This window comes from Mustela nivalis (assembly GCF_964662115.1).
Source record: "Mustela nivalis genome assembly, chromosome: 8".
NCBI classification, from domain to species: domain Eukaryota; kingdom Metazoa; phylum Chordata; class Mammalia; order Carnivora; family Mustelidae; genus Mustela; species Mustela nivalis.
The window spans coordinates 132,106,589-132,359,011 of record NC_139027.1 but is presented as its reverse complement, the minus strand read 5'-3'; the positions used below and the strand labels follow the sequence as shown (position 1 = coordinate 132,359,011).

Below are 252,423 nucleotides of genomic sequence, written 5' to 3'. Positions count from 1 at the left end.
GCAACGTTCCCAGAGAAATAAAACTTCCCTGGAAATGCAGCTCCTTTTAGCAACCCAATGGCGGATCTCTCCACCTACAGATAAGAGCTTGTCCTCTCCAGAATGCCACAGGGATCTGTTTGGACTTGTCAGGACACAAGGCGTGTTTGGCATTGACTTACACAGACTTGCCTCAGTCCTGGTATTACCTGACAACATTCCAGGGGTGCCGCCGTCTTTATGCACAGTGAATGCTGCCGCACTGCACGGGCTGCAGCTCCGCCAAATATTCATCAGATGGTGTCAAATCCAGGCTGTCTTCATATCTTAATTCCCCTAAATGATTTGCAGTTGATAAGATTGGAGTAGATATAGAAGCCCTGAAAAAATTGCCTAAGAATGAGCAAGTTCTGAGATCCTTGGCGATCAAAGATGTCTCAGAGATGTTGAGAGCTTTGGAGATTTGCTGCACTTGCATAAAATCCTTCTCCTTCTTCTTCTTTTTTTTTTTTTAAAGATATTATTTGTTTATTTGACAGAGAAAGAGTGATATCACAAGTAGGCAGTCAGAGAGAGAGAAGGGGAAGCAGGCTCTCCTGTTGAGCAGAGAGCTTGATGATACCGGGCTTGATCCCAGGACCTGGAGATCATGACCTGAGACAAAGGCAGAGGCTTAATCCACTGAGCCACCCAGACGCCCCCCTAAAATCCATCTTGACTTTCATTTCCACCTTCCTCCTCACTATCCTCTCCAAATCAGGATCTATGAAGATCAGATTGGGTAAGAATTTCCTCCTTAAAGATCTGACATCAACCCCAGAACTTTTGCTGTGTTTGGGAGAACTGACTCCCTGCCCAATTCAAAGTAGAGTTTCCAACTGATTTTTATTCACAGAGAGAGAAAGTCAAGGTGGATGTTAATAATTAATTTTGAGACTATTCCATTTCTAGACAGTGGCACCAACTCAGGATCAGTGCACTAACATAATATTTTCCTCCGTTCTGCAACAAAGGCAGACACGGGGGATATGCCATCTCCTTACCTTCTCCCTCCCCAGAAGTAACCATTCTTATGAATCTGAAGTGTAACCTTCCTGTTGGTGCTGTTATATCTCCATTTTACAGGTAAAGAAAATGAGGCACAGGGAGATAAAGGAATCCGTCCAAGGCCACACCCTTAGTGGGTGGTAGAACCAGTACAGACAGGTCATAAGTCAGACGAAGGAAAGACTGCAGGTTGATAAGAGGGACTGGGGCATGTGGTCAGGGAAGTCCGCTCTGGAGAGGTGACGGGCTTCCAAAGCTGAGAACTGAAGAACCACCACGCGAGATTTCTAGGAAGAAAGAACAAGAGCAAAGGCTCCAAACTTGGGCGAAGTGGCTGCCCCTTTAGCTGCTGTCTTGGGCCCAGAGGATGTGGATGGTGCATCAGCAAGCGAGAAGGAGACTGTATTACTAAGGTCTTGAGGGAACATAAAGGTCATAAAGGTCTTGAACTTCGGACCTACACTACATTGATGAATGAAGCCAAATTATCTTCTGTGTTGTTTAAGCCCTTTTTGGTTGGTTGGTTTGGTTTGGTTGTCACACTGCCTCTAATCCTAATTATTCCATTGTCTCTTCTGCGAATTCAAGTAAGACACATGCATGTAGGGATGCCTGGATGGCTCAGTCAGTTAATCGCCTTCCTTCAGCTCTGGTCATGATCCCACGATCCTGGGATGGAGTCCTACATCAGGCTTCTTTCTCAGTTGGGAACCTGCGTCTCCCTCTGTCTGATGCTCCCCCCCACCCCCCCCCCCGCTTGTGCACTCTCTCTCTGACAAATAGGCAGAGAGGTAGGCAGAGAGAGAGGGGGAAGCAGGCTCCCTGACGAGCGGAGAGCCTGATGCGGGGCTCTATGAGGGGCTCCTTCCCAGGGCCCTGAGATCATGACCTGAGCTGAAGGCAGAGGCTTTAACCCACTGAGCCACCCAGGCGCCCCACCCCCGTCTGCTTCTCTTTCTCCCTCTCTCAAATAAATAAACAAAAATCATAAATAAATAAATAATATTTAAAAAGAAAGTTTTTCTCATGCCCTCTCTCAAATAAATAAACAAATAAAAATCATAAATAAGTAAATAAGAATATTTAAAAAGAAAGTTTTATTGAAAGGCATCAGATGTCTCAAGGAGATATCTGATACATCTAACAATACAAACCTTAGTAAGCACTTATATTTTAAAGACTATTCTATGATTTACATACATTAACATATTTAATTCTCACAATAGCCTTATGAGTAGATCAACACCCCAATTTTTTTTTAAAGATTTTATTTATTTATTTGACAGACAGAAATCACAAGCAGGCAGAGAGAGAGGAGGAAGCAGGCTCCCCGCTGAGCAGAGAGCCTATGCGGGACTCGATCCCAGGACCCTGAGATCATGACCTGAGCCGAAGGCAGAGGCTTTAACCCACTGAGCCACCCAGGTGCCCCAATACCCCAATTTTTTAAACAGCTTTATTCATGTAGAATTCATATACCACGTTTTTCACCCATATAAAACAGTATCACCAAGATCAATTTTAGAACATTTTCATCAAATGAAATCCCAAGAGAAACACCATACTCTAGCTGTCATCCCCAATCTTCACACACACACTCCAGCCCCAGGCAACCACTAATCTACTATTTGTCTCTAGCTTTGCTTACTCTGGACAATTCACATAAATGGAATTTTACAATATGTGACTAGTTCCTTTCTTGTAGCATGTTATAACGTGAGGTTCTCCATTCTTTTATATATGACTAAGTAATATTCCGTTGTACTGATTTGCCCCATTTGTTCATTCATCAGCTGATGGGCATTTGGATTGTTTCTTTTTTTCTTTTTTCTTCTTTTTTTTTTTTGGCTATTAAGAATAATGTTGCTATAAACATACATGAATAAATTTTCAGGTGGACATATTTCAATTTTCTTGGGTACTACAAGTGGAACTGTTAGGTCATATGTTAACTGTATGTTTATATTTTTGAGGAACTGCCCAACTCATCAAAACAATGTTAGGATCATCAGACTGGGAAGTCGGCTTATTGTAATTACTCTCTGTAGCAGTGAGGAAAGGATACAGCAGCAGGGAATAGCTTCTCAGATCGTTTGCCCAGAGATGACACATGTCACTGTGTCACTTCTGCTCATCTTTTATTGGTCAAGTTAAGTCAGACAGCCACACCCAGTGTTAAGGGGACGGGAAAGCACAGTCTTACCTAACATGCAGAAAGGGGAAAGAACTAGAAGCTTTTACAGAAAGATGCTCATAGCTGCTGCAGAGAATGTTGGGTAGAAAAGCCCCGATGAGGGGATGATGTTTACTCTGAGACTTGGAAGATCAGAAAAAGTCTGTTTGAGATGATGTTGAGGGAAGAGAGATACTCGACATCACTAATCATTAAGGAAATATAAATAAAACCAGGAAGAACTCTCACTTCACACCTACCAAGATGACTCTGCGGTCTCCCCTTGAATAACACAGGTTTGAACTGCTTGAGTCCACTGACAGTGGTTCTTCTTCTTCTTCTTCTTTTTCTATTTTAAAGATTATATATTTGAACTAGAGGGAGAGAATGTGAGAAAGAGAGAGACCCTAAGTGGGAGTTAGATGGGCAGGGAGAAGCAGACTTCCCGCTGAGCAGGGAGCCGGATGCGGACCTTGATCCCAGGAAGCTGGGTTTATGACCTGAGCAGAAGGCAGACGCTTAGCCAACCGAGCCACCCAAGTGTCCCATATGGATTTTTTCCCCCACAAATACAGCAGATAGAGTACCATTAGTGTATTTTCTCTCTCTTTCTTCCTTCCTTCCTTTTTCTTCCTTCCTTTTTTCTTTCTTTTCTTCCTTCCTTCTTCCCTCTTTTCTTTCCTTTTCTCTCTTTCTTTCTTTCTCTTTCCTTCCCTCCCTCTCTCCCTCCCTTCCTTAGCTCTATGCCCAACATAGGGGTTGAATTCATGACCCTGAGATCAAGAGTCACATACTTTACTGACTGAGCCAACCAGGCACCCCTGTTTTCTCTTTCGTATGATTTTCTTAATAACATTTTCTTTTCTCTAGCTTACTTTCTCATGAGAATGCTGTATACAATACACATAACCTATAGAATATGTGTTAATTGACTATGTTATTGGTCAGGCTTCCAGTCAATAGTAGGCTTTAAGTAGTTAAGTTTTGGGAGAATCAGGAGCTAGATGCAGATTTTCAGCTGCGTAGGGGGGGTCAGTGCCTCTAACTCTTCAGTCGTTCAAGGGTCAAGTCTAATAAAAAAAAAAAAAAAAGGATACAGACAATAACAACTTTTGGTGAGAAATTGAAACCTTCATATGCTGTTGGTGGGAATGTAAAATGGCACAACCACTTTGGAAACAGTTTGGCAATTCCTCAGAAAAGTTAAAAACGTAGAATTATCAGGGGCACCTGGGTGGCTCAGATTGTTAAGTGTCTGTCTTCAGCTCAGGTCATGATCCCAGAGCCCTGGGATCCAGTCCCGCATCAAGACCCTCATTGGGCTCCCTGCTCAGTGGCGAGTCTGCTTATCCCTCTCCTTCAGCCTCACCCAACCCGTCCGTCCCCCACCGCCCTGCTCATGCTTGCTCATTCTCTCTCACTCTGTCTCTCTCAAATAAGTAAATAAAATCTTAAAAAAAAAAAAAAAAACATTGTTGGGACGCCTGGGTGGCTCAGTTGGTTGAGCAGCTGCCTTCGGCTCAGGTCATGATCCCAGCGTCCTGGGATCGAGTCCCGCATCAGGCTCCTTGCTCTGCAGGGAGCCTGCTTCTCCCTCTGACTATGCCTGCCACTCTGTCTGCCTGTGCTTGCTCTCTCTCTCTGACAAATAAATAAATAAAATCTTTAAAAAAAAAAAAAAAACATTGTTATCAGATGACCCAACAATTTCACTTCTAGGTATATGCCCAAGAGAATTAAAAACATATATTGACACAAAAACTTAAACGTGAATGTTCATAGCACCCTCACTCATGACAGCCCAAAATAGAAACAACCCAAATGTTTATCATGTGGTGAGATAGAGACCTCTCTCTCTCTCTCTCTCTCTATATATATATATATATTAGAAACTGAAAATCTGATGGGGAATTTACCTAGTTTCAAAGTACCTTTTTACAAAATACCTAATAAGTAAAAGGAAAAAAGAGTGACTATGCAGATGGGGAGACTGGCAGATGCTACCTCAGTCAGATGACCACAGTGAACACCATTAGGAATGGGACTCATCACAGTCATGTGCCACCTGATTGGATGGAAGGAGAACGCATGCATAACCTGAAGAAATCGTGAGGAAACTTTGGTTAAACCTAGACGGAAGGAAGCACATGTCACAAAATAATTGGCCCGCAACCTTCAAAAAAGCGTCAAGGACAAGGAAGTTGAGGCAAGGGCACCTGGGTGGCTCAGTGGGTTAAGCCGCTGCCTTCGGCTCGGGTCGTGATCTCGGTGTCCTGGGATCGAGTCCCGCATCGGACTCTCTGCTCAGCGGGAAGCCTGCTTCCTCCTCTCTCTCTCTGCCTGCCTCTCTGCCTACTTGTGATCTCTCTCTGTCAAATAAATAAATAAAATCTTAAAAAAAAAAAAAAAAGTTGAGGCAAGACTGAGGAATTGTTCCAGCGTGAGAGAGACTAAAGAGACAGAGCGATCTAAATGCAAAGATCTTTTTTTTTTTTTTCCCAAGTAGGCTCCACGTGGGGCTCAAACTCACGACCCTGAGATCAAGAGTCACATGTTCCCCTCACTGAGCCAGTCAGGCGCCCCTGCATGCAAAGATCCTTTCACTGCAGAGGACATTTTTGGACAAGTTGGTGAAATTTGATAGGTTGTCTGAGGATAGCATTCTATCATATTAATATTCCTTTTTTTAAAGATTTTATTAATTTATTTGACAGAGATTACAAGTAGGCAGAGAGGCAGGCAGAGAGAGAGAGGAGGGAGCAGGCTCCCCGCTGAGCAGAGAGCCCGATGCGGGGCTCGATTCCGGGATCCTGGGATCTTGACCTGAGCCGAAGGCAGAGGCTTTAACCGGCTGAGCCACCCAGGCACCCCTCATATTAACGTTCTTATTTGGATGGTTGTATTATGAAGAAATAAATGCCTTATTGTAGGAAATATGTACTGAAGTATTTGAAGGTGATAAAGTAACTAGTTAGCACTTATTCTCGAATGGTTTGGGACCAAAAAAAAAAAATCTGAACCATGTAAGTCTGAGATTGTTTTAAAAAATTCATATTCCAGGGCTCCTGGCTGGCTCAGTCATTAAGCATCTGCCTTCAGCTCAGGTCATGATCTCAGGGTCCTGGGATCAAATTCCGTATCAAGCTCCCTGCTCAGCAGGGAGCCTCCTTCTCCCTCTCCCTCTCCCACTCCCCCTGCTTGTGTTCCCTCTCACTGTCTCTCTCTCTGCCAAATAAATAAATAAAACCTTTTTTTAAAAAATTCATATTCCAAGGGTGCCCAGCTCAGTCGGTAGAGTGTGTGACTCTTGATCTCAGAATTTTGAGTTCAAGCCCAATGATGGATGTAGAAATTACTTAAAAATAAAATTTTTTTTAAAGATTTTTATTATATTTTTCTAAAAGATTTTATTTATTTATTTGAGAGAGACAGAGTGAGAGAGCATGAGAGGGGAGGTCAGAGGGAGAAGCAGACTCCCCGTGGAGCTGGGAGCCCGATGTGGGACTCGAACCTGGGACTCCAGGATCATGATCTGAGCCAAAGGTAGTTGCTTAACCAACTGAGTCATCCAGTGCCCTTTTTTTAAGATTTTATTTATTTGACAGAGAGAGACACAGTCAAAGAGGAAACACGAGTGGGGGTGGTGGGAGAGGGAGAAGCAGGCCTCCTGCCAAACACAGAGCTCAGTGTGGGGCTTAATCCAGGACCCCGGGATCATGACCTGAGCTGAAGGCAAACACTCAAAGACTGAGCCACCCAGGTGCCCCTTAAAAATAAAATCTTTTTTTGTTTGTTTTTGTTTTTGTTTTTTTAAAGATTTATTTATTTGACAGACAGAGATCACAAGCAGGCAGAGAGGCAGGCAGAGAGAGAGGAGGAAGCAGGCTCCCCGCTGAGCAGAGAGCCCGATGTGGGGCTCCATCCCAGGATTGTGGGATCATGACCTGAGCCGAAGGCAGAGGCTTTAACCCACTGAGCCACCCAGGCGCCCCAAAAATAAAATCTTAAAACAAAAATTCATATACCAATTTCCAGTGAGGTTTCATACTTTCTCAATTAGCCATCCTTCCTTCACCTCACCATCTCCCTTATATTTATTTAATATGAATGGCATATACCACTTATTTGACACAAAAAAATCCTTTATGCACATGTGACAACATGCATAAAAAACTTTGTCATGGTTTGTACAACTTAGAGCTCAGAAACCAGTACTGCTTAACTCAAGCAGGGAAAAGTATTGACTAGAAGGACATGAGATATGTGGCTTGTTCTATTGGAAACAGCTTCTTCACTTAACAAATATGTGTTCATCTTATGCAACCGGCTCAACCACTCTGTGCCTCAGTTTATGCATCCATAAAATGGAGGAAATTATAGTACCTACTGCATAAAATTGTTGTGGGGATTAAATTAATTAAAACATATAAAACACTTGCAACAGTGCCCGACACATCGTAAGTGCTTCGCAAACGTTATTTATTATCATTAACTGACTTGTCCAAAGAAGCCGATGAGTGGCCAGTGCAGGATTTGAATCCAAGTCCGTTGGAAACCAAAACCTGAGCTCCTACCGTGACCACCCTTTTTCACAGTGTTAACTCAGCACGATTCTCCCCCCTTTTCTCCTAAATGCTGGTCAAACCCAAGGGATGTTCCTTCTCCCATCCCACTAGCAATTACTTCCTTGTGCATCCTCCTGGGGTTTATAAACAAAAACTTGTCCAGCCGGCTGGTCCCTCTGAGAAGCAATTTAGGCTCACACCCTGCAAAAGCTTTTGCCTCACTGGTAGACTTTGTTTGCTTTGGGGAATGCTGTTCTTTTAAGTCGAGAGGACATTTAATCTAAGTAATAGTGTCCGTGGTCTTTGATCTAGGCATGCGGCAGCTGCAGCTGGGAGGGAACGTGCTTGCCTCCTGCAATCTGTCTGCCTTGTTTCTAAGCATTAACCCTTCCTTCTCATGTTTGATATGAAAATATTAGGTCCATATCTGAAAGAGTAATGCAGTTCCCTGAAAGGTGTTGCATTAATCATTTTTAAAAATTTTCTGTGTTTTATAATGTTTTGACATCTTAAAAAGCTTGTCAGGGGAGAGCCTGCTCCTCCCAGGGCTACTCTGTTCTTAGAGACAGACAGCAGAGGGCTCAGCTGGGAGCACATCTTTCATTTACAAGCCAACCAATCCCTAGTTTATAGCTCCAATAGTCCTCTAACTGGAACTCACTAAGCCAGTACTTCCCCTGCCCAAAATCATCCCAGAGCCAGGCACCAGGGGACTAGAGAGCACCCCCTATAGCCCAGAGCCCACATTATTCAGACTAGCTAGTCCTAAATCCGGGCATTCCCCTCTCCTCTCTTCTGCCACCCGGTGACATCAATACTTGGTGCTTCCTCTTTGGCTTTGTATGGCATGGTTATCCCCACTCGAAGACCTGTGAGTACAATAAACTCCCTTGAAGAAGAGCCTCGTCCTCATTTCTTCCTGTGGCTACACCAACTTTACCATATATCTCCAACATTTACACTCTCGGAACAAGTATTATAAATTTGATAATTTTTCACAAAATATACACTTGATTTATATTTATTGTTAAAACACTATTAATGCATGTTAATTATACCTAAATAAAAACATATCGTGCAGAACACTGTTAGACTCTAGCGAAAATTTAAAACGAAATATAATACGTATATCATACCATTTCAGTTAAACCATCACTTTCCTTTTCAAGCCTGCCTTTCTAATTTTGTTCCATATACTTTCCTCTTTGTAAGATTAACAAGAAAATATGAATGATCTACACTAATTACAGTGCTCGGGTTTGTAAAAACACTTCCTTCTATGTCATTCTGAGACCTTACGAAGGAAAGGAGTGATCAGAGAAACAGGATGGAAACTAGAAGAGAGTCGTGTCCAGATGCCCAGGAAGGAGAATATTTCTAGAAGGAAGCGATGCGCCATGTCAAATGCTAGTGAAAGATCCAGCAACGAGAGATCTGAACATGCTTATTGGATTTAGCAACAGGTTTTAATAAAGTGTTGGCAAACCTTTCAATCAGTTTGGCTGTGAGAAGGGAAGGAAAATAAAGTGCTGGAGCTGGAGACACAATGAGACTAAGAGATGTGTTTTTTGTGTTTTGTTTTGTTTTGTTTTAGATAAGAAAAACTTAACAAATATTTAATTTTTATTTATTTATTTATTTCTAATATTTTATTTATTTATTTTTGTGAGGAAGAGAGCATGAGTGGTGGGGGTGGCAGGGCAGAGAGAGAAGCAGACTTCCTGCCAAGCAGGGAGCCTGATGCGGGCAGCCCAACGCAGGGAGGACTCGATCCCAGCATGGTAGGATTATGACCTAAGTCAAAGGCAGACATTTTAACCAACTCATCTACGTAGGCACCCTGACTTACGAATGTTTAAATAAAGATTGGGGGCATCTAGTCGAGAGCTAATACCTAAATATCCAGAAGAAGAAATGAATCATTGGTAGAATAAGGTTTATATGAAGGAGAGGAGGAGATAAGGATTGGTTTCAATAGGAGGGACACCAACCACTCCTATGGCAACAGGAAGAAGATTGGTTCAGATGTAGGTGGGTTATTTTTGTTTTGGGAAGATGCCTGAGTTTTTCAGTATAGACACTAACAAAGCAGATAGCTGGAATTTTTTTAAGATTTTATTTATTCACTTGACAGAGATCACAAGTAGGCAGAGAGGCAGGCAAAGTGAGAGAGGGGAGAAGCAGGCTCCCTGCTGAGCAGAGAGCCCGATGCAGGGCTCAACCCCAGGACCCTGGGATCATGACTTGAGCCAAAGGCAGAGGCCTCAACCCACTGAGCCACCCAGGCATAGCTGGAATAGCTGGAATTTTGATCGATAAGTACAATCAAAATGCAAATGGTGATCGGAGTTTATGGTATTGGAAAGAGTGTTCTTAAAAAGATGGACTATAATGTTTGCTGAGTATAGAAAGGCATGAAAGATGGAGAAGGCTGATGGAAGGGGAGAAACTAGATGGGTGAATAGATTGGAGTCCTGATGAGCTAGAAGAATAGTCTTAGTGAGTCATGAAATATGGAGGTTGGAAGGATTGTGGCCAGAATATAGAATTATATTTTGGATATATTTATTTTTGATGTCGAGACCTAGTATATGGTCTTAAGGAGGCATGACTCGAGTAGGATAGAAGAGATGATCGCTAGAAATGAGAAGGTTCTACAGCTGAATGAACAGGATCTTGGATTGGTTGTGTGTATGAATGTTGAGGTCACCGGGATATGAGTAGAAAAGAATACGTGAGCCAGGGGCTCAAATGTGGTGGATAAAGGCAGTGGGGAGGGAACAATAGGGTCATGACTGAATGACCTCTCTCCTGAGCTCTATTCTTGATTTTCCAGATGTCTAACTAATATCCCCACTTAGATGTGTAACAGACATCTTCAATTTAACAATGTGGTCATACCGAGAAACAGGGGGACTAGAAAAGTCATTTTTATGGTCATGTAATTAGCCTAAAAATAAAGTTGGGGTTCTATTGCAACAAAAAAAATCAGCGGATATCATGAGACAACAAATGGTCTTTCCCACATGGTATAACACTCCTATTATCAGAATTTTACAACAGGGAAAATTCAGATAGTCTCAAAAGATAAGGGGAGTATCCAGAAACTCCTACAATTCAAAACTAAAAAACAAACAACCCAATTTTAACCCACTAAGCCACCCAGGTGCCCCATTAAACAACCCAATTTTAAAGTGAGGAAAGGACTTGAATAGACATTTCTCCAAAGAAGATATACAAATGACCAAAAAGTCATTGTATGAAAAGACACTTTACACCAATAGTTATTAGGGAAATGCAAAAAAAAAAAATAATGAGATACCACTTTACACTCACCAGTAGCTGTAATTTTAAAAAAGGAAAATAACAATTGTTGGCAAAGATATAGAGAAATTAGAACACTTGTTCATCACCAGTGGGAATGTAAAACGGTTCAGCTGTGAAAGATAGCTTGGCAGTTCCTAAAAAAGATAAACATAGAGTAACCATGTGACTGAGTAATTCAACCCCTAAATATATACCCAAAAGAACTGAAAATAGGTTTTTTGAGGGAATTTAGAAACAAATTCTTTTTTTTTTTTTTTAAGATTTTATTTATTTGACAGGGAGAGACAGCGAGAGAGGGAACACAAGCTGGGGGAGTGGGAGAGGGAGAAGCAGGCTTCCCACCAAGTAGTGAACCCAAAGTGGGGCTCGATCCCAGGACCCCGGGATCACGACCTGAGCCAAAGGCAGACGCTTAACTGACTGAGCCACCCAGGCGCCCCTAAAAACAAATCCTTGTACATGAGTGTTCATAGCAGCATTGTTCATAATAACCAAAGGTGAAGACAACCCAGACAGCCATAAGCAGATAAGTGGATAAACAATTGTGACATAGCCATACAATGGAACATTATTTGGCTATAAAAAGGAATGAAGTACTAATACATGCCAAATATGGGTGAACATTAACATAAAAAATGATGTTAAGTGGAGGAAGTCAAAGGTCCCATGTTGTATGATTCCATACAATATGTGAAATCCATAGAAACAGAAAGCAGATTGATGGCTGCCAGAGTTTTGGGAGAGAAGGGGGAGTGGGGAGCAGTTGCTTAATGAATACAAAGTTTCCTTTTGGAATAATGAAAATGTTTTGGAACTAGATAGAGGTAGGTAGTGATAGCTCAGCTCTGTGAAAGTACTAAATGCCACTGAATTGTTCACTGTTAAATGGTTAATTTTATGTGAATTTCACCTCAATTTTAATAAAAAGAAAATATTATGTGGCCAAGTTTTAGTATTAGGAATGACAGAAAACTCATTTATCAAGATACAACAAATTTTTAATTGATTATGTGTGTTCTCACTATATATAGTAATTCAAACACAGCATGAAGTGCCAGTGCCAAATTTCTTTTCTGCTATATGTAAAGATAACCATGTGTTGGAAAAACTGTTTTGTGCTTTTTGACAGTTGTGGAGTTTGAAAACCCAATGATAAAGAGTTTTTCTCAACCACCATCAAGAAGAAAGAGAAGGGGAACCTGGGTGGCTCAGTGGGTTAAAGCCTCTCCCTTCAGCTCAGGTCATGATCTCAGGGTCCTGGGATCGAGCCCCGCATCGGGCTCTCTGCTCACCAAGGAGCCTGCTTCCTCCTCTCTCTCTGCCTGCTTCTCTGCCTACTTGTGATCTCCGTCTGTCAAATAAATAAATAAAATCTTTAAAAAAAAAAAAAAGGAGAAAGAGAAAGTGGAGAGAGAGAAGATTGAAGATGGTGGAGCACCTGGCTGGCGCAGTTGGAAGAGCATTTGACTCTTGATCTTGGAGTCATGAGTTCAAACCTCACGTTACATGTAGAGATTACTTAGATAAAAAAGAAAACAATAAAATAATATTTATAATAATTGCCATAAATAAACAATAAATTTTTTTTAAAAAGGAGGAGGAGACACAGAGGAAGTGAGGGAGTAATAGAAAAGTTGGTTTCCCATCTAAGCGTAAAGTACTAAGAAACAGATTTTCCCCCTGCTATGAGACAGAAAAACTGTGTTCTAAAAGATAATGATTTCTGGGGCGCCTGGGTGGCTCAGTGGTTAAGCCGCTGCCTTCGGCTCAGGTCATGATCCCAGGTCCCTGGGATCGAGCCCCACATCGGGCTCTCTGCTCAGCAGGGAGCCTGCTTCCTCCTCTCTCTCTCTGCCTGCCTCTCTGCCTACTTACGATCTCTGGCTGTCAAATAAATAAATAAAATCTTTAAAAAAAAAATTAAAATTTAAAAAAAAAAAAGATAAATTCTAACCTAGAATTCTATACCCAGACAAATTATCCATGAAGCATGAAGACAGAAAAAAGACAATTTCAGATAGGCAAGATCTTGAAAATTTCTCTTCTAGGCCACTTTCTCAGGAAGTGAGTGGAGCATGAAGGAGAAAATCATGAACCAGGACCTCAGGGAATCCAAGAAACAGGATATGCAGCCCAGGAAAGACGCAAGAGAAAGTGTTGCCGCCACAGCTGCCCAGCAGGCCTGGAGAGGAATCAGTCCCAAATGGAGGAGGAAAACAGAGAGCTGCAAGGGAAGAGGGGGGGAATGTCTCCAAGAAACGAAAATTGAAAATCAATTGAAAGGTTACCTGACATGTTCGAATCTCTTGAGAGGAAACTTCAGTCTCTTTCAGAGATTTTGTGGATGAGTTGGTGGTAAATACACAGAAAACTAAGTGTAGCCAATTTGTTGAACAGGTGGGAACTCTGGGGTGTAGGAAGAAAAGAAGTTTATTCTTGGATGCAAAGTTTATTCTTTGCATATTCAAATTGTTCTTCCCCTATCCCCTTGAGTGAAGTCTAGGGCCAGTCTCATGGCTTTTTTAGTCACTCTCAGGTAATAAAATTCTCTTGGTCATTTAAAACCTCCAAACAACCTCAGTTCAGTAATTCAAAAGTCCACTCTCATGCATTAAGCTGAACCATATGAAGTTGCCATTTGTGTAAGTCAAAAAAGGTTGAGGGGCGCCTGGGTGGCTCATTGGGTTAAAGCCTCTGCCTTCAGCTCAGGTCATGATCCCAGGGTCCTGGAATCGAGCCCTACATCGGGCTTTCTGCTCAGCAGGGAGCCTGCTTCCTCCTCTCTCTCTGCCTGCCTCTCTGCCTACTTGTGATCTCTCTGTCAAATAAATAAATAAAATCTTTAAAAAAAAAAAAGGTTGAATATTGGCAGTTTTATCTGATTCACTCTAATAAGAGTCAAAACTCCCAAATTTATTTAAAATAAAATAATCTCTCCCTCTACCACACAGACATGTTTTAGATTGGTCATCTGAGGTAAAAAAGGGAGGCCTGGTGGGCTTCTTCACTTTCCCACAAGCCCTTCCAGCATCATTCTCTACCAGGAGACTGTCTCTGGTTCCTCCTGGATAGAAGGGCCTTGTGTAGACAGGAGAGAAGAGGCAGTATGGCACTCTCTGACCTTGGCAGGGGTTCACAGTGGACTCTTACTCTTCCGGGGTGCTTTTGACTTGTATGATTCTTCCAGGACATTCCTCCAGCTCTGATGCCTGAGCTCTGATCTGCTTTGTGGGAGGGACCTTGTTCAACCAGAAGACCCCTTGATTTTATGACCACTTTTAATTCTGGCCTCAGCCATCAGACAAGCAGCCTCTTTAGACTGTGGTCGCCTCACTCCTTGGGAAAAACCTCTTAGACCAGATCCAAGCTAGTCTTTGCCTAGCACGGCCCAGTCTGGTCCTCAGGATACTTTCTAGCACCCTGAAACAGTGCCTCTGCTTTCCTCTGCCCTATCAGAGGAGCTAACCAGCCACGGTCCCTTTCATATACTTCTTAAGCACGAGTCAGACACCACCTACCGTGTCACCTGAGCTTCAGGAGACACATCAAGCTCATTGGGATGTCCCAACGAAGTGCCTTCCTTGTCTCATTCCCACAAATGGGTGGAAGTGTACTCATAGCTCATCAGTGCTCTCCAAACATTTTCTTTGATCTTGGGAAATTTCAGCAGTCTTTTCATGCTCATGAATGGTAGGGGACCAAAGTAACAAAACCAGTTTTTTTTTTTTAATTTTTAAAAAATTTATTTTTAAATTTTATTTATATATATATTTAAAGATTTTATTTATTTATCAGATGTGGGGGGGGAGAGAGCGAGCACAGGCAGACAGAATGGCAGCAGAGGCAGAAGGAGAAGCAGGCTCCCTGCTGAGCAAGGAGCCCGATGTGGGACTCGATTCCAGGACGCTGGGATCATGACCTGAGCCGAAGGCAGCTGCCTAACCAACTGAGCCACCCAGGCGTCCCAAATTTTATTTATATTTTAATTTATATTTTATTTACTTATTTATCATTTTATTTAACTTATTTTTAGTTTATTTTTTTAACTTAATAGACTTTATTTTTCAGTCAGTTTTAAGTTCACAGCAAAATTAGAATAGAGCAGAAAGTACAGAGAATTCTCAAAAACCCCTGCCCCCACACATGCATACTCCACTATCAACATCCTCCACCTGGGTATGTATGTTACCGTCCATGAATCTACACAGACATGTCATTATCACCCAAAGGGCGGTGTACATTTTAGGGGTTTGGACAAAGACATAATGACATCTGTCCACCATTGTAGTATCATGTAGAGTAGTTTCATTGCCCTAAAAGTCTCTGTGCTCTGTTCATTCATCCCTTCACCTAAATCCCTGGGGACCACTGATCTTTAATTGTCTCCATCGTTTGGCCTTTTGTAGAATGTCATATAGCTGGAATGGTATGGTATGTAGCCTTTTCAGATTGGCCTTTGTCACTTAGTAACGTGCCTTTTAGTTTCCTCCATGTGTTTTCGTGACTCAATAGCTCATTTCTCTTTAGTGCTGAATTATATTCCACTGTCTGGATGTAGTACAGTTTATTTAACCCTTCACCCACTGAAGGCTCTCTTGGTTGCTTGCAGGTTTTGGCAATTATGAATAAAGCTGCTATAACCAGTTTTTAATCACCTCTTTTATGAGTCTCGCCTAGGCGGGACTTACTTTGGAATGGGGAAGCATCATCCGAAACTGAGACTGAAATAGTTCCCTATCTATATCCTGTGACACAAGAAAATGAGAAAACAAGGCAACTAATAACTTTTTTGGGGGGGAGTTATAGATGCAATGAAATGTAATCATAAAACTTTACATGGCTTAATGGTAAGCACTACTTCTGTAGGCTTAATAATGTAAATATTAAATACTGGTTGAATCAATAATTATGATAGGAAGATACTGGAACAACTAAGAAGGGGAAATTATTGTGTTGGAGTGGGTGGGAACAGGATTAAGAGAACTAATTCTTATCTTCCATGGTAGGCAGTCAACAGATCTAAATGGAAGAATCAAGAAATGTCAGTATAGGCATGTCCTTTAGAATATGAAGGAAAGGGGCGCCTGGGTGGCTCAGTTGGTAAAGTGACTGCCTTCAGCTCAGGTCATGATCCTGCAGTCCCGGGATCGAGTCCCACATTGGGCTCCCTGCTCAGCAGGGAGTCTGCTTCACCCTCTGACATCTCCCTTCTCATGCTCTCTCTCTCTCTCTCAAAGGAATAAAATAAAATAAACCTTTAAAAAAAAATAATATGAAGGAAGAGGAATGCCTGCCTGGCTCAGTCAGAAGAACATATGACTTTTGATCTCAGGGTTGTGAGTTTGAGCCCCATGTTGGGTGTAGAGATTACTAAAAGAATAATAAATAAAGTATTGAAAAAAAGAAATATAGGGGCACCTGGTGGCTCAGTCAGTTAAGCTTCTGCCTTTGGCTCGGGTCATGGTCTTGGGTGTCCTGGGATCAAGCCCCTTGTCAGGTTCTCTGTTCAGTGGGGAGTCTGTTTTTCCCTCTTTCTCTCTCTCCTTCTGTGTTCTCCCTCTCTCCCTCTCTCAAATGGATAAATATAATCTTTTAAAAGAAAAGAGAAATATAAAGGAAGATACCTGGGGAAATAGTTAAAAGTGAGTGGATGAAAGTGTTCTTTTTCATGATAAGCTTCTTAAAATTATTTGTCTTTTTAAATGATGGGTGCAAATTACATTAAGAAACTTAATATTTTTTAAAGCTTTATTTATTTGAGAGAGCGAGAGTGCAGGGGGTTGGGCAGAAGAAGTGGGGACAGAGACTCTCAAGCAGACTCCCCAGTGAGCATGGAGCCCCGACCTGGGGCTCAATCCCATGACCCTGACACTTGATTGTGCCACCGAAGGGCCCCAAGAAACTTAATTTTTAAAACTATATAATAAAACATAGACATTATCTAGAGAGTAGATAGCACTTAAATGTAACAAGAGCACTTTCGCTCTTAATGAGAAATCATTTGCATGAAGCTAAAAGCTATTTCGAATGACTGAAAAACTTTCTAACGTTCCAGGGAAAATGACTCCCTGTAGCCTTCTGCCTCCAGTATGATACAAAAACATACCCTCCTATTTCCAAGTAACCTTGAGATAAGCAATGGATTCTCCTATAGAATCAATTTAAACGTATTGTGAGGAATTTGTTTTTCCCACTTACTTAGCTGGTATTAAATTTGAGAGAGAACCACGTCAGCTAAGCCAATAGGAGCTACCTTGTGAACCTAGAACTAACTAACTCATAATCATACTTCTCACTTCACCCCGGAGCCCGTAGTATCCCTGTACTAAATCCTATCAAGATTTTTTAGGACAGTCAGTAAGAGAAAAGGGCCAGTAGAGAAAAGCAGAGATATGTTCTCTATGTGACCTCCATGAGGGCAGAGGCCATCTTGTTCATTTCAGTATTCTCCGTGTATGACACACAATTAATGCTTAGTAGATATCTAAGTGTCTGTTGCATAAATAAATCGAATAACTGTAACTCCCCACTTTGCTGAGGTCTGTGAGCATTAAAATAAAGTTATCATTAATTATATCTATAGTTCATAGATATATTAAAAAATCAGTAGGTGAGACAGCTCTTAGAAAAGGGTGCCTCACTGGGTATTTTGGGAAACAGTCCATTACAAATATAGGAAATGTAAAATCTACAAATTGCATGAGGAGATACGCAAGAATGCTGGTAGTGGCAGTGCCTACAACAGCAAGACATACCTCTGACCTAAATGTCCATCAGCAGAAGACTGGGTAAGTACAAGAGGATACACCCATGCGATGGTCTATACAGAAGTGAAAATGAGGGCGCCTGGGTGGCTCAGTGGGTTAAAGCCTCTGCCTTCGGCTCAGGTCATGGTCCCAAGGTCCTGGGATCGAGCCCCACATCGGGCTCTCTGCTCAGCAGGGAGCCTGCTTCCTCCTCTCTCTCTGCCTGCCTCTCTGCCTGCTTGTGATCTCTGTCTGTCAAATAAATAAATAAAATCTTTAAAAAAAAAAAAAAAAAAAACAAAGAAGTGAAAATGAGCAGATGAAAGCCACGTATGTAAATAAAGATGAACTCCCCCAAAATGTAACATTGAGGGGCAAAAAAAGCAAGGCACAGAAGAATCCAAATAGTATGATACCACTTATGTAAAATTTTAAGGGACGCCTGGGTGGCTCAGATGGTTAAGTGTCTGTCTTCAGCTCAGGTCATGATCTCCCAAGTCCTGGGATCGAGCCCCACATCAGGCTTCTAGCTTCTTGGGGAGTCTGCTTCTCCCTCTCCACCTGCCACTCTCCCTGCTCGTGCACTCTCTCTCTCTCTCTCAAATGAATAAATAAAGTCTTTAAAAAATAAAAAAAAAATTAAAATTCACAAAGTAATATTGTTTTAGGAAGACTTCATTGCAATGTTAAGTATAAAAATTCATGGAAATAATAAACATCACATATTGACTAAGTGAATGAATGAATGAATGAATGAATGAATCTGCTTTTAAAAACCCCTCAGGGCACCCAGCTGGCTCAGTTGGAAAAGCACGTGACTCTTGACCTCAGGATTATGAGTTTGAGCTCCACATTGGGTGCAGAGATTACTTAAATAAATTAAGAACTTTATAAAGCAATAAATAAAAACTTCCAGCCCTCAAATGAAGATGTTTTCTTTGAAATATAAAGCACTTTATTTTTGTTACTTTTTTTTTTAACAATGATTTTGTATTTTTAAGTAATCTCTAGGCCCAGCATGGGGCTCAAACTTACAATTCTGAGATCAAGAGCAGAATGGCCTACTGACTAAGCCAGCCAGGAGGGCGCCCCTGTTTTTGAATATGTGATTACATATGCACATACACATATTTAAAAGAAAACTGAAACTGAAAGGTATTTCACCAAAAAGTCATTTTCCCACCTTATCCCCAGCCACTCAATCCTTCTCTTCGAAGGAAATACTCTTACATATTTTTATCTTCATTCAGACCCCTGGAATCTAGAGGTGGTCTGTTCATTAACAAACACACATGTTTTCTGTATCTGCCACAAATTTTCTGGCTCTTTTTTCTTGATGAGTCTGGATAGAGGTTTATTAATTATGTTTAATTTTTTTTTCTTCAGAAGAATGAGCTTCTGTTTTCATAAATTTTTATCTATTATTACTGCTTTCCATTTATTGGTATCTTTATTATTTCTGTAATTCTGCTTGCTTGGGATTTAATTTCTTTTTCTAGTTTAAGGAAGAGATGTACATTACTACTAGTTTGGGACCTTTTTTTTGCTTTTCCAATGCAAATATTTCAATTTTTTTTTTTTTTATTTTTTTTTTGACAGAGAGAGCTCAAGCCAGTGGAGTAGTGGGCAGAGGGCAAAGGAGAAGCAGGCTCCCCACTGAGCAGGGAGCCAGACATGGGGTTCCATCCCAGGACCCTGGCATCCTGACCTGAGCCAAAGGCAGTGGCCCAACCAACTGAGTCACCCAGATGCCCCTAATGCAAACTTTTTTAAAAAAATTTTATTTATTTATTTGACAGACAGAGATCACAAGTAGGCAGAAAGGCAGGCAGAGAGAGAGGAAAGGAAGCAGGCTCCCTGCTGAACAGAGAGCCCGATGCAGGGCTTGTTCCCAGGATCCTGGGATTATGACCCGAGCCAAAGGCAGAGGCTTTAACCCACTGAGTCACCCAGGAGCCCCCAATGCAAACATTTTAGCACTACAAATTTCCCTCTAAAGATTCCCTCATCCCCAAGTTTTTGGTATGTTGTAATTTCATTTTCATTCAGTTCACGGTATTTTATATTTATTATCCCTGTGAGAAACACACTTAGCAACTAGAAGACAGTGTCAACGTGCAGTTCTTTTTGTCTTTAGCTTTTACCATTTCCAGTCAAAGCACTTTTCCAAAATTAATTAGTGTCAGCTTCTTTTGTTCCCATCCCTGCCAGTGGATTCATTTGTCCTGGTCTTTAACTCCATCTTGGGAACCTTGGCCATCTTTACCGATCCCTAAACATTTGCATATAGTAAAGTTTGCTCTGTAAGGGTTTGGGAAAATGCAGTCCTGTATCCACCACCTCAGGAGCATGAAGAACAGTTCAGTCACCTAAATACCTAAACATCAGGTGTAGGATTTTAGACGACTAGCCCCACCCCCACCCCTCTGACAACCACTGATTTGTTTTCTGTCCCTCTAATTTTGCCTTCTCCAGAATGTTGTGTAAATGGAAGCAAACAATTTGTAGCTTTTTGGGTTTCGTTTTTCTCACCCGCAGTGATGCAATTAAGATTCATTTATGTTTTTTCATGAACATTTTTTTTTTAAGATTTTATTTATTTATTTGACAGAGCGCGAGATCACAAGTAGGCAGAGAGGCCAGCAGAGAGTGAGAGAGGAGGAAGCAGGCTCCCCGCCAAGCAGAGAGCCCGACGTGGGGCTCGATCCCAGGACCCTGGGATCATGACCTGAGCCGAAGGCAGAGGCTTTAACCCACTGAGCCACCCAGGCGCCCCTCATGAACATTTCTTTTTTTTTTTTTTTTAAGATTTTATTTATTAATTTGACAGAGAGAAATCACAGTAGACGGAGAGGCAGCCAGAGAGAGAGAGAGAGGGAAGCAGGCTCTCTGCTGAGCAGAGAGCCCGATGCGGGACTCGATCCCAGGACTCTGAGATCATGACCTGAGCCGAAGGCAGCGGCTTAACCCACTGAGCCACCCAGGTGCCCCTCTCATGAACATTTCTATACTAGTCGCTCCATAGGGTCCCATTACATGGACGGACCATGGTTTGTTTATCTGTTCCCTTGTGGAAAGACATTTTGGTTGTTCCCAGGTTTGGCTGTTATGAGGAAAGCTACTATAAAACATTAGTGTGAGGGCTTCATGTGAACATAAGTTGCCAGGTTGTATGGCAAATACATGCTTAACTTTATAAGAACTTGTCAAGTCCTTTCCAAGTGGTCTACTCTTTTACACTTCTCTCAGCAATGAATAAGCATTCCTAATGCTCTTCATTCTTCTTCTCTCTCTTTCTTTCTTTCTTTCTTTCTCTCTTTCCTTCTTTCTTTTAATTTTATAGCAGGCAGAGACAGAAGCAGGCTCCCAGCCAAGCAAGAAGCCTAATGCAGGACTAGATCCCGGGACCCTGGGATCATGACCTGAACTGAAGGCAGCTGCTTAACCGACTGAGCCACCCAGGTGTCCCACTCTTTATTCTTCTGGTGTTGTTGGTTTATTTTTATTATTTTTAGCCATTCTAATAGCTAAGTAATGATATCTCTTTGTGAGTGTATATGTGTGTGTGTGTTTTCTTTGCATTTCCCGAATGATATCTCTTCACATGTTTATTTGACACCCATATATCCCTAAAACTTCTTTGGTGAAGTGTCTGTTCAATTGTTTTTTCCATTTTTCTCTTGGGTTTTTTGTTTTCTTTTGTTGAGTCTTCCAGGTTCTTTATGTATTCTGGATACAAATCCTTTTTCAGATACATGATTTGCAAATACTATATCCCAAGTCTGTAGCTTGTTTCTCATTCTCTTGACAATGTCTCATCTCATTTTTTTTTAACTGCTGATTATTATTCCATTGTAAGAATTTGTCATAATTTATTTAGCAAGTCTTAGGTCCATAGACATTGATGCTATTTCCAAATTTTTGCTATTACAAACTGTATTTCCATTAATATCCTTGAATTTATGGTCTTTCTTTTTTCTTTTTTTTAAGAGAGGGAGAGAGTTGGGTAGGGAGTAGAGGGGGAGGGAGCCCAGCGAAGAGCCTGATGAGGGGCTCGATCTCAGAAACGTGGCATGAGCTAAAAAACCAAGGGTCAAAGAACAACTGATTGAGCCACCCAAGTGCCCCTCATGGTGTTATTTTTTTCTTTTTTCTTTTCTTTTATTTATTTATTTAACAGAGAGAGAGAGAGATCACAAGTAAGCAGAGAGGAGACAGAGAGAGAAAGGGAAGCAGATTCCCCACTGAACAGAGAGCTCGAAGCAGGGTTCGATCCCAGGACCCTGGGATCATGACCTGAGCTGAAGGCAGAAGCTTAACCCACTGAGCCACCCAGTCACTCCTCATGATGTTATTTCTTTTTCTTTTTTTTTTTTTTATTTATTTGACAGAGAGAAATCACAAGTAGATGGAGAGGCAGGCAGAGAGAGAGAGGGAAGCAGGCTCCCTGCTGAGCAGAGAGCCCGATGCGGGACTCGATCCCAGGACCCTGAGATCATGACCTGAGCCGAAGGCAGCGGCCTAACCCACTGAGCCACCCAGGCGCCCAATGGTGTTATTTCTAAGAACAACTTGTATTTCCTTTCCCATGAACTGTCTGTTGCTACTTTTACCCATTTTTCTATTGGGTTTTAATCTTTTTGGAATTCATAGGACATGTTCTAAAATTTGTCTTTCTGGGGTGCCTGGACGGCTCCATCAGAGGAGCCTGTGACTCTTGATCTCGGGATCACGAGTTTGAGCTCCACATTGAGTGTAGAGTTACTTAAATAAATAAAATAAACAAACTTTAAAAAATAAAATAAAGTTCGCCTCTCTGTGCTTGAGATGCAATTTCTTTTCAGTTTGTCATTTGTTTCTTTACGTCCCATGATTATACTTTCATGAAGTCAGAAGTGTTGATCTTTTAAGTCTTCTGAATTTTGTGTTGTAGTCAAAGGGTCTTTTCCCACTTCTCTCAGAAATTCTTTTGTTAATTTTATGGTTTCCCTCGTTCCACTGAAATTGTTGATCCATCTGGTATTTTTCCAGGTGTAATATATGAAATATTTAACTCTTTTTACCCCAAAGACACTTTGTAGTTGTCCCAAATCATTGACTGCACGAAATCTGTTTTATCTTCATCAATTTGAAATACCACCTTTATGGAATACTAAATCCCTACCCTTGTTTGGGTCTTTTTGGGAATTTTGCTTCTGCTGATTTGTGGAACTAATTAGACACTAGTACTTACCAGGTTGGTGTGGGTTTTTTTTTTTGTTTTGTTTTGTTTTTTTAAGATTTTATTCATTTATTTGATAGAGGGAGCACAAGTAGGCAGAGGGGTAGACAGAGAGACAGAAGAAACAGGCTCACTGATGAGCTGGGAGCCGGATGCTGGGCTTGATCCCATGACCCTGAGATCATGACCCAAGCTGAAGGCAAATGCCCAACGACTGAGCAACTCGGGTTCCCCCCACCCCACCCTTAAGGTAAACTTCAAGCTCATTATTGGACTTGCATTCATGACCCAAAGATCAAGAATCAGGTGCTCTACTGAGTGAGCCAGCCAGGCACCCCAGTGCCTGTAGCAGTTTTAACTGGTACGACATGATAATATGTTTATTACTTGGCCAGGCACTTTCAGAGAAGTTTACTTTTTAGTTTTTCCACAAGAATTTTACACTGAGCTCATCTAGTTCCAAAATAAAACCTTGCTTGTTTTTTAATTAGGATCTCAGTAGGGGTGCCTGGGTGGCTCAGTTGGTTAAGCATCTGCCTTCAGCTCAGGTCATGATCCCAGTGTCCTGGGGTTGAGTCCACATTAGGCTCCTTACTCAGCGGGGAACCTGCTTTTGCCTTTCCCTCCGTAGCTCCCCCTGCTTGTGCTCACTCTAGCTCTCTCTCTCTCTCTCTCTCTCTCTTTCTGTCAAATAAATAAAATTTTTTTTAAAAAAAGGATCTCATTAGAGCGCCTGGGTGGCTCAGTGGGTTAAGCCGCTGCCTTCGGCTCAGGTCATGATCTCAGGGTCCTGGGATCGAGCCCCGCATCAGGCTCTCTGCTCAGCAGGGAGCCTGCTTCCTCCTCTCTCTCTGCCTGCCTCTCTGCCTGCTTGTGATCTCTCTCTGTCAAATAAATAAATAAAATCTTTAAAAAAAAAAAAAAGGATCTCATTAGATGTCTGATATCTTAATGATACAGAGTCTTGCTAGTCAAGAACATATATTTCTATTTGTTCAAATCTTTTTCTGCATCCTTCTGTAGAATTTAAGTCTTCTCTTCATATAGATTGTGTGTCGTTTTTGTAAAATTTATTCCTAGGAATTTTCTTTTCTTGTTGATTTGTAAATGATCTCTTTTTTGGATAAAAAATGTCGTGATATCAATATGTCATCATGATGTCATAAAAAATATAAATGTCATAAAAAATATAATGATGTCATTCCATCTTCTAAGATACAGTGCTGTCCCTCTAAGATGCTGAAAGAGCCCCAGGGGAGCAGTTTACCTCAAATAATCTTGAGAATTACTCATCTGGATGAGCAAGTAGTTCTCAATCATATTTGCCCTTGCAACATATACTATGGGTGATTTTTTTTTAAAGATTTTATTTATTTATTTGACAGAGAGAGATCACATGTAGGCAGACAGGCAGGCAGAGAGAGAGAGAGAGAGGAGGAAGCAGGCTCCCTGCTGAGCAGAGAGCCCGATGCGGGACTCGATCCCAGGACCCTGAGATCATGACCCGAGCCGAAGGCAGCGGCTTAACCCACTGAGCCACGCAGGCGCCCACTATGGGTGATTTTGACATACACTAATCAACCCTACAGGTGTTCCTTGTTTTTTTAGGGACTCCAGCAGAGATGAGAGGCTGTGGTTCTTCAGTAGCTGATGGAAATGGATGTGTACCAGGCACTGTCTTAGGGGCCAGGGGACACCATCATGATCAAGACAACTTGAGTTCCTGCCCTCATGGAAGGTGATCACATAGTCCCAGCCGAACAGAGCAAACTCAGCAGATAATCGAATACTTATAAGAGTGCAGAGTTCTGCTAAGGAGCCGTGAGAGTGGAGCAGAGGTAATTGATCAGGTGTTAACATCCACTAACACTCACCCTGAGGCTTCAGTTTACTCACAAGCTGCCCACTCCCACATTACGTTTCCAGTTCTGACTCTCCTCTGAGCTCCAGACCTGCCATTTTCACTTGCCCAACAGGAGGCAGAGTCTAATCCCGCTCCCTTTGGATTTGGACAGGCTTACATCTTACTTGTAGCCAGGACACTACAGCAGACGTGACTCTGTATGCTGTCTGAGGCTAGGTCCCATGAGGCAAACGCAGTTCTGCCTTGCTCTCTGGGACACTCCCTCTTGAGGACTTGAGGACTTCAGCTGCCATGTGAACAGTCCGACAGGCCTGAGGCTGCCGTGCTGTGAGGAAGCCCATCGCAGGCCATGTAGAGACCCCGAGGACAGCCTCTGAGGCTCGGTGAAGAGGGAGAGGCCCAGCCAGCCCACAGGTGTTCTCTTACCAGTAGTCCAGCTCTACATTAGAAACCCAAGTTAGAAGAGCCTACCCGAATCCTTTCCAAATTCCTGACCCGTAGATCTACAAGAGATGATAAAATAAGCCACTACATTTGGAAATGATTGGTTTTGTAGTGATAGTAACTAACATCTGGGCCATGTGGTTTTGTGCATCTTTTCCTCCTACTGGGAACCCTTCCAGCACCTCTTTTGCCTAGTTACCCTGGACACACCCTTCAGATTTTTGCTGAAGCTACTACAATGCTTCAGCACGTACCATCCTTAAACCTTCAAACCTGGGTTCATAGTGCCCTCATAATACCATGTACCCTTTCTTCCTGTACCCGTCACAGTAGCATCTGGAGATGCTTTGACCAGGGTCTTTCTTCCTGACAAGTCTTCAGCTTCACAGAAAAGTATGCAGTTACGCAGTAGGCCAGGTATGGCAAACTTGAACATCACCAGGAACGAGGACATAACATAAACGAGAGACCTGGGTATGGTGGGGACTGCAGTGACATGAGAAGTATGTGCCCACCTATAGGGTGTAGCTGCCACTCCACAGGCTCTGTGCAGCCAGATCTGCTCCATTTTTAAAGCGAGCTACAAAGCCACGTTATTATTACTATTATTTTTTTTAAAGATTTTATTAATTTATTTGACAGACAGAGATCACAGGTAGGCAGAGAGCCAGGCAGAGAGAGAGGGGAAGCAGGTTCCCTGCTGAGCAGAGAGTCCCATGTGGGGCTCAAACCCAGGACCTTGAGATCATGACCTGAGCTGAAGGCAGAGGCTTAACCTACTGAGCCACCCAGGCGCACCCTATTATTTTTTAGAGATTTTATTTATTTATTTATTGGGGAGGGAGAGAGAGAGAGCGCGCTTGTGGGTGCATGCGTGCACACATGTGCAGGGGGGAGGGCAGAGGGAGAAGCAGACTCCCTACTGAGCAGGGAGCCTGAAGCGGGCCTGGATTCCATGACCCTGAGATCGTGGCCTGAGCCAAAGGCAGACGCTTAACCAACTGAGCCACTGAGGCGCCCCCCAAACCCAGATTATTATGTAAGTGTTAGAATCGCAGTAACTAATTAAAACTAAAAACACAGAGGGGCACCTGGGTGGCTCAGTTGGTTAAGCGACTGCTTTCAGCTCAGGTCATGATCCTGGAGCCCCGGGATTAAGTCCCTCATCAGTCTCCTTGCTCAGCAGGAAACCTGCTTCTTCCTCTGACCTCTCCCCTTTCATGATCGCACGCGTGCTCTCTCTCTCTCAAATAAATAAAATATTTAAAATAAAATCACAGATGAAAGGAAGAAAAACAACAAGCTGAAGAGTTAATACTCCTTGGGCTTTGTTTTGAGGGGGGTTGTTTTTGTTTTTCCATCAAGTCAGCACAGATCAGGCACGGGGGTACAGGTTGGTCAGACAATACGTATGACCCCTTCAGGTTCAGGTGGTCCCCAGCCACCTGACCACAGGGCTGTTCTCAACATTTTATTTTTTGAGAATGACTCTGAACTTGCTTTGTGTAATCAAAGAGTTATATTGAACTGAGGCCTAGGTTAGCTGTGGGGCTAGCTAGGTTCAGGAGTGGGTCACTTAGGTTTGTTTTCTCTTTGTACTGTTAGTTAAATTCCCTCCTACAGGCCTGCAGACTTCTTGACTCTTGCCAAATAATAAAGGAATTATTTATTTTTCTTACAGATCAAGGTGGAAATAAGAAACTGGGACCATTAAGTAAATTACATTGAATTCTCTCTGTTCCTTCCTAGAAGGTAAATTATATGCATTTTTAACAAGGAATGGGAATATGCAAATCACATTAAAACCCCGTGAGAAGTTGATTTTTATCTAAAAATTATACTTTGTGTTACTATGTATCTGTTTAAAAAGGGAAAAGGAGCGATCAAGCCATGAAAAACATGGAGGAAACTTTGCATATTAGTAAGTGGAAGAAGCCAACCTGAAAAGGCTACAGACTGCATGACTCCAACTACATATCGTTTCTGGAAAAGACAAAATAAGGAGTTGGTATAAAGACCAGTGACTGCTAGGAGTTGAGGGAAGGAAGGGGGAGGCAGTACCCTAAGAACAGTGTGACCCCTGGAACCACACCTGATTGGTCACCAGCAAGAGCAGCTCTAGTTTAGGCGGCTCACAGCTGCACACTTAGAACTTAACAATTTTTAAGAGTCCTGTCATTCTGCAGCTGGGTAAGATGAGACAGGGTATCAAGCTCTACTAGTTCCCATGTCCACTGGGTAATACAGGAAATTGCTCTTTCTTAACTAAGGGGGAAAACTGAGGCCCAGCTGTATCAGGATCCAAACTGTGGAGTGGAGTAAAATCCAAATTGGGATTAGGGGGAAAAATGGATCTCTCCTTCAATATATGGAAGGAGGGAAATAAGTTGAGACTGGAAATCATCTGCCCATCACTTGGGTCCCCACAGATGATAGTAAAATGGGTCAGAACATTCTTTGAAGAGACTGATTGTGCAGGGACCTCAGCTTCAAATTTAGAGAAACCCCTCTGTGTCTGCTCCTTTACCCAGTGAGCTATGGGGACCAGACTTCTTAAGAGTTAGAGAAAAGAATTCTTCTTTAGCAGAGGGCTGGACAATATCTGACTGGTGCTTTACCACTGTCTTGGACTGGCACTAACCAGACAGTGAAAGTCCTTTGACCGTTTTTCATGTCCTGAAATTCAATCTTATTGTATTTTACAAGAAGCAGAGTAAGGAGGCCTGGTCCAGAGAAAAATGTCATCTGGGCCAGGAGCAAGGTCCCAAGCCATGTTTGGAGAGGTCCCTTCAGCCACAAGACCTCATATCATGAACTTAGGCAAATTAAACTGCCTTGCCTTGGCAAGAAAGAGCAATAGCTAGTTGAAAGATACTGGAAAAAAAAAAAAAAAGGCAGAGAGAGAGAGAGAGAAAAAAAACCCCAACCATTTCTAAAGAGTGGGTAAGTAGTCCCAGAGTGAGCAGCAAAGGGAACGCCTGGGCATCTACAGCTCTTCCCGTCACTCACTGTTTCCTGGACCTCCCACAATGCGCGCATTTTTCTTTGCTGAGTGTGATTCTGGAGGTCCAAAATTCTCCACCATTAAAGCCCACCCCCCTATAAGCGTGCTGCTAAAACCACTGAGTTTATCCAGAGTTGGGTGAAAGAAACAGCAACCTGGCACTCCTCGCCCTTAAACTGACTGTAAAAATTACTGATTTTATTATGTGCTTCACCCTCGCTAGAACATAAGCTCTATGAAGGCAGGGATTTTTTTTGTCTGTTCTCTTCTATATTCTCAACTCTCGGAGCAGTAGAGTGCACATAGCAGGCATTTAATAAACACGGAAGAAGAAACTAGGGGAAGGAGCGAAAGAAGGCACGGAGGCGGGAGAAAAGGAAGGACAGCGAGGAAAACGGGAAGAACGACGGGAGGGGGGCGGAGTTAAGAAGTCCCGCTCAGCCTCGTTGCGGGTCCCCGGGAAGCTCTCAACTCCTAGCAGAACTACAATTCCCAGCAGGCCCCGGGGGCCAGGACGGGCCGACGCGACCTAGGCTAGACCGGGTTCCAGCCCGCCAGCCTCCCGGAGTGCCTTGCGAGAGCGGGCGCCATCGCAGCGCCCGCCGGGACTTGTGGTTCGGGCCGCGGGTGGGGGGTGGGGCCGGGTATGGAGGCGGGCGGGGGCCGGGGGCGGGCGCAGGCCCCTCCCCCGTCACTTCCTGCCGGGCTGCGGGCGCCGGAGCGGCTCTTCAGCGTTTGCGCCCGCGGCCGCCGCGTCTGGCTCGGCTCCCCCTTCCTCTGACCCCCCTCCCCCCGGCCCGGCGGCGCCCGCCTCCTCAGCGGCCACTCCGCCTTTTCCCTCCGCCGTTCCCTTCCTCCTCTCCCTTCTTCCTTCCTCCTTCCCCTCTTCGCCGCCCCCGCCGCCGCCGTCGCCGCCCAGGACCGCCGGCCGGGGGACGAGCTCGGGGCAGCAGCCAGGTGAGGCGGCCGGGCCGGGCCCGGCCTGGCGGGGCCCGCGCGGGCGCCGCGGCCGTGGGGAGGGGGGCGGCGGGTGGGGCCTAGGCCTCGGCGGGCCCGCGCGCCTGGCCTTCTTCCCCGGGCCTCTGTCCCGCCCGCGGGGCCTTCCCGGAGGAGGCGGGTCCTCCCGCGCCCCCCGCCTCTGGCGCCCCGCGGCCTGGACCCCAGGAGCTCCAGCTCCCCCACTCCTTGCTGGGGCCGGAAACAGGTGCCACGGCGCCTTTCCTAATTCCTCCTCGTGCGGGGGGGATGCTGAAGTTATGCCTGGGGCGGAGGGTGGCGTGGGGGTCCCCGCTTCGAGTCCCTGCTACCCGGAGCGTCTAAATCGCAGTCACATCTGGAGCGTAGTGGTTACGAACACAGCCCAGGTGTCCAGCACGGGTACAAATCTCCGCGCTACTCCCTTAAGCAAGTCACTTAAACTCTTTGTGTCTTGGTGGGAGAAAAAAAAAGGGGGGCTAATGCGGTTCCTGCCTCTTCAGGCTGTTAAGGTTCCGTGAAATGGGGCGTGTGAAGCGCTTATCAGAGTGCCAGACCCACAGCGTGTCCCAATAAACCGTCTGCATAATTTATTAGCGTGATATTAAGGTATAACTTAGTGGGTCAAGTGGGATAGAAGTTGACCTACCTACCCGTTTGGGTTTTCTTTGAGGCAGAAATGCGTAGCTCGCCCACCGCCAGCGCCGGGCTTTGTTTTGGGTTGTTAACATCTGAAAGGGGCGTCGGTTTAATTGGGACACTCTGGAAGCGGGCAGTCTGTAAAAGATGCTGTTATTTCCATCTCCTGCGCTGAGCCAGCTACAAGATTTTCACCAGCTCCCTCCGTGTGAGCAACCTGTCCATTTTTTTTTTTTTTTTAATTTTTTCCCCTTCCCCTGCCATCATCCGGCTTCTTGTTGTCATTTCATTTCTGGGAAAGTTGCTGGCAGAAGCTTTCCTTGAGTTCAGCAAACCTTTCTGGAGCACTTGCTCCGTGTGTCAGGCTCTGGAGGGGGCGATGTACGAAGCTGGCAAAAAGTATGTCTGTCCTTTCTTGCGTTACATCTCTAACTTCTAACTTTTTTTCACTGCAGCTTTGCTTTTATTCCCTCCGTCCCTGTTGGCCGAGTTTCCTTTTAAGCCCTTGCCCCACCTCCGTGTTGCAGTATTGCTTATGTGGAAGTTTTCTTCTGTTCCGGCGAAGATGTGTGCTTCAGTCTGTTCTGCCTCTGTTCTCTGGCTGTGGGGACGTTTTTAAGGTCACTTTCCCTTCTGCTTGTAGCTTTAATTGTTTAGAGGGTGGTGGAAAGAGAGTTAATCCGGGTTTTTGATTGATCTTGGCCTTTCAGGAATCAGTGTGCTTACCAAATATAAATTACGTTGCTGCTTGTTGAAGTAAAAACTAAAAATACAGTTGGATTGTAGAGGGAGCAGTTTCCGTTCTCCTGGTGACAGGTGGGATTTTTAAAACAGCAACTTTATTTAAAGAGACTGAATTTCTTTTAATTCTTTACTTAGTTGTATGTGTGTACCTTTCCTTAAGGAAATGCAACTCATGGGGGACCAGATTTACAAAAAAGTAGTGTGTGTGCGCGTGTGCGCGCGCAACTGAATGAGCCTCTTGCATGGCAGAGTTGTTCCAGGTAGTAAATTTCTTTACGAATTTAAAGCTGGTTCGATTTACACCTGTCTCTCAGTAACATGTAATGTGAATTGGACTGTTTTGATATTTTCCTATAATTTTCTGACAGTCTTACCGTCATTTCTAGTTTAAAATCTTTGTTTGGATGACTCTTCAAAAACGCCTAATAGCTGTACAACAGCATGTCTTCTGCCACACGGAAAATTGTAGTGTTGGGGAAATGATGTTTTAATATTGCAGTCGATAACTTTTTTTAAAAAACCTTTATTATGGAAAACATGGAAAAATTGGATAACTGTAGAGAACCCCCATGGATTGGTCACTTAGCTTTGACAATAATTAACTTGTAGCCAAGGTCATCTTGTTTCATGAGGTACCTCCTACTCGAAACTGGGTTATTTTGAAATAAATCCTAAACATCATATAATTTTACAAGGTTATCCCAGACTGTTAATAGGTCACAAAATTTACTTTTAGTGGAATCATAGTTCTCATTTTGTTTATTGGTCTTCTCATCTCTGTTTACACGATTATTCTACAGCAGAAAAAAAAATGAGCCGCCGCATTAGCTCTTGGTTCAGTGCTTATCCCACTCAGTCATGTCCAGAATATTGCCTTGCTTTTTTTGTGTACAAAAGCAACAGTTCTTGAGCTGTTAGTGGCTATAACCGAAAAGGAATCGGAAATACAGATGTCCCTAAGCCTGTTTTGGTGGAGACCTACCTGTTAAACCACTTATAATGGAGAATAACTGTGTGTCAAAGTTAAACTGCAGTTAATAGTTCTTAATGAAACCTTCAAAGTTTCTTTATGGTAGTTGTGTAAATATGCTGCTATCACGTTAGGTTAAGAATTAAGTAAAGGATGTTTGATTTCAAAACTCTTGTAGAATTATGTTCAGTAAGTATGAATGAATTTCAGAACCTAGATGCTCATGTTTTTCTATCTTGTCTGAAAATAGATTTTTGCTAGAATTGAAGTTGAGAGGAGTATTACATTTGTCACTGTTACTTAATTTTCATATTGTTGGTCATGTACTGTTTACATCTTTTCGACAACTGTAATTTGCTTTTAGATTATTGTAATTTCAGTTGTAGGGTTACTTTTGTGCTTGATCAGGTGTAGTGAAAATGTATGTTGTGTTTTACTACAATCTGGGAGTTGGAGAGGGATGTGCATACCTCTTAAAATTAGAAAAAAAAAACTGGTATCTAAGAAAGACCACAAAATGTGCATTATTTAAAAAAATGCTTGGTGCTTCCCAAGAGGCTTAAAGTCAAACTTTTTTAAGTATTTGGAATTGTTAAAATAAATACAGTTTGTTCAGACTAAATTGCTCTCTTTTAAGATCCAGCCAGAAAACCCATTTATATACAGATTATTTTAAGTTTAGAAATGAGAATGACTCATAGAACTTTCCCCCCTCGTTTCTGAAGTCTTAACCATTAACATTATTCTGAGTGTAATCGTTAAACGGTGGCCTATACTGTGCTGTTTCATCCAGTCTCCCCTCAGTAAGACAAGGAAGATATTTAATATAGGAAGCACAGAGTGGCTCTCAGTCTGCAGGGCAACTTTCTCTCTTTTGCCTTTTTACTGGATGGAGTGAAAGTGAAATTCACCAGCATAAAAATGAAACTTTCATGAAAAAGGCATCTTCTCGTTGGATGTCATAAGTCAATTCCAGGGACCTTGTTTTTATGAGCCTCCACACTGGATTGTCTTATTGGCTGTCATATTTAGTGGCACAGAAGTGCTCCGTTTGGGGAAATGTAAATTCTTCCCCCTCAAATGAGAGCTTTTGGGGCACCTGGGTGGCTCAGTGGTTTAGGCTGCTGCCTTTGACTCGGGTCATGATCTCAGGGTCCTGGGATCGAGCCCCGCATCGGGCTCCCTGCTCCGCAGGAAGCTTGCTTCCCTCTCTCTCTCTCTCTCTCTCTCTCTCTCTGCCTGCCTCTCTGCCTGCTTGTGATCTCTGTCTGTCAAATAAATAAATAAAATCTTTAAAAAAAAAAAAATTCTCTAAACATTTCTGAACGCTCCAGAATCCCATTCTGAGAGAAAGAAAGCAACCTCAAAAGCTCTCGTTTTTTTTTTTTTAAAGATTTTATTTATTTATTTGACAGACAGAGATCACAAGCAGGCAGAGAGGCAGGCATAGAGAGAGAAGAGGAAGCAGGCTCCCCGTGGAGCAGAAAGCCAGATGTGGAGCTCGATGTGGAGCTCCATCCCAGGACTCTGGGATCATGACCTGAGCCAAAGGCAGAGGCTTTAACCCACTGAGCCACCCAGGCGCCCCTAGAAAATTTTATGACAGATTTTTGTTTCACACTAGACCTTTTGGTTCACTCTAAACCTGTAACAGGTTGTTTTAAATTGTAAACTTTTGGTGACTGAGACCTTTTTAGCTAACATCCTTCTGGCATAATTTTCGCTAAGCTTTTCCTTAAATAAAACCTTATTAAAATCAAGATTAAGCATTTATTCCGTTCCTTAAAGTATAATTTACGAGTTAGAGATTGAGCTAGAAGACATGTTATTTGCTATCCTTATTTTTCTCTGACATTTTATTATGAAAATTTTCAAACATATAACAAAGTTTAAAGAATTTGACAATATGCCTCTTTATCTACCACCTGCTTTCTGCCGTTGACATTTGACTCTATTTGTTTTATCATGTCTGTTCCATTTGTCTGTCTCTTTGAATTCATTAATCCATTTTATTTTTCAGTACATTTCAAAATAAATTGCAGCATCAGCACACTAAATACTTGAGCATACATAGCCACCACAGTGAATTTTAAATTGAGGCAGCTCTGTAAGGTGTTTCTAGACCTTTAAAAGCCAAGGGCTTTGTGGATTTTTGTTTCCAATTTTGCTTTGACTCCAGAACTTTTTGCTTTTTTGAAGAAATGTTTAATGAATTTTTGCAACAGCGTGTGCTTATGTATAAATCAAGTATTACAAAGCTGGAATAATGTTGGCCAAATCCTTTGTTCTCACCTACTAAAGAGATAATAGGATTACAAATATATAGCTATGTTGATCTTAACAAATACTACTGGATGGTTGGCTTGGAGATCTGTTTTGCTGACAGTTAAATGCTCTGAACTAGAAAACCTTACCAAAGAAAATTGTTACTTAAAAAATGGTAAAATGAGGAAATTACTGCAAAGAGCTTAATTTTTAAAATATGTACATTCCCAAAGTAGTGAATAAGGTTGATGTAAAAGTGATTTATATTCTCTAGATAAGAGGAAGTAGAAACAAATTCTCTGCAGACTTAATTTATATTTTCTGTAATGTTCATTTATTTGTTAAAGGAGTATTTTCAGGGGACTCCTTCAAAGTATATTTACTGAAAGCAAAAGTAGGAAAATCTATCCAAGAAGGTATTTGCTTTCGATTAAAAATTAGTCTTATGAATATTAAATTTGTAGCCCATCTGCTTCTGTTTAATCTGGAATCTAATTTAGAGGAAAAGTGTGATGACTTTGTGAGTTTATAACAGTAATGAAGCAAACCAGGCTATTTTATTATAATATGATACAGAGGTCATAACTGTTCTGAAGATTTTTGTTATGTCTACCAGACTACAAACTCTAAAAAAAAAAATTTAAGTGCCCTGGGGTCTTTGCCTAAATGGAAACTGTTCATTGGATTGTCTCTGTAGTTGATATAGCTTTGGAACTGGTTGCCCAGTGAGTGGGTTGATTTTAGTCAGCATGTTCTCTGTTCCCATTTAAAATGTTTTTTACAAGTGGTGTGTAGCTATAAGTTTATATTTATAGATGTTTATGTGGCTGAGGACAGGATTAGTAAATTTGCTGATAATAATACTTGGTACTATTTATTGAGCTCTTAACATGTGCTAGGTAGGTTAGGATTACAGGGTGAGGGTTACTTGATGCAGGAAAGGAATCTGAAGGGTCAGATGGAATTTATCTAATGATGTAAAAGCTGCTGTTCAGCGAGCTCTTCCTTGGTGCTAAGAGTTGAAGTAGACGCTTTATGTTGTGTTTCTGATACTGGAAAATGTCTCTGTCGATGTCAGTTCATAGTGGCCATGGATACTGAGGCGTGTCTGGGAGACCAGGTAACTGGAGTGGGGTCCTGAGCTCTTTCCACTGAACCATACATCGTCTCTAATTATGCTCAAATGCTTTTTGTCTAGGGCATTTTTTTTTCTGTGTGTCACCAGTGCTTCATCTTAGCTAGGATAATTTTTTGTTTACTAGAACATCAGACCAATTTGGAAAAAAGTCTATTTCAGTAATATGTTTTTAAAATGAACTCTACTCATCATTCCCGTGAAATAGACTTAACAGCGTAATTTTGTTGTGATTGCTACAGCCGCATTAAAACTTGTAGGTTGATTCAAAGGTTTTTTGTGTGGGGGGGTACTATTTAGAAGTAAATGGGGCGGAGGATACTTCAATAGCCTGTGTGTTGTAGGAGGCTCTCCTCTAAATTGTTGCTATAATTCTTCATGAAGTTTGTTAAAAATGATTTATAAACTATATACAAGGTTGTTAAGAAAATTAGTTTCTTCAGAATTTTAATATTCCACTGTTGGATATGCATTCACTAAACTTGCAGTTGACTTTATAGGACTCCGTGGTTGTTGTCCTCTTTGCCTCCCAGCAGTGTCTAACACCTGTTTGCTGGCTGATGATATTGGAAATATTTCATGTAACTTTCAGTTTGGTATTAAACTGCCTCCTGAACATTTTCTTTTTTGCTTTCTTTGAATCAGTGTTCACCTGAATAGGAAGCCTCTTTGGTTCTCCACCCAGGCAGTAGTCCTCTCTTAATGGCTAGTTTTAAAAGGCTGGATCAGTGCAGGTACCTGGGTCGTTCAGTCCTTAAGTGTCTGCCTTTGGCTCAGGTCGTGACCCAGGGTCCTGGGATCGAGCCCCATGTCGAGCTCCCTGCTCTGCCAGAAGTCTGCTTCTCCTTCTCCCACTCCCCCTGCTTGTGTTCCCTCTCCGGCTGTTTCTCTCTGTCAAATACATAAAAATCTTTTAAAAATTAAAATAAAATAAAAAAACAAATAAAAGGGGTGCCTGGGTGGCTCAGTTGTTTGAGCGACTGCCTTCAGTTCAGGCCATGATCCTGGAGTCCTGGGATCGAGTCCCTTATCAGGCTCTTTGCTTGGTGGGGTGGGGGGGGGTGGGGGGGTGTCTGCTTCTCCTTCTGCCCCTCCCCCTCTCATGCTCATGAGTGCGCGCTCTCTCAAATAAATGAATAAAATCTTTAAAAAAACCAAACAAATAAAAGGTTAGATCAGTGAAATTAAGCCTGCCCATTGGATTTGGGGTTTTCATGAGATGGTGTGTAAGTTTTCATTCTGTGTTTTAACCTTAACGGAGGTGACTGTGTCGTCTGGAATGACATACATACATACATTCCATTAACCATGAAAAGGTGTCGGAAATATGTCTTTTCTGGGGGTGAAGTGAGCACATTCTGCTTCTTATTGTCTATATTGGCTGCCCTCAGGCACGAGCTTTTAGATCTAACCAGATCTTGGCTGATTCTCTCACAGTTTTACTTTTTGAAGTCCATACTTTTTATAAATTAAAATTAACTGAGGCATGAATTTTCTAGTCTTGCAGATTCCACCCTGATACAAACAGGGCCATTGTCTGCTGATGCCATTGTGATTTTGTACAAAATGCTAGACAGTCCTTTCCTCTGTCAGAAAGAAGATAATTTATATGTAAGGATAAGTCTGATTATGCCTGCAGGCTTATGTTCTTTGTTGCACAATTTAACCAACCTGCTCACTGAAGCTCTTTGACCCTTCACCTAGATGACAGTCAAATAGAATTAGGTAACTAAATTCCCTTTTTGTTTGTAGTATAGTGAACCTTTACAGTCTGGAACATTTAGAGCATAACTACTGCTGGGTACTTGATTTCCCTCTTAACAGAATTTACCTGTTTAAGCACCAAACATAAAAAAAGAATAAACATTTTTTGGATAAAGTTCTTCCTAATTTTGCTGTTTTTTTCTTTCTTAAATAGTGTGTTTTGGACATGATTTATGTTATTTTATAAAACCAGTTATAGTATACCCTAAGAAAGTGACATCTAACAGCGAACTTTGATATGAAATATTCTGCTTTGCAAGCATTTCACCTGTATTACCAGCTAATCCATTCAAGCAGTACAGTTAATATTTTATTAATCATATGAAATTGGTGGCAGTGACTCCATTTAATACAATAAAAGGTTGAAGCCTCTTAACATATTGAATAAAACATTTATTATTCAGCTCAGCACCAGAGTTGGACCCAAATTCAGATCTCCAGCCAAGGCTTTTCTCTACCATAACCAAACAGCCCTATGCTAGCTGGTTTGCCCTTATCCTAAATCAGCATTTTGCCGCCAAGGGGTCTTTCTGTTCTTATGTGTCTTCTTTAGTTATGTTACTATGAGTTAAAATGCCACTGTGAATTATTTACTTAAATTTGTGTTAGGTTCAAGGGTATTCTTGTATTAGCGTGAATTCCGCAAGGACAGGGACTGTATCTTACTTGTGCACTGCATTCTCCCTAGTGTCTAAAATACTGCCTGCAAGTAGTAGGTGTTCAGAAATTATTTGTTGAATAAATACAGCAATGAATGTAATTCATCTTTTGCATTCTAGTATGTTTTCTTGAGTGGGAAACTAAAGGAGTTAGGCATAACCCCCAGTATGTCTTTACCACTGCTTGGAGAAAATAAGTGCTATGTAGCTACTCTGGTAATAATCATAATGGCTTTAGATTATCCTTTGAAAATGGTTGGGGGGTTTCAGGAACTGCGTTGGGTCAGGGGAGGTGAATGTGTATATGAGTGTCAGCTATCCTTGTTTTGTGTGAAGATGTCTAAAATCCAGGTGGTCACAAGCTGCTGTATTTCTCCCCTCTCTTCCTTTTTCCTTTGCTGTAAAGTTGTTGGTGGTTGTTTCTTACTGTTGTCATTGTCTGACTCGAGCAGCTCCCTTTTTCCATTCTTTCTTTATTTATTTATTATATTATAATTTTTTAAGCCTCTGGGTTGGGCTAAAAAAACGTAGATACCCAAACCTTCCATAATTGTTCAGCACAGAGGGACTTAAATTGACAGAAGCCCCTAAGAGTAGAAGGCATGAGCTGTCCTAGGTGGTCTTAGAAATGTCTTTGGGCTGCTCAGAGGCCTTTTCCAGGTTCCATTCATGCTAGTCTTGTGAATGGGTGAGATTATGGAGCAACAGACTTCTAGACTGGGAAGTTATTAGTATACTGTTTACAAGAAGGACTGAGTTTAAAACACCGTGAAACAAATTAGAGTGTATTGTTTTATTTCTGAAATTGTTTGGACAACGAACAGCTACTTTTATCTTCTAAGTCACAGTAACAGTGGGAAATTGAAATAAGTTAAATTATGTTGTTAAAAATGCAAAAGGCATCTCAAGGTAACGATCGTCTTTGTTACTGACTACAGTTGACCTGTGAGCAATGTTGGTTTGAATTGCGTGTGTCCATTTATATGCGGATTTCTTTTATAAATACAGTACAGTATTGTATATGTGTTTTCTCTTTGTGATTTTGTTAATATTTTCTTTTCTCTAGTTTTATTGAAAGAATATTGTATATAATACATATAACATAAAATGTGTGTTAATCAACTGTTTATGTTATTGATGAGGCTTCCGGTTGCCAGCTAGGCTATAGGTGATGAAGTCTTTGGGGAGTGAAAAGTTATACGTGGATTTTTGACTGTGTGGGGTCGAGGGGTTAGCAGCTCTAACCCCTGCATTGTTCAAGGATCACCCGTACTACCCTTTGAAAAGGAAGATAACTCTAGATAAATCAGATCTGAGAGTTTGAGAATTAAACTCTAATGTCGCCTGAAATCCAGTTCTAAAGAATGATTATGGTTTGGATTTACTAGAGGTAATGTGCTTTTTGTATTTTGTAATTTAATATAAGAATGTTTGTGTATAAAGTACATTTTATACTGTAAATTTTATAAATATAAATGTAAATTTTATACTGTGTAAATTTTCCCATGCAGTTGTATTTGCATGACCAAGTATATGGTAAGGACATTTATGAATAAAATATTTAACTGGTAGTTAAATGAGGGAAAAACCATGTAAGTTTAAAAACCATTTGTGTGATCAGACCATGTATGATGCCCAGTTCCTTTCTTTAAAATTAGTTTTCAGGGTATTCATATCTCTCTTGTGGTCATATCTCCACAAGTACTCTACCCAGTTCCCAGGCATTTGTGTCTTACGTGGATCCTACACAGTGTGCTGCTTCAAGCCCTGACAGTGTGTTTTCAGAAACCTCCCTACTTGTAAAGCTTAGGTTTCCCCAAAACTTGAGCAGTATATATCTTCATTGTCAGAAATTATCTACTCTAGTAAATTATTGTTTCTTATTTTCTAGGAGTTTCCTAACCACATAACCTCTCAGAACCGAACCAAAACAGCATTATTCCTGGAGCACTTCTTTTTAAGGTACACATAATTTGGCTCTGTAATTTCAAACCTGTTCATAATCTGTTATTTTTGAATTCTTGAATGACTTGTATGGAAAATTACTTTTACTTCTGGCTGGAATGTTAGAGAAATAGAAGAAATTGTATGCAGTCTGAATTTCTTTTTACTCTTGAGATTTAATTAGAAAGTAAATGCAGGGAAGGAAGGTTGTTGGCAAGAATGTAAAACCCTTTAGCCAGCACTGCCGTGTACTTGAAATGTCGAGACGTGAAAATTGGCCACTAGAGTTGTCATTAGACATAACTTGGTTGGTAAGTATCTTGCTCACAGCAGCTTTTTTAGGTTGCCTTTGATTTCTCAGATTGTTTATGTGAAACTTGGTTTTCAAACTTGTGGAAATAATCCAACATTGTTTTCTGTCATAAGATAGGGGTATGAATCAGTTCCATTTACTGCTGGCTGCTTGTGATCATCTAGACCAAATGTTTTTTAAGAGTTGAGGGTTTTACAGTTTTACACAAGGCACTGCAGAATACACTGCATCTGCCATTACTGCCTGTGTCGTAGCACATCCCCTCTGAGAGCTGAAAGCGCAGCACCATACCATCACGGAGGTAGTGAGTAGTGGACAGCTCAAACCCAACTTTCTTTGGGAATAAGGAAACCGAAGCATAAGGAATCAGAGAAGTTGTACCAGGCTCAATGAATGGGTTTACACTGGGTTTATTTAGTGCTTTTCTTTTCAAAGGAATAAACTGTTACCATACCAAGCCTCAGGATTTCTTCACTATTTTAGCTCTGCGACTGCTACAGCTGAGGCTTTGCTTTACAGCCTTTTACAGTGTTCTGGGGATACTGAGGCAGTCCACTGCCTGCCAAGAATTGGATAGATAATTGCTGTCTGGTTTGGGAGTAGAACTAAAAGCCTCAACTCAGAAGTTTAATCTGATTTAACATTGTTAGATGCTACTAAAAGCCTCAACTCAGAAGTTTAATCTGATTTAACATTGTTGGATGCTACTTAGCAGCAAGGCTGGTTTCTTAGAAACTGGGTCTTGGCTCTAGTCTGTTTTGCATGAAGATGATGGTAGATGCAGTTGTGTTTCTAGGTAGATGGCACATGGTTACAGAGTACAATTTCCCTTTTCTGAAAGGAAACGCCAGTTAACTGTTACGTTGAACTAAGCCCCTTATTTAAGAATCAGTTACACAGTGCTGCTATGAATAGTCACTCATTTTAGTTGGTTTAAGATATTTCTCTGTATTTTTATAAGTTTAGATTTTAAAAACACTTCCATGTTCACAAAAAATAATATGTGTTTGACTTTAGTTATTTTTAAGATTTCCTCCTAGGGAATGGAAGAAGAGAGCTTGGTAAGGTCGCAGTGCAAGAAAAGCAAGTAAGGTTTGCAGCTCATTAGGCTGCAGAGGTGAAGTTTTTTCACTTTAGTATACAGTTTGGTGTGATGGTTTTTCCAGGATGAACAATTAATAATGAATTCTCTTTTAGGAAGTTTTTCTTTAAATGGACCACCCAGTGGTTCTATTTGTGTGGAAAGAAAATCTCCCATTGCCCACTTGGCACTGAGCCAGGTGTGAGACAGGGGCCACATTCAGTCACTTGGATGCAAAGATCTCAATCAGCCTGGGTTGTTTGCAGGCATTATTTTTGGATGATTTTATTGTCTTACAAGTGATTGTGCCTCCTCAGGGCTACTTGTCCCGTCTTTCTTTTGAACACCAAGTACATAGTAATCTTTTTGTTTTGCTTTTCCCTCTATCTTAAGAAGTTTGACCATATTTCTTTTTTAAAAACTTTTTTATTTTTGGGTAATTTAATGTATGGGCTTGCTGTTGGATATTATTTGCTTGACATTGCCATTGTTATTTCGAAATGGTTATGTAGGAGTATAGTGATTGCCATGTTTCTGTATTTGTGGCTACCCCGCTTACGGGTGTTTAGATAATGTTTGGAGCAATGAATTGCTGTTCTGGGGATCAGAGCCAGGATGATGGGTGCTGGGCGGGGGTGAAGGTAGGGAGGTGTGGTGGTGATTGTGGGCACGGGGTGAGTTTGATTGTAGAAAACATAAAACCACATTGCAACCAGAAAGATGTGTCCAAAAAGGGTCTTAGAAGTAACTGTTGAATGTAAAGGAATGATGTGGGTATTTTAGGTGTATTTCAAGGCTATTATAGGAAATATGGTTTATTCCTTAGCTTTTTTATTGTTGGTGACAAAGTTTCTCTGAGAGAGAAGCCTCTTGAAACCTAGAGAACAGATTAATAGCTTTACATTTGGTTGCTTACAGATCTCTTTTTGTGTCTTTGAGGAAAAGTTTAACAAATAGATTTTTTCTAGCACTTGAGAATGTACAACGTGCCATACGAGGTTTCACATGTAGTAGATGCTTAATAAATTTTTGTTGAATGTTGAATGAATATACTGTCCTGAAATTGCTTTTCATACAGCTGATGCTTTATACTGGCAAGGAACTAGAGTGCTCTTGTGTCTGTGTACCCAAGCTACGTAAGATTTGATGGAGGACAAGATTTGATGTGGCTATCTTAGCTTGTCCAGAATTGGGGTGACTTCTTTTCTTCTTTCTTTCTTTCTTTCTTTCTTTCTTTCTTTCTAATATATCATCACTTACTGCAAAGGGGAATGATGTGTTGAACACAAAAGTATAGCTACTTCATTATAAGTCATGTATTACTCTAGTTACAAATTAGATACTAAAAATGATGTTTTTCTATAATTGCTGAAGTAGTTGTTTCATATTACAGAGATTTAACATCTGTTAGCTGAAAGTGAATAAGACTAAGCACTCTTGCAGATAGTTCTGTAAACTATTTCTAGAAGAATCTATCTTTTTGTTTATTAAACAGATCACTCAAATGGTGCACTCAGTATGCCCTAGTCTTGGTAGATCACCGCTGAGTGAGAAATTTGCATTTTTGTCTCATCACTTTTGCAGATTATCTTTTCTGGAGAGAAAGGGAGACAGCAAGCCCCCTCAAGAGTGGGGAGAGGGAGAGAGCATCTCAGTCTGGCTCCATGTCCAGTGTGGAGCCCACGTGGGGCTTGATCTCACGACCCTGAGATTATGACCTGAGCCAAAATCAAGAGTTAGACGTTAGTCGACCAAGCCACCCAGACACGCCTGTGCCTGATCATTTCTTAACACATTATGTATAATTTTAAAAAATGCTTAGGGGTGCCTGGGTGGTTCATTTAGCTAAGCATTCAACTCGATCTCAGCTCAGGTCTTGAACTCAGGGTAATGAGTTTGAGTCCCACACTGGACTCCATGCTAGGCATAGAAAATACCTTTAAAAAAAGTGCTTTTGTAGAATTCATGTGTCCGTATTCCCCTTCCCACAACCCATTAAAAAGTATGTGACGCTTGTGAAACAGAAGCTGCCAGCCAAAGTGAGACTATTTTTATGAGAAGATTTTTGTGTCAACAAGCCGAACTTGGGACTTGGAATTAGTCTTTTAAAAAAAAAATGTATATATATATATATATATATATATATATATCTGTCCTCTCACCTCTGTGGTCCAGTGCTTATATATGCTATGTAAATATGAGGATTTGAGAATAAGATGAACATGTTTTCCTAGGTCAGTTTCTAAAGCTCTAGAGATAAGAGAAACCAAAAGCCCTCTCGCCTGTGCTGGAGGCAGGAGGCAGGGAGATAGCAGCACGGCACAGGCTTAACAGTTCACGTTGTTTCCGCTGCGAAGGAAAGCTGGTCTTTGTGTTTTCAGTTTTCCACCTAATTTTACTGTGTGTAAAATACTGTTCACTTCTAAGAAGACTGATAAATCATTTTAATCTCTTTGGAGTCCCTAACTTATCTGGTGGCAAGTAGTCCTTAAAGATAGCCTCAGAAGAAAAGATACATTTTCAGGTAAGGATTTAATCTTCAGGACAGGGTAGTACTGTTGAGCAACAGGTGCTAAATTTGTACAGAAGTAGGATCTCCAGAATTCCCTGATTCCCCTGAATGTTGCTCTGCACTCTATAAATAGCAGTAGTGAGAAGCTTTATTTGTTATTCAAGTTATGTGGATAATAATATATTTTATCCCATTTATAACTATATTAACTGCCTTGCTTCTCTTTGTCTGTTTGGATGAAATAATAGCCCCAGTTTTTTACAGCCTTTTGAAATAAAAAGGGGATTTTCTTTTCCTAAGAATATAAGCTACTTACTAGTGAGATTTTATTTTGTGGGTTTGTATATGTGTACTCAAAATCGCATCCATAGCTCCTCTGTCCATTAGGTAGCAGTAACTCCTGCCTCCCATCCTCCAGTTGGCAACAACCAAGTAATGTATCCAGAGCAGTCTTTGAAGAACTGAATTGTTCCCTCTTGAGAACCACTGCAGTAGATTCTCTTTTCAGGCTTAAAGACACATGGGAGCATTCATGTGCTAATGGTACTGTTTGTTGAATTTTGGTATTGGTTTATGGTGAGCATTAGAAATTTAAAGACCTGTACAGCCTTATTAGGGTTTTAGAAAATCTTTATTTGCAGTTTTGAACTACTTGTTTCAGCTAGTTATACAGACATAACTCCAGGTGAACTGAAGGTAACATTTTTGGGCGGTCTTAATTAAAGGCCATTTGTTCCCTTTTCAGCTTCTGGAAAATCTGTGTATTTATGTCTGTGACTGGAAATGCTGGCTGTGGGCCTGTTGTAGGCAGCATTAGCCAAAAAAGATCTCTTTGAGCCCCACCCTTTCTAAATTTAGTTCATTCATTGAGTCTCATACTCTCAGAGGCGCCCAGGGCAAGATTGGGTTGCTGCTTTAGGGATGCAGGTAGGCCCTGGGGGCAGACACTTTATTTTTGGCTTATTTTTTGACTTGCGACTAGAGGTTGGTGATGTGAAATTGTGAGTACACTGTAAATGGTTTTTTTGTTTTTTTTTTTTTTTTTTGGTAGAAAAATGCCCTCAAGACAATTTAGAAAGAGAGGGGAGGAGGAGTATAGGAAGTTTGGGGGCCATTGAGAGAGAAATATTTCTATTTTGGCAGCTGAAGGACATCAAAACAATGAAACAAGATCCTAGCTGATTTCTAGAGTTGTTTCCTGATGTTGGCAACTTGTCCACCAGGGCAGTTATCTAGTCTTTAGTGGATCTCCACTGTTCCTTTGTGTTGACTCCAGAAGTGAACAAGGAACAACTGAGGTGTGGGGGATTTTGCTGAATAAGGTGATGCTCTGTTTCTCTAACCAAAGTCATGTTTGAGCTGAGGTGTTTGGGTTGTTGTTTTTAGTTTTGCAGTTCTTTTTGCTCTCAGCAAGAGAAAGTGTGCCAGAACTCCCCAAGCAGCTGAATTGCTCTGGTCGTTCATCTCTTTCTAAAGGTCCAGTTTTAATTAAAATTTATTCTGAGACTTTATCAAAAATTAAGTAACAATTACTCTGTCATAGAACTTTTTTTTTTTAGGATTTTATTTATTTATTTGACAGGGAGAGAGACAGTGAGAGAGAGAGCACAAGCAGGGGGATTGGGAGAGGGAGAAGCAGGCTTCCCGCTGAGCAGGGAGCCCGATGTGGGGTTCAATCCCAGGACCTTGGGATCATGACCTGAGCCAAAGGCAGGCGCCCCTGTCATAGAGCTTCTGATTTGTTTGCTGGTTTCTGTTTTGGTTATCTTTCTCTACTCTTTGTTGCAATTGGTTATTTTGGGGCTACTCTTGACTTGCTTAAACATTTTCAGCTTTTTGAAGGATGACCCTGAACATAAGCAGAATTGTCCTTATTTTTGACTTATGAAGAAATTTAAGTGTATTTAGAAATAATGCCTTTGGAACTTAGAAGATGAAGTAAACTGTCTCCTCTGCTCCCTGGGTTCCACTCCCCAGCTGCACCAGTGAAATTACCAGTCCGATCTGTTCCTCTCTTCTTCATCTTCTCCACTTTCGCTTTTAATCATGAAAACACTAGAATGTTCTTTACTATTCAAATAATTTCTCAGGATCCTGCATGTTGATGTAGATGCAAATTTTGTTTGGGGCGTGTAACTAATGAGAGCATCTCAACAAACCTCATAGGAAAAAGATCTTTTACTGTCATAAGGAAAAAGAAACAACAAAAGTGAGAAATTTCTGTCTTTCTTCAGTCAGTCTAAAGGAAAACTGTAAGGGTGCCCGTCTGAGCACATGGCCCTTTGGTGGAAACAGTGGTGACATTCACCCATTAATGGTCTCAGGAATCCAGTGCGCTTTCAGCTTATGATACTTTCGAGGCCAGCAATCGTTACTGTAGCCCATGTAGTATGGAAAGCCTCTTCCTATTTTTTTAATTGGCCATTTTGAACATAGTCTGTAGTTTGTAATTCTTAATATTCAACCATGAATATCATTAAACTCTACTGATGCTCTTTTTAAAAGAAATAATGCAGAACAGATGGGTATTGCAAGTCATTTAAAAGCAGTATCAGAAAATCACAAGGCCAGAGACCTCACTGTGTACCGAGAGGAAACCCACCTCTAATACATTAGCGGAGCTACAAGCTCAATGGGACTATTTTCATTCTTGAGTAGGTGATGCCAGTTTTGACTGAATATTGGCAATTACATATCTCCTCTATAATTTACCTTTTTATTTTCTTTCCCTTACAACTTTTAGGTAGAACTTTAGACTTCATAGCACTGAATTAACCTGCACTGAAAGCTGTTTACCTGCAGTTGTTCACTTTTGTTGAAAGTGACCATGTCTCAAGTTCAAGTGCAAGTTCAGAACCCATCTGCTGCTCTCTCAGGGAGCCAAATACTGAACAAGAACCAGTCTCTTCTCTCCCAGCCTTTGATGAGTATTCCTTCTACTGCTAGCTCTCTGCCCTCTGAAAATGCAGGTAGACCTATTCAAAACTCTGCTTTACCCTCTGCATCTCTTACACCCACCAGTGCAGCTGCAGGTAAGCGTATGAATCCAAGTGTCTTCTTTTTCAAATGTTTTCTTACCCTGTTTTTTGATCTGATAAGTAGATTGGAGATGTAGGGAGCTCTCACATTACCTTCACAAAGCAGAAGAAAATATTTACACCCATGCTGCTTTATTCCAGATGTAAAACATCGGTTGTATACTGGTTTGTCGGAAGCCTGAGTTGACAGATCATTTCAAAGTGTTAAGAAAGGGAATTGAAAACTGAACTATAAAACCTAGCTTATTATAAAGTGGTGGCCGGCAGAAAGGATTGAACAGTAAATACCACTTTGGATTTGTATTGTTGTATGGAAAAATTCTGCTTTTTAAATTATTTCCCAGAACTGACAAAGAATTCTTGTATGTTGCAGCCCTTGTTTTAAATGTCTGTAAGATTATATCCCAAGCAAGGGAACAGCCGTATTTACCGGAAAGCAAGAGAGTGCATTAGCATTTGTTAATTTTTATTTTGAACAAGTAAGTTTAAGTTGTGATTTCAGAGGTAGTTCAGAAATCACAGTGAGGACCAATTAGAAATTGAATGAAGAAGCACAGATTTTTGAAGAGGAAATAAGTTCAGAAGCATTTAAATCTGACTGTTAGGAAAATAAAGATGAACTAAATGTGCTCGTTGATGGGGCTTGTGGCTGGCTCAGTCTGAAGAACATGCGACCCTTGATCTCGGGGTTGTAAGTTCGAGCCCCACATTGGGTGCAGAGATTAGTTTAGAAAAAAAAGTTTATAAATAAATGTGCTCGTTGATGAGAAAAGACTTGAAACACCTGAAAAATAAATAATCCTGAATACAATATTCAGCTTCCCAACCCTTCCCCAGAGTGGCAAAACCGATTACATGGGGTGCCAGCATGGGTGTCTCCATAGCAGAGTCACCTTCTAACAAATTCTTTCAGCCCCTTGTGCCTGACAATTTCCCTTGCATTTCCTCCTCCATTTCTCATTTCCTTTACTTTGTAAACCTGTTCTTAGAGTGTTGGCTCTCCCCCTCTGACCTGCATGGCATCTCTCACCCTACCTCAAGGCTTCCTTGGACGGCTCACCAGAGAGCCATCTTGACTTGTCATAATACCCAGCACGTTCAGTTTTCCCCAAATTTGCTGTTGGAGACCATCTTCAAAGGAAATGTCACAGACTGTTTCAGTCCTTTGGGATTTATTGCGTTTTCTTCTAATGTATTCTTATATCCACATCCTACTCACTTTGTAAAACTCCTGCCTGCCAAGGCCATTTTATTTAACTTGTGTAAGTCTCAGAAGTAGATAAAGTCTGAGGATGGCAGCCTCTGGAGATAAGACTAGGGGATGCCCCAGGAACAAGAAGGTAGCCGTGTGGAACACGACAGTCGTTGTTTGAGAAATGGCATTGGCACGTTGAGCTTTGTGCAATAACCGACAGGGTCGGGCTGACGGCTCTTGTGGTAACGAGTGTGTCTGGGCTCACAAGACCTCCGTGTTGTTCCCGTGGTTGGTTATAATAACCGTGCTTCATCTGATTTCAAATCTTGCTTGCTGCCATGGTTCTCTCTCTTTGGAAGACACGCTCTCCTGGGGTCCCTGGCTTGGGCCGGTTCAGAGCAGACCCCAGCTATGCCTTCAGGCAGGCGGCCCAGCACGGTTTGCAGCTGAGCGTCGCTGCTGCCCTGCCTCCTTAGACCGTTGTGTTCCCTCTTCTGATCCCCGGGAGAGCAGCAGTACTGTACACTGCTAGTTGACTTTATTGCTCTGACGTTATTTTTCAGTTCCTTCTAGCATGGCACACCCCAAAGAGAAAACCCCAATGTGTCTTGTGAATGAGTTAGCCCGTTTCAACAAGATTCAGCCTGAGTATAAGCTTTTGCGTGAGCAAGGTCCAGCTCACTGTAAGGTAAATATTGTCCATACTGCTTGTGCATTTATAACCCACCAGGAATGTTTTCTGTCTTTATGTTGCTCCAAGTGGTGCTGTGATTCAGAATATGTACTTTCCAACCACTGAGGCTGTCTTCCAGAGATGCAAAAGTCTAGATTTTTGGCAAGTCCCTTCTCTTCATCCTTGCAGAATGGGTCAAAGGAAAGACATGCTTCTTTTTGGGATGTATGGCTTTTAAAATTCCAGTTATTGTGTGGTTGTGTTTAGGACTCTGAATAGAGAATTCCCAAGCACCTGTGAATGATTTCCTGTGGATTTTCCAGGCTCTGGGCCTCCTGGCTATAGCCTGCCTCTGACTCCTTTCCTGCTTGTTTGCACGTGCGCCTTCGACCAGGCAGGGAGAGGAGGGGAACAGGAAATCCATCCCGCCGCTTGTCCGCGGTCCGGGCGAAAGGTCTGAAGATGAGGGCTAGAGATTAGTCTCCGAGGGAGTCCTTTGGGTAGTCTCTGATTCCACTTATCCTTGCCTTTCCTCATACCTTAGAGAATGGAAGACTGACTGTAATTCAAATTTTTACTATTTTTTATTCAGGACCTCAGTCTTTGAAGCTTGTTTGATATCTCTGCTAATGTAAATCTTGGAACTTAAATGCGTGTATATCTGGCTTTATCTTTGCAGCTGCAGTGTGAGAGAGGGTATGGTATCAGAGAGAAGGAATCGGATCTCCTATTTCTGATCCTAGCTTTGCAGTAAAGATAATATAATTAAGGATGAGTTATTGGTCTCTTTATACCTCATTTTTCTTGACATGCAAACCTCAAACCTTGAATCAAGTTTCCCATTTCGTGTGACTAAAAGTAACATCAGCCACAGTCCTAAGTAGGCACCAAAGTGTGGTTAGGTGAGTCCCCTTTGGTGTGAGACAGATCTGGGTGTAAATCCCAGCTTCTTGTAGCTATGTGACCTTGGGCAAGCTACTCCTTTTTTGGGAACCTCAGTCTCTTCTGTAAAATGGGGATAATACCTACCCACATAGGCCTACTGTGAGAATTAAATGAGAGACTGTATGTTAAAAGTGTGGAGCACAGTGCCTGGCAGTTAGTGAGTGCTTCAGAAATGGTAGTCATTATCATTACGCATTTAAGAAACACAGAAATTTCTACTCAGGTGAAGTTAGTTTTAACATTCTAAAGCATGATCATATTTGAAATGTTTCTTTACTTTTGGAAGGCAATTAGTGATTTTCTATAACTGTTCTGTTTCTGCTGCAGGATTTTTTTTGCGGACCTTAACTTTGGGATTCCCTTTATTAACTGTTTTTGGTATTTTTTGAAATATGTACTTATCATTTAAACTTTAGTGGTACTGTAGGTAATTTGGCTGTGTGTTCAATCTGTAACTGGCCCCTCCCCCGTTTTTTTTTTAATCTTCAAGTTACTGAAAGAGGAAAAGTGACTCCCTCCTAGGTGACTGTTAGACTCTTTAAAAAGTCAGTGGAGTGATATCTTTTAATTCTATTAAAACCTAGATTGTAACCTCGCTACCAACCCTCCACGTGGGAGGCAGCAGAGCGGCAACAGCGCGGATGGGGAAAGTGCTGGAGAAAGGCAAGACTGTTGATAAAATTAACTCTTTGTTTTTTTTAGCTTTTTCCCCTCAGTGTCTTTCCATGAAAGGATCATGAACTGCCCGGGGGATTGCTCAGCGCTGTGGGCACCTGCTCTTTGGCTGCTCGGGCTAGCCGCGGGTTTGAGTCCGTGCTCTCAGTGCTAAATGAGTAACCTTGTGAACTGCAGCATTAATTCAGGGGACCCCCTAAGGGTTCAGTGGGATGAGGATTTTTTAATTTTTCCCCTTTAGTGGAAGCTGTGTACTGGGGGAATCCTGAAGTTAAGACCTACAAGAAAAATCGGCTGTGAAGGCAAGTTGCACCCATCCCTTTAGGTGCCCAGTTTCAATGATCTGGACATTTTCAGATGATGTGGATGTATTCACATCAGCGTTTCTTACGTAGATTATTTGTAGATGCAACAGGGTGCTAGTCAGTGATAAAGAGAAGCAGAAAAATAAAAGTTCCAGTTGGTTTTGCTAAATTCCACACTAGTGAGTCTCAAACTTCACGTACGTCGGAATGATGAGGGGAGTTTACTAAAGATACATATGCTCCGGTCTCCCCTCTTACTCCTCAGTCAAAATCCCTGGGCATGTGTATTTTACCAGGCCTCCTGGATGAGCACCAAAGTTAGAGAACCACTGTGGTATGATGGGTCATATTTTTTGACCGAGTATTAATTCAGTTCTGATAGGATTAACATAACCTAATTTTAAGAATGGAATATGTATTTGGGTTACCTTTATGCTTAAAAATAAAGAGACTTGCCATTGTCAGCATTTGCTAAAGACAGAATTTGCTGTGTCGGATGCCTCCTTGAGTTCAGAAACGTTTCTAGATCTTTGCTTGCTGTGGATCAGATTTTCTTCTGAAGGTGGAGGGAGTGTCTGAATAATAAAGTCTTAGGAAAGTAGAAGGCAGCGTTTTAAGAGCCTGGGTGATGCTCCCAAATTTATGCCAGTTTTTGTCCTTCTGGGATTGTGTTTTCACACAAGAGACCACACATTCATGAGAACATCAAAACAAATGTCTAAATTTATATGAGATACTACTATGTGTCTAAATCGAGTTTGCTGTATTTCTTCCATGAGAAATAGTTGGAAGACAGTTTCTATTTGGATGACTTCCAAATAATCAGTGTCTAATATTTAATATGTAGGGAAACATTCCTTAATCTCTGTGCTTACCCCCATTTTTCAAAGCATAGTTTTGTCATAGGATGCTATCCAATGCTGGTCAATGATGTATATGTGTGTGTATATATATATATATGTATATATATATATATATTGGTGTTTATAAAAACAACAAAAAATGGGGATGAAGGGATAAATTGCCAAGATAATGATCAGGCCTTTTAAACCAAGGCCCTAAGAAATGTTCAAGGTCCAAGTGACATACTGTAGTCAACATCAGGTATCATGAATTGAGAGCTCACAATTTTCATTTGTAGGTGTTTACAGTACAGCTAACACTTGGAGATCAGCACTGGGAAGCTGAAGGAACTAGTATTAAAAAAGCCCAGCACACAGCTGCTGCCAAAGCTTTGGAAGGAACAAAATTTCCTAAACCCATAGTCCGCCCTTTTCGTAGCGAAGGAAGGAATCCAGGTATTATGCGTGGGCCAAGACAGGTTCCTTTCAAAAGTGTGTTTAGAGGTACCCGTACAGTATGTATATGAATTCTTTCTTAACTAACTTGTTGACTTTGAAAGCACAGTTTCTACACTACCAGTGGCAAACGCTTTTCAGAATCCTTAACCATACTCAAAATCTAAAGCATTGGTTCCCAATCTCTGGTCCTGTGACTCCTGAGGATCTGGAAAGAAGGTCCTGAGAGGTGGGGGGTGTTACCAAACAATTTTCAAGGTTTCAGAAAAGCTTAGCGAAAATATCTTTTGTTCCTCGATAGGGTTGTACCGATTGCCAAGCATGTAGGCCTTAGCTGGAATCACTTCAACCCTGTGTGGAAATACCAGTTATAAGACGTTGATCAGAAACCCTGATTGTCAGTACATGTCTCCTGATCATTAAACAGAATGAGAAAATAACTTGAATATTTATTACTTAAATACTTTTAGTAGATAATATCTCTTCAAACAAGGGATCCAAGCTGGGAGAAGACGAATAGAGAAGAGCGTCTGATAAACGCTTGGGAACCACTGACGTACCTCGGTGGGTGGGAGCGGCTCTGACCTGTCAGGCACACCAGGCCGTCCTGGGCCCTTTGGACACAGGAAGAAATCTGAGGGCTCTTGGCCACACCTTTCTTGTTGCTTTTAATTTCTTTGTAGTGTTTCAGATTCATTCTCTACTGCAGGTAAATTTTCTGGGTCTGAACTGCTCTTAAGATGACTTAGGTTACATTAAAATGCAACTGTATGAATCATATAAAAAGTAAAATTCTTATGTTAGGAAGAGAGAAGCTGGTTACTTCTGTGACCCTCTGATTTTGCAAACCCAAAGATACCCTTATAGATTTGATTCATGTACTAAATTTAGTTGAACCAGTTATAGTACAGAATCAAGTCATTTTTTATTTTCCTCTACATACATCCTAAAGAGGCATATTAAAGTGGATTTTTGTGTGCATTTAAGTTGAACTTTGCCATTGCTAGTGTTGTTCTGTGTTTGATGTGAAAGTGTTGTTTTCAAATGTGATTGTGCACTGACACTACTCTTTCCAGCCTGGGTTTTCTTTTTTACATGTGTTTTATGGTTTATGAACTGGATGAACTGAGAGGAAAAAAAGAGAGAACAGTGTGCATTTTTACAGTTGATAATTCTGAGATAACTTTACTTGCTCTTGTTTATATGGCAACAGAACTCATTTTCCTACAAGTATTCTCACAGGTCAAATCCCAATGTAAATACTGAGATTGGAAATACCTGAATATTTTGCGACCCTCATCTGTCTTCTCCAGATACAATTTACTTGTCTCTTCCTCAGTGATTCCACATCTTTCCTTATAGCACACATATCCTGTTGTGTAGTAATTTTTGAGAGTGTTTGTGTTATTTGAATCCTCTTGGGCAAGAATTATATCCCCTTAAGCACAGTGCTTTGCATCCAGTTAGTATTTAATACGCGCATCATTCTGTGAAATAGTGTGCATAAACCTACTTCTAAGTGTAAGGCAATAACCCAGCAAGTCAGTACAGTCAGGATTATTGGCTAAGGATTCCCAAACAGTAAAATGATCTGGACAGTCATAAGGGATTTTTTTTAATCGTGGATTTTGATGTGCACTAGAACTGATTTCTAATAACTGGAATGAGTGGCTTTCACTGATAACATCTTGTGCTAGTTGTTGCCCCTCTGGTAGCCCTTACGGTGTATTTTGTGCTGTTGACTGTGTATTAATATCTAGAAATCGCAGCAGATTCTTGGATTTCCTGACGTGATGCCTAGCAATCCTTTCATGAAATGCGTTATGAGTCCAGTTAGTAGAAAGCATGCTGTTCTTTCTGATTTTAGTGACCGTCATTCTCATGTCAGAAAACAGCCAGTTCTCTGTGTTGATTCTGTGTTGCAGAAAGCATAACCCCTACGGTAGAGCTAAATGCACTGTGCATGAGACTGGGAAAAAAACCCATGTACAAGCCTGTTGACCCATACTCTCGGATGCAGTCCACCTACAACTACAACATGAGAGGAGGTGCTTATCCCCCGAGGTATGTATCTGTTTGTTTTAAATACAGGTGAAAATGTAGCTCATATTTGCCACGGAAGAATAAAATCTGTAGATTGTGGAGCACATCATGATTTGGTCATCTGTAGGCTTGCCAAATGTTAAAGTCAGTCTATTTTTTTTTTTTTTTAAAGAATTTATTTATTTATTTGACAGAGAGAGATCACAAGTAGGCAGAGAGGCAGTCAGAGAGAGAGAGGAGGAAGCAGGCTCCCCGCTGAGCGGAGAGCCCAATGCGGGACTCGATCCCAGGACCCTGGGATCATGACCTGAGCCGAAGGCAGTGGCTTAACCCACTGAGCCACCCAGGTGCCCCTGTTAAAGTCAGTCTTAATTGTGCTGGTACTTTTTACTAGGGGCGCCTAGGTGGCTCAGATGGTTAAGCCTCTGCCTTCAGCTCAGGTCATGATTCCCAGGTCCTGGGATGGAGCCCCGTGTCAGGCTCCCAGCTCAGCAGGGACTTTGCTTTTCCCCCTCCCTCTGGCTCTCGCCTGCCTATGCTCTCTCTCTCTGTCTCCCTCTCTTGCAAATGAATAAATAAAATCCTTAAAAACAAACTATCTCTAGCAAGGGCCTGAGCATATTCCTCACTAGCAGTGTGGTTCTGACCTGAGAAAATGTGGTTAAAGATCTCCTTTTTAAATGCTTTGTTAATTTGAGCATGATTCCTACAACACTAATTTTCTGCACCCATAGATTTGCTTTTTGTTTTTTTTAAGATTTTATTTATTTGACAGAGATCATAAGTAGGCAGAGAGGCAGGCGGGGCAGGGCGGGGTGGGTGGGTGGGTGGGTGGGGAGAGGACGCAGGCTCCCCGCTGAGCATAGAGCCCGAGGCAGGGCTCAATCCCAAGACCCTGGGATCATGACCTGAGCCGAAGGCAGAGGCTTTAACCCACTAAGCCACCCAGGCGCCCCTGTTTTTTTTTTTTTTTTTTTTTTTTTTAAAGATTTTATTTATTTATTTGAGAGAGAGAACAGAAGAGGGGGATAGAGACGGGGAGGAGAAGCAGACTTCCCGCTGAGCAGGAAGCCTGATGCAGGACCCAGTCCCAGGACCCCAAGACATGACCTGAGCCAAAGGCAGATGCCCAACTGACTGAGCCACCCAGGCACCCCTAAATTTGCTAATTATTGCTTATTGGGTACTTTTTGACTTTGAGCTTCTGTGCTTTGTAATAGCCTTGGAGTACAGGTGCAGTAAAATACTAATTGAAACCCTGAAAGCTTCACGTATTAAAAACCTCCTGTTGGCGGTCCAGACGTTAGTGGATAGACTGATGATCGGAATGGAAGTCTTCTTTCCCTGCCTGACTTGGATGGAGGCAAAGCCATTTAAAAAGTACAAGCTCTGAAATGTGAGATGCCAGGCTCTGCCAGGCTTCAGAGACTGGTTGGGGTTTCCAGAAATGAGGGCCTTTCTAAAAAAAACAACCTCCCCCCTTTTTTTTTTAAGATTTTATTTATTTATTTGACAGAGATCACAAGTAGGCAGAGAGGCAGGCAGAAAGAGAGAGGAGGAAGCAGGCTCCCCGCCGAGCAGAGAGCCCGATGCGGGGCCCAACCCCAGGACTCCAGGATCATGACCCGAGCCGAAGGCAGAGGCCCCAACCCACTGAGCCACCCAGGCGCCCCCAAGAAACTTTTGTTTAAAAATTCCCAGCCCTTTCTGGAGACAGGCAACTGTGACTCTCAGATGTGAGAAAGAGCAAGTTAAGTTTTCTACCTCATCAAAGCCTAATTCATTTTAGATTTTGTAAATTCGGTTTAGCATTACAAATTGAACTCATGTAATCTGTAAGCTAGTCCATTCTGTGGAACATAAGGTTGTTGCCTAAATAGTATTTGCTCATCCTGTGTGCCAGTTCTAATCCGGTGTAAGCCTACGAAATCTCCGTGTGTACTGAGGAGGAGTCCTTAACGGCAAGGAAGCCTGATGTGATTTAGGACCCGTGATGAGGGCAAGACGCAGAATTTACCAAGGAGGAACATACAGGTGACTTAACAATCTAAGCTTGTAACTCCGCTAACCCTCTTTTTACTTTCAGGTATTTTTACCCATTTCCAGTACCACCTTTACTTTATCAAGTTGAGCTTTCCGTGGGAGGACAGCAGTTTAACGGGAAAGGCAAGACAAGACAGGCAGCAAAACATGACGCAGCTGCGAAAGCCTTACGGACCCTGCAGAGTGAGCCGCCGCCCGAGAGGCCGGAGGGGAGGCGGCTGGGCGAGCAGGTGCGTGGGGAGAGGCATCCTCTTGGGGGCTTTTTCTGAGAAGATGCATTGAGAGCTGTCTGTAATGTTTGCTGTTTGGTATCATACATGATTTTGTGCTCTGTAGCTTTCTGGCCTCCCCCCTACCCCCTTAAGAAAATGTTTTATCAAGAAAGATGCCTTTTTTCCTCCGTGGTATAGTTTTGAGTGAACATGGTAGAAAGATTGCGACTCAGTTGAATTGCGAAGCCCATGCGTGGATGAATTCTTCGGTGCAAAAGATCGTGCGTGTCCGAATCTACTGCAGTTTACGGTACCAGCTCAGAATTTTCTACAGCCATTTTTTGACCAGCTGCTCTGTTACGTTGAAGTGCTAGTTACCTCTTGCTGCATAACAGACCATTACAAAACCTAGTGGCTTAACACCTCTTGGCATGTATTTTGCTCACATATCTGCAGTTTAGGCAGGGCTCTGCACGAGAGATGGTCTCTGCTCCTCATATCTTTGGCTGAGGTGGTTCCACAGGCGCCAGAGCATCCATTTTCAAGATGACTCCCTCACTCGGCTGGGAGTGGTGCTGGCGTCAGCTGGGAGCTCGGCAGGGGCTCTGGCCCGAGTACCTCTGTTCCTGTTAACCTGAGCAGAGGCTGCTTCCCCATCCTCATGGTATGGTGCTGGCTTCTAAGAGCGAGTATCCTAGAAGACAGGAAAGGAAGCAGCTTCCAATTTCTTAAGGGCTAAGCCCAGAAATCCCCATAGCATTGCTTCTGCTATATTCTATAGGTCAAGGAGGCAGAGAGTCCAGATTCAAAAGGTGGAAATACAGAAACTTCCCTTTTTATTAATTAGATGAAATTCACACTGCATAAATTCAGCAGTTTTAACTGTTTTAAATAAACAGATTCAGTTGCTTTTAGTACATTGACAATGTTAAGAACCCTACTTCTGGATGAGAAGAGTGTCAAAGAATTTGGGGGCCAGGTTTTAAGAATCTGTAACACCTTGTGACTGAATAGGAACATAGCCTTAGAAAGTCTGACTTTTTCTTTATGGTGTGTCACACATTTTAAAACATGATCTGTTTCCAGGGTCTACTGAGGACCAAGTAAAAGAAGGGACTGTAATTTAGAAGAGGGTGATTTCATGGAGTTAAAGGGACAAGTTTCTCACTCGTGAGCTTTGTCAGAGGCAGTAGGTAGTATAATCTGAGTCATTTTGGAGGCTTTGCATTTTTTGACTTCACTTTGGTGCTAATGTAATTGGAGTCAGATGGGGTAGTTATTTCTCAGTTTTTCGTAGCCAGCAGTTGTTAAACGATCGCTGAACACTGGTATGTGGGCTGTCTGCTTCAGAACCACTTGAGAAGTTTAAAAAAAAAAAATTCCTTGGTCCAACCCACATGATTCTAATAGAAGTCTGTCTTTTGCTTTTCTTTCTTTTTTTCTTTTTTCTTTTCCTTTTTAAATGTGCTCTTGGAGTAGCTCTAAAGCTCGATCAGGGTTTGGGAACCCCTGGTCCTAAGTATTCTCAATGCTTCCCCCTCAGGCGGCCACCCCACTTTGAATCCTGCTTAGAAGTTCTCCCTGTATTGTTGAAAAGGGCAGGTACCCGTTGGGTGTCTCCAGTCAGACCCCGTGGCCCTGGAGCAGCGTGGTCAGCTCCCGCCTGACGGGGCGGAGGGGGAGGGACGTGCTCTCCTGAGCTGCGCTTCACGGGCTCATCTGGCATGTGGACAGAGCTTTGCTGAGAGTACTGGTAAATCTCCTCGAGCCCCTGTTCTAGTTCTCTATGGTTTGAGATAGAGACAGTGCCCTTCAGAATGGCTGAGACTAGTGTAACCAGTGCTGCAGAAACTAGAATCACTGAGTCCGATGAGACTTCCTTTGTGCTGATTAATGAAACACTTAGCCTCAGTGATTTACCAGGCCTCCTGGGTGAGTGGGTAGTAGGACGTGAAGAGAGACATTTTTGTTTTTTATTTTAATTAATTAATTAATTTTAAGAGAAAGAAAGCATACGCGCAGGTGAGCTGGGAGGGGCAAAGGGAGAGGGAGCGCGAGAGAGAAAATCCCAAGTAGGCTGCACACCTAGTACGGAGCCCAACTTGGGCATTGATCTCAGGACTCGATCTTAGGGTCCTAAGATCATGACCTGAGCTGAAATCAAGAGTTGGAGTCCCACGTGCCCCAAGGGGGATAATTTTAGAAGGTATCTTTAGGAGCACCTGGGCGCCTCAGTTCGTTAAGCATCTGTCTTCAGTTTGGGTTGTGATCCTAGGGTCCTGGGGTCAAACCCATGCCTGCTTCTCCCTCTCACTTTGCCTGCTGCTCCCCCTGCTTGTGCTCTCTCTCTCAAATAAATAAAATATTTTTTAAAAAAGGTATCTTTAAGTTGGTTTACTTACAGTTAATGCATGTGACCATAAAAATTTAAAAATTAAACATTTTGGTGGATGTCACTGCATATTTAAGTAAATACATGCATCTGTTTAACAGAAGTGGGGTGATACTGTATGGTAACCACTTTTTTTCACAGAACTGCTTATCATGAATATACTGTCATGCCTGTTGCTTATAATTCCTGGGAGGACGCAAACTCAGCTGGCATCTGAGCACTTTTTAATGGCTACAGAGTGTTAGAAAATAGGTAGTGAAGAATACTGTTGTAGTTAAATCTTTGTGCAAGTCTGAGACTGTTTTTATGAGCCACGGACCTGGAGTGGAAATGCATGGCAGTGTAGATGGCCCCATTCCCCACTAGAAAGATGGTATCATTTTCGACCTCTGCCAACAACGTGTGAGCATTGTGTTTGCTCCCGGCCTGCCAGGGTTGGAAATTATAATCTTAAGCAAATTGTTCATTTTGCTGTTGACGGTTTGTAGGGCATGTGATTGTGTGTTGGATCAATTCATGTTCTCTAGAACTTGGCTAATAAAGACAGCAGTTTCTGTCTACAAGGCAGATACAGTCAGGTCCCTTGACGATAGGCATCGTGCTAGGCCCTGAGGGAAAAAACCACAGCCGTATCACTTCCCTGGTAGGGTTTCATTGAACAGCTGACAAATGTTAACATTAGAATCATCAGGGTGCAGTGAGTGCTAGGGTGGGAAGTAGCAAGTATTATGAGAGTGTCAGATGTCTTTTTTATTTATTTATTATTTGAGAGAGAGAGAGAGAGAGAGAGAGAGCGCACGCATAAATCAGAGGGGCACAGAGAGAGGGAAAGAGCATTTCAAGTGGACTCTGTGCTGAGTGTAGAGTCCAATGTGGGGCTCGATCCTGTGACCCCGAGATCATGACCTAAGCTGAAACCAGGAGTCAGTCACCTAACGGACTACACCACCCAGGCACCCCAGATGTCTCCTTTAAATTGGAGTGACAGTGATGTGTTCAGAGAAGTTCTCTCTGAGGAAGCAGCATTGAAGCAGAGACCAGACAGAAGCAGAAGAATGGCAGCAGCCTGTGTAAAGGTCCTGTGTTAGGAATATGCTTTTTGGTTTTTGTTTGTTCTTAAATCTAAGGTTTATGGTAATAAGGAATGACTTATTCAGTGTGTGAGCTGCTAGGAGCAAGATGGCTAATACAGTATTTGTAATAGACAAAACAGGAGCTAGCTTCGTGTTGGCAGGGCATGGTGGATCTGTACACATAGGCATGAAAGGAGGCCCACGCTCTCAGGGTAGGAAGGGGATTAAGAACCTTAGAGCTGTAATTTTGTAGATAGTGTGATCTTGTTTGTGTTTAAGTCAGTAGAAGTGCCTTCTGTGTGTATGTATGTGTGCCTGTGTGTATGTTTGGTTGCACATAGTTTCTGTGTTGAAGGCTGCATCAAGTTTTAAAAGTAGTTTCTCTTGGTGGTGGTGGTAGGAGACAGACTTCAAAAAAAAATTGTACCTTTTTTTAAAAAATAGTACTTGTTTAAAAATAAATACACATAGCTCTTCTGGTTTTGAGTCTTATGTTCATTTGGGCCAGGGACGTATTTAGGTGGGGCTTAAACTAAAATTGAAAATTGGAGACTTCGATTTTTATTGTTTTTCCTGGTCTGTTGGACCCAATTTTCATTTTTGAGCTGTGTGACTTGTATTCTTTTCTGGAGATCTTACAAAGAACAAAGAGAGAAAGCATACGTACTTTTTTTTTTTTTTTTTTTAAGATTTTATTTATTTATGACCTGAGCCAAAGGCAGCGGCTTAAACCACTGAGCCACCCAGGCGCCCACATAAGTACTTTTAAAAGTAGAATAAAATCCATTCTGTCTTAAACACTGACCACGTAGGTCCTTTGGACACTTGTAAATCTTCACCTTAGGGAATCTAAGTTTTCCTTTGTCTTGAGTGAGGCCTGCCGCTGTTTGTCCTCCTATGTATCATTTCAGCACTCTTCGTCATCCATTCCTACCCATGCTGAGCAAGACTCAGATGCAAGGACATGGAGAGACGATGCGGCACCGGGCTGGCCGCCGCAGCAGGGAGACACTCCTCATTGCATCGCCATTGCTGTGCCTGCTGCACTGCCCGCTGCGGCGCCTCCTTCCCAGAAGATGCTGAAGACCGGAGACCCCATCTTTTTCCTGTGCTCTTAGCTTTCCTTGAACTCAGGTGTGAAGGCAGAATTTTTCTTTGCCTCTAATGGCAAAAGGAAGAAAGATGACCGAGGAAGACCTTCCCGTTATTAGACAAGTGAGAACATGCCCTAGACTCCAGTGGTGATGGTGGGTTTGAGAGTTTAAGCAAATCTCAGACTGTGAATCTTCAGACGGCATCTTAGATAAGCTCTCCCAAACGGAAGGATCGGCGAGTGGACAGTATATTTTTATGGTGTATGAAAAGGACATGTGTATTCTCTTCTGCCATTCAATAGAAAGGACATTGTCACACATTATTTTGTGACAAGAATCGGGAACATCCTGTTTTGACTTTTTAAAAAGTATGTGTAACAGCATTCTTTCCATTTTTGTGATATTTGGCCACCAGAATTTATTTCTCACCACTTACTGTCCACAAAATAAGTGGACAAATGTAAAAGGAGGTGTGTGTACAAAGGTTATTGGGAGGATATAGATATTAAGACCATGAAAAAACTCATTAGATCCTCCTTTGAGGGTTCACAGATCTAAAAATGAAAGCATTTTGTAGTTAGGGAGCAAAGAAGATAGCTGGTCTCTCTTCGATACAGTCATGAGTCAGTTTCACAAGTAGTGTGTTCTGATGATGCCACTACCAGAAGAGTCAGAAGTCATGATAAGCTAGAACTCACTGGGATTGGATTTGGAAAATGGCATTGCTGCAAGTGGGGTGTGCTCTAGGTTCAGACGTGCTGGGTGATGAGCCATTAGCTGCATTTAAAGGACTGTGCCCATTTGAGGTACATAAATGCCTTCCAGACTACAAACCTAGAATAGAAACTTGGATTTGCTATTTTAATTTCTTCTTCTTTTTCTTCTTCTTCTTCTTCTTTGTACTTTTGTTTATTTATTTTACAGAGAACAAGTCGGGGTGTGAGGTAGGGGGAGGGCAGAGGGAGAGAGAAAATCTCAGACTCCCTGCCCAGTGCAGTGCCCAATGTAGGCCTCTGTCCCTTGACCTGAGATCATGACCTGAGCCAGATTCAGAAGCCTTGTCCCTAACTGACTGAGCCACCCAGGTGTCCTGCTGTTTTAATTTCTTGTTAAAATCTCTAAGGAAAAGATTCTTGTCCTTTTATTCTGTATGTTATTTGTAGAATCACTAAATATAGAAAAAAAGAGTCTGTTGGAGCCAGATAGTAAATGGTGAGATGACTATTTTTTTCTGGCATGCTGAGGGTTAAGCATGGTTCAGAGTGTTTTTTTCTTTTCTTAATGTTGCCTAGATTTTATTGCTGAACCATACACTGTGGAATTGATGTTAACAGTAATTCCCACTTCATGAAGGTAAGACTAAGGCTCCACTACACTTTCCCCATTTTACTGGGAATGATATTTGTGGATTTGTTTTTGACTCATTTTGCTGCTTTTTCATTGCAACATGTTGTTCACTCCAGATAATATCAAAATTATGTAAAAAGAGCAGCATATTCTCACTTCCAAGTAAATGTATATCTTTGTTTCTTGTTTTGCATTTTTATTTTACTGGCCGCTTTGTCCCTATTGAAATCCCTTGAGAAACAATGGCTTAGAGCAGTGAATCTCCACTCTGTTGTAAAATCAGCTGGAGTCTTTGGAGGGGGGGAGTAGTATAAATAGAATGAATCTTTTTTTTTTTTTTTTTTAAGATTTTATTTATTTATCAGAGAGAGAGGGAGAGAGCGAGCACAGGCAGACAGAATGGCAGACAGAGGCAGAGGGAGAAGCAGGCTCCCTGCTGAGCAAGGAGCCCGATGTGGGACTCGATCCCAGGACGCTGGGATCATGACCTGAGCCGAAGGCAGCTGCTTAACCAACTGAGCCACCCAGGCGTCCCAATAGAATGAATCTTTAAGCCCTACCTGAAAAAAATGTAAGTTCCTTCATCTGGAGTAGGAATCTAGTGAGCGTCTGTCTGTCTTTGCGGAGCCCCCAAGGGGTCCTGCTGCTGCTTCGGTTAAGAAACACTGGCTTACAGTTCAGGTTTGTGCAGTGGATTGTTGTTTTCCATCAGGCTTATGTGGAAGCTCAGTGTATAAAATAGGAGAGTAGCATTTGATTAAAATGAATTTTATAATATTTGGGAAGGTAATCATAGTGATAATGATATATGTGAATTTTCAGAACACAGAATCATGCCATATATTGTTTTCAGCCTTGAAAAAAAACATGGCTGAGCGCAATATACCCATTTTAAAACCAAGAGTAAGTCTGCCGTGGAAAGGAGAGTGAGAGGAGCTTCATTGTTTTCCTTAAAAAAATTAAGATTTCATGTCAGTAGTTCTTAATGTTGGGACATTCGTTCAATCCAGCACAGTTGCCTGTTACATTATTATTATTATTTTTAAAGACTATTTATTTGACAGAGATCACAAGTAGGCAGAGAGGCAGGCAGAGAGAGAGGAGGAAGCAGGCTCCTTGCTGAGCAGAGAGCCCGATGAGGGCCTTGATCCCAGGACTCTGGGATCATGACCCGAGCGGAAGGCAGAGGCTTTAACCCACTGAGCCACCCAGGCGCCCCTGCCTGTTACATTATTTATCTTTTCTTTAACTTCTCTGAATGTTTGAAATAAGTCGTAATTAAAAGCTAAAACTAATTGGGCTGGTAAAATGAGCAACAGATTTGAAAATCGGAGTACACGCACGGTGGCTGAAGTCTTATTTTAGCCTCAGCACCCAGTTTATTTCCAATTTTTGTTCTGGCTTCATGAACAGTTACTCAGCATCTGAGTGCAACCTTTGTTTTAACAGCTTATCTGCTTAAAAACCTCTGGATATCCTTTGAGTAAACAGCTGTCCAAAACCTGAATTGTGCACAAAAATGACCTAACTTGTTAGCATAAGTTAATGTGTTGACAGTCTCTAGTGTGTTAATATTTGGTACGGGACATTCTTTTTTTTAGTTGCTTTTCAAAGATAAACATAAAGGTTGCCATTATAACCATTCTTTTTTTTTTTTTTTTTTTTTTAAAGATTTTATTTATTTGACAGACAGAGATCACAAGTAGGCAGAGAGGCAGGCAGAGAGAGAGAGGAGGAAGCAGGCTCCCCGCAGAGCAGAGAGCCAGATGTGGGGCTCGATCCCAGGACCCTGGGATCATGACCTGAGCCGAAGGCAGAGGCTTAACCCACTGAGCCACCCAGGCGCCCCTATAACCATTCTTGAAGTGCACAGTTCTGCGGCCCTGAATGTATTCTCAGTGATGCACAGCTGTCACTACTGCTCATTTCTAGAACTTTTTTTTTATCATCTCATGTTCAAACTCTGTGTGCCTTAAACAGTAACTTTCCTCCATCCCCCACACCCTGGAACATCTATTCTACTTCTGTCTCTGTGCGCTTGCCCATTCTAGATACCTAATATAAGTGGATATTCATCGTTGGTTGTCAGACTTATTTCATTTATCATGTTTTCAAGGTCCGTCCATGTTGTAACATGTGTCAGCATTTCCTTTCTTTTTAAGGCTGAGTAATACTCCGTTGTGGGACCGTGCCACGTTTTGCGTGTCCATTCATCTGTTGTTGGATGTTGGGTTGTTTTCACTTTTTGGCTACTTGAATAATGCTGCTTTAAACATAGGCGTCCCAATACCTGTTTGTATCCCTACTTTTAGTTCTTTCAAGTACGTATCTGCTCATGTAATTGCTGGATTATTCTGTAAATCTATGTTTAACTTTTTGAGGAACCACCACAGTTTTGCACAGAGGCTAGGCCATTTTATATTCCCACCAGGAATGCCCTGGGATCCCACTGCTCCATCGACTCGCTAATAACACTTGCTGTTTTCTGCGGCCGTACTTAAGGAGGGGGGTGCAGAGTGGTGTCTCATTGTGGTTTTGACTTGCATTTCCCTAATGACGAATGATGCTGAGCTCATGTACTCATTGGCTTTCTTCATGTACTGGTTTCTGCCTTCTTCAGAAAATGTCTATTCAAGTCCTTTCCCAACATTTTCAAACTGGATTGTTTGTTGTTGGGTTGTTGGTATATTCTGGATATTAATTTTTCATCAGATCTATGATTTGCACATACTTTCTCCTATCTGGGGGTTGTCTTTACTTTCTTGAGAGTGTCTTTTGATGCACAAAAGTGTTTGATTTTGATACAATTCATTTTATCGCCTTTTTCTTTTGTTGCCTGTTTTCTGTCTGCTATCGAAGAAGTCACTGCCACATCCAGCGTCCTGAAGCTTTTTCTTGATATTTTCTTCCAAGAGTTTTATGATTTTAGTCCTTATGTTAGGCCTTCATCCATTTTGAGCTAATTTTTATATATGGTGTAAGGTGGTTTTTTAAAATTTTGTTTTTGTTGTTTGTGTATGGAAATCCATTTTTCTAAGCACCATTTGTTGAAATACTAAAATACAGGGTGGTTTTTTTGTTTGCTTGTTTTAAGTTTAAAACTTGTTTAAAAAATAAATTTTAAATCAAACCTCCACGGAGCTCTAAGTCATCTTGCTTGAAGATTTCTGGCTTTAAAGATGTTCTTATAAAAAGTCAGGCCTTCTTTCTGCTTACGATTTAAACAAGAATAAAAGTATCTTTAAGTTAATAAAGACACCAGAAATGCTATGCAAATAGTTCTGACCAGGCAGAGGGCGAAGTAGAACCCAACTGGAAAGAGAATGCTACCATCATGGCGGGAGAGATAAGTAGAGAGTGTTTGGGATGAATTCACTGGTTTAGGATTATATTCTTGATGGTATTAATATTTTCAACTTAAGAGGCTTTCTTTTTTCATTATAGTGTGAATAATTGATCCATTGAGGTGTAAGATCTATCTGATGAAGGTATAGAAATGCACAACCAATAAAATCCTGGATAGTCCTGCATTTTGCCTATTCTGCAGTTTTAGCCGCCATGGGTTCTTTTCAGAAAGTTCTAGTTTTGGAAATAGGATTTTACCAATTCTTTGATAAAAGAATCGCAATAATATGAAGAAAAATGCAGCTCTCTTGCCACAATTTGCGGGGGGGGGGGGGCATTGCTATTCCTGAACTCATCTGGATTCTTGTTTTCGCTGCCGCCCTAGAGAATGCAGTTCACAGCTTGCACCGAGGAGCGCTCCGCCCTCCCTCATCCCAGCCCCGGCTGGAGGACTGTAAATGAACCTGTTAGAGAGTCTCAGCCTTTGTTGAGCAGACTTGATTAGTTTGCACTTGCATTTTTTTTAAAGATTTTATTTAGTTCTTTGAGAGAGAGAGACAGGGAGAGAGAGCATGAGAGGGGAGAAGGTCAGAGGGAGGAGCAGACTCCCCTTGGATCTGGGAGCCCGATGTGGGACTTGATCCCAGGACTCCAGGATCATGACCTTAGCCGGAGGCAGTTGCTTAACCAACTGAGCCACCCAGGCGCCCTGCACTTGCATTTTTGCCAGCAGCAGTGGGGACAAGATTTTGTACACAATTTCCTAATTTCCATCGCATCCTTTTTTTTTTTTTTTCCTTTTAAAAAGTGGGTTTCCAGGGACTTCTGTCCAAATGAGAAACCTGCATGCTTAGATGGAGAGACTTCTATTTGAACTTGTCATGTCCTACACAGCTGTCTGTATTCTTTTTTTTTTTTTTTTAAAGATTTTATTTATTTATTTGACAGGCAGAGATTACAAGTAGGCTGAGAGGCAGGCAGAGAGAGAGAAGGAGGAAGCAGGCTCCCTGCCGAGCAGAGAGCCTGATGCGGGGCTCGATCCCAGGACCCTGGGATCATGACCTGAGCCGAAGGCAGAGGCTTTAACCCACTGAGCCACCCAGGCACCCCCAGCTGTCTGTATTCTGACATTTTCCAAAACGTGGCTTGCCAGGCCTCAAGGAAGGCTTTGGGAGTCGTCACTCTTCCTGAGCAGCTGTGGGCAAGTGTGGTCGGGCCACGATGAGGCTGATTCATACCGCCAAGTCTGTTAGGTATGGGGTTGTTTACGGTGAATCCACGAGGTACAAGCTGACCCAAGTGTGAAATAATACTTTTTTTTTTTAACCTTTAAATTCACTGCCACATGGCACACAGGTGTTCTCGCTACCTGGGGTAGTGCTCACTTCGTGAAGCCATGGTTCAGTGCTTAAGGTTTATCATAGCTGGGATGTTGACAGTTTTTCATAAGGGTTAACTACTAAACAGTTATTTTTTCTTTAGGTGAATGGAAGAGAATCAGAAGAAGAAAATCTCAATAAATCGGAAATAAGTCAAGTGTTTGAGATTGCACTTAAACGGAACTTGCCTGTGAATTTTGAGGTAAGCTTGCTTCAGATGTAGGACTCTACTGTAAAATACTGTTGGCATTCATCATTGGGATGATTTTTATCCTAAATAACATTGGGATTATCATCACAAACCTGTGAACCTTCAGGTTTAAGACTCAGATTTTAGGGCGCCTGGGTGGCTCAGTGGGTTAAGCCGCTGCCTTCGGCTCAGGTCATGATCTCAGGGTCCTGGGATCGAGTCCCGCATCGGGCTCTCTGCTCAGAGCAGCAGGGAGCCTGCTTCCTCCTCTCTCTCTCTCTGCCTGCCTCTCTGCCTACTTGTGATCTCTGTCAAATAAATAAATAAAATCTTTTAAAAAAAAAAAAAAAAGACTCAGATTTTATATTTAGCAAAGCAGTATTCTCTTCTTCAGGGCTGCAGTCCCTGGATGGTCCTGTAGGTCTGCGAGCCTCCCAGTTTCCCAGCATGGTTTTGAAGAAGATTGTGTTTGTGTTCTCATGTGTTTTCTGGAGAGGGTCCATTATTCTCATAAAACTCTCAAAGACTCTGTTACCCCCAAAACGTTCATCTTCTTTAGTCCCTAGGAATTGCCGGAGGTAACAGGGCATCAGTTTCGTCCTTGTCCAGCATTTGCCCTATAAGTCACCTCTCTAATGACTTCATTTCGTGTTGGAGACCTTACAGTCTTAAAAACCATAACTAATGGGTTGTTAGTTCAAAGTGGAAAACAAAGATACATTTAGTACGTGTTTCCTTCAAAGACCCAGTGGGTCCAGTTACTCGGGGCAGGTGAGGAGGTTAGTAAGTTTTGCGTAATGGTCTGACACATGGCGAATTCTTTGCAGATCCTTTTGGTTTCCACACTTGGTTATGCAAGGTTGTGTTTCAGTGTACATGCAGATATCTTTATCAATTCTTTGGTCTTTCAGAGGTGGTTTTTTTTATTTGTTTTTTTTTTTTGAGAGAGAGTGAGGGAGGGCGGGGACAGTGGGTAAGGGGTGGAGAGAGAAGGAGAAAGGGAGAGAATCTTGTGGAGCCCGATCTCCCGACCCTGAGGTCATGACCTGGGCTGAAATCAAGAGTTGGATGCCTAGGGGCACCTGGGTGGCTCAGTCTGTTGAGCGGCTGCCTTCAGCTCAAGTCATGATCTCAGGGTCCTGGGATTAAGCCCCACGTGGGACTCCCTGCTCAGTAGGAATCCTGCCACTCCCTCTTCCATTCCCACTGCTTATGGTCTCTCTCTCTATCTCTCTGTGCGCTCTCTCTCTCAGATAAATAAATAAAATCTTAAAAAAAAAAAGAAAGCATCTGCCTTTGGCTTAAGTCATGATCCTGGGATCCTGGAGCCTAGGATTGGGGTCCCTGCTCAGCGGGGAGTCTGCTGCTCCCTCTCCCTCTGCTGCTCTGCCCCCAACTCATGCTCTTTCTTTCTTTTTCTGTCTCAGATAAAAAATCTTTGGGGAAAAAAAAAAGACGCCTAACTGATTATGCCCCCCAGGTGCCCAGGTCTTTCAGAGTTGTTAAGACTATATGTTTAGTCTTCCAGAATGCTTTATGCTTCTACTTTGTTACCTAGGCAAATGTAATTTGAGGTGGAGCATTTACTTAGAACAGTTTTAAGTCCTCCATAAATTTCTTTTGGCCTGTTTATTTTTTTAAAAGGTCCCCCTGTGGGGAACCTGGTTGGCTCAGTCAGTTAAAAAGTCCCACTGAAGTTTATTATCCTGTAAAACACTAATTTTGCAGCATTTTTGCAGTTAAAAGTGACCCCCAGACTTCATGGATTTATACATTATAAAATGTCTACCTGCCCTTATTAACGTGCTGGTGCCCTGAACTGGCTCCTGGGTTCAGTCCTTAATCCGTCCGCTGCGTGCTGCTGGTTTCTGGTCTGTAGCTGCCAGTGCTTCCCTGCCTGCCGTGGGGTACAGGTGGGGTGGGTCATTACACGTCCATCACGGGGCCACGCTCCATCCCCCAACACCCATCCCTGTCCCACCCTGGCAGACGGGACCAGGTTTATACTGTCCCCTCCTCCCAGAGGGCAGAGCCCCGGCCAGGCTAGGGCTGTATCTTCTCAGCTGGCTCTGCATCCCTTGCACCCCTTCCCCTTCTGTCTGGACTGAGGAGGGAGGCAGCGAGATAGGAGTTGCTAGGTGGGAACTTCATCTCGAAAACCACAAGGTGTCTTCCTGGGTACCTGTTGCAGGAAAGGGAAGAATCCTCCTTTTCTTCTCGTGCTGAGGGATTGGTGTAGAGCATGAGAAAGGATTTTTCGAGGTTGGAGGGGTGCCAAGATGGTGGGAATGGGAGGTGCCTGGCTTCCAGGGTCACCTCAGGGTTACAGAGCTGACTGCTGGCACCAGGGTCCTGGAAAGCTTGCCACCTGTTCCTACTAGTTGTTGCCCTGAGAGTCACAGAGTTTTCTGGAACCTCAGTGAAGGAATGCTATTTTGATTTTGCTCTGTGGGATTTGGAGACCAGATTCTTCTGTCCCACTTCCACTTTGTTTAGATTTCGGATTTGGGTTTCAAACTTGTGTTCAGGAGCACAGAGCAGGAAATTGGTCACATAAAGGAAGTTTTGGGAGCGCCCTCTGGTGGGTGAATATCTTTAAGGTAATCATTTAGGACAGTCCAGTTTGTGCCTTGGTGGTGGCCTTGAGTTTGTTAATGTGAGTACTTACGTGAAATAGCTCATCTATCAAAGGGTCATATTACTTCCATTATGAGCTTGAGCGGGGGCTTTTATTTTTCCTCCCACAGTTCTGTCTCTGGCACCTGGAAGATTACCTGGCACATAGTGGGTCCTCAGGAAATGTTTGTTGAATAAATGAATGGAAGTTACTTATTTTTTTACTGAATTTTTTTAAAGAGGCAGTCTGTTCCTTTCATAAAAAAGGGAAGATTCTGGCTTTTTGTTTTTGTTTTTTTTTTAAAGAGGCAGTCCTGAATTTTTTTAATAGTAAAGTCCATCACATAGAAATCTGGATTAGAAGTGTTTAATGGGAGAAGACAGGAGCCTTTCCTATGGTTCTGCAGAAAGAATGTATATAGCTTGACTTTTGATAAAATACATACTTTTAGTTTAAAAATGTGATGGTGCAGATTGGTAAGGTCACCGAGAGAGGCGGTTGTGATGCGTAAGCGACCTTGCACTAAATCCACCGTAGGTGGAAAGCCACGTTTAGATCGGCGGGGCTGTGATATGAGTAGAGGATGGGCTCCTCTCCCAGAGGCCGGATGGAGCTGTGAGTGTGCAGAAACCAGGCTGTCAGGGTGGGGAGTGGCGTGTGAGTGGCGCCAGGAGCCCCATGGTCCACGTGTGGGGGCCCGAGTCAGCTGGGGCCTCTTTCTGTGGGGGGCAGAGAAGGCTGCTCTCCCAGGGGCCACTGGTTCTCACCTGGGGAGCACAGCACTGCTGTCTGGGGGTTGTTTGGTTTTCCTAGTCATTTTTTGAGTATTTTATTTTGAAAAATTTCAGACTCTCCTTCGTCTGTAACAGTTTGTAGCCTCTTTGGACATTTTTTAAAGGTACTACAATTTGTAGAATGGTCCTCAGTGTGGTCTGATCGTTTCCTCATGATTAGTTTCAGATAATGCAATTTTTCCCTCAGGAAACTGCAGAAGACGTGTGGGTTCTTCTGGGCGTCACACGAGGGCATCCCCCCCACCCCCGCCATGTGAGTGACGTTGGTTTCGTTGGCTTACCCCAGAGCTTCACCTAAAGGAGACCTTCTTTCTCTTTGCAGTTAACGCATATGCTGCCAGGAGATGTTTGAAGGTTATGCCCTGAGAGATTTCCCCAGCAATTCTCGTAGTCATTGATAATTCTTCCCAGCATCAGTCACTACTGGTGCATTTTCTGCCTTTCCGAGCTGACATTCCACAGGAAATACCCCACCTTTGTACATTACTTTTTATTAGCAGTTAAATTTTATTAAATTTTTATTAATTTTTATTAGCGTAGGTCCACAGCTTCTTTTCGTATTCAGAGTGTTACTTCGTTATTGTCGTTCATGGGGCGCTGCGCCTGACTGACTTAGCCCGTCAGTCTTGGTCTGGAGTTCAAGTCCCATCTTATGTAGAGCTTACATTAGAAAAAATGTTATTACTGTCAGTCATTTTTATATTCACATTGCCGTTCAGCTGGCTCCTGTGTCCTTTGCTCTTACCCCTGTGGGGATGTCTTTTGGGAGGGGGTAGTTTTTTTGTGTGTGTGTTTTTTTTAATTTGTTTTTTTTTTAAGATTTTATTTATTATTTATTGGACAGACAGAGATCACAAGTGGGCAGAGAGGCAGGCAGAGAGAGAGGAGGAAGCAGGCTCCCCGCTGAGCAGAGAGCCTGACTTGGGGCTTGGTCCCAGGACCCTGAGATCATGACCTGAGCCGAAGGCAGAGGCTTCAACCCACTGAGCCACCCAGGTGCCCTGGGAGGGGGTAGTTTTTTTGAGGTATAATGTACATGCAGTAAAACCCACCCTGTTCAGGTCTATGATTTGATGCGTTTTGATGAGTGTGTTCAGTGGTGGAACCACCAGTGTCAAGACCTAGAAGCTCTTTCACCCCCTCAGGTTGCCCTGAGGCCCTTTGCAGCCAGTCCTTTCCTCCATCCGCAGCCTCGGGCAACCACCGATGCAGTTTCTGCCCCTGCAGTTTTTCTCTTTCCAGAACATTACATAAATGGAATTACAAAGTTTATTGCCTTTCGTCTGGCTTCTTTAACTTAATGTAATGCAGGGATGCAGGTGGTGAGTTGGCCGTGTTGAGCAGAGCAGTAGTTCCTTTTTCTTTAAGATTTTATTTATTAGAGAGAGAGAGAGAGAGAGTGAGAGAGAGAGTGGGAAAGCACAGGTGGGGAGGGGGACAGAAGGAGAAGCAGACTCCCCACTGAGCAAGAGTCCGACAGGGGGGACTGGGGCGACTGGGGCTCGATCCCAGGACCCTGAGGTCATGACCTGAGCTGAAACCACCAGCTGGGGCCTAACTGCCTGAGCTGCCCAGGTGCCCCAAGCGTCTTCGATGTGCGGCTTTACCATCTGTACACCCGCTCTCCGGGAGCGTCTGTTCACATCTGTCAGTTTTTTTACGGAGTTGTTCCGCTGAGTTTTGAGGGTTATTTATATATTCTGAATACAGTCCTTTCATCAGATCTGTATTTTCTAAATATTTGCTCCCAGTTTGTGGCTTATTTTTTCATTTTTAAATAGTATCTTTCAAAGAGCAGAGAGAGTTCAGGGGTTGAATTTGCCTAATTTTTCTGTTTCGTGGTTGTTGGATTAACCTAGGACACCTTTGTCTCATGTAGTTCAGTCTACTTTTCTTTTTTTTTTCTCCTAGAAGCTTTATGATTTCATTTTGAGTTACAGTTTTTATATAGGCTGTGAGGTGGGTTTTTTTCCTCTTCTGTGTGTGTCCCTCATCCCTGTTCGCTCGCTTCTCACCTCCCCTCTTCAGATGTTGATTGACCTTCTTACTTTCTGGTACAATGAAATGTTTTAGCCTTACCTTTACTTTTAACTTCCCGAGCTCAAGTTTTGGCACCAGTAGAAATGGAAATTCTAACAGAAGTAGCCTTAGCCAGACCTGCAGGAGCCCTGGTTGCCCCTCCCTGAGAGCAGCGTGTGGAGACCACAATGGGACACCAGGCATGCTTGTTGCTGCTGGAGGGTCACTGCTTCTAGGCCTTGTAGGCAGGTAGCATTGGAAAATATCTGTATTTTCAGAATTAGCGGTTTATACCTCTGATTTCAATCTAGCTTCACAAGACTCTTTGTCTCTGTTCCTAATTCCATGCTTAGACCTCCTACTGTCCTGTCTGTTGAGATATGCTTCCGATGCAGGAAAATGGGCATGTCTTCAGGGCACAGCCCATTTAAGCCCATAGCTCACCACCCAGGTCCAGATCTAGAGCATTCCCATAACGTCCAGCAGTCCCTGGGCCTCTTCCAAGTTAACAGCCACCCAGAGGAAGCTGTTTTCTAAAACCACTATAGCTTTGTTTTCTTTGTTCTTAGAGCTCACATAAATAGAATGATATAATATGGATTGTTTAGTGTCAAGTCTCTAATCCTCAGCAGAGTGTGTGTGAGTCTCCTCCATGTGTGTCAGGAGCTAATTGGTGTGTGGTGTTTCACCGTATGAATGTAAAGCTGAGCTTTATCCATTGTCCTGTTGATGGACATGCAAGTTGTTTCCACTTTGGAAACTAATAAAAATTGTCAAGCTGGGGGTGCCTAGGTGGCTCAGTTGGTTAAGCAGCAGCCTTTGGCTTGGGTCATGATCTCAGGGTCCTGGGATGCGATTGAGCCCCACGTCGGGCTCCCCGCTCAGAGGGAATCTGCTGCTCCTTCTGCCTCTCCCCACTTCTCATGCATGCGCCCGCTCTCTCTTTCTCTCTCTATCTAATAAATAAATAAAATCTTTTTTCCTTTTTTAAAGATTTTATTTATTTATTTGACAGGCAGAGATCACAAGTAGGCAGAGAGGCAGGCAGAGAGAGAGGAGGAAGCAGGCTCCCCTCTGGGCAGAGAGCCTGATGTGGGGCTCAATCCCAGGACCCTGGGATCTGAGCTGAAGGCAGAAAGGCTTTAACCCACTGAGCCACCCACGTGCCCCAATAAAATCTTTTTTTAAAAAAATTGTCAAGCTGTTTCCCAAAGTGATTGTATTAGTTTATACTCTGGCCAGTTGTTCCACATCCTTGGCAACACTTGATACTGTCAGTTTTAATTTTAGCCATTTTGGGGTATTGTATATATTGCAGTATTTCGTTGTAGTTTCAATTTGCATTTCCTTGATGACAAATGATGATCTTTTTTTAATATGCTTATTGGCCATTTAGAGATCCAGTTTGGTAAAGTACCTGTTCAAGTCTTCTTTTAATTGGGTAGTTGACTTACAGGGGTTCTTTCAGTATTCTGGATAAAAACCCTCAGATACATATATTGCGAGTATTCTCCTCTGTTCTGTAGACGCCCTGTCTTTTCTAATTGTTGTCTTCTGATGAGAGCAATTTTTAATTACGTGGAGCTCCAGTTTTGTTTTCATAAAGAAAACAACTTGTGTTTTCAAGAGCTCTTTGCCACATGCATACTCTGGGCCTATTCCTCTTATATTTTCTTTTTTTTTTCTGATGATTCCAAATTAGTACCTTTTCAGAACTTTTTTTTTTTTTCCTAAGATTTTATTTATTTATTTCAGAGAGAGTTAGAGAGAGAGTGCATGAGAGGGGGTAGGGCCAAAGGGAGAAGCAGATTTCCCACTGAGCAGGGAGCCCGATGTGGAACTTGATGCAGGACTCCATCTGATCCCTGGACTCCAGGATCATGACCTGAGCCGAAGGCAGCCCCACAGCCGGCCGAGCCAGCCAGGCGCCCCACTCTTGTGTTCCTTCTGAGAGCACTAGAGTTTGGCTTTCACTTTTAGTTCTGTATTCTGGCTCTAGTTACCTGCTGTTTGTGGTGGAGTTTGAGGCTGTCGTTAAGCTTTTCTTCCACGTGTGTAGCTAGTACTTTTTTTTTTTTTTTTAAGACTTTGGGTTTTAAAAAAAAGTCTTTTGATGCGCTTTGATGTGTTTGCCAGAAATCACAAGACCAAATGTGTGCGGGTCTGTTTCTGCATTCTGTTCTGATCTAGCGCTCTCTTTGTTCACCTTGAAGCAGTGTTGTGAGGACATCGTTGCTATAACTTTATAGGAAGTCTTGAACTCTGGTAGTGTAAGTCCTCGTAGTTGTTCAGGCGTGTCCTAGCTAACCTAAGTTGGGTTCAATTTTTATTTTCCTTCTGTGTGATCTAGTAAGAACTTTACTTGGGTTTCTGTTCATATTCAGTTTTAGTATTTTTTCCCATTTTTTTTATTTTTATATTTTTGATATGTAAAACCCTAAATGCTTCTAAAAGTCAAAACTATACAAAAAGAGGGGCACCTGGGTGGCTCAGTGGGTTAAAGCCTCTGCCTTCGGCTCAGGTCATGATCTCAGGTCCTGGGATCGAGCCCCGCATCAGGCTCTCTGCTCAGCAGGGAGCCTGCTTCCTCCTCTTTCTCTGCCTGCCTCTCTGCCTGCTTATGATCTCTCTCTCTGTGTCAAATAAATAAATAAAATCTTAAAAAAAAAAAAACTATACAAAAAGATACATTCAAAAGCATTATCTTGTCCCTGCTCTACCCCTCCCTCCCACATGCTGTAGGGAACTAATTCTCTCCGTTTCTGCTTCATCCATTCTGTGTTTCATTTTGCAAAAATAAGCATATAAACAAACACGTGTGTGTCTATATGTGTGGATATATTTAAATCTTTTTTAACATAGAAGTTAGGGTACTGTATAAACTCTTTTACAGCTTGCTTTTTTTTTTTTTAACTTAATATGTATTGGAAATCACTGTCAGTGCTTAAAAATTCTCATTCTTCTTTATAGCTGCATAGCATAGCATTTAATAAGCTCAGGCTTGGCTGGAGGCTCAGAGCAATATTAAACTTGAACTCTCTGTGTTGCAATTATTTCTGGACTTCGCTGGGGCAGCTTTCTTTCTGCCGTTTGCAGTGGATACCCCAAATCAGGACACTCTGTGACCCTGGGGAGACAGGAACCATTCTGGGAGGGAGGGAGCAGAACTTGTTTCCCTCCTTTTTTCTTCTTTTTCTTTTTCTTTTTTTTAAAGATTTTATTTATTTATTTGACAGAGTTCACAAGTAGGCAGAGAGAGAGAGAGGAAGAGAAGCAGGCTCCCCGCTGAGCAGAGAGCCCGATGCGGGGCTCCATCCCAGGACCCTGGGATCATGGCTGAGCTGAAGGCAGAAGCTTTAACCCACTGAGCCACCCAGGCGCCCCAATTTCCCTCTTTACTCCATGCAAACTGTGTGAGGGACTGACCAGACCTGAGAACATTAACCAGTCTGAAAAAGAAGGAAGAAGGGAAAAAAAGCATCCAGGATAATCACTGTTCCCTTTTGCTGACCTTTATGCTGCCTGCATTGGTCAGGTCTTGTCCGTAACTCCCCCTTCCTTGTGGCTCCTGGGAGGTAGGGCACTGAGCAGTGTGTCCTACCCCTGGCAGAGAGTGTCTGTCACGCTTTCACTCAGTCTTTCCCTCTGAAACAGGTTGCCCGGGAGAGTGGCCCCCCCCATATGAAGAGCTTTGTGACCAAGGTGTCAGTTGGGGAGTTTGTGGGGGAAGGTGAAGGGAAGAGCAAGAAGATTTCGAAGAAAAACGCTGCTATCGCCGTCCTGGAGGAGCTGAAGAAGCTGCCGCCGCTGCCTGCGGTCGAGCGAGTGAAGCCCAGAATCAAAAAGAAAACAAAATCCATAGTCAGGGTAAGAACATCTCGATCAAAGAGGGTCTTTCCATTGCCTTTAGATGAGGGGTCGGGGAGGGGGTGGGGGGAGACATGTTAAAAGGCTCACTAGGTTGCTGACCTTAGTGACAGGATGGCCGCTGACGTGCCACCTGCCGGCCTGGTGCGGGGACCACCTCGGGTAGTTCCTCCCCGGAGCCACCGGTTAGGCAAAGATGCGGATGTTGAGCGGGATCGGCGGACGCGCCTGCAGCTGTGCGCGAGTCCGCGAGAGGGTCTGATCATGGGAGCCGCGTGCACCGCAGTGCCTTCTGCAGAGGCTGGTGAAAGTGTCTCCCTCCGTCTCCCTCCGCGCTGCATTGCTGGGAGCCTGAAGCAGATTTGCAGGCGGAAAGGCGTCTGGGGGCAGGTGTAGGAGTGAGACACTTCACCAAATACCTCCTTATTCTTTGGGATTTTTTAAGCCATGTCAGTGGACCTGTCAAAGCGCCCTGCTTCCCCAGCTAGAGAAGGTTCAGGAGTCCATTTGGGCATGTTGAGGAATATTAGGGTCTGTTCTGTTACGATTGTCTGTATACAGTTGTCATCCTTGAACAGTACGGCGGTTAGGGTTGCTGATCCCCACCCCCACCCCCACCCCACAGTGGAAAGCCTGTATTTAACTTTTGACTCTGGAGACACTTAACCACTGACAGCCTACTGTTGACCAGAAGCTTTACCATTAAGAGAAACAATTAACGTTTTATGTATTATATATTGTATTATATGCGTGTGTGTATTAAATGCTGTATTTGCACATAAAGTAATCTGGACGAAAACAAACATTAAGGAGGTCATAAGGAAGAGAAGATACACTTACCATACTGTACTGTAGTTACCGGAAAAAATCCACTTCTAGGTGGACCTGCACGGTTCCGACCTCTGTTGTGCAGGGGCCAGCTGTAGTTTCATGCTGTCAAGACCCCGTGCCCAGGGGTGAGCACACTATATACCCCTGCAGCTTCCTTTTTCTCTAAGTAGATCCCAGAAACCACCCCACATGAGTCGGGGGCTGAGGGTTCCTTGGTGGTAAAGGTGACAACTGGGAAGGAACTGTGGGATTCTTAGGTTCTTTCCACATGGTGTCAGCTTGAGGTTTTGTGGTTTTTTTGTATGTGTGCTTTTTAAAATAGTTTTTGGATCTTGAGTCCTTGTTAAGAAAGCTGGGGACCATCTTACATAACACAACTTTGGGGGCAATTTTAGGAATAGTGTTCTGTTTTTTTTTTTTTCTCTCCTCATTGTCAAGTTGAAGTTTACTGTTAAAAAGCAGATCTTTCCGGGTTGCTTGCCCACCCGTAGTGGGATATTAATGTTGGTTTGCCAGGAGAACTTTTTAAAGTCCCCGCAGAGCAATCCTAGAAAATCATTAAGCATCTTTTAATTTTAAGAAGGTTTAAAAAAAGGTCTTATTAATTCTGGGCACTTAAAGGACCAACATAAAGGGAATGTTGTGTCGCGTCCTGATGTCTGCACTGGAAAGGTCCTCTCTGCGGCTAACACGGCACATGGTTTCTGCATTCACTGTTCTCAGCTACAGAGCAGCACAGACAGCGGCCCGGGGATGAACCCCATCAGCAGACTGGCCCAGATCCAGCAGGCGAAAAAGGAGAAGGAGCCAGAGTACATGCTCCTCACGGAGCGAGGCCTCCCGCGCCGCAGAGAGTTTGTGATGCAGGTGGGTCGGGGTGGGTGGTGGGTGGCCTTTCTGTGACCGTGTCCCCACCGCAGCTGGACGAGGTTCACGGGCCGCGTGCTTTCCTGAGGAGGCCGGGTGCAGTGCCTTGGCCCAGTGGGCCCCGCTCTCTGCCATCGGAAGTTCAGAATATTGAGACCACGTTGCTTGTAGTAATTTGATGCCTTACGACGTGTCCTTGCGTGCGTACCACGCGTGCGGCGGAGTCGGCAGGTGGGCGCTCGGACCGCGTCCTGGGTCACGAGTGCTGGGGTGTGGGACTGTGGGTGAACATTTCTTCATCACATCTCCTTGAAGGTTTGTATTGTTCTTTTCAGAAGGGAAGTGTTGTAAGTTCTGTCAGAGGCTCTGTTCCTGTTCCTCCTAATCCGTGTGGAGAGTCTGGAGTCTAGGATTGGTCCTCCTTCCACTGGGATTGTGCGTCGGATTAGCGCCGAGTGTTTTCCTTGTGTTTATGAGACGATCCCTCCATGGGCAGCCTACTTTGTGATTTGAATTTAATGGTGTTTTCTGGTCATCAAGCCAGTACTTAACTCTGGTGTAGCAATTCACGACTTGGGAAGCACCGCCACTTAGCTGGGTGTGTTCTGCCTCCCCCGTCAGAAGGCGAGAAAGGTCGTGGTTCTTCCAGGCTACAAAGGAAGATGGCGGCGTGCTGAGAGGGCCAGGGATCTGGCCAAAATCAAAGCTGCTAGATGGCAAGGCCAGGATTCAAGCCCAGAGCCCTCTTCACTGGCGAGGGAAGGTTCCCTGGGCTCTCAGTTGTGGGACATGGGGCTTTTTGCTCTGCTCTGTGATCAAGACTGGCTTGGAAAGGGATTGAAAACAGTGGGGGGCGCCTGGGTGGCTCAGTGGGTTGAGCCGCTGCCTTCGGCTCAGGTCATGATCTCAGGGTCCTGGGATCGAGTCCCGCATCGGGCTCTCTGCTCAGCGGGGAGTCAGCTTCCTCCTCTCTCTCTCTCTCTGCCTTCCTCTCTGCCTACTTGTGATCTCTCTCTGTCAAATAAATAAATAAAACCTTAAAAAAAAAAAAACAGTGGTATGTGCTGGGAAGTGTGTAACACTCAGCTCTCGGCCGGGGAGGGGGGGCGGGGGCGGTGCGGCTGGTGGGAAGTAGGGGGTTGTGTGTATAGATTGTACATGTATCAAATGCATAATGTTCTTTACTGTCCATGTTCTCCGTCTGTCCCGTCAGTGCAGCGGTCACCGACAGTGTCAGGAAAGGAGAGTGCGCACAGCTGCGTGCTGCCGTCTGCCGCAGGCGGCGAGGCTGCGCGTGCCTTGGGCAGCGGAGCCGAGTTCTAGCAGGAGAATTGGCAGGGGTTTTTGTTTACATAAACAAGATGAAAGTGAAACAGAGACACATTGGCACTTCAGTTGTGAACGATGAGTGACTTGGTTGAATCAGATCATTTTCAAAGTTTGGATGAATGTTCCCATTTTTTCGTGCAGTTGCAGGGCCCTGGGTGCAGACTGGACACACTCGTAAGCTTCGTTTGCATCTCTGCCTCCGCCATTAACCTTTCCTCCGTGTCATAACTCTAGAGGTGGCGACAGCCACCGAAGGCAGCATGCTGCTTGGTTGGTGTCTGCAGGTTTCTGGGCGGTAAATGCTCCCCTGTGGCAAAGCAGGCGGCTGTCATCTTTTTTTTTTTTTAATGATTTTATTTATTTATTTGACAGAGATCACAAATAGGCAGAGAGGGAGGGGGAGGCAGGCTCCCCGCTGAGTAGAGAGCCCAACGCAGGGCTCGATCCCAGGACCCTGACATCATGTTCTGAGCTAAAGGCAGAGAGGCTTAACCCACTGAGCCACCCAGGAGCCCCTGTCCTCTCCTTTTTACCAGCAGCTGTGGCGGACAGCAGCTCGAAGGTGCTGAGCATTTGTTGTGGCTGCCACGGGTGCCCCGGGAAGCTTCTGGCTGCGGATGGGTTCTTTTGCCCGCACGCCGCTGCCTGACCCGTCTTTACTCAGAAGGCGTAAGCACTGGTCTGAGTCCGGACTTCCTCCTCCTGCAGGTGAAGGTGGGAAACCATACGGCGGAAGGAACAGGCACCAATAAGAAGGTGGCCAAACGCAATGCAGCCGAGAACATGCTGGAGATCCTTGGTTTCAAAGTCCCGCAGGCTCAGCCCACCAAGCCGGCGCTCAAATCGGAGGAGAAGGTGACTGCTCGGGGCTCTGTGTCCTTGCTCTCTAATGGCAAGGTGACCTCCTCGCCTCATCCTAGGGGACTCTGGCCACCTCCAGGGCCAAGCTTCAGGGCAAGGCTTCATCCTCCTGGCAGGAAAAGAGCCGCCAGCGGCGCCCCAGCCGTTCGGAGCATTAGCACGTGGTCAGCAGGGGGGTCGCATGTCCGTGGCTCCGAGTGTGGTTCTTGTTTCCCTGTCTGTGTGGTCGGGGACGCTTTGCTGGAGCGCAGCTCCCTCCTTTCCACTTGGACGCGGGCGGGCGCCGGGGCTGCCGACGAACGGGCCTGCGCTGCCCTGGTGCTCTCCCAGTGAGGCTCGAGGGAGAGACCCGCCGGCCTCCGGCTTCTGCTAGCTGGGAAGCAGCCTGTGGGTTTTCTGGGACACCGACACAGTGTGATTGATGGAACGAAATTCGTAGTTTAGATTCGGGATTCTTCCTTCCTTTATGAATTGAACACTAGCTAAAAATTGCTGAGTTTGGTAAGCGGTGCCCTCAAGCAAGTCCTTGACCGAGCTTGTTTGCGCTGAGAGGTCCTGGCGGGCCGTGGCCTCTGCTGTGGCTGTGGACATTCCTCAGAGAATCGGCACAGAGCCTGGACTTGGTGTTTGGGTTTTTCATTCCAGAATCTGGTAGAGGATTCGTAACATCCTTACCTTCTCAGAAAGGAAACCCATGTTGACCAAATATTTTTTTCATCACAGCCCCCCCCCCCGATTAACTTTGGAAATGTCACGTTTTCTTTGAATTGGCTATTTGTTCCAGAAGAGTCTGTTTAGCTTCTGTCTAAAAGCTTCCTTCCCCACCTTGGGCTCCACCAGTCCAGCAGCTCTGGTTCCCTCTGGTTAAACGTTCCCCTGTCCTCCTGTGAGTGCCGAGCAGAGTCCGGCCCCCAGTTCAGGGGGATTGGTAGCCTCCTCTGGTGGAGGATAGGCCGAGGGGGCAGGAGTGGCTGAGGGGAGGGTCAGGAGGCTGCAGGGGGGTGAGGAGGGTCCGTGTGGGTGGGCGGGGGTGGAGGCGGGCTTCTCTGCTGATGACCTCTTCATATTTCAAATGGTTATAAACCAAAATTAATACTGGTTGGAGTGTGTATAGTTTCAGGGAGTAGGAACTAATTTTGCAACAGGTGGATTTACACTCATGGCCTTTTTTTTTTTTTTTTTTTCTTTTTAAGACACCAATAAAAAAACCAGGGGATGGAAGAAAAGTAACCTTTTTTGAACCTGGCTCTGGGGATGAAAATGGGACTAGTAAGTGTGATGTTCATACTGTCTTGATCTGAATGTGATTCTGGGCTTGGCGTGGTTGCTGGAGTGACCAGCCGTGTTGAGCTCTGCGTCTTTCCCGGGCCATCGGGAGCTCCGAGGGAGGGCTGGCGGGTTGGAAGAGGTCTCCCAGCGGCGCTTGTGGCCTTGTGCTGATGTGTCTGCGCGTCCCTCCCTAGGCAATAAAGAGGACGAGTTCAGGATGCCTTATCTTAGTCATCAGCAGCTGCCCGCTGGGATTCTTCCCATGGTGCCCGAGGTTGCCCAGGCCGTAGGAGTCAGTCAAGGACACCACACCAAAGATTTCACCAGGGCAGCTCCGAATCCTGCCAAGGCCACGGTAACTGCCATGATAGCCCGTGAATTGTTGTATGGGGGCACCTCGCCCACGGCCGAGACCATTTTAAAGAATAACATCTCTTCAGGCCACGTACCCCATGGACCTCTTACAAGACCCTCTGAGCAGCTGGACTATCTCTCCAGAGTCCAGGGATTCCAGGTAACTATGAGGCTGGAGCTGTGTGGTCTAGACCTCAGTGCAGTCCTCTTTTTTGGGTTTCTCTCAGCAAATGAGCCTCGGACCTCCTTTATTAAATCCAGGTCTCCGTGTGGAGGAAGGGCAGAGGCCAGAGGCCTGGTGGTCCTGAGGTGGGTGGAGGGAGTTCAGGGAAGTGTGGGATAAGCCCGGATGGTAACAGAATCGCCTTGTCCTGTAATAATAAACTTAAAAAAAAAAAAAAATGCAAGCTCACCGTAGTAACAAAGCTCCTCATCTTAGGCATAGTTACAGCAGGAATGGGTTCAGTGTGCTGACCCTTTCTGCTGGCAGAAAACGACGTGGCTTCTTTCAGACCACGTGTTTGGTGTCCCCTGCCCCCCAGACCAGGATTCTGGGGGGACATCTAGGTTCTGGGCAGGTGTAGGGAGCTGGGGCAGCGCCTCGTGCCTCTAGCAGCGGGCCCCTCGGGCAGCCTCGCTGACTGAGCAGGAGGCGCTGGGGCCGCGTCCGGTGGCGAGGGGGAGGAGGAGGCGTCCTCTCCGGTTGCTGGGCCCCTGCCTGCTCGCCGCTGCCCCACCGGCCTCACAGTGTTCTTTTCCCCTCAGGTTGAATACAAAGACTTCCCCAAAAACAACAAGAACGAATTTGTGTCTCTTATCAATTGCTCCTCCCAGCCACCTCTGATTAGCCACGGTATTGGAAAGGACGTGGAGTCCTGCCATGACATGGTACGTTCCCCGGTGCGCCTGGCGCCTGCCCGTTGCTGGCCGTGGGAAGACAGGAGAAGGGCTCTCCCGTCGACTTCGGTGGTTTTACACATTGCATGTTTTTGAAGATTTCGTCCTTAGTTTATTGGATTGCTTTTTCATTGTTAATCAGAATATATTGGCTTGAGACACTCCCTCCTGTTCTGTGCTTTTCGCCTCCCTTGCTGACCTGGGGGGTGGACTTGGGACTGGAACCGTGGGCCGCCTCCATGTGCTGTGTCCATTCATCTCCTCCCAGAACACAGACCACAGGCCCAAGTTCGGGCAGCTGTAGAAAGCCCCTTATTCTGGCTGCTGTTCAGGTGAAACACCCTAACGAGAAGCACAAAACTGAGAAAAGGGATTGATTAAATTAATCTGGGTGAACTCTGGTATGTCTTCCTGATGGAATATAACGCATCCGTGAAATTAACGTCTTTAGGGATGATGTGTTCTAGCAAGGGAACACAACAGGCATTTGTTTTATAGCAGGATACAGAATGTGTGGTCTGGTTACTATAAAGTTAAAAATACTAGAAGAAAATACAAAATTAGAGGTGGCGATTCAGTGAGGGAAACATGGATAATTTGTTTTGTAGTTTGTACTTCACACTGAAAGTTCAGATATTAAGGGAAAGTGTGGTTTAGTGGGACTCGCTCTTTTGTCCCTCGCCTCCCTATTCAAACAGTGCCCTGTGCTGTGGCCCGGGGTGGCGGTCGTGCTCTGACTCTTCCTTTCGTCCCTGCTAGGCTGCACTGAACATCTTAAAGTTGCTGTCTGAGCTGGACCAGCCGAGTACAGAGATGCCAAGAACAGGAAATGGACCAGTGTCTGTGTGAGTGAGCTGATTTACTCAGAAAGGCAGTTCTCTTCCTCATTTGCATTCATTCAGACTTCAGGAGTGAGAGTTGTGCTCAACTCAGTAGTGGGACCCTCCCCTCTGTCACCTTTGTCCCTTTCCCAGAAGGGTTTCCAAGTGGTGGCCAGAGCTCTACTTTTTAAAAAACAATTAGAATAGGTGGTACATACACAGGGTCCAAACCCCACAGTGATTTTCAGAGATGCGGGTGCTCAGTCTTGCCCCCCCCGCACAGCCCCCACCCATCTTACTTTCCCTGCCCCCACCCAGAGATCACGTGTTTATTAGTTTCTTACGTATTTTTCCTGGTGTTTCTTCATGCAAGTACAGTCCCGTATTTCTTGTATTTGCCTTTTCCCGCAGAGATCACGTACTGCGCACTCTCTCTCCTCGTTGCTTTCTTCGCTTGGCCATAGAGCCTGAGCAACGCGGCACACGGGGCTCCCATAAACTGGGGCCTGTGCTGTTGGGCTTCAGTGTCTGCTGTGTTCTTCTCATTGTTAACATGGGTTAAGTTTTCTTACATTCCAAAACTGGCATCATTTTCATTTTCTTCTTCCTTGAAGGTGTGGGAGGTGCTGAACCTTTTCTGGCCACGAACCGTTGTAAAACCCCAACATACATACTGAAAATACTGAAACTGCTTTGAGAATTTGGAATTTCTGATACCTCCAGTGGGCTGAGAGACGTGCTGGGTCAAGAACCGAGGCGGCAGTGGTGACAAAGGCGGGAACACACGGAGGCGGCCGTGGCTGTGCGCACGGGTGCTGTTTTGTCCCCACACACAGGCAGCTGCTGGGGGGCACGGCAGGGTCTGCTGAGTGGCCTCGGGCCCCTCTGTGCTCGGCTGTGGCCGCTGCTGTTTGGGCCATGCGAAGGAAACCAGGAGGAGAGCACTTTCTCGGAGCGGCTCACTCAAAGCCTTGGGACACACCCTGGACACCCACGCCGGGGAGCGGGGCCGTTGACCAGCCCCAGAGCCAAAAGCACCAGAGAAAATCAGATGCTTCCTACTCAGCGCCAACTAACCATTCTAGCGTGCTCTGGCCCCACCTCCCGTGGCTCCCACCTCCCCACCACTGCTTTCTCTCCCAAAAGAGATACATATTCTTAGTTTTATTATTTTCTTTTGATTGAAATGACACTATATAAATTTTCATCTGAGAGTTTCTCAATTGTATCTAGTTACATAGCACAGTTTAGAAACTTGTCTGAGACTGACTCTATCCGTAATCTAATCAGCAAAGATCATATCCATGTGTATGTGGTTATACGTTTTGACTTTATTGGACTAATCCAGGACCATTTCAGTGATGCAAATTGTGTGCCGTCTGGTTTAGCTGAGACAGTCCTGGTTTCTCAGTCCTTGATGAAGTCTCCCACGGTTGTATAAATTGGACAGTTTAGGAATTTTAAACTTTAATGATCATTTGGTTCCTTTTCTATTTTATTTTTGTTAATGCAACAGGACTTAAACAAATGAACTTTGATCTTTGTTTTAAAGATTATTAAAAAAAAATTGTGTGTATATACATAGGGCTCTTGAGGACACGTAGCTTTCACACACTACAGGATATGGTCTCCGTGTAGGACGTGTACACCCGCAGATGGATTTCCTTGAGTGCTTTGTCCTGTTGATTACATCTCCATGTAGGGCTGAAAAGAATGGAAGAATGACCCATGTTTATCTCTGAAACTGTGTTGCTTTTGACGTTGTGTTACTGTGCACAGACGCGTGTGCAGTTAAGGTCCTGCGTGCGGTCCGGATGAAAAGCGCCGTAGCCTTGCGAGTTAAGTACCGCTTCGATTCATTGTTTGCGCTGGGATTTTTCTCCCCATGGAATGTAAGTAAAACTTAGTGTTTGTCACCAATAAATGGTAATACTAAATTTTTTTTTTGGTTAATTTATTCTCAAATGCCACTACTGCTAGCTTGGCCCCCTCCCAACCTGCCTCCTACCCTTTTTAAAGAAGGAAAGAAAAAAAAAACACTTTGTAATGCTTGTGACTTCTGTTTGGGCAAAATTCTGAAGATCTGAAATAACTTTATATCAAACCATTGATCAATAAACAGCTACTAATGAATTGTTGGTCCTTTCGAGCAGTAACTAAAGTGAGGGAAGAGGCGAGTGAGGGTGCGGAAGTGGCGCGTGGGCGCCCGGGCGAGGGGAGGTGCCTCTTCTCTGGACTGGACACTGTCACCCAAAGACAGGAGCCCGAGGAGGACAGACTTCGACACTCCCGAGTGTCCTTGCTTCGAGCAGGTGTTCTCACACTCGGAGTCCAGGTGAGACGCTGCATTCAGGCCTGGCTGAGGAGTGGGCTGGTGGCTTTCTGGTTCGTTTTTGGAAGATGCTCATAAAGGTGGTTCACACGGACGAACCGGCCTGTGGGTTGGACTCCCAGATTGACGATGTGGTCAGAAGGGTGTGGAAAAGTGCTCAGTGACAGAAGGGGGTTTGTCAACATTGCAGGGAGGAAACCAGTGAAAGGAAGAACGTTTCCCTCCTCCAGGCCTGGAGTCCGCCATTTCTCCAAGGGGCTGGTCCCCTTTGGTGACGGCAGCATCCGAAAACCAAGGTGTGGGGGGTGGGCGCCTGGCTGGGCTCAGTCTGTCAAGCGCAGTGCAGTGGATCTGGGCTCCACGCTGGGCATAAAAGATGATTTAAGAAAAAAAAAGAAAAGAAAAACCAGAGAAACAAAAACCACCAAGATGTGGGCACTCGGAGCACTTTTATTGGGTGTTCTCTAGGCCTTCTGAGCAGACAGCAAGCAAATACTTGTGTGCGTAGGCGTGTGCGTGTTCACGCGTATACACGTGTGTGTTCACATATACACGCGTTCAGCTGGTTCGTGTCCATGTGCTTGGAAGCTCTGCATTTGTACTGCTACGAGCACCCGGGGTTCTTCGCAGCCTCCTCTGTTCCTGGGACCTTCCCCCAGATCAAGACTGTAGCCAGTCTCCGGGCCTCGCCAGCCGCCGCCTCCCCTCTTGCCACCCGCCACTTCTTAGTGGCCTCGCAGGCCTGCAGGGAGCATGCTGCGCGCCTCTGCCCAGCGCTGTCCCCTGCCTTCCGTCTGCCCACCGGCACCCGCCACGCTGCAGGACGATGGGAGAGGACAGTGCGGTCTCCGAAGTGAATCACGCCTTGTAGTTAGCTGCTCAGCCCTGACTGCCAAAGCTGCAGGAGGGGGAAGTTTGCCCTTGACCTCAGCGGCGGTGCACGGATTTCCAGCCTTCTTGGAAAGGCTGGTTTTCAAGGGTGGCGCATCTTTGTTGTGGAGAGCTGTCCTTGAATGTCTCATAGATTGTAAACTCTCACCAGCCTGGCCGCTGCGGGAGCCCTGCCGCTGTCCTCCGCTGCCGGGGCTCCCTGCAGTAGGTGCCCCCCGCCCCCGGCCCCAGTCTCGACAGGCCTGGACAGAGCTGCCTGGAAGGGGTGGTGCATGCTTTTAGGTCCGTGTGCTCTCTCAGAGCCACAAGAACCTTAGAGCCAAAACAAGGGGCTTCGGCCCTGGGGACAACCCGTGCGGTTCTGGTTTCCACACCGCAGGCAGAAAATGAGACAGGAAGGCACCGGAGGGGCAGGTCTGAGATAACCGCAGGTGCTGTGGGTCGGCCACGAGAAGACTGTGGGTCTTGGGATTTGTGGAGCGTCGATCCTCAGAAGGGAGAGGCTCTTGTCGTCCTTGGGACAGACAAGTGTGGGTCTCCCGATCACCTGGGCGTTAGGTCTTGACTTTGCAAGGTGCCTCTTGTCAAAGGGAGGTTTCAGTGAGTAAAGAGATTTCCCCAGAGCTGCTGTTTTGTTGCTTTTCAGAGGCCTTCTTGAGCCACAGGAACGTGACCTACAGTTCTTAGAAGTATCCCTTCTGACACTGGGTTTCCTTCCCCTGCTCCCCGAGCTGATGTGTGTCGCTTTGCAGGGTGAATGTCTAGTGACAGCTGCCTTGGTCCGGACGCCAGGTCCTCCTAGAGGGGCTCTGGCGACTGGAGCGGCCCACAGGAAGGCCGCCCACGTTCCTAGCAGCAGGCCGCTGTCCAGGAGTGGCCGAGAGCTCAGAACAGGCCCCGGGCGGGATGGACAGCTCTTGCTTGCTCGCATGCAGTTTAACGTCGGAAACTTCCACCACTACCATCTCTGGCTTTAGGGCTTAAATAGTTCTGTGTGCCCTTAAAAACAGAAAAATTTTTACTTGAAATTTCCAAATCCATAAATGGATTTTTTAACCACTTGAACATTGCTGCATCGGCAGGGAGAAGGTAGCCTGTTTTCCTCAATAGGTTTTTTTTTTTTTTTTTAAAGATTTTATTTATTTATTTGACAGAGAGAGAGCACAAGTAGACAGAGAGACAGGCAGAGAGAGAGAGAGAGGAAAGCAGGCTCTCCACTCAGCAGAGAGCCTGATGCGGGACTCGATCCCAGGACCCTGAGATCATGACCTGAGCCGAAGGCAGCGGCTTAACCCACTGAGCCACCCAGGCGCCCCTTTGTTTTTGTTTTTAATTAATTTATTTGACATAGTGCACTAGTAGGCAGAGAGGCAGGCTGGCGGGGGGTGGGGGGGGAGCAGGCTCCCTGCTGAAGCAGAGAGCCCGATGCGGGACTCGATCCCAGGATTCTGGGATCACGACCTGAGCCGAAGGCAGCAGATTAACCCACTGAGCCACCCAGGCGCCCTCCTCACTGTTTTTAAAAGAAATGCGGGTTCTAAGTGGCAGTGGCTAACTCGGGTGGGGGGCCAAGGGGATTTCGATTCACGAAAGCAGCGCAACTGTTTTCTTGGAACTTCTTGCTCCTCTCTTTATTTGCTGTGCTGCGTTTAGTGAATACAGAGCATGTGTATATAGAGAGAGAATATGTGAAACTCAATGTAAAAGCAACTTACTCTAATTTGTAATTTCAGTGACATCCATGTTTTATTAGCAAAATTATATATAATTTAGTAAATTTGTACTAGTTTGCTTAAGAGCCCCAATTTGTTTAAGAGTGAGCACACGTGCACACATGCAGGGGCAGAGGGAGGCTCTGCAAGCAGACTCCCCCCTGAACGCCGAACCTGACTCCGGACACTGAGGCTGTGGCAGGAGCAGCTGTGAGTCTCCCCTGATCTGACGCTGCTGAGCGTGGACAGGTGAGCGAGCAGCTGGTCCCCTTCTGGAATGAGGACCCGACCAGATCTTGTCATTCAGACTGTGTTCTTCTGTGCTGTCTGCCTTTTTAATCATGTACTTCCTCTGGCTGCCAGAAAGGCCTCCCCAAGAAACGGCCGGAGTCTTTTTAGGGTCCGGAAGCTGCATAGGCCTCCGTTGTTCTGTGCAACTGCCCCCTGCAGGTCCGAGCCTCCATGTCCTGGGTGCTGAGCGGGCCTGAACCTGCTCTGGGCCCTAGCGGGACCCTCCTGTCTGGTTGGCTCCTTGGACTCAAGGACAACAACAATGAAAATGGGGTTGGAGGGCGCCTGGGTGGCTCAAGCTGCTGCCTTCGGCTCAGGTCATGATCTCAGGGTCCTGGGATCGAGCCCCGCATTGGGCTCTCTGCTCGGGAGGGAGCCTGCTTCCTCCTCTCTCTCTCTGCCTGTCTACTTGGGATCTCTGTCAAATAAAATCTTAAAAAAAAAAGAAAAAGAAAATGGGGTTGGAGGGTGAGCCAGACCCCACCTCAGGAAACCAGAATGGTACAGACCTCCATTAGCCTAGGGCAGGGGATATGCCGGTTTGGGGCGGAGTTTGGGAGTTAGGGCCTAGAGGATTTGTTGGCAAGTCTGTCCCCTGAAAGTCCCGACTCTTTCAATGGTGTGACCACTTTTGTCATTGCTCGCCTTGGCCAGGTGCGTTTCCAAGGGCCTGCCCGAGGAAACTTGGTAGAGGGCAGATAGCCTGGGGGGAGGCGTCTGTGCTGCGAGGACATCGCCTCCCGAAGGAGCAGGGTTGCCACGCAGGGGGACGAGAACTTGCATTCGGCAGAGGAGCTGGTTGGTCTGCGCCTTCTGAGGGGGCAAGGCCGTGTGCTGAACCGTGAACTAGACCGTGAGAGCTCGTGACAGGCACAGCTACCGGCCGGGCATCAGTCCTGACCTGTCACCGCTTTGCTGAGACCTCAGAGGATTTCACCTGAGTGAGGAGGTCCCTTCTCGTACCTCCCTCCTGCGGCTCTTCCTCCGGACTCTAGCCCGCGGCTCCTGGTCCGCCGGCTGGCAGCCACTCGGGGCTGGTGGAGAGGACTTTGCCCAATTCTGTGCCCGAGATGTGGAGTCCGAATCCTGCTCGTTCCGGGCTCTCCAGCTCTCACGTCTTCCACGGGGATCCAGGCCCCGGGCCACCGCAGCTTTCCCAAGAAAAGCTATAGTGATCGATTCCGTGAGAGCAAGACTTTGTCTCTTTCTCCGCTGGAACTGTAGCGAGTGGGTGAGTTTTGGGAGATCCACGGAGACCCCTGACTCCTCCTATCCTTCTGTCTCCCTTTGTGTAAAACCAGAGCTGTTCGTTTCGCACCTGTTAGTTCTGAGGCCAGCAGGCGTCCGGGTGCCACTCCCCAGCACAGCGCACAGCTTTACCAGGTCCACGTCTCCGGTCGATTCACTTTTACTTCCCTTTATCCTCCTCACTGCCCACCAATTTAAGCACGGAGCATCCTCTGACATGGGGGAGGGCTGTTAAAAGGTTGCTGGTCCCATTCCATAGTTTTGTGTTTTTTTAAGAATTTATTTATTTGACAGAGATCACAAGTAGGCAGAGAGAGAAGAAAGCAGACTCCCCAGTGAGCAGGGAGCCTGACGTGGGGCTCCATGTCAGGACCCTGGGATCATGACCTGAGCCGAAAGCAGAGGCTTTAACCCACTGAGCCACCCAGGCACCCACTCGTGGGTTTTTTCTAATGTAGACTACAGAGCTATAGTCCTGATAATAATAATGATAGCTGTTCCTTTCGATAGCATCACAAATGCTTTGGATCATGTTGAGAAATGCTGCCTTTGAACTAAAAAGAGGGCACCTCCGGCCCCGCCATTACAGATATACCCTTCTCCCCTGGCGCTGGAGTCCCAAGTTCAGAGCCAGTCTGTCCTTGGGACTGAAGGCAGTTTCCTGTGAAGCCTGTTAAGGCCACTGGGAGGACTGGTGCGGCGGAGGATCAGAGTGGAGGGTGAGGTGTTCGCGTGGCTGGGGGTTTGAGATGCACAGCCCGTGGCGGGCGGCTCCGGTCTGCCACCCCTGGCCCTGCTGCTCCTCGGGAGGCTCGTGCAGCCTCCGCCGACCAGGATGCTCAGCAAGCACCGGAGCAGCGATTCTTCCCTCCTCTTGGGACCTTAATGATGGGGCTGCCGGCCTTCCTAGGACACTAAGCCTGCTCTGAGGGGCAGGGCTGGTGGATGCTGGGCCTTTGCCCTGTGGACTCACCTGGGAGACGCATCGGGAGGTCCTGTCAGCTAATGTTCACTAGAGAAAGCCGGCTCCCTGGGAGCGGTCATCCCATGCCCTCTAGACCCAGAAGGAGTGACCCTAACTTCTCACAAGGAGATGGACCTTTTTCTGATGCGAGGTAAATTTGCTGCTTTTCTCCTCAGCTTTCCCACTTCCCCATTAGACGGACTCCTTTATGCAGCACCGACCGGCCCGCTGGGGCTCGCTCTTCGCGTGGACCATGCTTTCCTGTTGCCACATTTTTCTCTCTCGTCTAATTGAGAAGGGAGGAAACCCAGAAATAGGTAAATGACTTCATACAGTTTATAGTTTATGACTCCCTTCTCCAGCCACATGGGAGCATTTCAAAACAGCCTTTACCACCTGTCACGCAGCGATCCCACAGCAGGTGGGTGTCCGGGGTAGCTGGCCCCCAGGGCAGTGTGTTCCTGTAGCTGTAACCATGGCTCCTTAGCTCTTGTGGAGAATCCACTGGAAATGACCTCAAGCTGTTCTCAACGGGTCCATGAAGCACCTTTGCCCTACAAAAGGCCACCCCTCACCATTCCCCAGGGCGGCCCCAGGCTCAAGTACCGTTTCTCATTCCCCCCCCCTTTAAAAGAGACATATAGATAAAGCCCAGGGGACAAGGGGCTATTGCGCGTAACGGGAGTGCCCTCTCCTGCGACAGCATGACAGTCACAGGAAAGTGGCCACATCAGAGTGACCTTATCATCAATACTGAGGAGCCAAGAAACAGCGGCCAAAGTTGAAGATAAAATTAAAAAAGTGTCATTACTGGGATTAAAAAAAAGGATACTAGAAGTGTGTCTTAGACACTCTTCTCAGCAGGGAAGGTGATCTGCCGATTGAGATAGGGAAGAACTAACGGCCCCAGGAGCTGAAAGCTGCTGCCTCAGAAAGTGGAAGGTGGAAAGCTGTCGCTCCACAACCACGCGTGTGTAACAGCTGGATTAAACCCCAACTGGTTGCGGCACACAAGAGACAGAGGGACCAGTGTGGGTCGGGCTGGGCTACAGAAATTGGCATGGATCTTTCCACAGGACAACTGCTTTGTAATTCCACCATCAGGAAACGGACTGACATAAATGTTCACTTAAATAATTATAGGCTGTTAGATGATAAATTAGTCTTTGAATTTGGTAATGATATTTACCAAAGTAAATAGTAAGTGTTTGTTATCATAAATGATCTCACCTCTGTTGGGGGGGGACCAAGATTTTTAAAGGTAGGAATATGATTTTTTAAATTTTTTCTGTATTTACCAAGTTTCCAACAAAGAAAATACGTTCATAGTCAGAAACGTTATTTTTAAAAATCAAGCTGTTGAAAGGGGAGATGCACGCAAACAAAGAATCCATGCGCCCAGCAAGAGATTCTCATGATGAACTTGCAGGTTAGATACATTTCCCCGTTATCTCCAGCTACCCTGGGAGTGAGTGCCTTACCGGGGCCAGGACTCTTCCGGAAAGTCTTTCCACCTCTGCCCTCCCAGGACGACAACACTGGGCAACACTGCCAGTAAGACAGGGCAGTGTCCTGCAGTGCTCAGTAAAAACACTTCCTCCAAGGCAGCCCCACTTGCCCCCAAGCTCACCCTAAACAAACACTGCTTTTACTTATTAATACGCACCGTGGGGGCACCTGGGTGGCTCAGTGGGTTAAGCCTCTGCCTTCGGCCCAGGTCATGATCTCAGGGTCCTGGGATCGAGCCCCGCATCGGGCTCTCTGCCCAGCAGGGAGCCTGCTTCCCCCTCTCTCTGCCTGTGATCTCTGTCAAATAAAATCTTAAAAAAAAAAATACTCACTCTGCATATGTCTTTTTATATCTCACAACCATCTGAAGGGGATTATTCTCATTTTGCAGAAGAAATCAAAGTGGAGAAGCTGAGTCATCTGCTCAAGGTCACACGTGTCAGGTGCAGAATAATTCAAACCCAGGTTGGCCCGATCTCAAAGTATGAGCCCAGCTCTTCCTGTCTGCAATGAACTGGTATCACCACCGAGAAAGTCACTAAGGCCTGTCGAAAACTCACTACACACCAGCTCTCAAAATCTTTAAAAGCTGGGTAAACTCTTAGATGATGGAGTAAGAAACCTCCATTTAAATCATTTTTAAACCTCAGCAGAATTAATGACTTGTGCCAAAGAAAAAGGAAGGTGCCAGTCTCTCTGTTCAGAAACTATTTGAAAAGGCGTTATTTACAAAGACGAACAGTCTTCTCCGTTGTATTGAGGAAAAAGTCCACAACCTCAGTCCTCCGGGGCTGAGACGCTGAAGCAAGGGTTCTCTGCGGCAGCATCTGCGGTGTAGGTACTGAACTGTTCACCCAGAGCTTTACCCGAACCGTGCCACTCTGGGAGATCAGGTAGGCAGCAAACAGAAACCCTCATCACCAACTGTTTTCCATTCCGATTTCTTACCTGTATTAAATTATACTTCAAAAGTAGATCCTGGGACGCGTGGGTGGCTCAGTTGGTTAAGCAACTGTCTTCGGCTCAGGTCATGATCCCAGCGTCCTGGGATCAAGTCCCACATCGGGCTCCTTGCTCTGCAGGGAGCCTGCTTCTCCCTCTGACTCTGCCTGCCACTCTGTCTGCCTGTGCTCGTTCTCCCTCTCTTAGTCAAATAAATAAATAATCTTAGGGGCGCCTGGGTGGCTCAGTGGATTAAGCCGCTGCCTTCGGCTCGGGTCATGATCTCAGGGTCCTGGGATCGAGTCCCGCATCGGGCTCTCTGCTCAGCAGGGAGCCTGCTTCCCTCTCTCTCTCTCTCTGGCTGCCTCTCTGTCTACTTGTGATTTCTCTCTGTCAAATAAATAAATCTTAAAAAAAAAAAAAAAAAAAAAAAATAATCTTAAAAAAAAAAAAAAAAACAACCCAAAAACACGTAGATCCCAATACTATCTCAGTATCCTGTCCTGATCATTTAAATAGTAACATATGATTTAATGCTTCCATTACTATGGCAAGACAAAAATAGAGTACACTAGTACTAAAACACTTTGATTGGCTAAGCTGGAGGGTTTCTCACACACTACATGTGTTGAGAAAAACATCCAAAGTCAGGTGCCTGATTTTTAAAAGAAACCACTGAATTGTGCAGAATGAGATTTCAGTTTAATCTGCACCAAACGGACAATTCCAGCAGAAGTAAACTATGCCCCTCAGTTGTGATAGTCTGATTACTTCCTAAAAACGAACTGTTCTAGAACCTGCCCAGGAAGCCTTGTTTGCTAGTGTATACCCACTCCCACGGCTCATCTCAGACCTCAGGTTCTAACATGCTAACATGACAGACACTCTCGAAGGGGCAAACTCCTGTGCTGCCCAACGTATGCCTCATGAAGTCAGGCAGGGCCTTTCTCCCCAATTACAGAGGGAGCCATCTGGCCCAGAGTTCATGCTACCTCCTAGAAACAGGTCCAGAAAAGTTGAAACTGAAAAGCCCCAAACCTATATCAATGTTCCCTTTCCCCTGGTAAGGAAAGAGTAATCTGAGTTTGAATTTCAGTTATTTAAAGAAATTCATTATAATAGTATCAGCACCAAAAACCTGGTCTTCAAGATATTTTTAGATACATATTTGAGGGCTTTTAAAAAAATTTTTTGATTAGATTTAAAACTATGAAATGTGCGTTTCTTGGCAAGTTACACCAGTGATTCTTTACTTACTTCACATTTCCAATAAAAGCTTAAAGAAACAGACAAAAATACAAAGAAGAAGAAACACAAATGATGCCTCAAAACAAAACGATTTAGTAACAGAAAAAAGTCTCCACGCTCAGTGTCCATCAAAATTTTAAAGTTAACCCAACAGTGCAAATGCTCAACTCATGGTCATATACTGAACACCTGTCCTTGGAAGCTGCGAACTTGAAAGTCCCCCACTTCTACTTATGATCACACAAACCATCTAATATGCTCACGGTTCAGCTTAAAGCAACATTTAATATTCTTTAGAAGATGGAATCTGTGACAAGTTCAAAAGGAAAACTTGCTTTAATGCAGCTGTGCTCAGACGTCTATGTGATTTCCTCAGAAACCATCCTGGGCTTAGCCAATATGGAAAAGGCAGTTCAAAGCAGCGTCACACTGGCTGCCTGAAGGTACCCTTGGAGATACTGGAGCGCTTCTGCATTGAGGCTGGTGCTCACCATCGATGGAACCTACGAGAGATTGGAAACACGCTGGTTGTCGGGAGATCCTAACGAGCCAACACAAGCCCCCACCTTCTGGAGCACCGCCAGAGTCGGGGAAGGACGGTGAGCCACCAGGCCCTCCCGCAGGGATGCTTGAGATCTCAGCTGCTTTATGCCTTCATATCTGGACAGGTCTAAAAAGCAGAGCCGTAGGCCATCACTGCTGTTCCGTGTGGTAGTGGCATTGTGGGGATTTAAAAAAACAAAGTCCTTACTGGTGAGGGATGCGTGATTAAGTACCTACAGGTGAAACCGGTGCAACAAGAAGGGCAGGATACTGGTGATGTTTGAAGGTCAGTGTGTGAAGGTTCGTTACCTGGTTTCTAGGAGTTTGAATGCTGCCATAATAAGAAACACTGAAAAATACACATTTTTCTCAGATACTCTACAAGGCTCTGTAAAAAGTGCTGGATAATACAACTCTCCAGCCATTATGTTTACTCCATAATCCAGTATTTCAGTATGCTGCAGTTAATTTAAAAAAAAAAAAGCCTAGATTTCAGGCGCCTGGGTGGCTCGGTGGGTTAAGCCTCTGCCTTTGGCTCAGGTCATATCTTAGGGTCCTGGGATCGAGCCCCGAATCAGGGAGCCTGTTTCCTCTTCCCTCTCTGACTGCCTCCCTGCCTACTTGTGATCTGTTAAATAAATAAATACAATCTTAAAAAAAAAAAAAGCCTACATTTTAACAGAAGAATTATTTCACTCTGGGAAATAAATACATTTCTATTCAAAGACTTTTAGAGTGCCTGGCGGTCTCAGTCGGAGCATATGTGACTCCTGATCTTGGGAGCTTTGAGTACAAGCCTCCTGTCAGGTGTAAAGATGACTTAAATAAATAAATAAAACTTAAAAAGTGTAGAGAGGTGAGGGGCGACGAATCTCTTGCTTTGTCCTTATTCCAAAAGTCATTTGTTTAAAATCCACTTATGGCACACATCATTTTAACTAAAGAAAATTAAGGCCTAATAGTACCTTCTTGCCTTCCCAGAAAGGGGTTCGTTAATCAGAGTTCTTGGACAACACACTCACCCTTCCTGGACAAGCAGTAGAAAGTTTGTGAAGCGACTGTGCCAGGTGAATTTTGGGGTTGTTCACCAGCTGACCGACAGGATCATGCTCTTTTTTCCCAGCAAATGCCAGCTGGGAGAAGGCGGTCTGATACCCTGGTGTATCTTCTATGTCAATAAAGTGTTCTTCATCGGGAATGGTATCATCTTCCGGTAACTCAAAAAGGCCAATCAGAGACTGTAATAAAGGAGTCCTGGATTTGAAGCAAACAAGCAGACAAAAGATTAATAAGCGCACACTTCTGAAGATCTAAAGCAGCAGCAGCAACTCCTCAGAGACACAAACCACAGAGCCACAGTCTCAAGAGGTGGAAGGGACCTTTGAAATGGAGGACGGACACCGGTTCCCACACCATCCTCCAACACCGCTCTGCTCTTCTTTTTGGCCACAGCATGCCAATTTCCCTTTTGGAAACTAACACCGTCTCCACAGCTGTCCAGCTGGCTGTGTGACCCACTGCCCAAGCAGAAGGCCGTGTGACTGAAGCCAAACCAGGGATTCACTGCTGCTAAAAGTTAGAAGAAACGGGCCTCAAATCATCAGATCCCTTTCTGGAAGTGTACTTGAGCGAACCCAACATGAGGCAAGGTTCTAGCAACATGTCCAGAAAAGTCAGGAACACGGGGCACAAGCACGTAAGATCCTCTTTTAGCCTATTCAATTTCTCCACTTGAAGATTTAAGCCAATTAGTTGGGCGTCTGTCATGAACACTCCTAGAGATCATGCAGACCAGCGACTTTCACCAGATTCTCAAAGGGGCAAATGAACCCCCTCCGATAAAGTTAAGAATCAGGAAACCTCTTTCGAGGCCCAAAAGGACCCACATGTCCGGTCTTGGATCTGATGGTTGCTAGTAGAGAAGCTGTGATCAGAATCGAATTCTCAGGGCGCCTGGGTGGCTCAGTGGGTTAAGCCTCTGCCTTCGGCTTGGGTCATGGTCTCAGGGTCCTAAGATCAAGCCCCGCATCGGGTTCTCTGCTCAGCGGGGAGCCTGCTTCCCCTTCTCTAACTACCTCTCTGCCTACTTATGATCTTTGTCAAATAAAAAAATAAAATCTTAAAAAAAAAAAAAATCGAATTCTCAGCCCTCAGGAGAATAAGCTTGTTTTATTTTGCAGTCATAAGGGAAGGAAGCTGTAATTCCCAAAAAGTTTAGAGTACTTACCATAGCTTGGTATACTCCGTGTCCATCATTGGGGGACATTCTGTTAGCAATTTCGTTATGCCAACTGCACAAATCTTTTTCTCTACATTTCCAGATACCTTCTGAATTTCAGGAATAATGATTTTTTCCAAAACCATTCCAAACATTCTATTAAAATAGAATATTAAACTATCACTTCGATTAATAACTGTGAAATGCTTAGATGTTATTTACACTGACTCCTTAGGAATAGAATAAAATCCAAAATAACAGGGCTACTATTTGTGATCAGCTGAATGGCAGAGACCTGGAGATGACAAAGCCACAAAGAAACCTCAAACCTTGACCCCGTGGCCGAGTGCTGCCAGCAACTTCTGTGAAATACTACAGTCTGTGCTCATGTGAAATCTTTACAGCCACTTTTCTGTCTCATGGTTTGTTTGTTGCTTAATTACTCAAAAAATCTTTGAAAAATTAGTTAAGAGAAAGAAGAAAAAGAATTAACCATCACACCACTATCCAGTAATAACTAGTTTTAACATTACTGGATTATAAACTTCCCAATATCCTGTACTTAACATACGTATAAGGATATAAATGTTAATGGCTGTATTATAAAAATTATTTAGCCAACAATTCTAATATGTTGTTGCAAACAATCCTAAAAGCAAAGTTTTTCATGATACTAAACAATGTAAAATCCTCAGTTTCCACTTCACTAGAAGTACCTGAAGTGGAAACAGGGGGTATCGAAGATACTGGACATTTTAATGCTCTAGGTAAAGAGTGCATGTTTTTGCTTTATATGAGCACACCAATTTACCTTACCCACTAGCAGTTCCTGAAACCAATTTCCTCACAGACCTCTGCAGCTGGAAACCATATTTTCTGGTACTACTTTATCAGGTTAGTTCATTTTTTACATCTCAGTCGATCTGGTATTTTTTTTTTTTTTTTATATAATACCAATACATGGATCTCACTTGTGTTTTTTCTCCAAGATTTCTCTTGTCATTTTTTTCTAACTTTCCTTTCCCTATGAAATGGGAAATCCCACTTAACTAGATTTTTTGTATATACACTAAGTGAAAAGCAAAGACTTTCATCTGCAAAATCGCACTATGGCTTTAACAGAAACAGGCTCCTGGAGACAGCCCCAACCATCCCAAATCACGCAGAACACAAGCTGTGTAGAAGGCAGGGGTAGGAGTTAGAAAAATGTTGCAGGGGTTTTCTTATTTGCAACTCAACAGTCCTAAGAATATTTTGAAAACCACAAATATACTGTAGCTCCACCAAGAACTATAAAACTATCCATAAAATAGAAATGCTGGTTGGTGCTAAAAGAGGTCTATTTTTTTTTTTTTTTTGGCTTTACAAAACAAAATACCGTAAGTAATAAAAACAAACTTACTTTGGTTGTATGCCATCAAATATTTCTTGCAGTGCCAGTGCCCCGTATTTTATGCAATACAAGTTAATAAAGACTAAGAAACCTGTTGAAAGGAGATGCAGAACTCAGAAACTAACCTTTGGAACACAATATATTTGAAAGTGACTTAGTATTTGGAGAATACAAACATCTTAAAATATTTTACTGAAAAAAGCTTATAACTGATAAAACGTTTATATGTAACCATAAAGGCTAAAGGTTTTAGCTACTTTCCTTCATTATTTCTGTAAGAAGAGCCAAATGATCTCACTTCTTTTTTTTTTTTAATTTTATTTCTTTATTTGACAGCAAGAGCGAGAGCACAAGACAGGGGGCGGGGGGGGGGGGGGGGGGGGAGAAGCAGGCTTCCTACCAAGCAGGGAGCCCGATGCAGGGCTCAATCCTAGGACTTCAGGATCATGACCAGAGCGGAAGGCAGATGCTTAACCGACCAAGCCACCCAGGGGCCCTGATTTTACTTACTCTTGATAAACTTTGTTGTTTTGGAATTCTGAAGTCTTTGGAATAGTAGAATGAAGATTTGCTTCCTGTACTGATCAACGGACTCACTACAGGTATAAAAGCAACAATATATAAGTCAGCATCATCTGAGTAACCACAGTCCTTGCTAATCATACAGCAGGGGTTGGACTCATACTCACGGAGGCATGTGCTCTATGATACTGTTTAGAAGATAAAATCCTTGGTGGTCATTGGCTTTGGATGCAATTAGCTTCTGGAAGACACCTAATAACCCAGGCTACAACAAATTAGATCAAATTATACTCAGTTAAAGAGGCAAGGATTAACTATTCCAAAAGTGACACTGTTATTTGACAGGCGATGTTTTGGAAAAGGTGCATGCTACAACGATTAACGTTTTCGCTTTTGTTCCTACTTCTAAAGTGGAGAGAGAAAATACCCCATCACTATAAGCCTTAAAGTTAAGTTCTTGAAATTAACCTATCTGGCTCTACTTTTTTATTTTCTACCATGGAGATAATTAAAGGATATTTAATTGTAATAAAATATACATTAATATTTTCTACTAACTACTTTGTTATATTTTAAAATTAAAAAATTTTAAAAATCTGCATCCTCAGTTTCTCTCTGCTACCTTACAAAATGAGTTACATCAAAACAAGTCCCACTCACAATTTTGTCAGCCGCAGCACTTGCTATCGTGTTTGAACCACGTTCTAAGAACGCTTGGAGAAGCCTCACTAGAGCAGGGATATTTCCTGTTCTTTCCCAGAGCACTGGCTGAAGGAGATGAGGAAATAAGGCCATATAAGAGGACGGGATCTCATTTTTGTGTGTTTCCAGAAGCAAAGACATCACTTGAAAGACGTATGGAATAAATTCTGTTGATAAAAGTAAAAACAGCTGTCAGCTTTGTAACTAATGACTCCCACAAAAGGGCACATAACTCAGAGGCAGGCTGCATTTTATTAGCCACTTTACTAGCTTTATTCAGTAAGAAAGAAAATAACTTCTTTTAACTTACCTTGTACATCATTCTGTAAAATTTCAGTAAACACCAGAAACAAAGCCTCCTCAAAATTTACAACAGCAGCAGGGTTAGCTTTACAAGTTATTCTTATGGACAAACATATCGCTTCAAACATGTAGTGATTAAAGTGAGGTTTGCTTGGGTTCTGAAATTAAAAACAGAAAGCTTACCGCTCTCCAGTAATTCAAATGACTGTATTAAATATCCCAAACACACACACCTATCTTTTCTAGAGCACAATGAGAGGCCCGCTTTTGAAAAAATCAGTATTAAAAAAAACATCAATTATACTTGCCTGCATATATGTTAAAGTTTTATACAGACTTTAAAATTCAGAAAATAAACAATATACAGTAATGCCTCTTTCTTTGGATTTTTTTTTTTAAATGGGTAAAAGTCCACTATGAAAAATAACTTAAGTCACAGGGAGATGACCACACAAGCTTCAGTTCCCAGGGCTATGAGGAACTTGTCTTAAACCCATGTGCTCTCCTAGAGCCATCTCTGTAAGCAGTGGTGGAAGAAATGAGCAGGGACATGTAAGTCCTGGCTATGCACGAGCCTTATGTGAGACCTTAGGCAAGCCTTAACCTCTGTAGGTCTCAATATCTGTATCTACAGGGTGACACTACTTTCTATCAGTGGTTTTCAATTTTTAAGGCAACGTAATCCTATTTTCCATCAAACAATCCTTCTTGGAAGGCTACCAAACGCAGTTGATGAACTCAGAAGATTCAGGTGGGGGACAGGGGAAGACCCAATGTCTCTTCTCTCTCAATCACCCATGGTTCAAAGCAGTCCAACACCCTTACCAGAACTCAGTGGGAAAATGATCAGTTATCCAAAGTCCCTGTAATAGTTCTAAAAATTTATCTCTTTTTCCATATTTAGGAACAGGTCTCTCAAAAAGAATTTTGGCAACCTTAAGCTGACTTTAATTTTCTAAGTCTCAGTATTAATGAATATGAATCAAAATATCTATGAAATTTTTGATCAAAGGAATGGACTTTACTTGGGGGAAATAAGAGTAACGGAGACCCAGCTCAAGGGACGGCACCATTTTATAAAAGTTGGAGTAAGCCCTTTTTGTGTCCACTTGGTACAAAGCCTGCTTTCCTCCATCTAAGATCATTTCAGATCAGTTATCTGTATTTTCTCAATTTTATTCAGTGAAACATGTTACTTTTTAAATAAGAATAATTCAAATGAAACATTTTAAAGTTTCTGGGCCTACACTTAATAAAGTGTATACTTAATAAGTGCTGCAATGTCTCCAATCTAATACCTCTCCAAACTTTTAAAGGTACTTAACTGTTGGTCAGCAAGAATCCAGAGAACTTTTCCTAAGCCTGACCCACTGCCAGAGAGCTCTGAGGCTCAAACAGTTGAGAGTATAAGTTAAAAATCAACTGTACTTTTAAAACTGGTCTTGTTACCTTACTAACAGCTAATAGCTTCTGTGTAAGCTGAGTGATGAGGGTAGGGATGTAGGGGATTATGGCTTCTTGTAGGAGGGAAAAACTTCTCATGATAGCTGTAAAATATAAAAACAGCAAGAATAGTTAAAATTCAAAACAAAATAGTGGTTAGGAAAAAACAAAAACAGTCCACAAACTCATCACCAAAATTTTAAGACCCTTAAGCAATCCCCAGATAGCTCTCTATATTTAAAAACAATCTAAATTGCCTTTCCTTTCAAAATTGCGCCAATTAGCTTTCAGAAAGCCTACGGCTTAATAGGAAAAAGGGACACTAAGAAATACTGAGTGACCAAAGAGGCAAACACTGAGCAAGAGGAAGTGGTACACTGGGGAAGGGAGGAGCTGGAAGGGACACAGTCCCCAGCCGCTCTGAACTAGAAAATCGGTGGCAAGTGATGTTTGGCCTAAAGGACAACATCACAGCCTACCAAAACCTGAGAGAAGACCATCCGCCCGTCTCCCTCCAAAAAGAGAGACTGGGAGCCCGAGAAAAATCTAAAAACACATAAAAAGCTACAGAGGGTCCACGCTACAAGAACACAGCTCATCAACAGAAGCTTAACAACATTCGGCACGGGCGATAGACACATTACTCAGCTAAAAATGTACATAATTGTTCAGCACAAGTAGAACAGATATTTACCAAGTACAGCAGTCACTGCATGTCAGGCACAGAGGAAAGAAAGTTAGCCTCTTTTGCCTCCTAAATTTGAGCATGTTTCTTCCACCTGAGCCAGACTCCTCTCCCAGCTAGCTGAGCACGGGGCATCCCTCCCTAGAGAAAACTGTCCCTGAGCTGGGTCAAGGGGTTTGAGGATGGCTCAGTGCCCCTCCTCGGCTGGCAGAGTCCGTTCACTCACTCCTCCAACGGTACCGCTGAAAGGGTGTTACCTCCGGGTGCTCTCGCACACCCCAGGAGCACAGTAACGAGACTCGTTAACCCCACAGAAACAGACGTTAAACAACAACAGTCACACATCACCGTCGGAGATGTATGGTGCCGAAGACACACACAAATACACACCGAGACCCACTCTTATCCACACATATAAACACACGTGCACACACACACACCCTATACCCCAGGGGGCCGGACCCAGCATCAGGGACAGTTTGTCTGATTTGCATTTCCTGAGTCATACACAAGCTACTGCAATGCGATAGTGACTAAGACTTGCCCCCAAAGTCAGAGCTGTCCCCACGACGCTCTCCCAACGTAGCAGCAGGAAGGTGTTTACAGCTGCCTGTGTTCTTGGCAGTAGCTCTATGGAGGCAGGATGCCTGTGGAGCCTAGCACGTGCACCCAGGTTTCACGCCACGACCTAGCCTAGCATGCCATCAATGAATGTCTGATCTGCTCTCCACCCTCAAGAAGTGAATTTAGGTAAAGAAAAAGGGAGTTTGCTACTTTTTCTTTAACAAGAGGAGCTCTATATCAAACTAGGGTAATGTTTTTTTTTTTCCTGAAAACACTGTTAACAATAAACAAAAAAATTTGCCATTTAAAAATATCTAAACCAACCTAATGCTTAGCCAGCAGTATCTGGTTCATTGACTACATAACCTGAAGTACAACTCCGAGCATTCACCCCTGTAATCGGAGATGGGATTCTTATATTCTTTACACCCGGGAAACGGCCTACCTTTCATAATATATTCATTTTCTGAAGAGCCAGGAAGTGTGAGAGCTTTGAAAAGGTTTGTTAGCAGAATCTCAACAAACGGTGCGATTTCTGCGGCTGTAAAGCTATAGATGAAAAAACAGCTTTCAGTCACTGCCACCTCTTGAGCTGATCACTCTGGAATACTCTTGGGCAACCACTAAACCACACTTCTTGGCATAAAGCGAGCCATCTCCCACCACTCACAATCAACAGATACCTTAAGAAAGTAACTGTTTACATGTGTTTACGTTAAGTTCCTAAAAAGGCACATCTGGGATCAAACACAAACCGAAATCCAGGCAAACCTGACATCATCTAAAGCTGTTCAGGTCACCCTTGGGTCGTAACTATCACCACCGAGAACAGAGCGCAAACCCTGGGGGTCTCAGTCATCTACTTTTCCTGGAGCAGGCACATAAATTCTGCATGAGTTGTGGGCCTGAAGACAGGTACTGGTTTGACTCACCTCAAAGGATGTCCTTTCAACCCTTAATTGGCTCTAAGAATATCTGCACTTCAAGTTCTTGATGAAGAAAAAAACCTAGAACTGTTTTCCATCTCTTAACAAAAGCTCAGTTTCAAGAAATAACACTGCTTCAGAATGGCCTGAAAGATATGCGGACCGTCCATTCCTCTACATTTTCTCCTTGGCTCAGGCCAGAAGAGCTACTGTCTGGGACCCTAGAGCATTACTTCCACTCAGTTGTGAGCAATCTCCATACAGAGTAATAATGCAAAAACAGCCACAAAGAAAAGTTCGGTCGCATGATGGTACTAAGAATACTCCCTTAATGAAGGCCAGTTTCTGAGCTGCCTTCTGAGTTACTATTTCATTTTAATCTCAAGGACATTGAAAATTTTAACTCACCACGTTGCCCTTGATGCCTTGGTTGCAAGGAGACGCACAAATTTCAGGAGTTTCCTTGACTCCTGTACCCGATCCTTGGATACACATTTCTTTTTAGAATCTCACCCTATTATTTTCCTTTGCTCCAATTTCCTATTTAACTTTTTGTCATAATGTATCTATTTTTAGCATATGGCCTCATCCTTTTGGACTGAGACACAGAAATAATTAAATGAGGGAAAAGTATACATTTATTTTCCAACTACTAATGACATTATGAATATAGTCAAAGAGAACTTTGACCAGAAAGTTCCCACCCTAGCTGAAAAAAATAACAACTGCTTGGAGTCAGACACTTACAGAGTCGTACTGTTAGGCCCTCTCATGGTAAATAGCCTCTCCAGAGCATGTGCTGCGTAAGTATGAACAACAATACTTTCAGCTTGAAGGTGATTAATCAAGAGAGGAATAGAGACTAAAAGATGTTCTTTTGGTACCTGAAAAACAGAGTAATATGCATGCTTTAACTCACTGAGTTGAAGGCCTTGCTGATCTTGGAATGTGTGTTTTTTCAGCTGTTACAATGGGAGACCAGACGGCTGAGAAATAGAAACTTCTGCTTCCATGTAAAGGCTCAATTCACAGTCACTTTTACAGTTCTCTTCCTCTGAACATTAAACTAGGGTCAGAGGAAAATCTTGCAAATAAAAACATACACCATAGGGGCGCCTGGGTAGCTCAATGGGTTAAAGCCTCTGCCTTCAGCTCGGGTCACTATTCCAGGGTCCTGGGATCAAGCCCTGGCGGGCTCTCTGCTCAACGGGGAGCCTGCTTCCCTTCCTCTCTTTCTGCCTACTTGTGATCTCTGTCAAATAAATAAATAAAATCTTTTTTTTTTTTTAAGATTTTATTTATTTATTTGACAGAGAGAGACACAGCGAGAGAGGGAACACAAGCCGGGGGAGTGGGAGAGGGAGAAGCAGGCTTCCCTCCGAGCAGAGCCTGATATGGGGCTTGATCCCAGGATGCTGGGATCACGACCTGAGCCGAAGGCACAGGCTTATTAACCCACTGAGCCACCCAGGCGCCCCAAATAAAATCTTAAAAAACAAACAAACAAACAAACACCAGGGGAGCCTGGGTGGCTCAGTGGGTTAAAGCCTCTGGGATCAAGCCCCACATCAGAATCTCAGCTCAGTGGGGAGCCTTCTTCCCCCCCATCTCTCTGCCTGCCTCTCTGCCTACTTGTGATCTCTATCTGTCAAATAAATAAATAAATCTTAAAAAAAAAAAAAAATACACCATAAAGTAATGTAGTATTATGGACAGGCAAACTAAGACTTCACTAAGAACTACTTTTCACTGGCAGGCATTTCTTGGAGAAATCACTTAAGCCATCTGTGCTTCATTTTCTCTTCTAAAAGAAAAAAGGGGGAGGGGTGGTACAAAAATAGTACTAATCTTCATTAGAAACTTCTAGGGGTGCCTGGGTGGCTCCGGCAGTTGAGCACCCGACTCTTGTTCTCAGGTCAGGTCTTAATCTCAGGGTTATGAGTTCAAGCCCCATGTTGGGCTCCAGGCTGGGTATGAAGCCTACTCTAAAGGGGAAAAAAAAAAAGAGCAAGAGAGAAAGGAAGGAAGGGAGTGAGGGAGGGAGAAACCTCTAAAAATTTAGAATTCCCGGGCACCTGGGTGGCTCAGCTGGTTAAGCAACTGCCTTCAACTCAGGTCATGATCCCAGAGTCCTGGGATTGAGTCCGCATCTGGCTCCCTCTGTCTCTCTCTCAAATAAATAAATAAAATCTTAAAATTTAGAATTCCCATTCATTACTCTTTAACATAAAACAGCTTTGGGGCGCCTGGGTGGCTCAGTGGGTTAAGCCGCTGCCTTCAGCTCCAGTCATGATCTCAGGGTCTCTGCTCTGCAGGGAGCCTGCTTCCTCCTCTCTCTGCCTGCCTCTCTGCCTACTTGTGATCTCTGTCTGTCAAATAAATAAATAAAATCTTAAAAAAAAAAAAAAAACCAACATCCATAGGCCTTTTATCATATCATTTATATAAATAGTTTTAAACCTATGGAATACTACAGAATTTTTGTGGAAATAAGTATGTAATAAAACCATAAACACACTTGAGAATTCAAGCAGCTAAAAGTACAATGTGAGAAACTACATGATAAATGACAGGTTTCTCCAAAAATCAGAGGCATATGAAAGGGGAGGGAGGACCGCTCTGTCATAAAATAAAGAGACAACACAGGGGCGCCTGGATGGTTCAGTAGGTGAAGTGCCTACTTTTTGGTCAAATCATCATCTTGGGTCCTGGAATGGAGACTCCCGTTGTGCTCCCTGCTCAGTGGGGGGTCTGGTTCTCTTTCTGCCCCTCCCCCTTGATTCTGCACACTTTCTCTCAAATAAATAAAAATCTTAAAAGAAAGACAAGACACATAATCAACCATAAGCAATGTGTTTGTACCTTGTTTGGATCCCAGTTTTGTTTTGTTTGTTTTTTTTTTAAAGATTTTATTTATTTATTTGGCAGATAGAGATCACAAGTAGGCAGAGAGGCAGGCAGAGAGGAGGAAGCAGGCTCCCTGCCGAGCAGAGAGCCCGATGCGGGGCTCGGATTCCAGGACTCTGGGATCATGACCTGAGCCAAAGGCAGGGGCTTTAAGCCACTGAGCCACCCAGGCACCCCATGGATCCCAGTTTTTTATGAAAATCACTGTATAATGATTATTTCTAAGACAAAGGAGAAAATTAAGCATGGTCTGGAATCCTAAGTTCTTAAGAAGTTATTGTTCTGTTAGACATGGATTTCGTGTAGGATTGCACAGAAGGGAAGAGAAGCTGGTATACAATAAAACTCTTAAGAAATTAAGTGGCATATAACATATAAATCAAAAGCTACTTACTTGATTCCTAAAAATCATAATGTATTTGATACCATCAGCTTTAAGGACAGGAAATTCATTCACTATTAAAAAAATAAAACCATAGTTATTTAAGGGCTAGGGACTATGACTCCCAGAATAGTGACATTATTAGATTTTTGAAACAGTTTTGGTAACCAAAATGTCAAGTAACTGAAGTTAATTATATAAAGCTCTACTATGTAGCTATTTGTTCTGATAAGATTGATTAATTTTGTTTTTTCCCCTTGTAAAGTTTCATTACAAATGAACATGCATTTACGGCTTACATTAATTGAATAGAAATGATTTAGACTACAAGCTAATGACCTTGTGTCACCTCTAAACTAGAAGTGAAGCTATTCCGAATCAAAAACATGTCTCTCAGGCTGGGATTTCCTTATTGTATGTGCTGCCAAAGCAAGCACTGGCTGGGATTTCCTGTAAAGTGCTCTAATGGTGGGAAAATCAATTAGTAAAAAAAGACAGAATATTGGTCAATTACTTAAAATTCTTAAAGCTCAAGGACAGTAAAGCATGGAAGTTCATTATAATATTCTCCCTTTCAGTGTGTTTAACATTTCCATACAAAAATGGGTATTTTGTTTTGTTTTGTTTAAATAGGTCCCATGCCCCACGTGGGACCCGAGGCAGGGCTGGAAGCTCATGACCCCGAGACCAAGACCTGAGCGGAGATGACGAGACAGACACCTGACTGAGCCACCCAGGCGCCCACCATAGGTTTTTTTTTTTTTTTTTTTTTTTTTAAATTTTATTTATTTATTTGACAGAGAGAGATCACAAGTAGGCAGAGAGGCAGGCAGAGAGAGGAGGAAGCAGGCTCCCCGCTGAGCAGAGAGCCTGATGCGGGACTCGATCCCAGGACCCCGAGACCACGACCCGAGCCGAAGGCAGCGGCTTAACCCACTGAGCCACCCAGGCGCCCCCACCATAGGTTTTTAAAAAGGGAACAAATATATAATGTATCTTGACCAACATACTTTCATAAACTTAGGAAGTTATCCTTAATTAGAAGTTTGAAGTACTTTAAATTTGCTTCAGTTTTTAATTTCATTTTCTCTTCAAATTCATTTTTTGAATGAGAAGGGAAAAAACCTGAAGTTTAATTCCTAGAGTATGCACCAGCATAACAAAGCTGAGCTACAATTTTGTCTTAATTGTTCCTGTTTTCCTTCTACACAAGCAACATCTTTAAAGAAAGTTAACTGCAACCAGGTACGACCTGGGGAAACCATCTGAGATTTTATTCAACAAAAGAAGTAACTGCAGGGATGCCTGGGTGGCTTATTCGGTTAAGCATCTACCTTCAACTCAGGTCATGATCTCAGGGTCCTGGGATAGAGCCCCACAGTGGGTTTCCCTGCTCAGCAGGGAGTCTGCTTCTCCCTCTGCACATATGCTTTCTCTCTCTCTCAGATAAAGTCTTAAAAGAAAACAAAACAAAACACACACACACAGGAATAACTGCAACAAGGTTAGCAACCAATTTTCTGAGTATCATGGTGCTATAGAGCCCCTATGACTTTTGCCATAATGTTACTTATTTTGTAGTATAAAATAGCAATGCGGGGATGCCTGGCTGGCTCAGTCAGTAGAGCATGTGAATCCTGATGTTCACGGTCTTGAGTTTAAGCCACATGTTGGGGACAGAGATTACATTAATATATAAAAAACAACAACAAAACAAATACCCTCAAGTAAAAAGTGTTGTAAGTGGCATAAAAAATTTTTCACAAACTCACCATTAGCTGATTTTAAATCAGGGAGAATGTGATTCACGAAGAACTCAGTCAGGTTTACAAGTTCATTTGCTTGTGTAATTCCATGCTGAAAAACAAATTTTTAACAGGGTAAATGATATGAAATACCGGTACACAATTAACACAACCTAATACATAGGAAATTTAGGCAACTTTTATGTATTTATTTTTAATTTGTTTTTTTAATTTTATGTATTTATTCATTTGAGAAAGATACAGGGAGAGCGAGCACAAGCAGGGAAGAGGCAAAGAGAGAGGGAGAAGCAGACTCACTGCAGAGTACAACTCGGACTAAGGAATCTGACACGGGACTTGATCCCAGGACCCAGAGTTCACGACCTGAGTCGAAGGCAGTCACTTAAACCATCTGAGCCACCCAGGCGCCCCAGGCAACTTAAAAAAAAAAAAAAACAGGTTATAGAGGCACCTGGTTAGCTTAGTTGGTTGAGCATCTGACTCTTGATTTCGGCCTGGGTCGTCATCTCAAGGTTGTAAGCCCTAAAGCCTGCTTAAGAGGCTCCTCATCTCCCTCTAAAATAACAGGTTACAAATGGAGATGAACACTTCAACTCACAAACTGCTTAAATATAAAAAACCAAGACTATTTTAATAGACAATAAAGAAATCTCCCTAATTTAAGCTAAATTTAAATTTAGCACATTATATACACTGAGTCTCAGCTAAGGAAACAACTGTGGTATCTATCAGTTTTCTGTCCATAAGAAAATTAAGTGCTTAATATACCAATGTAAAGTCATCTTGGGAGACTACATAAATTCTAATCAGAACTAATACATTATCCAGGAAAGTACGCTGTATCATCAGAAATGTATTAGTTCTGATTTCTGTGGTTACCACACCAAGTCTATTTTAGAAAAAAAACTATATTGAAAAGATTCACCTTCTGTGTTTGGGCTTTTGATGCCAAAGATGTCACTAGGTAAATGGCTGCATCTTTGTGTTTCCAATTGACAGACGGGTTTTTTGCATATTCCTGCAGCATGGAATTAACATAACCAGAGAAGATTCCTGTCACGGGTCCCTCAAAAAACTTGCACAATCCTCGTACTAGATCACAAGCAGCTCTGCGCCTAGTATCAATATCTATAAAATGAAAGGGAAATATATCATAGCAGAAACATCCACCAACCAACTGAATCAAAGATTATAAGGCAACAAATTGTCACCTGATCGCTCTTAGCAACATCAACAATGAAAAAAAAATCTTAAAAAACAAAAACATTCTTTTGTTCACAACAAATACAAAATGGGAACTAAAAAGGTTACAGTAGTAGTTACACACTAATAAGCATATTAAAAAAGAGAAGGCAGGTGATTAAACGTTGAACATATGCTTAAGTTCAAACAACAGCCACTCTTTAAGGTGTACAAGGTTATAGGAGGAAAGGCGGTTGTGCCAACTCCCACTGCTCCCCAGAGTAACTAGAAAGAGCAAGTTTAAAAGAGCTTTGCTGTCAGACTAAGTTAAAAACAAAATACATACCAGATCCTTCCAAATCTCTTCTTATGTACTCCTCAGAATTGTCTTCAAAAGCTTCCTCATCAGCAGCTTCAAAGAGAGATGGCACTTCAAGTAACTCAGCCAAAGACATAACAAGTCATTGTACTTTCACAGCCAAGTACACAGAAGACTATGTAGAATTGCCATGTTTTCCAGCAAAATGTTCCTTCCCAAAAAAAGACTGCTTCGTGTATGTGTGTGTGTGTATATAATATGTATGTATGTTAAGATTTTATTCATGTATTTGACAGAGAGAAAGAGCACAAGCAGACAGAGCGGCAGGCAGAGGGAGAGGGAGAAGCAGGCACCTTGCTGAGCAGGGAGCCCAATGTGGGGCTCGACCCCAGGACCCTGAGATCATGACTGGAGCCTAAGGCAGACGCTTAACTGACTAAGCCACCCAGGTGCCCTACTTCATATAGTCTTCTTCTTCTTCTTTTTTTTTTTTTAATTCCCCCGAGGGGGGTGCACCGTTCTTGGAAGTACTGCAATACCAGGTCGATGCGTGGAGTGGACGGAGCAAGCTCCTATTCCATCTCCCTGCTCCAAAAATCCATTTAATATATTGTCCTCGGATAGAGGACGTATCAGATATTAAACTGATAAGAACAGATACTACACTTGATCTTAGCCAAAAGGCCGAGAAGCGATAGTAGTCTTTTTTTATGATTTTGTTTGTTTGACAGATAGCGAGAGAAGGAACAGAAGCGGGGGGACGGGAGAGGGGGAAGCAGGGTTCTTGCTGAGCAGGGAGCCCAATGCAGGGCTTGATCGCAGGACCCGGGAATCATGACCTGAGCCGAAGGCAGACACTCAATGACAGAGCCACCCAAGCACCCCTACTTCATATATTCTTAATCATTACTTAAGAACAGCAAATGCCGCCCTAAAAGGTGAGTTAATAGGTAAGTCACACAGCTCACTTGTTCTAATGTGACCATGTCCCCAGAATTAGACTTCACCACCAACTTCAAAAGTTGAATGTTGGGGCACCTGGGTGGCTCAGCTGGTTAAGCAAATGCCTTCAGCTCAGGTCATGATCCTGGAGTCCCAGGATCGAGTCCCACATCAGGCTCCCTGCTCGGCAGGGAGTCTGCTTTTCCCTCTGACCTTGCCCCTCTCATGTCTCTCTCTCTCTCAAATAAATAAATAAAATCTTAAAAAAAGGGGGGGGGTGCTGCCTAGTGGCTCAGTGGGTTAAGCCACTGCTTTCGGCTCAGGTCATGATCCCAGGGTCCTGGGATAGAGTCCCGCATCAGGCTCTCTGCTCAGCAGGGAGCCTGCTTCCCCTACTCTCTCTCTGCCTGCCTCTCTGCCTACTTGTAATCTCTGTCAAATAAGTAAGTAAAATCTTAAAAAAAAAAAAAAAGTTGAATGTTGCACCCAACCTAGGGATGTCTACTTTTCTGAAAGGACATTAAAAAAACAAAGAGCCTAACAACTATAATCACTATTACTTCATAAAAATCATTTCAAACCACAAAAAGTAAAATAGACAACATCAAAATGATTTGTCCTTTATAGTTTTACGAAAACACAAAAGGCAATAAAACTTCACACTGTATTATTCTTGATTCCTTTTAGTTCCTGATAATTTGAGCACCATTGACCTAATGATTACTTTGACGTAAAACACAATTCCTTCCACATTTACTATCTGTTCTTCCCAGCTGTAAGAAGGCAATTTGTATATAAATATAGTCTTGGGACTCTCTTAACCTTAATCAGAAACTAAGTGGGCTTCAGCTCTGCACTTAAAGGTTATCAATCACTTCCACACTCAACTATTTCACAACAGCTATTTACCTCAGTGAAACACTAAATCAAACAAAACCAAATTCTTTCCTAAACTGAGATCCTAGATGGTTTACTTTCTTCTCAATGTAATATAATAGATTTTTTTTTTACCTTATTCAATATTTCTGTGAAAAACACTCTACAACATAAAACAAAGCTCATTACGGCAACACTCACAAATGTTTTATACCACTTTTTTTTTCTTGTCTTGGTTTAGAAAATAGGGAGTAAGTGACCTACAGCAAGTTTTAATTAGCAATAAAAAAAAATCAGACTGCATGTACAACATGGGGCAGACTTAATAATAAACTTATACTAATATATGCTTTAAAAAAACCAAGTTTTTAATCTCCTGAAAAGGCTTTAGACTTTGCTATAATTACCTCTAAATTCCATGTTAGGCACAATAACCTTCTCGCAGATGCTTGTCAGCGTGTTCTGGTCCTCAAACAGATTCTTATAGTGGGGTCTCTCACAGACGGAAGCCAGAAACTGAATTGCATTACTTACCAACTGGAATGAAACACAAAAATAGGCATTTTTTTTTAATAGGCATAATTTTAACAGCAAAACTGAATCACTTATTTCTTGGGGGAGGTAGGGAGAGAATGTCTTAATTATGCGTCTCCACCGTCATCTTACCAAGTCGTATTTAACCTCTTGACCTGTTGTAACTAGTAAATTCCAGATGGCTGTGACAAAACGAGGCAGGTACCGCTGAAATTCCTCATCATACTTCTGTGCATAGAGTGCAGCATTGTCACAAATCTGGGATTTTAAGAGCTCCAGTAAGCCTGCTTCCTCTTCATCCTCACATACGAGAAAACAGAAAACTCAAATATAAAACTTTAAAATTACCATAAATACACAGTAGCTGTAATTCCTGAAACTAAAAATAAAACCTAGGGTTGTAATCTCCAACTATGCCAACGTCAATGGATTCACTTAGTATTTCAAATACATAGCAAATGAAATGCTTATCATTTATTAATCATGGAGCGATTAGAGACTTTTCTTTTGGTAGCTGAATTATGAGATATTTACATATTCAATTGAAAATAACATATTCCTAGAGAAACCTGAATGATAAAAGACCATATCACACTTTCCTTTGTAACATGGTCAGCTATACTGTCTTGTATCTCCTCCCAAAAGGTTCTCATTTCAAATATGTTAAGATTAAATAATGCTATAGGATGGGGTGCCTGGGAGGCTTAGTCGTCTAAGCGTCTTCCTTCAGCTTAGGTCATGATCCCAGGGCCCTGGGATCGAGTCCTACCACTGGGCTCCCTGCTTGCAGGGAGGCCGCTTCTCCCTCTCCCTCTGCCCCTGCTCATGTGCTCTCTCTCTCGCTCACTCTATCTCTCAAATAAATAAAATCTTTAAAATAATAATGCTATAGGATTCTCACCCACAAGATTCTGGTTATAACATTATTAAAAAGCAAGCTAATTTAAGGGTCAAACTTGTGGTCTGTAGGCCTGCTGCCTATTTTTGTAAGTGAAATTTTATTGAAACACAGCCATTCCTTCTTTACACTGACATCATTCCTTCTCTACGTTTACAAGATTGATAGCACTGCCTACAGCTGCTTTCTTTCAACCGCAACTGCAGGGCTGAGCAGCCAGAACAGAGACTGTACAGCCACAAAATCAAAAATATTTACCACCTAAACCTTTAGAGGAAGAGTTTGCCAATCCCAATCTAAACCATGACAGTCATTTATGTAACGATCTCTACTGTAACAGCAATCCATAAACACTTTCGGAGTTGTGCTATATGCCAAAGAACTCAAATTTAGAAGACAGAAAACAGGAGGCTCTTCAAGGCATAACGTAAGGGATATTACGTAGGGAGAGGACACGAGGTGGTAGTACCTGGATAAATGAGCGAACAGCTCCCTGTAAGAATCCTAGGTGAAAAACTGCCTTTAGATAGAAGTGTGAAGACAAGCTTTGTTTTCTGAGGGCATTGCTTTCTCCTACTAGACTGAAAGAATTATTTCATGGGAGCTCTATTTTTTATTGTTGTTGCTTTTTAGTTGGCAAATCTGACAAAATTTGCTGTACACCCACAAAAATAACTCTCTGCATCCCACTCCTAAAAACTGATTTGAATCACCTTTTCTAATTTTATCCAAAATGGAAGCATTCTTAATATTTTGCTTTTATGTTTTTTTGTTTCTTAGAAAAGAGGTAGATCAAAGTCTATTAATAAATAAGCAAATGGTAACACAAAGAGCTATAATGAAATGTACATATGATTATAAAACCCAGACCAGAAATTTTAACATATTACAAACCTTCACAATGCCCCCACATTCCTATGCTGCACTGATTTTTTAAAAAGAGCCTACTGGTATAAAGATTTAAGTTTTCTTAATATCTTCAATGATAGCTTTCTGTTTCATAAAATGTTCACAGTGTGAATACTCTGAGGATTTATTTTCAATCCTTTTCTATAAACTGTGAACCTACCTATGCCAGGCCACAATAAGAGTAATTCTATGTGCTCCCTCTCCTGAATTTACATAAAAAATAATTTAAAAAATAATAAACGTAGACTATGCCATATAATCAAATATTACTTATATTCTTGGATTCTACCTATTAATACTGTAAGAGTAAAAAATTTTTAGGAACCAAAATGTAAATGTTCAGTAGAATGTGCAACTCTCAGTCTCTGAGCCCTATGTTGGTGAGAGTTTACTTAAAAAATGAATAAACAGGGGCGCCTGGGTGGCTCAGTGGTTTGGGCTGCTGCCTTCGGCTCGGGTCATGATCTCAGGGTCCTGGGATCGAGCCCCGCATCGGGCTCTCTGCTCCACAGGAAGCCTGCTTCTCTCTCTCTCTCTCTGCCTGCCTCTCTGCCTACTTGTGATCTCTGTCTGTCAAATAAATAAATAAAATCTTAAAAAAAAAAAAAAATGAATAAACAGGAGCACCTGGGTGGCTCAGTTGGTTAATCATCTGCCCTCACCTCAGGCATGATCCCTAGGTCCTGGGATTGAGCCCCACATCAGGCTTCCTGCTGAGTAAGGAGTCTATTTCTCCTTCTCCCTCTCCCCGCTACTTCCCCTGCTTATAAGTCTCTCTCCATCAAATAAATAAGAAAAATCTTTTAGAAATAAAATAGATAAATAAACACTCTTGGGACACCTGGGTGGCTCAATCGATTAAACCTCTAACTCTGGCTCAGGTGATGATCCTGGGGTCTTGGGATCAAGTCCTCCATCAGGCTCCCTGCTCAGTGGGGAGCCTGCCTCTTCCTCTGCCTGCTGCTCCCTTGTATGTGCTCCCTTTCTGACAAATAAATAAAATCTTAAAAAAAATAAAATAATATGGGGTGCCTGGGTGGCTCAGTGGGTTAAGCCGCTGCCTTCAGCTCAGGTCAAGATCTCAGAGTCCTGGGATCGAGTCCCGCATCGGGCTCCCTGATCAGCAGAGAGCCTGCTTCCCTCCCTCTCTCTCTGCCTGCCTCTCCATCTACTTGTGATTTCTGTCAAATAAATAAATAAAATCTTTAAAAAAAATAATAATAATATATAAATGTTCTCAGATAACTATTTCATTTTCTGAAGTCTAACTATATTCCAAGGCTTTGAAGGGAGACTTTATTTTACACTTTTAAAAATGGAGGTTTAATCAAAATCTAATATTATATTTCAAAACAATTCTTCATTTAAAACAGACCTACCTGTGAAACATTTTTAAATACTTACATCAGTTTGTAGAAGCTTATTATCTAACGTCAAGAGGGTATGGAAATTGTTCATCCAAGTTTCCATATTATCTTCAAAAAACTCAGGGAGGTCCTAAAGAATAAACACTGACTTGAGACTTTTGATTAAAATTAATGTTATTTTAGTCGGCTTTGTCCCCATCCCAAAGAGGCTTAAGTCCACACTCCTCAGCCTGAGCCAACCATTAACTATTTAGACAAGAATTCTTTATTCCAGGGGAACCCGGGTGGCTTAGTTATTAAGCATCTGCCTTCGGCTCAGGTCATGATCCCAGGGTGCTGGGATCAAGACCCACAGGAAGTCTGCTTCTCCCTCTCCTACTGCCCCTGCTCGCGTTCCCTCTCTCTCTGTGTCTGTCAAATAAATAATAAAATCTTAAAAAGAAAAAAAAAAATTCTTTATTCCGGCCAGGTCTGGCAGCTGAGTAAACCACTGTCTATCTGGTTTATACACTTCCAACTACAAATGATGCCACCTAGTTCCTACCCCAATCTAAATTCACTTATTCCTTCAAGGTAGCTAAGACTGTTATGAAGCCTTTCCTTAGAAAAATTCAAGTGCTCACCAGTATCTTTCTTCCTTTTCCTTTCTCAACTATCACATCTATTTTGAGATGAGCACCAATTCAGACTGTCTTATACAGCCACTGACTTCCTGTGTGACCATACTGCCTTCTTAATGAGGGATAAGTCACTCCAAGGATAAAGATTATAGCTCCTTTCTTTGGTCTTCCAGATTATGTCTAACAAGTCATTAAGAGCCTCATTCTAACTGATTTCTAGGAAGTAGAATTCAAAAGAAGATGCAAGCAAAAACAGTGATATCTTTTAAGTAAAAATTTCTCCAACTGGTGCCCAGCTGAACACCAATGCGGGGATACCATTTTGCACTGTTCATCTCCTATTTTGCCTGTTCCTTTCAGAGAACGCTCCTCCTACCACTGTGAGTATAATCATGTTATGAGGAGGAAGTCCAGGAACTTGGCCCTGGCTGTGAGCAAGGAAAAGGCCAGACTGTTCCTCTTGCATCTCAGTCCAGTAATATGCACCGTAAGACCCCTCTTCCCGTTCCTGGGGCACTGAATCTTAAAGTAATGATTCAAGAACAAAAAGAATGGAGGCCACTGTCTCAGTAGCAAGACGGTGACCAGGCATTTTCTACCAGAAGTCTATGGCTGTTTCCTCAGAAATGCCATTGGTTCTTATACCTTCCCAAACCTGGTTTTTTAGCATTTGGTCTCCCAGGTGTCAATAAGAGCCTTTTTGTATAAGTTAGCCATAGACCTCTAACCAAAACACTGTTCTTCCAGTGTTAATATCCACTTAAATGAGTTAAAGATAAAGGCCTGAGAATATGATCTCTCCGCGTCTTCAATAATACAGTATATAGGGTGACAAAACAGTGGTTCAGGAAGTAGGGTCCTCTAAGTTATTAGAACATAAGAAAATGCTACCTCTCCCCGTGAAGTGTCCTAGAAATATCTCTAGGAATGACTATAAAATGGAACACTACTTATAGACAAAAAAATGGGATGGGAGTCAGAAAAACACTAATTTCTTTCAGAAAAAATCAATGCTGGCAAAGAAGTCTTTATTAATTGAAAACTTGTATATTTGATATCAAAGAATCAAAAGCAAGAAATATAAAAAAAACTTACCTGAAAGTTTAAACTGTAGAACAATTTTGAGATAAGGATCAAGGAAGAAAAAAGAATCCTTAGGGCAGAGGCATCATTTGCATGGGTACTGCAGAGTTCAATAGTGGCCTTAGGAAGGAATTTAGGGACATGGTTTTAGTGTACTGTAAACTTAAGTGAAACAGGCTGATGCTATATATCCTCTCCAAAATTTGGCTTTTAAATAGTAGTATACTGTCATTGAAAAGATTCTGAAAAATATGTTACAACAGTATATATTTTTAAACTGTCCATAACAGCACTACTAAAAGTTCAGTGTTAACACTTGGACTAGATCCTTCCACTCTCCTTTGTGTATATAAATATATTACAAAACTATCTTTATATGCTCTCTCTTTTTTTTAAGATTTTATTTATTTATTTGACAGACAGAGATCACAAGTAGGCAGAGAGGCAGGCAGAGAGAGAGAGAGAGGGAAGCAGGCTCCCCGCTGAGCAGAGAGCCCGATGCGGGACTCGATCCCAGGACCCTGAGATCATGACCTGAGCCGAAGGCAGCGGCTTAACCCACTGAGCCACCCAGGCGCCCTTTATATGCTCTCTTAAATGATTCCCCTGGCATCTAAGTTGTTTCAAATTATTTGTTATTCTAACTGCAATAAACAGGCTTATCTATAAAACTTATGCACACTGCTAATTTTCATAGTAAATAGTAAATAAAGCAGATGAGAATGCTAAGGGCACAGATTTTGCAAGCCAGATGGACCTAGATATAATCCAGACTCTGTTGTTCATAATGAACACTACTTTAAGCAAGTAAGTTATTTTATTGAGCCCCAATCTCATGTATAATCTGAAAATAATACCTGCCTCAGAGAGAGAATATGAGAATCAAGAAATATACATGTGATGTCCAGTACCTTTGAACACTATGTATAAGATACACAACAAATGATACTTCTTATATTGTGGAGTAAAGAAATATGAATATTAAGGTTTTCTGAATGAAATGTCAAACTCCAGACAGTACTATTTTTAATATGATGGACAAAACACAAGAATGTTCAATTCATTGCACTCTAACACTTTTAACACCAGTGGAAAGAAATGAAGAATCTTTATCAACCTAATAGGTAGAAAATATTGATTATATATATTTTGTCCAATTTTATTTTTTTAGGTAAAAATGTACCATCAGTAAGACATCCTAACAATGAAAAATGTGATGCACATTCCACATCTTAGAAAGTTTTGAAAATCAGAAAACTTTCCTTTTTGAAAAAAGGAAATGAGCAGCTTTTCCAGAGTTAGCAAAACTGGGCTTGACGCTTGGCTCCTTTTTTATTAGCTGTGTGATACTGAACCTTCATTCCCTATCTGAAAAAAGAGGTTAAGAATGTAACCCAGGGGCGACTGGGTGGCTCCGTGGGTTAAGCCTCTGCCTTCAGCTCAGGTCATGCTCCCAGGGTCCTGGGACCGAGCCCCATGTTGGGCTCCCGGCTCCGTGGGGAGTTTGCTTCTCCCTCTCCTCCCCACTCACTTTCATCTCTGTCACGATCTCTTTCTCTCTCAAATAATCTTTAAAAAAAAAAAAAAAAAAAAAAGAAGTATCTCTTTTGAGGCCCCTGGCTAACTCACTAGGGAGAGCATGTAACAAAATGGGGTAGGGGGAGGATCTGGCCGGCTCAATCAGTGGACCATATGACTCTTGATCTCAGGGTTATAAGTTTGAGCCCCAAGGTGGATATAGAGATTACCTTTAAAAAAAAATTACCTCTTCCAAACTTATAGGATTCTCACAGAGATGAAGAACATATTTAAGAAAATAGCCTATGCAATATAAAACGATGTACAAATACATAAATTAATCAGCTAAACTACACAGTCGAATCAAAATGGGGAGCAATTCCTTTAGAGATGCATACGCAAATACTTGAGCAAAATATAATGCCTGGGATTCCCTTTTAAACATTCCTACAAAATGAGGGAAAGGGAAGAAAAAAAAGTAATACTGTTAAACTTGTATAATACATACATGGGGGGGGGTCATTAGATCGTCTTCTCAGTTTCTGTGTAGGTTTGGAATTTTTCAAAAGCAGTGTTGGTCTAAATATCACCTACCTAGATTTTCAAAGCATTCTCTTATAATTTACACAAATAATTAAGCAATTTAAAATATTAAGTAATTTTAAAGTATCACCAAGATTGTTATTCCATTACCTTAAAAAGATTAGTCAAAGGCAAAGCAAAGGCATCCAGAACAAGTTTAATTTCAGTCCATAACTCATTTGACTTAAATTCATGGCGATATCTAAAAAAATTAAGGTAAAAAAGGTAAATTTACAAGTTTCTATGTAGTAACTTTAGGTCTTCAAGGACAGATTAGAGAAAAACCCATGGCTACACAGCTTTCTGAAATTCAAAGTGATTTCTTGGTTTTCTTTTTAAAGGAATCAAGCAGTTTATTAAGACCTTATTTCACAGTAATATAGCTACATGAAATAAACATCCCACTTAAGAAACACAATAATGAACTGAGAAGCTTATCTCTTATTTTAAGACTACCAAATTCAAAGGAATGACAATAGTCACTATCTATATATATAACAAAAGCATTTGAAAAAAGCATTTGAAAAACATGAATTTTTGAGGGACCTGGCAGTCTCAGTCAGTAGAGCATGTGCCATTTGGATCTTGGGGTCCTGAGTCTAGTCCCAGGTTGGGTGTACAAATTACTTAAAAATAAAATCTTTAAGGAGCACCTGGGTGGCTCAGTCATTTAAGCATCCAACTCTTGCTTTTGGCCCAGGTTACGATCTCAGGGTCGTGAGATCATGCCCCATTGGCAGGCTCCTGACTCAGCAGGGAGTTGGCTTGAGATTTTCTCTCCCTCTCCTTCTGCTCCTTCCCCGACATGCACGGTCTCTCTAAATAAATAAAATCCTAAATAATAAATGGACTCTTTAAAAAAAGAAGTGTGAATTTATCAATACCTTTTAAATAAAGAATGTGCTGTACGAAGGACTCCATTAATAACGTGGAAATCTCCACTCTGAAACCGATTCACCATTTCTGTCAACAAGTCAGGCCACTTCTGTGGAAAATCTTCTCTGCCAATAATGCTAATAGCATCACTTAACTGGGGGAAGGAAAAAAAATGAATTAAATGGAAGTTCCACAAACAAGCCTCCTTCTTAAACAACTGGGACTTCCATTACCTGCTTCTGAATTTGCTCCGGGCTGCTCAGCATCAAGTGCACTATGTTGGCTTTAATGGCTACTCGGTCAGCTTCACAAATCTTATTCAGTTCATCTTCAACCTAAAAGCAAAACATCAACAGCAAGTAACTTAAGTCCATATCCATGACCATGGATATGGGTTTATAGAGAAAATAGAACCAATTTCCTTTTTTCTTGTTTCCTAAGAAAAACTATAAAGGAAGGCAGGGCCTTCCCTCTACATGAATGAGTCACAAATTCCTTTAATAATCTGATGAAAGCATCAACTCTTCCACAGAAAAACATACACACTCTGATGCCCATTAAGAGTCTCAGTTCCAAATGTAACCCTGTCAAAACATGCAGTGAAAATCTTTACAGACCCACTCTGCCCAGCCCGCATTCATCTTCAGGACCTTCGATCTGACTCTCACTTTAGGTAAGAGGTCTTTTTCAGTGAAAATTCTTTTTTTTTTTTTTAAACATTTTTTTTTTTTTAAGATTTTATTTATTTATTTGTAAGAGAGAGAGAGAGTGAGAGCGAGCACAGGCAGACAGAGTGGAAGGCAGAGTCAGAGGGAGAAGCAGGCTCCCTGCGGAGCAAGGAGCCCGATGTGGGACTCGATCCCAGGACGCTGGGATCATGACCTGAGCCGAAGGCAGCTGCTTAACCAACTGAGCCACCCAGGCGTCCCTTCAGTGAAAATTCTTGACCATTACCAGTTTAAATGCATTCATCACTCAAAGAGGTTCTCAAACTCTCATTAGTTTTACAAATCAAGAGAAAGGAAGAGGACTAGCTCGTCAGCAAGTAGAGGGATGGATATGTAAACAATCTTCACTACATGAAGTTAACACTTGACTACACAAGCTTAAAAACAGTATTTACTACTTCCTGAACTCTTTCACAAAATGAAGACAAAAGAAGAATTCTAGGGGCACCTGGATGGCTCAGTTGGTTAAGTGGCTGCCCTCAGCTCAGGTCATGATCCCAGGGTCTTAGGATCAAGCCCCATGTCAGGCTCCTGCTCAGTGGGAAGCCTGGTCCTCCCTCCCTCTGTGTCAAATAAATACATAAAATCTTAAAAAGAAAGGAGGGGGGCGCCTGGGTGGCTCAGTGGGTTGGGCCTCTGCCTTCAGCTCAGGTCATGATCTCAGGGTCCTGGGATCGAGCCCCGCATCCAGCTCTCTGCTCGGCAGGGAGCCTTGCTTACCCCCCCCCTCTCTCTCTCTGCCTGCCTCTCTGCCTATGTGATCTGTCAAATAAATAAATAAAATTAAAAAAAAAAAAGAAGAAGAAGAAAAAGAAGCATTCTAAATAAATATTTAAGCAGATTTAAAGTTGACATTTTAGAAAAACTGATGATTCTTCTCAACTTTGTTTCTAAATTTCATTACTGCTATCACTTCAAAACAACTGACATTTTTTTCCTTTATCCTAAGCCAGGGTTTCCTCGGCCTGAGCATTACTGGCATTCTGGGCCCAAATCTTTGCTATGAAAATGGTTTCGTACACTGTAAAATGCTTATTAGCAGCATCCCTCGTTTCTACCCACTAGATGGCAGTAGCACTCCCTCCCCACACCTGTGACAACCAAAATGTCTAAGATTTCTGTGGGCAAAATTACCCCCCATTAAGAACCCCTGAGCTAGGGGCGCCTGGGTGGCTCAGTGGGTTAAAGCCTCTGCCTTCCGCTCAGGTCATGATCCCAGGTTCCTGGGATCGAGCCCCGCATCGGGCTCTCTGCTCAGTGCGGAGCCTGCTTCCCCCGCCCTCTCTGCCTACTTGTGATCTCCATCTGTCAAATGAATAAATAAAATCTTAAAAAAAAAAAAAAAAAAAAAGAACCCCTGAGCTAAGATAGGGAAAATACCTTAATTTCTTAATTCCTAATTTTATACCGTTATTAAACTTGCAGTACAGGGGTGCCTGGGTCGGTTAAGTGGCTGCCTTTGGCTCAGATCATGATCCCAGGGCTCTGGGATGGAGCCCTACATCCAACTCCCTGCTCAAAGGGGAGTCTGCTTCTCTAATCTCCCTCTGCCTGCCCTTCCCCCTGCTTGTGTGCTCTCTCTCTCTCAAATAAATAAAATCCTAAAAAAAAAAAAAAAAAAAAAACCGAAACAAAACTTGCAGTACAATGGAATTCACCTTAAAATTACAATATATTTCTATATCCCTTATCAAAAACTCCAACAAATCTAAATTATTTTGCATTCTACAAATTTTTAATATATTTAATGAGGTTTTTCTACTGTATTTAATTTTCTTCCCATCCACAATAGAAACTGCTTCAATTATTCAATAAGGTGTGTTTTCCCACACAATGTCTTTCTTTGACAATGAGCTAACGTTTACATTTAACCACAATGGAAGCAAAAACCAAGTCTCAAGCACTAGCAACCTGGGTTAGGAAGTTCAAGTAATCTGTAAGAACTCAAATAAAACAACAGGAACTTTGAAAAAGCATCCTATTTAATTTTTACCAAGTCTTTCGGAATTCCTATATAGACAATCCTGTCATCTGTGAACAAAGATAGTGTTAGGTTTTCCTTCCCCATCAGTAGCACCTTTTACTTCCTCTTGTTATTCAATCAGCAAGGACAATTACATTATCCAATACAATGTTGAGAAGGAGTGATGAGAGGACACATCCTTGCTTTGTACCGCATCTTAATGGAAAAGCTCCAACTTTCTCACCATTAAGTAGGTTATTAGCTCTAGGCTGTTCGTAGATAGTCTTTATCAAGTTAAGAAAGTTCTACTCCCAGTTTACTGACAGTTTTATCATGATGGGTGCAGGATCTCGTTAAATGCCTTTTCTGTATCTATTGATATGATCATGTGATTTTTCTTTTGTCAGTTTATTAACAGTCTTACATTAACTGATTTCTGAATGCTGAACACACCTTGCATTCCTGGGATATATCCCACTTGGTCATCTTTTTGGATTTGATCTACATCTACTTATTTTGATGAGGAGGTTCTACTTAATTTTATCTTTAATCTGTGTCTGAATCTTTCAGGAGCACTGCATATATATCTTATAAAAATGCAGGTTGTTAGACCATGTGTTCACAAAATACTCACAATTCTCCAGTTTCTTTTAATGTAGTTCTTGAATGTTACCGAGGCACAAACTTTGATAACATTATCCTGGGACTTTTCCAGCAATGTTAAAAGCAACAGTGGGTAGTTCTGATTTCCTTCTACAGATTCAAGAAACTTCTCAGCTGTAAAAGAATTTCTATGTTAGAAGACCTGACATTATAACCAAGTCTTTCCATTTTTTATCTATGTAGATTTGTGATTAAAAAATCAAGAAATCAGGGTGCCTGGGTGGCTCAGTTAAATATCTGCCTCCAGCTCAGGGCATGATCCCAGGGTCCTGATTAAGCCCCAAATCAGACTTTCTACTCAGTGAAGAACCTGCTTCTCCCTCTCCCTCTGCAGCTTCTCCCGGCTTGTGCTCTGTCGAATAAATAAGATCTATAAACAAACAAACAAATAAACAAACAAGGTCCCTACATTAGGTAACTTGTCTAAAGATGGCACAGCTAGATTTCATCACTGAAAAAGTTTTAGTCCAGTCCTTCTTCTATCACACTAGCCCCCAGTTTTTGTCTCAAACTAAACATTTCTAGTATGAGCAAAAATTACTATTCAAAGATTTTACCCACATATTTTCAAATCCTACCACACTTAAGAGATAAGAAATCTCCCAGGTTTAGGGGTGCCTGGGCAGCTCAGTCAGTTAAGTGCCTGACTTGATTCTCTGCCCCTCCACCCGGCACCTATGCACACATTCCCTCTAAAACAAAGCCCCGCACCAGACTCCCTGCTCTCTGGGAGTCTGCTTCTTCCTCTCCCTGGGCATGTGTGCTCTCGCTCTCGTAAAATAAATGAAATCTTTATTATTTCTTTAAGATTTTATTTATTTGTCAGAGAGAGAGAGAGAGAAAGTGAATGAGCACACAAGTAGGGGAGCTGTAAGTAGACAGAGAAATAGGTTCCCCTGCTGAGCAAAGAGCCTGATGTGGCACCTGATCTCAGTACCCTGCGATCATTACCTATGCCGAAGGCAGAGGCTTAACTGAACCACTCAGGCATCCCTAAACAAAATCTTAAAAAACAAAACAAAACCTCTCCAAGGTTTACTGATCATACAAGTGAAGGTTTATAGCGTTTCTTCTTCATAAACTTCACTGAAAAGGTCTGCCATTAGCATCTATTATTTTCTACAGTATTATGACTGAATATCTCTCTTCTTTCTGAACTGAATCCCAAGAGTTTGACTTCCATCCTCAAATCTTCCCTGCTTTGTGTCCATCGTGTCTTTCTTAAAAGATGAAGAGTGCTAAATTTAAAAATACCTTCCAGGAGGGGACACACTATGGTTTTGTAGGAGTCTGGAAAGTTTTGGTTGTCTCCTCTTAGTGGTCAACACTGCATACAGTGCAACACACTAGATCCATGATCTGGGGGAAAGCCCGTGTAGTGTGCCAAGTCTCTTTCTTAAATTGTAATCAATATCCTGAAAGAAATCTCATGAGTTTAAGTTAAATTATTTCTTTCTGTGTTCATTTCCTTCAACTTGCTCACAGAATTTTCATACAGACATGTTTCTGTACATTCAAGGAGACTCAAAATGTTTTCCAGTTCATTTGGACCAGTCTCATCTCAATAACCAAGAGAGCACAGTGGTGTCTGTAAGCTGGATCTACTACATATTTCAACTTCCAGATCATTTTCTAGAAACATTGAGTCAGTCTAGTACCAATCCCTGAGAAATGCTATGTTCGTAACTCAATCCAGAAACATCAATTTATTCCCACACTCTGTCCTGAATTCGCATAATATTAACACCCTCGCCTTACAAAGACAAAATTATTAAAAATAATTTTAATAGACAGAGTTTGCAGAAGCTTTCTGGAAAAGTCTAAGAAGATTAGAGCCATTAATTTCCCTTCCTCCAAGAACACGTTACCTTTTTAAGCACTAATGGGAAAAGCCACAATTCTCCCTCTCAGATATCACAAACACTGTTCTAGAATAGAATGGATGCATTAACATGTTTACAGTTCTATTTATTATATATAATATATAATTGCAACACACACACATTCACTTGTGTCTCTGTGGAGGCATTCTAAAATCCTCTCTATGAGCACGAACATTGGTTAGTTCTGAAGAAGCAGGTCAATACCTAGTTAATAATGGCTCACATCAAGAATCATCAACTGACTACCCACCCACAAGACACATCCCTCCCTCAGAGGGAAATACCATGCTTGGCTTGCATGGTATTTCAAATTTTTTGAAGTTAGATGCTATCACTTAAAAATGGGGACATTTCACAGAAATGTCTTATTTTTCAAATAGAGCTGGAAATCGGATTTTGCAAAAGTGGTTTGAATCCCCTAAAGCTATCATATAAATCACACGAAATTACCAATCCTCACTTCACCTGCCTCCCTCATTTTTACCTTCACATTTGAGTCCTGTGGACATCTGAGCTTACAATTCTAAGCTACCACTAAGTTTCTAACAGAAACTGGTCAAATACAGGAGGGAGGAACCCTAGGTTTTAAAATGTATTAATTAAATCAAACCCAACATGGGGATTAAGAGACAGGATCTCATTACCTGGTTTAATTCATTTAATCACTTTTTAGGCAATTAACTCTCATCTCTATGTCCTAATTATTGTATCTCTAGAACAGGCAGGTGTGAGGATTTTCAGAAAGGTGAAGGGACAAAGTATTTGAGACATACTAGTAATTTTTAACCCCAGAAGATGCCAAACAAAATCTATTTTACTTAAAAAACAAAACCAAACCAAAAATACACCACATCACCATATGTTATAGCAGCTGTAAGCAGCCAAGCCCACACTTTACAAGCAGAGAATGAAAAAGAAACTATGCCCAAGAATCAAGTGTTACATCTTTTTTTCACTTTATAAATACAGATAGATTATGCAAAGGTTTTCATCACCCGTTAAAGAATAAATCAAACCACAAAACAATATTCTCTTTACCTGGACGTCTGATGGCAGGATCAGGATCAAGAGTTTTCTTTAAGTATTCTGTTAGTGTTTGCAAATTTGCATCGCTGAGCTCCATTGCCATAGAACCTAAAACAGAAAGTGAGCTTTGGTAAATTGGTCACATTGGGAAACAATGATTTACGTAATAGAATACTTTTATACAGTGGGTTCTCCCCTCTCTGAAAGTCATCCATTTGTTATGTTTTAAGGTATGGGCTATAAGCCTAACTCAGCTGAGGCAAGGTTCCAGATGACAAGATGGACTTTTCTGAGACAATAGTGAGCTAATTTTGAGATGAAGAAGAAAAAACATACCACAAACTCAAGAAGAGGCACAGAAAAACAAAGGTGAAGAATTGATCAAAGTCATCATAAAGTTTATCAGATTTAATGCTTAAAAAAAGGGCCAATGAGGGGTTTAAATAAAAGACTCACTAGGAACTTTTTTTTTAAGGTCCACCATGAGAAATGACCATTTTAAGCAGTAAATAAGGATCCCATAAAGAGTTCTCAGATTAAAGAAACCAGAATAAATTTCTTGATGTACAACATGGAATCACAGGACTGACAACAAACCAGATGCTGAGAATTTATACCTAGGGAGAGAATTCTGGGATTCAGAAGATGATGGCTGTGATTATGATTAAAAATCAACTTTCAAAACCAAAACCAAAGATAAGCAAGTGGGACTACATCAAGCTTCTGCAGAGGAGTGCCTGGGTGGCTCAGTGGGTTAAGCGGCTACCTTCAGTTCAGGTCATGATCCCAAAGTCCAGTCCCACATTGGGCTCAGCAGGGAGGCTTGCTTCTCCCTCTGCCTGCCAACTCTGTCTGCCTGTGCTCCCTTTCTCTAACAAATAAATAAAATCTTTTAAAAAGAAAACAACCTACACAACTCAAAAAGCAAAAAAGTACATAAAAATTATATATATTATATATATATATAACATATATATATGAGTTAAAAATGGGCAGAAGATCTGAACATTTTCCAGAGACATACAGATGGCCAACAGGTACATGAAAAGGTTCTCTGCATCACTAACCATCAGGGAAATGCAAATCAAAACCACAATGAGACTTCACCTCATTCTAGTTAGAGTGGCTGTCATCAAAAAGATAAGAAATAACAAGTACTGGCAGGGATATGCAGAGAAGGGACACTTGTGCACTGTTGGTGGTAAACTAGTGCAGTCACTATGGAAATCTGTGAGGAGGTTCCTCAAAAAAAAAAAAAAAAAAAAAAAAAGAACTACCACATGATCCAGAAATTCCACTTCTGGCGGCACCTGGGTGGCTCAAGTGGCTGAGTGTTGGACTCTTGGTTTTGACTCAGGCCTGGACTCTTGGTTTTGACTCAGGCCTGGGTCCTCATCTCAGGGTCATGGGGTCCAGCCCTGCCTCCAGCTCTGCACTCGGCTAGGCTATGCTTGTTCCTCTCCCTCCACCTCTGCCTTCCCATCCCCCCAAGTCCTGTCCCTGCACACACGCTTTCTTCCTCTCAAATAAATACATAAAATCTTGGGGTGCCTGGGTGGCTCAGTCAGTTAAGTGTCTACCTTTGGACAAGGTCCTGAGATCAAGCCCTGCATCAGGCTCCCAGCTCAGTGGGGAGCCCGCTTCTATCTCTCCTTCTGCAGCTCCACCTGCTTGTGCTCTCTTGCTCGCTCGCTCTCAAATAAATCTTGAAAAACAAAATAAATAAATAAATAAAATCTTTAAAAAAAGAAAAAATTGCATTTCTGGGTATTTATCCAAAGGAAATGAAGCACAAACTCAAAAAGATATCTGTACCCATGAAACAAATAATACATTCTAAGTTAAAAAAAAGAAATAAAGAGGAAACTGGCTGTAGGCTTATCACAAGGAACAGAGGTCAGAAGATATAGTGAATCAACCCAGAATTCTGTAATAAACTAAGGTTTTATTGGGGGGGGGGGATATCTGTACCCATATGTTCACCACAACATTATTTACAACAGCCCAGACATAGAAATAATCTTTATAACATGTTCACCAGTGGATAAATGGATAAAAGAAAATGGGGCATGTGTATACAGTGGAACATTATTCAGCCATAAAAAGGGAAATCCTGCCACTTGTGACAAATGGATGGACTTTTTTTTTTAAGTAGACTCCATGCCCAATATGGAGCTTGAACTCACAAACCCCAGAGATCAAGAGTCACATGCTCTACTGACCTTGAGGTTATTATGCTAAGTGAAGTAAGTCAGAGAAAGACAAATACCATATGAACTCCCTTATATGTAGAATTTAAAATTAAAACAAAACCAAAAACAACAAAAATACACACCACACTCAAAGACACAGAGATCCAAGTGGTGGGGGGTTAGAGGTGCATGAAATGGGTGAATGGGATCAAAAGGTACAAAATTTCAGTTAAAAGGAGGTAACCCATGAGGATATAATGTACAGCATAATGACTATAGTTAGTAATACAGGGGACACCTGGCTGGCTCAGTCAGGGGAGGACGCAACTCTTGATTTTGGGCTTGTGAGCTCAAGTCCCACTCTGGGTATAAGGATTACTAAAAATAAACAAACAAAAATTATACTGTATTACGGGCACCTAGCTGACTCGGTCGATAGACCATGTGACTCTTGATTTCTCGCCCCATGTTGGGTGTAGTACCTACTTTAAAAAAAAAAAAAAAAAAAAAAAAGTTGTTCTGATGACCAAAAAAAAAAAAAGAAAAAAGAAAATCTGGGAGCCTGGGTGGCTCAGTGGGTTAAGCCTCTACCTTCCACTCAGGTCATGATCTCAGGATCCTGGGACTGACCCCCAACATGGGGCTCTCTGCTCAGCAGGGAGCCTGCTCCCTGCTCTCGCTCTGCCTGCCTCTCTGCCTACTTGTGATTTCTCTGTCAAATAAATAAATAAAATCTTTAAAAAAATCTGTAAGTATGTGTAGAGATGGATGTTAACTAGACTTACTGTGATCATTTCACAATATATATACATATATTATTATGTTGTACACCCAAATCTAATGGTAATATATCAATTGTATCTTTAAATCTCAATAAAGCAGCAACTACTTTTTAAATATTCAAAGCTTAAACAACACCAAACATAAATCATAGAATACACTGCCACCAACCAAAAAAATTTACATCTTAAAAAAATTTACATATATTACAAATTATAAGCTATATATATGGCTTATATACACTTAAGTGATATCATAAAGCTAAGAAACACACAGAAGAAATAGCAAATTACAAATTACAAGAGTGTGGGCACACACCATTTCCCATAAACAAAAAAAAACTTGAGAACGCTATAAAATAGGACGTCGTGATCTCTGAGTTCTTGGTGAGTAGATAAAATTAAATGCAAAACAACAGAACTTTCTGGGGCAATAAAAATGTTCTAAAACCGTAATGTGAGTATGGTGATAGATGCACAACTGTGTAAAATTAATGACAGTCACCAAAAAGTACACTAAGATGAATTCACAGTAAGTTATATAAAGCTACTTTTTAAACCTGTACTTCTTTTTTGGGGGGGTGGGGGGAAGAGAGGTGGAGAGTGGGAGATAGGAGAGAGAGAATCTTAAGCATGCACCACACCCAGCACAAGCCCAAATAGGGCTTGATCTTATGACCCTGAGATCATAACCTGAACTGAAATCAGGAGTCGGAGGGAGGCTTAACCTACTGAGCCACCCAGGTGCCCCTAAAACTGCACTGGCTCCCAGGGAACCCAGGGAAATGTAGTCTTCTCAGGGCATCCATGCACCAAACTTAATTTAGGGTTTCTATGACAAGAAAAAGATTAAGTATGTAATAATTTTTGTAAAATGTAATAAAACTAAGTGGGAAAAGGTCAAATACACCACAATTCAAATTATGTGAAAAAAATTTAAGGGCACCTGGCAGGTTCAGTTGGTAGAGTATGCCACTCTTGATCTTGGGAGTTTTAAATTCGAGTCCCACAGTGGGTACAGAGTTTACTTAAAAATAAATTCTTAGTGGTGCCTGGGTGGCTCAGTGGGTTAAAGCCTCCGCCTTCAGCTCAGGTGATGATCCCAGGGTCCTGGGATTGAGCCCCTACACTGGGCTCTCCGCTCAGCAGGGAGCCTGCTTCCCTTCCTCTCTCTCTGCCTGCCTCTCTGCCTACTTGTGACCTCTGTCTGTCAAATAAATAAATAAAATCTTTAAATAAGTAAATAGATTCTTAAATTTATATATACCCCAATACATGGAAAAACTAAAACTAAACTCCAAAATGTAAACAGCAGTAAAGTTGATGTGATGAACACTGGACATTTTTGCTCTTTTCATATTCTACTAGATTCTCCTAATATCTTACAACTACTATATATGTGACATTTGCAATGAGAAAGTTATTTTTTTAAAGATTTTTTTTTTTTTTTTTTTTTTGACAGAGAGAGATCACAAGTAGGCGGAGAGTCAGGCAAAGAGAGAGAGAGAAGCAGGCTCCCACTGAGCAAAGAGCCCGATGCGGGGCTCGATCCCAGGACACTGAGATCATGACCTGAGCCGAAGGCAGCGGCTTAATCCACTGAGCCACCCAGGCGCCCCTGCAATGAGAAAGTTATTAAGGAAGCAAACACCATGGCGAAGGCCCCCAGGGATAAGAGCAGCAGTGGAGGAAAGACAGACCTGAAACGGAAAGCGACCATTGGAACCTCAGGAGGCTACAGTTGCTGAGGATGGAGTGACAGAAAGCGGGGTTCAACCCCCAAAAGTGGCCGCCTTCCCCCCAGGCTTCAGCATTTCAGAAATTAAGAACAAACAACGGCTACATTCAATGTTCACAAGGTGGAGACAGCAGCAATGTAAGAAAAAGTTGGCAATTAAGAAAAAACTTAAGAGAGAAAGGGGTGCCTGTGGCTCAGTCATTAAGTGTCTGCCTTCAGCTCAGGTCATGATCCCAGAGTCCTGGATCCAGCCCCACATCAGGCTCTCTGCTCTACAAAGAGCCTGCTTCTCCCTCTCCCATTCCCCCTACTTGTGTTCCCTCTCTCAATGTTTCTGTCAAATAAAGAAATCTTTAAAAAAAAGGGGGGGGCGCCTGGGTGGCTCAGTGGGTTAAGCCGCTGCCTTCAGCTCGGGTCATGATCTCAGGGTCCTGGGATCGAGTCCCGCATTAGGCTCTCTGCTCGGCAGGGGCCTGCTTCCTTCCCTTCCCCTCTCTCTGCCTGCCTCTCTGCCTGCTGTGATCTCTCTCTGTCAAATAAATAAATAAAATCTTAAAAAAAAAAAAAAGAAAGAAAGAAAGAGAGAAGCTCTTGGTAATAAGGCTCCACAAAGCCTATACCAAGAAAGAAAGAAAGAAAGAAAAAAAGAAAGAAAGAAAGAAAGAAAGAAAGAAAGAAAGAAACTAACTAACGGTAATAAGGCTCCACAAAGCCTATACCAAAGACCACTGACAACCAGAGAGCGTACAATGAAACTGTAGTAGACCCTAATGATGAAGAGGTTGCTTAGGATGAAGCTACAGATAAATCTGCTTCTTATTTCAACAGACAAACTTCTCCCAAGATTCTCATCGCATCATCAGACAGACCTCATGGGAGAACAGTACAACTCTGTGAACAGCTCTCCAGTTTTACCAAACTCACATGTTTATTACAGAAGAGGACTGGCTCTGAAAAAAAATTATTCCACAGTGCATTTCAAGAGACTTCACAAATCTGATCGTTATTAATGAAGATTGTAAAACACCAAATGGATTAATTCTAAATCACTTGCCAAATGGCCCAACTGCTCATTTTAAAATGAGCAGTGTTTGTTTGCGTAAAGAAATTAAGAGAAGGGGGCGCCTGGGTGGCCCAGTTGTTAGGCGTCTGCCTTCAGCTCAGGTCATGATCCTAGAGTCCTGGGATGGAGCCCCACATCCAGCTCCCTCCTCAGCAGGAGGCCTGCTTCTCCCTCTGCCACTCTCCCTGCTTGTGTTCCCTCTGTCACTGTCTCTCTGTGTGTCAAATAAAAAAAAAGAGAGAGAGAGAGAGAAAGAAGGAAAGAAATTAAAAGAAGAGGCAAGGACCCTATAGGACACATACCTGAAATAATTTTGAATAACTTTACAATGAGGCTGGGTCATTCTGTTGGATGTATGTTTGCATTTCTCTTTCCCCATAATCTGCAGTTTATAAGGAGGGAAGTTGCCACATTCCACAATCAACGGGACTGTATCTTCTTCAGACTTCATAGGTATATATTCAAGAGTGAAAAGAAAGGGGGAATTCAAGAACTTGGACCACGTTTTACCATAAAATTAAGATCTCTTCAGAAAGGAACCTTTGATTCTAAATATGGAGACTATGAATGGGTCCATAAACTCTGGGATGGATACAAGTAGAAGAAAATTACATATATAAAGTACTGAAGGAACAGTACTGAATTGTGCTAAACAGGCCTATCCTGGATTTATGACAGAAGACCCTTTTCAAAATATCATTTACTGGTTTCATAAACCTTTTTATGTGTGGACAAAAATCAAGAGCCATGAATTACCATTCGCTGTTTATGTAGCAAATTCAAATAAAAGTCATTTTGGTGAATTAAAAAAAGTTAATAAAATTCTATTTTTTTTAAGATTTTATTTATTTGAGAGAGAGAATGAGAGAGCAAACACAACCCAGAGGCAGAAGGAGAAGCAGACTCCCTGCTCAGCAGGGAGCCAGATGCAAGGCTCTATCCCAGAACCCTGGGATTATGACCTGAGCTGAAAGCAGATGCTTAAGCCACCAAGACGCCCCTTTTATTGTATTTTTAAAATGACTCTGTTGGGGTGCCTGAGCGGCTCACTCAGTTAAGCAGCTGCCTTCGACTCAGGTCATGATTCCCAGGGCCTTGGAATGGAGCCCCACATCAGGCTCCCTGCTCAGTGGGAAGCCTGCTTCTCCCTCTCCCTGCCACTCTGCCTGCTTATGTTATCTCTCTGTCAAATAAATAAAATCTTTAAAATAAATAATTAAATAAAATGAATCTGTCAAAGGTTAATTAAATTCAGGCTCTCAAAGGAACTTCTTTACATATTAGCTGGAAGACAAAACACAACTTCGATGTCAGCTACAGACTATAATCCCTTTTTTGCAGTTTTGAAATCCAAAAGTCTAAAACTGAAAGTTACTGTGTTGTTGTTTTTTTAAGGAGGTCCCAAGCTCAGCATGAAGCCCAATGCTGGGCTTGAACTCACAACCCTGAGCTGAGATCAAGAGTCAACTGAGCCACCCGGTGTCCCTTGTTGTTGTTGTTTTAAAGTTTGACAAACTCGTTTTGCAGCAAAACCTGGCCAAAGTGCCTGAGGCTATAAATAAAGTATTTAACTTAGTATATAAACTTTTTTTACTTAAGAAATATTAATATCGGGGGCGCCTGGGTGGCTCAGTGGGTTAAGCCGCTGCCTTCAGCTCAGGTCATGATCTCAGAGTCCTGGGATCGAGTCCCGCCATCGGGCTCTCTGCTCAGCGGAGAGCCTGCTTCCCTTCCTCTCTCTCTGCCTGCCTCTCCATCTACTTGTGATTTCTCTCTGTCAAATAAATAAATAAAAATCTTAAAAAAAAAAAAAAAGAAATATTAATATCGGGGTGCCTGGGTGGCTCGGTTCAGACACTGCCTTCGGCTCACGTCATGATCCTGGAATCCTGGCACTAAACCCAGCACCGGGCTCCCTGCTCCAGCGGCAGGGAGTCTGCTTCTCCCTCTGACTCTCCCCCTTCCCCTCTTCATATGCTCTCTCTCACACACTCTTTCTCTAATAAATACATTTTTTAAAAAATCTTTAAAAAAAAAAAAGAAATATTAATGTGTTTGATTGCACAGTGCTACCCCGCACCCCACAGGAAAGTTGCATAATCCACAGTATGTGCATCCAAAAAGAAACCCTGACACATGTTTGTTCTCTAGAGTAGAGGTGCCAAATGAATCACAAACAGTAACTTAACTGCTAGGAAGTTATTAAGAGAGTCACTTGGCCTACATTTGCATGTGGGCCAAGATTTCTAAGAGGCTGTCTTTAGCTAAATTTGAAGGATACATAGAACTGGAAAGGTAAAGTAGAATGAAGACCCATCTCATACAAGAACTAGAGTGAGCAAAGAAACAGGAAGAACACATAGCTCCTGAGAACAGAGGAACTGGAGGCTGAGATCAAATCATATACGTTCCTCAATAGTTTGCTGTAGAGTTTCATGACTTAATGTACAACAGCAAGGCAAGGATTTTTGAAATGAGTGAAAACTTAATGAAAATGGAGTATTTGAGGGGCGCCTGGGTGGCTCAGTGGGTTAAAGCCTCTGCCTTTGGCTCAGGTCATGATCCTGGGTCCTGGGATGGAGCCCTGCATCAGGGCTCTCTGCTCAGCCGGGAGCCTGCTTCCCCCACCTCTCTCTGCCTGCTGTGAGCTCTCTCTGTCAAACAAATAAATAACATATTTAAAAAAAAAAAAAGAAAAAGAAAATAAGGAAAAAAGAAAGTGGAGTATATATGAACGTTGGGCTGGCAATGATTTCCAGAATGGAGCTGAGAAGAACAAGTGAAGATATGTTAGGACACTTTTTTTTTTTTAATTGGGGGAAGGCAAGATGGGATCAGGAGGGACAGAAACCATAAGAGACTCTTAATCTCACAAAACAAACTGAGAGTTGCAGTGGGGGGCGGGGTGGAGGGTGGTGGGGTTATGGACATCAGGGAGGGTATGTCCTATGGCGAGTGCTGTGAAATTAAGCCTCATGATTCACAGACCTGTACCTGTGGGGCGAATAATACATTATATACGTTAATAAAAAAAAATTTAGGAGTGCCTGGGTGGCTCAGTGGGCTAAAAGCCTCTGCCTTCGGCTCAGGTCATGATCCCATGGGTCCTGGGATTGAGCCCTGCATCACTCTCTGCTCAGGGAAGCCTGTTTCTCCCTCTCTCTCTGCCTACTTATGATCTCTGTCTGTCAAGTAAACAAATAAAATCTTAAAAAAAAAAATTAAAAAATATAAATTGGGGGAAGAGCACAATGGCAGATGGTTTGTACAGTTTATATTATTTCATATGATAACCATTTTACATACAAGGAGACTCAGATTAACTAACTTGCCCCAAATCACACATAGTTATAAAAATCAGATTCAAATCATTCTGATTCTACACTCTTCCTATTAACTAAAACTATCTCTCCGGGGGAAATAATAATGACAGGGGACTGAACTAGAGTGGAAACACTGAGGTTAGAAAGGTCATCTTGACTGGAGGGGCGGTCGGCTAATGCTATAGGTAAGGGCCATAGCTAATGCTGTGCTTGTACAGCATATCCCTCCACAGCCAGAAACTACAAACTTCTGAGGAGAATGATTTGATTGAAACTATCCGTATTCTCCTTATCTTTTCCTTTAACTGAAAAACGTTTCTATCATAAGGGAAGCCAATATTCTTTTTTTTTTTTAAGATTTTATTTATTTATTTGGCAGACAGAGATCACAAGTTGGCAGAGAGAGAGAGAGCAGGGGAAGCAGGCTCCCCGCTGAGCAGACAGCCTGATGCAGGGCTCAATCCCAGGACCCTGGGATCATGACCCTAGCCGAAGGCAGAGGCTTAACCCACTGAGCCACCCAGGCACTGCGGGAAGCCAATATTCTTATTCAGTAGATTCCTCCATCTATGTATTCATTTCCTTTGACCCAGTGCAAACCACTCTATGGCATGAATATCAAGTACCACTCAACCATACACATACTTCATGGAGAGGCTACCCTTTCTGAGTTTGTTTGTTTTTTTTAAAGATTTTATTTATTTATTTGACAGACAGAGATCACAAGTAGGCAGAGAGGCACCCAGGCGCCACCACCCCCCACCCACGCTTTCTGAGTTTTAGATCAAAACTTTGGAAAATAGGGCACCTGGGTAGCTCAGTCATTAAGCAGCTGCCTCTGGCTCAGGTCATGATCCCAGCATCCTGCTCAGCGGGAGGCCTGCTTCTCCCTCTCCCGCTCCCGCTCCCCTTGCTTGTGTTCCCTCTCTCTATCAAATAAATAAATAAAATCTTTAAAAAAAACAAAAAACTTTGGAAAATGCAGGGGCACCTGGCTGGCTCAGTCAGTAAAGCATGTGACTCTTGATCTTGTGGTTTTGAGTTCAAGCCACATGCTGGATGTAGAGATTTCTTAAAAACAAAAAAAATTTTTTTAAATTTCAAGATTTTTTTTCAAGATTTTTAATATTTTATTTTTAAGTAATTTCCACACCCAACATGGCGCTCAAACTCACAACCCTGAGATCAAAGAGTCACGTGCTCCTCTAAGTCAGCCGGATGCCCCTTAAATATAAAATATTAAAAAGAAAAAGTTCAGAAAATGCTACACATTATATTCCCCCTCTTTTGGAGATTCACTTTAAAGGTTTCAGGAACTCAAATAATAAGTTATCAGTTTGGGGCACCTGGGTGGCTCAGTTGGTTAAGCAGCTGCCTTCGGCTCAGGTCATGATCCCAGCGTCTTGGGATCGAGTCCCATATCGGGCTCCTTGCTCCGCAGGGAGCCTGCTGCTCCCTCTGACTCTGCCTTCCACTCTGTCTGCCTGTGCTCGCTCTCTCTCTCACAAATAAATAAATAAAATCTTAAAAAAAAAATAAGTTATCAGTTTAATGTTGTTTAATCCAGAGTTCCCCCAATTACTTGGCCACAGAACTACTTTATTATATAAAACTTTGGAAAGAGGTGCCTGGGTGGCTCAGTGGGTTAAGCATTTGCCTTTGGTTTGAGTCATGATCCCAGCCAAGGTCCTGTGATGGAGCCCTGCATGGGCGTCCCGGCTCGGCAGGGGAGTCTGCTTCTCCTTCTCCCTCTGTCCCTGCTCCTGTGCTCTCTCTTGCTCACTCTCTCCCAAATAAATATTAAAGAACAAAACAAAACAAAAACAACTTTGGAAAGTGATTTAATTAATTCATTTCCCATTCTTTTTTTGTGCTGAAATGTTTATTATGAAATCATGAAAGTTCGCTATTGCCAAACAAAATCATTTATATCAGTGTGTGAGAAAACAAACAAAAAACCCCCCAAAACAAAACCCTGTCTTTCTTTGCCACACAAATTTGTTCTGTCTTTTGAAATTTATGCGAGGCAATGTGCTAGAATCTGTGTATATGTGTTGGGAGGATTACAGAGATTAACTGGATCTATTCTGCTAAGTTTTAAAAAATATATCCTTTATTTTTTTAAGTAGGCTGCATGCCCAAGATGGAGCCAAAGCAGGAGCAAGATTTCACGACCCTGAGATCAAGACCTGAGCGAAGATCAAGAGTCCCGACACTTAACCGATAGCCATGATGGAACCCCCATCCTGTTGCGTTTAATACACTCCTCAGTAATACTGCATTTCACTAACTTTCTTTTCTTTCTTTTAAAGATTTATTTACTTTAGGGAGAGAAAGAGAGCACACACGCTTGAGAGCAGGGGATAGAGCAGAGAGAGGAACAGAAAGAATCCTTAAGCAGTTTCCTCACTGAGCTCAGATCCCCACACAGGGCCCAATACCAGGCCCCTGAGATTATGTCAAGCAGAAATCAAGACCCAACTGCTCAACCCACTGAGCCATCCAGGCACCCAGCTAACTTTCTTCATTATGTTCTTAAAGCACTATACATATCTTAACAAAATCTCTTATGTTCCTCATAATTATCTATATTAAAATTAATCTAGGGAGCCTGGGTGGCTCAGTCATTAAGCATCTGCCTTCAGCTCAGGTCATGATCCAAAGGTCAGGGGATAGAGCCCCACATGGGCTCCCTTCTCAGCGGGAAGCCTGCTTCTCCCTCTCCCCCTGATGTGTTCCCTCTCTTGCTATGTCTGTGTCAAATAAATAAATAAAATCTTTAAAAAAATTATCCAAACTCTTGGGGCACCTGGGTGGCTCAGTTGGTTAAGTCACCGACTTATAATTGTAGCTCAGGTCATGATTTCACGGGTCATAAGCTCGAGCCCCAAGTCGGGCTCCACAGAGGGGAGTTTGCTTGAGTTGCTTGAGATTTTTCTCCCTCTGCCCCTCCCTCCACGTGTGAACTCTTTCTAGCACATGCACTCTTTCTTTCTTTAAAATAAATAAATCTTTAAAAAAAAAAAAAAAACCCACACTCTACTATGGCAGAATCCCATGCAATCTGACACCTCTCAACCTCATTTAGCTTCTTTAGGCTCCTTTTTGGCTCTAAGTTCAAGCCATAAAAGCCTTCCCTCTGTTGCATGAACCAGCCAAGACTGTTCTCCAAGCTGTAATAATGCTCTTCCCTCTAATTTGGGTATCATTCAACTGTCAGCCCACTGTCAACTCAAAAAGGCCTTCTACCATTACCATCTATCTTGTTCCCATTAAACTATTTAAAAAAAAATTTTTTTTTTTCTAAGATTTTTATTTATTTATTTGACAAAGAGAGATCACAAGTAGGCAGAGAGGCAGGCAGAGAGAGGGGGAGAAGCAGGCTCCCCACTGAGAAGACAGCCCAATGCAGGGCTTGATCCCAGGATCCTGGGATCAGGACCTGAGCTGAAGGCAGAGGCCTAACCCACTGAGCCACCCAGGTACCCCCCCCCCCAATTACACTATTAACAGCAGTAACCATCATCTGAAATATCTTTGATATACTTGTCATCCTTATTGTAAGCTCCTTAATGCAGGGACTTTGTATGTCTTGTCTCTGTCATGCCTGGCACACAGAAGATACTCAGTAAGCATTTGTTGAATGAACTAAAGGATGAGTCGATATGTGGTTCATCTAAGTAAAACAGGAGTTCTCAGTGTGTATTACAGACTATTCTTCAAGAGTCACTTATGAGGAGCCCCAACTTAACATGGGAACTCTTTTATCTGCAAGATAAAAAAATGACAACGTACCCACCATAAGGAACATCAGTTCATTCCAAAGTTTTTCAAGAAAGAAGTGAATCTGAAATTCACCTTATATTACTGTTCACATATGCCAGTGCTTGTACTCTTGTCTCAGGGCTTTCCACTTACTCTTCCACCTGCCTGAATAGCTCTCACTATGGAGAGCTGCATGGCTCACTGCCCACTTCATTCAGGTCTCTTTCCAAGATCATCTCTTTCCAGAGATGCCTTCCTGGACCATCCTAGCTAAACGAGGACCCATCCCAGTTATTCTCCATTCCCTTACTCTATTTTCCCAAGTTCCAAACTTTCAAATTTTGTAAGGCATACCACTTTGCTTTATTGTATAGGCTTTGTGTTTTGTTCACTTCAGTCTCCCTAGTGCTTTACAATAGTGATAGGTAACTACCACGTATTTCTTGTACTATTTTCAAAAGCTGCACTCCCTTAATTTTTTCCATCAAAAACATTCCACCAGGGGCACCTGGGTGGCCCAGCGGGTTAAGCCGCTGCCTTCGGCTCAGGTCATGATCTCAGGGTCCTGGGATCCAGTCCCGAGTCCCACATCAGGCTCTCTGCTCAGCAGGGGGCCTGCTTCCCTTCCTCTCTCTCTGCCTGCCTCTCTGCCTACTTGTGATCTCTCTCTCTCTCTGTCAAATAAATAATAAAATCTTAAAAAAAAAAAAAAAAAAACAAGCCTTTTTTTGTATCTCCCTAGTGATAATGTCTAAAAAAACAAATGGTAGGGGCGCCTGGGTGGACCAGTCAGTTAAGCATCTGCCTTTGCCTCAGGTCATGATTTCAAGGGTCCTGGGATCCAGCCCTGCGTAAGTCTCCCTGCTCAGTGGGGAATCTGCTCCCCCCACCCCCCCATCTCTCTGCCCTCCCTCCACTTGTGCGTGTAGTGCTTCCTAATAAATAAATATAAATCTTTAAAAAGAAACTGTGGGGCACCTGGGTGGCTCAATCGTTAGGCATCTGCCTTCTGCCTTCGGCTCAGGTCATGATCCCAGGGTTCAGGGATCAAGCCCCGCATAGGGCTCCCTGCTCAGTGGGAAGGAAGCCTGCTTCTCCCTCTCCCACTCTCCCAGCTTGTGTTCCCTTTCTCACTGTGTCTCTGTCAAATAAATAAAACTTAAAAAAAAAAAAGAAAAGAAAAAATCATAAGCTTAACCCACATTTGGGAAAGCGTGAAAAATCAGGTAACTTTAGAGAATATTCCACAGGTATTCACAATATATTTGCAAGATCGATGTCTAATTAAGCGATCTAATTCGGCCACAGGTGAAAGTACTATGACTCTTGAAAATATTAGCAATATGTAAATGTAGAAAGTGTTATTGATTTTTTAGAAAAGATTTATTTATTCATTAGAGAGAGAGAGAGACAGAGCACACACACAAGCAGGGGGTAAAGGCAGAGAGAGAGGCAGAAGCTGACTTCCCGCTGAGCTGGGAGCTCGATGTGGGGCTCAATCCCAGGACCGGGAGATCAGGATCCGAGCCAAAGGCAGATGCTCAACCATCTGCAGCACCCAGACACCCCGTGTTACCGATTTTAAAATAAACATTCACACTTGACATGGAAAATCCATTATTTTGCCTTTATATGAGATACGCTACTTTTTCCACAGATCTTTGGAAATCCCTACCAATTCAGTTAAAAAAGAAAACACATGTACCACAAGAAATCAGTGATGACAGACTTATCTAAATTCCAAGTTCTTCTTGTTGAATGAATGGCTGGACCTATGTCTAGCCTCTTCCCACAGGCTCTCAGTTACGGATGAAGACTTTTGGAACAAAAACTTTGCTTTCCAAGGCCATCTCACAGACATCTGTGACATAAGCTGATCCAAGATCTGTGCTTTTTCCTTAGATATTTCCTCCACATTAGAGAACCATTCCTGAGTCCTTACATCTGGGGAAAGGGAAAGAGATCCAATGAATGAAAACTATCTAGCACACACATATCAAGACTCCCAGAGTGGGATGATCTGTAGTTACTAGATGAATGAAGAAACAAACTAATTCCAAAGCTAGAGTACTGCTCTCAAACACATCCGAACCTGTAGAGGAAACCTTCCGTCCCAGCCTCCAAGTAGCAGAAATCAAAGTAACCAAATGGGAAGAGAAAACTCCCTTGCACTGGTAGAAAGAAGTCGAAGTGTCTTGGAGGGAGATAAGGTGAATCAAGCATCCCAGGAACTGTGCGGATAGTGGAGACACACACAGAGGTAAAAAAAAAAATCCAACTATGGGGAGGGGCTTAGGGGAAGAGAAAAGTACACAGGTGGGATCCAAGAGTAAAAAGTGCCCCTTCTCTGCCTCCAAGGACTAACAACACTTGTGCATCTAGCACGTGGTAAGCACTCATCACCAGAATTTAGCCTTGAACAGGACAGGCAAGGTCCTTGCTCTTGAAGTTCACAACCCAGCAGCTGAGAAAGACAATGAACAACGCTAAGTAATTCTACTTAAAGATAAATGCCATTACGTCTAAAGTTGAAAGAAGTCCTCAGAGAACTTGGCCAAAGAAGGTATAAGGGGGCACGAGACTTAAAGGACAGGGACCCAGCCTTGCAAAGCTCTGATATTAACGATTTCCGAGCAAACGAAAGGCACGCCCAAACGCTCTACGGTGGGCACGAGCTTGGAACACTTAAAACAGAAAGTCAGCAGTGGCTTTGGGTGGTCATTCGGGCCGCTTCGGGTGGGGCTCTGCAAAGCACGGTAGTAACTCACGGCCACTTTGCGAAGCAGATGGTTTTCAACCCCACTTTGCGGATAAGGAAATGGGGAGACTCCGAGGGATGAAGCGACTAGCCCTACCCCGCACTCCCAGGGAGGCCAACTCTGGAACCAACCCAGGCCTTGTTAATTCCAAAGCTCATGCCCCCGAACTACCACACTCTCGCGTCTCCTCCGGAGAGCGGGACCCTACATCCCTCGGCAGGTGCACGGATTAGAATGCGACCCTCAAACAACCCAGCAAAGTGAGATCACGACGCCCACTTACAGTCAGGGAGACTGAGGCACAGGGAGATTAAAGGCCTCCCCTTCTGATCAGAACGTGAGTCCCGGGGACCCGGGAAGAGACCGTCTGGGCGGCGGCTGGCTTCCGCCCCGCAGCCCGGCCGGACAGGCCTCGCCGCGGAATCCCGCTCACGTTGCGGGTGGCCGGGAGCGACGAGGACGGACGCGCGGGCGCGACCAATGAGAGGCGGCCTTCCCGAGCGGCCCGGCGGCGGTGCGGCCAATCCGCGCGGCGCTGGCGGGGGAAGGGGCGGGTGCTCGGGCGGCTCGCGTTAGGCCGCGCCTCGGGGGCCCTCGCCCCTCACAGGCCCCGGGGCCGCCCCGCTTGGGCCCGAGCCCTGCGACGCCGCGAGGTTAGGCGAGGCCCGTCCGCGCAGGCAAAGACCTCGCCCGAGGGCACCGCCCGAAGCACGGCCCGCATTCCGCTCTCGCCCAGAGGCGCGGTCTTTGCTTCTCAGCGCTCGGAAGTGTCAGGAGCGCGGCATCCCTCCCTCAGCGGGGTCCCGAGAGGCCACCCTGCTAGGCCGTGCACGCCCCGGGTCTCACCTCTTGGGGATACGGGAACGGAGAAGGGAATCTCAGCCGCGGACTGTAGCCGGCACTACCCACCCCTGCTGCCGCTCCGCCTCACATTCAAACCCCGGCAAAATGGCGCGGCGGCGAGGCTGCGGCCCGGGCGCATGCGTGAGCGGGGCAGAGGCGGGGGGCGGGGCCGGGGGCGCTCAGGCCCCACCCAGGCTCGAATGGCCAATCGCGACCGGCTCTGTGTTTGAGCTGACGTCACAAGCGACAATGCCCTTTGGCTCAGACCGCGGGGTTGGGGCATCACAATCCCCATTTTCTGAGAACCGACGCTGGTTCAGCGAGTGGCCGCCGGAGTGCGACCTAGTCTGATGTAGGGCTGCAGGGAGGCACGAAGTAGGTCTTCTTTAACTGCTGAACGAATTCCTCAAAGTCACGTCCATAACCTCTCAGACCGAGGAGAACTTTCTGCCCCTCGCAGAGCGCCGCCTTTAGAGGAAGAGGCAGATCTTGATAATTTCAGCTCTTGATACGCTACGAGAAAATTTAAAACGTTGATATGACAGGCAGTGACTTGGAAGGTCATTGGTTGGTCAGAGAAGACCTCTGAACAAGTGACACTTGACCTGAATTTCAACAAGGAGACAGCTGTGTCAAGATCCTCCTGGAGAGCATTCCAGGAGGAGGGGTTGTCAACAGCCTGCGCTCGCTCTCAGGCAGGAGTGAGCTGGCCTGGGCTTAATGAAGTGCCGAGAGGCCGGAGATGAAGTTAGAGAGGCCAGCAGGGGCCAGAAGATGTAGGCCTCTTAAGCCCTGTTTAGATTAGGTCTCACTCTCAAGGCATCCAAACCTACGCTTTAAAAGGCCCACCAGTTGCTGTGTGGGATGGAGTGTATGGGGGTGGGGGCGAAGAGCCTGAAGCAGGGAGCCTGGAGAGAGAGGTGGAGCCATGATGCCACGGGATTCCAGTGAGTAGCTGTGCATAGGGAGACAAGTGGACAGCTTCAGGATATACTCTAGAGGTAGAGCCTGTAGGATCTTATGATCCATAAAGGGTGACAATGACAGGAAGCAATGAGGACTTAGGGAAATCTCAGCCCTCACTTTCAGCCACAAGCAGGCCCAGGACCAGCTGTTCCGGAGCCCATCCCTTGCAACTGCTAGCTTGCTACCGGGGGACTGAAAGGCGTGTATCTGGTTATCAGTGGAGGGAACGAATATGCTAAGAACACAGAATTATACAGGCACTGAGAACTGCAGCACACTCAGCACATCATGATTCTGTCCCAACCTCTGCAGTAAGAGATGACCAAACCTGAACATGGCTTCTAGCAGTATAAGGCCCTGATCCTAGGATGACCTCAGTGGCCCCCACCCGCACCACAACACGCGTTTATACACACACACACACACAACTACTTGAGAAAGCTCAATGTCTCCAGGAGAATTTACTGTTTGTTCTAGTCTACACCAGAGTATACGCCCCAAACTTCCTTTCTTAGAGCATTTACTAAAAAGGATTAGAATTGTGAATCCTCCTTCTGTCCCTTTGAGATGTAGATATATCTCCTTCAATTCAGGCTTATCTTTCTCAATGACCTGAAAGCCATTCCTTTGAAATACAGTCATCAGAAAGGTAAAGCCTGTTTCTCTGTGTTGGGAGCCTAACCTTGATAATTGCTAGCTAGCAGACAGAGCAGGCTGGGTGACATTTACACCTACTGACCCACCAATGCTTCAAATTTTCACCTTGGCCCTCACTCTCTCCCCAATTCCCTCCTCCTCCTTTAAATGCCCAATCAGGGATGCCTGGGTGGCTCAGTCTTTGAAGAGGCACCCTTCGGCTCAGGTCATGATCCCAGGGTCCTGGAATCAAGTCCTGCATCTGGCTCCCTGCTCAGTGAAGTCTGCTTGAGATTTTCTCTCCCTTTGCCGCTCACATATTCTCTCTCTCCAAATAAATAAAATCTTAATAAAATAAGGGGCACCTGGGTGGCGCAGTGGGTTAAAGCCTCTGCCTTCAGCTCAGGTCATGATCTCAGGGTCCTGCTCCCCGCCCCCCATCTCTCTGCCTGCTTGTGATCTCTGTCTGTCAAATAAATAATAAATAAATAAAATCTTTAAAAAATAAAAATAAAAAATAAAATACCCAATCCCTTCTGCACGGTCGGAATCAACTCTCTCGCACTGTGAGTATCTGAATGAAATCTGTTTTTACTTCTTTTTTTTTTAAAGATTTTATTTATTTGACAGAGAGAGATCACAAGTAGGCAGAGAGGCAGGCAGAGAGAGAGAGAGGGAAGCAGGCTCCCTGCTGAGCAGAGAGCCCGATGTGGGATTCAATCCCAGGACCCTGAGATCATGACCTGAGCCAAAGGCAGCGGCTTAACCCACTGAGCCACCCAGGCGCCCCTGTTTTTACTTCTTTAATGATGTGCAACTTTATCTTTGACTGCACCCTGGCTATGAACATGTAAGAGCAATACCCGAGATTAAAATGCAAAAATTGCTCTGTTTGAAAGGCTCATGGATGTAACATTTATTTATTTATTTATTTATTTATGACAGAGAGCGAGCGAGCGAGCACAAGCAAGGAAGGGGATCAGTGGGAGAGCAAACTCCCCACTGAGCAGGGAGCCCAATGCAGGGCCCAATCCCAGGACCCCAGGGTCATGACCTGAGCCAAAGGCAGACACTTAAGGCTGAGCCACCCAGGCATCCCTGGGTGTAACTTTTTGTAAAATTATTCAGCATCTCTCCCTTCAGGCCACAGACCCTGCAAGTTCTGGCCCCTGCCAACCTTTCCGACCTCATCACCTTCCTCCCGCCCACTCTCCACCCTCACTCAACCTAGCCGCCTGGCCTTCCTTTCTGTTCTTCCAAGCTCCAAGCTTATTCCCACCTCAGAGAGTTTGTATTGGCCCTTCGCTCTGCCTGGAATGCTCTTCTAGACCCCTGAGTAACTGGCTCCCTTTGTACATCCAGATTCCTGCTCAAATGCCATCTCTGCAGAGAGGCCTTGTCTGAAGATTGCTCACTCACCACACCCAATCACTCGACATGAGGGGTTCCAGATTTTTTTTTTAAGACTTTATTTATTTATTTGACAGAGAGAGAGAGTGGGAGATCATGAGCAGGGGGAAAGGGGGATCCCAGGACCTTGGGATCATGACTTGAGCCGAAGGCAGACGCTTAACCAACTGAGCCACCCAGGCACCCAGGTTTGCCAGACTTAGCAAGTAAAATACAGGACACCCAGTTCAATGTGAATCTCAGAAAAGCAATGAATGATTTTTTAGTATAAATGTTGCAAGGGCCATATATCATTTATCTGAAATTCACATTGATTCAGGTGTCCTGTATTTTATCTGGCAACCTTAGCCTCAATCTATCATTGTTTCTTCATAGCATTTATCACTTTGCAACTGTCTTTGTTAATTGCTCCCCCCTCCCTGCCATCAGCTTAACTCTATCAGACTATTAGACTATTAGGACTCTATTAGAACAAGGACCTTATTTATCTCATTTACAGCTGTGCCCCCAGCACCTAGCACACAGCACTTGCTCCATAAGTATTTACTGAATGTTGAATGAAATGCCCTATATGAATAAAGTCTATTGAGAAAGGTATGTTATTAGGACCCTGGGGGAAAAGATAAATTTTTACCATTGCAACAACAAGTAATTGATCAGACTAATCTGCTTTCCTAGACAAAGACTTTCCTCCAGTCCTGGTGAGAACAACCGTAATGATTTAAGAATTTCCCATCTTTGAATGCTAATTGCAAAGGAAGCTGGCTCGCATCAAGTGTAGGTCTACTGTCTCTGCCAGGAAGCCCTGGAGTGTGCCAAGATTAACATGTCTGTGGACATGTCTAGTGGTGCCCACTCCCCTCGCCCTTTCAACCGGAAGAAGAACCATGCAGGTGAGGGTCACAGAAAGGTTGGTGTGTCCTCCTCCTCTAGTCTCCATGGGTGATACCTGAAGGCTCCCTTGGGAATCTCTACCACCTCACCCTTCCCCACCGCGTCATGAGCACACACTCCCAGGTTTGCTACGACTGCCAATGTGCACATGGTGAAAAATTCACTCGGTACAAACATGAGAGGATTTGGTCCTTTGCTAATTAAGACGTGCACTGTAGGTGATCTGTTATGTTCTCTCTGTCCTTTTCCTTCATTTTGCTTCATCAGATGTTCTCTGAGAGGCATGTTGGTCTCTCACCATGATTCTGGCTTTGTCATGGTTAAAGTGTACTCAGTTGTCTTGTTGTACGTTTTGAAGCTATCAGGTAGATTAGGCTCATGCTATTTCTTCCCGATGAAGTCTGCCTACCATCTGACGCTGTGAAATATTCCTCTTTGGGCCTTTCAGACCTCTCCTCTTCCAATTCTATTTGTCTGACATCAATATTGTTAGACCTGCTTTCTTTTGGTTAACAATTTCCTGGCATATCTTTTTATCCCCCCTGCTTTGTTGAGATAGAATTGACATATCCTGACACATCTTTTACCGGACCTTTACTGTCCCTCTTTGATCTGTTGTAGCACTCTAGTTAAGAGCATGGGGGCACCTGGGTGTGTCTGCCTTCAGCTCAGGTCATGATCCCGGGGTCCTGGGACAGAGGCCTGCATTGGGCTCCCTGCTCATCGGGAAGCCTGGTTCTCCCTCTCCCTCTGCCTGCTGTTCCTTGTGCTTGTGCTCTTTCTCTGTCAAATAAATACAATCTTAAAAAAAAAAGCATGGACTTGACTACCTAGGTTAAACCTTCATGACATCTGTACGACACTGGGCAAGTTACTTAGAGTTGAGATCTCTGATATCTGCAGGAGTGTACGCAATAGTAATTTGCTTCTCAAGGGGTCTGGGCAGATGACAGAGCCAGGAAAGATGAGGCCTGTGGAAGAGCATCTGAAAAATGTCAACCGTTTGATGATATTAGCTCTTATCTCCATCCCGAAACCGGGTGGCAATAGATTTTTGACATCCTCCCATTGTCCCCAGTCCTGTATTTTCCCAGGTGGTACACCTGTAGACCTGGCCAGGCCTTTGGACCTTGGCTTGGCCCCTATGCTTTAGAGGGTGTGGCTCTGGTCCCGCTCCAGCTGCCCACAGGTGAGGGGTCCATGCAACGAGTGGGTGGGCGTGCTCACCCAGAACCCTTATCACGTCCTTTCAGACCTTGTTCTGGTTTGCACAGGACCCTGGAATTCCTCACCGACAAGCCCCAAACCCTCTTGCAGGGTCTGTGGAAACCTCTTGGCTGGGTCACTCCTGAGAGCAGATACACGGCTGCTGTGAGCACCCCTCCACTGGCTATATGACTTGGGGACAGATGTGTTTGCAGGGGGTTCAGACAGAGCTGCATATCACACACACACATTCAGAGCCTTGTGGTACAGGTTGAGGCTCGGGGTGGGAAGAGAAAGGGGGCAGGACAAGGGCTGATTTCTTCCCATACTGCTGGGTTCTGGCCTGGAACTCTGAGGAGCTTGAGAATTCAGTGTTTGATTTCCAGATGTTGCAAAGGTTTTGTCAAGGAAGGAGGATGGAATGTGTTTTCAAATATTTACTATTTTGACATATAACTTTGATTTATGTATTTATTTTAACGATTTGGTTTTTAAAAAAGATTTTATTAATCTATTTGAGAGCGAGAGCAGGGAGAGGGACAGAGGAAGAGGGAAAAGTGGACTCCCTGCTGAGCAGGGAGGCCGATGTGGGATTCTATCCTGGGATGTTGGATCCTAACTTCAGCCAAAGGCAGACCCTTAACCGACTGAGCCACCCATATAATTATATATTATAATATATATTATATAATACATAAATATATTATGTATAAATATTTATTTATTTTAGAGAGAGGTATCAGGAAAAGGAGGGGCAAAGGGAGAGGGAGAGAGAATCCCAAGCTGATTCCACGGCTGAGCGTGGAGCCTGATGCGGGGGCTCAATTTCATGACCTGGAGATCACAACCTGAGCTGAAATCAAGAGTCGGACACTTGGGCAGCTGGGTGGCTCAGTTGGTGGAGCATGCGACTTGATCTCGGGGTCCTAAGTCTGAGCCCATATTGGGTGTAGAGATTAAGAAAGTGAATAAATAAATAAATAAATACACTTAAAAAATGGGAGGTCTAATGCTATCTATTTCATACAGTTGCTGTATGGACATACAGGACTTCCTGTATGCAAAGCACTCACTACGGTGTTTGCAGTGCAGTAAACGATTAGTAATGTTAGTTCTTTAAAAAAGTGACGTTGATAGCCTGCTTATTGCTGATGTCCCCCAAAGGGGCAGAAAGTTAGCACAAATCCTTCTGTACACAGTTATTTATTCCAGCTTTCATGAGCTGTCCCACTGGCCTCTCATATAGAATGGTGCTTGGTTTTTGCTTGCTTCTCAGAAACCCATAGCACTCTGGACAAGAAAATCAATATGCTATCATTTAAGCTCAAATTCACTCAAGCTAAGAAGTTTACCAGAACACATGGTGCTTCTTGAACACAAATCAAGATACATTCTTCAAGCAAATCTAAATTAGGTTGGTGAAGGAGCTATAGAAGCTTTATGCAACGATGGGGAGTCTCTGGGAAAGATGAAAACTGCCTTATATAAAAATTATCTGCAAAGGCTCAATCTTCAGTTGAGCACTAGATAAAGCTGGCTTGTGTCTGGAAACAGACATGTTTAAAAATATTAAAGTCAATTCTGCCAGAATCCTCGTGGAGTCCTCAACCCTTCTTCTGCTGTGGGTATGTCGTGGCATTTACTAAGCTGCCACTCCCAAGATGTGACACAGATAACTAACTCAAGGAAGATTTGGCAGGTTTCTTGAACTGGACAACAGGCATGTTACACGGCTTTGCAAAAATTCCGGGGTTACTACTCTGGTCCTTTGAAAAAGGAAATGTACTTTTGTCTAAAATGTGTTCCAGTCTGTGGGTAGGAAGGGTACTGCTGCACCATCATTATGAAATTACTTTGCAAAAGGCTTACATAATAGCATTTTAAGTAAATTATGTGGAGTTGGTCCTTCCTCAACCAGTGACCTCAGCATGCCCTCCTTTCTAAAATGGGTAAGCAAAAGTGACTTTTTTTTTTTTTTTTTTTTTTTAAACAGGAAGGCCAAAGAAAGCTGACTGTATCTGCCACAGACTCACTCCTGGGTCCTGTAACACCAAAGAAGCCTTTTTAGATTCAGAGTCAGATTAGTTCAGGGGTTTTCAACCTCAGCACCAGTCAGAACTTGAGGCTGGGTAAATCCTCCTGGTGGAGGCTGTTTACCAGCATCCTGCCCACCCGCCTACCGCCTGCTGCGACAACCCAAAATGTCTCCAGACATTGCCAAGTGTCCCAAGTGCCCCCTGGGGACAGAAATGAAAATTCCTCATGGCAGCAGGTTGAAAATGACTGCTCTAGATAAAACCCAGGCACTACCTGCTACGGTGAGATAAAGACTCTTTAGAAACCTTTTCTTTTTGTTCTTTACTGGAAGGACCTGACATGCAAGAACACAGAGAGTCATCGTTCTACTCTAATAAATTAATAAGGAAGAAAAGTTATTAGTTCATTTCAGCAGGGGGAGTATTATAAGTACAATGGTGATTTACAATTTTAGGGTATTTCAGAAAGAATGGATTCTGAATTCAGAGGCAGTAAAGCCAAGTGGCACCCTTTGTGAACCTTAGAATTGCCCTCCACTCAGTGTCCAAGGTGGCTACCCTGTCAGTCTTCCTTTGCAAACCTGCCCTCAATGCCAGCAAGAGGAGATTTTTGTCTTCTTTTGGGAACTCACCCTCTGGTCAAACTAATTAATGAGTTAAAGTGAATTCAAGAGACTAATAAAAATCTTCTCATGACTGGGGAAGAAATGAACCTTACTTAAAGTAATTAAATCCCACAATTAATATTTTTCCATTAGAAATTATTTTCATTAACTATTGAGGCCAAATTTTACTACCAATGGAGAATTACAAGCTTATAGCTGCCACAAGAACAAATGTACCCCAAACTACAGGTTGAGATATATATATATATACATATATATATAAATTATTATATTAAAAACAGCTTTCCTTTTAAAACTTTATTGATTTACCACCTGATTAAAGCATGGGATTTTAACAGTATTATACATAATATTTTTACATAGAAAACTTTACATAGCATTTCATATTATATAATTCGGCTTATTCTTTCAAAAATGTATACATCCATTGGGCAAGGAATGCTTTTCATTAAATTACCAATATTAAATGCACTTAATCATCGTGTATAGATTAAACAAAAGTAGCTATTAACTAACTTTTAGGCATTTTAAGGAGGTAAAACATACATTTTGCACATAAAGAAATATTTGATGCAAATATGAAGATAAAATTTTTAAAAAATTAGAACACTGAGAAAAACTACACCTTTGATGAGTGTCTTTTTTTTTTGAGAGCAAGGATTTCCAGATAGACTCATTCTTTTAAATATTCAGCTTTGGTTTCTTTGTTTCTCCAACTGCAAAGCTGCTGATAGCAAAACTCCAAGATTTCACATGAGTTCAAGCTACGTCTACTTTAACACAAATGTTAAAAGAGAACTCAGAGAATGCAGTAGTAAGGATCTTGCTTCTGTCTCAGCCCATATCCATTTGCATCGTAACAACAAACATCTGAATGGGATAGTCCTACTTGCCTCCGTTAGCAGGTTCCTTCAGTAACTATAAAGACTATGTAATGGAGAGCCGTAATCGCAAAAGAACAACAAAAAGGTCTAGGGTTTTTTTGTGGTTTTTTTTTTTTTTTTTTTTTTTGGCATTTTGTACAAAAGTCACCTGTCAGAGGAAAATGGTTTGTTTCCAGATATTATGATACAATTTCCATAATGTAGTTCTTTGGTTGTACGTGAGGAGTAACAGGAAAAAGGTGTATTTGACTCTAAAGATGCGTATTAGCAATCACATTTCCCATCCACGTTTGTTGTTAAGATGCCGGAGCTGGTGATTTCCCTAAAAGACAGCGCAGAAAAACAAAATTGCTCAAAGTAGCAGTGTTGTAACAAAAACTTCTCTAGAGACCCAGCACATATAATCAACACTTAAAGCATCCTGACAAAGAAATAAGGCCTTGGAAATGCTTCCTCTTCTCTAACTTTGCTAGTGAATGGTGTCCTGGCCCCGGGCTGCCGTCACACACACTCTCCTCACTAGTGTTTCAGTGGCACAAGCCACATGTACCAGGAGATAGAACAGATTTATTCACAAAGTAGAATTTAGGCTGAATGGCTTATTAGTAGAGATAAGGAATTCCTCTGTACTTCACGGGCCACTGGCAAGAAAAATTACCCCAAATGGTTTGACATCCCGGTTTTTAAAAGGCTCCATGCTGGTATGATTCAAATGCCTCATTCAGAAAATCCAATGTTTTAAAAGACAGAGTTAAAAAAAAAATTCAAAGCTGAATGTTTGGGCATGGAACAAAATGAGCTCCCACACTTCCCGCTCTGCAAGAGGCGGCAAGAATGAAGAGAAGGCAGGAAGACTCCGGCGGCGGGGTCACCGCTGAAGACAACGGCGCGTGAGAACCTCAGAAGGAAAGCAAAAGTCTCCAGGTGGGGACACAGTGGCACGTTCCTGTGCATGCCATCAGGACAGATGTGGATGGAGAGCACGGACGTATAGAGGCTGTGACCGACCACAGTACCCGGGAGGGAGTCTCGGCTGCAGCACAAGGACGGAACGCATTCCAGGACAAGGTAAGTCAAAGGTGCTGACGTTTTCCATTCACAGTAAAATTCTCCCACAGTCCTTTCCTCCCAAATTATATAGCTCCTCTTCTCCAATGTATGTAAGTAACATAAAAACCTAAACCTGCTCTTTTTTTTCTTTGGTAGAGAAATTAAAATACTTTGGGGGAAAGAAAAAAAAAAAAAAAGAGTACTGCCAGCCCAAACCAAACATTCCTCAAGGCTGTAAAACACAAACAAATTTAAGAACTCAGTTTCTTAGGAAACAAAAGCACCAGAAATCCTTCTCTATGAAGAAAAAAAATATCTGATTTTAGATAGGTTCCCAACTTGCTAACTTCGAAGGCACCAGAATTGACATCAATACAACCTAGTTTCCAGGACTGAAGGGCACAGGCGGAGTCTGGGTGTGTTATGACTCCGTGTAACACTGCTTCCACGGGGAGCGGGAGCGTGGCTCTCGGGAGCCCTGGGTGAGGGGGCAGGGTCAAGTTCATGTGCTCTTCCTCAACCACCCAGAGTAAATAAATCCAGCTTCCGACCAGACTGCCTGCAGGCATCAGGCCCCACTCACGGAATCTTTTACAGAAGCTGCTGCATCAGGATTCGGTCCTAACTCCAGTTAAGACTACTGCACCTTTGTTAACACAATAAGGGCCCCCAGAAGCCAACCCTTTCAAAGAATGCAGTTCAGAGGCTCGAGTTCTGGCACCTGGGCACAGGCCATCTCCCGCCACGGTCACGGTTCAGCCGAGGTGGCCCCACCACAGCACAGGCTGACTCTGGGTCAAGGACTCATGCCATGTGGCTGGGGAGTTTCGCAGGTGGCCCTTCTCCCACACAGCCGCCATCCCTCTCTGGAGGCCCCTGAATGGGGACTGTGCAAAAGCAGGGACGCTAAACTCACTATTCTGAGGTAAAAATAAAAGGTTTACTCAAATATAAATTAACTCTGTTAAATTACTTCATTTTTGTTACCACTTCATATATTAGATCAGAGGGTGTGAGATGGACAATCTATTTCGGATATTTTCATACCCATCCACAAATACTTACTTCCAAGGAAGGCTACTTGTCTTCATTACATTTTTTACTTTTTCCTACAGACTTTTTCTCCCCAGGTTACTAAAACATGGAGGGCCAGGAGGCACTACCTTTTTAAATTTTTTAACCTTGCAAGCTCTTAATTCTAACTTAATTACTAAACTCTGCTTTCAGTGAAATCTTCAATAATAGCTTTTCATAAAGTACTTTAAAAATCACTCAGACATTAACAAAACAAAAACAACCCTTCTCCCCGACTTTCTCCAAACTAATCTAACTACAGCTGACTCACAACTGACAAAAACATTCAAAATTCTCCAACACACTCAGACGACGACAAAAAATCCAGCATATTTTAGGTGGCGTTTAGCCGTTACAAGAAATTTTATTAACATACTCTCTAATAATCACGAACCTCTACAGCTATGTTCAGTATTTTCAAGGAGAGCAACCTCCTCCGACAGAACACGTACAGCCGATCACGGGACTCTGCTAGGAAATGGTGCATGTGCGGCGACAGGCTTAACAGTCTAGCCAGGAAGATGGAATGGCGGAGATGAAACAGATTCCCCACCTACTGTGTTAACTGGGTATGCAACACTTTAATGGAACAGCACGTCTCAGCCAGGGACTGATGGGACCCGCGTCGAGGTGAGCCTCCTCCAGGCCATTCTGAGCTCCCAGATGCCGACTCCATTTCTATGATCTGACCCTCCATGAGCTGTGCCAGGCAGAGGTGGCGTGAACGATCTGCAGAGCTGCAGCAGTGGCCTGCAGGGACCAGGGCTACCACACTGGGGACAGTGTCCCTGGTACCTGGGATGGCTCTTCTGGAATCCATATCTTATAGACAACACCTATCCGCAGGAAGAACTTGCGCAGAACTGCTCGGAGCTCAGGAATCAGGTCAAACTGCATAATTTCACACAAGTAGGGGTAGTACATAGAAGCGTGTGCTTTAAACTTGAGGTGGGAGAGAAGGAGAAAGATCAAATTAGACAAGGAGCTCCTTTTTTGGGCACTAGTTTCTCAAAAGTATTCATCTCGCCCTGGAATCTCCTGCAATATTGGTGTTTTTTTCTTGCTATTTAAAAAGTTGGTGGGAAAAATTTGCAAATTAGAATGTCTTTTAGTTATGTCTACTCCAAACACAAATTCTTTGGGGACAGCTTTGCTACCAAAGTCAACGTTCGGTTCAGCAAAGCAGATTCCTTCTTCTGAACCACGGCTTTGCTATCTGGACCCTCTCTTCCAACACAGCCACACTCAAAATCCCTGCAGTTCAACTGCTGTGTGCATGGTTTCAACATCAGCCTTTCTCCACTGGGGATCTTTGAGAGAGAGAGCCCCAGGATGATAAAGCATGCTTTGTAATGAATGAACTTTTCTCTGACGAATCTAGAATGCTGCTAGTTATGGAAGAAGTAAGGAAATCATTACTTTAAATACTGAGTAAAAAAGGCACCCAAACCTAGGTCCCAGTGGGGACATTAGAGTTTCCTGGTGTTTACCTTTTCATCGTTTATTTTGAGGGTTTTTGTTAGAAGTAACAACAGAAGACTTGTCCAGGCCTCCCGATGGCTCTCAGAATTCACGGTGATGAAGTAGGCAAGGGCCTCACTGCACACACTGGAGAACAAGAGAGGGGGAGACACGTCAACCACACTGACCACTCACATTCTACTGGAGGGGAGAACCTTTTTTTTTTTTTTTTTTAATTTATTTGACAGAGATCACAAGTAGGCAGAGAGGTGGGCAGAGAGAGGGAAGCAGGCTCCCCGCCGAGCAGAGAGCCCAACTCAGGGCTTGATCCCAGGACCCTGGGATCATGACCCGAGCCAAAGGCAGAGGCTTTAACCCTCTGAGACACCCAGGCGCCCCTGGAGGGGAGAACTCTGTTCTTGCAACAAGTGAGTTGGCTTCTCTGGCCCTGCCACATGGAGCAAATCACTAAGCCTCAGTTTCCTCAGCTGTAAAACAGGGAGAGATGACTGTACCAAACTCAGGGGTTGCTGTGTAGTTGAAATGAAGCCTGCCTGTTGATATCGGCTTGGCCCAGGGCCTGCTCACAGCTTAGGGCCCAATCAGCGTTTGCACACAATGAATACAGAGCCAGTCATCCACAGTTGACCACACACTGCCTTTCTCTCTCTCCTCCTGTCCCATACAGTTGCTGCTACTTTTTCTTTTAAAGTAATCACCACCACCAATGTGGGGCTGAAACTCACCACCCCAAGATCGAAAGTTGCAGCCTCCTCCAACGGAGCCACACAGGTGTCCCTCTAAGACATTTTCTTTTCTTTCTTTCTTTTTTTAAAGATTTTATTTATTTACTTGACAGAGACATAGTAAGAGAGGGAACACAAGCCGGGGGAGTGGGAGAGGGAGAAGCAGACTCCTCACTTGAGCAGTGAGCCCGATGCAGGGATTGATCCCAGGACCCTGGGATCACAACCCAAGCCAAAGGCAGATGCTTAACTGACTGAGCCACCCAGGTGCCCTCTAAGACATTTTAAGTAGATTCCATAACAGTGGGGTTACTGCGTCAAAGAGAGAGACTGAACATTTTAAGGCTCCTGATTTTAATGCCACCTGCTTTCTGGAAAAATCCCCTCCCTGTACATTCCCACTAGCATTAGGAGCCAGGAGAGTGTATGTCTTATTACATGGCTGTCAGCATCGCATGTTAATGGTTTTAAATCTTACAAGAGTGTAAAGGGCTTAAACATAGCATCTGGCTCATAGGAAGCTGGGTGGCGAAGATCTATTCTGTCGGGGGCTATCTCCACGCCATCCCACTGTCTCCCCATTGCTGCATTTCTGCGTAATCCAAGTCAGGACAGCCTGATAATCCACATGATTCCAATACATTTCTCTTGGGAAGAAGGGAGGGTGGGAGGTTAGAGCCGACATCGCCCTAAAGGGACTTCATTCCAGGCCTGCCGATTTTTTTTTTTAAGATTTTATTTATTTATTTGAGAGTGAGAGAGTGACCATGAGTGGGGCAGTGGGGGAGCAGAAAAGCTGGGCTGCGCAGAGAGGGGGAAGCAGACTCTCTGCTGAGTGGGGATCCGGATGCGGGCCTTGATCCCAAGACCCTGAGATCACGATCTGAGCCGAAGGCTGACGCTTAACCAAATGAGCCACCCAGGTGCCTGCTGATTCTGAGCTCTAAGCATTTCTTACTGTGTTTCTGAGCCTTAAGAAACTTACGAAAGAAATGAGGTCCCGCCCTATTCAGGGCATTAAGAAAAGTGAAACACAAGTGCCAGCAAATCGAAGGAAGCAGCAAAAACGAAAGTAGATTATGGGGGGCTACCACATAGGTATTTTTCTCTTATTCTTTTCAATTCAGAGGATCCTTGTGATGCATTTTGTGTCTTATGGATAAGACATTTCATCAGAAACCAGTCTTCTTACGTTAAAAGTCGCTGCTGTATTTCCTCCCAGGAATCCCTGCGGTTCTCGTCAACATACATCCGAAACAGGATCCTCAGACAACAGGCCAGGCTGCTGGTTTCTTGCTTCAGAAGATTAGGTTTAGATTTGCCCTTAAAACCTAGAGATTAGACAGTCATATAAACAGTGCACACTTCTGGAATAATGCTCAGAAATCACGCATTACCTAGTTACTTTAGGGAACACCGAAAGAAATATTCCACATTCTTTTTCAACTGAAGTGTAAGTGACATGTTACTCTTAATCACATCGCCTTAAACAAAGCAATACGAATCAGCCTCAGAGATGTGTGAACCACTCTCACAAGAAAAGCCTTATCGCAGGCAAAGGCATAAATCATCTAGACATGTTAAAGCCATAAAGAAAAATGACATTATAAAATTGTGGATTAAAATAGGCATTTGGGAAGAAAACGAATGGTTATCCAGTAATGGTAACAAAAGTTATATAAAGTATCAATTTTGTGTAAAGTTCAGGACATGAGACTCCCACTGTCACCTTACATGTATCACTTACCTCCAGGGTTTATGTATGTATTTTTGGAGGCGGCCAAGAGAGAGAACCTCTAAAAGCCTCAGCTAATGCAGGACTGCAGTCCGTTTCTCCAAGACCACCAGAGTTTTTATATCATACTTAACTACAGAATTTTATTTATTATTTTTAAAGGATTTTATTTATTTGTTTATTTATTTATTTATTTAGAGAGCAAGAGAGAGAGAACACAGTCGCGGAGGAGGAGCAGGCTCCCCGCCAAGCAGGAGCCTGATGTGGGGCTCAATCCCAGGACCCCGGGATCATGACCTGAGCCGAAGGCAGATGCCAACCAACTTAGCCACCCAGGCACCCCAAATACATAATTTCAACCTAATGTAAAAAGTCTTGGTTTGCTAGATCCATTCAGTCTCTATCTATCAATTCATTTTTGCAGCAAATACTTCCTGAAAGTCTCCCACGTGCCAGGCGGTAGTACTCCTGGTCCTGGGATGGAATGTATCCAGTATGTCCTCCTTTTCCCCTCAAGCATGAAATATCTGGCAAGTTATTCCAGCGAAGTGTACAGTATCAGGAGTTTCCCTAAGGCTTTAACATTTCAGGATGGTGACCAGTGCGGCCACCTGTCCTAGCTGCTGTGTGGCCTTACCTGCTCTCCACAGGACAGTGCGTTGCTCGTAATTGGAGTTGAAGGCCTTTGAGAATGAGTGGGACTCCTGCAGGCAGTCCAGCAGCTTGAAGAGGTGCTGGGAAGACATGCACTTGTACATGCCCTGATCCTCTGTTTCTATGTGGATCTCTGCATCCAGTGTGTCTTGCTAGAAGGGGAGGGCGGGAGAGCTAAGTGAGGACGGGCTGGCTCTGGACACGGAGGCAGCCCTCACTCGCCGGAAGTTGTTCTCTAAGAATCACACACCTCATTCCTCACCACCCTGAACATTTCTCTGTTAGGTTCTGCTCACTGGCCGGGGGAAGAATTACGCTCGGCTCCTGCCTGACGTCAGGCTTTGCAGGCCCAAGTTTCTGTTCTGTCAGTACTGCCTTTGCTGTGTGAACCTGAGTATGTGCTTCTCCAGTTACTTCACCACAGGACTGCACTGTCCTCTCTTTATATTTTAGAACGAAATCAGAAAACGAGAAAGTCAAACTGTATTGTATATGCTAGAAGGTGTGAGTCTCACAACACAATATGAAAGACGGAAATGGCTAAGCAAAGCCTGAGTGGGATCTTCAGCTTCACCAGATGATTAATGAATGTAGCAAGCTCGAAAACTGTGTTTTTCAAAAGTGAAGGGGGAAAAATATAAAAATAGGTATAAAATGCTAGAAATTTTTATTGAATATGTCGCCCAAAATGGGAGACATACTTAGGGATTTTATATTTGTTGAGCCTTCTAGGAATGGATCTATCCTTCGTAATAAGCCAGAGATTAAAAAAATAGTAGTCTGTAGTATTCCCCAAATTGATATATAAATTCAGTGCAATCCTTATTGAAATCCCAGATTACTACTTTGCAGAAATTGACAAGCTGGGTCCTAAAATTCATATGGAAACACACGTGACACAGAATAGTCAAAACGATGTTGATAAAAGCAGCACAAAGTTAAAAGACTCATACTTCCAATTCAAGACACTGTGGTACTGGCATAAAGATGGCCATATAGGTCAGTGGAACAGAACTGAAAGCCCAGAGATAAATCCTTATATTTAGGGTCAAGTGATTTCCCCCATGGGTACCAGAACAATTCACTGGGGGAAAAACAGTCTCTACGATAAACGGTGTTGGGACAACTTGATAGCCATAGGCAAAAGAATAAAGGTCAATGAACTGAGCGAAACAAACATAAAGCAAACTAAAAAATGGATCATAGACCAACATGTAAAAGCTACAATTATAAAATCTTCAAGGAAAACAGGACTAATCCTTGTTACCTTGAATTAGGCCATGCTTGCTTAGACAGACACTAAGATTACAAGGACTCAAGAAAAAACGGAAACCCAGACTTCATTAAATTAAAAATTTTTGTGCTTCACAGGCCACCATCAAGTGACTGGAAAGACAATGACAGAACGGAAGAAAATAGTTGTAAATCATGTATCTGATAAGGGACTAGTATCCAGAATCTATAAAAACTTACGATTCAATGTTGGAAAGTTAAAATATTTAGAAATGAGCAAAAGATTTGAACTGCTATCTCTCCAAAGATACACAAATGGCCAGTAAACACAGAAGATACTCAGTGTTACTAGTCACGAGCGAAATGGAAACTGACACCACAGTGAGATACCACTTCCCACCCACAGAGATGACTGTGATAATTAAAAAAAAAACAACCAAAAAAACCAACCAAACAACCATTGATGAGGATGGGGAGAACCTAGAGCCTTTATCCATTGTGGCTCAGAAGGTAAAACAGGATAGCTGTTCTAGAAGAGTCTGGCAGTTCCTCAAAAAGACAGGCACAGAGTTAATGTATGACCTAGCAATTCTACTCTTAGGTACGTGCTCAAGAGAATTTTTTTTTTTAAAGATTTTATTTATTTATTTGACAGAGAGAGATCACAAGTAGGCAGAGAGGCAGGCGGGGAGGGAGGGTGCAGGCTCCCAGCTGAGCAGAGAGCCCAATGTGGGGCTCGATCCCAGGACTCCAGGATCATCACCCGAGCCGAAGGCAGAGGCTTAACCACTGAGCCACCCAGGTGCCCCCATGCTCAAGAGAATTAAAAATATGTCCACATAAAAACTTATATACAAACGTTCACAGCAGTGTTATTCATCATAGCTGGACAAGGGAACATCCGTCTGTCAACGATGACTGAATGAACAAAATGTGGTACCATACAATGGAATATTATTTTATATATGAACACACATACACACTTACAGAGTAACATGGATGTTAACATGCTATAGGTACAGACTGCAACAGGGATGAACTTGGAAAACATTACGCTCAGTGAAAGAAGCCAGACACAAAAGCTCGCATTTGACATGATTCCAGTAATAGAAAATATATCCAGATTAGGCAAATCCACAGAGACAGAAAGGAAATTAGTGGTTCTCAAGGACTGGGCTGAGGAGGGAAGGGACAGTGACTGCTAATGGTTAGGGCATTCCTTTCAGCAGTGATAAAAATATTCTGGAATTAAACAGGGGTGATGTTTGCACAACTCTGTGAATATACCAAAACTCTGAACATTCATTCACAGATCTGCTAGCCCCTGGAGCACTGACATTTACAAGCTACGGTGTAATGTTACTGTCCAACTTTGGATACCTAATCCTCTGTCTCCAAGGATAATATATTAGATAAAAAGCTGTGCATACAAAACAAAAAAGTAAACTTTAAATGAAAACTGGTATCTTTTTTTTTTTTTTTAAGATTTTATGTATTTATTTGACAGACAGAGATCACAAGTAGGCAGAGAGGCAGGCAGAGAGAGAGGGAAGCAGGCTCCCTGCTGAGCAGAGAGCCCAATGCGGGACTCGATCCCAGGACCCCGGGATCATGACCTGAGCCGAAGGCAGAGGCTTAACCCACTGAGCCACCCAGGCGCCCTGAAAACTGGTATCTTTATTCATATATTTTTCTCTCTCATTTATGGTTAAACTGTATGCCAGTTATGAGGAAGAGTCCCCCTGATTAATAACACTCTTTTTTCAAAGCACCAAGGTGGGGAGGATGGCATGTGACTAGGGGATGCTAGTAAACTGACTTTCTGGGAAATTTAAAGAAAAAAAGCCCTGATTTTTAGTGTTTGCTGACTGCCGTGGTATAAATATTCCCACTGCAACCAATTTCTCAAGCCACCAATAGGGCATGACTGAAGGCAGGGCTGGGGAGAGGCGAGCACGACGGGCTCCTGTGAGCCACAACGAGCTGGCCCCAGTGTAGCACTGCACCGAGCAACCTCCCCCCACACGAGGACACCCCTCAAAGCTGGTCATCTTACCTGGGCAGCAACCATGTGCTCTGCATCCTCCTTCTTGCTCGTGGCGGGGTAGAACACAATGTTGTCGATGGTCTGTATCAGTTCCAGCTGGACCACACACTTGATGAGGAGGCTGGCAAACAGTTTCTGATCTATATTAGATGATAAAGATTAACCCTAATAATGATTCAGCCAGTGTTGGATAAGTACTCCCCGAGCTCCTACTATGTGTCAGGCAGCCATGGCTTTTGAGGCTGTGGCGGAACAGTGGAGAAGCCGGACAAAACCCCAGCGCAGAGAGACAATAAACAGGATCTCTAAGTCTAAGGTACAGTATGTCAGATGACAACGACAAAGGTAAGAATGGGGAGGAGGGAGAAGTGGTGTCGGGGTGGGGTTGCGAGTTTAGACGAGCTGGTCAGGAAAGGGCTCCCTGCCAATGGGATGCCTGAGCAAAGACCTGAGGGGAGGGGTCAGCTACGCAGGGACCCCATCTTCCAACCAGCTGCCAGACTCCTACAGACAGCTCCAGACGGTGGCCTAAGCACCCCAGGCCCCAGGTTCCTGCAGCAGCCGGACTCTCCAAAGTGGCTGCCAGTCAGACTGAGGGGCAGGGGCGGGGCTCTTTTCTGCTCTTAGTTCCCTACGGCTGTCTGTCTGCTGTGGAGGTGGTATCCTCTTTCTGTATCTGCTTCGGGTTCCCTCAAGAGTCCCCCTTTCCTCTTCCAGTGGTGAGCCATCTTTGACTAGCTAATAATTCTTTACGTAGCGTCTTCTCTGTTCAAATTATTGGTGTGGTTTCTGTCTACACTGGTTAATATTTCCTCCATCTTTGTCTTCCCACTCCCTGGGCTCAGGGGCGGCCCATGTCGGGCACTTCACTGGTGTTGATTGGATATTCTTATAGAATCAGAATGTTGAAAATATTAAAGCGTTCAGTGATGGCAAATGAGGATGGGTCATCTCATCTGTTAAACTGTGTGTGTGCATTTACACTAATTCTCCAGCAGAATCAGTTTTAATTAAAGAAGAACATGGTGGAGTTGCAGCACATGTGCATTTAACTTATGCCAATTCAGTGACGTCAGCTTGGACCAAAAATGAAAAGGGAGGAAACAGTCCAAGTGGTGTGAGACTGTGCCCGCCGCCCCGCTCACTGTACTGACACCCACAGGGTGGGCTCGGTTGGGACAAAGTAAGCATGTTCCCAGGAGGAAGGGCAGGGCTCTCAAGTGCCAGGTCCCTCTCAGAGTACAGACCTCTCACTGCACCAAGAGTGGCTCTATTTCAAGACCTGTATGCGTGCACCGCCCTCCCTCCCCCCACAAGCCAAGCTTTTCTCTGGAGCTGCTGAGGCAGGAGACTTGCTCCCCGGCCCCCGCGGCAGATACTGAGGAACAGCGTGCGAGTGTCTGACGTGCCGTCTTTTTAATGGATTTGTGGGTGGTTATGCTGGTTGGGGACCACGCATGGCTGTTTCTAATAGACTGCTGCGGAAGTTAACGGCGGTGTCAACGCCGATGGCCGGCGCGAGGAGAAGAGGGTAGGACTGCTCTGAAGAAAAGCACCAGGGCCACAGCTAGAAAAAGAGCAGACCACGAAACCAGGAGTGTTCCAGTTTCTCAGTCCGCTAGAAGTGTGTCTGAGTCCCAGCCCTACTCATAGGGGCAAGTCGTGTTGTCTATCTCGGTCCCAGATCACACAATCGTAAACAACAGCACCTCCTCAAAGGGCTCGAGGGACGATTACACGAGGTCACACACATGAAACACACAGTGCAGTGCCTGCCTCACAGCAACTGTTAAATGCATTTTTTTTTAAACAATAGTAAACATAGTAAACAGTAAAATATAACCACAGTAAAACATAACCTCTTTGCCACAAGAGGCAAAGTGATAGAAGTAATCTGAAACTCATGTCCAGAAAAGGGATCTCTAACACATAAAAAGCTCCCCCAAACCAATAAAAAGATGAAAAGCCAATACAAAATGAGGACCAATTTGAACAGATGATGCAAAAACAAAGGTTCTTAAACACATGAAAAACTGCTCAGTTTCCCTTAAAATTAGAAAACCGCAAATAAAAATTACTCCAAAGATAGGAAACATCACCTACGTGTTCCTGAGGGTCATGTAAACAGGTACAACCTTAATGGGCAGGAATCTGTAATTATGTGTCAAAATGACAAATGCACCTCACCCAGCAGTCCTACAGCTAGGAATTCATTATATAGACACACATATTAGGTGATTCAGGGTAGTACTGTTTGTAACAGAAAAAGATGGGGAATAATATAAACGTCCATTAGTAGGAACCCAATTAAGCACCTCATAATACATCTATACCCTGGAATGACATACAATAAATAGCATAAAAGAATGTGAACGTTTTTTAGGTACTGATTTTGAATGGTCTCAAAAATACACTAAATGAAAAAAGAATACCACATAGTACTCTGTAATTTGTATAAAAAGGACAGGAGGCTTTGTGTGTGTGTGTGTGTGTGTGTGTGTGTGTACATATGCATGTGTTTATGGCTATGCTATTTCTTGCATATGGGTACAATTAGAAATGCACATAAACTGGTAACTCTGGCTGGCAGGGACTGGCAGACTAAGGCATGGGGTGGAAGAAAGGCTTATCATGTTCACCCTTTTGTACTTTCTGAATATTTGAATTATGTAAACATGGTATCTATTTAAAATAAATAGATGAAAACAACGAGAAAATGTGGCCTTACTTGCATAAGGTCTACCTTTCCAGCTGTCATCGGTCGGGTTAGAGAGTTGGCTCTGGCCTCTCTCAGAGGCATTTTTATCTATGCTGCTTAGAGACTGGCGGTCCAGATCCATATCCTGAAAGTTAACCCAAAGAGAAATACAATGTTCACTTTCTTTATCTACAATTCAGTATCTGGGTAGAGATGTGCCTGTTTTGACACTGTTGGACCAACTTGAATTTAGGTGTCAGGCTTAGCTTGAAGTACAGTTATACTGCCTGCTTAACTAGGCTGCATAGGACAGATTACGGATGTAGTGTATTTTCTCCCTCCCATTAAAATTTCACATTTTCTTATTCCTACTTTGAAGGTGTTTCTCTATGTATCAATGATTTTTTTTTAAAGATTTTATTTATTTATTTGACAGGCAGAGATTACAAGTAGGCAGAGAGAGAGGAGGAAGCAGGCTCCCCGCTGAGCAGAGAACACGATGCGGGGTTCCATCCCAGGACCCTGGGATCATGACCTGAGCCAAAGGCAGAGGCTTTAACCCACTGAGCCACCCAGGCACCCCTCTATGTATCAGTGATTTAACAATGAGTGTGACATGGGGCACCTGGGTGGCTCAGTCAGTTAAGCATCCAACTTTTTTTTTTTTTTTTTAAGATTTTATTTATTTATTTGACAGAGAGGGAGTGAGTATAAGCAGGGGGAGCAGGAGAGGGAGAAGCAGACTCTTCACTGAGCAGGGAGTCTGATGCAGGGCTCGACCCCAGGACCCTGGGATCATGACCTGAGCTGAAGGCAGACACCTAACTGACTGAGCCACTCAGATGCCCCCAAAGCATCAGACTCTTGATCTCAGCTCTTGATCTCAGGGTTGTGAGTTCAAACCCTGAGTTGGGCTTCATGCTTGGTGTGGAGCCTACTTAAGAAACAAACAAAATAATGAGTATGGCAAATTAATGAGGACAAGCTCAAAAACAAACTAGTAATAGCTTTTTAAAACATTGACAGATGACAGTTAACAAAAGATGTTTAAATAAGGTGCTTCATTTTTTAAGTTGCTATATCCCAGATGCCTTTTTTTTTTTTTTTTAAAGTAGGTTCACACCCAACGTGGGGCTCTAACTCACAAACCTGAGCTTAAGAATTGCATGCTCCCCTGACTGAGTCAGGCAGGTGTCACCCAAATGTCTTTTAAAATCTGATGGCCAGGGGCACCTAAGTGGCTCAGTTGGCTGAGTAGCTGCCTTTGGCTCAGGTCATGATTCCAGGGTCCTGGGATCGAGCCCTGTGTCGGGCTTCCTACTCAGTGGAGAGCCTGTTTCTCCTTCTCCCTCTGCCTGCTGCTTTGCCTACTTGTGCTCTCTATCTCTCTGTCAAATAAATAAATAAATAAATAAATCTTAAAAAAAAAAAAATCTGATGGCCTTACAGTTATCTGGGAATAGAAGTTAATATTACAAAACCCCTGTACACTAAGGTATTTAAAAGTGAGACTTGAATCAGAACTTCTCTATGTGGCCTCACACAGAAAATAAGAACCACTATCTCACAGGTGTGGGGGAAAGCATTCTTTATTTCAGAGGATAATAAATAAGGATAATTATATCAAGGCATTGCTTCTATCAGCAAAACATCAGGACTGAGAGTTCAACGAGGGAGAATTTGTTAAATAGATTATAATAACGTACAGTCACTGAAAAATATGCTCTCAAAGAATATTTAAGAATATGGAAAGGGCACCTGGGTGGCTCAGTGGGTTAAGCCTCTGCCTTCAGCTCAAGTCATAATCTCAGGATCCTGGAATCAAGCCCCGCATTGGGCTCTCTGCTCAGCAGGGAGCCTACTCGCCCCTCTCTCTCTCTGCCTGCCTCTCTGCCTATTTGTGATCTCTCGCTGTCAAATAAATCTTAAAAAAAAAAAAATCTGGAAAAATGCTCACATGCTGTTAGGTAAATTATGTGCCAAGTATGCCCAAATTTAAAAAATGTGTGGGTTAGATGTGTGTCGTTACACAAAGAAAAAACTAGAAAGGTAAACTGTGGTTTTTACTGGGTGAGGTGACTTAATTTCTGTACTTTCTAAAACAGATGCTAATGAACATATATAGATTTAAAGCTTGCCCTTTTTTGTTTTTGAAGTCATCTCTACCCCCAACATGGAGCTTAAACTCACGACCCTGAGATTAAAAGCTGCAAGCTCCACCATCGAGCCAGCCAGGTGCCCCTAGTTTTGTTTTGTTTTTTTTTTTAAGATTTTATTTATTTGACAGACACAGATCACAAGTAGGTGGAGAGACAGGCAGAGAGAGAGACGAGGAAGCAGGCTCCCCACTGAGCAGAGAGCCTGATGTGGGGCTCGATCCCAGGACCCTGGGATCATGACCTAAGCCAAAGGCAGAGGCTTTAACCCACTGAGCCACCCAGGCACCCCGTACCCCTAGTTTTTAAATCTTATAATCTTTTTTACTCACTTCCCATCAGAAAAGCATAAACTCTTTGGATTGCTTAATTTTATGCTCTAACAGGAGATCAGAGAAAAAACAACAACAAAGAATCCTACCAAATGTTTTTCTGACGAATCTTCCTCCATTCCTGCAGGTCTCCAGGTCAGCAAGCTGAAGGGAGCGCAAAAGAAGGAAAATGATCCATGTGAAAGGCAACCTGGGAGTCTTAAGATGTCTGCTGCGCATGGAAATCAACAGCGAGAGGCACATGTGCACTCACACGTGTGGGATGGTGGTTTTGAAGATATCCAGCATACAGATGCACGTCTCATCCCAGACGTCCGGGCTGAATTTCTCCCCATTGGATATGACTAAGTTTTCTAAGCAATTGGTACCTGACCGAGCCAACTGCTCATTATCTGCAAAATAAAGTGATATTCATCACCAAACTTCCACTGCGGTTTTCATTCCCACCAGGGCACCAAGGCTTCCTATCATGGAGATGACATGACGCAGGGCGGGGGGGGGGGGTGTCTGCAGGCTCTTATTTAAGGAAGCAACGATCCCGACGGTATTACAACCTTTATTGTTTAAGCAGGCTATAAAGAGATAAAATGATTTATCACAGCTTTATTGCTAGGGGATGGAAGAAGGTCAGTTTGTGTCTTAATTAACTGATTTCTTGTATGATGAATGGTAAAAGATGGAAATATTAGACCAGCGTTTCTCTAAATTTCATCCCTCAAACACTGCCATACTGTTATTGTTTTTTTTTGTTTTTTAAAGATTTTATTTATTTATTTGACAGACAGAGATCACAAGTAGGCTGAGAGGCAGGCAGAGAGAGAGAGGAGGAAGCAGGCTCCCTGCTGATCAGAGAGCCTGATGTGGGGCTCAATCCCAGGACCTTGGGATCATGACCAGAGCCGAAGGCAGAGGCTTTAACCTACTGAGCCACCCCGGTGCCCCTGGTATTAACTGTTTTATCCTTTATTTTAAAAATGAGTCACATTTTGGAAAAACTTAACACACCGAAGCTTTGTCCAAAGCCAAAACTATCTATAGAATCCAGGTCAGATGGGCTAGTGGGTATTTTTCCTAGTATGCACTCTTTCAGCAAGTACTCAAATGGAAATGTCCACTGATGAAGCTGTTGCTACCTGACCCCCATTGTACATTTTAAAAGCATTACAGAAAATTTCAAATGTAGACAAAAGTAGAAAAAAACAGTATAATAGATAAAGGCACATTTTCTAAGATATAATAATAATTACAACCTATCTTTAAGAAGTGCTAAAACTGGCTTGGGGAGATTGTTTTTATGCTCCAATTATGTAAAAATACACATTTTCCCCAATTAAATTATATACTGTAATTCCTTGGGCATTACCTTCTTGCTTTTACATATTGAAAAAATTCAACTCCCATTAAAAATTAAGGCAAGAAGAATGACAGCCAGAGACATAGCAAGTACCTTGTTTCACACACCACTGTAACTGTGCAAACACATCAGAAAGAAGTACTTCATTCAGAGCTTCATAAAACTGGGTGAACACGTCACAGATGGCATAGAGGGCATGATTGCAAGTTGTCGTCATCCACTCAGATTTCTGAAAAACAAAAAGGTACGTTGAGAGGCCACTCTCCTTGTGGGTCTCTAGGAGACCCACATGATGGGCATGCCCATGGGCATGGGCATCCTAGACCACATGCCCTACATGATGGGCACAGCTCCTACATGATGGGCACAGCTGTTCTGGTGTGCAACCTGGCAGTATCCGTCAATAGTCTTTTTATAACACTCACACCCACAGGTGTAGGAACAGGGCTGACAGGAACAGACTCTAAGGAAAGAATCAAAGATCTGGGGCGCCTGGGTGGCTCAGTGGGTTAAGCCTCTGCCTTCAGCTCAGGAAGTGATCTTGGAGTCCTGGGACTGAGCCCCACATGGGGCTCTCTGCTCAGCAGGGAGCCTGCTTCCCCCTCCAACGCCTGTCTTTATGCCTACTTGTGATCTCTCTCTGTCAAATAAATAAATAAAAATCTTAAAAAATAAAAAGAATTGAAGATCTGAGTGTGAAGGTCTGTGAATAAAGATGTTTATACCACACTGACATTTACACGCTGAAAACACAGATATGAACCAATACCCAGCAAGGCAGCAACTGAATTAAGTACATCTACATGAGAGGATATTAACACACTCATTCAAAGTGATACTGACAAAAAGTTGTAATGATTTGGAAAAAGTGAATATGAGATTATGCTAACTACACCTTTTTACACCAAAAATTTATCTCTGGTAATTTCATGGCAGTATTTCAAGTATTTAATATAGAGAGAGATTCAGAAAATCATCGAATAGGGAGGGGTGGGTACTGCTAAACAAGATTCCAAAAGTGGAAGCCCTAAGTGGAAAGACTGCTAGATTTGGTTCTCTAAAAGCTAAAATTTTCTAAAATGAGAAGAAAATGAGCATAACAAAGGGGGCAAAATCATCTGTAATTTATGTAAGGACATGCTACTTTATGTATACACTGAAAAGCTCTTAAAACAATAGGAAAGAGGTAACTAACTCAAGAGATGGACTAAGGATGTGAAAAACCAATTCATAAAAGAAGAAATGTGAATTAGTAAAGTGAAAAAAAGTACGCAACCTCATTAGCAATTAAAAAACTATGAGGCAGGGGCACCTGGTGCCTCAGTCAGTTGAATGTCTAACTCTTGGTTTCTCAGGTCATGAGACCGAGTCCCATGTTGGGCTCCACGCTGAGCATGGAGTCTGCTTAAGATTCTCCTTCTCCTGGGACACCTGGTGGCTTGGTCAGTTAAGTGTCCACCTCTTGATTTTGGCTCAGGTTGTGGTCCCTGGGTGTCTGGCTCCCTGCTGAGCAGGTAAGTCTGTTTCTCTCTCTCTCTCTCCCCGCTCCTCCCCCTGCCACTTCCTCTGTTCACATGTGGTCTCAAATAAATAAATCTTAAAAAAAAATTCTCTCTGCTCCTCCCCACTCCCTCATGCATGTGCACTCTCTCTAAAAAAGAAAAACAAAACAAAAAAACTGAGGCGCTTGGCTAGCTCAGATGGAAGAAGGTGTAACTGTTTCCGGATCATGAGTTCGAACCCCATGTGAGGTGCAGAGAGCCACGGAGAGCCACGGTGGGCATGGAGAAACAGGGATGCTCACTCACTGCTCAAGTATAAATGGCTGCAAATTTTAACTTACAAGTACGTATCAAAAGCCTCAGTAATGTGCAAGCTCCAAACCTGATACACCACTTGACCCAAGTAAACAAAGAAAAAAACAAGTACAAAGGTAGCGGCTAAGAACATTCATTTCAGGGCTAAGAAAAACTGGAAATAATTTCTTATGGACCAGGGGATATGTGCGGCTAGAAATATTTTGCAGCTTTGAAAAAACATCACGGAAGACTCAGGATTGTAGAAAAGCACTCATGTCTTAAGTTGAAAAGGCAGTTTATGGTGTGTGTGCTGGCATTCCTTTTTTTTTTCTTAAGATTTTTTATTTTATTTTTTTAAAAGGTTTTATTTATTTATTTGACAGACAGACATCACAAGTAGGCAGAGAGGCAGGCAGAGAGAGGGGGAAGCAGGGTCCCCGAGAGGCAGAGAGCCCAATGCAGGGCTAGATCCCAGGACCCAGGGATCGTGACTGAGCCAAAGGCAGAGGCTTAACCAGCTGAGCCACCCAGGCGCCCTGGCGGTTTCCATTTTAAAATACACCCCAGAAGCTTGAAGGGTAAGACTTGCATGGGGATCATGATGCAACCCTGCAACAGACGAAAGCAGAGAGCCCCCTCCCACCCCCACCCCCACCACCGTGTCCAGGGCACCGCTTCAGTCATCACCTACCTCCGACTGCTGCTCAGGGAGTTTCATATTGTCAAAAATCCTGAACACGATTCTGAACAGGTCCTGCCACCAGTGCTTTTCAAAGGTGTGACCGTAGCTCTTCATGATCTCAAACATGACCGTGAGTCCTCTGGAGGAACAAAGTCAGGCGCAGAGAGGGAATGGGGCGGGAGGAGAGGCAAGAACAGCAGAGAAGAGGGGGCAGAGCATGGGGTCAGGGGAGCAGGTGACTGAGGCTCATTCTGTGGCGAAAGGGGCACCATCCTGGGACATGGTTACCTTGTCCGAACATCTAGCTTGCATCTGTTAATGATGCAGGAGAGCTCAAACAGGATGGGGAACCAGCCTCGGACCCAGACCCTGTCGCCAGGAGCCACATTCATGTCATCGCTGGTGTATTCTTGTAGCACCTGCCGGGAGAGTCACCTCTCAGATGCAGACTAGGCAAGCAAAGGAAGAAACTAAAAGGGAACTACACGAAGATCAAGACCCCACACATTTCCCCCTCTAACAACAACCATTCAGCAAGGGCAGGATAGGAAATCCCCAGGAGGCAAACATAAGCCTCTCCCAAGGACATATGAGCAGTTATGCCTACGGACCTTCGTGGGTTTTGGAATAAGCTGAGTGGGCAGATCACTGCTAAGTTAACTGAGGCACTAGAACATGAAGTCAGCTGCCCAAGGTCATGCAGCTCGGAGCTGGCAGTCTTTCCCAATCTGGATGTGAAGCTCCACTCCCTGCCCTACCTCTGGGATTTTGAGCCCTTCGAACTGTAATCACTCTTGAAGCGAGGTACTGTCGTAATGAAATTTCTTTATCAGCTCTGATTACCCAACATGAGGCAATTTCTCTCTGAGCCTGTGTCAATGCCCCTGGTTCAGCGGGGACATAATTGCCAATCTCACAGGTCTGATGTGGAAACTAAACACATCGATACACAGAAAAGACCTGAAGGAGGGATCTGTATCATAGTTTAGATGTGCTTATTTCTACCCAATTTCAGTGTCCAAGACTGCTATTTAAACCAAGTAGGCCTTTTCGGAAAGGTGAGACATAAAAGTCCCAAACATTTCTAGGAGAAAACAAAAGGTGATTTTTAAAAATGTAACTTCTCAGCCATGTCACAATGGTAAAATCTCATTTCCTTAAGAGGGAGGTTTGTTTCCTTTCAAACAGGAACGTCTAGTTTCTTCAGCTTTGCCACAATTCAAAGCTAAATACTATTATCTTCTACAAAACCAGTTCACAGAACACTAGGTAGAAGTTCAGTAGGAGTAAAAGAAGTAATTTCATACATGCAAAACAAGAGAAGGGGTAGAACCCCAGTAACAGGCAGCATTTTGAAGTGAATGCCTAGTTTAGGGCAAACATGCATTTCTAAAAGTGTAGCGGGGAACGCTCTTTCTGATTCCTTTTCTCCTCAGTCCCCAGAAGGGAGGAGAGGAAGTGACGTACCCGAGGCCTCTCGGAGACGTATTTCCCACAGAAGCGGATGAGCCGGATGGCTTCCATGCTCGTGTCAGGGAAGGCCGCGTTGCAGGCGAACTCCGACAAGCACTTCACAGCGTCCTGAAAGGAATCGATGGCTGCAGGGAAATGGTGCTGGAAGATAGTTGCTGTGGAAACAAAGCCATGTTTTTCATAAGACCAGAGACTTCCAAATGGGGATCCAACACCTCCCACCCTGAGGGGACTACTTCTGTGAAAATCTAAGAAAAGCATGTCACTCTCTCTAGGAGACAGCATTTCTTATTAAATTGTTCAGGAAATCGATTCAAGAATGAATCGACTGGGGGCGCCTGGGTGGCTCAGTGGGTTAAGCCGCTGCCTTCGGCTCAGGTCATGATCTCAGGGTCCTGGGATCGAGTCCCGCATTGGGCTCTCTGCTCAGCAGGGAGCCTGCTTCCTTCTCTCTCTCTCTCTCTCTCTGCCTGCCTCTCAGTGTACTTGTAATTTCTCTCTGTCAAATAAATAAATAAAATCTTTAAAAAAAAAAAAAAAAAAGAATGAATCGACTGGGCACTGCCTGGGCTAAACTGGTTCCTGAGCTCCAGTACTTTCACTCACTCATTCATTCATTCATTCATTCATCCCCATCCAGCCAGCCATCAGACATTTACTGAGTGCCAACTAAGAGCAAAGCACAGCTGTGGGCCCTTGGGACAGAGGTAACCAGTGAAATTTCCTGCTTCACGATACTCGTGCTCCAATGGGCAAGACAGACAATAATCGCCTAAGCCAATACATATATAAAATATAAAATAATCTGAGGTTGGGTGAGTGCTGGGTGAGAGGAAAGAAAGCAGCAGGTGCTGCTTCGGCTGGGGGTCAGAGAAGGACTCTCTGAAGAGGTCCTGTCAAGTGTCTCCCAAGGAAGTGAGAGAGGACAAGCCACGAGAAAATCAAGTTTCACCAGGATCCCAAGGTGTCCATTTCAACGTCAGCTATTTTAGGTTGGATAAACACTGATCTGTGTGTGAAGCTGGCCCTCAGTGGTCTGCCTGATGGAAGCTCTAGCCCTGGTTCAGTGACCCCGAGCACTCTCCTTTAACTCCCTGGCCGTCCCCGTCCCAGGACCACACCAAGTGCTACCTGGGTGGAATGCTATGAAGACAAAAGGAGATAAAGAATGTCAATGAGCTAAGGGTGAAAGGCAATTCAGAAGTCTAAGGTCTTCCAAAATCCTACGAACATCACCTAAGACAAAATGTAAGTAGCAAGAAGCTTCTTAAGAGTTGGGTTAAAGCCTCTGCCTTCGGCTCAGGTCATGATCCCAGGGTTCTGGGATCGAGCCCCACATCAGGCTCTCTGCTCAGCGGGAGCCTGCTTCCTTTCCTCTCTCTCTGCCTGCCTCTCTGTCTACTTGTGATCTCTGTCTGTCAAATAAAGAAATAAAATCTTAAAAAAAAAAAAGAGTTAAAAGATCTCGGGACGCCTGGGCGGTTCAGTTGGTTAAGCTGCTGCCTTCGGCTCAGGTCATGATCCCAGGGTCCTGGGATCAAGTCCCACATTGGGCTCCTTGCTCACCAGGGAGTCTCCTTCTGTCTCTGCCTCTGCCTGCCGCTCTGCCTGCTTGGGCTCTCTCTCTCTCTCTCTTTCTGACAAATAAATAAATGAAACTTAAACAACAACAAAAAAAAGAGTTAAAAGATCTCAAAAAAGATGAAAGCTAATCTGATGTTTTCTCACCATTACAAAGGCCAAGAGGAGCAAATAGCCTGTGGTGTGATGACAGGCAGGACCAGGGCCATCTGGTCAGTCCAGAAGAGAGAGACACGGCAGCAACTCTGGGCTGCCTTGTCTGGGAGTGAACCCTGCCCCACTACTTCCTAGCAGTGTGACCTCAGGCAAGTTATTCTACTTTACTTTTCAGTCCCTCAGTTTCCTCTCTGGTCATCTGTGGGGAGTATTGGCACAGCCAGTTCTCGTTACTCATGGTAGTTGTGTTCTATAAGTCGACTGTGAACACTGACCACGCCCCCAGGGCAGAGCCACTATTCCCAGGGGAGGCGTGGAGGTAGGTTCTGCGAGCCTCTGGTCACCATGTTTTAAGTAACCAATCAATGCAGAACCTTGCTTCATGTGTGTTTCCACACATAAGACATAGTTATTTTATACATACTATTGGGTTCAACACTGAACTTCTGGCCAACAGCACTTTAACTAAGCTTGAATGAAGCTTATCGAAAACATACATTTTCTCTATAAGGCACATCATAGCCTTCCTGTGCTCAGAGACACCAGACAGCACTCCAGCACTGTGCTTCAGGGCTATTTTATTTATTTATTTTTGCTTTAAAGATTTTATTATTTATTTGACAGAGAGAGAGACAGCGAGAGAGGGGATACAAGCAGGGGAAGAGGGAGAGGGAGAAGCAGGCTCTCTGCTGAGCAGGGAGCCATCAGGGCTCGATCCCACGACCCTCGGATCACGAAGTGAGCTGAAGGCAGATGTTTAACTGACTGAGCCACTCAGGCGCCGCCTTCAGGGCCATTTAAAATGGGACCAACAAAAAGATGATGGCAGTAAGTAAACCATGGAAAGGACATTTACTTATTTATAGGGAGAGAGTTGAAACCAGAAGGCAGAGAGTCGCCTTGTTAGCCTGGGCTGGGAACACGTGCTTGGATGACTCAAGTACATTCCCGCTAAATGCACACACATGTCCAGAAACAACCAAGAAAGTGCCGGGAGCACTGGTTTTGTGGTTGCGAATAATGAGAATCGACTGTGCTTCCTTCACAGGGTTTCTGTGCACATGTCTAAGCACATGTTAAGAGCTCAGAACACCTCCTGGCACGTTATCGTATCACGGTAGACCTAAACAAGGAAGCCTCTTTGCAGAGTAGAACAGGAAATAAGTGGTCACCCTTCTAGGTCTGCAGGTGTGACATTAGAGTCACTTACTGACGATGTGGCCTGTGGTCTGGAAGGCCAGCTCCACAATGTTCCCGTCGTGATCTGAGGCTGCCTGGTGGAACACAGCAAAGATGTTCTTCCAGCCCGAGCGGATGTTGGCTGCTTGGGAGTTCACCATCTGCGCAACACAGCGGATCACCATGTCCCGAATGGTCGGAGACCTAAGTAAGGAAAGAAGGGGGCAGCCATGTCATTTGTACTCTGAACAGAGAAAGAGAAATGGAAAAACCTGCATTTTGGGGGCATCTGGGTGGCTCGGTGGGTTGAGCCTCTGCCTTTGGCTCAGGTCATGAACTCAGGGTCTTGGGATCGAGCCCCACATAGGGGCCTGCTTCCCCCTCCCCCTCTGCCTGCCTCTCTGCCTACTTGTGATATCTCTCTCTCTCTGTCAAATAAATAAAACAAAGTCTTAAAAGAAAAACCTCATTTTTATTCTTCTATTTTTATTTTTTTGGAGCCGGACATGGGGCTTGAACTCATGAGCCTGAGGCAAAGACCTGAGCTGGGATCAACGGTGGGGTGCTTAACTGAGCCATACAGATGCCCTCCCCCCGACAAAAAAATGCATTTTTAAAAGCAGATTTTACATAGTAATCCACATTCACTAAAAAAAAAATTAAACTAGATACAACAACAAAAAACATTAAGACAATCACTGGGCAGACAGTCAGATGCTTTCCCAGCACCATCCTCCCACCTCCTTGGTAAGAGAACTTTGATTTCAAAAAAAAAAAGAGAATTCTGATTTCAAGCAGGCAGCAACATGCCTGACCTCAGGGAGCCAGTCATAACCAGGATAAGACAACACGACAATCTTGTCTCATGTGCCAGGTCCACCATGCCCCAGTCCCCCTTGCAGCCAGGGGAGCTACAAGACGTGTTCTATTGACTCCTAGAGAAAATCTGGGGGAATGTGAAGGGGAGGGGTTTCTACTATAGCTTTTTGTCTTGTAAAGAATACACCTGGTAGGCTCTGCCCCATTTCTTGGTATCCGTTTTTTGAACACAGTATGATGCCTGGAGCTAGAGCCTCTGTTCAGCATCACAAAACAACAGGCTCAAAGATAAAAAGTGATCCTGTGGATGAACAAACAAGGAACAGAAAGAAGCTGGGTCCTTGGGTATCTGGATGGCTCAGTAGGTGAAGCGTCTGCCTTCGGCCTCGGTCATGATCCCAGGGTCCTGGGAGCAAGTCCCTCATGGGGTTCCCTGCTCAGCAGAGTCTGCTTCTCCCTCTGCCTCCACCCTTCCCCAGCTCTCTCTCTCTCTCTCTTAAATAAATAAATAAATAAATAAATAAATAAATAAAATCTTAAAAAAAAAAAAAAAAGCAAAAAGAAAGAAGCTGGGTCCTCAATGACAATTTGGGCTATGGAACCTAAGTTGGGTCTGCCTGCCTCTGACTTATTACATAAACAATACACAGCCTTGTGGTCCAAGGCACTGTTGGGTCAGTTTTTCGGGCTGAAAACCTTTACACTGATGATACTCATAATTTTGAGTCCTCAGAGATGACTATTCCTAAACTCTTGGTGCCTATCTTCTTGGATTTTTAGGCAAGGGTATATGTGTAGGATAAACACATATAAATGGATGGGAATATACAAATGTTAATTTAAGATGCAAAATTTTAAATTTAATCATTACAAAACCAAGCCTGAAGACAAAAAAATGGCCCATTTTCTGAAGCAGCTGCAAGGTTCAACACAGTGTTACTTGGATATTTGCAAAAGGCTAGCACATATGTCTTGCAATCTATTAAGACATACGCAGTTACGGGGTGGGCGCTATTATCATACAAACAACAAGCAGCAAGGCTACACAAACTTATCTCTTCCACACACCACTAGCTTTGAAACCCATTAGCGTGGCTTTGGGATTGCAAACTTGATTTGCAAATTTTATCTGGCTTAGGGTAACATTCATTTTCATCTGTGGGATCCATAGTAACTGATAATAGATCATTTAGGGAAGACCCGGAGGAAGTCAAAAGAGTTAAAACTTAGCTAAGAGTCCACAAAGCAAATACGTCACCCACAGGTAACAAAGGACTAACTACAATCCGAGGTGACTTCAGTACATAAGAAGATTGAATTCATGACTGCATCCCCCACTGCAAAGAAAAGCAGCTCACTGGAAAGAACTACATGTACTTTTTTTTTTTTAATTAATTTTACCTCTTTTTCTTTTTTTTTTTTAAGATTTTATTTATTTATTTGACAGAGAGAAATTACAAGTACACTGAGAGGCAGGCAGAGAGAGAGAGAGAAGGAAGCAGGCTCCCCGCTGAGCAGAGAGCCCGATGCGGGACTCGATCCCAGGACCCTGAGATCATGACCTGAGCTGAAGGCAGCGGCTTAACCCACTGAGCCACCCAGGCGCCCCGAACTACATGTACTTTTTAAATATTTGGATGGGGGGGGCGGGGAGAACATGAGTGGGACGGGAGAGGCAGAGGGAGAGAGAGAATCTCAAGCAGACTCGCACTAAGCGTGGAGCCAGTGCTGGGCTCAGTCTCATGATCCTGCATCCTGCGTGATCAAGAGTCAGATGCTGAAATCAAGAGTTGGGTGCTCAACCAGCTGAGCCTCCCAGGTACCCCTCTACATGTACTTTTTAAAAATGCTTTCCAGGGGGTGCCTGGTTGGGTCAGTCAGTTAAGCATCCAACTCTTGACCATGAGGTTGAGACTGAGCCCTGTGTTGGTTGGGCTCTATGCTCAGCATGGAGTCTGTCTGTCCCTCTCCCTATGCTCTACTCCCTGCTCACACATGTTCTCTCTCTCTCACACACAAATAAAATCTTTAAAAAAAAAAATGCGGGGCGCCTGGGTGGCTCAGTGGGTTGAGCCTCTGCCTTCGGCTCAGGTCATGATCCCAGGGGCCTGGGATCGAGTCCCGCATGGGGCTCTCTGCTCAGCGGGGAGCCTGCTTCTCCTCATCTCTCTCTCTGTCTGTCTCTCTGCCTATTTGTGATCTCTCTCTCTGTCAAATAAATAAATAAAATCTTAAAAAAAATAAAATAAAATAAAAATAAAAAAAATGCTTTTTGGGGTGTCTGGATCACTCAGTCAGTTAAGTGTCCAACTCTTGATCTCAGAGTCATGAGTTCATGCCTTGTGTAAAAAAAAAATAATAATAAGGGGCACCTGGATGGCTCAGTCGGTTAAGGGTCCTGTCTTCGGCTCAGGTCATGATCCCCGAGTCCTCACCCTGTTCAGTGGTGAGCCTGCTTCTCCCTCTGCCCCTTCCCCTGCTTGTGCTTTCTCACTCTCACTCTCTCTCAAATAAAATATTAAAAAAGGAAAGTTTACTAAAAAAAATAATAATAAATCAAGATGCTTTTTGCCTGATTATTTTTTTTTTTTTTTTTAATATTTTTTTTTTAAAGATTTTATTTATTTATTCGACAGAGAGAGATCACAAGTAGGCAGAGAGGCAGGCAGAGAGAGAGAGAGGAGGAAGCAGGCTCCCTGCTGAGCAGAAGAGCCCGATGCGGGACTCGATCCCAGGACCCTGAGATCATGACCTGAGCCGAAGGCAGCGGCTTAACCCACTGAGCCACCCAGGAGCCCCTTTTTGCCTGATTATTAACAGTAATATGTGATGACAACAAACATTTCGGGAAATGTAGAAAACACGTAATGAAACAAAAAAATTCCATTTTGTGACAGTATGATATTTCACATGGAGAGATTGATAAAACTGTCCTTATTATACTGTCCAATTCCATAACCTGACCTTTTGACTAGAGCATTAAGTATTTCCCGTGTCACAAACACTGTAAACATCTTTAACAGCTGCACAATATTCCATGTTGTGGCTGTACCAACACCGAGTTTACACTTTTATATTTAGGTGTTAGCTGCTTTTTTTTAAATTACTTTTTGTGATTTACAATGTCTTGTTGTATTTCAAAGTTAATTCCTTAGAAGAGTTACATAAGTGTAGAATTAGTGAGTCAAAAGGCAGAGAAATGTTAAGGTTCTTGCACACTGCCCAGATGCTTTTGAAGATGTTATAGCAAGTTATAGTTCCATCACCAGCGTCCGACAGTGCCTGGCAATGCGTGATTCCAAACTCACTGTCTCTTTTCAAATGCTGGCGGGATTCTGGCCATCAGCGCCACCACCCAAGCAGGCAGGCTGCCACGCCAGGCTTCCATCTCCTCGGCACTCCCAGCAATGTCCCCAAAGGGAGGAGGGTATTTCTGTGCATACACTAAAATCAGGGGTGAAGGGAGCCTGGGTGGCCCTGTCAGTTGATCATCTGACTCTTGATTTTAGCTCAGGTCATGATCTCAGGGTCATGAGCTCAAGCCCCATGTTGGGCTTCCTTGCTGGGGATGGGGCCTGCTTAGGAGTCTCTCTTTCCTCCCTGCCTCCTGCTCTCTCTACAATAAATAAAATCAGGGGTGATGCCAAATTCTGGAATGGGCTTTGTCTTAAAATGAGCAGTAAGAGAAAAACCGAGAGAGAGAGAGAGACTATCAGGAAGACTTTTCTGCTGCTGTTTCTGTTACCCCAAATGACCCATGTTGGCTATGGCCTTTGAATTCTTAAGCTTTCATTTTCTTAAAAAACAAACAAACAAACAAAAAAACCCCATAAAAAACCCACCCCAAATACACACAGCAATCTAAGCAGATCTCGTGGACACATTTTAGCGGTGGGGATCGACACCTGAAAGCCATGCTTCACATGTCCTCCTTTTACGCCCCACCGCTAATTACTCAGCACCCTGTGTAGGCTCCCCTTTCAGAACATACACAGAATCCAATCGCATGGCGCCTCACCCCCCTGGTGCAAATCTGAACAATGATGGCGGCTTTTCATTCTCCACAGACAAACGCAGGATGATCCCGTAACGCACGTCAGACCATTTCACTTCTCCGCTCAAAGCCTCCAGTGGCTTGTGTCTTTCACAGAGAACAAGCCCAAGTGCTGACAAAGGCTGACAGCTCCACTGCCACGAGCTCTTCACCCACCAGGACTTCCTGCCTTATTGACTCTGACCGCCCAGCCTCGCTGCCTTGTTCCTCCTGGTGATGCTGATGACACTGGGTCTTAGGGCTTCTGTTCTTGCTCTTCCCTCTGCTCCTAACACTCTTCCCAAGACCACGTATAGCCACTCCTGGCTGGTTCCTCACTTTGCTTAAGGGTCAACTTACCCAATGCATCTTGGTTGACTGTCCTAAACAAAGCCTTGATTTAAACATTTATTTGCTTATCTCACTGGAATATAAACAAGGTGGTTTTTTTTTGTTTTTTTTTTTTTTTTAGATTTTACTTGTTTACTTGACAGACAGAGAGAGCAAACAAGCAGGGGGAACAGCAGAGGGAGAAGCAGGATCCCTGCTAAGCAGGGACCCAACATGGGGCTCCATCCCAGGACCCCAGGATCATGACCCAAGCCAAAGGCAGATGCTTCACTGACTGAGCCACCCAGGTGCCTCTAAACAAGGATTTACTGTTTAATTTCATTACGGCAAACTTCAAACACACACAAAAGTAAAGAGGATATGGTAATGAACACCCACGTACGCAGCTGCCCTGATGATTAAATCAGGGCCAGACGAAAACAGGAATTTTTGACTGTTTTCTTTAGTGCTGTCTAGTCAGCACCCAGAAGGGCACTGGCTGCTGGCAGGCTCCAAGGATATAAGCCAAGTGAACACAGGAACATGGTGAGTGCTTCAGAGGGACAGCTGTCCCCATCTTTTCTATCACGCTCTTGGGGCAGAAACGATGGGTCACATAAATTCTTCGGTTTACGAGACCAACCCCTTACTGGGTCATATAATTCTTGGCCCTGTTTAGGATGCCTCAGTGATGGCTCTTTCTCTGAACAATGTCAGCGCCCACCCCATAAGAATGCATGGCACATTTCCACTAGTTGTGGTGGTGTCATCTGTCCTTCTGGGAATGGTCACACACAGATCTCAGTGATGTACTTAGAAACGATGCATGTGGGACGCCTGGGTGGCTCAGTTGGTTAAGCAGCTGCCTTCGGCTCAGGTCATGATCCCAGGGTCCTGGGATCGAGTCCCACATCGGGCTCCTTGCCCCGCAGGGAGCCTGCCTCTCCCTCTGACTCTGCCTGCCACTCTGCCTGTGCGCTCTCTCTCTCTCTCTGACAAATAAAAAAAAAAGAAACGATGCATGTGAATCACAGTCTGCTCATCTTACCTATTTCCATCAACAAAGGAAGAAAATACATAATGAATGCATGAAAATGCATGATTAATATTAGGAGGTCTGTTTAGGCCACCAGTGGGGAATATGACAATGCACATACCTGTTTTTCTTCATGATATGCTCAAAGGGCCTCAGAAAATCTTTCTGGAAGCGGAAGTTGGCTAATTCTCCCTTCTCAAGAAACTTCATAGAGAGTTGCCTTAAGGAGTCAACAGCGAAGATCGCCACGTCTTCGTTGGGGTTACAGCCAACCTGAGCAGGAATGGGAGGCGAGGTGAGAGAGAGGCACAGTACAAGAGTGGTGGAGGCGGCGTTCTGGATGCCACAGACAGATAGCCTGCCTTCAAAACAAATGCTCTGGAAAAAACATACCTAAGGAGAAAAGAAAATGGTGTTTCTTAGCTATGACCTGGGCAATTCTGTTTTAAGTTTAATGATGCAAGATGGGTGGCTCAGTGGGTTAAGCCTCTGCCTTCAGCTCAGGTCATGATCTCAGGGTCCTGGGATCGAGCCCCGCATCTGGGCTCTGTGCTTGGTGGGGAGCCTGTTTCCCCCTCTCTCTCTGCCTGACTCTCTGCCTACTTGTGATCTCTCTCTCTCTGTCAAATAAATAAAATCTTTAAAAAAAAAAAAGATGCAAAATCAGTACTGCACATTTAATTAAAAGTGCTTTCAAATGTGCTATTTAATTTTTTAAAGATTGTGGCAAAATACACATAAAACACAAAAGTTACGATCTTAAACATGTTGAAGCGTACAGTTCAGTCGTCGTAAGGACATCCTCACTGCTGGGCACCGCATCTCCAGAACTCCAGCAAAGCTGAAACTCTGTGTCAATTAAGCAATGTTGTGCTCTAATTAATTTTACCTGATTATATAAGAGAGGTCAAAAGACTTGAAAGTCTCTGTAAAGCCTTTTCTTTTTAAATATTATATTTATTTATTTGAGAGAGAGAGACAGTGATAGAGAGAACACAAGCAGGAGGAGTGGAAAAGGGAGAAGTAGGGTCCCTGCTGAGCAGAGAGCCCGATATGGGGCTCGATCTCAGGACCCTGAGATCATGACTTGAGCTGAAGGCAGATGCTTAAGGACTGAGCCACCCAGGTGCCCCTCTGTAAAGCCTTTGCATACTTGCCCACATCTGTCGCCTGAAGCAAATGGTTATAAATGAGCGTCACTGGCCTCAAAAAATTCAGCACAAATATTGAGGTTTTTTAAATTTCCTTAAAATTGTACTTGTCTATAGTTTACCTACTTTTAGAGACTGGTATTATGGGTATGTACTTAGTAGTTGCTTCTCAGACTTTTCCCTTACGAAGAATCCTTCAAGCAGAGCAAGGGGATGTTTCCTACAAGAACCCCTGCCAACAGATCTGGGGCATCTTGCAGTAGCCAGCTCCAAGAAAGAAACTTCTCTGGCTTGTGGTCTGACCTGAAAAGGTTTTATTTTTAATGGAAGTAATGTTGCAGTAAAAAATTGGAAACATCAATAGGAAATGGTTACATAATGATATGTTCACAGGCATGGAGTAACATTTGGCAGTTAAAAAGAAGTATGTCCAGCCTTTAAAAAAAGAAGAGGAAGAAGAAGGAGAAGAAAATCCCATCACACGCTACAACAGGGATGAACCTTAAGGACATGATCCCAAGTGAAAGAAACCAGTCACAAAAGGGCAGATACTGTCTGACTCCAGTTCTATGAGGTAGCTAGAGTACTCAAAATCAGAGAGACCGAAAGTAGAATGGTGGTTACCAGGGTCTGGGTGAGGAAGGAAAGGAAAGCTAGTATTTAATGGGTTTAGAGTCTCAGTTTTTCAATATGAGAAAAGAGCTCCACAGATTTGTTGCACAAAACGTGAACGTACTTAACGTTAATAAACTGTACATTTATAAATGGTTAAAATGAAAAATTTTATGTGTATTTTACAATTTAAAAAGGAATAAATTCATACATACTAATAACATAGTTAAATGTTTAAGATTCCTTGCTAAGTGGAGGAAGCAAGTAACAAAATGATTTGTTTTTTTCAAAAAAGCAAAAGAAACCAGGACAATATTGTTTGTATTAAAAGGAAATAGAAGATAAATACCAAAAGGGAAGATAAATACCAAACTGGTAATAATTAGTTTGGGGAGGGTTCAAAAGGGAAGTGGTGATGGTCAAACGTGGCTTTAGCAGTACTTTTTTAAAAGGTGTTTATGTCATATTCATTAGCGTAAATACTAATAAAAAGAATATTCCTCCCCTAAACATCAAGATTCAGGAAATCCCGCAGCAGGAATACCACTCCAGGGCTTACCGTGCAGCTCTGCATACCCCAGGACACACGGGGTAGAAGAGAAACACGGAAACTGTTTCCAAGACTCTGCCAGAATGCCAAGAGCTAAGTTTTTTTTTTAATTTATTTTTTATTTTTATTTATTTATTTGACAGAGAGAAATCACAAGTAGTCGGAGAGGCAGGCAGAGAGAGAGAGAGGGTAGCAGGCTCCCTGCTGAGCAGAGAGCCCGATGCGGGACTCGATCCCAGGACCCTGAGATCATGACCTGAGCCGAAGGCAGCGGCTTAACCCACTGAGCCACCCAGGCGCCCTGCCAAGAGCTAAGTTACAGCTGTCTTCAGCCACCCATTTCCTCAAACTTATGAGATTCTTCTGTGCTGCAGTTCCCGAGGGGAAGCAGAACATCTTCCTGGGGTGGTAGAAAGAATGAAGAGCCCCGGAGGGAGCAACTGAGTTTTCTATAACTTTGTGCTTAATGGCTCTGATGAGATGGAAGAGACAATGGTAATGAAAGTGACGGCCATAGACTGTCTCATCACTATGTCAGCCTACATCCCGAGCTGCCCATAAGTGGTCCGCAGGTAACCGAGAACTGGCACCTAATAAGCCTTAGCAACAGAACTGCAGGTGGGAATAGTGACTTGTTCAAACTGATGTTCTCTCCTGAAGAAGGCCCACGGAACATGAAATCTAGACTTTATAAAAGCTGGGAAAGGTTTACTGAAACACTTTTGGATTATTACTTCTGAAAGAAAAAAGGATCCCACGGCTGCTAGTGGCAATATTTCACGGAATAAGTGAGCAACGTTTGCTCCAGCTTAGTGGTCCTGGCCTTGGGCGAGAATACAAGGTAAGGCACAGTGACGATAATGGTTCACATTCCCTCTTTCAAGCAATTTCACACCAGTTAAGTTGACTGGTCCACTAAGAAGTTGTTACCCAGAATAGTGAGCAAGATAATTGCTGACTGCCGGTTGATGCCTGATGGTGGTGCTGCCACTCACTCAGCAAACGGTGGGTCTGGGTCATGTGCAGGCTCTCGAGGCAGTGTCTTCCCTGAGGGTTCAAATGAAAGGGTCACCTGCTTCTTTTTTTTTTTTTTAAAGATTTTATTTATTTATTTGACAGAGAGAGATCCCAAGTAGGCAGAGAGGCAGGCAGAGAGAGAGGAAGGGAAGCAGGCTCCCTGCTGAGCAGAGAGCCGGATGCGGGGCTCGATCCCAGGACCCTGAGATCATGACCCGAGCCGAAGGCAGTGGCTTAACCCACTGAGCCACCCAGGCGCCCCACACCTGCTTCTTTTTGTAAGTTTCTTCCATTCAATGGAGGGACTGCAATTCTCTTTTGGATAAGCTGTTTTTTACTCAGAGTACTTCTAAGCATCTATACTATAATTCTTTAATCCAGGAATGAGAAAATTGCTTTGAAATCATGGAATATGTTTTGGTAGGAAACAGTGCTATTGAGCTATTACTTTTCCTTTAAGAAGTTAATGGCATCTCAGATGCACACACACACACACACACTACACACGTGTTCTGATTTTTAAAAATTTGTTAAGGGGCACCTGCGTGGCTCAGTTGGTTAAGCCGCTGCCTTCGGCTCAGGTCATGATCCTGGGGTCCCTGGATGGAGTCCCGCATCGGGCTCCCTGCTCTGCTTCTTCTCTCTCTCCCACTCCCCCTGCTTGTGTTCCCTCTCTTGCTGTCTCTCTCTTTCTGTGTCAAATAAATAAATAAAATCTTTAAAAAAAGTTGTTTAATATATGTGTGGATGTGCCTGTATTTATGTGATGAAACCTCTAGTGGAGGGAAACAAGTGTAGTTTGGTTTTCTTTCAGTAGTTGTCAGTTTTAGAACACACAAATCTCTAGCTTCTGATGTAAAAATTAATGTTAGTTTTCTAGGGATGCCTGGGTGGCTGAGTTGGTTAAGCATCGACTCTTGACTTTGGCTCAGGTCATGATCTCAGGGCTGTGGGACAGAGCCCTGTGTCAGGCTCCACGCTCAGTGGGGAGCCTATTTGAGAGTCTCTCTCCCTCTGCTCTTCCCTCGGCTTGTGTGTGTGCACTCTCTCTCTCAAATAAGCAAGCAAATCTTTAAAAAATAAAACAAAATAAAAGCTAGTTTTCTCAACAAAGGTTTCAGAGCGGCGGCAACAAAAGCCAGAATATAAGAAGCAGTGACATTAACAGTGAAACTACATAGAATGTAACTTGCTCTTTGGTCATTCAGAAGACACTCGAGGATTCTGCCATGCATTCAAACACCAATGTCTGTCCAGTGACTATAATGATTTTTATGGTGTTAGCCTACATCTTGACTATAGGATATATATATTTTAAAAGATTTTATTTATTTATTTGACACAGAGAGAGAGATCACAAGTAGGCAGAGAGGCAGGCAGAGAGGGGGGGAAGCAGGCTCCCCACTGAGCAGAGAGCCCGATGCAGGGCTTGATTCCAGGACCCTGAGACCATGAGCTAAGCCTAAGGCAGAAACTTAACCCACCGAGCCACCCAGGCGCCCCGGGGTATATATATATTTTAAAGATTTTATTTATTTATTTGGTAGAGAGAGACACAGCAAGAGAGGGAACACAAGTGGCAGGGGGAAGTGGGAGTGGGGAAGAGAGGGAGAAGCAGGCTCCCGATGAGCGGGAAGCCTCACAGGGGGCTCGATCCCAGGGCCCTGAGATCATGACATGAACTAAAGGCAGACGCTTGACTGAGCCACCCAGGCATCCCTGCATATGGATATTACAGTATTTTTAATACCACTAAGATGTTAATTTCATACTCCATGAGTTACCTACCAATATGTAAATATGCTCCAGAGGGAAAATGAATTTTGACAATCCTCTGCTTCTCGCAATGTCACATGGCACAGCTTTGCTTTTTTTTTTTTTTTTTTTTAAGACTTATTCATTCACTTGAGGATGGAGAGAGGGGCAGAGGAAAAGGGAGAGAGAAAGTCTCAAGCAGACTTTGTAATGAGCACAAAGCCTGATGTGGGGCTCAATCTTACCACCCCAAGATCATGACCTGAGCTCAAACTAAGAGTTGGACAACCAGGGTGCCTGGGTGCTCAGTTGGTTAAGTGACTGCCTTTGGCTCATGTCATGATCCTGGAGTCCTGGGATCGAGTCCTGCATCGGGCTCCCAGATCCATGGGGAGTCTGCTCCTCCCTCTGACCTTCTCCCCTCTCATGCTCTCTCTCTCTCTCTCAAATAAATAAAATCTTAAAAAAAAAAAAAAAAAGAGTTGGACACCTACCTGATTGTGCCACCCAGGCGCCCCATGCACCACTTTGCTTTTATTTATTATATATATTTAAAATATTTTATTTATTCATTTGAGAGAGAAACAGAGAGAGCACAAGCACATGGAGGGGCAGAGGGAGACTCCCCACTGAGCTTCGAGCCCACCGTGGGGCTCGATCCCAGGAACTGGACATCATGACCTGAGCTGAAGGTAGATGCTTAACCAGCTGAGCCGCCCAGGTGCCCCACCATTTCACTTTTATGAAAGACCTCCCTTAGTATCTACTTCCACTAACCAAAAAAGAAAAATCCAAAGGGGATTTTTGCTTTTACAAAAAAAGGTGAAAAGTGAAAATAACATCGAGCATCTGCTTTGCAGCGAGCTGTTACAGAGGCAGCACGCGCCCCAGCAGCCAGAGTGGCGCTGCCAAGCCCCTTCCCCGAGAACTGCACTCAGCATCTCAGCATTAAGCCACCAGAGCTTTGAACGGTGTCAGTGAGCATCTGGGTTTTATCTTAATTCTGTGACTGTCAGCAAGATGTGTCTGTCCTAAGATATCAGAAAAGGCTATAAGAGGTTATTTTTGGGGTGTGGGAATGCTCAACAACTTTTCCATAGAAATTAATGGTAACTGCCTCTCTGCTTTACACCATTTCGGCTTATGAAAGGTTTCATAGCAATGTCCTACTTTTAGATAGCAGGGAAATCTGTCTAAGTGCCTAAACGCTCTCACTTCTTTGAATACAGTTGCCTGCTTTTTTCTGGACACTGATAGAGTGGTTTTTGAATCTGAAGAGTTACCTTGTTGAAGTGATCTCCAATCACATGCCATATCCGGGACCACTGCAGCCGGATCCGGTTCATGTTGTAGTACGATATCTCCACAATCTTCTGCAAGCTGAACATGCGGGGGTGGTGCGGGGAAGCCAGCTCGTCCATGGACACGGCGCACAGCCAGCGGACAAAGTCAACTACAGGCCAGACCCAACAACACATGCGAGGCTTCATTAGTAATGGCCAGACAGCCACAACATGAGGATTCTGTAGTTGTCACACACGAGTGACAAATACATACCTATGGCATTTCCATCCAGTCTGGTAGATCCAGTAAAAATTCTAGGAAGATAATTTCAGACACAATAAAATAAAAGTTAGATTTGGAAGCTGCATTTCAATTTCAAACACTGAAGAAAAGGCAAAAAAGAAGCATTTCAGGTCTGGAACCTCCACTAAAATAAATGACTGAGGCATCATAGGTACAAAACTGGTCAATGAACCTGGAGCATAAATGCCTATAATGGTAGAAAGAAAAAGTGACACATCAAAGGAGGAAGGGAGAGTAAAACGTAACATCATGTGATGTCAAAACAGTGGGGGTGTGAGAGTAAGGACCTCCAAAAAGCTGCTCCTCCATAAGATAAAAACAACAACAACAACAACAACAACAAAACCTAGCAAAAAAAAAAGTTATCCGAACCAACTCTTTCAGGACTGAGCTGTGGAAATTACCAAAGGCTGGAAAAATGTTTGTTCAAGAAAAAAGGCTCAATCTGGTATAAATAGAGACTATTATGGTGTTTTAGGCTGTCCTATTTCCATTACTGTCTTCTCGGCTCCACAGAAAGGCTGAAAACCAACAGCTTTGAAGTCACAGTAACTGTGAAACCAGTAACCTAGCTCCATGGGAGAGAAGACAACAATCCTAGAATTTCCCCCCAAAACACCAGACTCTGAGAACTGACATTATTTGACCTGCCTGGCAATAGCCTAGAAACCCCCATTTTCAGGATTTGTCTTTGACTCAGACCTCTTTGGGTGCAAAAAGCCTTTTCCCTGGGACGTTTGTCAAAAGCAACCTGTAGTCACTCCCTGAGGTGGCAGTCACAACCGGGACAAACAAGGACCTGGCCAAAAACCTGAAAGGAAAAGCTGGGAATGAGACACCCACAGGAAGCTTTATTTTATTCTTTTTAAAGATTTTATTTATTTACTTGAAAAAGAAAAAAGTGAGAGAGAGAAGAGCAAGGGAAAGGGACAGAGAGCGCAGTGAGAGAGAGGGAGAAGCAGACTTTATTTGACAGAGAGAGAGAGAGAGCGCGCAAAAGCAGGGGGAGGGGCAGAAGGAGGAGAGTCCCTAGAGCAAGGAACCCCATGTGGGGCTCAATCCCAGGAACCTGAGGTCATGACCTTAGCTGAAAGCAAATGCTTAACGGACTGAGCCACCCAGGTGTATGGTAGAGCTTTTTAAAGCCTCCTGTGATAGGGGCTCCTGGGTGGCTCAGTCCATTAAGCATCTGCCTTCAGCTCAGGTCATGATCTCAGGGTCCTGAGACCAAGTCCTGTGTCGGGCTCTTTGCTCAGTTGGGAACCTGCTTCTCCCTCTGCCCTTCCCCCTGCTTATGTGCTTTCTCTCTCGGTCAAATAAAAAAATAAAATCGTAAAAAAAAAAATTAGGAATTCTAGAGTTGAAACCTATGAAACTGGAATGGAAAATTCACTGGAGGGGCTCAACATCAGTTCTGAGCAGACTTAAGAATTAGTGAACTTGGGGTACCGGGGTGACTCAGTGGGTTAAAGCCCCTGCCTTCAGCTCAGGTCATGACCACAGGGTCCTGGGATTGAGCCCCTCATTGGGCTCTCGCTTGGCAGGAGCCTGCTTACCCCTCCATCCCTGCCTGCCTCTCTGCCTACCTGTGATCTCTGTCAAATACATAAATAAAATCTTTTAAAAAATTTATTAAAAAAAAGAAAGAATAAGTAAACTTGAAGACAGGTTAAATGAGATTATGCAGTGTGAGGAACAGAAATAAAAAGGAATATTTAAGAAATGAAGAAAATGTCACAGACCTGTGAGACACTACCAAGTACATACACATACACAGAAGGGGGAGTCCTAAAAAAAGATGAAAGAGGCTAGAAGAACTTATGAAGAAATAATGGCTAAAAACTCCCCAAATTTGGTGAAAAACAACAACCTACACATCCAAGAAGCTCAACAAACTCCAGTAAGATAAACTCAGACATATAATAATCAAAATGTTGAAAGCCACAGAGTGAAAGAATCTTGGAAGTAGCAAAAAAGCAGAGACTCACCACTGTGTAAAGGGATCCTACAGAAAATTATCAGTTGATTTCTCATCACAAATCACAGAGGTCAAAGGCAGTGGGATATCAGATTCAAGGTGCTGAAATAAGACTACAAACCAAATATTCTGTATGTACCAAAACCAACCTTCAAAAAATGAAGGAGTAACTAAAATACCCTGAGATAAACAAAATCTGAGATAATTCATTGCTAACTGAGCTGCCCTATAAGAAATATTAAACTAAGTTCTTCATGTTGAAATCAAAGGAAAGATAATAAGTCAAAAGTATCTGAAGAAAGAAAGAACACTGGTAAAGATGCCTGGGGAAACACGTATTTTCTGTTTGTAATTCATTTTTATCCATCTGATTTGAGGATGGCAAAAGTAATTGTCAGTAATCTGTGTTGATGGGCAGGTGTGTATAAACATGTAACTTATATGGAAACAGCAGAAAGGAGAGGGCAGAGAACCGAGCTGTATAGGAGGCAAGATGTTTCATACTACTCAAGTTAAGTGGACGCTAACTCAAAGTCAAATGTTAAAGTTAAGATGTTATTAATCATGATTCCCCAAAGCAATCAGTAAGGAAAACTCTGAAAAAACACAGTAAAAGAAACGAGGAAAATAAAATAATACACTAGAAAATTTCTTAACACCAACAAAAGCAGTGATATTGAAGGAATGGAGAAAATGACACAACACGTATTTATAAAAAAAGAAAAAGCATGGATCTAAATTCTACCCATCAACAATTGAATTATGATTAAATCTAAATAGATAAAACACTTTAATTCAAAGGAAGAGATTAGTGGATGGACTAAAATAAACATGGTCCAACCATCTGTTGTCTAGAAACTCACTTTATTATTATTATTATTATTACTTTTTTTTTTTTTTAAGTAAGCTCTACACCCAACGTGGGGCTTGAACTCCTATTTCTGAGATCAAGAGTAGCATGCTCTATCAACTAAGCCAGCCAGGTGCCCCCAGAGAGACTTGCTTTAGATTCGAAGACACAAACAGGCTGAAAATTAAGGAATAAAAAAGACACAGCTTATCAAAAAAGTAACCAAAAGAGAACTGGGTGGTTGCACCAATGTAAGACAAGAGATTGCAAAATCATTACTAGAGTCCAAGAACATTTTATAACATAAAAGGTTTAATTTGTCAAGAAAACATACACATACATATGCACCTAACAACAAAGCCCCAAAATCACAAGGCACAACAGATAAAACTGAAAGGGAGAAATGGACAATTCAACAACGCCCAGAATCAGCAAATCTATACAGAGAGAATGAAGATTAGTGGCCGTAAGGACTGGCAGGAGAGGAAATGGGCAGTGACTGATAATAAGTACAGGTTGCTGAAAATGCTATGAAATTCAAAGCTTCTCAGCCTTTTGGCTAAGACCAAGTATGAAATTTGATAGTGGTGCTGACCACACAACTCTGAATATACGAAAACCCACAGAACTGTACACACATATTTTAAAGATGTATTTATTTGAGAGAGAGAAAGTGTATGCAAGAGAGCACATAGCATGAGGGGCAGGAGGGGCAGAAGGAGAGGCAGAGGGAAGGAATCTCAAGCAGCCTCCCTACGAGTGTGATCTTACGACCCTGAGATCATGACCTGAGCTGAAATCAAGAGTTGGATGCTTAACTGGCTGAGGCACCCAGGCACCTCCTGAATTGTACATTTTAAAAGAATAAGTCTTTTGGTATATGAATTATATCTCAATTTTTAAAAAATGTAATGGCACACAAAATGATGCTGGGATAATAGTATCCATGAGCTGGCTAAGGCAGAGAAACAGAAAAGAAATTAGTGTGGTTAATGGAATAAACATTTTGTACTTTTAGCCTAAACCTAACTGAAAAATGTGAGGAAAAACTCATCAAAAGTATGTTACAGACAATACCTCTGTTGGAGAGAAGCAGGGAAGCAATAGGATCAAGGTAATCAAAATACACTGATAAAGAGTTTAAAATACGAAGAGGACTGTTCTGAGAACAATACAAATGATGCCCCAATTCTATACCGCTATCATCTCAACAATGTCTATATTTATTTATTAACTTTTAAAGCTCATTTTAAAGATTTTATTTATTTATTTATTTGACAGAAAAAAAGAGAGAGAGAGAGAGAGAAATGGTAAGAGAGGGAACACAAGCAAGGGGCATGGGAGAGGGAAAAGCAGGCTCCCCCCTGCGAGCAGGGAGCCCGATGTGGGGCTCGATCCCAGGACCCTGGGATCATGACCAGAGCCAAATGCAGATGCTTAATGACTGAGCCACCCAGGTGCTGTAACACTGCCTGTATTTACTATTGTGGGAAAGTCATTAACCACATGAGCAGCAGTGTACATGATTACTGAAGGGTACTTTTCAGGACTTTGTTCATTTTGAAAAATTGATATATATTTTTAAGGGTTTTATTTATTCATTTGACAGAGATCACAAGTAGGCAGAGAAGCAGGCAGAGAAAGAGAGGAAGGGAAGCAGACTCCATGCTGAGCAGAGAGCCCAATGTGGGGCTCGATCCCAGGACCCTGGGATCATGACCTGAGCTGAAGGCAGAGGCTTTAACCTACTGAGCCACCCAGGCGCCCTGGAAAATTCATATTTTAAATACTGGTATCTAATGAATGTCTTTCAATAAGAATACCTATATTTCTTGTGACTGTTTAGTTTAAGGAAACGGGTATCATGGAAAGGTTCTAAGGAAAAAGAAATGCAAACTATCAATGTGGCCACCTCTCACTCATACACAGGCTTTATACCTTAAGCCCTTTTTGAAATTTTTTAAAGATTTTATTTATTTATTTGACAGACAGAAATCACAAGTAGGCAGAGAGGCAGGCAGAGAGAGAGGAGGAAGCAGGCTCCCTGCTGAGCAGAGAGCCTGATGTGGGGCTCGATCCCAGGACCCTGGGAGCTTCTAGAGACGGGACGGACGGGATCATGACCTGAGCCAAAGGCAGAGGCTTTAACCCACTGAGCCACCCAGGTGCCCCGCCTTTTTGAAAAATTTTAAAGGGTAATTTCTACTAAGGAAACAAGGTAATCTAAAACATCAACACAAGCAAAAACACTTATTTTTAAAAAGGTCAGGAATTCAAATGAACATGAAGGTTAATAGCAGCTGTGGATCACGTGTGCCACTTCCTAGTTCGAGTGATCTGGAGCTCACAACACTTACAAGAGTCAAACAGATTAAGAATCCATTAACCACACAGAGGATCTGCCAAGCTCCTGGACAGTCCAGCTTCACTGGAGAACAAAATCATTACCTGTCTACAGCTACAACCACACTCTGCGAGCTGGTCTCACCAACTGATTCCTGGAAGCTGGCCATCTGTCTTTTATCCACTCCACCACTCACCAAATTACCTGAAACACAATGCGCAAAATCAGAATCGCTTCAGAAACAGTCAAGTATTTAGATCAAAGTATTCTGTGGCATCGGTATGCAGAGACGAGAGCCATAAGAGAATGGTTTGCAGGCACAACAAAACAAAACAAAACAAAAACACCCTCAAGTGATGACAGAATAAAATTAAACGAAGGCTTTGGCATTTGAAATACATTCTGATTCTTAAAATACGAGCTCCCTTGCTTGTACCAACCACCTCCCTTTCTTAATAGTCTTGCTCATTTTTACAGTGTCGAATGCCTACATTTAAGAGAACAAATACACGATTAAGCAGCACCAGCTTAGAGCTTCTAGAGACGGGACGGCCGGTACCTGCTCTGCGTCCCATGTGCTCTCCACGACCTCACTCCAGCCATCCCTGCACGCGCCCTAAGCAGCAGCTGCTAGTACAGCCTCCCCCGTCCACACGGTGTGAGCTCTTACCCGCCACTCTGTACTATTCCAGTCCGTGTCCCTGGGACCTAGGAGCCTGCCCTCTGCCCTGAGACAGCCTGGGTTGGAAACCTGCCCCTGCCACTTGCCGCAGTGCGATCACTTCAGCCCAGCGTCACCTTCCTCAATCACAAGATGAGGATGACAACAGTGCCAATCTCACTGTGTGACTAAGAGAATTAAATGAGTTAAAATGAGTAAACCAAGTGCTTAGAATGTGGCCAGGCACATTTGTTTGTCTTATTTGCTGTCAAAGCCCACCGACAGGAGCTTCTCGATTCCACGAGAAACCATTCCAGATAACGAACATGGAAGTGACGCTGCACCTACTTGTCAAAATCTGGAGATACACACCCCCACTCCTTTAACACTAGGTACTAAAGCGGTACCCTTCTGAAGTAAATGGCTTCTCCCCCCAATATACTTAACATGCACAGAAAGAAAAGTAATGCACCCTGCTGATTTTGATAAAACAGGCATTTATCAACAGTTTAATCACAGTTAAGAGAGCCAAAGCAGCACTTCCACTTCCACTAATAAACATACTGTCAGCGGGCACACAAGGAAGAGCTGGTTTGCGTGACAGTCCTGAGAGACAGGAAGCGTTTCATTCCGGTTAACTTGTGACTCCGCGACGGCCAGCCGTGGGGCCTGGTGTCTTACCAAGGCCAAGGCCCATGAACTCTTCTCCCGCCAGTGTGTGGCCCTTCAGGCTCCCTTCTCTTTCACGCCCAGATCCAGACAGGTAGCGCGTTTTCACCCCGGTTCCTATCAGCTGAGCGAGCTCCAGCTGGCTGATGCACTTCAAGATCTAACGAAAAGGACATCAGGCATGAAGAAGTGAGTTCCCGTTTCCGGCCTGCAAAGGTCACTGCAATCTTAGTCCTTCAAGAGCTCTTTGAAACACACAGCTTTTCAGGTGAGAATGAAATCTGAGGGTCTTGGGGTGGTTTTCCTAATCCTGGCGAGGCAACCCCCTGACTACAGGCCTGGAAGACAGACGTCACTATCTTTTTTTCAAATTGTTAAAAAGTAGAAGAGAAAATGGCCAAAAGAAAAGCGGGTACGATGCAGTTACGCCATACAGATGTTTAATTATGCAAATGTCATAAGCGCTCGAGAAAGAGAGAAAAGCTGTCTGACTGGAGCCAGGGCATCCCCCACCAGGAAGTCGCCACCCGCTCTACTCAGCCCCCCTTGTCCCCTCTCTATTCCACCCCTCAGACGCAAACGCTAGCCTCCCTGCTGCTCCGTTCACTTGCTGTTCCTTACACACTTCCCCACGGCTCACTCCCCGCTTAGATTCCCAGCTCACACATGTGTCCTTGAGACCTCTCTCGACTGCCCCGAGATTGCATGCACAACCTCTCTACTACCATTCCCTGGCCATAATTCCCCACCCTCCAGCCCTTACCACTTTTGGCCTTATGCCACATATTTGCTTGTTCTCGGCCTGAAGTACCAACAGGGCGTCAATGCTGTCTTGTTCACTGCTGGATCCCCTAGCACTTAAAATAGCTGGTGGTTATTACTCGGTTAACTGAGTGAATCAGAACATGTCCTGCAATGGGTGTGCAGTTGGAAAAATATTGTAGCTTCCGGGCCCACGGGGTGGTTCTGGGGTGGAGAAGACATACCTACACACAAGCCTTTTCTCAATGGGAGTTTATCTGAAGAAACAGACATGGGTCTTGACTTCTACTGGAGGAAAAACTGGTTGCCAGAAACTTTTCAAGGAACAGCATGGAGGTCTCCAGGTAAACCCTTCCTAAGGGATTTTCATGGGAACTTCTGACTAAAGCTGGGTTTTGCCTTTCATGCTGACGTTACGACCTGATCTCAGAACATGGGAGTCCACTATACCACTGAGTACGGCTTGGTACTGAGAAAGGTACTTAATTCTAGCAGACAGAGCCGTGCCCTGATTGCTCCACATACAACGATCCTACTAAATTATCACCAGTAAACTCCTATTAACTCCCTCCCTTTTCCAGAAGCTGAGGATGGCCAGCATCTCAAGTATGTTGACAACTTGCAGCCAAGGACTTCTTGGCTCTAGCCTGATTTCTTTCTTTCTTTTTTTTTTTTTTTTTAAGATTTTATTTATTTATTTGACAGAGAGAGATCACAAGTAGGCAGAGAGGCAGGCAGAGAGAGAGAGGAGGAAGCAAGCCCCCCGCGGAGCAGAGAGCCCGATGCGGGACTCAATCCCAGGACCCTGAGATCATGACCCTAGCCGAAGGCAGCGGCTCAACCCACTGAGCCACCCAGGCGCCCTCTAGCCTGATTTCTGACCATCAAATAGGTGGTAATTCATTTTAACATTTCTGGGTGCTGCTATATCCATGGCAACCAGCAGGAACCCTATTGAGATCGTGCCTCTGAGGTTAAAAAAAGTTCTATGAGAGAAAGCAGCTATTTACTCATTCAGTACGTACTACGATTCCTCAGAAAACAGGAAATTACTTAAAAACAAAACAAAGCAGCAACAACAACAACAACAAAATGGCTCCTGGCTGGTTCAGTTGGTGGAGCATGTGATTCTTGATCTTGGGGTCCTGAGTCTGAGCCCCACCCTGGGCACAGAGATAACTTAAAGAACAAAAACCAAAACCCAACCGACCATCCCTCCCTACTCCGACCCACTCCATCTCTTCTAATACAGAAAACCCCAAGGGTGGGATGGAGGAAGGGAAGGCTGGGCGACAGGGGACAAAGGTACATGCCGCGATGAGCGGGAGGGGGAGGGCTAACACCTACCAGGTCCTCACCACCTGCCAAATGTAGTTCTGGGCCCCGGACAGGCCCTCCTTTCACCTCATGGCAACCCCACGAAGGTGCAGCCCGCATGGGACCTGTATACCACACAGGCAGGCAGAGCTGCAAACCCACACCGGACCGCAGCAGTCCAGCCTTCCCCCTTAAGGACTTGACCCCATGGGGGAGGAGGCAGCCACGTCCCCTCTAGGTACCCATGGTCCCCACCACTCTGCACACTCACCTCTACTCTTACAGTTTTTCTCTCTAAAGCAAGAAGCAATATGTGCAGACACCAGAGAAATCAGGTAATGTAATTTAAGGGAAAAAGGCAGAAAATAAATCTGCATAATTCTATCACTCGGGATTTTTAACACTTTTCCTTATCCTTTTCAGGTATGATTAGGAAAGAGATCAGGCTCCCAGGGACATTATGAGCTCCCAGGAGGAGCCCAAGGGCTTGGGGCAGTGGAAGGAAATCTGTTGCAAAAGCAAACTCATGCTAACCGGAGCTGGTGGCGGGGGTCGGGGGCAGGGGTGGTTGTGCTCTTGTGACATGGAGCATCTGGACGCACCCACCACAGGCCAGAGGCTGACTTTCAGAGACGTGAGGTATTTGTGCATAAAGGAAAAGCCAGAGTTAAAGCGAGACTTGACTCTAGTTGCAGAACTGGAACCGACCCAAGACAGAAGATGGACACTGAATGAGAGGAATGCTGGGAGTTCTCCTAACTAACAACAGGCAATGATCAGGCTTTCAAAGGAAATGCACCTCGTGCCAGGAGTTCCCAAGGTAGTTGCCATCGGTGTGCGCCACTGTTATGAGCGTCTTTATGGTGTCGATGTTTTTCTGCTTCATTTCTGTGATGCTGGAGCTGGCCGTCAGCAGGGAGAAGCGAGCAAGAGCCTGAACATAAGCATCTCGTTCCAGCTGCAATGAAACCCAACCAGGAGAGCGTGCTGAGATGCCACCCTTAGCATGCCAGCTGGCACGTCCACGCGCCTGTGTGTGCACGGGGCTCCTGATACCGTCTGTACACACAGCAACGTGTCAGTTCTTCCGTGCTGGTGTCTTCCTGCTACCCAACATCCCCATGAGCCATGTGGCTGAAAGCTGGTTCTCTCCTTTGCACCTGCCTCAAACTTAAATTCCATGTTCCCTTCCCTCTGGAGGGAGTAGGAGAGGAATCTGTAGAATGTTAAGAGTGCCACATACACTCTAGTTTCTGGAACACCCCTGCAATGTAGGCCTATTTCCTCAACTCTACAGAAGAGGGACCAAGGGTGTCTTAGAGAGGAGCTGGTTGGGCCAATGTCATGTGGCTAAAGAAGTAGCAGGGCTAGGTTTTGCAAGCCAGACTGCCTGATGTCAAAGCCTGGGAGCTTGGTACAGAAGAAAATGTCTAACTGTAAAATACACAGGAGTAGAAATTCGAGTTTTTCAAAATAAATGGGTGCAAGTTCTTACTTAGGAAATAATGGGTGGGACTGACAGCCTCCTAACTGGTAAGTTTGAGAATTGTACTCAATTCTCAAAGGATCAGTTGTTTGAATTTTTTCAAGATGCAAAGGTTTACAGACATACTTATTTTGCAGTAAATTGTTTCCCCCAGAGAAGACTTGGAAATGAAGGACATTATAATAAAAACTGATCTTAAAAGGAAAAGTAATATTTTAGCACAAGGGCAGGCTAATTAGGCAGGCAAATAGGAAGTCTGTTTTGTCGAATGCAATCAAGTGGCTTAGACCCCACCTACCCGCTGAGGAGGGTTACAATCCAAATCTCCAGTTTCCCCCTAATGAGCCTGTTGTCAGCATAAATCCGTGGGCTTCTTCTCAGCAGGCATGAGTAGGTAGTTTGCTGAGACTTTCTGGCTAATTGGAAGTGTCTGATAGTTTCTGAGTTTTGCCAAATCTGAAAGAACACAGCCCACCAGGCTCTCTGGAGCCTTGCTAACTTCCACCCACCTGCATTCCAAAGATGCAGGCAATCCGGATTGCGCATCGGATGCCCTCCAAACACAGGGAGGCCACCTCCGTATCGTCACAGTTCTGCAGTCCGATGCTGTAGGCTGCCAACAGCGGCGTCCACACCAGCTGAAAGGAAGTGAGGGTTCCATCATGTCTAGGGTTTCAGCATGGAGAAAGCTCTCAGAGGTGACGCTGTTCGTTATGAACACAGCCAGCATGCCAAGTTCACTCCTATTTTGATTTCAATCTATGCCGTTCACAATATAAAATGATTCCTCAACTGTTGTCAAAGGTATCACTACAGATACACTCCTCACTACACGTATGGTTCAAGAGGAAGGAAGAGAAATACGTGGGGAGTGTGCCACCACCACGTCTACGTGCATTCGTGGCAGACATCACTCATCAACAGGCTAGTCCGCTCCCTGCGAAGTCTACTCAGGGCAGAAGAATGGTTCTTGCACAGTGTATCAGGCAGGCAGTGCCCATTAGGCTGGCACAGGGAATAAAACCTACACACATCGGGGTGTCGTACGTAGCAGAGCAGCTCCCTTGCTGCGATCTATTGAAAGTCAGCCCTCGACACAAGGGTTTGAAAATAAATAAATAAATAAATAAATAAATAAAATATTAAGACAAAAAAAAAAAATAAACCTACACACAATTCATACTCTATAGTTTTTTGAAAAGCTCCTAATTCAAATTATTTAGACTTTACTTTTCCTCCAATTTTCCTGTGAATGCCCTGGAAATAAAAGGTTCACAAGAATCTACAAGTGCTCAACTAATAGGATATTGACAGCTACTACAAAAATACCTTAGAGAAAAATTATGCGTTATGTCTACAAGGCACGTATCTGTTCTAGATTTTAAAAAAGGAGACACTTTAGGATATTGTCTTTTTATCTCCAACTAGTTTCATCTGGTAAACTCACCCGGAGGCCACAAAGGTGAGAGGTCAAAATGAAACTATCTGTTTACCCTGAATGGCTCTTCATTCATTCAGTAGCCCCCAGCAGCCCCGACAACAACCCTGTGCTTGTCCCCATTTTACAGATGAGGAACACAGACAGGCTGAGTAAGCTGACCAAGGTCACAGAGCTCCAAGGTGGCAAAGGCAGGATGCAAACCATCCATTCTGACTGTGGGGCCCATGCTGGCACACGCCCCATGCCATCAAAGGGCTTCTGGGAAGGACTCGCTTGAGTTACTGTCCAGACAGAAGCACCCAGACCTGACCTCTCCTCTCCTCCACCTCTTCGCCATTACAGAGTCACTGGTTGGCTTCTAGCCGGCCCCATCCAGAGTCAGGCCGAGCCAGGTCCTGGCTTCTCAGGATACTCACTTTGAACATCGGGCGGACATGGTCCAAGTGAGTGGCGCTGGTGAACGGGGCCTTGGCGTGGCTCACGGCCTCCATTAGCGCTTTGGCCGTTCTGGCCATCTGCTCCATCTCCAGGTTGTACAGCAGCCGTCTCTGTTTTTCACTAGCTACGCCTACAGAGAAATGAGAATCTAATAGCAACCGCTGATACCCACTGAGTGCTCGCTGTGGGCTAGGCATGGTTTTAAAAGATTTACAATGGTTAAGTCACAAATCTTCCTGAGCCCCTCCATGAGTGTGTTCCCAACAGTACCCTTTTACTGACGGGGGAAATGAGGCACAGACAGGCTCAGCTCTCTGACCAGGGACACACACCCAGTAAGGAGTGGAGGTGGGACTGACCCCAGCCAGTGTGGCTCTGCAGCCTGTGCTCTTGGTCTCTGCGCTCTGCTGAAGCCAAGAGTGTCATGGGCCTTCCCCCATAGAATCCTTGAAGTTAGCACCATCACCACTGGCATTAAAGCAGTTTTAAGGAACACTGAGTGGGATAATTTAGCTCTCAGATTACTCATTTTAAATACCTTCTTGTAGCTAATCACAAATCTAGCAAGAAGATGGTTATGAGAAAATCAACATAATCACCCTGATTTAAACACATTAACTATTCAGATATCCATATATGCAAATTAAACCATCAGGAGACTTAATCATGCAATCTGATACACTTAAATATTAGGATTAATAGGAATAATTTGTCAGTAGACCTTACTCTGCTTAGCAGATTTGGTTGCGATCGTATGCTCCTTTGTTTCTTTCATGGCAATTTTCTTGCCTTCTATTTCTTCGTAGATGCTCGAGAGATACTCTTCCGGGAGATCTTTACTATCGTTGATACCCCGATTCATTTTAATGTATTGTTCTTTTGTCATTTTATTTTTTACCTGAAATTTAAAAAAATTAAAAACCATTCAGAAAACATCCAATGGCCCAAATAAAACTCATTTAGCTACTACATCGTATCAATCATTAAAATACTTTACCTGAGGGCTGTGCAAGTCGGTGGTTAGCATGATAATTGAGTACGCTAGGACATATGCAGTGTCAGCGCTAGCAAACAGGGTTTGCCTGGAAGAGAAGGTTCCAGATGTAAGAACATGCGCTGAGAAGAGGCTAGTGGAGACACGCTGCACTGAAAACAGGCCGACTGTTCCACATGTTGCCAAACTAGTCAAGAGTGTTCATGCTTTTAGCACCACTGAAGAGTAACTAATGTCCTTAAGTGTAGAAAAAGCTAATTAAGAAATTGTGTCAGGTTTTAGGTTTCTTTGAACAAAGCAGTTTTAAGTCAAGTTTTAATTTTTTTTTAAGGTTTTATTTATTTGACAGAGATCACAAGTAGGCAGAGAGGCAGGCGGGGGAGGGGCGGGGGGGGGGAAGCAGGTTCCCTGCTGAGCAGAGAGCCCAACGAGGGGCTTGATCCCAGGACCCCGGGACCATGACCTGAGCTGAAGGCAGAGGCTTTAACCCACTGAGCCACCCAGGTGCCCCTTAAGTCAAGTTTTATTTTTATTATTATTTTTTTAAAAGATTTTATTTATTTATTTGACAGAGATCACAAGTAGGCAGAGAGAGAGAGAGAGGAGGAGGAGGCAGGCTTCCCGATGAGCAGAAAGCCTGATGCAGGGCTTGATCCCAGGACTCTGGGATCATGACCTGAGCCGAAGGCTTTAACCACCCCATGAGGCTTTAACCCACTGAGCCACCCAGGTACCCCTTAAGTTTTTTTTTTTTTTTTTAAAGATTTTATTTATTTATTTGACACAGAGAGATCACAAGTAGGCAGAGAGGCAGGCAGAGAGAGGAGGAAGCAGGCTCCCTGCTGAGCAGAGAGCCCGATGCGGGACTTGATCCCAGGACCCTGAGATCATGACCCGAGCTGAAGGCAGCAGCTTAACCCACTGAGCCACCCAGGCGCCCCTTAAGTCAAGTTTTAAAGAAGATTCTCAAGGTACAGCCAGAACCCTCAGTTACAGTGTGGCAAGCAAGGCACCTGGAGACAAAATGCAGAGACCCTTACTCTGACCATGACGGTAAGGCCCCCGGACAGTCTGCACCCTCATGCTTCACCTGCCTCACCCTGGTCCTATTCCTGAGAGCATCTACTTTGTGCTGGGCCCTGGGGAGAAAGAGAATGAAAACTATTGTTCACGGCACCTGGCCGGCTCAGTCAGTAGAGCGTGAGATTCTTGATCCTGCACTTTATAGGTCCAAGCCCCATGCAGGTATTACTTAAAAAAAAAAAACCAAAAAACAGAGAGAGAAAGAAAACTGCTGTTCAGTTATTCATTATTTACAGCTTATACTACCCATTGCAATACTGAACAGCAGAAATTTGAAAAAAAATATTTATGTTGTTCTATATAATATGCTGGTGAAAAGTCTGACTTTTTTTGCCTTGGGCAGGAAAAGATAAAAATGTGTGGCTACACAGCCTCGAAATACATGGATCTAAAGCTACAAAAACTGGTCTGTCCAAACCATCCCAGGAAGGAAAGGGAGAAACTCTGAAGAACGTAATAAAAGGTCTGAATTCTAACATGAAACAATCTAACATGTTTAGCCATTAAGAGAAACAGAGCAAGGTCCCCAGAACTTCTCCTCTGCCTTCACAGCACATTCTAACGTCTACTGTGTCAGTGACCAGTGCTGCCCCGATGACCATGCATCTAATGGGAATAGCTCGCTATGCACCTGGAGGAGCAGAACCAATTAATATGAAAACCAAGTTGACCGGGCAGGCAAACTGTTATTAAAAATTTCCACATCGGGGCACCTGGGTGGCTCAGAGGGTTAAGCCTCTGCCTTTGGCTCAAGTCATGATCTCAGGGTCCTGGGATCAAGCCCCACATCGGCTCTCTGCTCAGTGGGGAGCCTCTTTCCCTCACCCCCCGTCTGCCTCTCTGCCTACCTGTAATCTCTGTCAAATAAATTAATAAAATCTTTAAAAAAAATAAAAATTCTTCATCATGTTCACAGTACACTCAGACACTCTTCACTTCATGCCCAGGGAAAAGAGTGTGAGCTTTTGAGACAGACAATTCAACCCTGCTCTGCTACTTAACCAGCTGATTAACTCTGGCGGGTTGCTCAATCTCCCAGAGCCTCAGTTTCCTCTCCAAAAAAATGGACACACTACTCCCAGCTTACCATTAATTAAATGAAATGTATATAAAACCCATGGCATGACTGACATACAGGAAATATGTTTTTTGTTTTTTGTTTGAGGATTTATTTCGTTTAGACAGAGAGAGCATGTGCATGCACACCCATCGGGGAGGAGGGCCAAAAGGAGAAATAGTCTTAAGCAGACTTCCCACTGAGTACAGAGCCTGACACGTGGCTTGATCGCATGAACCTGAGACCACAACCTGTGTTGAAACCAAGAGTCAGATGCTCAATTTACTGTGCCATTCAGGTGCCCCAGGGGATGTCTAATAAAGGTTAGTTCTCTTTTTAATTTCCACTTCCTACAAAATCATGGGATGCCTGGGTGGCTCAGCAGGTTAGGCATCTGCCTTCAGCTCAGGTCATGATCCCGGGGTTCTGGGATCGAGTCCCACACTGGACTCCCTGCTTGGCAGGGAGCCTGCTTCTCCTTCTGCCTGGTGCTGCCTTGCTTGTGCTCGCTCACTCTCAATCTCTGACAAATAAATAAAATATTAAACAAACAAACAAAAAACACGATGTACCCACCAAAAGAGGCCCTAAGATGAAATCATGCACTTAGGCGGGTTTTATTAGTTATGTAGCCATTTCTGGAACCTGTTCATCAGTATCTAACCAAAGAAATACCCAAATCCTTGAGATCTACCCCATATGTTAAATCAAGGAGCTGTTCTTAATTAAGAAAGAGGTGCCCAAGGGCCTCTTCTCAACTCATAAAATTACTCTTATCAAGATAGCATGGGCTCTACCTGTGTGAACATGGACAAGTTACTTAGCCTCTCTGATTTTCAATTGCCTTGACTGCAGAAAGGGGACACAAGAGAAGCTGTGAGGTCTTACCTGAGATAATCCCTCAGCAGTATCAGGCACATTGTAACAGAAACTTTAGTTGTTTGGTGCAGATTTAGAACGATTAAACTCAACTCCCAACCCAACTAAGATCAGGGCTCCGAGGCAGGCAAAAAGATGACATGGAAAGGACATGGACACAGCGCTCACCCCTGGTTGCATTCTATGTATCTCGCAGCAAATTTCTCCATTAATCGATCAATCTTCTGGGCTTCCCCAGGTAGACGGAAACCTTCTAGAAACGTCCGCAGGGCTGAGACAAATTCCTTTTCGCAGAAGTCAAGTTGATCCACATAGGCATACATCACTTCCTTGTTGAACCTTGTGCTGTCTCCCAGAAAATCACCTACTTGGGTCTGAAACATATACACCCACTCATGTCTAGAAACTGTCACATGTGAACCAACAGTAAGACACACTTCAGACAGAGTGGGGAGGCAGAACGCACTGCTCTCAACACTGGGAAGAGGCTGGCCTGCTAGAAAAGCTGAGACTCCAAGCCTGCCCACCCACCTACCCATTCCAGGCTCAGTCTATCCTGTCTCAGAATAGGAGGAGGAGGCACGGGACACTTAAAGATGAAAGAATGATGGGACATACTCAGGAAGGAGGTCAGCTGCAGACAGGCAGCCAGAAGTTTCTAGCAGTCAAGGGACACTTCAAGCTCTGACACTGTTCTAGCAAGTACACAACCAGCTCTTAGGAGCTTTTCGCGAAGCTGGCCAAAGGAGTAAGCAGGACTGCTATGACCAGGGGTATGGACAATAGCCACTGCACTCGGCGTCAACCACACTTTAGGTTAAAGCTAGGGGGCATCTCGGAATCACCTGATAAAACCAACACGCAAGCGTCCAACCCCAAGCCTTACAGAATCAAGGCGCTCCTCCTGATGCAGAAATTGGGCAATGTCTTCAACTGATGTTCCCAGCATGCCTTGCTCCTGGAGAAACTGGATGCCTCTCTTGGGTTTCTTGTTGAAACTGTTTCAAGAAGAGACAGGACATGGGTTACTTATTTCAAAATCTGGAGGACAGAAAAAGCTAGCCTTTGAGGCACGAACAAGTCATCAGCTATCAGCTCAGGAAGGTCCTGTGTGTCCTGCCAGCTTCTCTCAATTTCACCTTCAGTTTCTGACCTAGCTACAGCAGAGTCTGATGGCCATCAGCAAACATCTGTTTACCTCCTCTCCAACACTAACAGAGCTCTAGATGTTCACCCAGGCACACAACGTCCTGAATTAAAAGCTACATTTTCCTGCCTTTAGAAAAATTAAACTCAACTCCTAACCAAACTAAGATCAGTGCTCTGAGGTAGGTATCAGTAGGTATCAATGCTCTAAGTATTTTCATACTTCCTTAAGTATGGCCATGTGATGTTTGAGCAGAAATGGTAATGGGTACTTCTAGGCAGGATCCTTAGTAAACAAAGCTGGCTTGGCTGGGAGGTATATTCCTTTTGTACTTTCCCCTTTATTCGTTACTGTATGTGTGATGGCTGGTGCTCTAGCAATCACCTTAGATTATGAGGCAATGCTGAAAGTGAAAACTGTGTTAAGCATGGTGAAACAGAGGTGCTCCTGACTAGCTCAGCTGGTTAAACATCTAATTCTTGATTTTGGCTCAGATCATAATTCTAGGATGAGACTGAGCCCCGTGTCTGGCTCTGTGCTGGGTGTGGAGCCTGCTTAAGATTCTCTCTCTCTTCCTGCCCTCCACCGATTTAAAAAAAAAAAAAAAAAAGGATGGCAAAGGAGAAAAAGTAAATAGCCTGGATCTTTGATGTCCCTGAGAGCCAGTACAACAGCCCTAGACCATCCATGTTGGGATTTCCTTTAACAGGGCTTAATTAAGTAGTTTGTATTTCCTGGTCAACATAGGCGTACTCCACTATGGATAAGCTCAATGTGCTATTTACCAGGCCCTGCACTGGAGGACGCTATGTGCTGGGGCAAGAGACACACAGGAAGGACATGGATCAGGCGCAAGCAAGGGCAGCCGCAGATAGGTGGCTACAGAAGGCCTCCTTGAGGAAGAGAGGTTTTACCAAGCCTGAGGGAGGAAAAAGACCCAGGAGTGTTCCAAGCAGAGGGCACTGTGGTGAGAGGGGCTCAAGGTGTTCAAGGGACTGAAGCGCACAGTGTGACTCGGGTACTGGCAGGAGATGAGGTCAGTGGGGTGGGGACCAAATCAGGCTGTGAGGAGGAGAGGGAAACCTGGAATGATTGTAGGCGGCGGAGGGATAAGACCTGATTTAAGTTTTTAAAAGATTAGCTCCTGTGGGAAGAATAGAAATGAGATCAACACTTCAATTAATAAGTACCATAACATCAGCTTTTAAAACAAACTGAATTTATTAAGTCAACTAATCATTAAGAAGTTGGACAGGGTATGAGACAGAGTTTAATATTTCTGTGTGTAAAAGACTGGGGCGCCTGGGTGGCTTAGTGGGTTAAAGCCTCTGCCTTCGGTTCAGGTCATGATATCAGGGTCCTGGGAGTGAGTCCCATATCCAGCTCTCTGCTCAGCGGGGAGCCTGCTTCCCCCCTCTCTCTCTGCCTGCCTCTCTGCCTACTTGTGATCTCTGCTGTAACAAATGAATAAATAAAATCTTAAAAAAAAAAAAAAAAAAGACTGGAAAAAACACATTAAGATTTACTAATGCCTGTAATGACAATGCGCTTATGAGAAAATATCATTTTTCCAAGATACACAACTGAGGTATTATGATGGGAGCAGATTACTTTCAAATGGTTCAGAAAAAATTATACATAGATAACACTAATACGGCAAGAGTTCATTCTTCCGTATGTTGGAACTGTTCATAAGATATAGTCGGAAAAAAGTTACCAGTGGTGATTTCCTTTTGGTAATAATTATATGACTGATTAAACATACTTGCTTCATACTTTTATTTTCTAAACTGGTTTAATTTCTTACATTAGGTAAAATAAAAATAAAAAGACCAGGCATCAACTATACAAAGCTATTAAATTCTAATCTCAAACTGCCTCTCCTTCTCCCACTCTCTCAGTATGACTGGCTCAGTCTGGCTTGGCTGTGAGTGCCAGCACTGGCCTTCTGTAACAGTCCTTCCCCTAGTGGAGTCAGTCCCAGGTTCCCAGAGAAGATGTGGCTTTGTCAGAGGCCCCAAGAGATTCGGCTGGAGTAGCAGCCATACTTACAGCTCAATGCCATGTTCGATAATCTCCTTTTGTTGTTTGATGACCTCAAACTGCTCCGGATCATCCTGGACAGCCATCTGGGTCCCCGAGGACAGTGTGGACTCCATGGACGTCACACTGCTCCGCCTTGCCATGTCAAGGCCCTTCCCGTCCCCCAGTTCCTGATCTGTGGGCCTCTCCTGACCTGCAATGACATAAGAGCAAAGGGAACCAAATCAACAGATGGGACACAGACACACCTGAGCTCAGGCCAGGCTCTCTGGTTCCCTTTTCCAGACCTGTAACAATAAAGTTTGTCCTTTAAGTCATACGCATGAAAACTTGGCATCACTCAAAAATTTACTTTTTTGTGGGACTTGATGAGCTAATTCTAAAATTCACACGAAAGAACAGGAGTATAAAAACCGTCAGGACACTTGAAGAACAAAGAATAGGAAGACCTGCCTAACAGGTATCAGACTCACTAAGGAACTCAAGGCATCTGAAAAGTGTGGTATTGGTGCAAGAACAGACAAACCCATAGAATGGAACAGAAAATTCAGAAACAGACTTACACAGGGAAATCTGGCATATCATAAAGGTGGTGAGGGAAGAAAAGACTACTAAAAAAAATCAGAACTGTTTTTCCATTTGGGAATATGACATCAGAGCGCAACTCATACTATTCTCCCCAAATTCCAGATGAATTAAAAAGCAAAAGCTTTAAGGCATTCAGCAAACTACAGAGTTTTGCTAATTTTAAGACAGTAACACAAAGATGACTTTCCCAACAGTCCTGTTGAATGGAGGCGATGGTGTGGCAAGCCCTCTCACCGAGGCTGGTCTGGTGGTTGGGATTCACATACAGGTCTTTGCTCCACTCCACCATGCACTTGAGAATGGACACGAGGCACTCCAAACCTTTCTTCCTCAGACTGAGCTCCTGAAGGACAGAAGGGACATGGCACAGAGACTTAACAGATAAACTGAGTGCAGAAATCTATAGGACTATTAGGGACAATACCAAAACAAATATTGACAGTCAGTGCTATTAAGCAAAGAACCTAAGGAAAAGTTAACAGGTGACATAAGTATTAAGGGCTCATTGCAAAAACCCTGAAAATCTCTAAAGCTCTTCATTACAAATACCCTAGTAAAAAACAGGAGATGTGTGCTTTCCTAAAAGGAACAGCATTATCTGGAATTTTTTTTTTTTTTTTTAAAGTAAATGTCTATGCCCAACACTGGGCTTGAACTCATGACTCCAAGATCAAGAGCTGCATGCTCTGCGTGCCTGGGTGGCTCAGTCCGTTAGGCCTCTACCTTTGGCTACGGTCATGATCTCAGGGTCCTGGGATTGAGCCCCACATCAGGCTCTCTGCTCAGTGGACAGCCTGCTTCACAACCCCCCTCTCTGCCTACTTGTGTTCTCTCTCTCTGTCAAATAAATAAATAAAATCTTAAAAAAAAAAAAAAAAAAAGAGTTGCATCTTCTACCTACAGAGCCAGCCAGGTACCCCAAGTGTCATCTGGATTTCTGAAAGGAAGATATTCACTGCTTATATAATTTAAAAAACACTTCAGTCACTTTCCTTTTTAATAAACCAATAGGGTTGAGTCACCTGAGTGGCTCGGTTGGTTAAGCATCCGACAGTTGGTTTCAGCTCAGGTCCTGATCTCGGGGTCATGAGATACAGTCCCACATCAGGCTCAGCACTCAGTACAGAGTCTGCTTGGGATTCTCTTCCTCCCTCTTGCTCCCCCTCTGCCCCTTCCTCCCCTTGTGCATATACATGCGCACACTCTCGAATAAATATAGATCTTACCCAGTAACACCCCCCCCCCAAAAAAAAGAGAAAAGAATTTTCCATAATGCAACAGATGAGTGATTCTGGACACCTTATTCCTCTTCAAACACTCACAAACGCATTACATTTTAAGGTTTGCTCTACAAATAAAAATACTAGTTTTTAAAATGTAGCATTTCTTAAAAAAATTGAACATGAATCATAGATAATCTAAAGAAATGCAAATATTTTCTACTCAAAACAGCACCGATGGTGGCACAGATTTCTCTGTGAATCTAATGACGGCCACGGACCTTCTAGGGAAAATGCCCATTCACTAATATTCTACACGTAATGCCAGGCAGCTCATAGACCTTCTGACCAGCTCCTTCAGAAACCTTAGCTTAAGATCCTCTTCTCTGTGTGGGCACTCTAATGAGGCAACTGGATAAGAGACAATTTCCTTTGCCTTACTGGAGCCTAGGAGCCTGTTTTCATACAAGTTTTCGAAAGGTGACTGAGTAAACTGATTTCCTACAGGTCTCGGCTCAAATGTCACCTTCTCAGAAAGACCACCTCTGTGACCCCGTTAAAAATAACCGCACCATTTCTAGCCCTTTTATCTGTGCTTTATTCTTCTCTGTGTCTTACTCCTCTGTTGCTGACCACAGCAGTTGTACACATTCATGGGCACTGCGTTTTGTTCACTGCTGTGTTCCAGCACCAAGGACAGTGCCGGCCTGGAATACAGTGGCGCTCAATAAACGTTTATGGAGATGAATGCACTTTATTATTATTTTTCTCAAATGGATCCTTAAAAATAAAAATCCACGCTGGCCATGGAGCCTATCGCAGGGTTTGAACTCACGACCTTGAGATCAAGACCTGAGCTAAGAGTCAGACCCCTAATCAAATGAGCCACCCAGACACCATGAAGCAAATGCACTTTAAGTATAAATGCAGGAGGAGCACCTGGGTGGTTCAGCCAGTTAAGCAGCTGCTTTCTGCTCAAGTCATGATTCCAGGTTCTGGGAATGGAGCCCTGTATGGGGTGTCCATGCTCAGCAGGGAGTCTGCTCCTCTCTCTCCCTCTGACCCTCCCCCTGCTCGTGCTCCTGTTCTCTCAAATGAATAAAAAAAACTTAAAAAAAAAATACACACACACACACACAAATATATATACACACACACATACATATAAATGGGAGTTTTCAGTGTTTTTACCTGCAGAGGAGTCATTCCTAGCTCGTGTCCACTTCTTCCCTGAGCGATTTTGGATAAATCATTCACAAGGCGCTCAAAAATGTTAGCAGCATTTAAATCACAGTCGTAGTTGACATAAATATCTACAACACACTGGGCGTCTTGGAAAATAACACAGAGATATTAGAAATTCTGATCCAACAGACACGGCAGTTACATTTTCTTATTAAATTATATTCTTTCTTCAAAACTGTTTCCCAGTGAATCACTGACTCAGGTAGACACGAATCCCTCAGGAAACGTGTGTCAGATGTACTACAAGTCTGGGGAGGCCCTCTTTTGACGCCTGCCTCGGCACTCACTGACTCTCGAGCAGCTTACTCTGCCTCTTCAAAGCTCTCTTCCTCATAAGAAAGGGATAACAATTGTCCAATCCACCTCTTGAAGTTGTGTCATTTGTGGAATTATGTCTGATGACAGACAAGTGGGAGGCTTGGTAACCAGCCACACAACTGTATGGTGATAAGGGAAATCCGAATTGACCTTGGGATTCAATCGAGGGCTGGCAGCACTAACACCCCAGACCCTGTGACTGACAAAGTGTTCAGTTTGTAGGTGGAGTGACCATGTATCCTGCTTTTGTAGGAGCAGGGGGCTTCCCAGGGTGTGGGACTTTCTGTGTGAAGACCACAAGGTCCAGGTCAACCAGACAGAGCTGGTCATCCTCTAAAGGAGAAAAAGAGTAGGACTAGATGTCCCACTAATGGTTAGCATTGGGCTTTCAGGTGAGGCTTTCCCAGTGCAATATTAAAACTCTAAAAGGAGGAGGTAAAGGTCTCAATCTGGATTTTAGAAAAGCATTTCTGGGTAAGTCAATGGATGAGCACCCTCAGAGTGAAAATACCTGCACAGATCCTTGTCAGAGTCTGAATGACCATCCACCTGTGCTCAAAAGAACTTGTTGATGTTTCTAAAATGTTCAGGAAAATCTCTTTGAAAAAGACCTACATGACACAGAAACAAAGGGGACACCAATTAATACCATTTAAATTGGGGCTCAAAAACCCCAAAGGCTGGAGGGGACCAGGCAGCTCCAACGAGGGAGGGAGCCTTGGGAGATGTAAAGGAGCAGCGCGTACACACACACACGCACTGCTGAGGCATGTCGGAACCCTGGCCTCCCGGGGGAACAGCTAGCCGGGCAGGACCACAGCAATTGGAGGATGGAGCCCCACTAGAGGAGCCCCTCAGCAACCAGCAAGAGCTGCCAGGCTAAGAAAAGGACTAGCATTACAGTTTTGAGAGAAACCAGAGATCTGGATTGTCATGTAAAATAAGTTACTTCTCAATTTGCCAACTAAATCAGATTACTTCAAACGATGTACAGGCTAAACACACATGTTCAGGGGACTGAGACTAGCCCTTGGGTCATTCGATTTAAACTTTGGGTTAAAATGAGAGGCACCTCAGCCATCAAAAGAAATGAAATCTTGCCATTTGCAATGACGTGGATGGAACTAGAGGGTATTACGCTGAGTGAAGTAAGTCAATCGGAGAAAGACAATTATCATATGTTCTCCCTGTGATGCAACATGGGGGGGGGTTGGGGGGTAGAAAAGAAAAAATGAAAGAAGATGGGATCGGGAGGGAGACAAACCACAAAAGACTCCATCTCCAAAAACAGACTGAGGGTTGCTGGGTGGGAGGGGAATCAGGAGAGGGTGTTGGGATATGGACATTGGAGAGGGTATGTGCTGTGGTGAGTGCTGTGAAATGTGTAAACCTGGTGATTCACAGACCTGTACCCCTGGGGATAAAAATACATTATATGTTTATAAAAAAATTTAAAAACTAATAAAAAAAAAAAAAAAAGAAAGGCAACTAACATCTGGGGGCAGGAACTTTGAGGAAAAGGTAGTCTCTCTCTCTGGGGTGCCAGCAAGTAGACAATGTAAGTCTAGTTCCTGATGACTATGTCACCAGGATTTAACTCTTTGTGTATAAACACTATACAAAAAAAGAAACAAAACAAAAAGAACCCCCCAAATCACTGTGGAGTCCATACCTCTATTTGCATTTTCAAGTGCATTTTGAAGTTTGAAAGAAGAGTAAGAAAAATGGCAAGAGAGAGTTCAAAGACATCAGGCACTGAAGAGACGCCATTTTTGGACAACGCCACGCAAAGATACTGCTTGATCGCGTTGATGAACATCTCGTGAGTCCTGAAGACCGGGCCAGCGTTCTGCAGGACGGACAGGAGCAGCTGCAGGGAAACCACTTTGGAGCGCAGCTCGTGGGATCTGGCAAAGGGAAAGATGGCGACAGTGCTAGAAGATTCCATTTTAAAGAGTGCATTTCTTGAGAAGGCCTCACTCCTCTACCAGCGAGCTGAGTTTTCTGAGAGCCAATGAGTTAAGAATTGGCACCAGCATCTAGATGCCAAGAGCGTGAGGGCAGATGGCATGAGGTGGCTCCTCCGGGGACCCGTAAGCCCGTGAGGACAAGAGCTGCTAACTCCCACTATCCTTTTCCTCGCCCTGCCATAAAACAGGGGATGCAGCAGGAGCAGAGGAAGCATTAACTTACGGGCTCTGTTACTTTACATCAACACCCGTGAGACTAACCCCTGCGTCCTGCTCTGTCCTTATGGACAAACAGAAACAGTGCTCTTTATTCACCCACAGGCCTGGAAAGAAGGAAATGTTCCTGAATCATCTCCTTAATGGTCATGATATCTCAACAGGAGAGTTGAGGATTATTGTTAGCAAGAACAAGGACAATAAAACTCATGAAGTGCCGGGCCCCACACTCAGGATGCGCTGATACCACTTCATATCATGGACCCTGTAAGGCAATTTCCCACATCCCCACTTTTCAGATGAAGTTCGGTAACGCCTGCAGCTGTGGAGGAGCCAGGAGTGAATGCGGCTCTCTGGCTCCATAGCCCTACCGGCTCTGCAGTAACTGGTTCACTATGAAGCAAGGTTTGGCTTCTCTGGGTTGCATCTGGGGCTTAAACCTATACCCATGGAGCAGAGGTTTCTCAGCAGGGCAGGGAAGTGAGGTTTATACAAATCCTGCCCCTGCCCACCCTGCATTAGATTAAATTCGTTAGTCGGGAAAAAGAGAGTAACGCATTCAGTATAGTAACACTTTCTCATATATAAGCCAAGGAAAGTAACACTGGGCAAAATCATGGTTGGTGTGGACACAGAGACAATCTATTATAAAAGGGCTGTAGGGACAGTAGGAGTCTGAAAACTGTAAATTCCTGCATTCACATCAATCATGGGACAAGGCACTGGGGTATCTCGGAAGCCCCAACATCCTCCTGAGTCATCTCGGTCACACAGGGCCAAGAACTGGTGTCTGCTTACTTTGGATCTGGGGGGCCTTCAGCAAGGGGTTTCATGGACAGCTTGCAAAGGGAGCGAAACACCAGGAAGGCGTCCTTCTGCAGAATGTGAGAGAACCTAGCAGCCACTTGATGTCCCTGTGCATCTGATTCCTGAGGTTAGAAACAAATAAGAGAAAAATTAAGGGGTCAAAACAAAATTATTTTTCAAAAATAAAGAATGTAATTATTTCATGGAAATTTAAAATTCTGTTATTCAATGGGGAAGTGAGGAATGTGGGGGAGGGGACAATATGCCAAAACAGGAGCTATGGGGAAGTCATTCTGGCAATTCTAAGACCTTGTTCCTTGTTCTTCAAAAAGTGGGCATGGATGGCTTAAAATGATAAATGAGCAAATGTTAAACCATTAGAAATCTAAGATAAACACAGCTGACCCTTGAACAACACGGGTTTGCACTGCACAGGGCCACATTGATTTTTCTCTTGTGATTTTTTTCTCTAGTCTACTTTATTCTAAGAATACAGTATATAATACGTACATGAAATACGTGTCAATCAATTGTGTATGCTATTGGTGAGGCTTCTGGTCAATAGCAGGCTATCAGTGGTTAAGTTCCGGGAGAGTGAAAAGTTAAACGCAGATTTTCGGCCGCATGGTAGGGGAGTGTCCTTGCCCCTAGCCCCCGTGTTATTTAAGGGTCACGTGTACAAGTTAATTATATTAGTTTGGATAACAGTATTTCTGAGAACACTACTGCAGGATAGATGGGGGCGAAACGACAGGCATTTTGAAAATAGACTTCTTTAACTAAAAAAGTAAGCTGCTTTAAAAATTTTTTTAAAAAAATCTGTAACGTATGAAAAAGACTAGTATGCTCGACGTACAAAAAGTTCTTATAATTCATTAAGGAAATTACGGAAACCTTCCACCCAAATGAAAAGCAGGCAAAAAAAATGAATAAGCAATTCACCAGGAAATGCAAATGACAGATTAACCTAAATAATGTTACTACTAATTATTACAGCGGGATCTTTCTCCCATCAGACCACCAAAATCTGGAATGAAGGCTATTGCCCAATTTTAATGAGGGAATGGGGAAATGAGCACTGATTGCCTACAAGTGGGCAGAGATTCGAGCATTACCTTCCCAGCAGGCTAATGTGATGTTAAGGAACAAAAGCCTGAAAGCTTCCAACTCGTGACCCAGCAATATCACTTGTAGGAATTTATCCTAAAGAAAGAATTAAGGATGTGCACAAGGTTTATCTATAAGGATGCTCATTATAGAACTATTTCCCGTGATTAAAAAAAACCGAAGTAACATAAAAACCTAACAGGGAATTGGCAAAAGAGATTATGGCAATCTACAGGACAGAATTTTACATGACCACTGAAACAGTTAGGTCTGTATGTACTGACGTGGAAAGATGCCCATAAAACAGTGTTGAGTAAACAGAGCAAGTCACAGCCTAGTACAAAAGGCAAGAGTCCTTTATGCGGACCGGAGTACATCTGTAAGGATGTTCTTAATGGGGATGACGTAATTCCATGGAGACTGCTACAGAATGAATGCTTATGCTCCCTCCACCTCCATTCACAGGCTGACATCTAACCCTCAAAGTGATGGCATCTGGAAGTGGGGCTTAAGAGAGAGGAGTCCTCATGAATGGCATTAGTGTCCTTAAGAAGACAGCCACTTGGGTGCCTTGGTCGCTCAGTGGGTTAAAGCCTTTGCCTTTGCCTCAGGTTGTGGTCTCAGGGTCCTGGGATCAAGCCCCACACGGGGCTCTCTGCTTCCATATGGGGAGCCTGCTTCCTCCTCTCTCCCTGCCTGCCTCTCTCTTTGAGTACTTGTAATCTCTGTCTATCAAATAAATAAATAAACAAATAAATCTATCTTAAAAAAAAAAAAAAAAAAAAAAAAGACAGCCATTTTATGAATCAGGAAACAGGCCCTCACCAGACACCAAAACTGCTGATACCTTTATCTTGGGACTTCCCAGCGTCCAGAACTGTGAGAGATAAATTTCTATCATTTATAAGCCACACAATCTATGGTATTCTGTACGGCAACCCAAAGAGACTAAGACAGGGTCAGGTATTGGTTCCTGGTGGAGGGGAAGGGGAGTTGGGGGTGGAAAAAATCTTATTCTTTGTATGTATAAAGTACAGGTACATGTATAATCATAAATAGATACCCAGTTTATCAGTGGCTTTAAAATTCATGAAAGGGGATGGTGTATCAGGTAAAGAAATCTATCAAAAGGCTGGGGGGGTTGGGCGCTGATCATGCAAAAGGCTGAGAAACACCCGTGAAAAGGTAGAAAGAGTGGTTTCAGGTGGGATGTTAACATCATATTTCTCCCTGTTCTGAATGTTTATATATAGCATTTTCAAGAAAACAACAAAGCTATTTAAAAAAAATAATGTGGCAGACACATCTATGGGTCTGAAAGGATATTTATAATATACACTAAGTTTCAAAAGCAGGTTACAAAACAGCAGTATACCATGTGATTATATTTAAGTGGAAAAAAATGAGAGGGAGAGAAAAATCTAGAAAGATATAAGTAATAGTTAACGAGGGTTATCGCTAGGTTAGGGGATTATGGATGACTTTTATTTCCCTATTTTTCCTTCTCTCTATTTTCTGATTCTTCTATAATGAATGTATATGAGAGAAAAGAGAAAGGCCAGGAAATCTAAGTTTTTAAAAGTCTGAATAAACAAGGTTAGTAACAAAGGTTAGTAATAAACAGGGTTTAGTAACAATGCTATATACACCAGGAGCACTTCCAAGAATGTCACCTACTAATACAAAGCGCTTGAGGCAAGGACTGTGTGACTGACTGAGTAAGGTCTGCTGGTTTTCACTCACTGCTTCTGCTAGAGATTTAATTGTGCATCTTCTAAAAAAAAGTAAAAATCCAAATGGGTTTGTATAAGAGGAGAATCACCAACATACCAGATTATCCGCTGACGACAAGGACTGCCTGTCATCTGCTATCCCGTTGGTCTGGGAATTTTCATCAGCTGCTGGGGGAACAGCACCTTCCTGGCACTCCAGTTCACCCAGGACCTGCTCGGGTTCTGTCAGGCCACGCTTCTGTGCTGCTTCTTAAAACACAGGTGCAAAAAAAAATCATCACCAGGTTAGCACTCGCCCCAAAAGCTCTGACACCAGGGAGCAGTTACTCACATCATCTTCCAGCTCCTGCTTTTTCCCCTATCCCTTTGCTACCACCCTAGGAGACTGACATAATATTACTGAGAAAGGATTAATTGAAGTGGTGTTTAGGCTCTACATGTGTCTACTACCCACACACCCCAGAGGTTTCATTCACACTGCAGGCCATGTCAGTGCTGCCTCTAGAAATGAGCAATACAGTAGCCCTGCCCACCCCTGTCCACTTCTGGAAAAGCTTAGAAACAGCTCAGCATGAAAAGCACAGATTTGTTTTTTTAAAATGCTACTGATATAGGGGTTAGAGAAGAGCCATATAAATGAAAAGAGTTGGCAGTTACAACAGAAGACCTCAGTCACAAGGAGGAAAAAAAAAAAACAAAGTAGACCTGAGCTTCCTGGCAGCCGTGTGAAAAAGGGAAAGACAAAGAATTAAAATTATTCTATTTTAAAGACATTGCTACCAGGACATACATTTCTACATTCTATTAAGTAATTTTATGTAATTCTACATTAAATAAATAATGAAATCTATGAATACAGATTAGTGGTAACCTAAATGAACAAAAGAATAGGGCTTAGAGCAGTGGGTCAAACTTCTCAGACTGTCACCCACAGTAAGAAATACATTTTAAAAATCATGACCCCTGGAGCTCCTGGTTGGCTCTGTTGGTTATGCGTCTGCCTTTGGCTCAGGTCATGATTCCAGGGTCCTGGAATCAAGCCCCACATCAGGTTCCCTGCTCAGCGGGGAACCGGCTTCTCCCTCTCCCTCTACCCTACCTGTTTGTGCTCTCTCTCAAATAAATAAATGAAATCTTTAGAAAAAAGAAATAAAAAAGAGAGAAAAACTGATTATAACTCTCTGCTAAATTAATGGTTTTAGACCCATTAATGGTTTATTGCCACTGGAGTCAAGTATTCAACACACAGCCATTTACCCAAGATTTTGGGCAAAAACAACAACAAAAAACTCTTCCAATAGTCATTCTGAGCTCTACAAGTTTCGTTCCACTGAAACCACACCATAAAACCGAGGGAGCTATGAATGAAGTCTAAGAAAATGGACAAAGCTTCTCTGTGCATCTGATACCTGTTGACGTGGGGACTGTCCCCTTGACACATCAGTGGCTAGCCATGAACATTCAGTAGCAATGGACACCACCTCAGGATTCACAGCCACTCCTGGAAAAAGCTGGATATATCTGGGAGTGGCCTCTGTCTTCCATGTGAAACACCCAATTCTAGCATCGTCAGACTGCTTGAACCCAGCCCCAATGAGAATAAAATTAACGACTAAAAAGATACTTTTTTGGATATTTAGAAATATCCTTTTCAGATTTTTCTGAATCTCACAGGGAAGACAGGCAGATACGAGCAGACTCAGTTTCTACGACTTCACTGGGGGTTGGCATTCCGTCACTAAAAGTATCTGGCCAAGGACGTTTTTGGAGCAGCGAGGAGGGGGAGAGGCTGGGTTCTTGGTTCTTACCTTTAACAGCAGATGTGACCACATCTTCTAAGATCTCCTTCACCACCTCCTGGGCCCCGTCATCAGTCCCTACACACAGCAAAAGACACAAACACGAACATGTGGGTATTTCCCAGGAAACCAAAGGGGGAGAAGGAGGTCACATCTCAGGAGGCAAAGGGGGCGCACAAGTCCTCTCCGAAGCCCAATCTGATTATGCCAAAAGAAAACAAGACCTGTGCAATCTGGAAACTCTTAGGCAGCATCTGCTATGACTTTGAGTTTCCCTCTGTGGATCACTCTTCCTTGCTAAAGCCCTCTCCACCACCCCCGCGTTGGACGCAGGAGCTGGATTTTACCCAGCTATGCTTCTCAGCAGAACAAAGGATGGAGCTTTCACTTGCGCCTTCACCTCGAGCACCCCAGGGCCTTGGGAAGTGACAAGTCTCCTGTCGCGTCGCTTCCTTCGCACTCAAAACCACCCAGAACTCAGCATGAGATGTCTAATGTGGTAACTGAGGATTTACTACATTTTAAATCGAACTGTTCTGTCAGCGGTTAACTGCTTAAGTGGGAGAGCTTCGGCACCAGTTGTTTTGGGAGAACGAGTCAACGCTCCTGGACTAGACTTTTAGGAGTCAACATGAGTGATTCCTCAAACATCCCATTGACCAAAAAGGCCACTACATTAAACCGAACCAAAATAAGCCTGCAAATTCTTTTTGAATTCAGTAAGGCCTTCCGGTCAAGTCCCTATTTTTATGAGTTCTGTGTTTGATCCACAAGGTCCAAGAGAGCAATACAAAGTATTTTCATTTCCACGGAGCAGCTGACACCCCCCAAACTATTTATTTGCCACCAACCCCCAAGCTTCACTGAGGTACGACTGGCAAGTAAAACCACCATAACTGTTTAGATGGGTAAGTTAATCTCCATGGAAAATATGGATGTTGCACGCTTTCCTTAGAGGGCAGAAAAGAACTCAGGGAAAAAAGAAAGCCAGCGGCCACGGTTATAATCTCCTGCTCCCACATCTTCGTCTAAACAACGTGGTTTAGAATAGATGGGTGTGTGAGCACGTTTCAGGTGCTCTCGGGCCACCTTCGTCATGTTTGCTGTTTTCACCATCATGAGTATCAGTACGTCACACATGTACAGTTACCACTGCTCCTCACTCACTCACTTCAGGCAAGACCATTCAAAGGACTAGAGGATTCATAAGCCAATTACATTTTCTGAACGTATATTAAAATCAATGTGTCAATATTTATTTTTTTAAAAAAGATTTTATTTATTTATTTGACAGACAGAGATCACAAACAGGCAGAGAGGCAGGCAGAGAGAGAGGAGGAAACAGGCTCCCCGCCAAGCAGAGAGCCTGACTTGGGGCTCGATCTCAGGACCCCGGGATCACCTGAGCGGAAGGCAGAGGCTTTAACCCACTGAGCCACCCAGGTGCCCCAATGTGTCACTATTTAAATAAACACTGTTTAGCCAACGAGCCGCCTAAAACCATCTCCTCTACATGTGACAAGGTATTTCCAAGTTCCCTTCCAGGTCCGGCATTCTCTGATGCCACGATGTCATACAATGATAATAGCAGCTGCCCATCTCTACCATACATCCCAACGCCCGAGCAATGCCAGCATGCTGAATGCATGTCACTGGGGGAGTGGGCGGTGGGTGGGAGCTGCAGGCTGGGGGAGGGGCATCAGAGGCTGTAAGGCGGAGCCTGCCTGCAGGTAGGCGCTCTCTAGCCTGTGCACTGCTTCCCTGGACCCAGCTTTACAGTGGTATCATCGACAAGTGAGACTTGTATATACTTAGGGGGCACGACTCGATGATGTGATGTATGTATGTGTATACAAATCACACTGTGAAATGGTCACTGCAATCAAGCTAATTAACACTCTGTCCCCTCACACGGTTACCGTCATCTTCCTTTCTTGTCTGTGGTGAGAACACATAAGATCTACACTCGGCAAATTTCTAGCACACAGCACTATGGTCACAGTGCTACACGCTGCATCATCAAAACTCCGCACCTTATGTAACAAACCGTACCCCCAGCCAGTATCTCCCCATTTCTGTGACCACCTTTCTACGTTCGGTGTCAACACATCTGACTCCTCTAGTGCCTCATACACGTGGAATCATGCAGTATTTGTCCTTCTATGACTGGCTTCTTTCACTAAGCATAATGCCCTCCAGGTTCATCCGTGTTGTTACAAATGGCAAGATTTCCTTCTTTTTAAAGGCTCGATAATATTCCAGTGTGTGCGTGCGTGTCTGTGTGTGTCCACGCGCGAGTGCTTTATCCGTTCATCTTTTGACACTGACGTTACTTCCACATCTTGGCTACTGTGAATAATGCTGAACAGGGAAGTGCAGACGATCTCGTCAAGATCCTGGTTATAATCTCTCTGAAGATATACCTAGAAATAAGACGTCTCCATCATAAAATAGTTCTATTTTTAATTTTCTGAGGAACCTCTGTACTGTTTTCCACATCGGCCGTACCAATTCAATTCCTGCGACAGGGCACAAGGGCTCCCTTCTCCCCACATGCTCCCTAGCACTCGTCCTTCATTTTTCTGGTAACAGTCATTCTGACAGGGGCAAGCTGATGTCTCATTGTGGTTCTGATTTGCATTCCCCTGTTGATTAGTGAAACTGAGCACCTTTTAAAGTATGTGTTGGCCATTTGTATGTCTTCTTTGGAGAATTGTCTATTCAGGTCCTTTGTCCATTTCTCAACGGGGTTATTTGTTTTTTTGCTATTGAACTGTAGACGTTCCTTGTATATTTTGGATACTTATCCCTTCTCAGATAAATGGCTTGCAAAATTTTCTCCCATTCCATAGGATGCATTTAAATTCTCTTGATTGTTTCATTGGCTGTGCTTATGGACTGTATTTTCTTTTTATTTGCATTAGCTGTGAACACTTAAAAAACTGGGAGATGTGGGGCTCCTGGGTGGCTCAGTGGGTTAAAGCCTCGGCCTTCAGCTCAGGTCATGATCCCAGGGTTCTGGGATTAAACCCTGCAATGGGCTCTCTGCTCAGCGGGGAGCCTGCTTCCCCCCACCTCTCTCTCTGCCTGCCTCTCTGCCTACTTGTGACCTCTGTCTAATAAATAAATAAATAAAATCTTTAAAAAAAAAAAAAAAGGACAAAAAATAACAACAAAAAAAATTGGGAGATGTGTTATAAAAATCCAGGTCTGGATTATCTGGCAACACCAGGCCACGGTATCTAAAACTAGAAGCACCTGCTCCCTTTAGCCAAGGCATGAACTCTACAGATGTCCTGGTGCCTCAGTCCTTGCCACTGAGGACAGGTGTCATGGGTCTGTCAAGAGTGGGGAAAATGCGACACTGACGGGGCTGGGTGTTTGAAAGACATCAGAGCGAAAAAGCAAAAATATTCCTTGTAGAAGTGACTTCAACACAGAAGAGTGAAGGCTCCAGAGCCAATGTGCCTGGTTCACATTCCTGTTCTGCCACTTCCCAGTGTGGGGACTTACGTCACGTTACCTTTCCAAGCTTTAGTTCCCTCAGGAGTGGACAAGGATGATTTCAATAGCACTTACCTCATGGAGCTTTGTGAGAATTCAGTAAAACAATACCCAGAAAGCATTTAAAATGGTGTTTGTAGAGTGAGGACTCAAGTGTTAATTTTTCTTTGGTCTGTAGGGTATGATTGTGCTGAGACATTACTGATGCCCTCATGAGAGAGGCCCTCTCATTTCTTTCTTTCTTTCTAATTTAAATTCAATTACCCAACATATAGTACATCATTAGTTTTTGATAAAGTATTCCATGATTCATTAGTTGCGTACAACACCCAGTGCTCATCACATCACATGTCCTTTTAAAAGATTTACTTTGGAGAAAGATAGAGATAGAGTGCACGCATGAATGGAGGGGGGAGGGCCAGAGGGAGAGGAAGAAAGAGAGAGAGCAAACTCCCTGCTGAGTGCAGCGCCTGACACAGTGCTGGATCCCAGGACTCTGAGACCCGAGATTGTGACCTGAGCCGAAATCAAGAGTTGGCTCCTTATCCAACTGAGCCACCTAGGCGCCCCAAGGCCTTCTCACTTCTGCCACTTGTCTGGCCCTGGAGACTAAGTCCATACTGAGGTTTCCCAACTAGGGGCACCCGGATGGCTCAATTGGTTAAGCCTCTGCCTCTTGATTTTGGCTCAGGTCTTGAGACTGAGGCCCATGTTGGGCTCCATGCGGGGCATGGAGTCTGCCTGAGAGTCTCTCTCTTCCTCTGCCTACCACACCCCACCCACTGTCTCTGTGTCAAATAAATAAATAAATAAATAAACAAATTTTAAATACAGACAAGACATTTCCCACTAACCACACACAGTTTCAGTTACTTAAAGCCATCACTATCTTTCATTCTAAAGAGAAAAAAAATGTCCATATTTCTACAGGGATCCTACTCTTCCCTCACTGCAGTTTTCCCACTTAAAAAGCCCCAGGACCACCATTTTTTGGAGGAATAACAGCGTTTAACTCACTTTCCTTGACAGGCTGTATCCGTAGCAGCCCCTGTGCAATATCAAAATCTTCTCAGGCCAGGAAGGCATGGGAGAGTCAGGAAGCCCCAATTCCAAAAGACGGTTCCTGCGGAGGCAGCTGCCGCTGAAGAGCCCGTAAAGAGGCCCAGAGGTAGCAGGACCCCCACGGTACCCCTGCCTGCTTCTCTGCTGACACATCAGCCTGCAGGAGGGCTGAGAAGAGGCCTTCCAATGCAATAATAACCACTAAAAAGTCTGCTGTGTTTAAGTTTCAAGCATGCTGTCAAACGGTTAGCAAACCAAACCAAACCAAATCCTTGCAAGGTTCAGAATATGTTGATTCCCAGGGATGTCCAGCAGTCACCACTTGGCCATTACTGACTGGCTATTTCACAAACTCTGTCCCTTAGCAAAATAAGAGGGTGACCTTGAAGAGGTTCAGATACAAGAAACCCTTGCGGCCATTCCCTCCTTAGGCAGCAGGAGAACCAGCCCTGTGGTGGGTATCGCCAGTCACTAACTCATACCCTGAATCCTCACACAACTCTAATTCTGTTTTGGAAGGGGCTGTCCCTGTATTTCCCGGCCACCCCAGCAGAAAGGTTGGCCATGTGTCCAAGTTCTAGCCAATAAGCGTAAATTACTGCAGATTGCCTGGGCTTTCGGGAAGGCTCCGTAGGGAGCAGCATGATTCAGCTGGGAGTCCGTGAGTCCCACCCTCTCTCCTTCCTGCAGGAGGACATGACAGCATCTGGAACCATGAGGTAACCTGGAGGGTGAAAGTTACATGCTAAGAATAATCGGGGAAAAAATAGAAGGAGTCTGAGACACACCCTCCCATGCCTCTGTTTTCTGTCCAGTGAAGCGGGGACCATGGTGGAGGGAAGTAGGTGGGGCAGTAAGATGCATTCACTCACTCACTCCATCAAAAAGCTGAATGCCTGCCTGTTCGGCCCTGTTCCAGGCATGTGGAATACATCACTGTTTAAAACAAAGATCTTTATCTTCACGGTGCTTACATTCTAGCTGGGACAGTAACCGTGTTATGGGGCACACTACAGTGCTAGGGAAAAAGCAGAGGGGGACGAGGCGGATGTAGAATGGTGGGGACAAATGTGAGCACACGGTGACAGTAAAACGTGACATGCCTGTTTCCTAGAAACTAGGGTTTGGTTGTGCCCAATGTCCAAGCACTTGGTAATATGCAAGAATGCTAAAGGAAAAAAAATCAGGAACCAAAGCTGTTTGCTGACACATTCCTACCACACGCCAACACGGTTCCTCGACAGGAAGGAACACTTAGGCAACCTACTGTCGCAAAGTAAGTGTCCATCGAGCAGCTAACACAGAAGTCGTAAACCCCTGAGAGGGAGCCACCCAGCAAGGAGAGGGACCCGGGGGTACATTCTGTTATTTTTATAAAGTGTTGGTATGAGACAATCTTTGTTTTGTCCACAAAAAATACTGAAATTCCTAAAGCAGAGGATCTGGGATTGCTAACACGGAAAACAGGCTCCCTTTACTCTATGCACTGTTCTCACCACTTTCACATCTGATTACCATCTTAACTAATTGCTTTTTTAACTCATTTTTTTAAGTGGAAACTTATTTGAAAGGTAGTAATAGCAAACACACAGGTCCAAGCGCCAGACACTGCTCTGATTTAATTCTCACAAACCTGTATGATCGCTACTAGCTGTGACCCCACCTTCAGATGAGGACCCGAGGCTCAGAGAGGTTAAAGATTTCCCTCAAGGTCACATAGCTACTAGACCCTAGAGTCACGATTTGAAACCAGGCTGTCTGATCAGAATCTCCATATTGGCCGAGGGAGGATAAGTTTGCTCTATTTTAGAATACTTAAGAATTGCGGGTTTTTTTGTTTTCTTAAGAAGGAGCTGTAAGAAAAAACGAGCTAAGAAATCCTTAAACACAAAGGTATTTGTGTACATACAGTAGCTACTCATTAGCCACAGAAATGTAAACGTGATGTCTCATGCATGTTGGGAGTCAAAAAGTCAGATTCTTAAAAATGATCTTAAAAACAAAAAAGAAAATGGGAAGTGACAGTTTCTGGGCACAGGATTTCTTTTGGGTGTAATTAAAACGTTCTAAAATTGACTACGGTGATGACTGCACAACTCTGTGAATGTACTAAAAATAATTGGATTGTACGTTTTAAAAAGCTGAATTTATGGTACACAAACTGCAGCTTAATGAAGCTGTTTTTTTAAAGAAAACTGACAAGAACAGCCAGGCATTGAAGAGGAGTGTGAATGGACACATGGGGTGGGGTCCCCTAGGGAAGACTGCTGGCTCTGCCCCCAAATTCACATAAGCTAAAATGTCTCAGGCTCAAAAATCCATTTTCTAAGTTTACACAGAGCAATTTAGTCCATGTCGTGGACAGGCTGATAAGACTGACGGACTGACTATTGATTTATCAACTTAGGATAAAAACCAGTAAAGGGAAAGAGATGTTCAAGTCTATTGTGAACTGTCTGCATCTATGCAAATTTCACTGGGAGGCAAATGATCCCAGGAAGGCTGTGGGGAGGGTTCTCAGCAAATTAAATAGGAAAATGTAGGGCGCCTGGGTGGCGCTGTCAGTTGAGCGTTTGCCTCCTGATTCTGGCTGAGGTCATGATCTTGGGGTCCTGGGATCAAGCCCAGTAGGGTTCCATACTCAGCGCAGAGTCTGGTTGGGATTCTCTCTCCCTTTCCCTCGGCCTCACCCACTCTTGCACTCTCTCTAAAATAGATAAATACATCTTAAAATCAGTCAATAAATAAATAGGAAAATATACGTCGAGTGCCCAGTTAGCAAACATGGTGCCTGGCACAGTGACTGGCTAGTTAGGGGCAGTTCTAGGATGTGATGACTATAGGATGGACCCACAGAAGGGCAGGGTGTGCTCTCCCCCATCACAGAGGCCCTAAAGCCCAGGGCCCTCAGTGGGCCTCAACAGCCTGGACTCCAGCCCAGGGCACCATCTCCCTGCGTGGGCATCTCCATCACCTGCCTCTTGGGCTATCCTTCCCGCTCAGCTTCCAAGGCTGCTCAACCCCTTCTTCTGAAGAACGTATTCTTTCTTTAGAGCTACATCTTGAGAACAAGAAGCCCCTCACTCTTTTTAAGGGTAACAGCACACCCATTATCTGTGGGTTTGCCATTGGTATTTTTAAAATTTTTTTATTTTATTAACATATAATGTATTATTAGCCCTAGGGGTACAGTTCTGTGTATCACCAGGTTTACACACTTCACAGCACTCACCATAGCACATACCTTCCCCAATGTCCATAACCCAACCACCCTCTCCCTATTCCCCTTCCCTCCCGCAACCCTCAGTTTGTTTTGTGAGATTAAGAGTCTCTTATGGTTTGTCTCCCTCCCGATCCCATCTTGTTTTATTTATTCTTTTCCTACCTCCCAACCCCCCCATGTTGCCTCTCAACTTCCTCATATCAGGGAGGTCATATAATTGTCTTTCTCTGATTGACTTTTTTTGCTCAGCATAATACCCTCTAGTTCCATCCACATCGTCGCAAATGGCAAGATTTCATTTCTTTTGATGCCATTTGATGATTAAAGGCAGTCTGATTCCCACATTCTTGGGAGAAGCCTTGCAGGGGGCACCAAGCACTGGCAACAAAACCCACAGCAATATACTAAGTACAAATCACTCTTTTACAGCAGAATTTTAAGTTACTGTGTTTCCGCAAAATGATCTTTTTAGAAGTCAAGTTTTCTTCCCTCATTCATTCCAAAAAAATGTATTTACTGAGTGTCTGCCATGAATGCTGGGCACCATGCCAGTGTTGGGAATATAGTGGTGAACAGAGTGGTCTAGAGCTCCTCCCAGGAATAAGTAAACATAAACTCTTCAGTGGTCTCAGGTAGCAATAAGCGCTATGTAGAGAAGAAAAGTGGCTGATAGGGCAGAAATGTGGGAGCTGCAGAGAGGGTGATCAGTGCGAACTGAGAGACATGAAGATAAACGTGGGGGTTGGGGTGGGCATGAAGTGCAGAGGCACCAACAGCAAGCACGGCACTCCCAAGGCACACTGTGTAGTCAATAAGGGGGAAAGAAGTGTAACGGGATGGGGGGGCAGGAGTCAGGTCCGGTCACAGACAGCCTCGGCCTTGGAAGTCAAGGGCTGGGCGGGCAGATTTCACTGTGAATGGGAAATTACCAAAGGGCTTTACGCAGAGGGGGGGTCTGTGATCTAATTCATGCATTAAGAGATCACTCTGGCTGCCACAGAGGAAATGGGCTGTAGTGGAAACACCAATGCAGCCAGGGAGACTCGTATTTTTTTCCGCACAGCTATGCTTACTATGTACCAAGTGTTTAAATATTAATGTTTATTGACTGATCATGGCCTGATAAGGGTTACAGTAAAACCTGGTCCTTGCTCTGAGAGTTTAGAAAGTGAAAATGGCGACAGATCTAGAGGATGGGCCAGGAGTTTCTGAGCACCTTCCCTGAGACACAAGACCTCAGGACTGAGGACACAGCAATTCTGCGCTCACCCAGAGACCAGGACCATTTTTGGTGGCAACTTTCTCTTTTGCCCTTCCCTTGAGTAAACTGATCTGGAAAAACCTTCCAGCAACAGCACTTGGTCTGTTCCTGTGTATGCCATGCACGCTAATAATGGAGGAACAAAAGCTGCTCACACACATGTCCTCTCACAGAACATTCTACCAACATAAACTGTTGTCAGTAATGACAGAAGAGATGAGGTATAAAGACAGATCAGGTATTTCATGTAGACCAAGCAGCTAGAGTAAAGATTTACTGCACAAAAATCACTTGGGAAGGGACAGTTCCCCCAAAAATACGAATTTGGGAACTGATTCATACAACCTGCCCAGGCTCATACAACATGCCAATGTTCACACAACATGCCAACATTCACATAACACACAAACATTCACACAACATGCAAACATTCACACAACATGCAAACATTCTGAAATAATCTTATTATAATCCAATCTGCCATTTCTTGCCTAATGTTTCATTTACTTTAAGACTACATTCAGGTGTGGGATGTCTTCACTTAAAAAAGCAAACAAAAACACGTAACGTACTAGGTCACCGGAGAAGAAAACAAAGCTATCTGTCTGTCCATCTGTATGTCCGCCCACCTTCCCGCCTTCTTGCTCCTTTCACAGATGTCTGTGAGTGGCCACTAGCTGCCAGGCCATAAGCAAGTACAGAGATCCCATGTATATATGACAGAGGGGGTCCCCTTGACCTCCTTGGGGCGAGAAGACAGACACTGAGTGACTAACTACCCAAACAATTAACTACAGGGAGATAACCCAATCCGAAGCCACCGCACGGAGACTGGTGTCAAGAAGCCAGAGCTTGCTGCATTCCAGACACTAGTTAGAGAAAAGCACCCAGCCGACACGGGACAGCAGACACCCTGCTTTAGGGGCTGTGCTCCTCAAATGACGAGCAACGGGGAAGGGGAAGGCCCAGAAAGAAACAAGCTGTTACCCCTTGAACCGCCCCTCAGCCACAGATGGGTCCCTCGCACGGCGGGAAGATGAATAGTGCCCAGGGTGTACCTGATAGTGATGCGCCTCTTTCTCTGGGTGCATCTCCATTTTCTGAGCTCACTTTTCCAGAACCACTGCTGGCATGTTCGCCGTTGGTTAAATCTGTCTTTTCGGGAGTCGTTGGTTTGCTCTGTGCCTGGCTCTGCTTCAGATGACTGAACTTTGGGGACACTGTTGCAGCTTGGATCACAGGGGACTGGGGTTTTGACGGGATTGGTCTTTCCAATTCTCTGGCCTCCTGCAACTACAAGGCAACAAAAAAGGGATTCAGTCTAAATGCTCCCCAGCACTGGGGTGCCTGGCTGGCTCAGGCAGTGGAGCCTATGACTCCTGATGTCAGGGTTGTGGGTTCGAGCCCCATATTGGGTATAGCAATAACTTAAAAATAATAAAATCTTAAAAAAAAAAAATAGGTCCCAGCATTTTGAGAAGGACCAGAAAATTTGCCAGCCTGAAGGATAACGTTTTAAACAGAAGGGTAACATTTTATTATTTTTTTAAAATTTTTTTTTTTAAAGATTTTTTATTTTATTTATTTGTCATAGAGAGAGAAGCAAGAGCAAGCACAGGCAGACAGAGTGGCAGGCAGAGGCAGAGGGAGAAGCAGGCTCCCTGCCAAGCAAGGAGCCCGATGTGGGACTCGATCCCAGGACGCTGGGATCATGACCTGAGCCGAAGGCAGCCGCTTAACCAACTGAGCCACCCAGGCGTCCCAGAAGGATAACATTTTAAAAAGGAAATAAATTCCTTTGACAAACTCAAAGCAAAATCTGAATGCTGATTCCAAAACCCAAGCTAGATTCTTTCTCTGCTTTTTAAAGCAAGAACAAAAACAGAATTCAGAGGAAGAAGGGATGCACTTTAAAATGAAACTGTTCACACACTGGGCGTGCCGTGCCCACAGCAGCTGATGACCACCACCACTCACCACTTGGTTTTCCATGCGCGTGAAAATGACGTTCAGCATCTGAGTGAGGGTAGCCTTGGCAGTGGTTTGATTGATGAGATTTTTGCTGGCCAAATAGATATTGTAACATGTCCTGACTGTCTGCAGGATAGTGCCCTCATGAATTTCAATGTGTGGGGATGTCACCGCTGTCAGAAGAGCCTAAAACAAAAATCCACAAGCTTCACCTTCACAAACGTCCACCTGCCTCCCATCCTCCCACAGCCAAACTTTTCTAGAGGGTTTGGCTTTGTTTGGTTTGGTTTTATAAATGGTAAGAAGATGGCTCTGCAAAGCAAAACTCCCTATTGCTCTGAGCTTAAAGATAATTATTAACCTATAAAATTCAAATTATTTGTCATAATCAAGTTGTGTTGAAGAGGACTTTCTATCAATATACTTTTTTAAGAGGCAAAAACACAGTTCTCTCAGAAGGGAAACCGCTTTATCTTGGTCTCACTTATATTAATCATTGAATAGACAGGTTTTGATAGGCAGTCAATGTCCCAGTTCCCTGGAGGGTTTTCAAGAGAGGTTCAACGGCGGCTAACAGGGAGCCATCCCGCACAAAGCTAGCACAGTCAGGACTTCAGATCTGGAACGTTGGCTACAGCACTCCCAATCCTGTTCTCCCGACAAGAAGACAGTACTGTCACACACCAAACCACTTCTGGCAGTGGAAATGGAACAGGGAAATGGAATGGGGGAGGGATGGAGCAGGACAAGAGGACAAGGGGCACATCGGGGTAAGATTATCCAAGACCCACTGAGAAATGGCAGACCCGGAATCCAGGATTTCAAGGAGAAAAGCCCAGAGGATTTCAAGCCCACTCAATTGCCAAGCAATTTACATTGTTATTAGGGCAAATGTTTACTTTGGAAACACACCTGGTTCCACTTTTCTTGTCTCAGTCTGTGCTAATAAATTCTGACACTTAACAAAAGATCTAAGCGACGCTAACACTCTTCTGCTTCAGCTCAGGACCACCTGAGACAACTAACACATGGTAAATCAGAAACCCAAATTCCCAAGGGAGACTAGCTTTCTTATTCAAAAATCCAGACCAGGCCAACAAACAAATACCTTAATTATTTGTAACTGAACTCCTTCATCGGTCTGAGGGCCCTGAAAACAGTTGCAAATGGTTTCCACGATCCTGTCGATGAGCCGCTTCCCCGGGGCTCCACTGTCAGGGGCATTGCCAGTGATGTGCCCATATGCGATGAGTTTCTAAATGCAGAAAGAACAGAGATGAAAGGTTTCTGCCTGGCCAGGATTGAGGCTGCCCACGGCAACAAAAGACAGGCAGTAGTAAGCTTGGCCTTAACTTCTGGTTCCCACAGACCCCTCGGCTCCCCTGGGGCATGGCAGGCACAGCCACCCTATGGCTGCAGAGTTCACCCCCCTCCCACTCTCCCACATCTCCCACGGCAGAAGAGCCCCAGGCGAAAGCTTATCCAGTGGAACAGGCAAGGTGTAGAACAGTCACAGGTACACAACCACTAGTGTGAAAAACTGATGGCCTAGGGCGCCTGGGTGGCTCAGTGGATTAAGCCGCTGCCTTTGGCTCCGGTCATGATCTCAGGGTCCTGGGATCGAGTCCCACATCGGGCTCTCTGCTCAGCAGGGAGCCTGCTTCCCTCTCTCTCTGCCTGCCTCTCTGCCTACTTGTGATCTCTGTCAAATAAATAAATAAAATCTTTAAAAAAAAAAAACAAAACTGATGGCCTAAAAGCTATACATAACGGAGACAGGAAGTAGGTGGTGGTTTAGAGAGAACAGGGTAATGGTTGCTGATGAACCCAGGGTTTCTTTCTCAGGTGGTAAAGATGGTCTACACTTAGATTGTGGGGAATGAATGCACAAGTTCGTCAATGTACAAAAATCACTGCCTTGTATACTTCCAATGGGTGACTTGTATGCATGTGAATTATATCACGAGCTGTTAAAAACCATACATATGGGTGTTTTTTTTCTTTTTAAAAGGAAAGATACATAAGAAACAACCCATAATGTGTTTTGCTGGAGGGCGAACTCAATCGTGCACTTATGTTATCAAACGTGTGTCAAACCAGTGGCGGAAGAAGTGGAGGGCTGCCTGGGCCACGCCTTTGTGGTAGGGCTACTGACTGGCTTGGACAAGTACTGCCTTTCCGAGGCCTGTGCCATCTCACTTAGGACCTGGATTTCACCGTGGAGAATCTGAAAGTTGGAAAGGAAGTCAAAGGTTAGGGGCAGGCCACGTCTCAGCGTCACCTGAGGGAGCCCCTGACAAACACAGACTCCCAGACCTCAGTAAATCAGAACTTCTGGGGGACAGCCTGGTCATCAGTGTTTTTCTCCAAGCTGTCCAGGTTATTTTGAGAGTCGACCAGATAAAAGAATCACTCTTCTAACACAACCCCTCTAGGATATGTGAATTTGAAGGCATCCTCTGCTTCCACTGACTTAAAGACTCTTTTAAAAATGCTGTTCTGTTCTCTGTTCTTTATCCTCTTTGGTTCCTAATTTGTCATCTCCTTGCTTCTACATGCACAAAGTGACATATGGGCCTGAGGTTATCTACGGTGCCACCACCACGATGCTGGGAAGACCTGACGCTTCACAGAGGCCCAACTCCATTTCTCAACAGCTTTCCCCCCATCATTATTAGCTCGGGAAGCACCACCATCCAGCAAGCAGAACAAGGTGGGTGAAGAGAGAGTGGCTGAGGCCAGAACCGGATCCTGCTAAACTGGGTGACTGAACGAGGAGGAGAGGTCTGCGCACCCTCTGCCGATCAAGTCCAATCCAGAGGGCACCAGAAGGGGCAAGGGATGGGAGCAGGGGTGCGGAAGATACAGACAGTGGGGACGGTGCTGAAATGTGTTTCTGAAAAACAGCTCAAGATGCCCTAAACTACCTCAATCCTCTCCCTGCTGCTGGACGTGCAGGCTTCTGAAGCAGGCAGTGCTGGCTACCTGGTAAGTGAACTCTGGTTTTTGACATTGCTTATGCCTTACCCCTAATGGTGCACAAGCCCGTCTGGAGCACCAGATTATGAGTGGGATGGTTCTGAACTCCTAAAATGTGAATGTTGAAAAATAGGCCCCTTAGAACCCAGCAACGATGTTGCAAAGCAATGACAGAAGTGAACTACTATTGAATTCAAATATGAGAAAGGACTGGAAGGAGTCTCTCTCTTCTACAGGCTGAGAGCACCTGCCCCTTCAAGTGGGACAGGGTTTTAAAGTGGCTTTACTCCCTTGTCTGCGCAGTGACACAGGACCAGAAGAAAGCAGAGTTCCTGCATCCTTGGGTATTTCTACTTCGGCTCTCTTACACCTCCTTGGGCCAGATATTGGCCTGGGCACTGGAGGTACAACAGGGAATAAGACAGTCCTTCTTCTCCTGGAGTTTGTATTCTCCAGGGCAGGGGCAGACCAAAGCCAAAGGTCCTGGCTGGGATCTCCAGGGCCCTGTCTGATTTGTAGACTCTTAAAAAAAAACAAAACAAAACAACAACAACAAAAAAACAAGTTGCAGTGATAATGCACAGCATTATCTCATTTTTGGAAAATAAAAACTACGTGACTGTGTATTCTTGTAAATGTACAGAAAAAAGCCCAGCAACATAGCTGAGGTCCAGCAGCGTGCTTGGCAAGCTCCCTTGAGGAAAGGGCTTTGCACAGTGAGTGGCGTGGAAAGTTACTGGCAGGTTTAAGGATTAACATGATGTGGTACATTCCTAAAGGGCCCCTCCAGTTCCTGCATGGAGAACTGCCTGGAGGGCCACAGGAGTGGGAGCAGGGGACCAGTGAGGCTACAGCAGCTGTCCAGGAGGAAGACGCTGGTGGCTTGGACTCTGGGAGGATGACATGGATAAAGGGTAGAAAATCCTGCTTTATTCCTTGTTGATGGGATGAGATGGGAAAAGGGCAGAGGAGGGAGGCCTCCAGGCAGCTGGCTCACGGACCTTATGTCCAAGGAGGCTGCCTGCACACGGATGTTCACTTTACTCTATTTGTCAATGCCCCTCTACAGGAGAAGAGCTAAATAAAATGATGGCATAACATACCATGTATCAGTCAAAAGGATGCACGCAGCCATACAGCTAGATCTTAAAAATGCTGTGGAAAGCGAAAAGCAAGCTCCAGAACACCTGAAACTTATATACCCTTATATGTCAACTACACTCCAATGATAAAGACTTCTAAAAAATTATTTTAAAGAGAAGTATTGAATACATAATGATGAAGAGTGTAGATATGGGAGAAATTGTGAGGGTGAAACATGACTGACTTGTGTCTGAAAACCCTCATCATATTTGGTCCTCGTCATCGCCTATGGAGGCAAATGGCACTATTGTCACTCTATGAGGATTCCGGACTCCAGAAAGGTTAAAGAACTTGTCCCAGGTGTCTCAGTGACATGTTAAGCCAATATATAAATGCTAAGCTATCTGTGACCTGCCTGTGCTCTTTAGCCTTGACTTATTTTCCTCCTTTATGGACAAGAAGTTGTATTAGGTTGGGTCATATGAAGTTCCTGATATGTTTTTCACTCCATGAGAATGACAATTTCATGTGGTTCAACCTAAAATATTATTAAAATGAGAAATTCCTCATATCCAACTAACATTCTAAAGATGCAAGTAAATGAGGGAAACTTGTCAAGTTCATAAAATAAAAATCTACCACCCACAGGCAAGAAAAAAAACAAACAAGAAAGGAAAAAAGCAGATGACCTGACAGGCAACTGAGCTTGGGGCTAGTGGTCTAAGGGATTTCAGCCTTATTGTGAAGTTCTAAAAAAACTTTTAATAGAAATTGTAGCATATACAACTTTTATACAATTATGAATGGATTTTACAATGTACTTTAAAACCCCAAAGTTTTTTAGAAATAAGAACTAAAAGATAATGCCTGTGGTATGAACAAAGGACAGATGAGACCAGTGGTTTCCTACAGCCCTCACTGGGACATAGAAAGAAAATACTACAATTCTATTCTTATTTTTTAAAATCTTTTTAAAAGTTCTATTTTTGTATGTTTATAATATATGTAATGTAATAGTAGTACAAGTATATAATGTTACCAGTGAAGAAATACGAATACATTAGAAGGCTATTCTCAGAAAAAATCTGGTTACTGACATATGCCCAGGGAACTTGGAGATCACGCACTGAGTAAGGCGAGACAGAACCTAATGCTCCTCCCCTGGGGGTGGGTTTGGGGTGGGGGAAACGTGTGGTAGACCAGGTGCTGAAAGGAAGGAATAAAGAAAATCTTTATCTTTTGGTAGAAGTGAGCTGCAGGAGAACTCTCGAGGTTTCTCTCAGTGGGAAGAGGGAACTCTAAGCTAACTGTGTTCCAGACAAACCAAACCCATAGCCCCTCTGCCACCCCATCCCCTCTCCAAGCTCAGAGAAGGATGCCTTTAAATGGCCAGAGTAGAACATGGATGTGCCTGCACTGGCTTCAATTCTGCTCAAACCAACCTTTGCCCCTGGACACTGGCCTTCCATTTCCAAGACGGAAGTCACCTCTCCCACACTGGGAAAAGCCGGTCGAGCAGGCTTGGCAAGGACAACGTCCAAGAGCAAATGAAATTTTCATTCAGGATTCCAGGGAGCGCTGGGTCACTCTCTCATGTCGTAAAAAGGACGACACAGCTTGCATTTTGTATAATGACCAAAGAAATCTGAGTATACCTACTACATCACAGAGAACTTCTAATCCAACCAAAAGAAAAAAAAAAAAAAAAGAGCTAATCTTATGTTGTAGGCCTCAAGACACTCTCATATTTATAGCTCAAATAAGGACAGTGGGCCGAAGCAGAGCAGGATGTCAATATTTCTGTTCCAGAGTTCCAAAAACAGACTATTTCCAGGAAAATATAGAACATAAAATATCAACAGCACATTTTTAATCAAAGGGCCAGAACCACAGAGTAGCAGTTAAGAGTAGTGGTCAGCAACCCTTTTTCTGTAAAGAACCAAATTTTTAGGCTTTCTGGTCTCTGTTCCAATAACTCAACTCAGCCGTAGTAGAGGGAGAACAGCCAGAGATAATAAACAATGGGCACAGCTGTTGCTATGCACTGAAGTGTTTGTGTCCCCCTGTTCCTGTGTTGAAGCCTGGCTCCCAATGAGATGGTATTAGGAGGCAAGGCCTTTGGGAGGTGATTGGGTTTAGGTTAAGATCACAAAGGTGGGTCTTCATGATGGGATCAGTGCCCTAGAAGAAGAGAAGGTAGATCTAGTGTGTTCTCTCTGCAATGTGAGGACACAGCTGACAACACTCAACCGTCTACAAACCAGGAAGAGCGCTCTTACCAGGAAATGAATAAGCTAGCACCCTGATCTTGCCCTCTCCAGCCCTCAGAACTGAGGGAAATAAATATCTCTTGCTTAAGCCACCTAGTCTGTGGTATTCGGTTATATTAGCCTGATTAGTTTCCAAAAAAACTTTACTTACAAAAACAGGTGGCAGGCCAGATTTGGCTTATAAATGTAGTTGAACAAGCCCTGGTTGAGAATTCAGACGGTGTTGGCCGAGTTCTAGATACTCACCCCATTAGACCACTTCCTGGGCAGGGGGAGCTTGGTAGGGCTGGTCACTTTATTCTTTATTTGGAATTCTCAATTTCAAAATGAGGATGAGAGTTAAGTCAGTGTTGCTGGGAAGATTAAACATGATGCTATGGACAGAGCATTGAGCACAGGGCCCAGCACAGGCCAGGGACTCAACAGCCACTGTTCTTAGTACATCGGTAATGTTAACTGTCAGCCCCAGCTTCAGAACTAGACTGTAACATGAGAAGAAAACAACTAAATTTAAACTTATGCCAAATTTCCTCAGAAAATTTCACAGCAACAAATATTTTAGGATGGAAGGAGGACTTGGGCCTGCCATTTAAGAATTCTTGGCTCATTATATGTTTCACATAGGACAATCTGTACAGAATTATATTGAATGAGAAAATAGCTTTTCATTTGGAAGAACTGCTTCTGTGAAGAAACTGTCACCAACTTTCAAGTACAGATATATCAAAGGAGCAAGATTAATAGAGTAAATATTAGACTGGAGATGCCAAAAACGTGGCATGCCCACCGCCACTTGGCAGCCTGTGCCTCAGCAGACATCAGCAATCGATCACTGTACTTCCTCAAGAAACCCAGATGACACTTCAAATAGCTTTTCTTTTCTTTTTTTTAAGATTTTATTTATCCATTTTTATAAAGAGAGAGTGTGCATGCCACACAAGCAGGGGGAAGGGCAGAGGCACAGGGAGAAACAGGCTTCCTGCTGAGCAAGGGCTCAAGGAGCCTGATGCGGGACTTGATCCCAGGACCCCGGGATCATGACCAGAGCCGAAGGAAGATGCCTAACAGACTGAGCCACCCAGACGTCCCCAGATAGCTTTTCAACCCAGCTTCTGAGCAAACATAATATAGAACCTATTCACTATGCCTGTTCTAGAAAGTACTGGTAAATTTATCAAGCTTTTTCCACTGATGTGTAGGTTTCCTGCTGCGGTTAAGGATAAAAGTGAGGTAACCAGAAACCTCAGGAGTAGATCTTAAAAAAATATATAAGAATGTTGGACCAGGAATTAAGAAACCCAAGTTGTAGCCCTGTTTTTGTCTTTCATATCTGCATTATTACTGGACAAGTCATCTTAACTTCTCTAGTTGCTTCCTCATCAATCAAAGGTAACTTATCACAAAGTCACTGTGGCTCTCACATAGTCGATCCTTATCATTCCCAGATCCTGTATTTGCAAATGTACCCATTCAACTAAAATTTATTTGTAAGCGCCAAGTCAATACTTGCGGCACTTTCGCAATCATGTGTGGACACACGCAGAGCAGTGAAAAAAAATCAAATCACTTGATGCACACATTCTCAGCCGAGGTCAAACAATGAGACACTCTATCTTCTGCTTTCAGCTCTTCTACTGGGAGCAGTATCTTTTCTGTAGCCTATTTCCTGCCACTTTTAATTTTTTTTAATTCTTTGCTTTTTTGTCCATTTCATTGTTTGGTGATTTTTTTTGCCATTTAAAATGGTCCCTAAGCACCATGCTGAAGTGCTGTGTACTGTCCCTAAGAGCAAGAAGGCAATGATATGCCTTTACAGAGAAATTACATGTTAGGCGAGCTTTGTTCAGGCACCTGTAACACTGCTGCTGACTGTAGGTGTTAGTGAATCATTAAGATATAGTAAAGAAGGAGTCTTTAAACAGAAACACACAAAGAACAAAGTTATGTATTGCTTTATATATTGATCAGCTGATGAACATGCTGACACCAGAGGCTCACAGGCACCTTATCCTGTATTTCCTGTGGGAACAATGGTTCAGTATATGCTTATTCCACATTCACAAGGTCTTTAGAGAATATTACCACAAATGATGAATAGTGATTATGTCTATTTCTCTATTTGATATTCTGAACTTTAGTACCATCAAGAAAGAGGTGGCATAGAAATATTGCACATGCCCACGTGTACCCCCATTTCCAACTAATTCTAAGGTTTCAGTTAGAAAAACATACATAAGAGAGTACAACAAAGTACTTCCAGGGGAACACATTCTTGTTCTGGCTGAGGAGGTCGGACCCCTTACCCTTCCCTCCCTCATGAAACTTCCAAAAAGAACACGCTCCCTCCTCCATCAGCCTGGAGGCACAATCCTCTGCAAGGACCGCCAGTGGCTTGGAGAAAACCCTCTTTACACCACCAAGTTTCAACACGGTACCTGCAAGCAGTCGAGGGACGTGCTGACCACCCGTGGGGACTTGGACTGGCAAGCTAGCTCAAACGGAAGGAAATACTTGTCAGCTTCAATGAAGTTCGCCTTTGGTGGTGCGGCAGCGCCAAGCCTAGGGAAAAAGCAGAAGAGGGCCAGAGAGGGGAAGTGAAAAAAAAAAACAAAAAATCTGCTTTTCCTATACCTCTAACTTCCCATCCCACTTCCCAGTGCCCCTAAACTGCGTCTGCAGGGTGAGAAACGGAAACACATGTGTTAGGACAAATGCCCAAAGTGTCACAGGCAAAAGCAAGGTCTCTGATTAGCGAGCTATGTCGACAGCATCCTGGACTGAATGCTGACATCAGCCATGTTCTGAAACACGACCAACTGGCTTTTTAACTATGAAGACGAGGGGCAGCCACTTCCAGGGCAAGCTGTCTTCCTGCCCAAGGAAGCAGGACATACAGGCCAAGGGTTTTGCCTCGCCTGTCAAGAAAAGCTACAGCAGCATGAACTTGATCTACTTTATCCTTTCCTGAAAATGTGCAGTTATTGGGTTGGTAACCTACTAACCTAGCATCTGTTCAAACACATCCAGAGTCCTGCCCTGTGCTGGCACTGTGCTAGGAGAGTGTGTGCCACCTGGGAGCTATGAAATATGAGAGAACATGCACAGAAAGGGGTCCCCACGGCCACTACCTACTCCCTTAATACCATATTTCAGCAAGGAGAAGAGCTTACTTACCTCTGCTTTTCTATTTCTGCTTTAATTTCATCTGATGGGGAAGAAAGAAAGCCATGTTAGGAGCATGTAACATTTATATGAAAGAAAACTTTACTGAAAGATACTTAGAAAATATTAAAAAGAATGTTTATGAGCTTTTAAAGAATGAAATGCTGATATGAAATAATAAAAAGTGACAGTAATAATAGCTAACACGGACATAGAAGTTACTCTGTGTTAGGTATTGCTCTAAGTACTTTACATACTTTTATTTACTTAACTCTCCAAACAATCCTGTGAGGTGGGTGGTATTTACCTCCATCTTAAAATGAGCAGGACCTCTCAACCGAGACACTACTGACATGGCGACCCCAGGGAACAGGTGACCCATGGGGCAGTCCTGTGCTCTGTAGAATGTTCAGCAACATCCCTGTCTTCTACCAAACCGGGTGCCAGGAGCAACCTCCTGCAGTCTGGAAAACCAAAAATGTCTCTAGACATGGCTGATAGTCTCCTGGGGCAAAACTGCCCCAGCTGAGAATCACTGATTTAGATGAGAAGTTATAGCAAAGAAAGGTCAGGTGACTTGCCTCGTGTGATGTATCAGGAACTAGGGAACCAGAATTTGAACCCAGGCATTTTGGCCCCATAGTCCAATGTTCTAACTATTTCCCCATTCTGTAAAATATATGTTAATGATAGCTACCACACTATTATGGTCATGGAATAACATTTCAACTGTGTAAAAATATGTACAGAAGATTGGCAACAAACAGAACAAAAATCTGTGTTAAGAAAATGACTATTTTTTCTTTTTTCACATTTTCCATGATAAGCATATATACTTTGTTATTTTTATAGACAAGGTTTTTTTAACCTAAAAATTTTTTTTTAATTTAATTAAAAAATGTTTAAAAAGATTTTATTTATTTGACAGATAGAGATCACAAGTAGGCAGAGAGGCAGGGAGGGAGAGAGAGAGAGGAAAGGAAGCAGACTCCCCAGTGAGCAGAGAGCCTGATACGGGGCTCGATCTCAGGACCCTGGGATCATGACCTGAGCCAAAGGCAAAGGCTTTAACCCACTAAGCCACCCAGGTGCCCCTTTATTTAAAATTTTTAATTTTAATTAGGTAACACCTAAAACTCTACCATCTTAACCATTTTTTAAATGTACAGCTCAGTATACTGACTGCACTCATACTGTTGTGCTAAAGCATATGTAATTTTTATGAATTAATTAAAAATTTTTTACCACGGAGATTATAACAACTACCCAGTAAAGGTTATAGAAATGAAGTGTCATTATTCACAAATCACAACCTCAAAGATTTGGTCTCATTTCCAGGGGAACAAGGTTCTGTGCCCTGGAAACAAGAGAACACTCCATCCAGATACAGAGAGAAGCCTCCCCACCCCTCCATCAGATGTACTCCTGCACACTGGGCTCAACATATTCTCAAAGCGCCACTGAAATAAGTCTGCACTGTATGCGATGTATTTAGATATCTCCAAAAGGGCAGCCTTTTCATAGTCTGTGGAGAACCAGTGGTTTGGATATGGCATTCGTTATCCCAGCAACACAGTTTGGTAATTACAAATTTCCTTTTCTTGGAGAACTCCTGTTTTAGACCAAGCTAGGAAGTGAACACTGAACCAGATAGACTCACTAGAGGTGGCAATTTCTAACCTTCAGGCCAAACCTCCAATGTCTTCTCACTACACGCATAAGAAACACCCGGATGATTGATATCGAGTGTTTTGCTCGTGGACCACCAGGGCTGTGACACATGGGGTCTGTTAAAGAGAGCTCTGTGGCATAGTTCCTTGGGACAAGAATCCACTAAGGAAGTAGCTGCGGCTTCCTCTAGCGGAGGCCCCCAGGCTGTGGGAAGGGCCCAGGAGGCTGACAGCCAAGCCTGTAGAAATCTACATCCATAGTATCAAGGCCATGCTCCGTGATTAAGATCATGTCACCTTGTGCCACGCCAAAAGGGAGCTGCTGCTCAAACTCCAACGTAAGGTTTCCTTCCAGCCATGGTTACTCTGTCAGAGTTGAGATGTTCACTGTATCTGAAGCAAGGAGGCTTTCACTAGAGTCTGTGCTGGCCTCTGAGCTCCAAAATAATCTGTTCTGGAAGGTCACCGGCATGAACTCACCATTGGCTAAGGCACGGTCTGACCTATAGCAGGTGGCCAACAAATGAGGTCTCTTGCTCTTTTCTTAAAAAAGGAGCCAGAAATAGTGCAAAATCTCTAGTGCCATAGACAGAACCAAGCAGAGCCAAGGAGAAAAAGAAAATGAAGGGCACGTGCCCACTCGATCCTCACCACAACCCAGGAAGGCCAGAGCACTCTTGTACTGTAACTGTAATATGGCTGAGGACCCCAGGCACACACACGTGAAGTCACCTGACCACCATCATAGCCACCAAGTGCTACTGCGGAGTCAGGATTCACACCCAGGCTGTCTGCTCCAGAGCAATACTCCAGAACCCCTCAGTGAGGAGACAGAGCAGGAGGATGGGTGAAGGAAGGGGAGCATATGGTAGGGCACGCCTGCTCTGGTTTATCACTTCACATTTTAATGGGCACTGCTCTCCCAATAGCCAGCTGGGCAATCAGCAGTCATAAATGAGCAGGCTGGAAAGCAGGGAGACGGGAGTCGGGTGTGGCAGCTTCCACTGAAAAGCAGCACTATCTTCCTAGGAAGTACTTTCTGGGCATCGCTGCTACCTATGAACCCTAGTGTCAGACCCCCATTCACCGTGACTTGGCACTGACCTCTGCTCCACGCCCAAGCTGAGTCCAACAGCCACCTTCACCAACCTCAACATCCCATCACCGATCCTGTTGCCCAAAGTCCCTGCAAACCTTCAACTCTCCACCACACATCTGACCTGCTACACACCTGCCTCCTATACAAACCAACGCTACCCTCAATTCCTTCACTTCCCTGCCAACATCCTCCTCGCCTGCTCCAAGCCAGGCTGGCGTGGCTGGTCACACTTGGAACCTGGTCCCTATGTGTAACTGTGGCACTTCCAGCTCCTTCCTGTTCCATACTGTCAATCTCCTTTCCTTCCAGATGTCCTACTCAACTGACCTCAGCAAGGCCTTTCTTTGGCCTGTCAGATCTTGACGAGTCCAACACGTCAGCTTTCCCCAGTCTTCAGTTTCCAGGGTGGGTTCCATTGGCATGACCATTATCAGAATGACAGGCAATCAATAGCCATGACTTTGACCTTTAATTTCTGGCCAAATCCCAAACTTAGATTATACTACCATCTCCTTTCGACCTGTCTCCACCTAACAACCAGACCTCTGACAACAGGGCAAGTTGGTAGGGCTAGAGAGCCATAATCACCAACCACAAACAGAACCCTAAATCATGCCCGGTGAGCCCATCTCCTCTGCCCTCCACAGACGACTGCATGTTTCTCTGCTCTCCTCAAATCCCCCACCTTCCTTCCTAGCCATCCCCCCTCTTCTTTACTCAACCCATGGGGTGATCTCCTATTTCACTTACAGATTAGAAGCGGCCACAAGGAGACCTCCTCAACTTACCACTAGAGAACCTACAAATTGACCCCGTTCTGTACCAGCCCCCACTCCCTCCTGCCAGAAGACAGGGTCCAATCCCTCCACTTCTGCAGTCTCCATCCCTGCCTCTTGGGAACTTCATGCTCTCCGTTCCATCTAGAATGGGATAACTTTTCACCGTGCCGCGCCACCAGCACTACCCATCCGCGCTACTCCAGCTCTCACCTACCTCCCACCCCACCTCTTTCTTCACACAGCAGCCAGACGGACTTACTTCAAATGTAAATGAGATCACATCTGCTCAAAACAGATGATCCATAACCCTTATAATATAAATCAGATTACACCTGCTCCTTTCCTCAAAACTTCCCACTGGCTTCCCATCTCACACTGAGTAAAATCCAAAATCTTGACCTTGGGCTCCAAGCGTCTGTAAGATCTGGCCCCCGGCCATCCCTCTGATCTCACCTTCCACCACCCTGCCCTCCAGCCCGCTGGTTGCATGTTCCAGTTTCAGGGACTTTGCAATCCCTATTCCTGCTGCCTGGAATGCTCTCCCTCCCCCCAGAGAGCCGCATGGCTCCCTTCCTCCCTTTCTTCCTTCAGTTCACTGTTCAAATGTCACCTTCCCTCACCACCGAAAACTGCCATCTCTACCGGGCCCCCAGAATTCTGTATCTCCTCACACGCTTTACTTTTTCACTTCACTCTGGTTTATTTTTCCAATCTCTCTTCACAGTATTTACTGCCCTTGACATATTATTTGCTCATTTGTTATCTGTCTTCCCCAGGACAACAGAGACTTTTGTCTGTTCTGTTCACGGCAGAATTTCCATCACCCAGGAATTCCCAGGCAGAGTAGATACTCAATATTTGTTGAATGAATGAACTGTCCTTTCTCTTTCCTGCATTATTTAACCTCTCACTTAATTGGCTCCCTTCCCAAGTTTCAGCCTCTAAAGAAAGAAAAACTAAGATAAAAAAAACTTTTCAAGATCCACTCTCTTCCTCCCCTTTACACTAAAGCCAAACTTCAGCAAAGAGCAGTCCACACTCAATGCCTAGTCCCTCACCTCCCACACAGGCCTCAGCCCACTCCGGTCTGGTTTTCACCTTCACCACACCCCCAAAGCAGCTCAAGTTAAGGTCACAAATGACCCCCATGTCTCTCAATCAGATTGGCATTTTGCTACTCTCCATCTAATCTGACCTCCCTGCAGCATTTGACCTTACTGGCCTCTCCCGCCTTGAAATGTTCTCTACTTCTGCCACCATACCCACACATTTGCCCGGGGCCTCTGTTTCTTGCCCCAAGTCCTTCCTACTGCCCTTGCAGACTCTGCCTCCTCTGTCCAGCCAGGCAGGCAGTGGCTCCTGCGGCCCCGGCAGACCTCCTCTGCCTCTCCTTCTCTGCCCACTCTCTCCCTAGGCCACCTGATCCTCAGTTCCCACCGAGGCTCTCTTCATTCCCAAATCATGACTTCCAGCCGAGGCCTGCCTTGTAAACATCAGTCGTACCTCCAGCCACTGATGACGCCACCTGTCCGACCGGATGCTCAAAGGCAGGGGCGCCTCAACACATCAAGTCCCAACTGAGATCAACCTCCTGCCCCACCTTTCCCCAGATGGTCTCCCCACAATCCCACCTTACAGAACAGCCCCACCATCCATCTAGCTGGTGAGTACCAATCCTCTTCCTTACCTAATGTTCTTATCCAGCCCATCAACAGGTTTTGCCAGTTTCACCTTCTGACAGGTGGGGAATGCATTCACTGTCTGGCTTCTGTCATCACCACTCAAGTCCAGACACTAACATCTCTCACCTGGAAGATGGTAACTACCTCCTCTTTGCCCCGGGGCCATCCCTCTGGTCTCTCTCTAAAATATTCTCATCACAGTGGCCCAAGTGATCTTTCCAAAATACAAACCTGGCTATCCTGTCACCTTCTCCCCTGTTCAGAACTCTTCAGTGCTATCTTGCTGCTTTTGATCTGAAAACGAAACGCCTCACCAAGACAACCTTGGGGTCCTGCATGGTGGGGTGGGCCCTGGCTACCCCTCCAACCTTATTCTCAAACACTCTCCCCTCTCATTTACCATGCTCCAATCACACAGCGGCCTCTTTCAGTTTCTCTCATCATTTGTTGTTGTTTTTTTAAAAATTTTTTAAAATTTATTTGACAGAGAGAGAGAGAACTCACAAGGAGGCAGAGAGCCCCATGCGGACTCCATCCCAGGACCCTGAGATCATGACCTGAGGCGGAGGCAGAGGCCCAACCCACTGAGCTACCCAGGCGCCCCATTGTTGTTGTTTGTTTATTTATTTATTTATTTATTTGTCAGAGAGAGTGAGCACAGGCAGACAGAGTGGCAGGCAGAGGCAGAGGGAGAAGCAGGCTCCCTGCTGAGTAAGGAGCCCAATGTGGGACTTGATCCCAGGACGCTGGGATCATGACCTGAGCCGAAGGCTCAACCAACTGAGCCACCCAGGTGTCCCCCAGTGCTCTTTTTTTAATCACTCTTTTCTATTCTGAGATAACTGTCAATTGATATTTTAGTTTCCTTAACAGTTACACGCCTCCCTGCCACAGGGCCTTTGTACATGCTGTTCCCACATGCTGCCAAAATGCCTCTCACCCCAACCTGTTTAATTCTTATTTATCATTCGGATCTCAAGACTTCCTCAAAGAAATTTCCCTACTCTTTTGTTCACTCCCCTGTAGGCCCAGGTTTCTCTCCTTCACAGGACTTTTTAGGTTGTTAGTATGCTCAAGAGGATGTGATCATTTGAATACGCTTCTTCCCCATTAAGTGCAAACTGCATGAGAACAGGGTCCTTGTTTGTTTCCCTTATAGCATGACACCAAATGTGACACCCAAATAAATATCTTCTCAGTGAAAGTCACCCTTGTTTAGTCAACAAACAAAAGGACCATATAAATAACAAATATGCACTGACCGCTCCCTGGGACCAAGGAAAAATTTAAGAATTTAACAGCACAAGTAGGCCGTTCTCCCCACAAATCTATAAAACTTAGTAAAATACCTAATAAAAAAGCTAAATGGCTTATTTACAACCAAGACAGTAAACTGAAAGAAGCTTCTTATAGGAAGACTCTAGGAAGGAGTCAAGGTTTTCTAAGATAACCTTGCTGGAAAGACAGTCAAGTGTTTTCCTGGCAGGCCCCTGAAGCCTGGTGAAATTGGTGAGAACTAAATACAGTTCTGAGCTATTTATACAGGAGACTCCATGTACTTGCTGATTAAGTACACGTTTTCACAAGTCCGCTCTTTTCCATAAAGAATGGTCTTACTGTTTTCCCCAGCACTGCTTACAGAGTCTCCCCTGAGATTTACAAGTACAGGACAGAGCTCTAAATTCATTCAACTGCTTGCTTCACCGGTGTCGAAATGTCAGAGATTAGCAAAAATGTCCATAAACCAACTTATACAGGAGGCAGAGAGAAGCAAGCATTCAGGTCCTTCTCCTCTAACTAGGGTAACGCCAATGCCTCTGGATTTTAGCAGGTCAGCTGTCAGGCTCCGGGTATCAGTGACTTGACTGCACCCTTCACCATAATCCTGGGACATCGGTATTACCACTTTTATCATTTCAGGAAACCAGGGCTCAAAGAAGCTAACTTGCCATCCCAGGATCACAGGACTAACCAAGAAGCAAAGTTTCCAATTCAGCTCTCAGTGAATTTTCTGCCAAACCAATAAATAAATACTTTTCAGTGATCAAAATCCAACTTTTAGATAGATGCTGCTTCTAGGCAGAAGACCCTCTCCTAAAGAATCGTCATAAAGCTTTCCAACAAAAACGAATCTGTCAAGGTCCTGAGCCCTGGTATTTCACAAAACCTTAATCTGGAGCATGTGTAAACAAAATGTCTAATCAAGATGCCAGAATTTGCTAAAATTAAAGGCTATTCTGTATTTCAACAGAAGGCTTACTTTACTTGCCATGACAATTTAGGGATTTTTATTTTTATTTTTTGAAGATATTATTTATTTGAGAGAGAATGAGTGAGAGAGAGCATGAGAGAGGAGAAGGTCAGAGGGAGAAGCAGACTCCCCAAGGAGCTGGAGCCCGATGCGGGACTCGATCCTAGAAGTCCGGGATCATGACCTGAGCCAAAAGAAGGCAGTCGCTCAACCAACTGAGCCACCCAGGCACCCCAATTTAGGGATTTTTAAAAATATTTTTTAAATTTTGCACTTAGGTTCTTCCTAATGGTGAGAATAATTATTTTGAACACATTAAAGAAAAAAAATCATCATCAAATGGAGGACAAAGTGATTCACTTTTTATCATATGGATGTATAAATGTTAAATTTTTTTTGCACATTAATACACAACTAAGACTTATGAATGTATTCTCTCAATTGGCTCCTTCCTAGTGACATTTAAACTAGTTCAAGTTTTTCCTACTTTAAAAGAAGGAGGGAAAAAACCTCCTAGGATCCACATCACCAGCCTCCCCTTCACACCATGGCCAAACTCTGGGAAACAGCTGTCTGTGCTCTGTTTCCCCACCTCCCACGCAGGCTTCAACCACTCCATGCTGGTTTGTACCTTCACTGCATCACCTCAAGAGCTCCAGCTGGCATCACCGAGGACCCCCATGCCTCTGAATCCCATGTAGGAGACAGAGAAGCAAACTAAAACTGGATTTTACGATTTCTATCTCAGAACAGAGCACGTGTTAGAGCTCTTTCCCATCTGGCTGTGCAGATGTGGGCAAGATGTCCTCTGAGCCTTGGTCCCCCCTTTGCCTGTGGCACCCAAAGACAGACACCAATACAACATCACAGGAAACCGGGGCAGTTTCCGGTTTTAGAATTAATCAAAGGCAGTTTATTGCGAATGAAGAGAGTTGTCCTAAATCAGAACACTTCATAACTGAAATGAAGCTTATGGGACTTAAGCTTTTTATTTATTTATTTATTTAATTTGGGGGGGGGGGGGACATAAGCTTTTTACCTTCATTTATTTCTTTCCATTAGTCCCTAAGTTAAAGTAAACCAAAGACATATGCAGCAAAAAGATGCAGGAAAAAAAGCTGTCATCTTCTTGACTAGAGTCTTCAAATACACCCCAAAATTCAACTACAGAAAATATGGTCTCACTTCTTATCAAACGTTTTACTTAATGAAACCTCAAAACCTTCCTGCAGTGCAACTGTTTAAAGACTCGGTCGAGTATGCTGTATACACTTTCATTTGGAGAAGCAGTGCAGCACGACAGTAAATGGTTAAGATCTTAAGATCTGGCTCTGGAGCCGGACCGCCAGGGCTCCGTCCTGCATCCATGGCTTACTGGCTGAGTAATGCTGGCCAGCTTCTCTGGGCCTCAATGAGGATAATAATAGTAAGAACTAAACTGCATGTAAAGCACATGGCATTGTGCCTGGAACATAGAAAAGCTTAGTACATGGTAGAGAGCAATAGTTATTATATAACATGTGATTTTAAAAACTGACTCAATTGGTTAATAAATGATGTGTCAGGGTAGCTTCATCATGGTAATAAGTGTTCCACTCCGGTGAGGGATGCCAGGAATGGGACAGTCTGTGCATGTGTGGGGGCAGGGCCACATGATAATTCTCTGTACCTTCTGTGCAACTCTGCTGTGAACCTAAAACTGCTTGAAGAAAATCTATTTTTTTTAAAATCACTGTTTCATATGAAAACATAAATTATGTTTACCATTTTTCTATTTTCTTGATAATGACTAAGAATGACACCTACTCATTATAGAACACTCAGCCCTTGCTTAGCAATCCGTACCGATTAAGTTATTAAGTATGATATTGGATCTCTTATCAAATATACATGAAAAGAATACCGTTAGAACAATTTAGTTCTAACGCTTTCCAGATTTCCGGACAGATTTTTCCATACTCAACTTAAAAACCTTTAGATTATCTTGTCAAGTCTCCAAACTCCAAGTACTATCATTTAAAGAGGGATCATGAGAGAAAACAGCCCTGAAGACAGTTATGAAAGGGAGGTTTTAGTGCTTTTCACAGGTTTTCTGTGCCCCGATGGAGGGCCAAAAGGTTCAAGATTATTAATATACATCAAAGCTTCGTTAACAAGGTAAAGAGCAACAATATCGCTGGGTGATGAATCCTTTTACAGGTTATTTAGATATCTCCAGATAAAGGTGGAAGGACACAGTCTCCTAACTGGGCATTCTGTATCTGCGCATTTGGCATTCAGTGCAGATAAACCACTGAGATTACTCCAAACCTGTCCATCCCAATCACCACTGTTTTTACAAGGGACAAGCCCTGTTTTCATTGAACTTAGCAAGTTAACGTTCCAATAAACAGAGCCTCCTAGTCGTGTAATTACATTCTTATTTATTGCATCTACAAACCACATAGAGCAATAAGTCATTCCTAACTGAGGAACCCATGCAGGTGAAGAACACCAAGCTGGAGCGCTCAGTTTCTGTGACGTGTGGCAGCTTAAACTAATAATAAAAAACAACAGCAAGGCTTTACAGAGCAACGACTGACTACATGCCAAGTTCCTTAGAAATGTCAACTAACTTCACCTTTATAATAAGTCAATGAGGAAGGTATTAATACCTATCCAAGACCACAAAGATAAGAAGTGGAAGGCAAAGTGACTTGAACTCAGGCAGTCTCGAGTCCAGAGAACACAGTCCTAACCTCTGTACTTACGATGCAGTCCCTGTATCCCTGATCCTGTCCCACAGTATCACAGCTGCTTCCTCTAAGTGCTCTCTATCATCTAAGCATTTCAACTTTGAGCGGTCATTTACGGTTCCTCTTATCAAAATGCATGACAATCTACACGTGGTAATCTCTAAAACGCCAGCCACACTGCAACACTTCTTATACACAAGCTCATGCTTAAGCTTGTTCCTGCTATTCTGGGCACAAGGGATGCAGAATGAACTATCACCGTGTACTTTGATGTAGGTTTTCTATTGCTTATAAATAATAGCCATTTCTATTTAACAGCAATGACACAATTACTCTCTTAAAAAAGACGGCCAGTTTAGCTAACGCTGTGCATAGGTTCCCTTGTAATAGTTCCTATTAGCCAATTTGATGGCAATGATAACACACCCTGTCTTTTGGTTACTCATTTAACCTATAGCCAAATTACTTTTTATAAAGCTCTTTGTTTGTTTAAGATTTTATTTATTTATTTATTTATTTGAGAGACAGTAGCATGAGCAGGAAGAGGCAGTCAGAGGGAGAGGGAGAAGCAGACTCCCCCGCTGAGCAGGGATCCTGACACAGGGCTCAATCCCAGGACCTGAGCTGAAGGCAGCCACTTAACCAACCAGATGCCCCATATATCAGTTCTTTCTTACAATTCACTACTAAAACATTGAACATGCATTCCACAGTTTGGGTTGGAAAAACCTGAACCCCTGAACAAAGATATGATGCAAAAGTATCTAACAAGCTCTCACTGTTTTGACCCTTTATGACCCATAAGACAATTTTATAAGTAGGTTCCAACAATGGGATATACAGTTTGATGAAAATCTTATGTCAGGTCTTCTGAAGGAGGAATGAAAACATCTCTGTCAGATTACAATTTTTAAATTTCTGCAACAATACTCTTAAAGTAATATGGAGAGGCGAGAATCCAGGCAGATTTGAAAATGGAGTTATAAGTATTGGGTTTTTGTGTAACAAACTGCTTTGTAGTGCTTATCCTGCATTCCTGATAAAACAATATCCAACAGTTAGCCTTGATTTTCTGAACAGAAAAGCTTTACAAATCCAAATCTTAGTAAATTCCTCCAATTGATCCTGGATTTCACAGGACTAACATCTAAGCAACAACCACCTCTCCATTAATAGTTCTTGACCCTTGAGGGAGCCTCAGACCCTTCTGAGAACCAGATGAAAGCCATGGACCTTCCCCCCAAGAAATGCAGAGTTCACAAGCTCATCCCTAGGCCTCAAGAAAAGAATTCCAGCACTATACCTCATAACAAATGTAGTGAGAAAAGTTATGGCAACTCTCTGACAGAAAAATCAAATTTTCCATTTACTCAGTCAATTTGCTAGGAAAAAACAAGTCTTTTTACAGATTCCAAACCAAAGGCATGGGAAGGGGGGGTGAATTAGCTTGAAGCTAGCCCTGGGCAAATGTATTGATCCTAACTGCGCTGAACTCTCTTCTCCAGAAACTCCACATGATGGGTACTTCTTGCCTTTCAGGACTCAGCTCAAATGTCACCTCCTCAGAAAGAATTACTTTCTTGACAACCTATCAAAAGCAGTCATCAGGCCCTCTTTATCACATCTTGCTGTTTGACTTTCACATAAGTATTTATCAGTATTCAAAAACGTCTCATTATTTTTTTGTTGTTGCTTCTCCTTTTAGAGTATAATCACCACAAGGGTAAATACCTTGTCTGTCTTGTCCCCTACTGTACCCTCAGTGCCCATCACAGAGCCTAGCAGACAGTGGGCATTTGATAAATATTTCAATGATCAAAACTAAAAGATAGCATGTTGATGTTGTAATCAACTACCAAGGGTTTAACTAGCTATGAGTTAGAGTTCTCATCCTCTTTCCGCAATCTGTGGGTCCATTCAATCAACACCTACCACGTGCCAGGCACTACTGCAGGTGCAGGGGTCCAGCAGTGAATAAAACAGACAAGTCTCTTTGCCCTCACAGACCCTCTATTTTAGTGAACTGCCCGCAATAAGGAGATCTCTTGCACCTATCTAGGAAGTGTAGAATATGACGGAATTATGGGAGAGCCCCAAATGAAAAGAAAAACATTCTCCAATCCCGGACTTCGAAAGCAAGCCTCAGGGGTTTCCCTAAACCAGTTGAGCAGCTCTTCCCACCTGCTCTGCTCACGTGGGGAACCCTAACTAGAAGATAGCAAGTAAAGAAAAAACTTGGGGCAAGGGCTTCTGCTTCTGAGGGTGGTGAGGGGGAGGAACCAGGAAACAGGACGGCAAGGAGTCGTGGCAAGAGCCCTGGGCTGGGAAGCTGGAGAGCTAGTACCAGCTTGTCACTAACTTGCTAGGTGACCTTGGGCCAGTCCCGAGCTGCCAGGGCATCTGCTTCCCCCGGGTATCATAAGAGGGCCAGGAAGGTGGGATTCGAGGTCGGGGGAGGTGGAAGCCAGGAGGCCGGGCGGGGTAACGGCCGGCGTGGGGAGGCCGGCGCGGGGCCGGGCCGGAGCGGCTCACCCACCGAGCGCCACCTGGCAGGCCCTGCGCAGCTGGGAGTGCTGGGGCCGCTTCACCTCCTTGTCGGCTAGGATCTTCTCCAGGGCCCGGGACACGAACATGCTCTTGGTCTGGCTCTCCTGCATGGCCCCGGCCCGGCGGGGGCTGGCAGCCCCGCGGGCGGGCGGCGCGAGCAAGCGGGCGAGAGAGGCTGCGGGCCCGGCGTCCCGGCCAGCACCGGCCGCGTCCGTCCGCGCCGCCCCGTCAGGAAGCTACGCCGCGGCCCCACGGCGCCGCCATGTTGGAGCGCGTCACGTGACCACGTGACTGGCGGGGCCGCTACGGCCGCCGCGCGTCTGTCGACCCCGTGACCTCCTGCGGGGCGGGGCCTGCGGCTGGGGGTGGGGCCCGATGGGCAAGGAGGGGCGGGGCGAAAGAGAGGAGTGGGGAAAAAGAAGGTGGGGTAGGCGAGTGGAAGTGTAAAAAGGCTGGAGGGGACGGGCAGGACAGGAGAAGGGGGAGAGGGAGGACAGGTAGGGAAGGGGGCGATTGGAGGTGAAGGGCTGAGGGGAGAGAGGAGGTGGGAAGAGGAGAGCTCAGGAGAGGAAAAGAGGGGAAAGGAGGTGAGGAGAAGGAGAGAAAATACGGGGAGGAGGGGACATTGGGAGAAGGGAAGAGGAATGAAATGGAAGAGGAAGTGGGGTGGGGGAGAAGTGTGAGAGAACGGCGGGAAAACACGGAGGGAGAAGGAGAGAGGAAAGGAAAGGAACGGGTGGAGGGAAAGAGGAGGTGAAGCGAAGGCCGGAGGAGAAGGGGTATTCATGGACGCTCTTAGACACAGGGTCTCGCAGTGCCTGTTTGCGGGGTGCACACCCTCCGCCCCACTTCCCGTCGCAGCCCTGGAGCCCAGGCCCCGCCATCCAGTTCAGTGAACTGTGCGTTTCGTGCCGCCTCCGTGCACCTCCCTTCGGAGTGTGTCCGTCCACGTTCATAAATCTGTGGTTC

At 43.8% G+C, this 252,423-nt stretch overlaps 3 protein-coding genes, 1 long non-coding RNA gene and 1 pseudogene across 27 annotated transcripts; 3 read left to right on the top strand and 2 right to left on the bottom strand.

The window, feature by feature from the left end:
- Positions 1 to 28,966: 28,966 nt before the first annotated feature.
- On the top strand, positions 28,967 to 85,277 carry STAU1 (staufen double-stranded RNA binding protein 1). Of its 21 annotated transcripts, none has more exons than XM_082744859.1 (16): positions 29,064 to 29,327; positions 39,413 to 39,483; positions 46,115 to 46,403; positions 48,168 to 48,292; positions 51,344 to 51,500; positions 53,426 to 53,564; positions 55,630 to 55,816; positions 66,532 to 66,630; positions 75,703 to 75,915; positions 77,470 to 77,613; positions 79,651 to 79,797; positions 80,997 to 81,072; positions 81,267 to 81,586; positions 82,192 to 82,314; positions 83,083 to 83,168; positions 83,759 to 85,277. In XM_082744859.1, exons 3-16 carry the CDS (start codon positions 46,199 to 46,201, stop codon positions 83,772 to 83,774), a joined length of 2,037 nt encoding a protein of 678 aa, XP_082600985.1. In that variant the 5' UTR covers positions 29,064 to 29,327; positions 39,413 to 39,483; positions 46,115 to 46,198; the 3' UTR covers positions 83,775 to 85,277. The 21 variants fall into 21 exon arrangements, 18 of the variants coding, with proteins under 18 accessions (XP_082600992.1, XP_082600991.1, XP_082600988.1 ...); XM_082744849.1 differs by having other exon boundaries at positions 29,079 to 29,327; positions 75,685 to 75,915; XM_082744856.1 differs by lacking the exons at positions 46,115 to 46,403; positions 48,168 to 48,292 and adding an exon at positions 49,807 to 49,885 and having other exon boundaries at positions 29,081 to 29,327.
- A 9,077-nt stretch (positions 85,278 to 94,354) lies between these two features.
- On the bottom strand, positions 94,355 to 143,237 carry CSE1L (chromosome segregation 1 like). Of its 2 annotated transcripts, none has more exons than XM_082744846.1 (25): positions 143,070 to 143,237; positions 126,617 to 126,712; positions 123,667 to 123,809; positions 120,575 to 120,676; positions 120,350 to 120,495; positions 119,577 to 119,667; positions 117,378 to 117,485; positions 115,700 to 115,792; positions 112,621 to 112,788; positions 112,362 to 112,491; positions 110,164 to 110,229; positions 109,561 to 109,763; positions 108,642 to 108,726; positions 106,882 to 106,943; positions 104,328 to 104,464; positions 103,100 to 103,203; positions 101,412 to 101,509; positions 99,970 to 100,120; positions 99,618 to 99,826; positions 99,125 to 99,222; positions 98,946 to 99,031; positions 98,445 to 98,526; positions 97,052 to 97,198; positions 95,847 to 96,078; positions 94,355 to 94,784 (listed from the first exon to the last, which is right to left on the bottom strand). In XM_082744846.1, exons 2-25 carry the CDS (start codon positions 126,705 to 126,707, stop codon positions 94,695 to 94,697), a joined length of 2,922 nt encoding a protein of 973 aa, XP_082600972.1. In that variant the 5' UTR covers positions 126,708 to 126,712; positions 143,070 to 143,237; the 3' UTR covers positions 94,355 to 94,694. The 2 variants fall into 2 exon arrangements, with proteins under 2 accessions (XP_082600972.1, XP_082600973.1); XM_082744847.1 differs by having other exon boundaries at positions 142,507 to 143,176.
- On the top strand, positions 131,201 to 133,107 carry LOC309871623 (ribosome production factor 1-like; annotated as a pseudogene). The gene is made up of 3 exons: positions 131,201 to 131,520; positions 132,015 to 132,412; positions 132,628 to 133,107. The product of its transcript is annotated as a ribosome production factor 1-like (transcript).
- LOC309871626 lies at positions 143,118 to 150,824 on the top strand. Its single transcript, XR_014315383.1, has 3 exons — positions 143,118 to 143,207; positions 146,757 to 146,971; positions 150,172 to 150,824. It is a non-coding gene; the product is annotated as an uncharacterized lncRNA (long non-coding RNA).
- A 298-nt stretch (positions 150,825 to 151,122) lies between these two features.
- On the bottom strand, positions 151,123 to 251,779 carry ARFGEF2 (ARF guanine nucleotide exchange factor 2). 2 transcript variants are annotated; one of them, XR_014315368.1, is made up of 39 exons: positions 251,444 to 251,776; positions 238,704 to 238,734; positions 237,965 to 238,088; positions 230,306 to 230,452; positions 229,204 to 229,383; positions 228,285 to 228,519; positions 218,186 to 218,254; positions 216,475 to 216,626; positions 213,529 to 213,659; positions 212,217 to 212,451; positions 211,056 to 211,155; positions 210,173 to 210,312; positions 207,996 to 208,104; positions 207,183 to 207,366; positions 204,870 to 204,981; positions 204,152 to 204,357; positions 200,968 to 201,052; positions 200,697 to 200,868; positions 199,949 to 200,100; positions 198,601 to 198,729; positions 197,405 to 197,563; positions 194,539 to 194,686; positions 193,301 to 193,400; positions 187,995 to 188,035; positions 187,721 to 187,890; positions 181,474 to 181,625; positions 175,166 to 175,338; positions 172,213 to 172,373; positions 171,034 to 171,164; positions 170,755 to 170,884; positions 168,358 to 168,493; positions 167,164 to 167,302; positions 167,000 to 167,054; positions 164,453 to 164,567; positions 161,734 to 161,864; positions 158,428 to 158,596; positions 157,147 to 157,386; positions 155,339 to 155,524; positions 151,123 to 154,790 (listed from the first exon to the last, which is right to left on the bottom strand). XR_014315368.1 is itself a non-coding variant. In XM_082744783.1 (39 exons), exons 1-39 carry the CDS (start codon positions 251,562 to 251,564, stop codon positions 154,614 to 154,616), a joined length of 5,358 nt encoding a protein of 1,785 aa, XP_082600909.1. In that variant the 5' UTR covers positions 251,565 to 251,779; the 3' UTR covers positions 151,123 to 154,613. The 2 variants fall into 2 exon arrangements, 1 of the variants encoding a protein (XP_082600909.1); XM_082744783.1 differs by having other exon boundaries at positions 155,339 to 155,456; positions 157,248 to 157,386; positions 251,444 to 251,779.
- Positions 251,780 to 252,423: the final 644 nt, after the last annotated feature.

Coding starts and splice junctions, on each gene's coding strand:
- STAU1 (XM_082744849.1), top strand. CDS start 46,199: ATGTCTCAAGTTCAAGTGCAAGTTCAGAACCCATCTGCTGCTCTCTCA. Junction 48,293..51,343: donor AAGGTCCAGCTCACTGTAAG/GTAAATATTGTC, acceptor TTTCATTTGTAG/GTGTTTACAGTACAGCTAAC. Junction 81,073..81,266: donor TGGGGATGAAAATGGGACTA/GTAAGTGTGATG, acceptor GTCCCTCCCTAG/GCAATAAAGAGGACGAGTTC.
- CSE1L (XM_082744846.1), bottom strand. CDS start 126,707: ATGGCAATGGAGCTCAGCGATGCAAATTTGCAAACACTAACAGAATAC. Junction 112,789..115,699: donor ATAAGCTTCTACAAACTGAT/GTAAGTATTTAA, acceptor CTCGTATGTGAG/GATGAAGAGGAAGCAGGCTT. Junction 97,199..98,444: donor TTTGATGGCATACAACCAAA/GTAAGTTTGTTT, acceptor CTATTTTAATAG/AATGTTTGGAATGGTTTTGG.
- ARFGEF2 (XM_082744783.1), bottom strand. CDS start 251,564: ATGCAGGAGAGCCAGACCAAGAGCATGTTCGTGTCCCGGGCCCTGGAG. Junction 187,891..187,994: donor ACTGGATGGAAATGCCATAG/GTATGTATTTGT, acceptor TCTGGCCTGTAG/TTGACTTTGTCCGCTGGCTG. Junction 168,494..170,754: donor TCCCTGAGCAGCAGTCGGAG/GTAGGTGATGAC, acceptor TTTGTTTTTCAG/AAATCTGAGTGGATGACGAC.